The sequence below is a fragment of the Chelon labrosus genome, assembly GCF_963514085.1.
Source record: "Chelon labrosus genome assembly, chromosome: 16".
In the NCBI taxonomy this organism is placed as follows: Eukaryota; Metazoa; Chordata; class Actinopteri; order Mugiliformes; family Mugilidae; genus Chelon; species Chelon labrosus.
The window spans coordinates 2,792,671-3,081,028 of NC_140349.1; the positions used below are offsets into that span (position 1 = coordinate 2,792,671).

General features: G+C 43.5%; 1 protein-coding gene across 1 annotated transcript; it reads right to left on the reverse strand.

Annotated features, from left to right (window-relative positions):
- Positions 1-12,777: 12,777 nt before the first annotated feature.
- Positions 12,778-155,902, reverse strand: grin2da (glutamate receptor, ionotropic, N-methyl D-aspartate 2D, a; the record flags this gene model as incomplete). Its single annotated transcript, XM_084562579.1, has 19 exons — positions 155,744-155,902; positions 152,806-152,943; positions 146,792-147,058; positions 137,122-137,309; positions 130,355-130,495; positions 90,540-90,654; positions 78,581-78,786; positions 74,048-74,216; positions 67,750-67,903; positions 46,735-46,860; positions 44,871-44,983; positions 42,494-42,610; positions 41,930-42,090; positions 37,547-37,616; positions 36,777-36,894; positions 22,682-22,743; positions 21,811-21,981; positions 14,526-15,969; positions 12,778-14,207 (listed from the first exon to the last, which is right to left on the reverse strand). Exons 1-19 carry the CDS (start codon positions 155,849-155,851, stop codon positions 12,778-12,780), a joined length of 5,298 nt encoding a protein of 1,765 aa, XP_084418705.1. The 5' UTR covers positions 155,852-155,902.
- Positions 155,903-288,358: the final 132,456 nt, after the last annotated feature.

Here is a 288,358-nt window from a genome sequence, read left to right on the forward strand (position 1 = left end):
GCTGATGCAGAGCAACACTAGCTCAGATTTGAGTTTGTGACCACCGCGCAAACATAAATCTATAAATCAATTTGTTTTGGTCTCTATCAACTTGTGCAAATGATCCCCATGTTCTCTAGCTACGCTTTAGCACTAACTGCCTGCAGTTCGGTGCATACAGAGGACACATAAAACCAGCTATCTGCCGTGTTACGGAGTCTGAAACCTCACCCGGCTGGCCTCAAGCAGATGGGTGCCTCCATATGAGTTCGGTTCTATGAGTTTTTTTCTTGCCACTGTTGCTTTAGTGCCTGTTCTGGGGGTTTCAGGCTGGAGTCAGGCTATATAAATAAAACTGAATTGAATTGAAACCGCTAAACCACTAAAACAATCTGCGTGAATTTTTCTGTGATGTTTCCTGAACAAAGAAAATGCAGAGGTGCATTTACGTGCAGGAAGGTGTCTAGGTGTGTTTAGGTGCAAAGCATTGCCTATAGAGTATACAGTATCTGTATAGTAGTACTGACTACACACATACATTCATTTTTTAATCATTGATTGTGCGGATGTGCAAAGAAAAAATCTATATGATGAGTGCATTTGCAAATAATTAATGAGACGACAGCGTTTCCAAACAGCTCTGAGCGCAGCGGCAGCCTGATGTAACATGTGCTGCTTCCATCAAGCAGATGATGCGTGCCGTTACTGCGATTGCACCTATTAAGAGAATACTGCAGCTTATTGAGCCCTTTGGGGACATTAGAGGAGCCGCGGATGAAAGGGAGGAGTCCGAGCTTTAAAGATTCTTTATGTGGTGCTTTAATATCTATTAACATCACCACGGCGTGAGCAGGAGTCAAGAGAGAGGATCATCACAAACACGGCCGGCCTCCAGTGGGCTCTGTGGAGCAGTTTAAGGAAAAGAACGGAAAATCTTATCTTATCTTATGTGCAATGTGTTTTAGATGTTAAGGTCTTGAGCCATTACCTAATCGCTGCTCCTTGTAAATAATGAGACACACAAAACCAGCCAAGCGTTAGGATACTGCTTATTTTTGAAAGGTTTTTCTTTATTTTTCTACGTTGTAGATTCAAACTGAAGACGTCAAAACTTAGAAAGGACACGTATGTTATTATACAGTTAACAGAAACTGTCAGACAAACCAGACGATGTTTTATATTTTTAGATTCTTCCTCTTTTGCTTTTGATGACAGCTTTGCACACTCGTGGCTTTGCTGAAAAAGGAATTACATTTCTTTCTTCTCGCCTTCAATCTCTCCTCGTATAACTGAGTTCTGGTCAAGTTTCGTGCCCGCCAACCGCGTCGCCCCGCCAACCGCGTCGCCTCGCCACCGTGCAAACAATCGGTCATGCATCCTGCAACTTCAGAATAAGTTTTTGCAAAGAAGTTCCAGAGGAGAGCAGACGTCTCGTTACCTCAGCAGTCTGCCCTCCGTGCCGTCGGCACGCCTCTTATTTATTCTCATGTGCAGCCTGAATTCACACACACACGGTATTTTACCACCTTGGCGTGACACCAGAAGTTGGTTTCATCTCAGCGTTGCGTTGCCTGTAGCAACCAGCGCTGACAAAGATGCGTAGTAATTATACTTTATCCGACACGGCTACAGTGGTGGTTGTCAGATCTGCTTTAAAAGCTCTTGCAGGAGAATTATCTAGAGGTGCTGTTTTTAATTACTGTGCTGTGATTGCTCATTGTAATTTAAGTTTTTTTTTGTGAGATCAGTTCACTTCAAAGCAAACTACATATTATACTGGCTGTGTGATTTACCACTGAGGTAATTATTTACTTATGTTCTTTTCCTGCTAAGACACCAACGCTCCTCAACACTAGTCTGACTCTGACAGTCCTGTGAATCCATGTTTCTTGTTAATTAGTCATCATCAGACTAAAACTAAGCTTCCATAATTACATTTTCTTCATTCTCTCAACCGGACACTTTCTGTTTTTGACCTGGACAATTAGGTGATGCCTCCATCATTATCATTATCAGCAGAAATTGAACCTGAGGAAAAGGGTTGTAGGGGGCAGTTAACCCCAGCATGAGCATTATTGAAAAAAGGACTAGCAGCAAACCCGTGCAGCTCAGCTGGATCAATAACTGCAGGAACATATGAATATATGATAGTCAGATACTTATATATATATATATATATATATCCAGGTTCTTGAGAGACAAATGCATCTATTGCGATTCACTGAAGTGTGTGTATGCAATAGCCTATGCTCACACAGGTGGCCTGCACACCACAACCTTAATTGCAATGAAAAGCAAGAACATTATTTGTGCTTATTTTCCATGCAAAGCTGTCATGATATTGTGTTTTGTTACCTCTGTTGTTTCCCGTTTCTCTTCTGAAACTTTCTTCCTTCCTGTGTTTCCCCCTCCTTTGACTGGTTTCTCCTCAGCCCATGTCAGTGGAAATATAGTCCTGCCTTTCCCTTTTGGTCCTCGGTCAAGTCGTCTGTGCATAAACCCCCGTTGATGTTTCGTAGTGTTTCGGTTCGGCTCAGTTTTTGTTTGGCTGTTAACGTTCTGAGTCTTGAGGTATTGAGAGGTAGAACCCAAACGCAGGGCACACACAAGCAGGCCGAATAACAATATTGACTTTAATGTGATTTTACTTGGAATTCAAACATTGTTCAGCAAGAGGTAATCCAACATAAAGTAGTTCAACAAAGTGATCAAGAAACCCATAACCACAGACGACTGGACAAAGAACGAAGGGAAAGACGGAGCGAGGCAAGGCACAGGTGGAACTAACGAGGGCGGAGCACACACGGAGAAAGCAATCGACCAATCAAAGGAGGGGAAAACACAGGAAGTAGAACAAGGCAGGAAAGACCAAGAAAGACAGCCCTGTGTTGGGTCGCTGTTTATCTAGATTTATGGAGCCGTGTTCCTGAAGCGATGGGAATGTTGTGATCCGTTCAACCGAGAAGTGTGTGTGACAGAATTTGTGATCATTACGAAGCTCCATTTTTGCTCTTGTTCTAGCGAGGTAGCTATGCAGGAATATAATGTCCCAGTTCTTAATCCGGCCTATGAGCCGTGAGTAGTTCATCTTTCAGTTTTGTGTGTCAATGAGAGCAAAGCCAGTCGTATGTGGACGGCTGCACCTTCAGAAGGAGCCATGCTGCTCCGTTCCAGGTATCTTTGTAGATACAGAGTGTTATCGCCACTAGTTCCTTTACAACCATGACCTCAGACATCATGCATCTCAACGACACAACACTCTGGATTACAGGACGGCCTGGCGCTGCAGGGTCTCATGCAGCTAACACCACTGAACCTGAACTCATCCCACACAGCAGTAAATCAATGTGACCCAGAGCCTTCGCCCATAAATCAGACACATACACGCCTGCTATAGTAATATGACGAAGGTATTCCATACATCAGGGTAGCGGTGTCTGTGAAGCCATTTCTCCAAGTGCTCCTTCTGTAACGCCGCCTGTCCCATCATTCTTCACTTCGGCCGACTCTGTGACGGCTGATGGCTGATGGGTAAAACGCCCTCTTTACGGAGTGTGTACGGTGCAGCGCAGACGCAGAAATATCAAACGTGTGTCGTGGCATTTTACTGCGGTAAAGTAAAGCCTCATAACTCGTCAGACTTTCCATCAGGGGTGCCGGGGAGAGGATCTTTACAGTTACTCGCCCTCACTTTCACACTTAGAGGCAATTTAGAATCGCTAAAGACTAAATGCACAGCGCTGAACCGCCTGGTAGGTTTGTACTTTGGGAGGGAGCGCCCTGAGAGAAAGCAGCTGGAGGGAGAACATGCAATAACATGCAACATGCAACAATCAGAATAACAGTTGGTCACATCCACTACACCAGACAGAACAGATTGATCCAGCTACAGGACGTCATTCGTACCCTACTCTATCCAGCTGGATGACAACTTCTCATGTTAATGCACATTATTGCACCTTATTAATCCTTCCTGAGCTACTGTGACCAAGCAATTTCCCTTGTGGATGAATAAACTCTGTCTAAGTCTAATCAGACTAAAAATACATCAAAAGGAGTTGTCGATCAGATTGCCAAAGGGTCACAAAATCCTTCTCCGTCCGGTACGTAGAATAGATTAGCTCCTAATAATCATGTAAACCGGGCGTGTCTGAACTACTTTTTAACTTCATTTCATTGAGCTGCTGCTGTAAAAACTGCGGAAAACAACCGAAACACCTTGAGTACACTCAGGTGAGTTTAACCGACTGTCTGACCTATGCTTCAGGTTTGTTCAAGCTTAACACTCTGACCTTTCTCTGCACTTTTGGTAAAGTGTAAAAACAGCCATCTCACTCGCGTTCAAAAAGTAGTTATTTCTTAAAGGAACTGTACGAACAGTTCACTCCTGGTTTATCTGCTGACAGAAGGCTACTGTACGTCTTTGTTTAGCGTGCACCCATTAAGGTCAGCATTATCATGCGTTGGCATTTGCAGCCGTTTAAAACGGGCCGTCGTGCCGCTTCCACCCAAACAGCTTAGCGCTTTTCACGCCATCTCGTAAACGCGACACCGGAGGAAACGCTCCATCTTGATGAACTGTGACCCTGACATTTTACCGCCTTTCACAGGTTCATGTAGACCCGCGTGTACGCACAGCGGGAGAGGAGACACGTTAAGAGGAGGCATTAATCAAAAAGAGCCAACGTTTAGTCTTCTCTAGCGAGCGCTCAGCGGCGGCGGCGGCATCTCATTTACTGTCAACACATTTGAACTCGCGAACCTGCCGTCTAATTATAGGACTGCAGAACGACAGGCGGAGGGAGCATTAGATCGCTGTGCCTGCTGTTTGAGGACGACTGCAATGTGTTTCAGGGGAAAATAAAAAATAAATGCATGTGTATGCGTGTCAGGTTTACTCCCATTTCCTGTGCTGCACTCAGTGGTGGCGGACTGTTGGCAGAAATGACAACCGGCTCTATCTTGCCCTGCAGGCTGCATGAGAACTCTCTCTTCAGTCTTTCTTTCTTTCTTCCTCTCACTTTTTCCAGTCCTTATTCTATCAGCGCTGCACCCCCTCTCCCTCTCTCTGTAACTCAATCTTTCTCTTTTTTGTATTTTCTCCCACTTTGCTCCATTTATCCGTCTGCATTTAACCACCAGAACTTTATCATCCCCCGTTACTCTCAGACCCATTATCGTCGGTTTACCCACAGTAGCACCGTGTCATTCGGGGACAGGGCTAAATTTTGCCTCCTCGCTGCTACGCTTGTAATCTCTGATCTTGAAACGGAGCCAGAGTGTTGTTGGCTCCGTCGTAAAATAAACTCATCAGCCCCCGACACAGAATGGATCTCATTAACTCTGATGAAATAATCAATTAACTGCTTTGCCAGAGTAATTCTTGGCATTTGGTCAAAAAAAAAAAAAGTAGTTGGTGAATGACAGCATGTGTGGAAAGGATAAAAAAATAATAAAAAAAAGGTTGACATTTGTCTACTGGGGAACTTATTTTGGGTTGCCAGGTTCAGTCCATTGTCTCCGGTGGACAGCGCGTTAGAGTTGGAGCAGCATCTGTGTCTGAAAATAACTGATTCTTTGTCAAAGGGACACATCCTGTGTTCATGAAAACATTAATTTAACTCTGACTGCCACAACAACAACAAAAAAATCTAATTCTGCCGTTTGTGCTTCTAACAATTATAAATTGAGCAAGAATGGATGAATTTGCTTTTGGATTAAGGACCAGTTCAGGGTCAATTTTTGCAGCTATGGTGCCATATTTGGTTCACACGGTTCAGTCCGTCTCAAACTGCAGACATGTAGGTAACAAGCAAGGAGGCAAGAGCTGCAGGAGTCCACATCATTAGGGACAGCAGCACCTAGGGACAGAGAGTTGGTTTTACATACAGGCAGGTTAAATATAATATTCTAGCAGAAGATCAGGGATGAAGTCAATGTGCATTTTTTTCTGTTTTTGTGTTCTTGCAAAAACATCATCAGTCACTGTCCAAGAACTATTTCAATTCAGCCCCAAATACCAGGATTTGTTCCTTCCCCTCCCGATGACATCCTGCGTCCTTTCACCCTCCCAGGGTGCAGAGTGGGTATGTCAGAGTGGAACTTGTCAAGTCCAAATGACCAAGTAGTTACTGATAAACTGCCCTGGATTCCACAGCACTACATCTGCAGACATGTAGGTAACGAGCACGGAGGCAAGAACAGGAGTCCACATCGTTAGGGACAACAAGACCTGACAGGGAGTTGGTTTTACACACAGACAGGTTCAAAATAATTGTGAAAATGGGAAACAGGTGTGTGAGGGGGCGGGGACTATCAGAAGGTAAGGGGTAATTCATCAGTTCTTCTTTTCTGTTCTTGTGTCTGTGAAACATCATCAGTCACCATCTGAGTACTATTCCAGTTCAAATCACAGTCCAAAAACTACACTGTAAAAGAAGTCAGTAAAATTTAGAAACCAAATTTCCCCTACTGCCTTAAAAATGTGATAAAAATTCATATCAACTGCTATTGTAAGTTGAGAGCACTAATGTTTTTTGTTTCTCATCTCGATGACTAAGTTTATATAAACTTCAAACATACTCCACTCACATCTTCCCCGAAAATTAAACATTTATTTTATTTAGGCCGTTTAGAGAGGAGAACATTAAAATTTGATCTACCAAAAACAGCCACTGTGGAATTCATTCCTGGTAGAGAAACGGTTTCTAAAATCCAGCCATCCATTACACTCATGGTGCCAAGTAATAGGTCTACATTAAAACATGAGGAAATGGAGGCAGCCAAGTACAACACTTCGTAGTTCAGACTTGAAATATATTGGCTTCCAATGATGTACCAAGTCCACACAGGACAACAACGACACATCTGCGTATCTGAACCATTTGGATAGATGCGTACTTTGAACCGGGACAGTACTTGGACAGAACAGACAGATGCACATATTGATAAATTCCCTGTGACAACTGCGATAACAAGAGGATCTGCTTGGGCTCAGATTCACTGATGCCTGACATACAAACATAACTGGGGAAAAAATAATAGTTTATAGTAATTTTGAGAAAACCAGTAAAAGGAAAAATTGCACCCCCACGTGGAGGATACATTGGTGGGAGAAGAGGTGGATGGAGCCAAGGCAGTGGGTGTGGACGAGGAGGTCTTCACTGAGGAGCATGTGACCTTAAGGAGTACGACTATTCCTCCAAGGACTACAATGAGCCAATACCAGAGACTGGAGAGACTGATGCCAATATGGGCCCCGTCCTGTCCACTGTGACACACGAGGGAGGCGTAAGTTGCTTATAAATATATGTTTCAACCAACCCTGACTCTTAGTCTTTGTCAAAATGTATTCAGTGTCAGTTTGCCATCTGTCACAGGCTGTTACAGAAAGACATTTTGTTATTACAATTATTATTATTTGACCTGATGTGGATCATTTTAACATAGTAGAAATAGGACATACCCAGCACTTTAACATTCGACCGTTGATAGCCATAAAAATGTATAATCAGTAAGAAATCTTTACAGTTTACAGCAGGCAAACTCAAGTCACAGAGAAATATATATCTGAACGCATTTCAAGACTTAGTCCACGTATCTGTTGGTTTTATTTTATATAGTGCATAATGAGCAAAAGCTGTTCTTGCTGGTGAAAGCCGCTGGGGATCCTAATCTAACAGTAACATGAACACATCGTGTCACAAACGCTGGCATTTGGAAATCTGAGAGTAAGACACTGCTTCATTTTTTTTTTTTTAATTCAGAAAAGAGAGAGAAAAAAGCAGATTTTCCTGATTTGCAGCTCTTTAACTCTTCAAATTCACTGACACCTGTTACACGACTATGGAGAAACATGCAGATCACCATCAAATCTCTTAAATTGGAAAGAGATATGTTTAATTGGCTTCATATCATTTTCTTGTTATATTCTTGTTATTTATAACATTTGGTACGAAAAACTATTATCAAGAATAATAACATATATTATGTAGGGGGGCAGTGTCCCCATTAAATTAGTAAAATTTATTAAATATGAAGCAAAAAAAATAAATAGAAATATGATGTTAATCATATATTTAGGGACGTTAAACACTGAATGGGGTCAAATTGACCCCAAACATAATAGGAGGAGGGTTAAGGGACATGCAAACCAGTCAACTTTCTTAAAGTCGTGCCACGAATCAGATGCATTAAGAGTCGCTGTAGCGTGGATGTGTGGTCAAAATAAAAGTGATAATAATCTAGAATCTAGACCAGGGGTCTTCAATGTTTTCCAGGCCAAGGACCCCCAAAACTGATAGAGAGATGGAGCAGCGACCCCCTATTTATGTATATGTGTATTTAAAGACATTTCAGTTTGGGGGATATAAAAAAATATCTGATCAACCAAAACTTTCGCGTCCCCTCTGCAGTACCTCTGCAGACCCCCTACGGGTCCGGGACACCCTGTTGAAGACCTCTGATCTAGACTCATGCAATCTGCGAAAATAAATAAATAAATAATTAAACCTCAGACAACTGTTCTTTATTAAAATCATCTTTTTTTTTTATTTTTGTCTTGCTTGCAGTACAGCACAGTATTGTCATTGTCTCCACTCGTAGCAGATGTGGATGAAGCAGACTGGTGGCCGCATCTTACCACATCTGTGTGTGTGTGTGTGTGTGTGTGTGTCTATATGTGTGTGTGTGAATCTGAAGGTGTGTGTGTGTGTGTGTGTTTGAGTGAAGCAGTGACAATAAAGTGCAGCACAACCAGCCATCATCCCACACGGTCAGTCGATACAGCAGTATTAATACAAGGCCTTGAGACATTGTTCAGAGGCGTACAGGCAAAAAACTGTGGATACGCTTCCAGTGCAGGCTAAAACTGGGCTCTCCAGGGCTTGGACAAGGCAAATGCTTCAAATATTTTTATTCTTGAAAATGGTTTTATCTTTGAACCAGAGGTTGGCCCAGAGGAAAGACCTCAGGCAGTGGTGTCTCCATGTTCTAGCCAGGGGGTGGGGTCATAGTCGCCGGGGGAGAGAAATAAATAAGTAAATAAATAAAGAGGAAATACTCACTGTCGTTTGAAAGTGACCAAAAGAAAGCCCTGGATCAGCCACTTTTGGCCGTAGTGGAAACCACACTAGCGAGCAGATTTAGCTCCGCCCCCTGACATGTCTTGTATTAGCTTTACCAGTTTTGTAAAATCAAGAAAGAAAAAACGGTGTGTTTGTGGTTGTAGAATTCTCTTTTTTTTTTTGTCTTTTTACAGCACAGCAGCTTGGCAGATACAACACACTATGTACGTATATCAAAGTCCTTATATATACCATACAGGTTGGTTGGCAGGGGTAGCTGTGCATGTTCTGTGTAGTGATACAGCTACTAAGAGATGCAAAAAGGAAAGCCTGTGCTGCTCGCTACATCGTGTTTACCTCACTGTACAACTACGGTATAAACTCACGGGTCCCCCGACGGACCCGAGGCGGGGTCGGCGAACGCGACCCCTGCACGAGTGAACGTTGTGGTAAAAGCTGCTGTATCCATAAAAGGTTTAATTAGTCGTTAATCTGTAGCCCCAACCAAAAAGAAAGGCCCCTCTGGGTACACAAACACACGCCACCACTGCTACAGTGACACGGTCGTAAGACACTCGCGCACCCCTCCAGGTTGTCACTTTGTTGATTAGCGTTAGCTACAGTCGATAGCTAATGGAGGCGGATGGTTGGTCTTAAGTGAGCAAAAACACAGTTACATACTGGTCTCTGTTTTTGCTGGGGGGTGGGGTGGGGTGGGGGGGTAGGGAGCTGAGCAGGGGGTTCGAGACGAGGAGAGACAGACAAACAGACGAAAAAGACATATTCATTGAGATAATACTGTAAATTTAGTAGACAAACTTATATAACATAGATCTTAGAGTCTTGAAATATACTATCATATATATTAAGATATTTTTTTTCTTCTGATGAAATAAATATATCCACAGATACTCTTCTTTTTTTTAAAAGAAAACAGACCAGCTTTACAACTGCTGACACGCACCAACACGATGGAAGGACATGAGGAAAAGAAGCGAGGGGGAAAGAAGGAAATATCGGTGGCACATTATTTTTATTTTTTTCCGAGGAAACGTCCAGACGTTGTGTTCACACCGCTAACAGCCGCCGCCGCCACGCTGCTGGCTAACAGCTCTGATGAACGGTAGGCCAGACGAGCCCGAGGATGACAAACTAAAGCTGCTTTGCGATGCGAATGCACAGAAACACTTCCTGCTTTTCCTGGTTTCACTGGCTGATTGTAATGAGCAAAGCACTGAACTGTCTCCAGCTTGGTTTAATACAGTCGCACGTAAATCTGTCATTTGAAATTTATCGATTTCCCTGTCGTCAGTGAATACGATGGTGTAATATGTGTTTTTAACACATAACATTTATATTTTTATTATAATAGAGATGAAATGAGAAACAATATCCCCAAATATCAAGATGCTAAACAACAATTTTATCTAATGCTACCAACTGCCACAAATATATTTATATTTATATATATATATGATATATATATCTAGATTTTTTTCTTAAAGAAAGTCAGACAAACTCTTCACAACAAGTTCATGTTAAAAATGTAAAATCTCTTCTTGTTTTCTGAAGTAATTTATGGCTCAGATGCAGTTCTAGGCAAACAGCATGAGCTGACCAGACTTATGGGATAGATGGCTCAGGCGTTTTTGTCAAACTGAAAAGCAGTTTTTGTGTGAGCGGTTCTTTTCCTGCCCCCCATATCGCTAAAATCCACCGGTGCCTCGCGTCATCACCTAATGCTAACGGTTAGAAGTCCGTCACTTCAGCCAAGTGCTTGACATCGGAGTGTAACTGCTGGTGTCAGCTCGGTCACGGATTAAAAAGCTATAGCTCTTGGTTGCACATTTACAAGGTGAGATAAAAATAAATATCACGGGAGGCGTTACTGTGTCTTTCATACGCCATCGCTCTGATTCGCAGCGCCTTCCTTCATGCTAGCATCCAGCCCAGGCACGATCTCTTTGACATCAAAACGGCACTCGCACTAAGATCTGATTTTGCACCGGTCGGTTCCCTGTGCGACCACACTGTCCCGACATTAAAATACTTCATGTTCATGCTTTCATGGCGGGAGCAATTAGCATAAGGCTGTAAGTATTTATTTCCCTGCACCTTTGGCTAACAATCTACGTAGCCCACACAACCTGCTTTTTTTTTTTTTTTTTACAAACGTTTGGTGCCAATCGAACCTCTCGGAAAACTGAAAGCTAACCGAAAGATCTAATTGTTAAACAAACTAGAGTTTACCTGCAACCTCAGAACTCCTTTTTTCACATCAGGCTGTACCGACCTTTGCTAACGATGCACGCTAACCACTGGTAATGCTACAGTTCCCATCTTCAAGTGTCTTAGTTGTTGTTGCAGCTCACTCGTTTGGCGGCTGACTATACATTCATTCGAAATACAGGGAGGGAACAGACACTGTCATTGTCGTAGCTAGGTAGTTGAGATAATGTTTCGTGTGCGCCCAAGCTTCAGGGGTGTGGCACAGTGCTCACGTTGTATTAGATTTAATACATGTCTTAATATACAGAACACCATCAACGACAACAACGACAACAAGAAGTAAAGGTTCTTCAAAGTATAAAGCCGGGACATGAACACGGGGGTGAATTATGTATTGCTCAGGAAATAGAACAAATGAATTGACTTGTTAAGGTTTCGCGTGGCCCTGCATGTGTCTGTATGCGAGCGTTTGTGTGCACTTTGATATATCTGTGTGTGTTTGTGTTTGTATTAGCATGTGCACGCACTCCGTGAGATAAAAGGAAAACGCAGCAGCTAACTGTGTGCAGATTGATGTCGAGCTCTACTTAGGTTTGGCACTCAGCTTGTCATTAAGCCAGTAGAATTATCAGTCACAGCTGACTTACCCTGTTGTCAAGAATACAAACGCGTAAAAGCACGGACACACGACATACTCACGACGAGGAGAGGAGCCGAGAGGGGAGGACATGTGAACAAAGGTGGAAATAGAGTAGAAAAATAGAAAGTGAAACAAAGGAAGGAAGAAATGGGGGAAAGAGGAAGTGAAAAGGGGGGAAAGATTAAAAAAATTAAAAAGATGGATACCAGAGAGGACGAGGTGGCTATCACCCTCCTGTCCCTCTAAACAAGAAGTTATTGATCAAACACAACAAAGGTGCCTCGGGGTGGGCGTCACAGTCCTGCAGGGGGTGTAAACAGTTTGTTTTGGATAAAGGAAAAACGGGGGTAAGCGATTGTTTAAGGGAAAAGAATAAGAACACTGTTCTGTGTTAAAGGCTTCTGAGAGCAGCAGGCATACAGTACTACAAAGTTCCTGAGCCCTCAGTAAGCGTTAAGAATCCTCTGAATACAAACTACTGCTCTGCTGCAACATCCAAAGCCCTTTACTTTCCATAGCAAAGGAGTCTCCTTCATGTTGTACCACTTGTGATGTCTGATTTGCGTCGAGTGTATTGGTTAACTCAGTTCAGAATGCAAGTTGTTGCTGTGGTTGGTGTCTTTCACATACTGAGAGGAATCGAAAGGAAGCAACACGAGACGCGCTCCTGCTTTCCTTTCACCTACCCTCATGGTTTAGTTTGGCTTTCTGGTTTGTTTGTTTGTTTGTTTGTTGTGCAGAACATTAAGAAAAGGGCTCAGCGCGTGTACTGAACTGACTTGGCTGTGCAGCCATGTTTGCTGCCGGGCAGATTCAAATCCAGAATCCAGGGCTTCCTTATGACTTGTGATACCTTGTTGAAGTTCAGACCTCGCTCTCCACACTGGAGAAATGGGCTGAGCCCCTTCGCGAGCAAAGGCTCTTGGCTTTGAGGGGTAAATGAGGGGATTGAGGAAACCTCTGGGGTTGGGGTACAGAGCGCAATCTCTGGTACTGCAGTTTGGCACTTGCCGAAGCCATGGAGGACGACTGTGGTGCCCCCGGGGCGGACACTACGGAGGGAGACGATACAGAAGAGGAGGAAGTTGGGGGAGCATGGATTGAGTGAGACGATGACGGGGGAGCCGGAAGGGCAGGGAGTGGGGGCGGTAAGTTGGGTACAAAGGTTGGAGGTGGGGATGGCTGTCTTCCTCGATCTCGATCCCTGTCTGTCCTCTGTGTCCGCTGCTGTATACTGAGGTTTGACTGACTCCCAGACTTGGATGGATTCTGCGAGCGATCGGGTTTGGATGAGGATGAGGAGTCGTGTTTGGGCTTTGAGGGACCACCAAAACTCTGGCAGTGGTGATACAGCTCTTCCTGGCTCCGCGAAGTGATGCGGGCCCATTTGGAGGAACGGGAGTGCGGGTGGTGCCGGGGGGAGTGACAGGAGGAACATGCTGCGTTTGCTCTTCCTTTGTCCTTGGACTTGCGTTTGCTCTTTTTCTCTTCCTGTATGTGGAGCTTGTCCACGGACCAGTAACGTCGGGGAGGTGGAGGCGTGAGAGGCGGCTGGGGCCAATGTGATCCAGATCCCCACCCTCTCTCTCTTCCATCTCCACCTCCTCCTCCACCTGCACCGGACCCCCACCCGCTCTCTGCCGTTCCCCACCTCTCTCCTCGCTCCAGAAACAGGTCGTCTCTACTGTTGATGCTGCCCGCTTTATCCCTGGACGGATAGGTACTGAAAAACCAACCTCCCCCTCCAATCCCCCCCACTGCCCTTCCTTCGTGATCCTCCCAGTACCGCTCAAACTTGCCAAACTCTCCTGAAGAACCGTCATCATCAGAATATATCCCGACTACCTTATCACGTTCACGCTCCTCATCAGACATTGTCCTTCCTCCCCGCCTTTTCCCGTGCTCCGCTTTCCTCCTCTCCTGTTCCGATTCTTCTTCGTCGTCCTCTACCTCGGACTCCCACTCGTGGAAGGACAAACCCTCCTTGGAGTGCATCTCCCCTCTTTCGGTCTGTCCCAGCAATGGCCTCCTCTCTCCGTCCATTCCTACGGCTTCCCTGTCGGAGCTTTTACTCTTCCTCCTTTTAGAGGAGACAGGCAACAAGGGCAGGAAGGCAGATGGAATGGCATCAGAGGATGGGTTGCCCCCTCCCCAGAACTTAACAGATGTAGAAGGCTTAATGCCAGAGCTGTGATAGTGCTTGCTGTTCCTTCGTCTGTCGTGTCTCTCCTTTACTCTGCTGTCTTCTCCGTCATCCCTCTCTTTTTCTCCTCTTTCCTTCCTCTCTTCATCACCTGGGATGTTCCATCCATAGCTTCTGATTGAGCTCTCACTCTTTTTCCGATAGGACTCTCGTCTCAGGCGCGGGTATGATGGGTAATCAGGTGTCCCTGATTTGAGGGGCTCTCTTTTCTCAGGATCGCCTCCTTCCTGCTCTGACCTCTTCCGCTCCCTCTTCTTCACCTTATCGTCCTTCTTCCTCTTCTTCTTTGCCTTGCGCCGCTTTCGCTCTCTTTCTCTCTCCCTCTCCTCCCGCTTTTTCTTCTTCCGGCCCTTCTTCCTCCTCTTCCTCTCGCGCTCCCTCTCTTTGTTGTGTCTCTTCTCCTCCTTACCCACTCCTCCGTCTCCTCGGCTCGTTGTCCCTCCCCTGCCTCGCTCTCTGTCGCCCCACGATGCCCACCACTCCTGTAGCTGGGCCAGCTGGCTGCCTGTCCTCTCCCTGCCATAATCTCTCTGTGGACGCGGTTTGCGTGGCGGGATCGGCGGAGGCGGCGGGCTGCACGGCAGTGAGCGCGATGACATGCGTCGTGAGCGAATCTTCCTCCGTGATCCCAGGAGTAGGCTGGACTCCTCCGTTAGAAGATCTGAGTCATAGTCGTCATCCACCGTAAAATCCCGGTCACCCGCTCGATACCGGAAACTCAGTGAGGAGTTGTAGGAGCTGTCGCTGGAGCAAGAGGACTGGGAGTTTGACCGAGAGAGCGACACAGACGACGACGAGGAGGATGAGGAGGATGTGGAGGAAGAGGAAGAAGACGAGGCACTGGAGCAAGTAGAGTAGAAACGGCATGGGGAGGAGGGAGTGGTAGGGGTGTGCGTTGGAGAGGACAGGGGGACAGGAAGTGGAGGAGGTGGAGGGGGACGACGTCCTCTCCTTCCACCTCCTTCGCCTGCTCCATACCTCCCACCTCCTCGCCTGCCCAGAGGAAGTATATTCTCGTACAGGGGACCTCCTGAGCCCTTTCTCCTTGCCTGAGCTAGGCTTCCTCGTCGCCAGAACGGAGGCCTTCGTGGGGATGATGGGATAGGTGGAGGAGGCTTGGGGATTAAGTGCGCTGGGCCTTGCAGGGGGCCTTGCAGGGGGCCTTGCAGGGGGCCTTTCGGAGGCGGCCGTGGCATCCCTGAGGCTTTGGAGCCTCGAGGATTGGCTTTGGGAGTCTGTTGGGGGCCTCCAGGCTGTTGGTCCGAGTTAGCTCCTAGCCCCTCTGGATCTATTGGACCATAATAGCGCTTATATTCATCTAGCCCTGTGTCACCTCCTCCCCCTGCTCCGCCTGCAACTCCTCCTTGCAGGCTCCAATGCTGCCCAAAGTTCTGCTGGTACTGCTGCTGGGCCTGTAGTTCAGTAATCCCTCCAGCTATCCCCCCAACACCTACTCCTCCACTACTGCCTGCACTGATGACTTTCTCTGGCTTGGGCCTATTCCAGCGATCAACCACAGCCAGTCTGCGGTCGTGGCGAGGCAAGAAGGAGGAGCAAGGCATGGGGCCTTCCAGTAAGGGGCTGTTTGATGGACCCAAAGCCATCGCTGAATGTCCTGTAGTCGGCGGCGATCCCGGTAGCATGGTGGTATAGGTCGGCCCCGTTTGCTGTTGGTGGTGCTTCTGCTGCTGCTGCTGCTGCTGAACCATGGCGATGGCAGTCGTGTTGTTGACCGTGGCTGTGACGAGGTGCTGCTGGGCTGCGGTAGGCATGGTGGCCACGGTGTGGTACTGGGGCAAAGAGCTCCCTCCTGGCGCTGTCTCATCTTCAAACTGGCAGCAACTGTACATCCCCTAGGAGGAGAGATAACACAGAGTTTGTAATTAGACCAGCGGGCTCCAACTATGATAAGGAGGAACTGTTGCACTCGCATGTGTTAGGCACAGAAATACAGAAAAGGTTGACATCCCAGATTCTGAAAAGGAAATCAATACAGCAGCCTCGATCTGATTTCTACACCAACCATTTGAAACATATCTTTAGAAGACTGTGTACGATTATCAACAAAAACTCAGATGTTTTGAAAGTTTCAGATCTATTTTTGGTGTGTTCTAGTGCCTTTATTGGGTAGATCAGTAGAGAGAGACAGGAACTCATGGGTCATAGAGAGGAAAGGAAACGGCACAAGTGCAATGTAGCCTCCTCAGCTTGTGGAGCACCCCTTCAATCAGGCAAACGAAACAAGCACCCAAGCATCCAAAAGTTGTAATGATTCCAATGAAAAGCTGTACAAGGTGCAACACACAAATGAGGAAGTGATTTATTAGCACAACCAGGGAAAACAAAACAAACCTGTGGAGAAAGGCTTTACATTGCAAATCATTATTCAGTGCATTGCAGAAAAACAGACCGCATCACTCTGGTATCGGCGTGTCTGAAAAGAAAAGATTCCTTTCTGAAGAACAAATCGATATTCTCTCAAGACGCTGGGAAATCGCTGTAGGTGATTTACCTCAACTTGTGCCACAGCATCTCCCACAGAGGCAGACAGTCTGAGAGTACTGACCATTAAATATTAAGGATAGTTTTCGGGAAAAACCTTGGGCTGAGTTTACCGTGGCTCTTGGAGTGCCAATTTTCACACCATCAAACCAAACAAAGCAACTGCAAACAAAGTGTCAGAACAGGACTGCATCTTCACCGAAGGCGCTGTGAGAAACAATTGTACAGAGTGGTGTGTGCAAGGAGTTTACAGAGTCCGAACAAAGGGGGAGAGCAAAAGCAACAAAACCCTATCTTCTAATGGTGTAAACAGAACGAAGCGTGAGTGAGGCTGCGCTTTAAGGGAAAATGTACTCATATTGTGTCCTCGTTTTTTTAATTCCAGTGCATTTAATAAAGATTAAAAACTTTATTTTCTGAGCTAAAGTAGATTTCAGTGGCAGCAAAACAAGTTCCAGCTCCTAGAACTTAGATGTCTTGCATAACAATTCCCTGATCGCTTTAAGGTACACTCTAACCTAATTTTTTAAGGCAACTGAACACTTTAGAAATATGAACCTCACACTCAGCTGTTTGATTTTTACTTGTTTTTTTGTTTTAAATTAGTTATGATCTTAATGACAACAAATTTTTGCTCTAACATAAAAGGAGTTTGTATCGGTGTATTGTCCAATAAATACCAAGAAAGAGGAAACTATAAAATATAAAAAGCATATTCTAAAAGTCTGGTTTTAAATTGTGCATAGACAGACTTTCTCCTTCACATGGACGTACACAGTGCTGCTTCTTCCCCTCAAAATATTCAACATTTCTGCATAAAAATGACTGAAAACATCAGCAGATTTTCATGTAAACGAGAAACCAGTCAAACAAACTAAACCGAAAAGTTAAGCTAAATGTTGCAGAAGGACCTGAAGCAAGCAGTTCATGTGAGGAAACCAACATCTCAGAACTGAAGTGGTTCTGTTCTTGAGGAATGGGCTAAAATTCGTCCAAGCTGCTGTAGACCACTGATCAGCAGTTAACAGAAACATTTATTTGCGGGTAACTGCTGCACAAGGACGTCACAGCAGATACTGAGAACAAACAATGGTTCACTGACTTTAGCACCTCACAGATATGTACAAATTAAAGAGTTCCTTAAATAAATAAACACAAAAACAGAATATTTCTACCAGGAGAGCTGATGTTTTGAGTCATTTTTATGCAGAAACCTTAGAAAACTCTGAGGGGTGAAAATACTTTTTAAGTGGTACTGTATATTCTGTGGTAATTTCTTGTAAGTGGCTCTCACTAACATATATTAGGACAGAAATGTCTTGCTGGGTATAAATAAGTTTGACGTCTCTTGGTTTTAATGAACTGCTCCAGCCTGCGGATAAAACTTTAACTCACCAGCCCGGGCTTCTTTCCACCTCAGCAGCAACGCTCACACACACAAAGTTTGAAATGAATGAAACATGAAATGAAAGAATCAGAAATGTGCATGTCAATGACGAGTGCTTCATGACATCTTTTACTATCATTAATTATAAAACTGTGTCAGATGAGCAGCTCTGTCTCCACCGTGTCTGGCTGCTCCTCCTCCAGTAGCCTTTGTGTATTTACACCTCGCTGGGACTCAATTAACAGCGCTGAGGAGATGTAAATCACAAAAACTATTATTCCTCATATGTGAACATGATTTATATGATCCCACTGTATCTGTCACATCTTAATAATGAACCGTGTTGGGCTCTTGTAAATCTCTGCCCGCCCCCCACCAACCCACGGGACACCGTTTTGATGGAGAGACTGTAATAATGGCCCTTCCGGACGTATGAATCAGCAGCCCCAGCGGCAGAAGCGCTATCACAGTCCCAGGAGCACGGGATGCAGCGCACTGTGAAATTGAAACTCGGGTGAGTCACTGATTGGGTTAAAGCAAGTCACGCAGTTCCAGCTGCAGAGACTTTTAAAGCAAGCACAGCACAATGCTCGGGAGATAAGAAGCTAACCAGTCTTGTGGGGTGTCCTTTGCATGGAACTGATGTTTTTATTCTCAGAGTATTCTCTACGGATCAGAGTTCTGGCGAAATTGGAACAAAGAATATCTGCACGGAGATCAGAGACCGCAAAGGACAAAATGGATTTTGGCCCAGACGGTCAATATGAAGTCACACTTTGGACTGAGAAGGGTTCAAGATTTAATAAAACATTAATATCTTTTTTTCCATTCATTATTTTATCGAAGTTATTATTGTTAGACTTGTAAGAAGCTGTCATATTTTTCTTTTCCCTGAAGTACAGTAACACTTAGCAAAGAATCTGTGAACGATGTTCCAACAGGTGAGTCAGGAAGGACATTTTTCAACAACTGGACCTTGTTTCAGCTTGTTTTTTTTTTCTGGATGATGGGAGAGTCTGACCACTGCACAAAGCCTCTCTTCTTACCCTGATGCCCCCATCACTCTGGAACAGGGTAAATCTGGACTCATCAGACCACGTGACCTTCTTCCATTGCTCCAGAGTCCAATCTTTATGCTCCCGAGCAAATTGAAGCCTTTTATTCTGGTTAGCCTCACTGATTAGTGGTTTTTTTTTAAGGCTACTTAGCTGTTCAGTCCAGACATATGGATTTTCACATTACTACGTAAATGTATGCAATCATTCAGAATCTGAAATGTTGCTGTTAACAGTAAGACGTTGACAGACTGTGTAGTTTAAGCTTATTTTTTACAGATGAGCGTTCTTCATGATCTTAGAGTTCTAGTCTGACTTTCTAAGTGCAGAGGTAAGGATTTTGTTTTTCTGCAGGTTGAAAGTCTTGACTTTATTATTCCACTCATACACTGGAAGCATAATTTCAAAAGTAAGAACCGTAATGTTCTCTTCTTTTTTATAGTGCAATTACAGCGCTGCTCTGCTCTGCTCTGCATAAATTAACCATTTTCTCTGCACTGCATTGTCTTGCTGGATCTTCTGAGGCCGCTCCAACAAGGTGGTGTCACCCTTAGAGCCGGTAGTACCTTTCACACCAGCGCCTGACTAATAAGAATATCTCTGCAGTGCTCCGTGAAGCCTGTTTCCCACTTCAACAGTCTCTCCTCCCCTCCACCTCACGTCTGCCCTCCCTTGTTCTTTCAGTCTCTACGGTTTCTTTCCCTTCTTTACCTCCGTCTGGCCTCCTCCCCCTTCGCTTGCTCTCCTCCACTACCTCGGCCAGTTCTGCTCTCTTCTTATCTCAGCGTCCCCCTTATTACCTTGCTCCTTCTCCTCACTTTCTTTCTCCAGTAACACCCCCTCCTCCTCATGCCTCCTCTGCTCTTCCAGTCAGTTCACGTCCTTTTTCTTTCCTGCAATACTTTCATCCTCTTTCCTTTGTCTTCTCGTCTGCACTAAATATTTCCATGACCCCGAGCTGAACTTACAGGAACAGGATTGGCAATAAAAGAAAATAGCTGTGCAACAACTAAGTGATCGCTGTGCCCTGGACCCTTTGGCACGATGCCGCAGATGTATACCACCGCTGTTCCTCTTTCTGGCTCGAGCCTCCCTTTGTCCCTCCTGGAACAAGTCCCGATAGTGAGTGACACCTTCTTCTTCCGTGCAGCCCACATTTTGATTGTGTTTTCAGACACATTCTTGTGTGGCATAGTTTGACTGAAGTGAATATCACCCTCAAACGTCTCTACACCTTCTTCAGAACATCTGCACCTGCACACATCGGTTACCGGTTCCTCTCAAGAGCTGTTTTGTGAATCTGCAGCTTGTTTCACTGATTAGTTTTTCCTGCTCAGGTTGAGGCTGTTCAAATCAGCGAGAGCAGCTGCTTAAGTGTGTCTGAAATAAAAAATTTAAGCCTCTCATGAGTTTACTTTCTCTGGTTTTCTTAGTCAGTTCTGCTTTTACACCTCAGGGGGTGTAATATCACCTGTCTAAGGGATGACCCCGATGAAGGCCACTACACTGCCTGGCCAAAATAAAAGTCTCCATCTGGATTTAACTAAGCAAACAGGTAGGAGCCTCCTGTTGGATAATTACTGCATGGGTGATTATCTTTCAGCTGGAAACAAGTCATTTAACCCCAACTGATGCAATGAGTAGCTTCTCATTTCTTAAACAACCATGTCTAAAGACACATCCTGTGGTCGTGGAGAAGATGTTAGTCTGTTTGAGAAGGGTCAAATCATTGGCATGCATCAAGCAGAGAAAACATCTAAGGAGATTGTAGAAACTACTAAAACTGGGTTAAGAACTGTCCAACGCATTATTAAAAACTGGAAGGATAGTGGAGAACCATCAGGGTAAGAAGAGAGGCAGATGAAGTGATGCACCCATCATGCCTAGTGTCTACTGTACAAGCCTGTGGGGGCAGTGCTATGATCTGGGGTTGCTGCAGTTGCTCAGGTCTAGGTTCAGCAACATTATGTTGTCCAAAGAATGAGGTCAGCTGACGACCTGAATATACTGAATGACCAGGTTATTCCATCAATGGATCATATTCCAAGATGACAATGCCAGGATTCATGGGGCTCAGATTGTGAAAGAGTGGTTCAGGGAGCATGGGACATCATTGTCACACATGGATTGGCCACCACAGAGTCCAGACCTTAACCCCATTGAGAATCTTTGGGATGTGCTGGAGAAGGCTTTGTGCTGTGGTCAGACTCTCCCATCATCAATACAAGATCTTGGTGAAAAATGAATGCAACAAATGCTTATCCAAACAATCCAGGTCCAACAAAATATTTTTTTGGCCCGGCAGTGTAGAATGAGAAGAAATTCAGTTTTCTTTTTTTACTTTTTCCATTTGGGATTGTTGAGGAAAATCACTCCATTATTCCACTACTACAGAGTTTGCAGTAGTCTGTGTCTGGGGAGGTAAGCCAACCTAGAACATTGGCAATGCATTCATACAGATCGACTAAGGGAGGGGGTTATGGAGGTGGTGCTGTGAACAAAGGATGGGGTATGGATTTATATGTAAATGGAAAGGTCTTGCAGAGTCTCCACCAGAAAGTTACTACAGTTGAGCAAGTGAGAACGACCCTACCAAAATACTGTATACGCTGGTGCATCCTGAACTTCAATGTTTGGGTTTTTCTTGCACATCTACGAGGCTTAATGTGGTGAGTAGCATTTGTGAGTATGGCATCTAAAGTAAACTTAAGGAAACCTATTATTATCGGTGCTGGCTGGTTGTGTCTTACCCTGCTGAGAGCCAGGAGGAAGTCCATCCCACCAGATTTCTTAACGCAGTGCCGCAGCTTCCAGTACACCAGATGCTCCCAGGCAAAGACCAGGAGGCTGAGGCCCATGGCCACCAGCAGCATGTAGAAAACCCCCGCCATGTTGTCAATGTCCAGCTTACTGCTCATCACCTGGAAGAAAGGCAAAGTGAGGAAAGGTTATGGGAGGTTAAAAAACAAAAATTAAACAAAAACAAGGAAAAAGATGTAAAGGAAAACACGATTATAGGAACAGAAATGAGACAGGAAAGTGTATTTATTACTAACGAGGGGCAATTTGTCTCCCAGACAGCGGATAATAAAAAGCTAATTACAGCCAACAGTGCAGAGGAGAATCCTTTTCCTGTCATCAGATGTAAGGACACCCATCTGTGATATTTTAGAGCCAAAGCACTCACGACACTAACGATGCAAAGGCCAAAACATGTCAGTCAGAGCAAAGCATCTATTTGGCGTCGAACAAAGAGGTTTTTCAGGCCGTTTAATTTATTCATCGCTCTCATCTCCAGCCAGGCAGCATTCCACTCCGGATTCAGTTACCATTAATGCTTTATAGCAAAGGTTCCTGTGGGGGCAACATGTCTGTCGTTTGTTTTCCCTGGCTAAATCGTCTAACAGTGTCATATTTATTATTTAAGTGGAAGCTGGATAAAAGATTAGACTACCGAGATGAATGAGGGACGGAAAAAAGTTCTTCATGCACTCAGTTACGAAAGATAACGGGAGTATCAGCGGCAGCAGGATCAGCACAACGGCAACTTAACATCAGGTTGGGCTGAATGTAAAATCAGTCCAGAGGGAAATGTGTGCGTGAGGTGTAAATATGTCGTACCTCGATCTTATCATTGTGGCAGATACCTGACAACCAGAGGCGCTCCAACATGTCAATCTCATCTGGAAGAGAGAAGAAGAAGAAGGAGGTGGTTATAAAGAAGAGAAGCCAAGAGGCAGGAAGGTCGATCTCAGGTAGAGAGAAGGAAGAGGCAATGGAGTTAAAAGCAGTAAGGAAGAAAATAATAGAGGATTTACTGCGCCTTTGTTATGAGAGCGAGGTGTTTGATCCACGAGGGAGAAGAAAGAGGCAAGAGGAGGAAAAACTGGAGAGGGGAGATGACGAGGAGTGTTACAACAAAAAAGGAGACGAAGAGATGATGAAACACAAGCGTGGTGACGAGAAATGAGAAGAGAGACTGAAACCTTGTTGGTTATAGCGTTTAAAAAGGAAAGAAAACAACATTAATGCAAACCAAGAGGAAACGGAGTTAAAAGGAAATTTTAAACCTGTGGCACCATTGTAAAATGAAAGTGATATGCTACTGTTGATACTACAAGCATTTAATAAAGCCCACTCACTGGTCCACTGCACAGATATGCAAAGAGCAAATGTCATTTTGGAGCTTTAAAGGGGAACTACTGTTTTTTTTTTTTTTACAACCTGGACCTTATTTCTCACCCATATAACTTTGGTGTCATTTGGAGTCATTTGGACGATATGTAGTTTTGCATATATCCATATAGTGGGAGTGACTGGGGCACCGAAACACAGCCTCTAAATAACGCATTATCTGCCTCAAAACTCGTTCATTTCACCAATATTTTCTTATGAAACGCTAGTGCTATTACCCGTTGAGTCCGGAGTTACCTGTTATCATCATCCGGGGTCTGTAGATTGATCTACTAACCTCTGACCTGGATGATGTCATCTCTGAGTCCCGCACGCACCAGTTTTTTGCGGCATAGCTGAATATTTTTTTCCGATTCTGAGGTTGTGGACGACGATTTTGTTTATGATGGTCGTCCTTACCGTTTTGAGTCAAATGAGTACAAATATTGGTGAAATGAACAAGTTTTACGGCAGATACTGCGTTATTTAGTGGCTGCGTTTCGGTGCCCCATTCACTCCCACTATATGGATATACACAGATCTAAATATTATCCGAACGACTCCAAATGACACCAAAATTATATGGGTGAGTAAACGATCGTATTTTATGCCAGAAATAAGGTTCAGGTTGTAAAAAAACGGTAACTCCCCTTTAAGGAATCAAGAAATAGACGCAAATGTACCAAGAGAACGATTTTAAAACTATTCGCAGCTAAAGTTCATTAATTCATTCATTTTCTGTAACTGCTTGTCCTCTGGTGGAGGCAAAAGGCAGTAGGGTAAACCCTGGACAGATCATGCAACATGCAAACTCCACGCAGGAAGGCCCCAGTCGGCTGATGGATTCGAACCCAGAACCTTCTTGCCTGCTGTGAGGCATCAGAGGATTGGAAGAGAGAGAAGCCCTTTGAAGCAGGCCCAGAGTCTGAGGTGGGGACCCTGAGGGCAGAGTGATGAAACAAGGGCGGGGCTCAAACTGCCAGAAACATGCATGCACATGGGGTGAGACGCTCCGAGCCGCACCGTAACGGGACTCTCTCAGCGTTGGCCATTAATCAAACAGAATGAAGCAGCGGGGAAAGACATCACGCTTCCCCTTCTGCAGATGGATCCGGATGAGCGGCCTGCAGAGAACTTCTCAAACACCGTGGTGAAAACCCGCTCTCTCAGAGTCCGTCGCCGTGCACACTCTGAAGGAGTCAAAGGAGGCGCCAATCCTCAGCGCTCACAGTTACAATACTAATTGACCCCTGGGTTAATTAAGGCTGTCTGGAAGCCCCTCCATAAAGCCCCGCCGCGTGGATTAGACCACCACGACTCAGCCGTGTTGACTGAAACGTCAGATCTGCTCAGACAAAACATAAATCTCACTCCAACATGTATCGCTGTGTACCACATTTCACTTCCCCCGGTCGCCGTGCGGGAATCCAAACGTTCCTGACAGCTGAATTAAACCGGGCTCAACTCCATCGACCCTTTACTCATCTCACCAACCCCCCTTCTCCGAGCAGATCCTGACAATAGTCGCTAATGTGCATGTTCATTCTGTGTGCCGCCCGCTCCCATAATCTAATTCATCGAGTTTCAATGAGCGCTCGGCGGATTTCTCTCCCCCCTACCCTCCACCCGTCCGGCTCTCCGCCTCCCTCTCCCTTTATCTCCCCGCAAATACGTTAATCACGGCAGTCAGCGGCGCGCAAAGCTGCTCTTTGGGAGAAATCTTCCGCACAAAGAGCTGACAGACGAGGCTGGAGTTTCATCTGTATCCCCTCTCACCTGCTCTGAAGGGAGGAAATGCCACGGAGTGATGGAAGGGAACGGGCTGAACAAATGAAAGGAGCGGGCATGCAAACACAGAGGGGAGGAAAAGCCAATTCACGTCCCATTCTGCTGATATTTGACAATCTTGTTGTGATTAGGGAACGATTCCATTCAGTTAAATTCACTTCTATTCTGACCCAGTCAATGTGCCTGTACCCGTATGACGGCTTTACACTGGTCTGCAGCGAGGATTTAAGGCCCCTCAGTCTTTAATCCTCTCTGTGGCATTATAAATATATATATATATATAAAGAAAAAACGCCTTTATCCAATCTGTGCAGAAAAAAGCATTAAGGAAGGAGCATTATGACCTGGGGCAGGTTATATATCATTTCACCTGCATTACCCCCAAAAGCAGAAGACAAACTGCCAAGTGCCAGGACAGCTTCTGTTCTCCGTCTGAACTTCCTTTGCCTTTGTGCTCGGTGGCCGTAGTGCAAGAACTGTCCTGACGCGTCAATCCGAGCAGCAAATACATGATCGTTCTGAAGACAGGCCTTAGAACTGTGTGACAGTAAAAAGGGGGAATATCCTCATGTGTTGACAGGCTTCACCCAACGACGGCAGATTCTGAGACCTGACATGGTGTACGGACCAAAACGGGAACAATGGGCACGTGGGATTTTGACATGAGTCAGATTGTCCTCGCCTCGCTCTCACAGCGATGACTCAATCAGCAACGGTGTGAAAAAGAAAAGGGAAAAAAAAGCCTCTCAGGAGGAAGGTCGTGGTCAGTGGTTGGGCTTCAAACCGGTGACTCACATCCCAGACCTAAACTTTTAACAGCTTTTAACCACGGCTGAATTCCTTTCCTGTTAGGGAAGGGAAGGAAGCACTAATATACACTATATTACCAAAAGTATTCGCTCACCCATTCAAATGATCAGAATCAGGTGTTCTAATCACTTGGCCTGGCCCCAGGTGTATAAATTCAAGCACTCAGGCATGCAGACTGTGAAACAAGACATTTGTGAAAGAATGGGCCGCTCTCAGGAGCTCAGTGAATTCCAGCGTGGAACTGTCATAGGATGCCACTTGTGCAACAAATCCAGTCGTGAAATTTCCTCGCTCCTAAATATTCCACAGTCAACTGTCAGCTCTATTATAACAAAATGGAAGCGTTTGGGAAAAACAGCAACTCAGCCACGAAGTGGTAGGCCACGTAAAGTGACGGAGAGGGGTCAGCGGATGCTGAAGCGCATAGTGCAAAGAGGTCGCCGACTTTCTGCACAGTCAATTGCTACAGAGCTACAAACTTCATGTGACCTTCAGATTAGCCCAAGTACAGTACGCAGAGAGCTTCATGGAATGGGTTTCCATGGCCGAGCAGCTGCAGCCAAGCCACACATCACCAAGTGCAATGCAAGGCGTCGGATGCAATGGTGTAAAGCACGCCGCCACTGGCCTCTAGAGCAGTGGAGACGCGTTCTCTGGAGTGATGAATCACGCTTTTCCATCTGGCAATCTGATGGACGAGTCTGGGTTTGGAGGTTGCCAGGAGAACGGTACATTTCAGATTGCATTGTGCCAACTGTGAAATTTGGTGGAGGAGGAATTATGGTATGGGGTTGTTTTTCAGGAGCTGGGCTTGGCCCCTTAGTTCCAGTGAAAGGAACATTGAATGCTTCAGGATACCAAAACATTTTGGACAATTCCATGCTCCCAACCTTGTGGGAACAGTTTGGAGCGGGCCCCTTCCTCTTCCAACATGACTGTGCACCAGTGCACAAAGCAAGGTCCATAAAGACGTGGATGACAGAGTCTGGTGACGATGAACTTGACTGGCCTGCACAGAGTCCTGACCTGAACCCGATAGAACACCTTTGGGATGAATTAGAGCGGAGACTGAGAGCCAGGCCTTCTCGACCAACATCAGTGTGTGACCTCACCAATGCGCTTTTGGAAGAATGGTCAAAAATTCCTATAAACACTCTCCTCAACCTTGTGGACAGTCTTCCCAGAAGAGTTGAAGCTGTAATAGCTGCAAAAGGTGGACCGACATCATATTGAATTCTATGAGTTAGGAATGGGATGGCACTTCAGTTCATAGAATGAGTAAAGGCAGGTGAGCGAATACTTTTGGTAATATAGTGTACACTCACTTGACAAAACATTAGGTACAATAGTAAAAAAAAGAATGCATTTTATATAACAGCATTGCTCTAAATCCTCCTTCGTGACTGCTCCAAAGTTCAGTTGTTGATGTTGAAACAGCGTCAGAAAGGTGGTGATTCAACTGGTTGGTCATTTCGGACAAAGTAGTTTGTTAAACTGGATTGAATCAAAGTGTTTGTTGTGTGGCGAGGAGATAGGACCTAAATCCTTACTAAATCTGCCACCGCCACACCTCTAATTTCAAGGAACAACTTGTGCATCTCAGTTTGGACACGATCAGGATTCAGACTACTGCCACCTGCTGGTTTGGAGACTCGTTTCCTCTCATAGAGAACGTACATGAGTGTTAAAATGCAACTTTTTGACCGAGCCTTTTCGTTGCCATTTTAATCCGTGTCGCTGCTAATGCTGGCATCCGCTGTTTTCCCATATATAACAGTGCTGAGCCTCAGTCTGAACCCTTACTTGCCCTACTGCCTCACAGGCTCTACAGGCTCCCCCCCCCCCCCAAGGGTGTGTCCAGTCAACTTTTACTTTTTGTGCTGTACATGAACGACTGTCAGAGCACAGACGATTCAAGGTTCATCGTAAAGTTTGCAGATGATTCGCTTGTTGTCAGGACCAGGAAAAAGGGCACGGCCCTGTCATGGACAATGTCATTGAATGCTGCAATAATTCATGATTACAACTCAACGTCAGTAAAACTAAAGATCGATTTTTGAAAATAAATCCACCTGCCCCAAAACTCAATTCCATTAATGGTACAGCTATGGAGACTGTAAGCCTGTACAAGTATTTGGACGCCATCTTGGATGACAAACTGACTTTTAAGGCCAACATGGACTATACCTGCAAAAAAGCCAACCAGAGACTGTTATTTTTGAGGAATTTTAATGATGACAGATGACTTTTAGAAATGTTTTATTTAACCTTTACTGAGTCAATCCTAACTTTTGCAGTGATCTGCTGGTATGGGAACCTTTAGCCTGCAGCAGCTTGACAATGTCTATCAAGCAAGAGCCATTCAGAGGGCAAAGGTCATCGCAGCCGACCCACATCACCCTCTGTGTGCTGAGTTTGGACTTTTGCTGTCTGGAAAGAGCTATGTCTTCCCTAAGGGGGCCAAACCAAACAGATATCTCAGATCATTTGTTGTCTCAGCGGTAGGGTTTCTAAATAAGCTTTAGGCATGTCCTTGCACTGTAGGCTACATATATGGTCATGATAACTCACCTGATGACATTTATCATTTATATCTATGTTCCTGTGTATTGTACTGTATTGTTTTATGCTATGAATGTTGCTGTCGACTGCTGCTGCAAATCAAATTGCCCAAATCTAATCTACTCATAGGGGTGCATCGTCAGCATAGAGGCGAAACAAAAGATCCTGAAGTCTTCGAGTGACATCTCAATTTCAGTTACATAATACTCATTTAAAGTTTTCCGTTCTAAGCAAGATACACATCTCCAAATATCAGAAACCTTTTCTAACTATAATATTAACTGCTCCAGTCTGGTGTGTTCAATTTTATATTTGATTCAGTCGTATACCTTCTGTGTCACTTCAGACAACGGTAATATTCAGCACATAAATAAGTAAAAGTAAACTCCTCTTGGAGAAATGTTGGAGATGTCGGGGTCGGAAGACAAGCAAATCATTTAAAGTTACTGTAGCGGCTTTTTTTTATTTATTTGTGAGTGACAGAAGAACATTAAGTGAGCTACAGCCGCACGGTTCCTCTATCTCAGAAAGAAATTGCTTTGTGAAAACATCAACCTGTAAAGGTAATGATTGGAGGAAGCAGCCCCAGAGACGGAGGAGGTTTCTGAGGGTGAGAGAGGAGGAGACGTGAACTGGGAGGTGGAGGGGTGGGGGTGGGGGGTCTCTTAGGAGACGTGTTCCTAAAAATATATTAATCTTTTCCAGTCCAGGGTACTTGTTGCAAGACACTTGGAATTATGGCGGCGATCAAAACGTTCAACAAGCCAGCGCCGATTTTTAACTGCAGCCTTTATGACTCGCCGATCAGTCTTTATTCCTCCAGTGAAACCAGAGTGAGGGGACGGATGGAGGCTTCTGTTAAACAAACACATCAGACGAGTGAAGTGAACGAGTAAAAATATGTTGTTTTTTTTCATCCATTTTTAGATACTGTCCCCAAATAAGATGCATGAGATTTTGGTATCACTGCATCACTGTGTTATCGGATATTCATTCCTTCCTTCATTCATTCATTTATTTATCTTCTGTAACCGCTTGTCCTGTGAAGGGTCGCGGGGGGGGCTGGAGCTTATCCCAGCTGTCATTGCACAAATACACCAATAAATTATGTAAAATATGAATAAAATCGGGTAAAAATGTAGTAAGTAGTAAATTATTACATTAAGACTGCAGAGCAATAGGCAGTTTTAGGCTTCTGCGTCAATTTGACGCCGTAGCTATGGTGATAACCCAGATCCAGATGCCATAATCTGATGTGCACCTCCCCAGAAATGTAATTATGCAGACAACAAGAGCTGTGATTGGTCCGCGTAATAGTAGTGTGTTTCCTCTTTAGTATTTCCGGCTGCTTCTGCTTCTCTGCAATTTTCAAATTGATTGTTTTGGATCAATAAAGATGGAAGACATGGAGGAAAGGTGAACTGAGGAGGTTCAGAGATACAAACATTTGTACGACTCGTCTTTGGAGAAATTAGTTTGTGCCTTCAAGCTCCTGTATCTTCTGCAAGAGGGCAGGGGCTTTCTCTTAATCTACAGCTTTTGTTTCAATGTGGAAAAACAAACTAAATGTGAAAATGCAAACGCCGCTTAATCTGTTGGTGGCTTTATTCTCCATCTAAGAAATGAAAATCAACATCTGTGTCAAGACTTAAAGCAATTTACAAAAAAAAAGAAAGAACAAATCATTCCCCTGGTGTGCTGTGCTGCTATGTTTTGCTCCACCACCGGAGACAAAAGCCTTTAACATTACCGTTCTTTTGCGTGGGAGCTTTTCTTAACGGCTTCGCTCAGTCAGCATGAATCGGCGTGAGTGACGCGAAGGAGAGGAGCAGCGGAGGAGATGTTTGGATGCGCGCCGCCGTGGGATTACAGGTGCAACATCAGCAGTTACAAGAGTACACATCCCTGCATCTGGGTCCTTTTGAAGACAGTTTATTAGTGGGGACTCTACTGGAGCCGAGTGGGACTTGACACACCACTACCTCGGCTTCAAAAGGGTTTTATCATCAAAAGTATCTTTGTGACTTCTCGCTCTCTCTTTTTACAAATAAAGGGATTGAAAAAAATAAAAAACAGGATTCAACAGGTAACTGCTATGACAGATGATGGCTAAAGGAAGGTTTAATGAACAATGCGGCAAAACATTGAATTAAAAAAAGATGGATTTTAAATTATGCCTGTGCAAGTGGAGGAAAGACACAAATGAAATGAACATAAAAACCAAGTCTAGAGAATTATCTGTGTCATCTAATAAATTCTGCTCCTTCTCTGCAGCTGTTAACCAGACATCCCTGAACTTCAACACATCCTGCAACAATTTCACAGGAAAAAAAAAAAAGTGAAAAGGACACAAAGTGGAATGGAATTTAATTATCGTATCAGAAGCTACAGCCTCGGAAAGATGTTGCCGCGCTGATTTTGCTGATGCTGAAACAGGATCGCTTCACAGAGTAGTTGAAATCTTTTTCTATCAGCAGATTTGTTTGACTCTGGTTCTCATGCATCTGAGTTTGGACACGTTCAGGATCCGTGTGCCACCGGTTTCCAGAGTTCTTCCCTCCAGGGAGCCGCTGTCACTGCATGGGCACCGAGGCGTTTTCAAGCTTGGCTCAGGAGCTCACTAATTGCAAAAGAGGCTGAATGAGAAGCCAATTTGGTGAGCGACCAGTCGTGTGCTAAATAAAGGAAACAACAAGCTCCGACAAAGAGGTTCGTAACCAGGGGGCAATTATCGGACCCGCTGAGGGCCACGATGCGTGCGCGGAGCGTAATGAATTCATGGCATCTTTGGGGTTGGTTACCAGATTGCAGCGGCTCGGTGTTGAGATTCTACGTGGACGCTCAAGAGAGCACATTTAACAGTCATGGGATCATTACATGGACCATGGAGGATATTCACCTCGTATGAATCTGCACAGGTGTGGTGTTTACGTCTCTCTGGGATAAGCCGACCTTGCTTCCCAGGTTTATTGGCGTTCTACATGTATTCGCGTTAACATGTCACAGCTTTTCTGTGTTAATTCATGGGCTAAACTTGCCCCTCTGTTTTCTACCTTTCTTATGCATCTCCCTCTGGTGCAGTGGTTCCCAAAGTGGGCAGTTGAATGAGGCTTGCCTGAGCACTGCTAGCATACCGTGGAGAGGTTTGTGAGAGCTAAACGTGCAGCAAACACAACTTCCAAAGCAAAGACAAGAGAATATGATGAGGCAGACATCGGCCTCGGTTTCACCAGGACAACGGATGCTAGTGGGTCTAAAAATATTTACTTCTGACAGTTTGAAACCAAACAAGTTGGAGACAGTAGATCCAGAGCTTAAGGAAAAGCCAGTTGATTTCTTCAGGGGGAAAAAAATGGATAAACTTTCATGAATCTCTTTATAAGAGCTGCATCTGTGTCTTCAAATGCTCAACGTTGCCTCCGCAGTGTCACTACAGCAGAGTAATGAATGCTACCCTCTGCTGTCAATATAGTCTCAATAATGGTTAATGAAGCAACAGAAAACTAGAAGCAGTTTGTCTATCAAACAATGCAATCTATGATCTGTCAAAGGATCAGCTTAGCGACGAGGTACGAGAAAGACGCGTCTTTGCTCTGCAGATGGAGGAAGCGACTGACGGCGACAAACACTGATACAAGCTGGTACAAAAAGAGGGGCCTTGCAGAAAGACTTTGGGAACCGCTGCTCTAGCATATGCCGTCTTAACTGTGCATCCGCTCTGGCCAGTGATCTCAAAGAAGAGATTTAAATGGTGGCCGAGAGTAAGAGTAAGAGGGCGTCTTCATCGGTCTGACAACACATGTTCTGCAAGAAAAGCTCTGCGAATGAGAACGGAAAGGTTTCCAGGAGGTGAGGAACCTGCCTGGAACCTTTTTATTCTTTTTTTAACATCCCAATCGCATGATTCCTCGGGAGCTTTTTGCTTTTTCTTAACTTGTCCAATCCAAATAATCTGAAGATGTACTCCATTCATCTGCAGATGAATGGACGGCCTTGACGCTTGCAGCACATTTCTGCATTCGCTGCTGCTGTGAGCGCTTGCATCGGACTTCTTACAAGTCTTCTTACTTTGCTTGTGTTCTGTCTATTTGCATTGGTTTTCTTAAGCTGCAGTGCACTGAGCTCCGTCTTCCATCCCAGATTTAGATCTCAAGGGACAATCTAGTCATAAAATATATTTGTTTTCCCAGTAGAGATCAGAGCTGATCAGTTTTTAAAACTGGTATATATACCCATACCCACAGAAGCAGTCCTCTACAGTGTAGTGAACTCATTTTGCCTCTATTCATTCTCAGTTTATTAATATTGAAATACTTCTCATGTATTCAGGTTGGTGTTAATTCAGTCCTGGTTTTTCTTAACGGAGAATAAAAACTGTTTTCATGAGCCCTGACACCAGCAGAATCTTCCCTGTCATCATAAAGATATAAAAGGAGAGTTATTATTTTAATATTGAAGTCTGACTGCTGCAAACCGAATCACCGGAACCTGTCACCTGTTTAACGGTTAGTCACCGTCCCTCCCTGCTCCGTGTGCATCTCCATGCGTCATCTGAGGACCAGAGGTTTAAACGGAAGAGGGGAAATGTTTAAACGCATGCTTTAATGAAATGTTGCTGAGGAGAGAAAAAGCTTGTAATGTATTTTAGTCATTTACATTCATCTCCATCCATCCATCCATCCATCCATCCATCCATCCATCCATCCATCAGCTTCCACTTATCCGATGTCGGGTTGCGGTGGCAACGGGCTAAGTAAGGATATTCCATTTATCTATTTATCTATTTTGTCGTGTTTTGAAAGCTTAGACGTTCAAATCCATTCATTCTGTTGAACTGTGTCTGTGCTGTTATGATTGCAGCCGATTCCACCCGTCTGCAGGATTTAGATGCATGTATTCAATAGTGACGGCACAAAGGATTATTTTTTTTTCTCGACTGCTCCATCGTTCTCTTTTGAATCTCCTCTCCACCTCCTGAAATAAACATCGGGAGCCCGGGTGCGGAGCGCTAAGAGGGACCGCGGCTCAGACAAACAGGCAGGAACAGGCTGGTTAACAATGGTAGACGGTTAATTGTTCAATTAGGTCCAAGAAAGAGCTGAAAGAGCTGAGAGCGCCTCCGCTCCTCCGTCTTTTCTCACGGCCGTCTCTGTCGTAACTCCTGCACTTTACCGCTTCTCTCCTCCTACTTTCTCCGTCTGATCTGATCCACACTTCAACCTCTTTTCTACAGTTTCTTGTTTCCTGAGAAACACAAACTGTGAGCCCTTTAGCAGCCGGTATGATGGTCACACGAAGCGCAGAAAACCAGAGGGTGTTGGCTGCTCTGCCTTCACTCAGAAGTCATCTTAAACCATCTCAGTCAGGTTTAGTTTGGCTCATTGTGGAGGCCAGGTCATCTGACGCGGCACCGATCACTCCTTCTTGGTCAAATAGGCGTTGCATGTCCTGGAGGTGTTCTAGGGGTCGTTGTCCTGTTGAAGAACAAAGGACGGTCCCTCTAAGCTCAAATAAGATGTGGATGGCACGTCGCTGCAGAGTGCTGCAGGAGCAATTGTGGTTAAGTGTTCCTTGCATGTTCAATAAATCTCCAACAGTGTCCTCCTCCTCCTCTATGCTTCACAGGAGGAACGACACATGTGGGAACCATGAGCTCACCTCATCTGGGTCTCACACAGACCACGGTGGGTGGAAATGAAAATCTCATCAGAACTAAAGTCCTGGTTTCCGCTGCTCTGATGCATTCAGTCTGACTGACCTTCAGGTCTTACAGTAGTGATGCATCATAGTTCTCTCTTCACTTCGTTGAGTGGTTCTTGCCGTTATTTGGATTAGAAGAGCAGTCGAACAGAGAACTGTGTACCAACCTTACCTCTGCACAACACATCCGATGGAGCTAAATACATTAAGACGCTGATTGAGAGAAGGCCAGGAGTGTGAAAAGTTTTCATCAAAGCAAAATAAAACCTCTGATTGGTACATCACACAGACCAGGTCCGTGTCTACAAATGAATTTCACTCATCCCTGGCTGCATTTTACTTTCTGGTCAGAATTTCTACCACGATTCGGTCAAAATAATTAAAAATGAAAACTTCTCGTAACATTTGAGCAGATGATAAGAAACAAAACAGACAGAGGAACTGTTTAAGACATGTCACAACTAACATGGACGACAGAGCAGAGCAGAGCAGAGCCGGGGGAGAGGGGTCATGAGTTCAGAGCAATGAGGCCAGGCTGTGAGTGTTTAATCAGATGTTAGATGGAGAACCTGTGATCTGCTGTGAGTGTGTGAACAAAGAGAAAATGTGTCTGTGTTATCAGACGGCTTCATCTCAGATCACATCACCCTTCCTCTTCCTTCTTTTCACCTTCTCTATCGATCTCTCTCCCTCTCTCTCCCTACATCCGTCCTCCTTCGCTTGCTCTACTGACCTGCAAATAAAAACAATGCATCTCCTCAAAAGGCCACAGGATCGCAATGCTTTCCCAAAACTACGTAGCAGAACGCGATCAGTATTTTCAAATCTGTCCAGTTTCTCTCTTTTCATCTCTCTGTCTTCATTAAGGAGAGTCTTATAAAAATATATAACTTTACATCTATATGGAAAAAACACTACAAAGCATATAATTTATAGGGAACATGAATCAACATGAAACACAATGTACTCAAACCTGGAAGTCATTTTGTCATTACCTTACGACAACTCAATTCTTTTTAGAATATAAGTCTAGTAAAACTCCATTTGGATTTCATAATGGGACGTGTTTTCTCCATAGACTGTATATAAATATGGACAACACATCTCCACTTCCTGTCACTGGTCAAACTGACGCTATTTTCCCGGGGATACGGGCGGCGCCATCTTGTGACTTTGGTGTCTGATCAGTAGAGTCCGAGAGTGGAGCCAAGTGGAGCCGTGATATCAATGCCCCGCCCACACTTCCTCCAGACTCACTCACGTTTTAGTTTAATTAATCCTACGCTCTGCTCTACCTCCACCAGTTACAAGGAAACGTTGGATTATACACTGGACTTATTTTAAAAAAAATTCTACAACACTCACGGTCCCACGGGACCACTTTACAGAGCTGTTGGCATGGCAACTGGTGGTCGCCGTTATGTCACATCCTGCTTTTTTGGCGTCAAATAACTAACTAAAACAAAACTTTGACACTTGTTTTAGTTTGACCCAAGTCCCGCCCACTAACATGAAGGGGGTGTAGCTTATGACATATACTGCAGCCAGCCACCAGGGGGAGCTCTACTTACTTTGGCTTCACTTTTGAGGAGCTATCTATGGTTTGCTCACAGTTGAATAGTTCTTCAACCAATCAGAGCAACAAAGACATTAAGTGAGTAAGGCTTCATCTCTGTTAGATCAGACAGCACTCCTCTAAGGACAACCTCCTCTGAACCGGTGCCCACCAGGGCTGTGTCCTGGACCCCCTGCTCTACACCCTCTACACCAGGGTTGTCAAACTCATTTTAGTTCAGGGGGCCACATACAGTCCAGTTTGATCTCCTCTTTTTTTTTTCCATCTTCCCCCTCGTCTTCTCATCCTTTATCTACTCTTCCTCCTTTCCCATTTCCTCTTCCTCCTCATTCTTAATTTTCTCTTCCTTCTTCTTCTACACTTCCCTCTTCTTGTCCTGCTCCTCCTCATCTTCTCTTTTTCTTTGCAAATTCATCATCGCGGAATTCAGAGGACACAGTGGTAGTAGGGACTGATCTCTAACTGCAACGACTCAGCCTGCCTAGAGGAGGTGGAGGTGCTGTCTTGATCGTTTAGAGACGACAACTTGGACGTGGATGTCACCAAAACTAAAGAGGCTGTGGTTGACTTCAGGGAAGAGAAGCAGCGGCCCCAGCACTCACTGCTCCAGATGTATATGGGACTTTGTTCAAGAGAGTGCACAGTTATAAGAACCTTGGAGGACTGAACATGGACCAACCACAGATCCATAAAGGTAAAGAAGGCAAGGCGGCGACTATACGCCATCAGGCAGCTTTGAGGAAATTCAACATTTCCTCAAAGCTGAGCAAAGCCTACACCGTTACAATCCAGTCTGTACTCTCTGAGAACATTTCTGTCTGGTATAGAAACTGCAGCTGAGATTGCAGACTGTAAACTGTGGCCCGATACGCGGCCCATCCAACCATGTCATCCATATAACTTACACAACCTTATTCTACTTCCATCACAGCACAAAAAAAAGGGCTTTAATGAGCAGAGACATGCTTATTTAAATAGATTTATGACATGAAATAGGGTGAGAGTGCCAGAGGGAATGATCGGCTCTCCCATGAATCGGCTTTGAGGAAAATCCTTGAGACCTCCTCTCCCTCTTAAGCCTAAACCCTCGTCCCTTTTCGGTCTTACCGTCTCCGACCAGCTGCAGCAGAGCCAGGTCCAGCGGCCGTTTCCAGCGGGAGTTCTTGTGCAGGGCGATGCCGTAGCCCGTGGTGGCAAACACTTTACCGGAGCCGATGGTCATCACCTTTAGGAGTTAAACGCAAGCATGTAAACATCCATGAATCCATGCACACACACACTAATCCACCACAGACAAATACAGGAAGGCAACGAGCAAATAAAAATGTTTTATTTTGTCTTCTTTCTTTGCGTCTTCTGCCGCAGTCACAGCTCTGATATATATTAGTCCCCGAATGCCGCAGTGCCAGAGTGTGAGATATTGTTTCAGTGCAGGAATTAATATAGATCCACATCACTTGTAATAATTACTGCAGCAGAGGCTGTTGTGTGAGGCATCAGGGAGCTCAGGCCTCCCACAGACCTTATTAGAAATGATCACCGGGCAGGATTTTCATTCTCACTGTGGGAGCTGTATCGAATACAAACTTATAAATAAATCAACACCGGCGCTGTCCAAAGAATGACATTATTAACTAGCGACAGGCCGCGAGGGACGAATATAAACGCACAAGATGTGTTTTGATATATTTAATGCAGATGCTGCTCGCGTAGAAGGGCTCACTTAGCATGCTCCCCCTGCAAGAAGAGGTCGACATACTGAAGGGTTTGTGTGTTTTCCTGCAGACAGTAGCTGCAGGGCTAAAAGGGACCTCACCAGTGGCTGCCAGTGTGTATGAGAGCGTCAATGGAAACGACACAGATCTATTTCTACTCACCTTGCAGCCCTCGTCCTTCCTGGCCATGTAGTTCAGCACCGCAGCGTCGTAAATGAAGGCATCCAGTTTTCTGCAAGAAAATTACAACAAACGAATGTAAATGACGGACCTGGAGCTAAATGACAATGGAGAAGGTGCAGTTGATAAATGACAAGAGATGATGGACACGCCAGAACCGAGGCTCAGTGAAAAGACAGATGAAAAGAAAAGAGGGTCCTTTGCAACAATTTTCAACAATCACACGGGGAGGTATTCATCATAGAAGAACACAGAGATGTCGTTTCTCCTCCTACGAGAGCTTCCACAGAGCAGAACACAAAGCAGCAGCAGCAGCAGCAGCAGCAGCAGCAGCGGGGCGAGAGAGTTTCACTTTATCTCAGCTGGAAGTAAATGGTGATAATCTGCACCGGCGGCCGCTTACAAGAATAGAAAAAGGTCACGCACATGCATGTTAACGCGACGCTCTCGTGTTCGTCAGCGTTTCTAAAAAGACAGTGAGATCAGGAAGCATGTCTGCAAGACGTCTGAAATTCCACAATGATATGGAATCTCATGCGCAAAGGAAATAATATCAGTTTATTGAACCAAAGATCAGTCCATACAGTCAATAATGTCTTATAATAATATGGAATACTGTGATATTTATTCATAAGTGGCTCATTTAAGTCATTTTAAGCAATCTTTTTGAATGCATCTATTGTTCAGCCTTTTACTTTCCAGATTTGATGGAGGTGGCGCAGCATATCGACGGGCGTTGGGTTCCTGTTGGGTTTCTTGAAAACTTCTTCCGTTCTAAAAGGCTGGTGGGGAGTTGGGGTATAAATGGGAACATCAGTGGGTGTTTATGATGAAGTGTTGTCATTCATTTTTTAATGAACAGTGCATCCACCTTGCTGAAGCTGCTTTTCCTTCCTGCATCTACTCCAGTTTGCATGTCCTCCCTGTGTCTGCATGGGCTATATAAATATAAGTAAAAATCTAGTAAAAGAAAATAAAAAAGAAAATATGAGTAGAGATCTTTTAAAATTAAAATAAAATAAAATAAGTACAAATCCAGTAAAATAAAATATAAATAAAATATAAATAAAAATCGAGTAAAATTAAAATTAAAATAAATATAGGTACAAATCTAGTAAAATAAAATAAAATATAATTAAAACTTTAGTCAAATAAAATATAAATAAAATATAAATAAAAATCTAGTAAAATAAAAAAAAATATGAGTAAAAATCTAGTAAAATAAAACAATAAGATATGAGTAAAAACCTATTAAAATTAAAATTAAAATAAATATAGGTATAAATCTAGTAAAATAAAATAAAAAATAAAATATAAGTAAAACTTTAGTAAAATAAAATAACGTAAAGTAGAAGTACAGAAGTAAACATATATTATTATATATTATATACACAGGAACTGGTGGACAGGCTGCAGGCACTGACCCTAACTCTGACCCTTTACATTAAACAAAACAGAAATAAAAAGAATCAAATGAATTCTTCAAGTTTAAACATGTCATGTACTGGAGCAGAAGCAGGAACAGCAGGTTCTGTAAAATGATGGATCAGAGGGAAGAGCTCAGCTCAGACTGATGATTGACGTCAGGATCCGGTGACAGGTTTGTCACTACACCTGCTCTTCTGCTTCACCTTCATTTCTATTCACACTCAGGGAGCTGCACAGAGCAAGCAAAGAAAGGAGAGGGGGGCCGCGATGAAGGACGGAAGATTGAAATGAGGTGGAGGTGGAGACGTGCACGCAGAGCAGGAGGGGAGGAGGGTGAGGAGGAGGGCAACAGGAAATACAGAGAGAAAATGGGAGGTTAGAGACACTGATTGGAGGGATGGGAGGAAGAGCAACGCAGAAGGCAAGAGAGATGATAAGCTGGGAGCAAGGAGTTAATGAGGGAGGAGAAAGAAGGAGTTAGAAGAGGGAGAGAAAACATGAGCCAGAGACAGAGAGGTGATGCTCAGTGCTCAGACAGCCAAATCAAACAGGAGCTCTGCCTTGACGACGCAAACTAACGCTCCCTTCGTACACAAATGTCAGGATGAGAGAAGGATAAAGAAAGGGAGATAAACAGTGGATAACGAGAGAGAGACGGCGGAGAGGCTGGAGGACTGAGAGGAAGCAAACAGGAGGACGAGTGAGGAAGAAGAGAAGGAACGCCTGGTTTGAGTTTTAATAACACGCTACGTCAAACCTGCCGAGGACCGCGGCCGCCGCCTCTCGCCTCGCTAAAGAGTGTGTCTGTGTGTGTTCTCCTGTCCCATTAAACATTTGAATCCTCATCTGAATCAGCCAACATCGCTCCCCCCCCCCCCCCCCCCCCCCCCTTCTTTCAAACTCAATGAGCAAGTGTATATTTTACAGTAAGTGCTCTGTGTGTTTGTTTGGTCCCACAAGAGGTGCCTGAGCGTCAGCTGGTGCTGAGACGGCGTGATTTCCTCGACCGCACTGCGGCTGCTGCTAGTATGTATTATTTAAATGTGCTTTTTTTTTTTCACCGTCCACACTCATCACTTCTCCCGCTTCGTTTAGCAGCCACGATCCTGATTGGGCCGCGCAGGTTACAACGGTTGGCCGAGGCTCCTGAGGCGGAGCAGAGCAGTAGCATATAAAAAAAATAAAAATATTGAGAACCACAAGTAAATAAAATTTAAGTAAAGATTCAGTAAAATAAAATAAAAATTAATAAAAGTAAAAAACGTGGTAAAATAAAATAAACTTTAAGTAAAAATGTAGTAAAATAAAATACAAATAAAATATAGGTAGAAATCCAGTAAAATAAAATAAAAATAAGATTTAAGTTTAGATTTAGTAAAATAAAATAAAAATAAGTATAAGTAAATATGTGGTAAAATAAAATAAAAAATAAAATTTAAGTAAAAATGTAGTAAAATAAAATAAAAATAAAATCTAAGTAGAAATGTAGTAAAATAAAATAAAAATAAAATTTAAGTAAAAATGTAGTAAAATAAAACAAAAATAAAATATAAGTAGAAATCTAGTAAAATAAAATAAAAATTAATAAAAGTAAAAAACGTGGTAAAATAAAATAAACTTTAAGTAAAAATGTAGTAAAATAAAATACAAATAAAATATAGGTAGAAATCCAGTAAAATAAAATAAAAATAAAATTTAAGTTTAGATTTAGTAAAATAAAATAAAAATAAGTATAAGTAAATATGTGGTAAAATAAAATAAAAATAAAATTTAAGTAAAAATGTAGTAAAATAAAATAAAAATAAAATCTAAGTAGAAATGTAGTAAAATAAAATAAAAATAAAATTTAAGTAAAAATGTAGTAAAATAAAACAAAAATAAAATATAAGTAGAAATCTAGTAAAATAAAATAAAAATAAAATTTAAGTGAAAATGTATTAAAATAAAATAAAAATAAAATTTAAGTAAAAATGTAGTAAAATAAAATACAAATAAAATATAAGTAGAAATCCAGTAAAATAAAATAAAAATAAAATGTAAGTAAAGATTTAGAAAAATAAAATAAAAATAAAATATAAGTAGAAATGTAGTAAAATAAAACTAAAATAAAAGTTAAGCAAAAATCTGGTAAAATAAAATAAAATAGTGCATATGGACAAATGTACAAGAAACACCCTCATCACTTCTCCCACTTCGTTCAGCAGCCATGATCCTGATTGGGCCGTGCAGGTTACAGTGACTGGCCAAGGCTCCCGAGGTGGGACAGATTAATGTGCTAACAGGTGGGGTCAGGCAAGGGGGTCCCGTAAATGAAGCGAGTGGGGAAAGGGTGGTACCCGTTCAGAGTCAGAGCTCCCGTCAAAAACCTGCAGATTATGCAACGATCACATAAAAGGAGGCGGAGTAGATGAGGATAGAAGCAGCTTGCTGCGGTTTCATTCGGTCGTAAATTGTTCTACTTCATCTCTACTCTGCTGCTACTCTTCTACCCTGATTTTAAATGTAATGTATTTGACTCTGTTCTACTTCAGACTGATCGACCTGACTGAACTAGCCTGACCCAACTCTTATCAGAATATGAGTCTGGTAACAAGTCATTTGGATTTCATTACAGAACGAGTTTAATCTGAAACAAAGAAAAAAAGACCTCTGCACGAAACTGACTCTTAACAGATCCATTCAAGAAACATGGCCTCTGTCTGAAGACACCTGGACTTTTCCTTCCACCTCATTGAATTTCTGAGGTTCTGATTATGTCTGGAGTTGAAATATAATGGATGAGCGCTGCTGGCAACATGGACCATGGTAGAAGGTTACGGTAGCGCATTGTAATCAACGCTGGACCTCTGCAGCATAAAGCACCTGCATTTCTGTTATTTATCCAGATGAAGGTGAAGCTTCCCTGTTCCCACCTCAACTCTCTTCTCCTTTCCTTACCCAGTCTTGAGGTTGTCGATGGCCTCCTCCACGCCCTTCTGGTTGTTGCGGATCATGTACTGGTGCATGTTGGGATAGTTGGAGCGGATGTTCTCCTCAGTGCTGCCGTTGGGCACCGTGCCGAAGCGCAGCGGCGGGTATTGCTCGGTGGGCTGCTGGAACTGCAAGAAGAGAAGAAGAAGAAGGTGGGCAGAGATTAAAGCAACAGAAAGGAAAGAAGAGGGAGAGGAGCTCGTCCTCGTGCTGCAGGATGAACTGCTACGAAGATTCAAAGGCTTTCAAAGAGGTGTCTCTGCTTCAGGTTTCTGAAGAGCTGATGGGGAGGCTGATAAAACACACTAAGTTTGAAAGTGTCAGAGCAGCAGGATGCGGTTCTGCGGGTTCTACTGAAACGACACAGAAAAGCATAGATCGAGAGGAAAGTACAGCTCCCCGTTTCTTAACAATTCTGAAGTGTCAGAGAAACAAAACAGCCTCAGTAAGATGATCACTGTTTCTCTTATCTGTTCACTTTTAAACACAAAACCCTCGCACAGCCTGTCCGTCCGTCGTCCCAGATCGTACCTTCTTATCTGACAGCCCTGACACGGTGTCGATGTACTCCTCCTGGATCATGAAGGCAGCCAGGTTGGCAGTGTAGGAGGCCAGGAAGATGACAGCGAAGAAGGCCCACACCAACACCTGAAGGCAAGAAGCGAGATCAGTGAGGTTTGAGCCTGACAGCTGTGAAATCTTTTTAAGATTCCAGCCCCACCGTCTTTTTTTTATTTCCCCCTCTACTTTTCTGCATTTCGTTGCTAAACCCGGAGCCGAGGCGTCGTCTTTCCTGGAGGGTAGAGTCGTGTTTGTCAGCCACTGAGGACATCAGCAACCTCGTCCTCTCAGAACTTAAACTTTTAATAGACGGTAATGATAAAGTGGCGTGGGGGAGATTCCTCTGAGGAAATCCTCCTTCTCTGGCATTTAACTCCCGAGAGCATTGTTTGTCACGGTACGTAGAAATACTGTCAATTAGCATCTGAGCTTTATTTATTCATGCACAATGCTAAAGGCACTTTAATTGGTACTTTACTACTCTACTCCAATTAATTAACAGCTACTGTTACAAGATAGTTGGCAAATTGCAAAAGCATTGATCAAGGAGATCTTGATTTAGAATCGCACCTGCATGAATTGGAGGGTGAAATAGCTGATGTTTAGGGCCTTGTACAAGTTTCATTTCTATTTGTTTGGGTATAAATCAGAAAGAAAAGAAAAGAAAGAAAATTCTCTGTAAGGTCGGCGCCTGATTGACTGATTGTAAAACTGTTTGGCTGCAGTGTGTGGGAAAACAACGCTGAGATGAAACGAACGCGTGAAAGCAGGTGGCACAAATCTGACGCCAAGTGGGACTGATTGCCCCGTTGCCCCACTGCTCCGTGATTGGTTATTTGCCACATGCTCGTTGAAATTAATGGTTTTAATTAATATTTGCCTGCGACCGACCGGGCTCTCCGCAGATGAAGCTGATGGCTTTTGAAGAAAGAAAAATTAGAGGAGCAGCTGGACACTGCAGGGCGACGCTGCGACTCGCTGATTTCTTTCTTCCTCCAGAGGAACGGCGATACGAGCGTCCAAATCTAAAAACTAGACCTTCACATGCAACTTTGACGCTGCCCCTTGACTAGAAGAATCTCTACACATCTACCATCAGCCCGTTTAAAACCTTCAAAAGGTTGTTTAAGGACTTGGAGTGCAGACGTTTAGCGGCTCAGAAGTGCTGCACTGTTGACATTCAGCCAGGAAACAAGTGAAAGATTAGTCTTAGCGCTAAATTTGCACTCGCAGTCGGTGATGAACGGGGCTATTTGCTTCCACAGTACTCTGTGTTTATGCCAAAAGTTAATTTGCATAATTTTCTTAATGAATAAGATGAAAAATGTACACGCTTAGCTCTGGCAACTGAGGCATAATAAAGAATCCTCTTAACTGGAGGGCTGAAGGACGGACTCCTCTCTTACAAAAGCTCCCCCGGGGGATTTTTTTAATTTTTTTATGAACCTTGAACCAGCTACAAACGATTAAAACTTTAATACTTAATATCAATAATAAATGGCTGTCAATTATCCGTCCCGTGCTCGCTGCTGGGAGAGTGGCTGATAACCCTGAATAAGCTTAAATAGGTATGAAAAACGAGCAAATAAATGGAAGTCGTTTAGAGAATAAACCCCCATTGGAAATGAGATTTACATCGTGATTAGCTGCGGTCGTCTAATGCGTCGCTGGTAAGTGTTAAGAAAGTGGATCAGATTTGGATTGACGGCGCCGTGAAGGGGAAATCTCAAAGCCTCTTTATTTATTCCAGCTTCAAGTTGAGCGAAGGCCTCAAGTCTGATGAGCGCCGTTCAGCGTTCTCCGCCTCCCGGGCCGGCAGCGCACTCGGCAAACTTTCACTTCAGCTAAAATCTACAACATTTGCAGAGAACGAAGCTCAAAATAATTGCCTTTCCTTCTCCTCTCCTCTGACCCCCTTTTGTAAAGCCCATTGAGCAGCTAATGAGCCCTTGAGATGATTGGGTTTGCCACGGGAAGCACTTGGGCAGACAGTCAGAGAGGGAAAAACGACACCTTGAGTTTTCCACCTCCTGCAGCTTCGTGCTCTGCAGTAGAGGAGGGGGAGGGGGGGTTCAAGCCTTCCGCTGATTTTTCATCTCATGTTGCGAAGGGCTCCTAGTAACAGCAGGTATTAAAAAGACCGCCGCTGTGAAACAAGTGAAGGAGCATTGTTTTAGACTTCTAGAGTACTTTATGAGCTAACACTTTAATGGCTGTATTTTAAGGTGAAGAGGTCGTTTAAATCCCAGTGAAACAAAGGCTACAGACTTCCTTGGACCATTGAGTTGACGGGTGGCGTGCACCAATCGATCGAGTCAATCGGCTGAACGGTGGAGCCAGTGTTTACCATGATCTTGCTGGTGGTTCCTCTGGGATTCTCCACGGGCACCGAGTTGTTGAAGACCAGCGCCCACAGCAGCCACACAGACTTCCCTATGGTGAACTTAGATCCACCTGACTCTGAGAGAGAGAGAGAGAGAGACTGTGTTCACATATATGAAATGTAGAGATCCAGTAGGTGAACATGTTATTTCACAGCCACAGGCGTTCCAGCCTCCTCTCGTTTGGCTTTTAGACCCTTAAACCTGGTGTATGCACAGAGCTAGGTCTTCTTGCCATCACCGCTCTCCATTTTAAAAGAAAACACCTCCAGCGACGCCGCCTCTCCGTCCCGGTTCACCCAAGGTCCGCTATCAGCCTGGCGGATCCGGTTGGCGGGAACCAAAATCGCGTACGCCGTTTCCTGGAGCTAAACGCTTGGGAGGCTCTGTGTGTTTACGTCAGTCAAGTGTATCAGACGTTCTCATCGGCCGTCGCCTCCAAGTCGGGATTAGCTCAGCTTCGGGTCGGTGGAGGTTCATATCGCCTGCCATCTCCACAACTCGACAAATTTCATTAACATTCATGGTCTCTTGGGGCCACGTCTGTGCTCCTCTCTCCCTGTGACGACTCCCCGCTTTCTACTTTCCGCCTGGCTGCAGGGATTTTCTCCCAACTACACAGGAGCCTCAGTGAGGTCCAACATCAATATCTGCTGATAAGGTCCTGCTAGAAAGACGCGACATTATTAAAAAAACTTGTTTGGCGAGATAGATGCTCTATCTGAAACTGTATTCACAGGAGGAAAGACTAACTGGTTGGGTTTGGGTTTGCATATCACAAAATCTTCTCTAAGTATTTCCATTTGAACTTCTGGGACTACTTCCTGCAACAACAAGCTCTCTACCGCCTGAACCGTTGCCGTGCAGATTTCCATCAAATAGGAACACAGAGGCTCAGCACAGCAACATTAAAACCAAAGAGGAAAGCACAAAAAAAAGTGTGGTCACTCCTGACCGCATGCTTTCAGCCGCATGCTTTGGAGGAACAAAAGTGTCCGACAGTGAACTAAGAGCTGACTGATAGGGGATGTTCAAAGAGATGTGTCTGAGAAAAAGACTTATATGGAGTTATTAAAGCTGGCAGCGCACTTCAGTGTTTTGAGCCGAGATGCACTAAGATGCGAAGCCTCAGACGGAGTAGAAAGATGAGAGAGAAGGGAACAAACAGAGGAGATAGAAGAGGGCAGTTGGTGGTCATCATGTGCCAAATATATAGTGCAGATGTGACTAGTGAGGGTGCAGGATATAAAAGGATCGGGATGCGTCGCCAAAAGTTAGTAACTAGACTCATTCAGAAGCTGCAAAGAGGATGAGATTGAAAATGAAAGAGGACAAAAGTTGCAGTGCTTTAGCGCGGAGGAATCAACAGCAGTGACAGTCAGTGATGAAACAAACACCAACCTGTCACTCCAGTGCAGCTTAATTCCACTCGTGTCAGTTTATTAGAAAGTAATGAATAACACTTCCCTGCGATTATTTCAAATGATTGTGGCTGCACGGAGGAGCGGCCGGTAAATAACTGACAAGAGCTGTAAAAACGTCAGAGTCAACCACCTCTGTTTGTTCCATTAAAAAGAAATAAGCCGGATCGTGGGCGTGGGGTGATTGTTTTAACTCCTGAGCAGATAAAAAAAAAAAAAAAAGAAGAAGAAGAAAAAAAGAAAAGTGGGACGCTTTGCATAATTTGAGCAAACGCCTTCCTCCTCAAATCAGCCCCCCTCTCGCTTACATAACTGACGAAGTGACAAGTTGGTAATAACGCTGTGAAATGAGCAGTGGCGGCGGCGGGGCTGATTGGCGTGCCGGCGCCGGAGCGGCTCCGTCTCTTACTCTTGGCGCTCTGCAGGCTGCGGTTGTATCCCACGGGGCTGAAGAACTCAAAGATGAAGACGGTGACAGCCACCACCGACAGGCACATCACAAACATCATCACCCACACCGCTGGGCTGTAGGGCTCTGCAACGCACACAGACACACACACACACACACACATCAGATACAGTTTCTGAAGTTCGCCGTCTGTTGAGTATCACTTCATCGAAGGGAAAACCTGGACTGGACCGTGGACAAAGAACAAAGAGTAAAACAATAAATCTGTGTCATCCACTGCAGCCACTGCAACAGGTTGAGGATATCTGAATGTTGTGGATAAAGCAACCCACATATTGACTGCCTGTTACAGCCTTAACATGTGAATCGGTTCTGGATATGTTTAGTTTATAACATTTTAAACATTCCCGGCCACTTGGCTGAAACTAAAACTGTCTCGTAGGTGTGTTTCTGGCCATCTGCTGAGTGTAGGTTCAAATTTCTTTCTTATCCACCAGTTCCTGAGGGGCAATATCTGAGTGTTTAGCTGCCAAACTCTCCTCATTAGCTAGTCTGTAAGCGTCTACTGTCTACTGTCTACTGTCTACTGGTGTGCAGGTAGAGCTTCTTCCTCTGCCGGAGATGCCGGAGAAAAGTGCAGCAGTTGAAGAATGAGCTAAAACTTGCTTCAAAGTTTTGTAAAGTTGAAGGGGGTTGCAGGTGAAGAGTTACCACAAAACATACAGATCTCTGCTGTTCAACCCCAAGACCCAGCAAGGAAGAGAGCTGACCCATCAGTGGATGCCCCCCTCCCCCCAGACCCTGAGGAGGAGCCCGTTTGTTACTCATAGAGGGACCCCCAGAGTGACACAGATCATTGACATAGCAGTAATACTTGTTGCTTGTGCACACTGCCCCTATGTGTAAACCAAAAACACTTAATACATTTAAACATTTTTGCACGCTTCAGATTTTTCTACATTTTCGTATAAAAATGATTTTCACAGGTCCTGCAGGTAGACAAAGAGAACCCAATCAAACTAACTAACAGAAATATTATCAGTCTATTATACTTTCATTTGTGCAACAATAACAGCAGCTAAACATTTCCGGTAACTGCCGAACAGCCATTCCACTCCCCAGTGCAGAATCGCTTCTCGTTTGAGATGTTGGTGGGTTTCCTCACATGAAGTGCTTGCTTCAGGTCCTTCCACAACATTTCTATTGGATTAAGGTCAGGAATTTTATTTTATTTTATTCTTCTTTAGTAAAACCACTTGTGTTCTTGGGATTGTTCTCTGGATGCATTTATGCAGAAGTTTAGAAAACTCTGAAGGATGCTCTCAAGTGTATTCTGCATAACATGCCTCAAAACATCAGCTGATTTCAGAAATATTATACTTGTGCATTGAGTTGAAACCCTTGTTTTCTGCTGTGACCTTCTTGTGCAGCAATAACATCAACTAAATGTTTCTGGTAACTGCTGATCAGTGGTCTACAGCAGCCTGGAGGAATTTCAGCCCATTCCTCAGAACAGAACCACTTCAGTTCTGAGATGTTGGTGGGTTTCCTCAGAAGAACTGCTTGCTTTAGCAGTCATTATTATTAAAATAATAATACTTATGTGTGAGTTGCAACAGAATGTCTACCGGTGCTATCAGTATCTGCTGTTGTCTGCTTGTGCAACAACAGTAACTATATATTTCCAGTAACTGCTGAACAACTATTCCATTCCTATTCCATCCTACTTTACAAAGTATAATAGTTATTATTATTAAAATAATACCTGACATAACAACAAGACGGAAAACTAAATGTTTAAGCCTCTGAAAACGTGGTAATTGCTCTTTAAGAACTTAATCAGCTTCATTAGGACCACGCGGCAGCAGTTTGATCAGAAGTTGCTTGATTGACAGCCACCTAGCTGCAAAAGCCAACCCACAACTGTCGTCAAAATTAGACTCTAATTGAGTCCTTCCCACTTCAGATTGACAAATGCAACAGTGACAAAGCCTCTCATGTGAATATCTAAATCTGCTCTAATGTGGACAGAAGATCATGTTGATGTTAGACTGTGATTTAACCCATTTAACAGTTAAATCACTCGTTACAAACTATTAACTGCAGGGTTTCTGTAGCAACAAAACTTGCAGCAGCTGCCACTTGTTGACGACGCTGACTTTGATAAAACTCTTCTAATAAAGCTTCTCTTTGTGTCTGTAGAAACTGATCAAGGCATAAAATGCAAGCCTCATAGTCGAAGAAGAGTTGGCAGACAAAGTGCTTTTCTTCGATTTGTGTTTTAATGACCTCCACCTCTTTTATTTTCTCATCTTGCCACGTATCCTTGCTTACACTACGGGGAATCATTATTGATCGCAGTTGGCTGTCATGAAGTACGGCTCACTTCGCTGGCAAATTTCCCAGAAAATAGTTCAAGCAGATGGGAGGTTTAAAAAAATAAATTAAAAAATAAATCATGCATTCATATGAACAGCATTAAACAAAAATGAGCAAAAAGAGCAGGAGACGGGGAGGACTCCGAGTAACACCCTCCAGGGATAAAAATTAAGTAAAAGTGAAAGTGCCAAAAATTTCATTTTCTTGAATGGTCACTTAACGCCAGCTCCAAATGGGAGTAGGAGTCGTCATAAGGTATATTCACACGGGATTAGTTCTGCCTGGGGACGTCATGTGATTCAGAAATGACTAGAGCCCCCCCGCCCCCCATGTCTGAGTTTTGGCGCATTCACACGGGATAAATAAACTCTGTGTTTTACTCTAATTTACTGTCCATAGTTATGTCTCTGCTACTTTCCCCTTCACTCCACTGCATGTCAGAGGACGTTTTACACTTTCTGACAGCTTTAGTTGCTTTGCAAATTCTGAAATGATAAAAAAAAAAAAAAACATTTTAAAAAATAAACCATGACACAATGAGACTACTGAATGACCTGGCAGTATTTAAATCAGCCCCACTTTCTCAGATGGACACATTAATGCTTGATTTAATGATTTCATCCATCTAAATGGGTGAATGGGTCACAGACATCTCCACTTTGCACCCAAACATCTGTCCAGACATTGATTTACAGAACATCCTTCATGATTGTTAAAGGGGAACCACTGTTTTTTTTACAACCTGGACCTTACTTCTAGCATAAAATACGATCGTTTACTCACCCATATAACTTTGGCATTATTTGGAGTCGTTCTTCAGATATTTAGATCTGTGTATATCCATATAATGGGAGTGAATGGGGCACCGAAACGCAGCCTCTAAATAACGCATTATCTGCTGCAAAACTTGTTCATTTCACCAATATTTTGTTATGATACACTAGTGCTATTCCCTGTTGAGTCCAGAGTTACCTGTTATCATCATCTGGGATCTGTAGATTGACCTACTAACCTCTGACCTGGATGAGGTCATCTCTGAGTGCCTCGCGCACCATTTTTTTGCGACATGGCTGAATATTTTTTCCGATTCTGAGGTTGTGGATGACGACTTTGTTTATGATGGACGTCCCTACCGTTTTGAGCCAGAGTATACGGATGAGGAGCTTGTTTAAAGGAGGATGCAGAGGCAGAGAGAGGAACAGCTGGCCAAAGAACAACAAACAAATAGATAACAAGTAGCTCCAGACCCAGCAAGGAATAGCACTAGCATATCATAACAAAATATTGGTGAAATGAACAAGTTTCATGGCAGATAATGCGTTATTTAATATATATTTTTTTTGGGCTTTTGTTGCCTTTATTATAGATACAGCTGAAGGTAGACAGGAAAGGGGGGCAGAGAGATGGGGGATGACATGCAGTAAAGGGCCACAGGTCGGACTCGAACCTGGGCCGCTGCAGTAAGGACTCAGCCTCGGCACATGGGTCGCCAGCTCTACCCACTGAGCTATCCCGGCAACCCAGATAATGCGTTATTTAGAGGCTGCGTTTCGGTGCCCCATTCACTCCCACTATATGGATATACACTGATCCAAATATCTGATGAACGACTTCAAACATAGCCAAAATTATATAGGTGAGTAAACAATCGTATTTTATGCCAAAAATAAGGTCCAGGTTGTAAAAAATACAGTATTTTCCTTTAAAGCAACAAGAGGAAGAAAAAAAGCAGCGAATCAAATAAAAGTAAAAACATTCACCAACCCAAATCACAGAGATGATGATTCACACTGGATTAGTTTTAATCACAGAACCGCCGTGTTAGCAGAAATAGGGTAGGTCATTTGTGGTGCAATTTTTCCTTTACAGATTACCGACACGGTTATTTTGCACGGGATTAAGATCAGAGACGACCTCAGCAATAATTACAAATTACTGGAGGTCCCCAGGTAAAACTAGTCCCGTGCAAATAGGGCTTTAGTCTTAAATAAACATGCTTTTACCCGGGTATGGCTTATGGCTGCTTTGCGTGATCAACTGGTGTCCTAACAGCATTTTTACACAAAGTAGGTGGAGTCAGGCAGATGGAGACGGACAGAGACACCACACTGAGCTCCAAAACCACTCTCAGGAAACCTACGGGGGAAGATTGATGTACCTTTATGTACTCGCTGCTGGTTTCCTGCATCTATGTTCACTCTGTAATCACTGTCTTTTGTTCTCTGTTTTCAATTGAAAGCTCTTATAAGCACTTCAGTTAAAAAAAAAAAAAAGTTTCTTACTATTATTTCATATCATTTTATGACGAGGAGAATCATTTTTATTATGTTCTTGGGTACGTAAAGAGGGTTCATACACTGCAATTTATTTAGAAAGTAAATATCGTCAACATGACTTAAAATTGTTTGAATGAGTTTAATTTCTTCACTGCATGACAAAGCAAATGAGAAGCGTACTATTAAACAGTGGCAGCAACACACTGTCTCTCCTCATCTCCACAAATGGCTGCTAGCCTGATTATCGGCTGAGAAAACAAGCCAATACTTCCGAGACCTGCTAAATTAGTGACGGATTTACTGCGGAGACGCGACAGCATCGGCAGCCGTAATAAAACATCACCGACGAGGAGGGCTGAGCCGCCGGGTCGACTCATCAACGCCTTTCCTTTTACCGGCGTTACATCCAGGAAGAGACGCTAAATCAAGCTCGACCGTGTGCTGACATGCCAAGAGAGCAACAAGCAGTGTTTACATGTGAGGCTTTTAGCAGAGGCGTACAGTGAGGGAAGCAGGTGGAGAGGCTCGGGATTTATCCATTAAACTTACTGCCGGACGGGGATAATATGCTTTTAAGGCTGCATGAGCTGGCAAAATGTGCGCCACGAGGACTGAGACACTTTGATTTCCACCTAGGTTTTGGTCTGCAATAGCACAGGTGCTTATTGTAATGTTTAATTGTACTCTGAGTTTTTAATAATCCACAATAAAAGCTAAAATTAGCAAAGAGGTGAACATCATGTCACCAACTATAAGACTGAAATGAAAGGAAATAATTGATGATAAACATTAATCCATATTAATGATATAGAATGAAAATACATACTTTTACTAAATGTGAATTTAGTAGGTCTGACATGCAACATCATTCATGATTAATGCTGCAGTAACAACTATGTGACGCCAACAACAAAATAAGAAGCTGCGAGTGGGAGATGCTGGAATGTAACTGCTGCTTTCAAATGGAACTTGTTAGTCTGTATTGCTGCATACATACTGTGTAACGGGGGAATTCAAGAGCACAGCAAGCCAAGCAATGGTTCAATAACCGTCTACTTTTTGTGGCATGCTGCTGAAGAATAAAAGGCAATAACAGAATAATTGAAAGGTCACTTTGTTGCGCTCCAAACATCACAACTTGTGGACTTTCCCATAAAACAACGGCCTCAAAAATGACCCGAGTTCAATGAGCATCTGCCTCACTCAGCGTCAACAAAGTCAACTCCATGAATTTGTTGCACGGTTGTTGCACTAGACTGCAAATAATCTGGTGACAACATGTAAAGCTGCATGTGAGTGGTTCAGTGTGTAAAGAACTAAACCTTTTCACTAGAATTTTAATTTAAAATAAAATCTAGACTTCAGAAATTTGGTGTGAAGTCTTTTCAAACACAGCATTAGAGATTAGACAACATTAACCAAATAAGAAGAAGAAGAAGAACAGAAGAAGAAGAAGAATCTGCCACTGAAACAGGACATTTCTCCAGAGCAAAGAGCTTCTTTTGGCTCAATTATTTCAGCTTGAATGTGATGCATGACTAGCCTGGAATCCAGCCCGACTCCCCCGTCCACAAAACGTTTGCTGGAGAATAATGAGTTCCCAACGGAGCGAGTCCAGACCAACTCTCCACCTCAAAGATCTACCTGGGCCAATCAAAGCATTTGGGCGGGGCTTTATGTGACGATGGACAGATGGAGTAACAGCTACATAACAGAGAAGATGGAGATAGGTTACTGTCTTCCCATCACAGATGAAGAAAAACTGGTTACAGCTAGTCTGGAAAATTGACAGTATAAATATGGTCGTTGGAACAGCTCCTCAAAAGTGAAGCCAAAGCAAGTAGAGCTCCCCCTGGTGGCTCGCTGCAGTATAGATCATAAGCTCCACCCCCTCTATGTTAGTGGGCGGGACTTGGGCCGAACTAAAACACTAAAATACACTCAAATATTTATTTTTTTCAAGGATGGTTTCTGTTATTTTAGGTAGTTAATACATTGTTGAAGAATGTTCAAGTGTGGATAAGTTTCATTTTAGTTCATTATTTGACGCTATAGAAACAGGATGTGACATAATAGCGACCACCAGTTGCCATGCCAACTGCTCCATAAAGCGTGGGACCATGAGAGTTGTAAAAAATAAATAAATTAGTACATCGTATAATCCAACATTTCCTTGTAACTGGTGGAGGTAGAGCAGAGTGTAGTATTATTAAACAAAAAAGTGAGTGAGTCTGGAGGAAGTGTGGGCGGGGCATCAATATTGGGGCTCCGTGTTGCTGCACTCTTGGACCGTACTGTGCAGACCGCAGCTCCAAAGTCGCAAGATGGCGCCGCCCGTATCCCCGGGAAAATAGCGTCAGTTTGGCCAATGCAAGGAAGTGGAGACGTGTAGTCCATATTTATATACAGTCTATGTTCTGTATAGTCTGGAGTCTCTCCATTGGGAACTGATTCTGCTGCAGCAAAGATCTGCGGGGCCAATCACACTGGTTATGTGGTGTTGGACAGAAGAGTAACAGCGACGTAGTCATAGCTGTCGTCTGAGTTGAATTTGTTCACAACAAATTTGCTATTGTGGGAGAAGAGGGCAAATTATCCTCCATCCACTCGATTAATGACTTTGTTGCTCTGATTGGCAGGAGGACAGTTCGACTGCATGCATAATGAAATCCAGAAGACTACCAGTCACATTTCCTGATAAGATTCAAGTCGGGCTACATTTCATTTGCCGTCTTTTCATTTGAAGTTTGTTAACACTCAAACTCTACACCTGTACGTGTTCATGTCAACTTAATCTCAATTGTCTCGACGTGTCTGCGGTACACAGAGGAAGTGTGTAATTAATTACACGGTGCACAGCAAACACCGAAGCCTGCGTTTGATTTATTTCTCTTCACGCTGTCGGGTGAGGAGTGTAAAGCAGCTGTGAGTTGTTTTCATAGCGCTGTCAGGCCTGACTTAAGACGCGAGGAGCTTTATTGTTTTATTTCTCATTTACGCCCTCTCTGATGGAGTCCTCGGCTTTGGTTTCCAGCAGCTAGAACATCCATCGTGGGAGAGAGAGAGAGAGAGAGAGAGGAGCTATTTTTATACGCATATTTAAGCAGGCAAACTCGGGGGGGAAGAGATATGCTCTTTGTCAAAGACGCCCTCTTTAATATTCACACGTGGGAGCAGCCAGGTACGACCACAGCCGGCCAGCGGTGCCAGAGAGGAGCAGATGAGGTCGGGGTTAATGAGTTTCCGGTGTCCTTCCTCAAGGGCCTTTTAGCAGCAGCAGCTAAAGTGGGAGCTTTATGTATTCATTCGGCTCTCCAGCATGTTCCCAGCAGGTGCTGAGGGATTCAAACTGGTGACCTCCTGAGCACTGGGAGCAGGCGAGAACCCAGAGAAGTCCACTCATGTTCATAAGTCCTTTTTAAACAGAGACATAGCCACTTATTGAACCTGAGGGCGGATTCAATTGATCTCCGAGGTGGAGGCAGAGCGGCGCGGGACAAGGACACACTGTGTGTCTGACATGTCACCGGCTTCAGTCACATTAGTGTAATAAGGCCATGATAGCATGTAATCAGAGTGAGCTATTCTCCAATTAACATGTTTACATGGCTGCCACTTTCTATACATGACAACCTGCACACTTTCCCCACCCCGGCTCCTTCCTCTTCCTGTCACCATGCGACCGTCGTCTGCACTTAAATTGTTTATTATGCAGATATTATGTGCATACATTATGTAATCTAGTGCAAGCCTGGAATTTAATTGCATTAGGACACAGCTTCCAGTACTTCCACTTCCAGTAATTCTGAGGCACTTATAAAAAACACCAAAAGTTTATTTTCTTAAAGGATATATTTTTCTAAAAAAATATCTTTTTGATTCCCCAGTCAGTGTTTTCTTGTTCAGCTATAGTAGAATAACATTTCTTTAGAAAATATCTACGGGACGACTGGCGCCACGTATTAGCTACAGATAAACATTCAAACACAAAAGACTGTGCATTCTGTGTTTAATGGCCAATATGATTACTACTAATGTTTTTGTTTTTCCAGAACTGCAAGGAACATAACCCACTTTCATCCTACTAGTCCGGGAATAAAGCTAGACAAAGATGTGTAAAATACTTTTTGTAGATTTGTGCATTTAATTGAACAATGAGTACGATCACAGCTGCAGAGTGTGAAACATCTGAATCAGTTCAGTCGGCAAAGCAACATGACCTTGACTCAACTGAAGCATTCAGCGCCATCCAGCACCTTCTGCTGAGGACTGTCTCACTGGGAGACCTCGGTATGTCAGGTTGGGGAACGTTGCGTCCAGAACAGCAGCACTGAAGCACCACGGGGGACTGTGCTCTCCTTTGTCCTATTCACCCTGTACACCTCGGACCTTAACTACAACACAGTCATGCCATATGTAGAAGATCTCAGATGACACTGCAATGGTGGGGTGTATCAGGGATGGACAGGAGCAGGAGGACAAGAATCTGGTGAACAACTTCGTCTCATGGTGCAGAGAGAACCACTTCTGATCAATCCAGCTAAAACCAAGGAGATGGTAATGGATTTCTGGAGGTCCAGGCCTCACCTGCAGTCTGTAACCATCAACAGGGAGTGTGTAGAGGTGGTTCAGACCTATAAGTACCTGGGTCTACATCTGGATCACAAACTGGAATGGTGGGCTAACATAGACTCAGTATACAACAAAGGTCAGAGCAGTCTCTATTTCCTCAGGAGGCTAAGGTGGTTTAATATCTGCAGGAAGCTGCTGGACATGTTCTACCAGACTATCGTTGCCAGTGTCCTCTTCTACTCTGTGATGTCCTGGGGAGGCAGCATTAAGAAGAAGGACACCTCATGACTGGACAAGCTGATCCAGAAGGAGGACTCTGTGGTAGGGACAGAGCTGGAGTCCCTGACATCAGATGAAAGGACCTTGAACTAACTCTGGTCCATCATGAACAATGTCCACCACCCTCTACAGGACAACATAGTCAGACAGAGAAGCTGGTTCAGTGCCAGGCTGCTGTCTCTGTCCTGCTCTGTGGACAGGCTGAGGAGGTCATTTGTCCCTCAGGACATAAGACTCTACAACGCCTCCCTGTGAAGAACCAACTGGACACTGAATCTATCTACTTGATTTAAACCAGTTTGGGTCAGACATAAACATTCTCCATGGACACCCCTTTGTTGACCTGTTCAAATCCAACATGTGTTTTTTCTGCATCCTGACATCTGAACTGTGTGTCCACAGTGTTTCCAGCATGCACTGATAGATCAGAGTCAACTGAGTCTGCCTCCTTTACGGATCGGATTAGATTCACGGTGAATTCCATCAGTTCCTGTGAGATTAGGGCTCCTGCAGAACAGTCTCAGTTTTTTGTTTTATCATTATTTTAAAAGGTCCGAACTGCAGCAAGACTGGTTCCTATAATACCCTCAATGCAACAACAAGTCCGCTTTTGTAAGCATTCAACATTCAGAACAAGTCGACATCCTGACAAATAGTAGAGTAGCACAAATGGAAACAATGCCATGCTGGATTTACAACATTCCCCTATTACTCCCCGTTCCCTGGTGTCATCATCCAGATGGCTCTTGTCATCCTGCGACTGCAAAAAAACAAAACAAATTTGCCTTTCACAAGCTCACCTTGTAAAATAAGGATCACAAAGAAGAAATTGTATTTCTGGTGGGGCTTCACCTACTACCAGCAAGCTGTCCGGACGTGGAAGAGAAATAAAAAGGTCAAGACTCATCAGAAAAACACTGCATACCGAATTTTAAATAATGTATGAGGCAACACGAGCCCACTTTGCATGTGCCCCATTGTCTCATATGTATATGTGCATGTGTATGAATTGTTTTAAATAAAACATTATTTAAAATGTTGCTTGCAGTGTGTTTCTTGATGACACTGATAAACGTTATAAGACAAAACATGTCGGTCTTAAAAAGTTGCCGTATTTTCTGTGAGTGTTGCTGCAGTCTTGACCTTTATGTACTTGTTTTCCAGGTCCATGCATCTTGCCGGTAGTCGGTGAAGTCACGCCAGAAATACAAGTTCTACGTTTCAATCCTCATCTTACAGTTAGTGGGAAACTTGTTTTTACAGTGGCAACATGACAAGAGCCATGACGCCTCTGAATGATGACACCAGGGGAACGGGGGGAAATGGGAGAATGTTGTAAATCCAGCATGGCATTGTTTCCATTTGTGCTGCTCTGCTGTTGTCAGGAAGTCGACAATTGTCAGAAAGCAGAATTGTTGTTGGTCGCATTGCATTGTGGGTATTACATAGACAGTATAAAGATGGACGGCAGAACAGCTCCTCAAAAGTGATGCCAAAGCAAGTAGAGCTCCCCCTGGTGGCTGGCTGCAGCATAGGCCATAAGCTCCACCCCCTCCATGTTAGTGGGCGGGACTTAGGCCAAACTAAAACACTAAAATACACGACAAATAGTTTTTTTTTTCAAGGATGGTTTCAGTCATTTTAGGTAGTTGATATAATGTTCATGACTGTTAAAATGTCAATTTTTTCAATAAGTTTCGTTTAGTTATTTGATGCTATGGAAACAAGATGTGTCATAATATGTTGGGCGGGGCATTGATGTCGTGGCTCCGTATGGCTCCACTCTCAGATTGTACTGATCAGACTCTGGCTCCAAAGTTGTAAGATGGCGCCGCCCGTATCCCCGGGAAAATAGCGTCAGTTTGGTTAATGCAAGGAAGTGGAGACATGTAGTCCATATTTATATACAGTCTATGGAGTATTACAGCATTGGCACCAGTACCCATGTACTATAAGACATAGACAGAAAAATTACACTTGCTTCGACTTCAGCTGCAGCAAATGTTACCGTGGCAACACACAACTAAAACGTTTAGCCAGGTAAACATTACATCAGCATGTTAGCATCTTAGCATTTGTCTAAATGCACGGCTACAGACTCTTAATCTGGTTTTGCACATCTCTAGTCCAGCAGTGATTTGAGAGTCCAAACTGACTTGATGGTTGTAAAAGCACAAATATAGGTTTATAAATTGACCACAGCCGAGTTTATAAAAGCTCTTAAGAAGCTCTTGAAGAAGCGTGGGTTTTCAGTTTTGTTTCATTCTTACTGTGTAAAAGCTTCCACCTGTGAATTCCCACTATGAGCGGCAGAGCTGCTACTGCAGCCGACCAATCCTCCCAACTCATACACACTGCCCCTCGCTGCCTGTACTTCTCTTCACTTGTTCAATTTCCACCTCCCTCTTTGACCCGGTCCCTTGACAGTTTAAGTGTTTGTTATCATCCAGACTCAGAGTTTCGGTCTTGCCCCTGCTCGCCAGCTTTGCAGTCCGTCTGTGTCTGTGTGTCTGCAACGAGTCCGGCGGTTTGTTTGTGTGTCTCATTTTCTCAGCGTACCGAGGCGTTAGAGGATCCACTGAGCTGTAATTATTACGGCTAATTTATAAAATGGAGATTTCAATTGAACTACTCTGCCAAGGAAACAAACACCGCACACTTTCTGTCTCTTCACATTCAACACAACACACAGAATTAGTGCACGCTTTTCAACAATGCAGAAGACGCACAAAACACACTTAATGTCACGGCAGAGGACGTTCTGCCTGTAGCTTTGGGTAGTTATGATCCAAGGTTACAGCGGCTGAGAATGCTTCTGAAAGTAAAGAGAAGCTAAAGCATGCTGCAGCAAAGTACGCAGAGGACCGATAAAAAAACCTTTAGTGTCGGAGTCATTGTTCTTTTATTCTCTGTTCTAATTGGACTGTGGCTTGTAATGTGCACCAAGGTTATAAAAGTTGTCCATACAATTCTTCTGCCATTATTTCATATCTGTAAATTCTCCTGTTTTCTTTGACTTTGATGTGAATTTCTACTGAAAGTTAAATGAAGCTGGAGCAGCAGAGTAAAGGAAGGTGAAAGTGTGAACGTAAAGGTTTAGGAAGTTGTAGGATATCAGACAAGTCAAGCTGCAATGTGTTCTGTGATGTTTTTGATGCTGTAGAAAGGGAAAATATACTTTCTTGACTACAGACAATGTCGGCGTTAACGTCAGAATGTCAGGTCAGAATAAAAGGGTACCCAAAAAGACAGTGTTACACATTTAAAGAGTCACACAAAGTGTTTCCACGCTCCCAAAACTGACCAAGAGCCAAGAGCTTGACGGAAAAGTATCAGGCTGCAAAGGCAATGAAGGATCTTGCCATCAGAACCATCATTCAGAGGATTATTTAGGAAATCAAAGTGATGAATTTGCCCATTAATTTTCTTTCTCTGAGAGTTGTGGAACATTAGTTCGTCTCCTTATCTGAGAGCTATATTTTCTATGTCCCAACCTCTTAGACATTTCTTCTACTGAAAGTTGCATTTAGACAAATAAAAAAAGACATGTAGCACCCACCTAGACCAGACCAGACACCCCCACCCCATAGCAATAACACTCCTTGATGGCAGCAGCCATCCCCAGCAGGATGCAGCCTGACACAGACACACACACAAAAACACTTTAGGAACAACTAAAAAAAAAACAAAAAAACATGAAGAACAGCACAAGGTGTTGACCTGGCCTCCAAATTCACGAGATCCTAAACTGATCAAGTATCTGTGGGATGATCCACAGAGGCCCCTACCATCAAAGGCCCCCCCACCACTAACAACATTCTGTTGATCAGACACCACAGGACACCCTCAGAAGGCCCATGTCCATTCTCTGATGAGTCACTACAAGGGAGACCTACACGATATTAGGAACTGTTTGTGTTCTCCTGCAGCTTTTCCAACTGAACAGGGGTAAAACAGAAGTCGTCCTCGTCGGCTCTAAGTCCACTCTAGCCAAAGCTGACAGTTTCTCATTAAATATTAATAACTGTACACGCCTCCCGTCAGGCGAAGAGTCCGGGGTGTCATCCTTGACAGGACTTCATCTCTAGAAGCCCACATCACATCAGCAGCGTCACTCTGTCCTCTTACTTCCTCCTCCGCAACATCAATCCACCTCGTCCATCCCCTTGCACAGAGCACCGCCGCCGTTCTTGTCCCAGCCCTTGTCACATCACGCGTCACATCACGCATCAACTACTGTAACCCTGTCCCATTTGGTCTATACTCCAAAAAATCTTCATGAACTTTATCTGGTCCAAACTGTGCAGCTCGTATCATCCGAACTCCCTCCGTATAAAATTCCACATTAGGCTCAATGTCCCGTTACTTTCCTTTAAGACTAAACCGTCCTCCATCATGGCCATCCAACTTATTGCACCACCTTCCCGACCGTCGACGACGTGTTTCAGGGCATTCAGTCGCTCAGCTCGACGCCTCCGAAGACTCTCCCACCTGACATCCTAAACCCCCCACCTTCAATGACTATTTTGACCAAAACTCAAAGCAACAAGTGAGAGACAATGTGCATCAGTATGTGAATTTCTAAGAGGTGGTGCTGTCTGAACTCAGGCTCCTTCCATGCCTTGCAGAGAGCTTTTTTTTTTGCTCGCTCTTGGCTTCTTAACAAAAAAATCTGCTGCCTCTTCACTTGCAGCTCTTCTTTTTCGTCTCCTTCCTTCCTCTTGATTGTTTCTCTCACCCGCTGACCTTTCCCGATGCGTTTCTGCTTGCGCTTACATCTATTTGGCCTCGCTTGCCTTTTTCTCCTATTATTTGCCAACAACTCATCCACTCATCCACACGTACAGTCACAGATACACCCACGGACGCAGACGCAGCTACAGTACGGAGTCGCTGTCGGCCCCAGAGGCCCGGCAGACTTAAGATAAAATGGCCTTGGGAGCCGCACGCCTCCGTCCAACCATGACATGTTTCAGATTGTCTCCTAAATCTCCTCTGACAGATGGATAGATGCACTGCTGCAGCTGTGAGCGTATGAAATAGATCCCTTAAGGAGTAATGGGGAAAGATCAGGTCTACGACGGGAGAAAATAAGTCGACCTTTATAGCTGACTTGTCTCAAATCGAGGCACTTCCAGATAAAAGTGTAGAAAAATAATGCAAGCGCGTTTCCCAGATTAGAAGTTGATGTTCTGGTGCAACCAGCCGGTAAAATAACGACACAACAGTAACAGGAGGACAGCTCTACGGTTGTTTGCGTCGTAGCAAAGACGTAAAAGACGCTGCAGTGTGGTAACGTGACGGTAAAGTTATCCATCTTTGAACTACTTAGCGCTTAACAACGCAGATATTTGTCTTTGATTTACAAATTCAAAAGGCTGCAGCAAAATGTGTCACGCGAGCAGGTTTCGAGCGCAGATGGAGGGTTTAAAAGGTAGTCGCCTGAGACGGCGCTCTGTGTTAACAAGTCACTCCTGCTATGGGGTACAGTCTCATCTGATCTGCACAATAAACACATAAACACACATGCACACACACACACACACACACACATGCACACACACAGCAGCATGTCAAGCAGCCGCCACTCAGATTAAAACATCTGAGAACATCTGAAACGGCTCTATCACTCTTTCTATCAAAGCCACCCAACCCCTCACTCACTTTTAGTTTATATTGGTACATGATGCACTCCCTCTCTCCCTCTCTCTATGTAACCCCGTCTTTTTCTATCAAATGCATGCTTTATCCTTCTCTCTCTCTCTCTCTCTCTTTGTTTTTATTCCGCCCTGCCTCCAGCTCCCACATCTTTCCATCTCTGCCTGGAAACGCCTGGAATTAGTCTAAGCAGATTTGCGCATTAAGAGCTGTTATCGTCAGAGAGGCCAGCTCTGACTGAGACACAGGCTATACTTTAAGAATGCTTCAGCCGCGCGAGCTCGTTTGAACGCCGAGAATATCAAACCTGGAGTGCGCGTTGGCAGCTTTCAGACGAAAAAACCCAGGAGCTTTTCAAGAGGGAGACCAAAGCACGTCAGAACTGACGGGCTCTTATATGTAATTGGAGAACGTTTACAGCACAATGTACAGGCTTATGTAAGTTGTTGAATCTGCTGTAGTACAGTATGTACAGCCACCATAAAACATACAGTAAGTATGGGAAATGTTCTGGAGACAGATGAAACCAAAGTAGAGTTGATTAGTTCAGATCAGGGGTCACCAACCTTTTAGAAACCGAGAGCTACTGCAACGGTACAGAGTAACACGAGGGGCTACAAACTTCCTGAACAGTTAACCCTGTCGGTTGGTTGCTGTTATATCATATTGTTGTTAATGAATCCTCACAATAAATATTAACAATGATTTACATGGTAGAAACCTACGTATTTAAACGTGCAACATTTTTCATTATTTATTTTTGTTCATTTAATTCAGTTTCAACATTCTTACACTTTGAGAACAAATCATTTTTTCACATTTTTGTCTGTTTTGCTCTAAATTAAACTTCAGTCGCGTCTTTTGACTTCTTCGCCAGCTTCTTTTTAAAAAAAAGACTGCCGCCCAAATTTGCCTTTAAGTCACGAGCTTTTTCCATCTGGGTAGTTAGCATGGAAGCTAGCGTGACACGTACCGAAACTGAAGCGTCTCTCCACATTGTGCCGCGTTGCCGTTGCCACAGTAACCCCATAAATGAGCCGTAAACCATGTTTCTTTTACTGTGGTAAAAAAGAACGCTTCTTCTTACGCTTTTCTGTCATGTTTTTCTGTTGTTACGACCAACATCTAGCTCTTCAACGCAGTCGCTCAATTAAGCAGCACAATTAAATACAATTTTTAGAAGAGCTCTAAAAATGTGCTATGTTTAGAACATACCCTGCGGGCGACCAGGTGCCCACGGGAACCATGTCGCTTTAAATAGACCAATGAATTCTGAATTCTAAAAGAAAATGTCAGGACATCTGTCCATGAGCTGAATGTGAAGAGAAACTGGGTCATGCAGCAAGACAACGAGAACCAAGAACACAAGTGGTTCTACAAAAGAACGGTTAAAGAAGAACAAGATGAATGTTTAGGAACGGCCAAGTCAAAGTCCTGACCTTAATCCAATAGAAATGTTGTGGAAGGACCTGAAGCAAGCAGTTGATGTGAGGAAACCCACCAACATCTCAGAACTGAAGTGGTTCTGTTCTGAAGAATGGGCTAAAATTCCTCCAAGCTGCTGGAGACCACTGATCAGCAGTTACCAGAAACATTTAGTTACAAGAAGGTCACAGCAGATAACAAGGGCTTCAACTCTCAGATATGTACAAATGAGGAATTTTCTTGAATTAAAAAAATGCACAAGTTTAATATTTCTGAAATCTGCAGATGTTTAAAGGGAATTTTATGCAGAATAAAATACATAAGCCCGACACCTTAGACACTTAAAGGACTTTAAACCCTCTCAGGTACTAAGGACCATCTATTCTTGCACCACTGAGACCATCCTGACAGGAAGCATCACATCCTGGTTTGGGAACAGCAGCGAGCAGGACAGGCGGGCTCTCCAGAGGGAGGTGTGATCAGCTCTCCAGTTAATCTACAGCAAACAGCGCTGGACCGAGGCCAGGAAGATAAAGAAGGACCACAGCCGCCCAGACAATGGGCTCTACTCTCTGCTGTGATCAGGGAAACGTTTCCGCTCCTCGAAGGCAAACAAAGAGAGAATGAGCAGGAGCTTCTCCCTGCAAGCCACTGGGCCTAGTGCTTGCCAACATCTGTTATTACTATTCTATATTTTATCGTTTTTTTTGGTAAACTATTTTCTTATTGACTTATATTTGCTCACATTTCATTTTCTTTACTTTATCTTTAAACAAGGACAGCCTTAAAATGCACTCTCTGCATTTTTTACATCGTTCTGTGTGAGTGATGAATGAACTTTGAAATCTGAAATGCTCGATACATCTTTTCCACATCTAATCCATTTTAGAGTCAGAGAAGAGGCAAAAAAAAAACCTACAGAAAGAAACTTCAGATTCAGTTTTCTTAAAAGAAAGCTTTCACTCACCAGGAAAATGTTTCTGTCAGGGAGGCCCTGTTCACACCCGTCCACTTACACAACCCCAGACTGATGTGCTGACCCCTGAGCAGCAGAACTAGAGCTACTGTATCTGTAGCTACATGCTGTTCTCACACATGAATTCAGGTCTGGACCTCGCCCAGAGTTTCCTTTTCACACATGCAGTGGACAGCAGGAGAGTGCCCATCAGAGGCGTTCTCACCTACTGGAACTACTCGGTTTGGTTTAGAGGGTCAGAGGGTACACTGTGTGCATGAATCGGCAGTGAAAAGCTACATACAGGCAGGCAGAAAAGAGTACAAAGCCGCTACAGCATCGTTAACATGCCTCCTTGCTTGCTGTGAATTCTCCACACAGCTACCAGCTCTATTCACAGACTCTGCGGTACTGTGGAGCTGGAAAGGTAAAGTCTGTTTAACGTCCGGTCAAAGTGATTCAGACACCTTCGTTCACACGTACGGGCGCCGCCTGCAAAATGTCAAGCAAGTCTGCAGCGCATGTGTGAAAGAGGCTTCAGATAATGAGGAAGGAGCAGGCGCTTGCTATTTCACTTCCCCCCCATTCAGGTTCATCGTTTTGGTTCTGAGAAGCTCACTGTGGCACCGACTGATCAAAATAACAAGCTCACAGTGTATGACGGACCAGGGAGGGATTTATTTCATCTGTATTGGAGACATGCGCCGCTCTGGAAAAGGCTCGTGGTGGGAAACCTTTAGATTGGCTCACCTGCTGGGTGACAGTACTATAGCCTCAGGTTCAACAGACTCTGGCAATGATGCAAATTCACACAAACCCTGTGAAGTTCCTTTAGCGTGCCCCAACTTTTTATAAATGTTCTAAGAGCCCTTGCAGGTATTGACACACAGCATGTCAATGTCTCCTTTATGAGTGTTTTTTTTTGTGCCCTGAAACCTTTGCCTTTTGTAAACACTTGGCCTTTTAAAGTGGACTTTGAAAGATTTTCCGCTCTAGCTGTAAAATGATAGCAGGTCAGTACTTTCAAAGCTCCTCTCTTCTTCTTCTTCTTCTTCATTATCCGTCTCTAACAACTACATCGCTACATGGTTGTAGGCCGACTCGGGCCGTGGTGAATCTGTATCCAACTATGAATTAAAAAACCTGCGTGAGAAAACAAGATCACAACAAGGACGGAAATAAAACCGTGAAATTCCCCTTTGGTTTGATTCAAACAACAACAAACAGAGGAAGTAGGGCACCGTGGGTTTTTACATTTGAAATAAATATGACAATTATATGCACTTCATCTAAAAGGAGGTGTACATATTCTTTATATGCATTTTACTGGATCTACTACAAGTCTGACATCTTATTTTATACTGCATATACACTGATTTTCGATCAGTTTTCTATTCGTGTCCATCTACAGCTTAGCCTTGTGATGTAGTGTAGTTTTGGGGGTTTCACTTTCAGAGATGCTGAGCTGGTTCAGCAGCAGTTCATGCACATCTATAAATCCCATTTTAATGTGGTGAATAAGACCGGGGCATACAAACGCAACTTTTATTATTAAATCACGCGGGAAATCATGCAAATCCCCGCGTTTGAGTTTTACCCAGAGAATTTTTAACAGGTGTGATGAGTGTGTGAAAGTAATGTGAACTCCGTTCAGATGGAAATCTGTTCTTCTTTTTAGATTCAAGGAATTCATAAACTGCATATGTAATGAGAGTTATTGTCGCTGGCTTCAAGTTTCACAGCATTCAAGGATGAGGATGAGATGGGAGGGTGGCAAGAGAGAGACGAGGAAACATTTATGAATTGATAGAAAAATCAAAGGTAGAAGACCTCCAGAACCAGAGTGATCTTCACTGCTGAAGTATTCACTTAATAATACTTTACAGAGGCCAGTTTGCTTGAACATATCCAATAAGTCAGGGTTTAACTTTTTCTCTCAGAGACTTTTAGCTGGTTTGGGAGCAGTTCTTTAAATCCTATTTTAATGTAGTGAATAAGACCGGGGAATACAAATGCACCTTTTATTATTAAATCATGCAGCCTGTCGTTCCTGCTTTAGAGTTTTGCGTGAACTAATGTGAACTCCATTCACACGTAGAAATCTGGGTTTTCAGATCCAAAGAACTCACAAAGTGTCGGTCATTGTCGTTGGATTTTAGTTTAGCCTCTGCTGCTACACAAATACAGGGATGGAAGGGTTGCAGGAGGGGTGTGAAGAGAGAGACATGAAGTAAAGTCTGAGGCGAAAAGGACAGGTCCGTGCTACTGTTTTTAAATCGAACCAGACAAATCGGAACTCACAAATATCACAAGTGTGTTTTGGTAGACATAGTAGACTTATATATCTTACAAATATCAACATCTTCCTTTGCAATTAAATATCTATTAACAGATGGAAAATCATAGGAAAAGACCTCCAGGACTAGTTTCTTCAGTGACTTATCCTGGTGCCAGTTTGTCTAAACATATCCAAGTAGTCAGGTTTTCGGTTTCTCCTCTGAGAGACTTTGAGCTGGTTTGGGAGCAGTTCTTTAAATCCTATTTTAATGTAGTGAATAAGACCAGGGAATGCAAATGCACCTTTTATTATTAAATCATGCAGCCTATCGTTCCTGCTTTAGAGTTTTGCCTGGAGAATACTCAGCGTGTGAACTAATGTGAACTCCATTCAAACATAGAAATCTGGGTTTTCAGATCCAAAGAACTCATACAGTGCAGACGTGATGTCGGTTATTGACGTTGGATTTTATTTTAGCCTCTGCTCTTTGTTGGGATTCAAGCTGCAACACAAATACAGTGATGGTAGGGTTGCAGGCATAGACTGTATATAAATATGTACAATGCGTCCCCACTTCCTCTCATTGGCCAAACTGACACTATTTTCCCAGGCGGCGCCATCTTTCGACTTTGGAGCCAGAGTCTGATCAGTACGGTCCGAGGGTGGAGCCACGAGGGGCCGTGATATCGATGCCCTGCCCACACTTCCTCCAGACTCACTCATGTTTTTGTGTAATTAATACTATGCTCTGCTCTACCTCCACCATTTAAACATTCATAAACATTATATTAACTACCTAAAATGACAGAACGATCATTGAAAAAAATATATATTTGACGTGTATTTTAGTGTTTTAGTTTGGTCCAAGTCCCGCCCACTAACATGGAGGGGGTGGAGCTTATGACCTATACTGCAGCCAGACACCAGGGGGAGCTCTACTTGCTTTGGCTTCACTTTTGAGGAACAGTTCCATCTTTATACAGTCAAGAGAGACAAAAAGAAAAGGCCCAAAGGCCAGGCCCAAAACATACCTTTCTTTTGGTGAAAAACGCAAATTGGATGCATTCAACCGAGACCTTAACCTTGGATTTAGTTTTAAAACAATGCTTAAATAGATTTCATTTGTTATTTCATAGCATCTCATATCATTTCAGCATCACACGTGAACTAGACCCGAGACTTAATTGACTTACCGAGGAAAGCAGAAGGCGAGACGGTGCCGTTGCTGCGTGAAACCATGACGCTGATGCCCGTCTCCACGAACGGAACGGAAAACTCTACGACCTCTGACCTCTCCTCGTTGATGGTGAGAGAACCAATCGCCATGTCGGCCCTGTTAGACACCACCTGGGAACAGAACACCTGAGATTAGGTTTAAAGCACTCAAGTTAACAATTCACATATAAAGCAAACCATGCTATTAAGTTGACTGTATTTCCTCACAGTGAATGTGTTAGAAACAGGAGGAAGTAGAGTCCCGATCGATTGCAAAGGCCAAATCATTATGGAGAGGTAGCTGGGCTGAAGTTCACCTACAAAGCACTGCCTTAAGGTTGTGCAGCTCACAGGAGCTCAGTGTGGAGTCTTTGAAAAGAAAAATTCAAGGTACTGTTCCTCAGTGACGCTTCATAGTCTTGTGCCTTATTTCAAGGGCAGAATTCTTTTGCCATGCTTTGAAACATGAAACTGGACTCTGTTCCTCCTCTGAGCTCCTCTGGCTGCTGTAAATGAGGCTCAGGTGGCCAGAAGGTGAAGAGGAGAGAGGATTCACAGCTCTGTCATGTTTCACCTGGCAGGAAGCAGAGGTTAGTTGACTGCAGCCCAGGGACTGGGGAGGTTAGGGGAGGTTAGAGGAGCTGGCTGCTGACCAGAAGTTCATTAGTCTGCCCTGGCCTGGCCCCAACAGTCTGGGAGAGACAAAGGAGCTCTGCAGACGCCACTGAGCTGCTCTTCACTAGCGCTCTAAAAGACACACTCCTTGTTCGAGAATGTTCCTCTTCGTTCTCCGTTGACGTCTTAAGTGCTCATTTATACATTCTGCTGCATCAGTGCTACAGTTTGCAATAAACGCCTGTCAGTCATAGAAGAGCAGCAGAGGAATAATCAGTTTTGGATTTATCTGTGCTTTATTTTTCTGGTGTGTTTTTACAATAGCCAAAATGAAACCATGACTCCCATGTCCTATTCCAGAACAATGAAACTCCAGACCCAGTAACAGTATCATCTATTAATATTGGGTGATTTATCTTTTTGAAATGTAGCTTTAAAAAAATGGCTGCACACTGCTTCAACTATGCTCCCTGTGCAGATAAATGTATATATTGAAGGAGAAAGGTTAGTTATTATAGGTTAAACATACAATGAATGATATATTGTGTGTGAACATGCCTGCTCTCTATGTGGCTGGGTCACATTTTCCACCAGCTATAGTTGTATTTTAGGTTTTTATTTTTTTGACCTCATACCGTCTCATCCAGACCTATCATTAACTCTGGGTCCTGACTCTCACGTTACTGTACAGCTTATTAGTTGACCGGTACGGCGGTAGAGACCAGTGCAAGAGGGACGCTGAGTTTCAGACTGGAAGATGTCTTTTTTTGTTTGTTTTGTTGCAGCCAATTCTCTTCATCTCATCAAGATGTGAAAATTGAAGAGAGGTAGAAAATGACCGCCTGATTTGAAGGCATTTGTGGAATGAGGACTAGAGGAGAAGAAAGAAAAAGGGCAAGACTTCCCGTTCCCTAAAAGAGTCTATCTCTGAACATAGGAGAGGCATTAAGAGACGTCATGTATCCAGTCTAGTTGGAGGACATTTTAATGAAAAGAGGAACAGACAGTTCACAGTTCTTATCAGTATATGAATCTGGTAACACGTTTCATTACGGTATGTGTTATGCATGCAACTGAATAGTCCTCCAACCAATCAGAGTTATTTTCTTGTAAACTAATTCAACTCCATGACGCTCAGATGATGTACCGTTACTCTTCTGTCCATCACCGCATAAAGCCCCGCCCCAAACAATTTGATTGGCCCAGGTAGATATTTGCAGGAGCAGAACCAGTTCCCAACAGAGAGACCAACTGTCCACCAAAAACAATATGTGGGTGAGGGACTAGTGCTTGGGATTGGGAAGTTTTCTTATATTTTTATTATTTAGTTTAGATTTTTTACTTTGTCTTGTTTTTACAGTTTATTATGTACAGTAGGCTGGATATTACCCTTTTTGCTTTGTTAAACATTGTTAAACACCTTTCCAGCCTGGGACAATAATTGTCTTATAGCCATATGAAAATATGCCAAACCCACCGTAGCCCATTATTGGCTCATATGCAGTATATTTGGTTGTTTCTTAAACATCATAAACTTACTATTACCTTTTTTGCAAAATTCATATTGTTTGCAGTGTGTTTCCTAATGACCCTTAAAAGTTATACGACATATGTAGCATCAGCAATAATAGAAAGAACCCATCTTCTGCAAATATTTTAGACATCTCATCTGAACACATACCCCCAGAGGAGAACTATGATGGATGTTATAGAGAAGAAACCGACAATTACATCAATGAATTGAGCATTACTGTCGTCTTGTGTAACTTTCTTAAACTGAGCACATTAAGGGATGGTCATAAAGTTTTGACTCATCAAACATGAAAAAAATATATTTTATTCATCAAATTGCTGCAAGAATTTTCTCCCATCTTTTCTTTATGCATTCAGTACACTTTTTATTTGATGGGTGGGAATCATTTGTGGTCTCTACACCCTCTAACAAAAAATAAAAACTCAGAGTGGAGTCAAAAATTCATGTTTTTGCCTGAAAAGATTCTTAATGGAGACAATGCCGTAAAGTCTGCCTGGGAGAGTCTGTCTGGTGAAAGAAAGAGTTTTGTAGAAACAGCATGGGCTCAGTCAACCTTCTGCAGCAACCGGTGAACTTCACAAGTTTACTTTGACAAATCAGTGCTTTGTATTCGAAGCCTCTGGAAACACTTGCGGTTAACATTTCCACAAGGGTCTGATGACGTTCAGGTTTTACACTTTTCGTAGCGTGTCATTAGTTGCCACTCTGCCTGTCAAGCTCAATCAATCCATGGTAATTATTCCATTTAATTCAACTGGGTCATTTCAGATATCTGAATGCAGCTAGGTCTGAAAGCAACACCTGTCACACTTCTACTCAGGAAGTGCTTCATCGCTGCAGAGAATTCACACTGGGAACAAAAATGATTATACCAGGATGATTCACAGTGGAGGACGAGAAAATGTAAAAGATGTAGGAAATTACTGATTCAGATGCATTCATGGGAAAAGGACGAGAATGCAAGGCTGAAAGATATTATGAGAAAATGCAGAATTCACGCTGAGGCACAAGGACAGTGGTGTCCGTCGATGTCTGACGGATGCGGACGTATTATCCTTGCACACGAGGATAAAAAGGACAAATTTTAAACGTCCTAAACTAAAATGTTTGCGACAGGTAAGGTAACAGGAAACAGCCGAAGGTAGGACGTGGTGAGACTCAGCGGTCCCTGAGCACATGTGTTTTCCTGCTGCCGTAATTAAGCAACTTAATGAGTTACTGAGAGACGCTGGGAGGCAGCTGAGATGTGCAGAGAAATGGAGGAAGACAAGCCACCTGCATCTCCCAAGCCCATCTGAGACTGGAGCCTTGTAAAGAACGACATGAATACTGTGTTGACATGTCTGACACTAAAACGCTGTGTTCATTTTTCTCCTCCGACACAGGTCCCTGCAACTGTGCGAAATCATCATGGTGGCCGTGATTTTATTGTCCGTCACGTTCACCTCACAAGTAAAACCATAGAATTAGAGCTTTCAAATTGCAGAGGGATCTATCAGGAATGTGCCCTTGAAAAAACTGAAGCGCCTTCCCCAGATAACATTGTGTTCTCTTGCATGTTTTCATGCACAACTATGGTGAGTCCGACAGTCACTAGTCCTAATCCAAGCCCCTTCTGTTCACAGATAAGACGAAAGTTAACAGTCCCATCCTGTCAAACATTTCAAACGATCTGGTGATGTGTTGTGGATCCCGTCGCCATGTGCAGCTACGTGTCCGTGCATGTTAGAGAGTTAGGGTTAGGTTTGGGGACAAGGAAGTAACTTTACTCCTAAAGAGAAGGCTACTTTTGCGCAGGCACAGGTTGTATCTTCTATAAGTTGGACCCGGGTTAAGGTTAGGGGTAGGGATAGTGGTAGGGCTAGGGCCTTACCGACAGGTGCAGATGGAAGCTATTCTGCACACTGTCAGTCATTGTAAGGGTTTTTGCACACATATGTCACCTCGCAGAGAGACTCCGTGTTGAAATGGTAGACTCGATTCTCAGCAAATTGGACTAAAACACACTGTTGCGCCCCTATGCACCTCCACTGGCATTGGGCTGTGGTGAGGACACTTCAATGTGTTGGGATTACTTGTTGCTAACCTTTGTCCAAAGTAGTAACTTGGTGTACCAAGTAATTCTTTGGTTTGTTGTGTGGGTCATGCAACATGTTTTGTATCTGGTGTAATCATGTGTAAAGGCATCAATTTTTGCACATCTTGGAAGATTGGGCATGATTGCAGAGGGGCTTTGTTGATTGTCAGGGAGGATCCCTTTTGAGGGTGGAGGTGTTAGGCCCATTTGCACCTCCACTGGCTGTGCTGGTGTCTTTGGCTGGTGCTTAATCACCTTATCCAGCCACACCTGAGAAGACTGAATAAAAGGCCTTGCTTGAAGAGGCAGAGGAGGAACGCTTTTCATCTGCAGAAGCTCACTACGTCTGACCTGTCGCCTTTTATGTTTCCTTTTGAATGAAATAAACTCTTATTTTTGTAACTCACGTCATCGGTCTCCACTTTATGTTTGCGGGTCGTAACACACACACACACACACACAGTGATCATTTGCATCCTCTGTCTGACTCCATGTTAAACCAACTTCATTAATCCAGCCACCAGAGGGGGATTGGCATCATCAAAAAATAGCATCGTATCTGCCAACACACAGTCGCTTACCAGCCATCCCTCTCTCTCTCTCTCTCTCTCTCTCTCTCTCTCGCTCTGCTTCTCCAGCACTAATCCTTCTGACAGCTTCCCGCCGTATTTTCTCTCTTCTTCTTCGATTCGGGTCCAATCCTCTCTCACGGGGTCACGTTTTAAAGGATTTGAGGAAGGATAAGAAGAATTTCACAGGAGCCCCCGAATCGAGTGCAACCCCCCCCCCCCCCCCCCTCTTTTTTTTTTTGTGTAAACACAACAAAAGAAAAAATGAACAGAATAACAAAACTGAACTGAATGATTCTGATACTGTACAGGAAAAAAAAAATGGAGCATCCAAAGCGTTGCTGCAGTATCTCAAAGAAGGGGCACGGTGTGTTTGTGATCTGGCCCGCTAAGTTTTACAAAACACTCCCAGAGGACATGCAGACTGCAAGTTGTGTCTTCTTCAAAGTTCTGACCGAGCACACATATAAAGAGGTACTTTATCTCTCACCATGACCCCATTTACATTCTGTCAGAGATGACGTCTGTTGCAATTCTTTGGGGTGCACAAGTACTCTGGAGCAGGATGTCATTTGTCTTGCTTAAGTGGAGTACACACAGGAAGATGTGGCAACAAGAGACAATGAATGATGAAGAAACCTAAGGATTTGTTGATGAAAGGAGACAAAGATGAACTAATCTCAACTTTGAGGCCAATGGGGGCAACTTCTATTGGACTTCTGGAGGTCCAGGCCTCACCTGGAGGCCATCAGGGAGTGTAGAGGTGGTTTAGACCTATAAGTACCTGGGTCTACAGCTGGATCACAAACTGGACTGGTCAGCTAACATAAACTCAAAAATGGTCAGAGCTGTCTCTATTTCCTCAGGAGGCTAAGGTGTTTTAATATCTGCAGGAAGCTGCTGGACATCATTGCCAGTGTCTTCTTCTACACTGTGGTGTCCTGGGGAGGCAGCACTAAGAAGAAGGACACCTCAAGGCTGGACAAGCTGATCTAGAAGGAGGACTCTGTGGTAGGGACAGAGCTGGAGTCCCTGACATCAGTGGACCTTGAACAAACTCTGGTCCATCATGAACAATGTCCACCACCCTCTACAGGACACCATAGTCAAGTAGAGAAGCTTGTTCAGTGACAGGCCGCTGTTTCCGTCCTGCTCCATGGACAGGTTGAGGAGGTCGTTTGTCCCTCAGGCCATACCAACTGGACTGTGGTCACTACTGCTGCTACTATAGTATATTTTCTACACAGCATTTTATATATATATATATATACGTATATATATATCATTCTTACTGGACCCCAAATTTCCCCCCAATTTCTGACCAATCACAGAATAGTAACCGGAGACCACACGAGAAAAAAGTTCTGTCCGGTTGATGCGTCGAGAACAAGCTGTGAGAACTCCCAAACGAGAGCTGCTAGAGTAAAGTATCCCTACCCCCATCATCATTTCCTCTTTTGTTATATAAAGCAGAGCCTCACCTCTCCGACCATGCCGTTCCACTCCCCGTCGATGTTCTTCCCATGCCTGCCGTTGGTCACCAGGTAAAGGTCGTAGGTGAAGCCCACGATCTTGGCCAGGCGCTTCAGGACATCGATGCAGAACCCTTTGCAGCAGTGCTTCATGGGCGCCACGCCTTCCACCACCAAACTGAGGAGATGATGCGAGAGACAACAGAAAGGTGAGATAGTGAAAATGATTTTTCTTTTTAAATAGTTTCTATCAGGGACGCTTTGACCTGGATGAGGTGCTCGACTATTGAAGAAATTGAAAAAGAAGGAGAGCGAGTTTCTTCAGAAGTGCGAATAGATGAGCACCTCGGGAGGAGAACATAACACAGAAAGAACAGGAGGCTGAGGAAGGGAAGGAAGGTATGAATTATTGTGGAGGGACTGTGAGCAGATCAATACTGACAGTTTGGGCCGATGTTTGGGAAGGCAATGCTCAGAAAGGGTCAAACAGCTCAGGAAATAAGTGGAATTAAACTCAGTTTTATGCACTTAGATGCTGCCCAAAAGAGACTCTGCAAACACATTTGAATGCCTCTTCCCTCCGAGGCTTTGTCTGGCAAACACTTCCCCCAGAGAACGTCATGAGCTGGTAACACATACGGGAATCCATGTACATTCAGATTACCATCAGTGAAGTGGCTGTAGTGGCCTCCATCAACTCTCCATAAGCACAAGTGCGCATTCGACGGCGCCTCAGACACTAAGCTATGGCAACCTCTTGGCTCAGTTACCTAGCAACACAGCTTATGCATTTGGGTGAATAGTGTTTTACTACAAGCTATATCGAGGTCAAAGTTGTAAAGGTGGATCACTGCTCACTTCGTGTTGTTCTAAATATCTTCTGAACAAGTCTCAGAAGAAATGAGAGTTATTTTATCATACCATGTGCTGCACTAAAATTTACTGGCCACTTTATTAGGTACACCGGTGAAAAACGAATGCATTCTAATATAATAATACTCTTCTAATGGTGGTAACTTAACTGGATGATCATTTTGGAGGATGGAGTTTGTGGTGCTGTTAAACTGGATTTAATTAAACACAACAAGCGTTTCTGTTATTTCGCCTAGTCCACTAATTAAAATCGGGCTTGCCAAAATAATAGGAACACGTGTCGGTAAAGTATAGCACAATACAGTCCAATAGTACTATAGTCTCCAAAATGAAAAGTTGAATAACGGGCTCTCTCAGTTATTTGAAACTAAAGATGAATACCAGAACCTTCATGAAGAAAAGATTTAGTATTTAATAACTGATATCTTCACTACTTAATGAACATGTGCTTCACTAGCATAGCTTGCTATTTAGCAAACAGATAGATGCTGTCACACAAGCAACTTTCCCAAAAACAGATAATGATCCGAACGGAAAATTTCCTGAATAAATTAATTTTAGAATTGTTTTTAACTGATAGACGCTGAAGAAGCAACGTTTCAAGGTTTTGATTGGTGCAGCTTTAAAACTTTGCACACTGGAGTATTTAATAAAACTAGAATCAGAAACATGTTGTCCTTACTAGTAATCGTATGAGTCAGAGAACTAAACACAGATGAGTTAGTCAGTTGAAACCCCACAACTCACTTCTAAGCTTCTATTATGTGACATTTAACATGTGTGACGTGGTCCTCATAAAAGCCAAGAGATGTTGAGAGTAAGACGCAGTAAAGTTTCAGAGCCTGCTTATGCCTCAGTAATTTATATGCACTGTACAAACAAATCGTGACCTTCTCAGTGACGACGGGTGAAAAATAAAAGCGAAAAAAAATCTGAGCCGACGCACTGCAGCGAGATCAGAGGAGCAGGTGAAAAAAAAGAAAGAAAAAAGCAAATCAATTAAACTGTCAGCACGTTAAATATATAATAAATAAGAAGGGAAAACAAGCGAGTAGGGAAAAATCCTTTATGAGGGAAAAAAACTAAAGTCAAAGTAGTTTGATTAACAAGAAAGCAAACTCTCTCTCGGCCAATAACATTGATGGAGTTTGAACTCGTTATCTTCCCGTTGGCCAGGTCATGTGCAAGCGGGAAGAAAGCTTATCTGGGATAGTCCAGGAGCCCAGAAAACACACACACACACACACACACACACACACATTTGTATAGTCATCTTAGTGAGGACAATCATTGACATAATGCATGCCCTAACCCTAACCATTAACCATATAACCTTTACCCTAAAACCAAGTCTTAAACCTCAAATAGCCTTGAAAAGAAGTGGGGACCGAACAAAATGTCCTCACTCCAATGGTGTAAAACTCAAATTGGTCCTCAGAAAGATAGCTGTACAAGTGCACACACACACATTTACTTTCTGTCTGTATTAAGCTGAGCTTCTGTCTCTGCAGGAGGTAGACGCCGTAACCTACGTACATAGCCTACGCCGGTCCGAGTCATTTATACTTGTGCACTCGTCAGTCTGGCTCACTCTGTAACAACTCCACCCAAACACTAGTCAGCGCTGTGTCTTTTTTGCCACTCGGGTTAATTTTTGTTTCTACTTCCTGCTTCACTTTCCACAATGGCGACTGAAACTTTCACCGAAATTTTGCCGAACACAAATCATACAGATGTTTGTATCTCTGAACCTCCTCAGTTAACCTTTCCTCAATGTGTTTCATCTTTATTGATCCAAAATAAGCAGCAGCTTTGGCCTAAACTTTATCAGAATCTCTGACTTATATTTAAATTTTTTTTTCATTAATCTTATTAAATCATTCCCAATAGCGTATTCTTTTCATTTGATCTCTTGTCTGTCTCTCAGCTGTGGTGATACCTGCAGTATAACTTAGCTTCAGAGCTTTTATCCAATCATATTTCAGCCGTCATGTGTTGCTGGAGTCAAAGAAATCTGCCTGGGCCTTCACAATTAAAACTGCAGGAGGCCGAAGCTTGAAACACATTGTAATGATGCTGTTCCTTTAACCAATCACATTTCAAGTTGGTATTCTTAAGCCTTCTCTGTGGCCTACGGTAACGTCAGCGTTTTTGTGTCCTTTGATTGGAGGATCAGAGAGCCGCTCCATTTAAGCCAAGCTAGTGTTCGTGAGCTACGATAGCAAATCGTCCCCGTTAACATTTTGATAACTATTTTTTGAACCCACGATGGCGGAAGGAGGAGAGGCCGTCGATTTAGTTGCAGATCTTCTCAGAAAGACATTTTCACGGCAGACTTTGAAGGAAAAGCTGGACATTGTGAGGAAAGGGCACCCAATCCCGGAGCTAGCTAGCCTGAACCCAGCCTGGGAAACTTTCAGGTCAGTAACTATGAGCGCTACCTTTGTCTGACAGGCTACGGGGAGTGAAATGAGTGAGAGGATACTTTCTGAATTGTTCTAAGTGAGTTTCTTGTTTTAGTAATGGCTTTCATCTTGCTATATGAGATACGATGCAACGTCCTGTTTTATTGCGTATCTGTATGATGTTGATTGTTTCTGTAGCAGTGGTGTCATAACGATCGTATAAAGAGGTGTTTTGAATAAGGTTGGAAGTCACTGAAGGCATAGGTGGAAGATGCACGGTCTGCCACTGGTATCCATAGATGCTGGGATCTCTTTTTCTGGGATAATTGGGATGTTCTGTTTTAATCTATTAATCCCAGACAGAAAGCGTGTCTTTAAAACCTTTCCTTCACTGTATACAGCACCTAGAGATGGTTAAGATACTGTCTTGTTCATGGAAGTGTGTCCAGACATTTCAATTTCACAAGGGATCAGAGCATTGGAGCTTCTGGTTCCAGGATGGTCGCTGCCTAACCACTTTTTAAAACTTCTTTTCTACTTTCAGGTTTATTGGCTGATAAGGAGTTGGAGGGAGAAGGAGAAAAAAAAAACACTTTGAGACGTCAAGGTTAGACATTACTTGTTATAACCGACTCCTGCTGTAAACAGTTTTCTCCTTATGGTCACGGCAAACTGCAGGTCATCCCATCTTGCCATTTTCTTCGAAATGTTTTTCATTTTCTTTTTCAAATCCATCTACAGTTTTCTTTCACGGCCGCTCGTTGTTTTTCCTCATACTTTTCTTGATGCCGAATAATTTTAAACTCCTCATTATAGTCTCTCAGCGAGTCAAATTGAATGAGCAGAGAATTGACTTTTCACCACCGCTGTGATGAAGAAAGTGTGCGAGTGGCATTTTGCTTTAATAGCCATAATGGGCAGTTTGGCTGTCGTTAAAATCCCAAAAAGGTTGAAAACGATTGTTGTGAAACCGCTGACTGACTGAGCTATGCTAATGGGACGCCTCAACAAATGTGATGCTTCTATATGAGAAAATCAAAACTGCAATAAGGTCTAAACACTTCATTATTTGACTATTCAGAATATTCAGAATATTAGCAGCTATAACACATACAGTTACTTGATAATATACAAATTTGTCAGTATTTGAGTGCACTGAATAAATATAAATGAACTGAACCTCACATAGTTTGGATACAAAAAATCGTCGTCAAAGGTTTAGGACAGTTTTCACTGTTTGCCGTGCAGCGGTGGTGGCTATTACCTGGAGTTGATGGGCATGCGGCAGGGCACGGAGTCCCGGATGCAGGAGCTGGTGCCGGGGTCAGCGGGCTCCACGATGACAAAGGGCCTCTCCTCCAGGGTGACCACTCGGAGGTGTTGGGAGTCGTCCAGGGGCTTCAGGAAGGAGCCATAGCGAGACCAGGGATGGTAACGTAGACGCAGGTGTCCGTTCTCCCACCAGCCAACCTGAAATACACAAAAGGTTCTCAGGTCTTAAGCGAATAGGTCTTCAAATTTAACAGTTTTAATGCAAATAGCTTCTGGACATTTGCTAAACTTCTGTATTTGCTAAATGTTTTAGAGGCATGCTACAAATAACGTCTGCTTCAGTACTATTTTCATTTTAATATTTAGTTACATCCTGCAATAAACTGAAATACCGCAGTTAAATGATCATATTAGATACCAAAAAATCTTAATCCCACGGTTATTGTAAAGCTGAAATCCTAGCCTTCAGTCAAAGTCTTTCATCTGTACCCAGAATACTACTTCAGAATTCAAACGCTGTGCTGTCGATTGATGCAAAAAAAAGCCAGAAGAGATGCTAAAGCATATCTCTGGTGCACTATCAAGCCTTCCAGCCTCACAAACACCAAGCAGTGGCTATTCATTGTGCTTTTTTGACATTGTATGTGTCAGCTGTGCAGCCACGATGGTATCAGTACAACAGCACTACGAAGGGACGTCAATGGCATTCTGGTCCTGGTGTCTCTGTATACTAAACACTGTATAGAAAGCCTCAAGGGACAACATAACAAATCACGGAAAAACGGGGACCTGACAGCTCGGTAAAACATGTTGGAACTGCAAGAACCTCAGTGCATCTGTCTACCGAGACAAAAAAGCAACAGTAAAGAGTGTCGTTGCATTGTCTGTGCTATACAACATTAACGCAGGTGGTATTTTGGAGCAGAGACTAACGACTAGGCAGTTTACAGTGCAGCAGTGACCCACATGTGTTAACAAATCTGTTTACTACATGGGCTGAGGATGTAGCGGGATGGATGTGTAACCACAACACAGCAAACGTGTCAGATATTCTGTCAGTTTCTAGCCGGGGTGTCATATTTTTAGATGTTATTTGCATTCATCCAATTCTCCTGTGGGTTTCCCTGATGGTGGTAGACGTGGATTCAGGGTTTAGTGGAAAAAACACTTGCAACAAAAACACACAGATATGTTTTGGATGCGTGGATATGGATATGTTTTGGATGCCTTCAATAAAATAAAACAAATGATTAACCTTGTGAGGTTGTTTGATGAGAACTCAGCACAAGCAGAATGTGACTGCATGTCGGTGGGTTTCTCAATGAGATAATGCATTTACTAGAACAGCCAATTTAGAATCACCAATGAACCTGATGACAATGTCAGCCGACAGATTCGTACCTACATTAATTTATCCAGTCATTAACTTGCTAATTGTTAGCCTCGTGGCTTCTAGTTATCAAAAATTGCCTACTAGTGGTGTTGGCACAACTTATGGTTGATGTCACCACTTGAACACAAAGCATTTTGTGTACAAGATTCATTTAAACATAAGTAATGTCTTCTTCGCCTATCAAAAAACAATCAAATAAACAGCCGGCAAAAGTACTCATGTTAATAAGTAATAAGAGAATTCACATTTTAGGTTGATCTACTGTGAGATCAGATATATTTGGTCGTGCATTGTCTATATTTCCCCTTTATTTCTAGCAGGAATATATATTTGACGTATATTAGCAGTATTTTGTCAGTTGTCCAGCTAATGGTTGTAAATATTTAGCAACTGATCTCTTATTATGAACTCACTCTCTTCACTCTAGTGGTGCGTGAATCTCTACTTATAATATAGCCAGGTCAGACATGCACATCCAAACAGCTGGTGCAGCTGGATGCAGCTTTGTGTCCCCAGCTGGGTTGTCAGTCCTCATAATGCAGCGTGGACACAGATGTCCCCGTAATGTGATGAAAACAAGAACTCTCACATGTAAAATAACAGGTACAATAATACACGGCACTCTGTCAGGGGAGATTAATACACACGGGAACACATGCATGCATAAACACATGCAGCAAATTACTAATAGGTGCACTGACACACATCCACATTGTTATTCATAATTATTCATTTTGGGCCACATATTAAGACGAGGACCTCAGACACAAACAAAGAGACCTGCATTTTTAATGCGCTGGCAGTCTTTATGTTTTCATTGTGTTTTTGTGTCTCTCTCCTTCTGCTGTATAAATAATAATGGCAAGAGCCAATGGTTTATTATGGAGCAACATCATAATTTAATCACACCGACGCACACACACTGCCCAGAGAGGGGCTGAATTTGTAAACTGCCAGCCCAGAAAAAGCTTGTCATGGCAAATGATCTGGTGTTTTGTGAGTTTCTGTTTCCATGGATTCTTATAAACACAGAGATGTAGTTCTGATATTTATTACAATCTGAAATGAATAATTTTTAGTCTCTACATGTCTATCTTCCATTTCAATTACAATCAATACTTTAAGGTACATTGCTCAGAGGATTCCCCAGTTCTGGATCAATTTGGACGGATCCATAACGTAATGTGCATTACAAAATCAACACTTGCATTGTCTTGAAGAATCAATGCTTTTACAGTCCTCGCTCCGAAAACACTCTTTAGGATCGATAAACTGATCTTCCACCCGTCTGGTGACGAAACTTTGAAATTAATTATCCGAAACCAACCAATAAATAACTGTTGCAAGGACTCAATAACTCATAGAAGAGCAGTTTATATGTCCTTTATATTTGTCTTTGTTCAGCCACAAACACGTCTCACGCAAGACAATAGCAATGCTAAAAATCAATCAGAATCACCGTAACAGCAGGCTGCTTCTACAACACGTATTCATTCATCAACGAGTAAACACTGATAGTGATTATTCTTAAAATAAGAGCTATGAGGTTTTTTTTCTTTTTCTTGTGTGGTTGATAGAACATATTAATATAAATATAGTTAAAAAACATGCATAAATATTGTACATGAATGCTATTTTAGAGAGCTATTAATGCTACTCAGCCTGTCAACAGGGTTATATAAGCACAAGCTCAAATATGATTCAATATATGTCAGTCAAAGTTGCAAAATAAAGATCTGCCCTTTTGAAACTCAAGTTTGATGGTTTTTCAAGGTATATACTTAAGTATAAGCCTTGTCCAGTCTATGGTCTATGGCCTGGACCAGAAGTGCTGCACTTGAACACACCGCAAGGACAACAGCCAAGAGCAAGCTGGCAGGAAATTACTCTTCCTACCAGCAGGTGGCAGTAGTTTGCATAACTCATTCCAAAGGGGAAACTGGAAGAGCGAGGATGAGCCTGGAAGCTTCCTCTTTACTAAGACGAACAGCTTAGAGTAATCCACCACGAATTAAACACACTGAATCATCTGAAAAGTGGCTGCAAGGAGTCCAAGTAGAAGCAAGGGTTCAGTTCAGGGAACAATCTTTCATGGGGCTATCTACACACAAGTTCATTGGAAGTGCTCAACTACTAAAAACCTTATCCATCTGAATCACTGTAATTAAAGAGCAACTCAATGCATAGTACCTTGCAGATGGATTGAGAGGCTCTGAAACGCTTATATTGCCTTTAAACTCAACTGAAAGGGGAATTAATGTCAGTGTGGTTTAGGATTCCAGCTCTCCTGTCACGCTGATTAAAAAGGTAGTCGAGCTTTCTTGTCTTATACGCCCATTGATCCACTGAACACTCCCCTGTTCACGCTTCGGCTCCAAGAACAAACAAATGTAATATGGCTTGCTGTGTTGCTGCATCACGCAACGCTTCACAGAATTCATAGAAGGAGCAGTTCAAAACAATATCAAACAACCAAAAAGTACTTTCATTTCCAAAGTCATCTGCACCAGAACACACACATAAATACAACTTTAAAACATAATGCATCGCAAAAATATTACAGAAAATAGTGTAAAGAGTGCTCTATAGTGCCTAATAGGTTACTTATGCAAAGGTAACTGTTTAATTAAGTGAGATTCAGCTCTAGTTCTTGAGTTCCCCAGTAAGATTAAAGTGCTCACCTGTGGCTGTGATTGAATCAATTCTCAGCAATGGTGCTGCTGCCCTGCTGTTATTAGCTGAAATGATATGATAAGATATATGCCTCAAAGCATCAATCAGAGTAGAACTTTTTTGACGTGTGCAAAGTGGTTCTGCCTGCTGTGTTCTTTTCAAACATTTGTTTCAACAACTGGTTGTTTTTCTACCTCCATGTTTCTGTCCCTCCTGGAAACTCCTCAAGCTGATGTTTACCTCACGTGGAGCTGATATGCTCAGAGAGAATGGATTTATTCCAACAGCCAGAGGGAAACCAACATATCAAGTGTTTACATGGTTATCAGGAGATCAGATTATCAAAGGTTTTCACCACCACCTCTACATCTGATTGAAAATTCCTTCTGATCAGGCCAGTGTGTCAAAAACTGGCCCAACACACACAAAACCACTCAAAATATTAGACTGATATTTTGTTTAACGCTTACACCGATCAGGCATAACATTATGACCACCTTCCCAATATTGTGTAGGTTTCCCTTGTGGTGACTCATCAGAGAATGGACATGGGCCTTCTGAGGGTGTTAGTGGGGGGGGGGGGGGGATCATCCCACAAATACTTGATCAGTTTGGGATCTAGTGAATTTGGAGGCCAGGTCAACACCTTGTGCTGTTCTTCATGTTTTTTTTTTTAGTTGTTCCTAAAGTGTTTTTGTGTGTGTGTCTGTGTCAGGCTGCATCCTGCTGAGGACGGCTGCTGCCATCAAGGAGTGTCATTGCTATGGGGTGGGGGTGCCTGGTGTGGTCTAGGTGGGTGCTACATGTCTAAGTAACATCCACACCAATGAATGCCAGGTCCAAAAGTTTCCCAGCAGAACATTGAACTGTCACAAGACGGTCAGTGTTATTTACTTCTCCAGGTCATAATGTTGTGGCTGATTGGTGTAAACCACCCATATTGGTTATTCTAGTGTAACTTCACAACGTATAAATCCTCCAGTAAGAGGAGCCTTAGGAAGAGTAAATGCTCTTTGCTTTTGTTTCAAACCAGACTTAAAAAGAGATTAGAAAAACTGATCCAGCCCAACTCTATGTTTACCAGCGAAATAAAATTCAATCTGGCAACACTGCAGCCTGTTCTGACTGAGGTGGTCACATGAGGTATTTTTATTCTGATTAATAATCGCACACAAGTGTCCATGCAAATGTAGCCACATTTTTTTGTACCCAAATTCCTCCACTCATGATTATTTTCATCACATTTAGGTAAATTATATGGTTTGTGTCCTTCGTGAATGAGGAGCAGCATCACCGTGAAGAATGGAAATAATCACTGACATTTAAGTCTGTGATGGAAGCATTTTTGACAGCACGCCCGTGAAATCTATAATCTATCAAATGGATCAGCGTTCATTTCCTCGGGTGCTCAGTGAACCACAAACAGATGCTTAAATCACACTGATCTCTGACTGTTTACATGCGGTGAATATGTATGTGAAACGATTAATCAAGCTCCTGGAGTCCCTATGAGCTCTGCATCTCTGAAAGAGTTCAGGGAAATCAGTAAAAATCAATGAATACATGCATAAAATAATTTCACCTTTCACTTCCACTAGCTGCTGACAGACAGCAGGTTCTAGGGACACCCAGAGTTAGTGTGGAGGGAACGGCTCAAACACAGGTCAAGTTATTCTACACTGGCTGGATCACAAACTTCATTGGACCGCCTTTAGCTTTGATTACAGCACTCATTCTCTGTGGCATTGTTTCAATAATCTTCTCCAATGTCACCAGATTTATTTCCATCCAGTGTTGCATTCAGTTTTCACCAAGATCTTGTATTGATGATGGGAGAGTCTGACCACTGCACAAAGTCTTCTCCAGCACATCCCAAAGATTCTCAATGGGGTTAAGGTCTGGACTCTGTGGTGGCCAATCCATGTGTGAACATGATGTCTCATGCTCCCTGAACCACTCTTTCACAATCTGGGCCCCATGAATCCTGGCATTGTCATCTTGGAATATGCCCGTGAACATCAGGGAAGAAAAAAATCCATTGATGGAATAACCTGGTCATTCAGTCAGCTGACCTCATTCTTTGGACACATAATGTTGCTGAACCTAGACCTGAGCAACTGCAGCAACCCCAGATCATAGCACTGCCCCCACAGGCTTGTACAGTAGACACTAGGCATGATGGGTGCATCACTTCATCTGCCTCTCTTCTTACCCTGATGGTTCTCCACTGTCCTTCCAGTTTTTAATAATGCGTTGGACAGTTCTTAACCCAGTTTTAGTAGTTTCTTCAATCTCCTTAGATGTTTTCTCTGCTTGGTGCATGACAATGATTTGACCCTTCTTAAACAGACTGACATCTTTTCCGCGACCACAGGATGTGTCTTTAGACATGGTTGTTTAAGAAATGAGAAGCTACTCATTGCATCAGTTGGGGTTAAATAGCTTGTTTCCAGCTGAAAAATAATCACCCATGCAGTCATTATCCAATAGGAGGCTCCTACCCATTTGCTGAGTTAAATCCAGGCAGTGTGTATATGGTTTGAACTAATGGAGCTGTTCTGTCTCTACATTCCTCTAAGGTGAATTTGCGCCATTGCTGCTGATCCATTCTCTTGGTGTCACTCCTGCTTTCGACGCTCAAATCACTTCATGTCAAAATCGCTTCATCTTCAATTTGAACGTCACTCTCCGCTCTTGTTCAGGGATCCTCATTCCTGTTATCCAAGACGTCTCAGCTGAAGACTCCATCAGTGTAACTGCTCCACCCCCGCCGACATCCAGACTGTCTCTATCTACCACCATCATCTGGGTCTAACAAAATAAAACCCTCTCATATCACATTCCCTTTTTACTTCAACACATTTTGCTCTTAACTTCCACATGAGCTCCTTATTGAACTGAATTTCTGTTTGTAACCACCTCCTGGCTACTCAGCAGGTTAGGACAGCTGGAGCTCTCACAGGTCCTGGAGGAGATAGGTAGACCTTACAAAAATCATAAAATGCCTTGAAGCCAAAACCAAATATTCATCTTTAAGAGTCAGTTTTCTGACACCAAGACAAATATAGTCCCAGATCTATCTATGATCCATACAGCCAGGGCTCGTCCAGCGGCCTTACTGCTGCACTCTGCAAATATACTTCATAATTCAGTTCAGGAAAGGTTAATTCAGCAAATATAAACCCAGAAAATGGCTTTATGTGTTCAGACAGTTGAGGTTTGAGTGAACGACACTCAACTACTGGTCCCTGAGGGAGCTGCCTGCCCCCCGTTTGGCCATTATCCCCCAGGTCAAAGCTTTCACACAACATTTACTAGAAGGGACCTTGGATTAAGGCCTGTGCTCATTAAAATGTTTCCCTGCAAATGGCAGACTAAAAATAGACTAAAGTTTAGCCCACGTTATTAAAACTGTAGTCGTCGTAATTTGCATATCCACAGAAAAGATTCATTCTGTCTTTATGGAGGGACTTTAATGTTTGTCACGCCAAACACGGTCAGCTGCAGCCACTGTTTCTTTACAGTTTTTGTTTATTTCCTTTAAAATTTGCTACAAGACGTTACTTTTTCAAACTAAGGCACTTATAATTTGTGACGGCTTAGTTGCCCTGGACCTTTGGTCATGTCATCAGGTTGTTTTGAAACTAAAATCCCCCAAATATTGATTGGAAAACTGCTGATATCTATGATGCTGATATGATAATCTTGTTAGAATTCACCCTAACACACAGACCAGTGTTAGCCACCATCTTGAATTGTGTTTGTGTCCATCTGTCACTAGATTTGTCCATCTGGTATTTGATGTGGGTGTTCTTTTAAGGGCTTCTTTACTGAATATCGTGATCTAATACATTTAAAAACAATAATATTAAGAGCATTTGTGAGAACAAACAAATATTGTCAAGTTTCAGTCCCAGGAAACAAAAAGAATGATGAAGAATGAGGAGAGGCCTCTGAAGTTGACTGTATTCTACCAGAACAAGTCTGCAACCAAGATACAAATATACATCATGCAACATGTAGCATGTTCAGGGAGTTGGACAGTCCTGCAGCTGATTTAACGAGACACAAATATACAAAAGTGCTAGCATATTACTACAACCTTCACTACTGTAGATGTGTGGAGTATCCATCTTGGATTTTGAGGTCAGGGTTGGTGGGCAACTTTCTGAGTTGGGATATCTGACTAGAGGTGTACTAGCTTAAAGCCAGAGTCTGATCAGTACTGTCCGAGAGTGGAGCCGCAATATCAATGCCCCGCCCACACTTCTTCCAGACTCACTCACATTTTCATTTAAATAATCCTACGCTCTGCTCTACCTCCACCAGTTACAAGAAAATGTTGGATTATACATACATTTACAACTCTCACGGTCCTACGGGATGGCTTTACGGACTGGTATGCAGGGGAACTGGTAGTCGCCATTATGTCACATCCTGTTTCTATAGCATCAAATAAATAACTAAAACAATTTTTTTTCCCAAGAAAATTGACACTTGAACATTCATCAACATTATATTAACTACCTAAAATGACAGAAACCATCCTTCAAAAAAATTTATATGACACATTTTAGTGTTTTAGTTCGGCCCAAGTCCCATCCGCTAACATGGAGGGGGCGGAGCTTATGACCTATACTGCAGCCAGCTGTACTTGATTTGTCTATGATCTTCATTTGGATTTCATTTTGACTACAGTCCTTGCTGGAGCATAATCAGTTCCCAATGGAGTGACTCCAGACCAACTATCCGCCACGATTATTTGTTCTTATTTATTCTTATTAGTCTGTTATTTTATGTAGTTCATCTTGTCTGTGTCTTTTTGTTGGAGCAGCCAAACACAATTCGTTCATTCAAGTTGGTTTAGCTTCCCGACTAGAGGTTTACAGGCGCTTGGGCATTTGTCTGTCTTCTATTAACTGTCTATTATTTATGGACACATCAGTACTGCCCCTTTGCGTTGCAAAACATTATCAAACCCCGCTAGCCCAAGACAAAGACTTCTTTGGACCCACAGGAACATTTTCAGATCAGGGGAAGTCGAGCGGACTTCCAGGCCTGTACCTCTCCGTGGGTTTGTCACTATAACTAACCAACTTTAACGTTAGGCATTAACATTTCGCCCACTCTTCATTTGTAATATTGCAATTTGCAGTTTAAGTTGCACCGTAGTGTCTACGAGTCGGATCACGTGCATAGTTTGACTCCAGCAGCTTCCAGAGAGGGATCGTTAACACTGGGTTTAATATTATAAAATCTGGTATATGGTGGTGTTCAGTTTCACATCTCCATGATTCAATCCTCCAGATATATGAGATCAGCAGTACAATGGAAACTCTTATTTCCCTGCTGTCACCAGTTTTTTTTATTTTCATCTGTGATTAGAAGACAGTAACCTATCTCCATCTCCTCCATCACTATCTCATCCTTCATTTAGCTCTAATCAAGTACAAGGCAGAACACGGTGCTATGATTCCCACAGATGGAGCAGTACTTCAGGTAGCTGCCTCGTGCACCACACAGCTGTAAGTCTTTACTCTCCTGTACGGGGAAGAAATACAGCCTGGATGCACTGAACTCATAAACCAACGGAGGGCAGAGTGAAATACAGAAGACTTTAAAGCAGGAATTAAATAGCTGACACCCTCCAAAAATAAATGCCCCTTGTTCAGAAATCATTACAAGAAGCTTTTGTGTTTTTGTTTTTTCCCCCCCGTGCAGCTTATTTGTCAGGTTTCGTACAAAGCCTCGTCAGTGACTTTAATACTTCCTCTGATCTGAATCTCGCACTGAGCCTCGTTATCTTCTGCAAAACAAGACCGGGGTCAATTTCAGATGATGTATGATTTATAACAGTCTGCAGACCCCTCCCTTTTAAACAACAGCGCTCGGTCTAAGCTCTGTCGGCACGCAAGATTTAGTAGAAAGTCCAGAGGGAGAGATATTATGCAGCGCTGTCAGAATAATTTGTCTTAACATGAATGTAGACAACTGGGGGAAAAAAAAACACAAAGAGAGAGGGGGGTGGGTATTTGGAAGCTGGTCCAGATGAAAGATTCACCAGAGAGTGGTGGCAAAAAGATTTTATGACAGATTCTTCAACCTCTTGGATGCTTTCTTCATCATCATTAGGTCTCTGTCTTTGTTAATTTATGCAGATTTACTGATGGACAACAAATAAAAACCAACTACTTGTGGCCACTAATTGACCAAAAAAACGTCACATCAGCTGAACTCAAACTGGCGCCTCAGCAGATGGGACTCCTGAGACGACGTCTGGATCAATGAGGCTTGGAGCACACGTATACAGTAAGAGGAGGGTTTATTAGAGTTAGAGCATTTTCTCTGGTTCAGTTTTTTTTAACATTTACACCGTCTCCTCCAGTGTCACAAAAGCAAACAATAATAAGTTATTACATTATGCAGACGTAAAAGTCACTTGTGCATTTTATTATCAAAAGCATGAGGGGATCTGTGCATCACATTCCAGCCAAGGCTCAGGGGAGTTTATGAAACAGTCCCTAAACTGAAGTGATGTTCCTTTTATTCTAAGACTGTATTTTAATTGGCTGTATTTTTTATTGTCCGTGCTCACTCCGTGAATTTCCTTACCCCATAAAGCAGTGAGCTTTATGCTTAATTAATACTTTGAATGCATCTGTCACGTACCATACATCAGTAATATCCTGCTCAGATGCTCCTATAAGGTTTATTCTTATGTATGCATGACGGATGAGTGCATCATACTGTTCCTGCTGCTGTTCTCATCGCCTCCTCTCTTCTGTTTCCATCTCTACTCAGTCGGCCTCTTGCAGAAGGGTTCTGCTCAAAGTTCCGGGGGAAGTTGATATTGACACTACATAAATAAAAACTGATTTGAATTAATCTGAATAAAGCCCAAACAAATGATTGATTGGGCCGGGAGATCTTTGCCGTAGCATAATCAGTTCCCAAGGCAGAGACACCAGACCAGCCTAGAGTCATCACTTCATTATTGTTGAGGATGGAGAACATTGGTGTTAGATGGAGTTGGGATCAGGCCTCTCACTAGTTAGTCAACTGCCTTCATGCCAAACAGCTTCTCTTGTGACATTGAAATGGGAAAAACCCAAACTCTGTCACAAACGTAAAGAGCATTACGTTTGACAAAACTGTGTTAAACTGAGTTTATTCTTTAAATCCTCCTTAAATCCCTTTAAACTGAATCCTTCATCATAATTCTCTTATAGAACCAAGATGAATTGCTGCACCTTTGGGAGGAAGTTCAGCTCTGACGGGAAGATGAAGTACCACCACAGTGTTTCCCATATAATGTCAATAATACGGTGGCCCGCCAGGGTCTTATCCGCCATGGTCTCATAACAAAATATTATTTTGCACATTTCAAACATGTTTTTCCTCAAACCGAGGAAGGCCTTGGGTCTGCACTTGCAGGTAAACACATTGAGACCTAAAAAGGTCAAGAGCAAATGGAACACAGCGGGATAGAGCAAAAAGGTTTGGTTGTTATCTCAGGTCGAACGGAGTCGGGAGGAATTGAAAGTGGCCGCGGAGGGCAGACCTTGGATTTGGTGCTATTACTGTACAACTGCTGCACATGGCCCCTGACGGAGAGGATATTGGACTGTGCGTTAGCGCTGGCTAACAAGGCAGACAAACTCGGACAAGAGTAGAAGGGGAGAGAGAGTGGGGAGGAGGAGGAGGAGGAGGAGGAGGAGGAGGAGATCTAATGAGATCTCTGGGTGAGTCGGAGGCACTGAGACAGCAAAAAGGTGAAACTGAGCAGTGATGAGTTAGCATGTGTGATGGGGTGTGAAATTGTGGTTAGCCCGTCTAGATGCTGCGTTGGGATAATTAGTGCCAATTTGCTCGGCTGTGTACTGACCTCCTCCCAGCCTCTCCCGTTGGTGTAGGAGATGACATCCAGCAGCGGCTTGGACAGGTAGCCGTCGCTGTTGAAGGAATAGTCCCGGCCGCCAATGGATATGTTGGTGAAGTACCTGCACAGAGATCAGAGAGTAGAGAGGAGAAATAAAAGCTTGGTTTGTACAGTCCAACAAGATGGAGCTCAAGCGGGAAAGAAAGATTTTACTTCCAAACACGTTCATTTTTTTTTTCAATGCACATCTGTTCAGGCATAACATTATGACCACCTTCCTAATATTGTGCAGGTCTCCCTTGTGGTGACTCATCAGAGAATGGACATGGTCCTTCTGAGGGTGTCCTGTGGTGTCTGGTAACACAATGTTGCTGTTCTTCATGTTTTTTTTTTAGTTGTTCCTAAAGTGTTTTTGTGGCTGCATCCTGCTGGGGATGGCTGCTGCCATCAAGGAGTGTCATTGCTATGGGGTGGGGGTGCCTGGTCTGGTCTAGGTGGGGTGGGGGTGCCTGGTCTGGTCTAGGTGGGTGCTACATGTCTAAGTAACATCCACACCAATGAATGCCAGGTCCAGAAGTTTCCCAGCAGAACACTGAACTGTCACAAGATGGTCGATGTTATTTACTTCTCCTGTCAGTGGTCATAATGTTGTGGCTGATCGGGGTGCAGTGGTATTCAAAACTGACACCATACAGCTCAGGCTTACAGAGTACAGCTGAATCTCTGGAGCATTTGTAAAGACAGTGGATTCCAAATGAATGTCCTACAATAACCTGCGTACCCCAGAGGACTGACCCTGCATGGTTTGTCACTTCTTGATAATTCCCTCAAAATCTGATCAACTTTGTCACATCAGCTCCATTAACAGCTTTATACTATATTTGATCCATGTACTTAGACAAACTGAAGCTGCAGGTAAAGTCCACTTTTAATGAACGGCATCAGAAACACGATCGTGCTTCAACAGATTAAGAGTGCACCCTAACCTTAACGCACGACCGTAATACTTTTAATATACACGAAGCATGCGACACCATTCTTAAAAAGTACAAGACGCAAAGCTAAGTTCTACCCTCGTAGCAAGAAAATCTGTGAAAGAGAAAGGTTCAGTGAAGTAAAGGAGGTAGAGTGGAGACCTTCACTGCAGGCCACAAACAGAAGGCTAAACACATTTCTGTTGATATGAGATGAAATCACATCATCGAGGTGCAGAGACCATGAGGTGGGAGAAACAAAGACGAGGTGAGGCGAGGCGCGGGAGGAGGGGGGAGATGAGATAAAGCTCAGGATTCACTAAAATCTTTCCCCGTCTTCACCACTCTTCACTCTTGGAGCAAGCACCAGCGAGAGGCTTGCAGAGAAGAAAAATAAAAGGTGAAAAATAAAGCTGAAAAGAAAGTAAACACTGGAGGACAAATACTTGAGCGCACTTTTAATACCGGGAGAGACAAAGGCGAGGAGCGTCGGTGCGAATCAGAGATAGCGCGGGGGAGAATGGGAGAAGGAGAGAGCTGCACCTTTGATGTTTTTTAATGAAACATCTACCTTAAAAGCACTCAGAAAAAAAGCACATCAAAGACGTCTAATGAAACCACCCTGCATGCTCACAAACACACAGGCAGCCGAGAACACCTCGACAATCAGCCGCTATCGGACCTGGAGATAGAAGAGAACAACGCACTGCAGAAAGCAGTTCAAGCAGGGGGCACGCTGAGGAAAGACAAGAGCACAACTCATACTGTACACTCATCAGGTGGAGAACATGTAATCGTTGATGTTCTGTAAGTCGTTCACAGTCAACACGTTTAAACTACATCAGAGTTAAATGGATTTCAGAGGAAGAACTGGACAGAGAGGGCTGACTCTAGAGCTAAACAGAACCTTTCAGTTCATATTAGCCAGAGAAGACAAATGATTTGAAAGTGGAGTAAAGGAAGACGTCCACGTCCAACTGGAATTTGTAAGTCATGGCAAATGTAAAAGTTTAATGATGGACTATACAACAGTGGGCGCCTATATGTCCTCCCCGGTCTTCTATAATCAGTGTTGGATAACATTTTGAAGGTGCTTGTATAAAATTTAAAAGAAATAACCTTAAATCCATGATTTAAAAAAAGTACAGGGATAGTTTTCGATCATATCCGACCAAGCTCTCCTCTTTTTAGATCATTCGTCAGCAATGTAAAGATTAAAACTAGTTCACTGGCCCACCAGAGTCTCTTCTTCTTGAGGAGACTCTTTGTCCTGAGATTCTCAGACTCTGGGACACAGTCACTCAAAATGCATAGACTGTATAAAAAGTGGACGCCATGACGGCTCCTCAAAAGAAATGCCAAAGCATGTAGAGCTCCCCCTGGTGTCTGGCTGCAGTATAGGTCATAAGCACCTCCCCCTCCATGTTAGTTAATGGGACAAACTAAAACACTAAAATACACGTCTATAGAAACAGGATGTGACATCATGATGATTGACAGTTGCCACTGACAACCGCTCTGTAAGAGCAGGAAAAAACGTCCACATACAGTATTAGCCAGGGAAGACAGACGGTTTGAAAGTGGAGTAAAGGAAGACGTCCTCGTCCAACTGGAATTTGATGACAGATTCTATCTCAGTCCACGTCCTCTGTTCAGTCTCAACATCTGTCTCCAAGAGGTTTCAGACCTTGAGACTGGACTCTCTTGACGGGAGAAACCATTCACTGGAAATGGGATCAAAACAGTTTGGACCAACTACAGGTGAGTATCTGAAGAACTCCGATGCTCCTATTTAAACTCCTCACCAGTGTTTTAGAAGTTAAGACATGGACGTAACGTCTTCAAGAAACTCTACAAGTCTACTTGCCCTTGTTCCACCTTGTTCTTTGCATAAACCCAATGAATAATTTAAAAGTGAATTATGCTGAATAGCGTCTCCTTAAAGACATTCATAGAGTTGAAATTGGCTCTTTGCAAACATTCATTCATTCATTCATTTTCTGTAACCGCTGGTCCTCTGGAGGGTCTTCGGGGGGGGGGGGGGGGGGGGGGGGGGGCTGGAGCCTATCTCAGCTGTCATTGGGGTGAGAGCAGGGATCCACCCTGGACAGGTCTCCAGTCTATCACAGGGCTAACTCAGAGAGACAGACAACCATTCACACTCACACCTACGGCCAATTTAGAATCACCAATGAACGTTGGACGGTGGGAGGAAGCCGGAACCAGAACCTTCTTGCTTTGAGGCGTCAGTGCTTCTTTGCAAACACTAAAACGAAATATTCCATTTAGCATCACAAGCGGGGCTCATTTATAAGCACACAACGCTCACACTCTTCCTCTAGTCACTAGTGACTTTAAGTCATATATCAAATGCAGCGAGGAGTAGACGGAATGAGAAATGCACCTCCCAGTTCCTATAGGTGGAACTTGGAGTCTCCGTCGACCACTTTAAACGTAAAGGAATCTGTCAGCTCACATATTTGTTAGCGAGGAAGTGATTTGTTTCCTCTCACAGTATGCTAATATGGTCCTGCAGTGGCGTATGTGAGGCTTCACCGCTGATGATTCGCGATAGGGAAACAGAGGAAACAACGCACAGACTCGTCGTCACAAACAAACAATGTGATCCGGCTGAACGTCAGAGGTGGAACAGACGGTGAAATTGGAGCTTGCGTTCCAGAGAAAAACAACATACAAACAGATCACTAAAAGGAGAGCTGAGAGGATGTGAGGCCGCTACCTGAATCGCTTTCAGGTCGTGTTAATATACATTCCTACGCCGGCGTGTAATCAGAACATCCACAGAGCGTTTGGTGGCAAAGCAGCGCGCCGATATAAACACCGCGGCGGCTTTAATATCACAGCAGCATCACCGCGTAATCACGACGGCTCGCGGCTGGAATAAAACTCCAGCACGCCGGCTGCAGATGTATCATCAAACACCCTGCAATCTCTGAGGGCACTCTGACAAAAAGCCACTCACGTACGTATGTGCTGCAGGACTGGAGGGAGTGTGTGTTCTGCGTTCTGGCGGGATGTTTTGTGAGAGGAGGCCTCTAACGTGCTGCAGATGTAGCCTGACATCTCTGGAGGAACCTGAGGACTTCAGCATTCCTGTTTCACCTGGTCTTACCCCAAAGAAAGAGTCTCCCTCCAGACCCAGAGTCTCCACTGCCAGTCTACAGCCTGTGGGGCGCTGCCAGTGTGGGCTACACCCACCTCTTCTATCCGTCATTATTTACTCTCATTCCATGCATTTTACTTTCCTCACCATCTTAAATTCTCTTGCAGGACGTACAGTTGCAGCGCAGAGAACCAGAGGTGACAGTGACAAGAGAGGTAGAGAAAATCCCCCCAAAACCGAGAAAGAATAAGAGAAAGTGACAGCGAGAGAGACGGAGGGGGAAATAAAAAAGAATGCAACAGAGGAGGTCCAAAGATGTGGACAGGGAGCGAGAAAGGCTGCTACGCTGCAGACACAGTCAAACAGCTGCTGTGTGCACATAAAAAGAAATCCCACAGACACATGTGCATGATAAAGAGGGTTTACCCTCATATGTAAATCAAATTAAATCCGTGCTACAGTTATTATCAACAGCCCAGACACATAACACCTCTCTACATGGTGCATAACAAACCCAGCTGCTTCGCTAAAGTCACAGACGCCCGTCCATAAACGCAGAGTTTCTGCTCCCTGCTAGATTTTCTTGTCACATGAATGCATCAGAGATTGAAGTCGCCGCGTCTCAGACAAAAGCAATAACACTGGCTTTGCAGCGGGAAGCAGCGGGCTTTAAACGGAATGAGGTTTATTTCAGGGAAGCCTCAAAAGTTCAGAAACTCAAAGTTGTTGATTAAAAGTTGTTTTGTTCTCTGTTGCATCCGTCCGTCAGTCGGTCGGTCAGTCCAGCAGCTTCTACGGGTCCCTAGAACGTTGTTCTTACATTTCTTTCAGAGTCTTTAAATAGGCTACCACGTCTCAGGCTAACCACCCAGCTCTTTCTCTGCACGTACTGAACGAACCGTTCAGCTACAAGAACCGCAGTCATTTTTCCAAAGAACTTTCCTGGAAGAGTTGGAATTAAAAAACACCCTCACCCAACTTTATCTGGGTAAGTCATGGTAAAAGTTTAATGATGGACTATACAACAGTGGGCGCCTATATGTCCTCCCCGGTCTTCTATAATCAGTGTTGGATAACATTTTGAAGCTGCTTGTATAAAATTTAAAAGAAATAACCTTAAATCCATGATTAAAAAAAAGTACTGGGATAGTTTTCGATCATATCAGACCAAGCTCTCCTCTTTTTAGATCATTCGTCAGTAATAATAATAATAATAATAATAATACATTTTATTTAAAGAAGCGCCTTTCAAGGTACCCAAGGACACTGTACAAAGTAGGTATAGGCAAGGAACACAAAACACAAAACACCCCCAGACACAAAAACACCCCCAGACACACACAACAGTACACTGAGCACAAAGCGAGGACAGATAAAAACAGGGAAAATAAAATAAAATAAAAGAGGCGGTGTAAGTAGAGATCAGGGGGCTGACGGGTAAGCTAAGCTAAAAAGATATGTTTTTAATTGAGTTTTAAAAGTGGACATACATGTATTTTGGCGCATCACGAGTGGCAGGTCATTCCACAGTTTAGGACCTGCCACACTGAAGGCCCTGTCACCCATGGAGCGAAGACGCGTTGTGGGGACTGTTAAAAGACATGCGTCTGTAGAGCGGAGGGTGCGGGATTGCAAGTATGGGGTAAGGAGATCTGATAGGTAAAATGGGGCCAGATTGTGTAGGGATTTGTAGACTAAGAGAAGGATTTTGTATTGAATGCGGTAGTGGACAGGAAGCCAATGCAGGTGCTGGAGGATGGGAGTAATGTGATCCCAGGACCTGGTGCGGGTGAGTAGCCTTGCAGCGGAGTTTTGGACATACTGCAGCCTGTTTAGGGTTTTAGCCGGGATGTCGCAAAGTAGAGCATTGCAGTAGTCGAGCCTAGATGTGATGAAGGCATGTATGAGGGTTTCTGCTGTAGATGCGTTAAGGGAGGGTCGGAGTTTGGAGATGCTTTTGAGGTGGAAGAAAGACACCCTGGTGATGCTTTTGATATGTGACTCAAATGAGAGAGTAGGATCAAGGATTACGCCCAGATTCCTAACTTCAGCAGAGGTTGTAGTGAAATAGCCGGGGATAGATAGCTGCAGATGTTCAAGTTTTTTTAGAATGTTAGGGGTGAAAATGAGAATAGCTTCAGTCTTATCTTGGTTGAGTTTGAGGAAATTTTGAGTCATCCAGTTGTTAATGGTAATGCAACGATTAACTGTGAGGCTTCATCTAACAGAACACAGTATGAAATATATCTAAATGCTGCTTCATAAACTAGTTCACTGGCCCACCAGAGTCTCTTCTTCTTGAGGAGACTAAAGAAAAAACATCTTTGTCCTGAGATTCTCAGACTCTGGGACACATTCACTCAAAATGCATAGACTGTATAAATAGTGGATGCCATGACAGCTCCTCAAAAGAAATGCCAAAGCATGTAGCTCCCCTTGGTGTCTGGCTGCAGTATAGGTCATAAGCTCCGCCCCCTCCATGTTAGTTAATGGGACACACTAAAATACACGTCTTTAGAAACAGGATGTGACATCATGATGATTGACAGTTGCCACTGACAACCGCTCTGTAAGAGTAGGAAAAACATGTATAACTGCAGTGTAACTGGCTGAGATAGAACAGAGCATACTATCTACACCGATCTGCCACAACATTATGACCACTGACAGGAGAAGTGAATAACATTTAAACCATCTTGTGACAGTTCAATGTTCTGCTGGGAAACTTCTGGACCTGGCATTCATTGGTGTGGATGTTACTTAGACATGTAGCACCCACCTAGACCAGACCAGGCACCCCCACCCCAAAGCAATGACACTCCTTGATGGCAGCAGCCATCCCCAGCAGGATGCAGCCTGACACAGGCACACACATGCCCATGTCCATTCGCTGATGAGTCACCACAAGGGAGACCTAGACAATAGTAGGAAGGTGGTCATAATGTTATGCCTGATCGGTGTATATGTCTGTCTGTATATAATACTATAAAAATCATACTCATTTAACTATATATATTCCTAAAGCCCAATGTCTGCCCTTGATGTTCTACCTACTACATCCTCATTGTAATATATCTTGTCTACAAATGTCCCTGTCTATATATTATTATTACACTATTATATTCCACCACTGTAAAATGCTTATAAAATAACCATAGCCAGTAGAATAGTCATAACTTGAAGCCTGTTTATTTTGCACTCACTGCTATTTGCATTTCTGGTTGAATGCCAAACTGCATTTGGTTGTGTATGCACCTGTACTCTGTGCAATGACAATACATTTAAATCTAATCTAATCTTATTGCCACTTATTGCAAAACGCTGCGGTGTGAAAAAATGCATTTCCCACCCACAACTTTTGAGACAGTCACTGCTTCCAGTACCGCACGAAGGGCAAATAACTATTTTCACTACTGCATCAATAAAGCACAGCCATACCATTGGCATTCATTCCAGAGAAAATGCCACAAGTTACAACGTTAAATCTAACTCGTAACCAGAGGAGGTGGAGTCGTGTGAAGGCGGAGGGGGCAGAGGAGGAATGATTGAGAGCTCAAAGCAGGAGGCTGAGAGTGCCTCAGTGGGAGATGCAGAGAGCTCTCCGTCTGTATTATACCTTCACAAGAGCCCGAGCCGAGATGGGGCCTGATTTAATCAATGAATCTATTACTGAGACACGTGACAACTGTGCATCAAACAGCAGGGGGAGAAAAGTTCCCCGTGGAATTAGGACTAGTGTTTTATTACTTTACAGACTGGGAGAGCAAGGGAGAAGAAAAAAAAGGTATCTAGGGAGCTATAAGGGAAGAAGGAATAAAGAGACATAAAGAATGAGGTGAAGAAAAAATATAGATTGATCAGGTTTGATAAATTAATGTTTCAGGGTAAAACTCAGGCTAATCCACCTTTTCATTTGCAGGAATTAAGTTCACCCAGACCTCCTTCTATTCCAGATCACAGAGCTGTAGAGATAATCTAGTCTCAAATATATGGAAATCCTGAGGTGGTCGGACATGTGGTGATTCAATCTGGTGAAGTCACAGACAGGATAAAGCAAGCCAAAGCAAGTAGAGCTCCCCCTGGTGGCTGGCTGCAGTATATGTCATAAGCTCCACCCCCTCCATGTTAGTGGGCGGGGTTTGGGCCAAACTAAAACACTAAAATACACGTCAACCAAGTATAGCTTCTGTCATTTTAGGTAGTTAATATAATGCTGATGAATGTTCAAGTGTCAGTTTCTGATAAGTTTCGTTTTAGTTAGTTATTTGACGCTATAGAAACAGGATGTGACATCATGAATACAAGTTGCCATGCCAACTGTTCTGTCAAGCCATCCGGTGGAATCGTGAGAGTTGGGAAAAATATAATTAAATAAATAAGTACAGTGTATAATCCGACATTTCCTTGTTACTGGTGGAGGTAGAGCAGAGCGTAGTATTAATTAAATGAAAATGCGAGAGACCTTGGAGGTAGTGTGGGCGGGGCACAGATATCGTGGTGATCAGACGCAAGATGGCACCGCCCATATTCCCGGGAAAATAGTACTAGTTTGGCCAATGACAGGAAGTGGAGACGTATTGTCCAGATTTATAAACAGTCTATGTGTGAGGCACATCTTGTTGAGGTTTTTACATTTAAAGTGTAATGGTCTCATTGTGTCTCCATCAACTTTTAAACTTCAAAACTTCCAGATTAACGTGAGCTTTTAAAAATTTACTTAAACTTGAAGCTGCAGGAAATATATTCATTTTCCAAACATTTTCCTAGAAGAGGCTGAATGACAAAGTCTTCCTAAAGTCTTCCAAAAACTATGTAGTATCTGTATATATGTGAGTAATTTACAACTCTTTTTATTTTATAATAGAATATATAAGAGTCTGTGCATGAAGCCGGTGATACTATAAGAATTTATTTATCATAAATCAAATACTAGGATACTTTTCTCTCCCGTCAATCCGATCACATTCAGCTGGAAGCATCGCGTGGCTAGAGAATCTCTTCTTCATGTCGATTATTTTAATTTAATCTTCCAGATTTCCTTGATCTTATTCAGTATGATCACATTCACTTTGGAAGATTGCACCCTAACTATCTGCATCTACAACATTACATCCATTACCTAAAACAGCTTATCCTGTAGAGCAGGGGTGTCAAAGCCATTTTAGTTCAGGTGCTCACTTAAAGCCCAATTTGATCTTAAGGGGGCCGGACCAGGAGCATAATAACATAATAACTCATAAATTCCCCTTTGTTTTAGTGCAAAGAAGAACAAGTTCATCATGAAAATGGCTGCATTTAATTCTCTACCCTTTTACAAAAGATTTTATGAACAACCAGAAACGTATTAAGAATAATAAGTGTTATTTCTGCACATTGGTTTGGTTCTGGGTCTTATGCTGCGGTCTAGAAAGCTGGGATGTCAGATTTATCCTGCCTGCAGTGAACTAGACGTGACCTCAAAGTGTTCCAGGAGAACGAAGTTGAACATAAACAACAAACATGGCCGACCGCGATAAGATAATATTTGTTTTTGTTTCTGAAGTTACTTACAATGATCGAAATCGAGGTTTATCCACCAACAACAGGTGATATACTTCTCTCTGTGCTGAAAGCTGGCGGTAGACGCTCAACAAACCTCCTCTCTATTTGTCAGACTCATTCTTTGTTTTGTTTTTTTCAGGCTACACTTCATCTAATAACTTTATACAGAGAGATTACAGCGACATATCCTCACGCAAAAGCCATGTTGTGTAATATGATGATATCTAGTATGACCAAAAAAAAACAGATAAATGCAATTTATAGTCTCGTAAATTATGTTGTGAAGTCGAGGTAGATCGATTTGCCCCGACTACGCCAGTAGGACTTCCGGCTTCCAGAGCACTTTTCCTAGTGGGAGGTCTGAAATTTCTGAAATTAACTGAGCTTATATTATTAATTTTCCCATTAGTGTTGGTTTATGTCGGCAACTCTGACTAAAACAGCCCGACCGCAGAGGACAAATTAGGAATAGATGCCAATTTCAAAAGTTACAGTTAATGTCAAATCCATGCCAGAACAAACCCTCTGTTGGTCTGGTTTTTAGATCCCAGCTTGCACTGAGCGAGAGGTGGGGGAGGGTTCACCCTGGACAGGTCGCCACAGTCACAATCAACCGTTCACACTCACATATACACCCACTGCATGTCCAGTCTAGAATCACCAGTCAACTCAACATGTCTGCGAACTGTGGCAGGAACCTGGAGACAACCCACAAAGAAAGGCCTTTCTCGCTTCGAGCTGTTTCAGCCACGACATTTTCTCTGACCAGTTTCCAGACTCTTACCACGCATTAACTAAAATGTCAAAAAACAATATTTTTACCTGATCTTAGTCATTTCATAGCTGCAGTGCTACCACAGCCCTTCTATCTGACAGCGTGATTGAGAAAAGCCACGTTGTGATAATTGCACACTTTATTTTGAGCGTGCATGAATCCACAGGCTCATTTTAAAGTTTAGATTTCCGGAGACCACTCTGCAGCAGCCCGACATAGAAGTATGTGTTCATATATTACAGATCATATACTCTCGTTTAAGAGAATCTGGACAGTCACCGAACATTTGAGTTTTTGTTTTTCTGTCTTCTGTCTGCTTCAATGGAAGACACAGACTGAAAATTCTTTTGGTTCTTTTGACTTAAATATAATAATAAAATAATTAATGCCGAGTTAGCGAGCTTCAGGCGATCTCCTGATGATCTGACATTGAACAGCTCTGTGTTTCACGTCTGCTGATTGGTCAGTCGCTCTCTGGCCTCAGCGCGGTGCATGATTCCTCACTTGGTGATAAGCCTGTTACCTTTAGCTCAAAGCTCAGCCATTGGCCTGCTCTCCTCTCTGTTGTGTTTTTCTCCTGACCAATCACACCGAACACCACCTCAGCCTGGCAACCGGGAGCGAGTGGAGCCGTCATGACTGCAGATACTTCAAATTTCACCACCGAAACGAGAAAAGCAGATTCCGCCGCCGGCATGAGGTGAAAGCGACGAATCGACCCTGGATCGTTCGCTCAGTTTATCTTTGGTTTCAAAATGAAACTAACTGAGCTTATATTATTAATTTCTACACTGAGCTGATAAAACTTGCAGAATAAATAGAAGCAGAGAAACGTATCTAAACAAATACAGCCATGATGCAACAATGCAAGCACCACTGAAATAATCATGTTCATGCATTTGCTGGACTTTATGTGTCTATGAATTTTAAATTTAAATCCATCAAACAAGTGTTAGATGTTCTGGCTACAAACTGCATCCACAAAGTAAAATGTTCCACAAAAAGCCGCCGTAATCAACAAAAATTATTAAATGCGTGAATTATTTTTCACAAAAAATGACAGAATGTAAGAAAGAAACATGGTCTTTAGACTTTGGATAAAAAAGAAACTGGAAAAGCCGTGTGTCAGTGTGTGATCTGTAGTGAGAACTAATGGTTTACAGTCCAGCCCTAATAAGCACCACAGCTTCCTGGTGTGTGTGTGTGTGAATCAGTGGAAACATTCAGCCTCTTTCCCAGCTGTTGCGGGGAAGCTTTCTTTGTAACCATGGCAACCTCTTCAAGAGTAAAAAAAAAAAAAAAGAGAGCAAGAGAACGAGTGTGTGAGATGCATAAAGATTGCGAGAGATGGGGGTGATGGAGGGGGTGGGGGGATTTGTCATCTCGCTTCATCTTTCCATCCTCTTATCTGCAGCTCTCTGATTTATCTGGACCGTTGATGTTACATGTTACTGAATATACTTTCATGAAGAAAGAAAAAAAAAAGAACTTGGATAAATAAAGGACTGGGAGAAGACAGCTCTGTAAAGAGATCACAGACGTTCTACCCGAGCAAAGAGAACCCCTCATGTTACCATCATAAGCATAGACTGTATATAAACATGGACAATGCGTCTCCACTTCCTTTCATAGGCCAAACTGACGCTTTTTTCACAGTGATACAGGTAGAGCCATCTTGCGACTTTGGAGCCAGAATCTGATCAATATGGTCCAAGAGTGGAGCCACTTAAGCTATCAATATAGATGCCCCGCCCACACTTCCTCCAGACTCACTCATGTTTTCATTTTATTAGTACTACGCTCTGTTCTACCTCCACCAGTTACAAGGAAATGTTGGATTATACACTGTAATTATTTAAGAAATTTTCTGTACAACCCTCACGGTCGGACCACTTTACGGAGCAGTTGGCATGGCAACTGGTGGTCGCCATTATGTCACATCCTGTAGCGTCAAATAAGTAACTAAAACTAACCCAAAAAGAAATGACACTTGAACATTAACATAAACCCACCTAAAATGACAGAAACCATCCTTGAAAGAAAAATAAATAAAAATTGACGTATATTTTAGTGTTTTAGTTTGGCCCAAGTCCCACCCACTACCACGAAAGGGGCGGAGCCTATGGCCTACTCTGCAGCCAGCCACCAGGGGGAGCTCTACTATTCTAATCCTTATACCGTCTTATGGTATATACTGTAAAGAACAACCTGCTGCTAAGGAAAAAAATTAGAAAGAAAGGACAATTCGAATTGATCTGAATAGTAATATTTGACCGTGAATATAACATAGCAAACAGAGAAAGAGCTTGACTGTGTCTAAAAGCCAGAACAGATGTAAATGACTGCAGCATGTAAACAGTATAACCAAAAAGAGTTTGGGCACGTCTCCAAAAGTTAGTTTTCAGGTTTAGGAAAATGTTATATTAAGTTGTTAACGCAAATTAATTAATTTAATGCAATTTCTTCTTGGCACATGATTAATTCATGCACATTCAGTTATTGTGGCTGTAGTTTAAAACAGGAAATGATTCAAGCAGAAGAGATGCTGTTTAAAGCAGTCATCATACTAAATCATTTTACAGTGATACGGCCTGTATCACCAAAACTGGTAAAAATCCCAAAGGAAGCAACAGAAGAAAAGAACCAGGAACAAACGAAGCAGAAATGGGGTCTTTTGGGGTCTTTTGAACAGCAGGTCCAGCTTCAAAGTCTGAAATGAATCATGAACTGAGCAGGGAGCTTTCTGAGCAGCAGACATATCGATAGGAGTGATACAAACTTGAAAAATATCAACATTTCAAGGTACATTTAGAGCAGATCTAAGCATGTTAACTATGGAAATCATACGATTAATCGCGATTAAACAATTTAATCTACTGACAGACCTAATTCTAATTCTGACTGCAGTGTGGTGAGGATGTTCATGTGTTTTTGTTTTGAATTTCATGCAAACAGGTTTGAAATTTGAGAAAGACAAACATTGCCAACCAATTGCCAACGTGAGTCAGAAATAAAGGCAAACTCCTGCTTCTGTTGTGTATATATGGAGTCATTTAGAAGGAGCTATTTACAACAAATGGGTTTAGGCGGCCGAGATGTCTCCACGTTGCTGTCCACATGGATTCAGGCTCTGTTCAAAGATGAGAACGAAGGACAACCAAGATGTCTCCACATCTCCAACGTCTCCATCATCTCTGTCCACACAGATTCCATCTTGGTTCATCTTGTTTTTCTACCTCCATGTTTATGTCTCTCCTGGAAACTCCTCAACCTGATGTTTACCCCACGTGGAGCAGACATGCTCAGAGAGGATTGATTTATTCCAACAACCAGAGAGAAACCAGCAACATCAAGATTATCAAAGGTTTACAGCACCACCTCTGCACCTGAGGGTGAGGTCTACTAGGTGATGCAACACTTGTTTTCAGTTTCTAAAATTGAATAAACTGCATCTTTAAGGTGTCTTGTTTTGTTTGTGGGGAGTTTTTATGGCTATATCTCTGTACCATAGGTCAGGTCTTTGCTTTCCGGGCCGTGTGTAATTTGATTAAGTTGAATATTTTAGTTGACCAGTTATTGCGCTGATGCTCCATGGCATTTTGTAATACTAGTAGCTGTAATGAATGTTAAATTAATGCACAACACACCGTCTTACTCTGTGTGTGTGTGTGTGTGTGTGTTTTCATGATGCAGCAGATTAAGCTTCCATTTTTTTTTTTTTTAATTTTCCCCAATTCCATTTCTACTCCATCATTTACAAGAACGCCGCCCTGTTGGGGAGTTAAACAAATAGACGGATGGATGAATAAATAAATGAATCCCAGCTCTCTGCGGCAAATCCTCAATGGGGTTTTCGCATCGGCATCGTTCCCTCTTCCCCCTCCCCTCCTTCCTCCGGCTCTCTCTCTCTCTCTCTCTCTCTCTCTCTCTCTCTCTCGACCCCTCTCACTCTTCTCGTATCGACTGAGATGATTCATAGTTCATCACTTTCCAGAGCCGCTGTGGGCCCCCGAGTCCCGTCCTCTGGAACCGAGCGCACCGCCAGAGCTGTCTCTGCTCCCGCGCTGTGGAGAGTAATGTTTGTATTCCACGCCATTGTGCACACACACACACACACACACGCACTCTGTAGTGGTGGTAGCGCACGGGAGAAAGAGAAAAAGGCCTCGGGCTGAATCACACGCCACAAATGAAAGGCTTGTGACCATGAACACCAGAGGGAGGGGGGCGGCCTGACGGAGAGGTAAAGGCTATCATGACTCCTCTGTGACTCATAGATTCTGCGGTGAAGCAGACGAAGAAGAGAATCTGTGATGTGTGATTCCACCGGCCTGTATGTGGCTTTTTAGTATTCATAAATCATTAGAGAGGATTCACAGCGAGACGTCAGGAAGACTGTCAGCCTGTAGTAGCGCGGATCGCTGCATCTTAAAAAGGCCGCCAACGAACGATTTGTGCGCCCCTCAGCTTCGCTTGAGGCAAAACCTAGAAGCCTATAGAAATAAATCCATGTGATGTAGTCTTTACTTGGATCAGCTAGTGAGTGGCCTGATGCACATCTCTGAGACGTCACTCGATCCAGCGGCCTAAGTGTGGTTATACAGATGGACTTGGAAGACTTTGATTGGAGGACATCATGAAGTTTTTACTTAATCAATTCATTACAAACGTGACTTTTGACATAATTATCATAAAACCTGAGTGGTGTTTGAATGCAGCCTCATGCACAACCTGACTACTGCACATCATAGTGTAAAGGAAATGTTACGTGTCAGGCAGACCCAACGTGTTTAGAGTTGATTGCCCAATTGATTTCCATCTGTGACTTCTGGTAGAGCCTGCTAATTGGCTGATTCGACCCCAGGCTGACCAATCATTGCCCGGGGCCCTCATGCAAAGGGCCCCAGCTGGGAGGATTCACTCTCTGCTGCTTCCTTGCTGTTATCCTGCCTGAGGGTCACATGTGGCCCCTCAGGATGAGTTTGCAAAGTGCAAAAACTAATAAAACTAATTAACTGCTATTGATAATTTGTCCACTAGGGGGTTGCACTGGTTTAGTTAGACTAATAGGCAGTTTATGCTTCTGTGTCAATTTAACACTGCAGCAGTGCATACGCAGAACTTACGTAGATCCTAACACCGTAGCCTGATGTGCACCTCCCTAGAAATGTAACTACACATCACGGCAACGCAGACAACAAGAGCTGTGATTGGTCCGCTTGGTAGTAGCGTGTTTCCTCTTTAGTATTTCTAGCTGCTTTTCCATCTCCGTTGATTGTTTTGGATCAATAAAGATGGAACACACGGAGGAAAGGTTAACTGAGGAGGTTCAGAGATGCAAACATTTGTACGACTCGAAAGTTTCAGTCACCATTGTTGAAAGTGAAGCAGGAAGTAGAAACAAAAATTAATCCGACTGGCTAAAAAGACACAGCGCCGACTAGTGTTTGGGTGGAGTTGTTACAGAGCGAGACCATCTGACGAGCACACAAGTATAAATGGCTCACACCAGTGTAGGCTACGTACGTAGGTTACAGCGTCTAAATGAGCCTTTAGTAACACAGTGAGACCCAGAATTAAGCAGAAATTAAATCAGATGGCAGCAATGAGCTGAAATTGCACTTTATTTCTTAAAAAACTAATTCAGGGTGTTGGAAATCTGGAAAAAAAAAAGGAACACTTTATAATAACTGCACGCTATGAAGCATTAGTAAACACTTAGTTACCTTAGGTTTTTAATTTATTCATTCACTTATAAACCATTTATTAAGGCACTTCGTCACTATTAGTTCTATAAATACTTCAACATTGAATTTATAAATGATGAACTAATCATTATTAAACCACAGAAACACCACTATTAAACACGTTATGGAGATACTTATAAATGAAAGACTTTATAGCTCCATTTATAAACTGCTTATCAACGTCTATTAATGAAGGAGTGACGCTTTATAAATGCTTCATAGTGTTCCGTTATGATAAAGTGTTACCCTTTCATTTATTTGGCACAACCGCATAGTTCCATCCCTCGCCACAGTATACGTATAAAGATTTTTTCAGTTAATTTATTGTAAGATAAATCTATTTCAGTTTTCCTTCTACCCTGTCTTTTTTATTTATTTATTTTTTAATTTGTTGGTTGTTGGTCCCTTGTGCCACCACGGGATGTAACGGAAGAACAAACACATTCTAAAATCAGGTCTTAACGGGTTAATTAAAGGACCTGAGATAAGTCAGAATGTTGGATGTGGGGAAAACAGACCTGTGACAGTTAATCTGACGCCACGCTGATGTGACCAGTGTGTGACAACAGCACAGACGAGCGAGCGCTGATTAAAACAAGGGTGCGGTGGCGGGAGTAAGAGCAGTATGTGGTCAGCGCTGATTAATTAAAAGGTCGGTGAGCTTCGACCTTTACTCGGCCGTCGTTCTGAGTCACGGCAGACCAAAATAACAGCCGTGATTAATAATAATAATAAAAAAAAAAGGAAATTCTTTTAGGTTAGACCGTTATGAATGACACTGGGGACTGGGGCAGATCTAAGCATTTTTAAAAGCATCAGCTGAAGCCAAGCCTGATCTTTGTAGATATTTATTTTAGGTCTGCAATAAAACAAAACCACGTCCGTGAGAAAATGTCTTCTTAGGCTTTTGTTTGCTAGTGTCAAAGCTGCCCAAAAACCAAAGAAGATGAAGAAGCAAAACCACGTGATTAAACTGTGTGGAAGTAGTTTACGTCGGTCAGAGAGAAATTGTCCAATGTAGATGTTTGGTGAGATGGTGGTAGTTGATAGTCATTCAATAAAATCAGTCCACTCAGGATAAAAGGCTGCACCCAAACAACAACAACAAACACTGAACGCTGCGTTGAAAGGACAAGTTTCCCTGTAGACAGCGTCCAGAGAGGGTTAGGGAGTTTATGGCAGCGTTGGATGACCAGAACATTTGTGGAGTAGAGAACACAAGGTACCAGCTACCCTCTCCACACTACATTAACTTTGACTGAAAGATTTATTGGACTGAATCCAGTCGACTCTAGGAGAAGACAAGGAAGACAAGGAAAGACTTTAGGAAGCTACAGGAGACCAACTCCAGGAGAAGGCAAGGAGGACGAGATCGGCCAAAACTTGATCGGGACATCCCTGGTGGCTAACGTTGCTCTGCATGATTTTGGTGTAAAGTCTGTTTTATATTGCTGATCTCGTCAGTTGAGCATATCGAGCACTGATCGCTGGACAAAGAGCAGATTGCCACAGGCATGTCTCATGGAAAGTAAGACAAACATACGCCCATCAGCCACAACATTATGACCACTGACAGGTAAATAACATTTAAACCATCTTGTGACAGTTCAATGTTGTGCTGGGAAACTTCTGGACCTGGCATTCATTGGTGTGGATGTTACTTAGACATGTAGCACCCACCTAGACCAGACCAGGCACCCCCACCCCATAGCAATGACACTCCTTGATGGCAGCAGCCATCCCCAGCAGGATGCAGCCTGACACAGACACACACACAAAAACACTTTAGGAACAACTAAAAAAAAACATGAAGAACAGCACAAGGTGTTGACCTGGCCTCCAAATTCACTAGATCCCAAACTGATCAAGTATCTGTGGGATGATCCACAGACGCCCCTCCCCTCAAAGCCCCCCCACTAACAACATTCTGTTACCAGACACCACAGGACACCCTCAGAAGGCCCATGTCCATTCTCTGATGAGTCCTACACAATATTAGAAAGGTGGTCATAATGTTATGCCTTACTGGTGCACATATAGGACACATGTTTGACAATGAATACACAATCTTGCAGCAATATCTGGAGTGTTGCCCGTACTTTGTCTTGAGTCATTGCAAACTTTCTAAACCCTGACCTTAAACAACAGTTACCTAAGTAAGAGTGTGTCCATTTACCGGTAACAAAAACCCTGATCCACCCTGGTCTATAGGGTGAGTCGCTCTGTTCAATTCAGTGAAAAAGTCTGTTGCTTTCAAGGCTGTCTAGTTCAGTGCAGAGAGGAGGCTGCGCGCTCGTTAAAAGAAGAAAGTATAAGAGAAGAGAATAGAATAGAAATAATAAAAAATAACAGCAGAGATATCGTCTGAGAGGAATATGCCCTCGGCCTGTGATCTGTAGCAGAATAATTATTTCATGCTTAGAGGAGATGGGGTTAAAATAAATAAATAAATAAAAAATACTGCTGACAAATAAGAAATTATTCATGCGGCCGGGGCTTTGATTCCTCTGTAGCAAAAAGCAAAAAGTGTTTGGCTTTTTTCCGAACAGGATGAAAATAGGCAACGTATCAATGGAAACACTCGCGTTCTTTGATACTCTCCATCTCAAATTATTTTTGTCTATTTCTTCCTCCTTCCTCTCCTCTCTGTTTCTGTACTCATTATTTCCCCGTCTCCTTTCTCCTCTTCCTTCTTTTCATTCTCTTCCCTCCTCTTTGAATCATCAACTCTCTACTGCCTCGCCATCTCAAATCCAAGTCCATCAATCTCAATCGTCTTTCTGCCCATCTTTCCCTCCATCTTTCCCTCCATCTCTGTCTTGTCCCAGCGGGGTTGTCATGGCGATGTGTGCAGCTTGGCATTACATGTGTTTGTTTTTTTTTCCTTTTTGTTGAAGCCTTACATGGCTGTGGCTGGACTCGATCCAAGCAGCGGCGGGCGGACGCAGTATTTTCTGAATACACCACCGTCCATTCCCGTTCATCCGTCCACGGGGACAAATGTAGGGATGGAGAAACACGGAGATGGAAGGAAATCATGTCAAAATAGAAAAGGGCGATGAAAACCCTGTCATTGCTACAGTAGTGATGTATCCAGGCAATCCAGTCACAACATTGTGGAATCTCATGCTCGCAATCCTATCAGACATTCAGCTTTGTTTTTACCACCTGTGACAGCCAATAAAGTTCTTCTACTTCATCTGGAAAACCTCCATGATGCAAAAACTTGCAACCATAGACTGTAGTAAACATGGACGACACATCTTTACAAACGTCTCAGAAAAATGGACACTTGAGCATACATCAGCATCAACTACCTAAAATTAAAGAAACCATCTTTAAAAATATTTTACGGGTACTATTGGTGGTTTTGTAGCTACGGCGACAGTCCAAATCCTACGCAGACCATAACACTGTAGCCTGACGCGCACCTTCCCAGAAATGCAACAACACAATGTGGCGTGGTGATGCAGACCTCAAGAGCTGTGATTGGTCCGCTTGGTAGTAGCGTGTTTCCACTTTAGTATTATCTCTGCAGTTTTTGAATGGATTGTTGGATGGAATGGATGGAATGTCTTGGATCAATAAAGATGGAACATGAGGGTTACCTTAGGATGTTCGGAGATACATCTGTACGACTCGTCTTCGGTGAAATTTCGGCTAAAGTTTCAGTCGCCATTGTTGAAAGTGAAGCAGGAGGTGGAAACAAAAATGAACCCGAATGGCAAAAAAGACACAGCGCCGACTAGTGTTACAGAGCGAGCCAGACTGACGAGCGCACAAGTAGAAATGGCTCACACCAGCATAGGCTACGTAAGTAGGGCGGGACTTATATAACATTCCCACAGCCAGCCACCAGGAGGAGCTCCTCATGCTTTGGCTTCACTTTTGTCATGGCGTCCACTTTTTATACAGTTGTTGAACCCCCTCACTCCTAGAGAAAACTCAGCAGCTTAGAAATATATGATGTCATGATACATGACAAGTGTGACAAAGCATATGAACAATTCCAGATGTATTTCTTGGACACTCATGTAAGTCATGAAACAGCTGCACTAATATTACCAGTGTTGCCAGATCAGATGGTTTAAAATATTATTTTGCTTTAAAGCAGAGTTGGCTAGGTGAACAAGATCTTGACTGGTTTGGAATCATTTAGGAGTTGTTTTTTTTCCCTAATTACTTTTTAATGCTGATTTGAAACAAAACCAGTTGTTAGTGCATTTGTATGTGTGAACACACTGAACGGGCACGGCTCTAAAGAGCAGAGAATCAGCGGACTACATAATGTCATCAAATAGCATAGCAGACAAATGTGAGAGTAGTATTTTTTGTTTTGCTGTTGGAAATGCATCAAGCAACACTGAATACTACCCTCTTGTTAGCTACACAGGTATGTGGCAGCAGCAGGTGGCAATCATGCACCTCCAACTGCCAATAAAAACAAAAAAGAAAAAATGCGAAGGTAAGCCGAACGTTAACAAGGGTCTTTTGACTCAGAAGGATTGGAGGTGACAGAAAATAGTTGACAACACTTTCTTCCTCAGGGATAAAAGACATCCAGCTCAACCAGCCTATAAAAAGACAACCTGCTGGAACAGCAAATGACAACGGCCAGCAGCATGTAGCATGAGATTAAAGTACGTTATCCAGCACAAGCGGAGATGTGGGTCTGAATATGAGCTCCTCAAAGAAACACATGATGTACAAGCAACCTGAGGAAACATGTCTGTGAAGGTTCATCCAGATCATGGCACGTTCAAAATAACAAGCTGAAAAATAAGACAGAACAGGATACGTTTTGTTTCTTACAGACGTTTCACCGCTCATCCAAGTAGCTTCTTCACTTTTAAAAGGATAGTGTTGAGAGAAATCAGAAGTCAAAGTATTGACTGGTGAAAGTTTTTGACTACATTAGTAAGGTTTGAGCAGTTATTCATATAATTGGGAAATGAACACAGTTGCCTGAGAACTAATTAGACAGCTAATTGATATTTAACTGACATCTGGAATGTCTAATTGACATCCTATATATATAGGAGCAACATGCAGAACCAACCAGACCATAAATGGAGTAGGAATCATTTTTTAACAATGTACATGAGATTGGGAGTGGTTATAATTGTGATGGATGAAAATGTAGTCCCCTGATGGGATTATGGTCTGTGGTTGGACACAGTTATTGTCAGTAGGGAGAGCAAACAAGAAGGCACGGTTATTTCCAGAGCAAAAGTACCGGACTTCTGATAAAACGGCTGTGTCCAGCTCCATGCACGACACCAAGAAATCAGTCTGAACTCGCATGGCACCCAGAATCAGACTTGAGGTCGTGTCTTTTTAAGAATAAACTTGACTTTGAAGATATTGCAGATACCAGAAGACTCCAAGAACCAGATGTAGATGTTGAAGCAGAGAGGTACAGGCTACAACTGGCCCTGCTCGGTACCTCACCTTTTTCTTTGACAATAGCAGAACCTTAGGAATTCTTTGCTGTCATTGACATTCTACTGCACCATATACACTCTATCCAAAGTGTCTCCTTGATAATAATAAAATGTTATACAGATATATGTAGTGCATTAAGCTCACTGCAAGGGCAGGTAAGGATAGACATTATATGAATGTTTGCAAAGCCTGAATGTGCTGCATGTTTAGCAATTGTGCTCAAAACGTAAAGCACAAAACATATTCTGCTGCTTTCAAAGAAAAGGTCAGAAGATTTCCACATTTTATTTTCCAGAATACCAGAAACTTTGAATATCCGGCAGTTATTTCCATTTTACTACATTAGGAGAGTGTAATACCGTTTTGGGAGAGACGCAAGTGAAATTATTGTAATGAAAACATATTGGCTGCAAAGTTCAGGAATTGTTGGAATTTTTCCGGTAATGCAACACATTAGGTTTTAAAGGGATACATTATAACAGAATATCAATACTCAATAAGCAGAAAAGACTGTTTATGTTGAGGCAGACGGATGTTTAAGCAGAAATTTTTATTGATCCGTTAAACCATTACGAGGCTTTGTAATTTTTACGTGCCACACGTTTTACTGCCGGACATGTTACAAACATAAATAACCTGCAATCAAATTCATGGTAGGGGTCAAAATATCTAATTTAAAAATCTACAAAGCAAAACAAAAGCTGCATTAAATGACAGGTTGTAAAAGTGTAATAAAATGAGGTTTAATTTGCATCATCATGTAATAAGCGATTACTTTATGACATAATTCTGAGAGGAAAAAAAGAGAGATGGGGCAAGGAAAGGAAGGAGAGGGCAGGGAGGGAGGGAGGACGCTGAGGGGAGGAGGGCAGACAAGGAGGAAGGGGAAGGGCAGAAGAAGCTGAGGGCAAAAAGAAAGGAGGCAGACAGCCGATGAAAAGAGAGAAAGAGGAAATGAGAAGTGATGGAGAAGCAGCCAGACCAGATAGACGACTAAAGAGGGAGATGGTGGGGGAGGAGGAGGGGGAGGGGAAGGGGTGGGGGAGGGGCAGGGGCAATGGGTGAAGAAGAGTCGCTATTTCAACATCAAACAACATGGGGAGGAATCTAATGTTCCTTTTACAGCTCCATTTGCATGTTTATAAGCAGGAGTGGCAGCTCTTGTGTCGGAGCCACGTGCACACGCGCAAACAGACGTGCACGCGTTCATATTAGCGCTTCACCGCCGTCGCCACACCGATGTGACTGCCTTCATTAGCGCTGATAGGACAGGTCGCTGCAAGGATAACGGGCCGGGCATGCGTTCACGAGTGTGAGTGTTTGACAGAGTTGACGGTTGTCACAGTGACGGCCGCGGAAGTCACAGAGCCGGAGGAGATCCACCCCCGCCGCCACCAACGACGACAACGACTGTCAATTTGGCGCGCAGCAAAAGCGTCCAGTCGACTGCACATCAGGAGCACCTGCCCCGCGCTCTTCAGCTGCAGGTGAGCACGGGCGAGCTCCGCGACCCCTCGCTGATTAAATAACGGCTCAGGTAATGCGATTGTTTCCTCCACAGGTGGGTCGGAGTCAGCTGCACGCGGCGTGGGGGTCGTGGCATCGTCGTGACGTTGCGCAAAGGCAAACTGTGTTTCCATGCCATGATGGTGACAGCATGTAGGAGACATATGCAGTCCTCACATCATGGAAGGAGTTTAAAGCTGTAAGGAGTCAAATAGCAAAGAGGAGGTTGTAAAGAAATGTCCTAGAGTTAGACCAGCCTGCAAGAGGAACATCTAGTCTAGTCTGTTTAAGTCTACGTAGAAACAAAAGCTGAGCTGATACTGATACTTTAGCTTGTTTAGTCCGTTATGTCTCCACCCAGACATCCAGTTTGATGAGTAGCTGCATCACCTCTGAGGTATTTAATTTCCTTTCTCTTGCAGCTTTTGGTTTCCATCAAACGTTCCTCCTGTCTGGGGCTCCTGGACATCAGCTTAAAACCGCCTGAGTCACGCCGGGTATTTACTGAACTCATTAAACTCCGTACGCTGCAAGCATTTAGAAAAAAAAATAAAATAAAAAAATAAAGTATATATATATCAGTGAAGTCCTAAAACACCCACACACTCCTCTGAGGTCACCAGAACTAGCAAACAAGCACCTTTAATGATGAGTAATCTGCAACTTTGACCGACGCTGCTTTACCCAGACAGCAAATGATGGTATCGACATCAAAAACGCTGCACTTTACTTTCTGTAATATCGTGGCAATCTATCATTGCAACAGCCATTTTATCTCCCGGTAATCACCATCACAAAGTCGTTTACCTGGAGTCTGAGTCTTCACACACAGATTTGTGTCGACACATCCTAGTCGACTTTACTGCAGCGCCGCGACGCTTTGATCAGGAAGTCGACTAGTCACCGATCACATGGCAATAACAACACGGACGCCTCTGAGAAGACAGGTGGGGAGCCCAGTGGGTCGTTGCAGCAAACTAGCAGCAGTTCATCAAGATTGTGGAAATATTTCATGCAGAATATGTAATAAGCAGTGCACACTCATCTGAAAAGACGTCAGCCAATGCTAGCAGAGGAACGGTCTTAAACCCTCTGGTGCTGAGGTGCTGCCTGTTTTTATACAGACTATACATATCTGCAGCACGCAGTATGTAGCACATGAGTTGTCAGTTGTTCTCAGCATATGTATTCAGGTCAAGAATATAGATTTCGTTGAAAGTATTACTTTCTACTCTGTCTTTATTAGACTCTGCTTTAAAATATCTGAATTCGTGCAACCCCTAGTAGACACACACTTTCTTTTAAATTGCTGCTTATGCAGTAGTAGGTGTTTGGTATGCCCTGCAGGCTGCATGCTGATGCGATCACTGTCACCTTAAAAATAAACCTGCAGTTAAATTTGTGCGACCATGCATTTTCGACTTTTCCCCTCCTTTGCTTCCATTCCTTTCTCCCCGCCGCCTGCGACCGTGCACTGCGCCTCCAAATCCAATTAATCCAATTTACATGCAAAACGACACATCAGATGCCTTTGTGACCGCGACTCCCGGAGGAGCTGAGATGGGAGACAAAGACGGGCGGGAGAGCAGAGCAGATAGGTAGATGGATGCCAGGATCGCTGGATAGAGTGGAGGGAGGGTGGGAGGGGATGGATGGGGGGGGTTAATAAGTGAGAGGGGAGAAATTGAAAACGAGAGAGAAGGAGGAGTGGAAGAAAGAAGAGCAGGAAGGAGAAGAAACATGATTTGTCTATGAATGGAAGAGATGGAGAGAGGGAGCAGGAAAAAAAGACATTAATGGAGAATGACTGATTAAATAACAAACTGAAATGCAAATAAGCAGTTAATTAACTAAGCTAATAAACTGAATTGATTGACTGATTGAATGAATTAATCAATTATTCAAGTCATCAAGTGAAATTTTGGCTCCAGAACGTTGGTCTTATTTTACCACCAGTCACTTGTAACATTTTAGTAAAAAACTGCAGAGATCTGTGAGTTTAGTGGGAAAAAAAACTACAAAACCCACGATCAAACGGGTTTATGTGATCCCTCAGGTTAGCCAAATGAAGGTAAAGAGTAAATGCATCACGCCGAGGGTCTGCTCAGTAATCACAGCTTACAGGCGTTGACTTTGATCTACCTAGGTGCAGCTGCACCACACAAGTAATTACTGACACTTTTGGGTGCTCTCACTTTCTCTTTACCTTCAAATAGATCTTTTTCGTTTAACCCTTTCCCAGACCTGTTGTTCCAGCAGCTACTATAGAGAATAAACAAATGAATCCTATAGCCTTTACTCCTGGGTATTAAACATGCAACCTGTGTCTGATTGACTTATCTGGATACAGACACGTCAGCTCAACATGTGAGCAGAGAGTATTGAAACTGGAATGCTTTCAGATCAGCCAGATCTAATTCGGAGGAGGTCAGGCGTGTTGATGATCAATTATCATGCAGGTGTACATGCAGTCCATACGTGACCACATTCTGAGGAGAAAAAAAAAAAAAACAGGAAGGCAGCTGAATGAGGTTTGCTTGAGCACTGCTAGCTACCATGGAGAGGTACGTGAGAGGGTTCCCAGCTAAACGTACAGCAGAGGATGAATCTTCACCAACTCAGGACAAGACGTCATGACCATAGACAGTGTAAAGATGGACGGTGGAACTGCTCCTCAAAAGTGCAGCCAAAGCAGGTAGAGCTCCCCCTGGTGGCTGGCTGCAGTATATGTCATAAGCTCCACCCCCTCCATGTTAGTGGGCGGGGCTTATTTTATCAAACTAAAACACTAAAATACACGTCAAATAATTTTTTTCAAGGATGTTTTTTGTCATTTTAGGTAGTTCATATAATGATGAATGTTCAAGTGTCATTGCTTTGGATAAGTTTCGTTTTAGTTAGTTATTTGACGCTATAGAAACAGGATGTGACCACCAGTTGCCATGCCAACTGCTCCGTAAAGCGGTCCCATGGGACCATGAGAGTTGTAAAAAAATAAATAAAAAAAATTAAATCAATACGCGCAGTGATAATCCAACATTTCCTTGTAACTGGTGGAGGTAGAGCAGAGCGTAATATTAATTAAACAAAAACGCGAGTGAGTCTGGAGGAAGTGTGGGCGGGGCATCAATATCACGGCTCCACGTGGCTCCACCCTTCAGACCGTACTGATCAGACTCTGGCTCCAAACTCAAAAGATGGCGCCGCCCGTATCCCTGGGAAAATAGTTTCAGTTTGGCCAATGAAAGGAAGTGGAGACGTGTAGTCCATATTTATATATAGTCTATGTTTGTAGGACTGTCTAATTGCATGCAGAAGTATTTTATTTCTCTGTATCAGTTAAAATACTAAATTCTGATTGAGTGTGGCTACTCCAGGCTCAAGCCACCACTCTGAGCTCTCATATGTCTCATGTCACATTGATGTGTTGCTTCTCCACGATTGTGCAACCTTCTCCACCGTTGACCTTTGATAGATGTCTCACTTGAACAGTAACACGTTAAAGCTGGAAGCAGATCTCTGTCAGAGACATGAAGGAACTCAGATGAACACGAATTGAAGTTTTGCCCAGACTGGAAGCAAAGTGAGAGTTCATTCTTTCATGTTGTAGATGTGTAACTAGAAGGCATTTGTGCTCATTCGAGAGTAATTCTGGGAATCCGAGCCATAAATTAAAAACTCACTCAAAGCAAATACACCCTTGAAAGTTCATAAAAAGGCCTTAAAACTAAAGGAATGGCAATGAGGCACTTTTAAAAGAGAGAGAGAGAGAGAGAGAGAGAGAGAGAGGTAACTTCTACGTTTTCTAAGAACTTGGAGCATTTGTGGTGAGTTTCGCCGTATTTAAGAGCGATGCTGGGTAAAGGACGAATGAACGCCTCAGGAAGACTCGGCAGCATGTACTCTGGAAGCCCGACGCATAATTGGACAGAGCGAATGAGAGGAAGAAAGAGCGGCTACTACCCCGAGCAGAATCATTAACAAAGCCTTGGTATAATTACGCAGCAAAGCTGACCCAGTCCTCCTTAAAAAAAAACAAAAAAAAAGCCTCAGCACACTTTACCAAACTCATTCTCAGCACGGCCTGCCATTGGTTCTTACTGCTAAACTATTCTGATTGTTAAAGGACACGAGTCATGCAACTTTAACTCGCCCCCGGGTAAACGCTTCATGTAGTGGGTTTAAGAAGACATTGACATGTCAGTGCTGATAGCCGGGGGGAGATGGGAAGGAGGAGGACAGCGTGAACCAAACGCTCAACAATCCTGCAGGTAACGAAGCAAAGACGGCAACGAGGGGAGGACGGAGGAAAGCAGCAGCAGCAGCAGCCTCTGGAGGACACAAAGCTGTGCAGGGGGAGGACATGTTGAAGTGAGTCCAGGGTCCCGTTACTCTCCTCTAGCGCCGTCACAACAGTTCTGCTACACTCTCAGACTCACCTAGCTCCAGTATGTCCTGTCACGAGGACGCGTAGGAAACAAAGTCGAGAAGAAACGGTAGAATGGAAAAAAAACACTGAAACAAAATGACTGAACATTATGTGTTTAAAGACACTGTCAGAACTGCTTTGGTAAAAGTAGCTTGTGACGACTTTAAAACCACACAAGAAAAATTAAATACACTAAACCTGGTGGTAGTAGAGAGAGAGAGAGAGATATTTCATGTGACCAGAAAAGAACAAAAGATGAAAAGGAAGAACGAAAGAAAGACTGGAATGGATGACAGAATAACAAGAAAAACAGAGGGAGAAAGGTAAAGTCAAAGAAAGAAAAAAGAAATGTAGGAAGAAAGAAAGAAATAATAGACACAAGAATAAAATAAAGAACGAAAGAAAGACAGGAAGAAAGAAAGATGAAATGAATGACACAAGATGACAGAAAGAAAGAATTAAATAGATAAAAGAATGGAAGACGGAATGACAAGAAAGAGAGGTGAAACGATAAAGTCAGAGAAAGAGAGAAAGAAAGAAAGAAAGAAAGAAATATGAAGGGAAAAGGGTAAAGTCAAAGAAAGAAAAAAGAAAGGAAGGACAGACAGAAGAATAAAAGAGAGAAAGAAAGAAATGAATGAGACAAGATGACAGAAAGAAAGAAACGAGAAGGGAGTAAAAAAGAAAGAAACAGGCGCAAAAATGGAACGAGACGAGAAGGCAGAACGAAATAAATGAAAAAAAGAATAAATACAACAGGAAAGGAAGAGGGGGGTTGTCTCACCCAATTCTGGAAACTACGAAAGTGGACGTATGTGTGAGCCAGAGGAGGAGAGGAAGAGAGGAGGAGAGGGAAGCCAGAACCAGAACCAGGAAACTCGACAGATGGGAAGGTGACAAGTAGACATGATGATGAGCAACAAGAGGGAAGGCGTGAGAGAGAGAGAGAGGGGGGGGGGGGGGAGCCACCATCATATCTCCTGTCTGTCGTTGTGATCGTCCATCAGCTGATATCACAGTTTAAGAAGCTCTACATGAACGTTTGACTGAGACCTAGTTTACAGTTTAACAGAAAATGAAACCAACAACATTAAGTTCTATAAATCTCACATAATTATTAATTCATTTCCACCTAATTCCATTCTCCCTGTATATCTTTATTTATTTCTACAGTTTACACCGCGGCCACTGTGTGGGTTGAAGTGTGACATGAATATTTAATTTAGCTCTCATGAAACGACACGTATAAAGAAGCTGTGATGGCATCGTAAAAAAAAATAAAATAAATAAGGAACGTGAACGGAGGACGTGGTGGATGAATATCTCAATAAAAAGAAGAGAAGGACACGGGTTGTGAAGTTTTAGATAACGCAGAGGGAGAGGAGGTGTGAAGGATTTTATGTCGTCTGGTCGTCATGAATGAATCTGGTCGTTGAAGATCTGAAGATGGTGTGGTTATTAAAAAGAGAGAGAGAGGGAGAGAGGGGGAGGTAGGTGTGACACTCCTCCGCTCCAGACGAGCAGCCAAACCCCCCCCCCTGAGGGTTTGAGGTGACTGGCTGGGCTTCGGTCTGACTCTCCTCCTCCTCCTTCTCCCTTTTTGTCTCCCACTGCTTTCTGTATTATCTTCCTCCACTACTTCTTCTACTTCACCTTTTCCTCACCTCTGCTCTCATTTTTCCTCCTCATCTGTTTTTTTCCAGTGTCTCATCCTGACATTTTTATCTTTCACAGTTTTACTACTAAAACTAGACAATATGTTACATAACATTATGACCACCTTCCTAATATTGTGTAGGTCTCCCTTGTGGTGACTCATCAGAGAATGGACATGGGCCTTCTGAGGGTGTCCTGTTGTGTCTGGCAGCATAATGTTGTTAGTGGGGGGGCCTTTGAGGGGAGGGGCCTCTGTGGATCATCCCACAGATACTTGATCAGTTTGGGATCTAGTGAATTTGGAGGCCAGGTCAACACCTTGTGCTGTTCTTCATGTTTTTTTTTTTTAGTTGTTCCTAAAGTGTTTTTGTGTGTGTGTCTGTGTCAGGCTGCATCCTGCTGGGGATGGCTGCTGCCATCAAGGAGTGTCATTACTATGGGGTGGGGGTGCCTGGTCTGGTCTAGGTGGGTGCTACATGTCTAAGTAACATCCACACCAATGAATGCCAGGTCTAGAAGTTTCCCAGCAGAACACTGAACTGTCACAAGATGGTTTAAATGTTATTCACTTCTCCTGTCGGCGGTCATAATGTTGTGGCTGATCGGAGCATGTCGTCTTTAAATCAAATAGTAATCAGAACTGTTCTCACTTTCAGACTAGTTTAATTATGTACATATGTAGCAGAAGGCCGCATAAATATCAAAGTGATGCTCCTTGAAAAGCCGTAATCCATAGATGTAATCTGTGTGCTCCTAAGATAACTTTACAGAAAATATGAGGTGATGCATGAAGTAAAATTCAAGTATTTAAGTTGATTGCCGCTGCAGGAATATGTTTAGCTCACTAGTTCAGATAGACTATGTCGTCTACGACCCTTAACCAATCACATGACTGGGATGAAAGAGAGTCAGCCTGTACGAATGTTCAATATTATAACATCTCATCACATCAAATAACATTCTAGTCCAGTTAACATTTCTTCATAGCTCTCAATGTCTCATCTTAAGACTCTTTTAAGGCACTGTAGGACGAGACACCATAACTTACGTACGTAGCCTCTGCCGGTGTGAGGCATTTATACTTGTCCCTCGTTAGTCTGGCACTCTCTGTAACAACTCCACCCAAACACTAGTGGGCGCTGTGTCTTTTTTGCAACTTGGGTTAATTTTTGTTTCCACTTCCTGCTTCACTTTCAACAATGGAGACTGACACTTTAGCAGAAATTTCACAAAGACGAGTCGTACCAATGTTTTATCTCTGAACCTCCTCAGTTAACCTTTCCTCCATGTGTTCCATCTTTATTGATCCAAAACCGATTTGTTGGGGTCTGCGTAGGGTCTGCACCGTTGCTGTAGCTACAGGATCAAATTAACACACAAGCCTAAACGGTCTGGAGTCTCTCCGTTGAGAACTGATCATGCTCCTGCAACGATCTGCCGGGCAAATCAAATCATGTTAGCGGGCTGATTGTTTGGAGGACTATCCATTTGCTTGCAGACATATTTACATATTATTTTCCTCTACATCTACATCAGTAATGTAGCCCCGTAATGAAATCCAAATGGCTACACTCATTCTCAATATATGAGTCTGCCTACATCAGGTTAGTTATGTCCCACACTCTCCACGTTTCTATATTTGAATCAGTGCTCCCATCGGCAGGAAATTACAATATGCAATTTAAAAATACAAATAGAGCAGTTACACGGAAACCATTTGCTCCTTCATTGCAGTTCCTGTTAATAGACAGAGCACATCCTGCCTGTCCTGTTCTCGTCCTCCAGTCTCCTTCCTGTCTGATCCTCCTCCGTCAGACTTTTTACTTATTCAGTTACAATGCACCCCGTGTCTCGGTTGTCTGAAGGCATTAAATCCTCTTTAAACCCATCTCCTCTGCTTCTCCTGCATGTCTGATGAATGGGGTGACGCTAATCGTCCGATCGGTCAAATCGGAGGGACCGTGGCGGTTACCTGGATTCACCTGACGGGAGCGTTTAAAAGAAAGTGTTCTCCACTAGCCTGGTTAAAGGATTTTTTTTATGTGAGGTTTAGGTTTAGCCTAAAGCAGACAGGTGGCATTCAGACGTTATTTGACAAAAACAACTCCTAGGGGCTGAGCTGTCGACTGTGTGCTGCTTCAGGTGCCGGCGAGACGTGAAATACAATCTATCAGCTCCAATTTGAGGAACAAATCCCTGAATTTCAAGGCTTGTCAGATGCCTAAACGCTGTGGTTTACAATAAACAGCACACAGCCAGCGACTGTACACACGGCGGATGAACCCTCCGCACACGTTTCCACAGGTTTGTCGCTTCCTGACTCCATCTGAATCCTGGCTGTTTTCAAAAACGGACAAAGATTTGAGAGCGTGGGTGGAGCTGACAGCCAGAGACATGAGAAGGCACCCACATGTCAGTGTTTTGACTCATTGATTGCACGACCAGAAACCTGCCAGAGACGGTCACTGCTGCACATCATTACAGGTCCATGCTGCTGTTTGAACACAGACAGGTGCTGAAGCTGTTTTTTGAGCCTCTTTTACCTCATTGTTTTGGCTTCGTTAGCGCGTTAGCTACAGCAATAACATCTGTCGAAACGTTTTTGTTGAGGTCAAAAATGTAAAGCCTTTATATTCTTCCGTCGCCCACAAAGCTCTGGCTGAATTTGTCTGAGAATCAAAAGACGTTTGAGGATTTTTTATCTTAAAAAATTCAACCTGGATACGAACACTTCTGGGGCAGGTTGCAGCAACTAGTACACCTGCTCTGAAAAGAAGCCTGGGCCCATGCAGAATGAATGATTTAACACCTGACCGAGGTGTTAACTTTAGTCAGAGGGAAGCATGAAGGGAAAATACTTCACAAGTTTTATAATAATAATAATTTATGCTATATTAATTCCACATGGGGAAATTATTTTGGAGTAGATGGATGGATGGATGGATGGATGGATGGATGGATTGACAGATGAAAGACGGACGATAGACAGATGGACAAAAGACGGACGATAGATAGACAGACAGAAGATAGATAAATAGATGAAAGACGGATGATAGATGGATGGACGATAGACGGATAGACAGACCTAAAGCCCAATTCACATGGGACTAGTTTTTAAAACTGTGAATCCGAAAAATGAAATGTCTGTAATTTGTAAAGTAAAAATGACTCCACCTGTGATCAAACTAATCCAGTATGAATCAGCTTCTCTGAGTGTTTTTACTTTTGTTTGATTCTCTGCTTTTTTTCCGCCTCTCGTCACTTTAAGAATCCTGAAGGACAAAGTCTGGACAGATGTTGGGGTGCAAAGAGGAGATGACCCATTCACCCGTTTAGATGGATGAAATCATTAAATCAAGCATTAATGTGTTCATCTGAGAAGGTGGGGCTGATATAAATACTGACAGGTTGATCAATAGTCTCATCACATCATGCTTTATTTTTAAAAGTATAGTTTTTATTATCCATTAGAATTTAAAAAGTAACTAAAGCTGTCAAAAAGTATTTTGTCGTCGGACATGTAGTGGAGTGAAGAGGAAAGTAGCAGAGACATGACTATGAACAGTAAATGTGAGTAAGACAGAGTTTGTTTGTCCTGTATGAATGACGTCCTCACGTGAAACTAATCCTGTGTGAACAGGGCTTGTATATAGCTGTGTATATGAGGGGGATGTGAACCTGTGACCCCCCTGCTTCAAGCTGCTCCTCTAACCACTACACCACAACACCACCTCCCTCATGGCGCAAATAAAAACACTGATACAGCGGTGTGTCTAATAAACCTCTGGATGTATAAGGAGACAGGATTCATTTTGTCTCAGCAGGTTCAGTTCAGGTTGTGTTTTATGAAGACATTAACATGAACTGATGTGATGGCGCTGTGGTATAGGCCTGCCCATGATGCATGTGTCTCAAAGGAGGCTGTGCATGGAGGGATGAACCCCAGGGCACCGGATTTAGTACGTATGAGTAGTTTAATTTACATTTTGCTTTGCGATACTTTTTTATTCCAGTGTAATCTCAGTTAAGATCTAGACGTATTTACAACACGGCTGGACGTAGCTTAGCTCGACCTTTACACCCGACTTAGTAGCGTCCAGATGGTGCAGCTGGCCCCAGGTGATCTTTTGACTCTGTTGACAGCCATAAAAGAAAAACATGCACAATTCTCCCTGAGTTAAAGCGGAAGTCTCACCTGTCACCATTACCCTCGTGTGTGTTCTGATTCGGCGTTGTGTGTCGCTCCCCGGCCAGCTGCTCCTTGTTCTAGATCTGATTTTAATGTTGGGACGCCGTGTGTGTGTGTGTGTTGCTCTATTTCATCACACCGGCTCTGCTCTGCTGTTGCCGTTGTTTGCAATCTGATGGTCGGAAACTGCAGAATGATTTCCAAGCGGACGGCCAAATCACCGTCATCATTATCTGCGCCTCTGTCTCCTGTCATCTCCGTCTTCCATTTACTCCCTCTCTCTCCTTCCTCGTCCATCCGTCCTCTCAACACTCCTCCAGCTCTGCTTGCCAAACTTCCATCTCACACATTTCCTGCCTTTTTGCAGTCCTCACACACGTTCCCTCCTTCCCCTCTTGTCTGCACATCCTGACATTTGTGTTTTGCCAGAGTCTGTGTACACTTGCAGCTGGCTGTTCAGAGGATCTCTGGCTTTTTGGTGAAGGAAAGGCAGTGGCGCAGCTCTGCCGGCGTTTCATCTCTTTCCCTTTTTTTGTTAAATACACATCTGTCTAAGCTGTCAGAACACACAAAGAGCACAGAGACAGACTAATGGATTGGATTGTTAGGAGGAAAAACAACTCAAATGTTTATTGTCTCTTCTGACTCTCCCTCTGTGTGGATGCTGTCTCTCATTCTATGAAAAAACGGAAGTCTGTGAGGGGGTTCCTCCATCCTCCCCCACCCTCCTGTACATGATTCATGCGCCACACTGAGCAACTATGTGGAGAGGAGCGTCATGTCAAACTCTAATCTCATTATTTCAGAAAGATAAAATCCAGAAATGCAAAAGATAATTAATAACATGTTCCTTTAATTGTCTTTTAATGCCTCGGCTCTGCTTCCCAGAAGTGTTCATGCAAACAGAGGAGCTGGCAAAGATCCGTCAAAGGTGCCGCTGCGTTAATCGAGACCGATTTGAGGCTTCCTCCGGGTGTAAAAGAGGATGTCACGGCTCTAACGGGTAGAACCGCAACCTTGAATTCAAACCTCGGGTTTTTCTAAAACAAAACAAAAAAAAGAGAGAGAGCTGCATGGGAGGCATTTACCAGAACAACAGGTAATAACATCAATCCTGGGGACGCTTTATTTCCATCCTGACAAGCTTTCTGCGAGCTCAGAATAAAAAATACCAAGCCGGAGCCCGAGTCTGAGGCAAAACTCTGTAGAAGCACAGCGCTCACCGGCTGTCAGATGAGTTTGTGCCGGAGTTGTGAACTTAAAAGACGGCTGCATCGTTCTCTTTCCTGGAAGACGGCAAGTCAAGTCATGGTACAAAACGAGTCAAAGCATCGGTCCTCAAAGCACCTCTGCAGCATATCCTGTTTATTTAACGTTGCTCCTCTGCAGTATCTCCCTGAATTAAGCTGATGTTACTTTCATGTGTGTCAGACATTCAAGAAGAAAACTGAAACTTGCAGCTATACCTCACCCTTTAATCCGTCCATCCATGATCTATTACATCTCATCCTGGTGAGGTACCCTGGTGATACACCCTGGACAGGTCAATCACAGGAACACACAATGAAGGCCAGTTTAGCATCAACGGTTCATCTAACATGCATGTCTTTGGGATGACAGCAGAAGCTGGAGAAGCTAAGAAGAAACCTTGGAGGGAGGTTGGGATGCAGAACGACCAGAATTGTGCCTCCGCGGCAGAAAGATAGATAGATGGATAGATATTTATCCCGAGGGAAATTCGGTGTAATGACCACAGTCCAGAAGGTTGTAGAGTCATATGGGGACTCTAAACGACCTCCTCAACCTGCCCCGTCACTGAACGAGCTTCTCTGAGGGTGGTGGACATTGTTCATGATGGACCAGAGTTTGTTCTTGCATCTGCCACTGATGTCAGGGACTCCAGCTCTGCTTCCAGCAGATGTTAAACGACTCTAAGGCTAGTCTATGTTAGCAGACCAGTCCAGTTTGTGATCCGGCTGTAGAACCAGGTACTTATAGGTCTGAACCACCTCTACACACTCCGCGTTGATGGTTACAGGCTGTATTCATTCATTTTCTGCATCAACTTGTCCTCTGGAGGGTCGCAGGGGGGCAGGATGGGGCCTATCCCAGCTGTCACTGGGGTGAGAAGCGGGGTCCACCCTGGACAGGTCTCCAGTCTATCACAGGGCTAACACAGAGAGACACTCACACCTACAGCCAATTTAGAACCAATGAACCTAACCAGCATGTCTTTGGACGGTGGGAGGAAGCTGGAGAACCTGGAGAGAACCAGGAACCCAAACTCCACACAGAAAGGAACCAGTCGGCCCATGATGGAATAGAACCCAGAACCTTCTTGCTGTGATCTGTGAAGGTTCTCAGTCATCCAGGTCATGGTATATCCAACAAAGGTTCAAAAAAGGGACAACTGGACTTGTAGAGTTTTTTGAGAAGACGTTTCACCACTCATCCGAGTAGCTTCTTCAGTTCTAGGGGACTGGTGGGAAGTCTGAGGTTTAAATAGGAACTCCTCCTCCTCCTGAAAAAACTTGCTTATTATGCTAATAACCAGAAACTGGCGCAGCTAATTTCCATTAACGTCTTGGTGAAACGTCTTCTCAAAAAACTCTACAAGTCCAGTTGCCGTTTTTGAACCTTCGTTGCATATTCTTGCTGTGATGCTGCAGTGCCAACTACCTCACCACTGTGCCGCCGCGATAGAGAGTCATTCTGCATCTGAATACAACAAAACTTTGGCAGCAATCCACGCGGCAGCATAAATATATAAAAATGATGGAGGACTCCACACCTGCCACACAGAAGGAACAGGAATAAAGCAGCTCTGGTGATGTCTGACAGAAGGTGTTTATCTGATCCATCACCATATGAGTGTTCATAAAGCAGCTCCCAGTGTTCCCAAAATAACCTTGTTTACATGTGAATAAAGCTGAGCTATTGTTAAAAACAGGCTCAGCTTTAGATCTCATACATTTCTTTGGAAAAAGTCTAGATCTCCCTCGAGAGTAAAAACCTCCATGTATTACAGGTGTCTCTCTCTCTCTTTCCCTCTCTCTCTCGCCGCTGTAGCGAGGACTATCACCACGACTCCATGAGGCTCCCAGGAGCCCCGGGCGCCTGTCAGCGTGACAGACAGCCCTGCCCGCTGACTGAGAGCGTACAGAAAGGCAGACTCTGAAGGGCATGAAATGTTTTTTAGCCCCAGTTTAAAACGACGCTCACTTCATTAGAAGAGCGCGGGCGTGAAACCTGCGGTAAAGCATCCATCTGCAGTCGGACCTGTCGTTTCTCCGACGCGGTCATCACTCAGTCATATCTGCACCAATCTGCTAGAAGTTAGCGTTATCTCATCCTGCTTCATCTCCATATACCCCAACACTCAACACCTAGACTTCTGGTGTTGCTCAGACAAACCACCGCCCTTCTTTGAATGACCAGTCTGCACGGCCACCTGATCCACAGCCACAAACACGCGCAGCGAGTCGCATCTCATGCACACGTTATACATCTCTGGATTCATTTGTGAGGAGCGTGATACAGTAAAACGGCGTCGGTTAAATTTGAGCTGGAGTCTCCAGAGCCGGTACTGGCAGCAGCAGCAGCAGCAGCAGCAGCAGGTTACCAGACAGCTCCTGTAACCCTGACAGCTGAAAAGAGAGCAAAACCTGACTTCTCCAAACAGCTCCCACTGGGGATTGTGCCAAAGAGCAGCAGCAGTCAATCAAGCATGCAGTTAAAACTTGGACTTCTGCTATTCTGCTCCTCTGCTCATTTTCCCTTTGCATATTTAAAAGTCCCTCCGGACATGAAAGGGCACAGTGTATAAAATGTAAATGTTAAGCTCCAGTGTTTTTTTGGAGATACTAGACGTGGTCCTCCCTGGTCTGCAACGGTGACGAGGAAAATGTCTGGAGGTAAACTGCAATACGCTCAGCAGCTAGTCTATGGAAGTTTGCATTGAGACACATTTAAAATGAGCCATAATGCATGAAAAAGGAATTATAACAGTAGTTTTGATGATAGTTTCAACAACGAGCATCAACCTTTCTGGCCGTCAGTACTCACAACACAATGCACACACGTTTGAGGGAGTTTTCACACAAAGATCGTTGTTATGAAACCAAGAGTGTTTCCTCGCCAGGTTGATTCGTTTGGGCTGGTCCGTCCTGCAATAATCTCTGATCCTGTCCTATTTCTTTAATGAATGTTGCTGTAACGGCCCATTATCAGTCAGAGGCCCTGTCCACACGTAAACGCAAATACGCCAAAACGGAGGTTTTTTTAATCGTTTTGGCCGAGCGTCCAGACGTATCCTGTAAACGCATAGCCCTAAAACGCACTTTTCTGAAAACGGGTCCCAGGGTGGATACATTTGAAAACGCAGCTCTAGCGTTTCCTTGTGGACACAGGAAAACGAAAACGATGACGTCATCGTATGCGTCCCCCCCCCCCCCCGAGCAGCCTTACACCTCCCGTGAGCGAGACGTCTCATAACAACATCAACAACAATGGCGGACTACATGCTAGTTTTCCTGCTGGAGAAGATATTGAGCCTATTAGGGTTACCAGGGCAAAATATCATGCTCCTGTGCCACCACGCTGAGCAAAAAAGGCGATTTGTAAACAGCGCTCAAGCTTTGTGCGCATGCTCCGCCTCTTCCTCTCCATTTTTGGTGAATTTCTGAAACCGAAACAGCGCCACTTATAGGCCTGGAATATGAAGTAGCGTTTTCGGTCGAGCAGAAACGGACCCGTGTAGACGCGGATATTTCTTGAAACGATGACGTCGAAAACGGAGAGAAAAAAGATCGTTTTCGTACGTGTGGACAGGGCCAGAGACTCTGGTCTGAAGGTGTGGACGGGGTGAAACTTCTTGGGGACGTCTGATTGTCCTCGTTTCAGCTTTTCTGAATAGACCTGGACGACTGAGAACCTTCACAGACTCCCAGTTGAGAGAGTGAACACACGGACCAATCCAGCATCCTTAATAATTATATTTCAAGCACTTTATAGACATGGCAGAGGTGTCTGTCAGCAGCATGGAAATGCAACCTAAATTTGAACTATTCTGCAGGTTTAAACCAAAGAAAACTGGTTCTGAAGCTGCACAGTTGGCACTGATGGCAAAAAAAAAGGAATTGTGAATCTTGTCACCGGTGCATCTTATTCAAAAATGGGAAAAAAAAACATCTTACATATGTCTGTGCATAGGTAAATAATACAGTCTTACTTGCTTTTTCTTGACCTATATTTGCTGTCAGTGGTGACACTAAAGCTGTCCCATCAGTTACATAGTTTTCTCCACGTGGCCTAGACGCTTAAATATGTGTTGCTTATATACAGAACACTGGGACATGAATCAAAGAAGAGCAAAACATGCCAAACACGAATACTGGCCGCACTTTTATGACCAACAACAAAACAATTTGCAAGAACCTAGTATTGAAGACATGATTTGGCTTCGCTTTACAGGAGCTGTCATGGCGTCCACTTTTACTACAGTCTATGGTTCTGCACCTGCATGAGAAGAAACAGCTCTTCTTACCACCAGGTGGCAGTAGTCTGCATTTGTCATTCAAAAGGGGAAACAGGAAAAGCTACTGTCAGTTGGGAGTTTAACGGAGCAACAAGCGAAAAACGTGCCGAGTGGGGACGGACAAGTGGCGACGGCGTGGGACACAACGCCAAACCAGTGAAAACAGACGTTCACCAACATCTGCAAATGGCCGACGGTCACTGCCTTTAATCTGGTGCACTGTTGTCACACACTGTCAACTCTAATGATACGAGATTCACAGGATGAGGACGACCTCAACATTAGCCTTCGACGCGCCATCGGAGGAAAAACAACACATCCGTGTCAAAACAACCAGCCACACACACGTCACTTTCACTGTGGGACCACACGGACGTTAATTCACTCATACAGCAGCCATCAGCACTAATGCTTCTCCACGGAGTCGGTCCAGTTTGGCCGTGCTGGGTCCGGTCCAGCGGCGTTGCTGAGTTGCAGATCAATAAGCTCTCCGTGTCAAAGTCTTTCATTGCAACGTAGGTAAAAGTTAATGCATACTGTAGTGCAAGAAAAATATTACTCTGACCTCATGGCCTTGATATATAGTATAAAGGGAGTCCTCTGAATGTGTAGCACTATCATATACAGGCCCTGCAACAGTAAATACCAGATTTCCATCATCGCCATGCAGAGCTTCACCTGTAAAATGTCACCACAGGGAAAAAAAGAAGAGGCTGTTTTCTGGGAGAATGACTCAGCTCTGTGAGTTTACTCTGAAAGTGGAGGTTGGACTAAAGCTGTTGGCCACTATTTACTTCCCCGTGCGCCTGCACTGTTTGCACGTTCGCTCTGATGTGTACGCCGGGCTAGCGTGACCGGCATCAAAAAAAGGCTCAAAGTCACCCTCTGTCCCCTCTCACCTGATTCTGTCTGGCACCCGGTTGGTCTGGTTGCCGTCGCTCTGGCAGTTGCCGGCGTACTGCGCCCTGCTGGTGGGCCCCTGGTCCCTCCGCAGAGCCATGGCCCCGTGGGTGAGCACCGACACACCCTTGGCAATACGCCTGCAGGATTAGCAAGAGAACAATGTGAGACAGAGAGACAGAGGATTTTTAAAGGTCTTTTCTGACGCTGCTGAGATTCAGGGACATGCAGGGCTAGGGGAGAAGACACATCTCTCCACTGGACACGTGCATTTGCTTGTTGCCTTGCAGGACGATAGAGGAAAACAGCAGCTGGATGTTGTTGTTGTTGTTATTAGCTACAAAGCTCACCAATGATTGAGGAGTTCTCCTCTTTCAGTCACTTTCTAAACTCACTGGTTTGTATGAGATTCATGCTTTGTTGGCATTTCAGTGCTGCAAACAGAGCTGTGTACACACTCTCTTTAAAGGGCATTGAACCAGTCCGTAAAAGTCAATTAAGCAAAGAGGCATCCCCATGCACCACGACCTAGATTTGATCCATTCAGGATGTTTCCACTAAAGAAAAATGGTTCTGAACACAGGTACAGGTAACTAATACAGTCTTACTTGTTTTTTCTTGACCTACATTTGCTGTCAGTGGTGACGCTAACGTTCCACTGCAAACTGCTATAAATGGGCTTCATAAGGAGGCATCCTGATTCCACAAAACAATATGAAGTATCAGAGTCAAGACGTTCACCAATTAAATTCACACTGGGAACAAAACACCAAGAGGAAATGCTTTCTTTATTGTGCATTTTATGTCAGATTAAAAAGAATATATACAGCAATATATAAGGTTACACAGCTTTTATTTTTGGCTTATTTCAAGCATAGACTGTATATAAATATGGACAAAGCGTCTCCACTTCCTTGCATTGGCTGCTCGTGCTTTTTTCCCGGGGGTACGGTACCGTCACCAGTTGTGCTTATTTATTTATTTACAACTCTCACGGATACACTTCACGGAGCGGTTGGCATGGCAACTGGTAGTCGCCATTATGTCACATCCTGTTTCTATAGCGTCAAATAACTAACTAACTAAAACAAAACGTATCCAGAACATTGACACGTGAACATTCATCAACATTATATTAACTACCTAAAATGACTGAAACCATGCTTGAAACAAAAAATATATATATTTGACCTGTATTTTAGAGTTTTAGTTTGGCACAAGTCACGCCCACTAACATCGAGGGGGTGGAGCTTATGACCTATACTGCAGCCAGTCGCCAGGGGGAGCTCTACTTGCTTAGGCTTCACTTTTGAGGAGCAGTTCCACCGTCCATCTTTATACAGTCTATGGTTGACATATGTTTGAGCTGCTGTGGTGGCATTTTTGGTATCTACTGAAGGTTGTGTGCACAAGGTTTGTACATGAACAACAGAATAGGTTGACTGCTATTGACTCTCTAGCATATATTGTATGATAGCTGCAGAATTTTGGCTTATCAAAACCTAACCCTAACCCTAACTTGCGTCTTCTTCCCCAACCTAACCCTAGGGTTAGGTTAGGGTTAGTGTTAGGGTTAAAATAGACCTTCTACATCGGTAAAAGTTCATCTGCAACAAGCCTCTGCTCCATTTTCTTGTTTTTTTTAATCTACTTCTTCATATGGCAGCATAATCTTGTCCATGTAGACATAATCGACCACTGCGGCCGTTTTTCTGTGGAGGTCGGTCTGACATGGGCTGGCACACAATCTGTGAGAAGAACTAATCACAATCCCCTCCTGAGAAAAATAAAGACATGTGAATATCAGATTTTATGAGCGAAGCAATCCGAAAAGCTTCCTAACGACGTGAGGAGGTTGGGGTATGAGCCTTCGGTGGAAGGTGTCAGGTCATAAAGTCGACCTTGTAAACCTGCATGAAGACGTTACGAGTCATCCGGTGAGTGGCCCGGCGATGATGAGCCGCGAATAAAGCAGCTGATTCAAGCACGGCTTCATTACAACACCGAACATGCAGTTTCTAAATGTATTTATGCGTCAAGTGTCCTCAGCTCCGGTAAATAAATATTAGCCGACTCTCTCGCCGTCTGTCTGAGGACAATTTAATAATGGATCAGGCTTTGATCTGCAGGAAGCTTCACGCACTATTTAAAAAGGTTCGGCTTTTTATTCCAGCTGCAAAAAAACAACTCTGATTCGTATCACTTCACCACGCTGTGATTTATTATGAAAAATGACGCGTTTAAGACCGACGGGAGAGCTCTGCGTCGTCCTGGTGATGAGGCGCTCAAGCAGCCAGGTAGGAAATGTGAATTCTCCCAAAGTTACAAAGCATTTCCACAGACTTTTTTTTTTTCCTTCTTTTGCAGTGAATTACCACTTCAAACAGGCTGCCGGGGCAGGACATGAAGGGAGCACGGGCTGCTGCAGAGAGTTCAAGAGTTCAGAAATTGGAATTGACACAAATTCTGTCCTTTTCACGGGTCACGGCGTGTTCGGGCGAGGAAGCAGGCGGTCCTCGTGTACACCTTTGAAAGCTGCCGGCTGTATGTTTAGCTCTAATGGTCAGTAACATGCGGCCTTTACAGAAATCGATTTAGATTTAAAAGAAACTCATACGTTAAATCAGATTTCAAGTTACATGTGACTTCAAAGAGCTGCTAGCTGTGCGTTGGACTAAACTCACATCACAATGAGCAGGGCACAGATGATATTTTTTGAAAGCTACTGGTCCAAATCACAGGCAGTTTTATTTTTTGGGTGAATCAATGAGCAGCAGCAGGAACCATGAAGAGCTGCAGCAGAGAACAGGCTGCAGGTACACGCCACACGAGGGGAGGCCCAGGTTATTGTGTCAGGTCCATTCAGAATGTTCAGCATTTAGAGGACACATCTGGTGCATCCTTTGCACCCCTCTGTATCTAACAGACGATTGTGCACTGGTCAATTGTTTAATGGTGCATTCATGCATCCCTCATCATCTCATTAATCTGGGAAATATCAAGGTTTTTGTTTTTGTTTGTCCACATGTTTGCCTTCAGTGACGTCAGCGGTGGAAAAGGTTGCACAAACGTGGAAAAGCAACACATCTATGTGACATAAGCCATAGGTTTCTAAAGAGCTCAGAGTGGAGTAGCCACACTCAGATCTTATCAGAATTTAGTTTTTTTAACTGATACAGAGAAATAAAATACTTCTGCACACAGCTGAATAGTCCTACAAGCACTGTGTATAAATATGGACTACATGTCTCCACTTCCTCTCTTTGGCTGACTGACGCTATTTTCCCGGGGATAAGGGTGACGCCGTCTTGCAACTTTGGAGCCAGAGTCTGATCAGTACGGTCCGAGGGGTGGAGCCACGTGGAGCCGTGATATTGATGCCCCGCCCACATTTCCTCCAGAGTCACTCGCATTCTCATTTAATTAATCCTACGCTCTGCTCTACCTCCACCAGTTACAAGGAAATACTTTATTATTTACTTTATTTTTTTAACAACTCTCACGGTTTACAGAGTGGTTGGCATGGCAACTGGTAGTCGCCATTATGTCACATCCTGTTTCTATAGCGTCAAATAACTAAAACGAAACTTATCCAAAGAATTGACACTTGAACATTCATCAACATTATATTAAACCATCCTTGAAAAATAATTTTTTCGTGTGTTTTAGTGTTTAAGTTTGGCCCAAGTCCCGCCCACTAACATGGAGGAGGTGGAGCTTATGACCTATACTGCAGCCAGCCACCAGGGGAGCTCTACTTGCTTTGGCTTCACTTTTGAGGAGCTGTTCCACCGTCCATCTTTATACAGTCTATGCCTACAACCAATCAGAGTCAGACATTTGTCATTAAGCGATTAATGCATTTTCCACAAATGCCTTAATCGCTGTTGACTCTTCATCCATTAAAGTTATTTCCTGTTGATATCTTTTACACCCATGAGCTAGATGTGTAGCTCATGGGTGTCAGTCTCATTTCAGCTCAGGGGCCACATACGGCCAAGTTTGATCTCAAGGGGCCCGGACCAGTAACAAAAAGCGTATTAACCTATAAAGAGCGGCAACTCCAAATGTTTCCCTTTGTTTTAGTGCCAAGAAGAACAAGTATGTTACGAAAATGTTCACTTGTAATGAGCAAACGGACATTTCTTGAGAATAAAAAGTACAATTTTTATATAGTTCTAGGTCTCAGTGTTAAGTTATGTCCACAACTTCTACTAAAACTGTGTGAACTTTTGGAATAGCAGCTACTTCTATTGGAAAAATTGTGGTGAATGTCTTCATTTTTGCACTGCGGCCCAGATTAGACCCTCTAATTTTGGCCCACGGGCCGCAAGTTTGGCACCTGCAATCTAGCTTCTCCATGTATGACTGCATTGCTGTTACTCTTCTGTCCATCATTGCATGAAGATGATTTGATTGGCCTGGCATTCCTGCAGCAGAGAATACATCAAGGACGGAGCAGGTTCTCATACAGTGAGTAGTGTGATCCCCTGTGTGACGCTGCAGGAAGAAATTAACTCAAAGTGTGTTTAAAGTGGATAAAAATAAAAAAGAGAAACTGTTTATTTTTCTCACGGATCACGGTGTACTTTTAAAATAATCAGGTCGAGGTTTCAGCAGCTTCAGGGCTCTGCAATTTAGAACTCAACACGTGTAAATCCTCAGCTCAGCCAGAGAAAAGAGAAAATCTGAAAGGCCTTCACTTTACTGAGCGTGAATGACGAAATAATAACACAACACAGTGTGTTCTTTATGTAGAGGAGCGAAGTGATGTAAAGTCGTAGGCGCCGTAAAGGACCACTTAAGTAAAGGCACATTTTTATGAGCGGCGTTAAACATTTTAAAGCACCATTCTGCACTTTGAGTTATATTTTGACATTTTATTTGACGCCTAATGTTCAGCGGCCCACTGTTCACAGGGTCTCAGCAGAGAAACACCGCGGCTCCCGAATGCATCTGATAATAGAAGTAAAGATTACGGACGGAGCATTAGCCTGAACGCTTTGAGACATTCATGTCATAAGGAACTGAAAAACGCATTAACATTTAGAGCCAGTAGATGCATCTTCTTTCAAGAATAAATACAAAAAAAGACAAGAAGCTTAATATCAGTAAATGAAACAATACTCCTTGATCTAAGACCCCCTCCCCTCGCTGCAAGCCTCTGAGAAGAGATTTCACAGCATCCAGAGCAGAACATCCAGGTTCTGTAACAAGCCCTCAGACTCCTGAACTCTAAATAACCCTCCCCCCAAAAATAAATCCACCTACATACACATTCACCTCCACCTGGGACTGTCCCGTGGATTGTGGTGTGTGTGCTTGTAGACAAAAGATACAAAGCGAAATACGGCGTACAGAATATTTATTCTGTGCACACGTCTTTTCTTTTGCATCTGTGTATAGTTGCTGATTTGCTGAAGACATTCACATTTTCAGTGTGAAAATGATGTCTCATGCTCCCTGAACCACTCTTTCACAATCTGAGCCCCATGAATCCTGGCATTGTCATCTTGGAATATGATCCATTGACGGAATAACCTGGTCATTCAGTATATTCAGGTAGTCAGCTGACCTCATTCTTTGGACACATAATGTTGCTGAACCTAGACCTGAGCAACTGCAGCAACCCCAGATCATAGCACTGCCCCCACAGGCTTGTACAGTAGACACTAGGCATGATGGGTGCATCACTTCATCTGCCTCTCTTCTTACCCTGATGGTTCTCCACTGTCCTTCCAGTTTTTAATAATGCCTTGGACAGTTCTTAACCCAGTTTTAGTAGTTTCTACAATCTCCTTAGATGTTTTCTCTGCTTGATGCATGCCAATGATTTGACCCTTCTCAAACAGACTAACATCTTTTCCACGACCACAGGATGTGTCTTTAGACGTGGTTGTTTAAGAAACGAGAAGCTACTCATTACATCAGTTGGGGTTAAATAACTTGTTGTCAGCTGAAAGATAATCACCCATGCAGTAATTATCCAATAGGAGGCTCCTACCTGTTTGCTTAGTTAAATCCAGGCGGTGACTCTTATTTTGGGGGCAGACAGTGTATATTGTCGTGTAGCTGGCACCACTGACCTCATTGCATGTAATCAGGGCATGAACCTTTGTATTTCTAAGAGGCAGCACCCTACAGAGAACACTTAGATGGAAATTCAGATCAAATCTCAGTATGAAGATGAGTTTGTGTCGTTTATACGCCATTATCTACAATAATATTTCTATTTTTCTTTTTTTAAATGAGCAGAATGATCTGCCAGTAGAAGACTTTTTAACACAGGTAAATAAATCTAGCCTCAAAGAACCCACAAATGTCTCCAAACTAGTGTTTTAAGGCTCATTAAGATCATTCAGGAACAATGTTTTGCCTTGATTTCAGATATTTCATCTTGTTTTTTGCAGCGTAGCTCTGTGACAGGTGCTGCACTGCGTAAACTTTACTAGGTGGGCGTAGCACAAACGTCCACCCTGCACATCCTCTAAGGAAAATGATGCCACTGCACAGAACCTAATTATACTTCTATTGGAAGAAGGGAAAGTATTACCTGCAGACTTTTTAATCAGGCTTAGCAGTTAGCCGAATTTCCATCTTATTAGATATATTTGTAACCTGCTCCCACTGCTGAGCTTGTCCACTTTTGGAAATTACTTCCCCCTAAAAATAAATCGTCCTTGCAAGGTTAAAAAAAAAAAAAAAAACACATCTCAGCCGGTAAACCTTCATATCTGAAAAGCCAGGCCTCTTTGCCTCCTCGTACCTGCGCGGCTCGTCCCTCCAGCCTTGAGGCCGGATGGCGAACAGGGCCTTGGGCAGCCCCTCCAGGCCCAGCCCGGACAGGGCCGGCCCCACGGCAAACCACATGTGACTGGGCCCCGCCTGACCCGCCGCCCAGGCCGCCCGGAAAACCAGCTCGGCCTCTTCCAGGGAGCAGTACAGGAGGCGGACCTGGAGGGAGAGGACGAGAGGGAGGAAGGGGATTAGTGCGAGGTAAAGGTGAATGGAGACACGAATGGAAAGGAAGCACGAGAAGAAGAAGAGGGAGAGACGAGGAGAAGACACAGCTGAGCAAGGATGAAAGATGAAGCGACTACAAAAACATACATTTCCTTCCCATTTATCACCCTCTTGGTTTCATGCTGCTTGGGCCCATAATGGCCGTTCATGTTCCTTTTAAAAATTATAGATTGCATTCATTTATACGTCAATATACTTGGTGCTCTTACACATTAATGCCTCTCTGTCTCTTTTTTTTTTATTTCCTGAACACACTGAGCTGCACTTGAAAAATGACGCCTCTTGGTCTGCTTGCATTTCCCCTTCATACATTATTAAAGAGAGGGAATTAGATGGTGGGGGCAAGATTAAAAAGACAAAGCGAGGGAGGAAAAAAAACAACATGAAACTGAAGGAGGAACGAGGCTCTGGTGGTTGATACCGAGGATGCACCAGATGATTACTCAGAGGAAGCACTTGAGGAAAATGCGTGGCACAGTTTTGCAAGACGATTGAAAAACTAAATGGTCAAAACTGAATAGTAAAACGTTTTCCCGTCGCGCGGTGATGGCAGCAGGCGTGTGGAACCTGTCACATGCTGCACATTCACCGCCGTTACTGGCGTCAGAGAGGATGGCGAGATGACGCCGATGCCTCCTACGTCGGCTGAAAGCGGATGGAACGGAGGTCGGCATGATGTCCACGAGAAAAAAAAAAAAAACACCCGACCCCCCTCCGTCACTCCCGTCCTCTCAGCAGCCTGCGTTTACACTCAGACCTCCTTACATCCTGATCTTCCTGAGTCTCGTCACTCTCTAAAACGTTTCCTCGTCGTTTGAGACCATTTCCTCCGCTTTCCCCTCAGAAACGGTTGTAATTTGTTATAATTTGGCGCCATCAATCACTTCCACCCGGCGCAGGTGTCTCGTTTTTCAAAAGCGTTGGACATCTCATTTGGGAAGAAAACATTTCATTTGGATCCCAGTGGGTCGTCAGATTTTATCGTTTCGGAGCTTAACCGCATCCAGTCAGGGATGAAAGAAGTCCCTCTTTACAAAACACTGCATATCCAGGCCTGTTCCCAGTGACGGGTCTTTTAGTTTGTATTTTAACAAGTGAAAAAGTTTTATTTTTATTAATTGTTTTTGCAGATACGAGCAGAAGTCGAGCGTAATACCTGAATAACTCACCTGGTAACTAATAAATTCAACATTCAATAAATTATCCAGAATGAAAACAACCGTCATATAATTTATCTAATAAATTTGTAAATGATTTATAATATTGAACATACGCAACAGATCACATAGCTGGTGTTGGTGTGATCGAAGAAGGGTCAAAAGAGGCAAGTTTGGTTCATAAAACTTAATGTTTTGGTGCTAAACCCAAGATGCTCAATAGATGACACGTTACAAAGAGCAATAAAGGTATGAAATGGTCGACACTTCCTGTTTCTAATTGGGGGAATCTGTTAGAAAAGGAAAAAGAACAACAAAAAAAAAAAAATAAACGACCCACCAGAAGGTCTGATCTGTCCCACGGGACGAATTTGCAAAGTGGGAGAATTACATAGAAGATATTAACTGCAATTTTTCAGTAAAATTGGCACCTATTTCTAACTGGGCCTCTAAGAGTCGGGCTCTTTTAGTAAGAAATGTGAACATAACACAACACCAAGACCCAGAAGTTATTTTTCTTAAGATTTTCTAGGTTGTTCCTAAAATGTTCTGTAAAAGGACAGCTCATTAAATGTTGACATTGCCAATGGACTTGTTCTTCTTCACATGTGGCCCCCAAACTAAGATGAGTTTGAACCCCCTGGACCAGAGCCTCACTGTTGTTTTATGTCTGCAACTCTGACTAAAACAATGCAACCCCTAGTGGACAAATAAGGAATAGGTTCCATTTTTTTTGGGGGGGGGGGGGCGTAAACTAGCCGAGCAGCGGTGGTTAGATGCATCTTTGCTAGCTCTGGTTACTTTCAAACGCCGCCTGAAATGTGTTTATACTCCGGAGCGTTCACATATCGATCATCTGGTCAGACTGAAAATCTCGTTCACTTATTGTTGGATTGTTTCTGATTTAAATCACATTTAAATGTCCGGACCGGATTGATTTCAGAGCAGCTGAGGGCGGCAAACGCAAACACACGGGACGCTTGGCTGGATCTTAATCACTGCAACGACCTGGGAAGATGATGCAGTCGCTTCCCGAGGAGGAGTCTCTGCTGCCGCGCTGCTCTGCTTGTCGTGCATCTGCTCTTCTCTAATGATAAACTTAAGTGAAGCGGGCATGTAGAGGGAAACAACATCACACCTGCAGCCTCACCGGTCGTAACACAGAGACACAAATCATCAGCTGATGACTGCGCTGGGCTAATTGGTGAGGGCAGGCTTTGAAGTGAAATAAATGGCCCGTGCAGAACTGCAGCCTCCCCAGTGCTTCAGAGATCACGCATTAAAGTCACAGAAGATTAGTAATTTTGCATTAGCTGCAATACAGGGTTGGAGGTTGGTGAGGCATAAAGGGGACGAAGGATTCTTTGGGGGTGGGGCACTGGAGGCCAATTCTAAATTTCAGGTGTAAATTAGATGCAGATTGTTCACATCCAGATACGGTCCGCTTATGAGGCATGCTGATGTAGGATGAAGGAGGTAGAGAGGGAAAAGAAGAAGAAGAAGAGATGAATCAAATCTAATCACTGATTCCAGCGTGGAGTGGGACTGTGCGTCTCTTCTTGTCCGAGTCACCAGTACCAGTCAGAACTAAACCCGCGCCCTCGATGCATCAGAGCCCTCTTTGGTTTTCTATCAAAAGGAAGACGTGTCAGGAGAGGTTTATGCAAAAGTTCATCTGCAGCTCCACTGGCTGCATCTGAAAAGAGCGACGGCGCACGGCGATAAAAAGCAGCGTCATTGTACAGTGGAGGATGAATTACTGTAGAGTCTGCAAAGATTCCTGGCTGAGGATGAAACACGGCTCCAGGGTTTGTGTACCCAGAAATAGAATGTAGGTTAGAGTTATTCATAGCGAATGCCTAAAAAGACATTAACATGCATTTATGCAGTTTCAGATTCATGATTTTAAATCTTGAGATATAAATGTGAAAGCACCCGGTTAGATTTCGTTCTTTTTATTTATAGATTTTTAGGTAAACTCGGAAAGAAGGAATTTCCTTGTACGGTTAAAAGTGCAGGTTTTTTTATTTTTTTTACTTTGCATAGGACAATAAACGTCTTTGACGCCTATATTTTGTTCTGATTCAGGGAGTAATTGATGCAATACAGTGTTGCATTTAACCTTGGTTTGGGTCGTGTTCACAGGGAAATCCAGACCAACTTCTGACACAGCTTCAAGACTAAAGGCTCATTTAAGGTTCTGCAGGACATAGACACCGTAACCTACGTACGTAGCCTACGCCGGCATGAGCCATTTATACTCGTCAGACTGGCTCGCTATGTAAAAACGCCACCCAAATGTTGGTGCTGTGTCTTTTTTTGAGGGTTTTGTCGGGTTCATTTTTGTTTCTACTTCCTGCTTCACTTTCAACAATGACGACTGAAACTTTTGCCGAAATTTTGCAGAAGACGACTCGTACAAATGTTTGTATCTCTGAACCTCCTCAGTTAACCTTTCCTCCATGTGTTCCATCTTTATTGATCCAAAACAAATTAATTCAAAACATGCAGAGATGGAGAAGCAGCTGGAAATACTAAAGCGGAAACACGGTACTACCAAGCGGACCAATCACAGCTCTTGCGGTCTGCGTTGTCGTGATGCGTAGTTACATTTCTGGGGAGGTGCACGTCAGGTTAGAGCACTAGGGTCAAATTGATGCAGAAGCCTAAACCGCCTAGAAGTTATTGCAAATAGTTTCGTGACTGGTCCTTATTTTGCAGGAAATCAAGAAATAATCAGATTGAAACGAGAGCACAGGCAGCAAGTGTGGGTAGTTGGTAGTTTTATCGGTCCCACTACAAACGGACCGCTCAAGCAAGTGCAGTCAGGTTGAGACCACCCTCTCTAACCTGACTTAGCTCGGTTCACTTGTTCTGAGTGTGATTTACTTTGTGTTCACACCTGAAACGAATCAACCTGAGGGATAAACACTCTCATTTGAGGAGCAACAACCTAAGTGTGAAAGCAGACTTGGCTCCAACTTGAACGATTCACACTTTTTTAAGAGTTCGTCCAGTACATCAGTAAACCATGCTGGGTTTGTTGGGTCTTTAGCTTCTTTAAACTCTTAACTTTTCTCTGACACCATGCTCTTGTTCTCTGGTCATTTGTTTCACCACGATTTCAAACACAGACCGGTCATGATGCAACCCTCCCTGCAGGTTTTGCTTGTACAGAATAGTCACGCCAGCACCTTGCTTCCCCTGCACTGACTGCATCCATCACAGCTGTCTTCAATGTTTTTATTCACAGACCAGCTCCTGCAAACACAAGATTCTGATGAATATCGACATGAAGTATAACCTGAGGTCCTACTGCACATGTAATCAGACCTGTATATGAGTGGTCCTAATTAAAATAAAAAAGTACAGCACAGAACAGATCTGAGCCGTACATGAAGAGGAAAAAGCTGATTTGGGACGCTTTGCCTGCAGTCTGATCGTAGCCTAAGGCTGCTTCTAGAGCATGCTGGCCCTTAAGGAAGGGAGCTAAATGCAGAAGCAATAAAGTACTTTTTGTGAAGGACACGTACTCGTATATTACTGTTGAATATATCAGATGTAGATGGATGACACCGACCCTGGGAAGCAGATCTTTGGCGACGATCCAGAAACCTACCCCATGCATCACGGTCCACTTCATGTTTGGTATTGTTACCGAAGAGGTGCATTTAATAATAGTTCAGCAGCCGCAGCAGTTGTTGTTGTTTTTGTGCTCAGCTGACAAATGGGTTTTAGTGTCAGCGTGTTTAAGGGTAGTTTACAGGACCACCTGACATCCCACCACATGTCGTAACCTTTGAAGTTTACGAAATGATTCCGACACCTCTCGATGGTTAAAGCTTAAAAAAATACAAATACTTTAAATCAACAAATCTCCCTTGTGCCTCCAAAAGTAGACAAAGAGAACCCAATCTAAATGTTCTCGACTGAGGAACGGACTAAAATTCCTCCAAGCCGCTGTAGACGACAGATCAGCAGTTGCCGTTTAATGATGTTTAGTTGCTGCACAAGAAGGTCACACCTGATACTGAAGACAAGGATGCACATACCTTTGCAACTCACAGATACACCGATCAGGCATAACATTATGACCACCTTCCTAATATTGTGTAGGTCTCCCTTGTGGTGACTCATCAGAGAATGGACATGGGCCTTCTGAGGGTGTCCTGTGGTGTTAGTGGGGGGTCTTTGAGGGGAGGGGCCTCTGTGGATCATCCCGCAGATACTTGATCAGTTTGGGATCTAGTGGATTTGGAGGCCAGGTCAACACCTTGTGCTGTTCTTCATGTTGTTTTTTTTTAGTTGTTCCTAAAGTGTTTTTGTGTGTCTGTCTGTGTCAGGCTGCATCCTGCTGGGGATGGCTGCTGCCATCAAGGAGTGTCATTGCTATGGGGTGGGGGTGCCTGGTCTGGTCTAGGTGGGTGCTACATGTCTAAGTAACATCCACACCAATGAATGCCAGGTCCAGAAGTTTCCCAGCAGAACATTGAACTGTCACAAGATGCTTTAAATGTTATTCACTTCTGCCCTGCGATGGACTGGCGACCTGTCCAGGGTGTACCCCTGCCTCTCGCCCGATGACAGCTGGGATAGGCTCCAGCAGACCCCCGTGACCCTTAACAGGACTAAACGGGTATAGAAAATGAATGAATGAATGCTATTCACTTCTCCTGTCAGTGGTCATAATGTTGTGGCTGATTGGTGTAAGATCCACCAACCTGCAGATTGTACAGTCTCATCTTTCAAATCTCTAACTGTGTGTCTAAATGTGTACATGCGGTCATTCACTTCCTCACATCTCTTGCGTTACGTTACATCATGATCACTCTGACCCTTTCCCTTTTGGTCCACTCTGTATTTCTTTCTTTCTCCCTTTCACTGGGTTCATTTTGACAAAAGTCATTTAAGCTGACAAGGGTAAAAAAAAAAATAAAAAGAGAGAGCAAAGAGAGCATTTGAATAAAATGGGTTTGGCATGAAAGAGATTTTGCTCGTGTACAAAGATGAAGGCTGAGAAGCAGAAAGAAAAAAGATCCTTCAGCACAGAGAGACTCTGTCCTTACAACCAGACGTGTCAGACCACAGCTAAGCTCGTCCCAGATGACGTCCGTTCTGCCTCCATCGTCCTTTTTCTTCTGGGTTTTTGTTAATTCTGTCCCCCCCCCCCCCTCCCCCGTTAAGCAGCGGTCTCTCTTCATTCATAACCTTCCATGTTGTTAAAGGTCAGGAAACGATTCTTGGCAGAGGATGACTAGAATTTCTGAAAATCTTTATTTCAAGCTGTGCTCAACAAGACCCCAGAGCTTTCTAATATTTAGCTTAAAATAAGTTGGTGGGGATGGAAGCTTCTCCAGCTGAAGGCTGCAGTGAGGTATTGGCATGATGGGTCTCTAAGATTTAAGTCTTGAGAGCAACCTAACTTTGCTCCTGAAACGTAGTCCTCAAATGTCTTGGTATTTTCTGACCTGCCACAAAAACCACTATAAATGACAACATCAATAACCTCAGTATTTTTTTTATCAGTCAGCAGTTTTCAGAGTAGCAAAGAGGATTTTATATCTGGAAGCTCAGATGTGCCACAAAGGGAAAGTCTGGAGCTCTGTAAAAGATCAGTGACACCAAAACTGATCGATGTACGTGGACAGTAAGGAGGTCTGAGTGAGATTTAGGTGGATTAACTTTTGATTCCTGCAAAGCCCACCTCTTGTTCTCCCTCTTTTACCTCAGAAATTGCTTCAATGTAAAACAAATCCAACATGGAAAGCTGGTCTGGAGTCGCTCCATTAGGAACTGATTCTGCTCGGGCAAAGATCTGCCACGCCAATCAAATTGTTTGGGAGGACTTTATGTGCAATGGAGTTGCTTAAATCGTTTTTAATTGGCTGCAGGACTGTCCAGTTGCATGCAGAGATATTTTTTTTGTGTCCGTTTCGGTTGAAAGATTCCTCATCCTCATAATGAAATCTAAAAAGTTCAGTTTTGTAAGCACACAGCCGCGTGCATTGATTTTATGTCATGCGATTCTTGTAAATAATATAAATACCTGCAACAAAAAGCCCCTCAGTCAAAGCTACAAGCAAACACGGAGCAGAACGAGAATATCGAGCTGCAGCAGTAAAATGATGCGGTTCCACCACAAACTTCCCGAGTCTGCGTGATGGTGTGTGAGCACAGCCTGGCCCCGGGGACGTCGGTGTAATAAATAAATAGCGTGTCTTCAGTCAACCTTTAATACTTTGACTGCGAGCGGCGGGTCAGTTTAAAAACAAAGGGATGCAGCGGCTCTCTTTAAAAGCCTTCCCTCTGGTTAAAACACAAGAAGAAGAAACTTCTATTGTAATGTCGTCACTGAAGGTGTAAAGCCAGGAACATTCCTGCAAATATATTGATCTGACAAAAGCTGATCAACTAGACATCGAGGTCTTAAGAGACAGAGTGAAAATGAACTGACACAGTAAAAAGGAGAAAAGAAATGTATCGTTAACTACATTTAACTGTCTCTGTGTCAGAATAACACACGTTTGGATTGAACATAACTACTTGTTGTTAAACTGTATTAGCATAAAGCATTAACTGTCACTCTTCTTTCATTGGCTAAGGGCCACAACAAAACAAGAGCTTCAAACACCAAACCATACAAGGTTTCCTTTGTCTTGAGTTGCACCTTGGCTTGTTGAACAAACTAATGATCTTATAGGTGGTTTAGGTTTCTGCGTCAATTTGACGTCGTAGCTCCAGCGACAGCCCAGACCCTACGTAGACTCTAACGCCGTAGCCTGACGTGCACCTCCCCAGAAATGTAACTACGCATCACGGCGATGCAGACTGCAAAAGGTGTGATTGGTCCGCTTGGTAGCAGCGTGTTTCTGCTTTACTATTTTCCACCTGCTTGTCCAAATTTGCAATTTTAGAATTGACTGTCTTGGATCTATAAAGATGGAACACATGGAGGAAAGGTTAACTGAGGAGGTTCGGAGATACAAACATCTGTATGACTCGTCTTTGGTGAAAGTTTCAGTCGTCATTGTTGAAAGTGAAGCAGGAAGTAGAAACAAAAATTAATCCGACTGGCAAAAAAGACACAGCGCCCACTAGTGTTTGGGTGGCGTTTTTACAGAGCAGCCAGACTGACGAGTGCACAAGTATAAAAGGTTTGCACCGGCGTAGGCTACGTACGTAAGTTACAGCGTCTATGTCCCGCAGTACCTTAAATGAGCCTTTAAGTACTAACTTGGGTTAAGTTCAGTGTCAATACTGGCCTATTGACTGAAGACCAGCAGAGGAAGGGGTGAAATAGCGCCCTCCTCAGACAGAACCAAGCGGCAACAAGTGACAGTGGACAGTCAGACCAAGGATTCAACTGCAACCGGATGAGTGTTGACTGAATCTGACTTATCAGCTGAAGTATTGATGCATGAGGAGACAATGTTTCTTACTCTAAGCAGAGAAAATGCACACCGACACACGTGAAGACTTTTTGCAAACCCATGTGTGGATTTAACCATGAATTTTAAGATCTATAACATTTCTATTTGCTTTTTGTGTTGACTTTCAAGAATTCATGATTTTAGCTTTTACTAGTTATCCCTTCACTTATTTTTGATTTGCATTTGCAAAGGCTACACAAAACTGCACACCACAGTAAGTGCTATCTTTTAAGTATTATGCATATACTGCTGTTTTGTTGATTCTAAATCCTGGAAGGAATGTTGATGGAGAAGGAAGGGTACGTCAAAAGGGCTATAAATATTCTGTGAATGAAACCGTCTTGGGTTCTGTTTCAATAAGCATCATTTTATCCGACAAGTTAAGAGTGTGACACTATTTCACTACCACAACAGGCCAGACACATTTTTATTTTATTTCTCCATTATCAAAAGTTACCAGAGTATATTTTCCCTTCCTGACCACAGACTTAGAAAGTTGTGACTTTCAAGGTGACGCTCCCAGGTGCAAGCAGCAGGTCATGGTAACAATGGAGGAAAGGATCGTTTTTTAAACTTGTGATTCATGCTTCACCATCTGTTTCCTTCAAGCCTCGTGGAGGCTTTACAGATGTCTGCTACCTGAGCCTCGGGCTACAGAAGAAGTCATTTCAAGGTAGACAGCTTATCAAGATGAGTGGCAGGTTTTGCAAACACGCCGATGTCTTCAGGCAGAAGCTGAATATTGTAGCTCAACTTCACATGAGGGGAATTATATTTACCCTTATGTGCACTTTAGAAAATAGCAAAGAAATAAACACCTCCTCACCTGGGCTTCGTTGTCTTTGAGCAGCCGCTTGGCTCTGGCCCCGCCGGGGTCGTCCGTCACGTTGAGAATCACCACACTCTTCTTTTCCCAGCCGATGAAAGAACCGTCCGTCATGCCCTCCACCATGGCCAGGAAGTCCTCGTAGCCGTGGTAACGGGTGGTGACAACGGAGAAGGAGGTCCAGTCGTACTCTTCGAGCACCTCGAAGATGACCTCGAGCTGGAGCGAGGTGGAGCAGGTGAACTGGAGGTAGATCGAGCCGCTCTCCTGAAGGTGAGTAGAGATACTCCATGAGGCACAGGGGTTCACTTAGTACGAAGAACACTTATGTTTGACAAGACAGGGTGGTAACACGTTGCTGTTAGGGTAAAAAACCAACATAGACCTGGAGACAGAGAGTTAAAACACAATGTTAAAACAATGATGTAGGAAGATTTTGGCCTCTACTTGGTCCTGAAGTCTTTACACAGCAGGCTTTAAAGCTTTCTCCAGGAAAGAACCAAAAGTATAAATTTATGGAGAGATATTTGGGATGAACAACAGGCCCACAACCCATCAACAAACATACATACATGTAGTCATCATCAGCACAATAACAGGAAACATGTTTTAGTAGGTCTCCCTTGTGCCTCCAAAACAGTTGTGACTCATCAGAGAATGGACATGGGCCTTCTGAGGGTGTCCTGTGGTGTCTTTGAGGGGAGGGGCCTCTGTGGATCATCCCACAGATACTTGATCAGTTTGGGATCTAGTGAATTTGGAGGCCAGGTCAACACCTTGTGCTGTTCTTCATGTTTTTTTTGAGTTGTTCCTAAACCCTTTTCGCTGCTGCCATCAAGGAGTGTCATTGCTATGGGGTGGGGGTGTCTGGTCTGGTCTAGGTGGGTGCTACATGTCTAAGGAACATCCACACCAATGAATGCCAATGAAGGTCCAGAAGTTTCCCAGCAGAACATTGAACTGTCACAAGATGGTCAATGTTCTTCACGTCTCCCTTCATAATCTTATGGCTGATGGGTGTATGTCTCCAACTTTGGTTCCTCATACTAGATTCAGCATGCTGATAACAGGCTTTCAGTGTTGTGTGGAATCTGGATGATATTTTCTTTACAAGTTGAAGAAGAGCTAGCTCCGTTCATACACTTAGAATATTTTCTAAATGGTTGTTCCACTTGGAAACTTTTGACGTGGGAAATATACAAGGACGTTACCTCGGCAACCAGAGACTGGAATGTCCACTACAGAAAAAACCAACGGCTGATGAGAAAATGACTGACGTCCACTGTAACCTGCTTAACGGTCTTCACTGTAGTCCAGGGACACTTGGACTTGTGAGTGCACACTGTATACAGCAGCCGTCTAAGCTAGTTCCTACTGTTTTAATCTGGTTCAGCTCCTTTCTTTGCCTTGTGACTGACTGGGAAGGAAATACAGTATGTCTGTCACAAAACGTCCCTCACTTCTGAATAAGAAGACAACGATGGCCTCTCTCTCTGCTGCTCCAGTCACATTTAATCTGGATGTTTGAGCCACTGACTGAAGGGGAATTGACTTTTCCCACAGTTGGAAGTAGAGCAACGTATCAGGATGGGAACATCTCAGATTCAGACTCAGATGTGTTTAAATGAGTCGTCAAGGCGCTGCGTCTCTGAGCGCGTGTGGATGATCAAAGAGGAAACTTCTGGGAGCGCCGTTCCACCCTCCCGCGCCGACAGGGCTCACCCCGGGCGACGCTGCACCGAACTGGGTCAAATATCAAACCAGCAGCGGGATCATACGCCAGCTCGTCCTCAACCCAGCTGAGCGGGGGGGGGGGGGGGGGGGGGGGGCGGGCGAGCTCTGGCTGAGCGGTGCTGCTGTGGCATGAAACATAAATCAAAATCCCGCGTCCCCCTCGGAAGCCGGAGCTAAAATAATACACTCCACTAGCGCTCTTGTCATGTGAGCACTCACCAGGAACACTGAATGACTGACGCCGTGTCCCAAGTCACAGTTTTAGGAGCACTATTGACGCAAGCTTGATTTATTCTTGACGTGTTATCAGGAAACACGCATGACACAGCATCCCAGAGGCAATTAGGAACTGATTAGAGTTTAATATGAGACACAAGTTATTTTTCTTAAACACCATCTCCAACCCTGAATGTCCAGAGTAGAAGACGACAACCAAGATGTCTCCACATCTCCAATGTTGCTGGAAAGGATTCTGGCTCCTTTCAAAGAAGAGAAGGAAGGAGGAGGAGGAAGAAGACAAGAAAAGAAAGATTTTTCCCTCCGTCTATGAAGATGAACAAGATGTTTTCTTTTTTTAGCCATGCTGTCCTCCTGGATTCAGGTCTTGTTCATCTTTAATATATTGAGAAGATGTTTTCCCTTCATGTTTGTCCTGAATGTCTAGAATAGAAGATGAACCAAGATGTCTGCACATCTCCACGTCTCTGTCCACATTGATTCCATCTTGGTTCATCTTTTTTTTCTACCTCCATGTTTCTGTCCCTCCTGGAAACTCCTCAACCTGATGTTTACCCCACGTGGAGCAGACATGCTCAGAGAGGATGGATTTATTCCAATAACCAGAGAGAAACAAGCACATCAAGAGTCTACATGGTTATCAGGGGATCAGGTATTCCTATTGAACCGAGACTTAATGATCCCCAAGGAGAAGTTTAGGTGATAAATGTAAGCTTGGTGTACCAAGTGGGGGCGGCACAGTGGCGTGGTGGTTAGCACTGAAGCCTCACAGCAAGAAGGTTCTGGGTTCTAATCCATCATGGGCCGACTGGTTCCTTTCTGTGTAAAGTCTGCATGTTCTCCCTGTGTCTGCGTAGGTTCTCTCCAGGTTCTCCAGCTTCCTCCCACCGTCCAAAGACATGCTGGTTAGGTTCATTGGTGATTCTAAATTTGGTTGGCCGTCTCTTTGTGTTAGCCCTGTGATAGACTGGAGACCTGTCCAGGGTGGACCCCACCTCTCGCCCCAATGACAGCTGGGATAGGCTTCAGACCCCCTGCCACCCTTCACAGGACAAGCGGTTACAGAAGATGAATGAATGTACCAAGATTGAAAAACCAGCGAAAGTTAAATAAGTGGAGTTAAGTGAAAAACCAATGTTTATGTGGGGGAGGTTGAAGATACACTATGGACATCATGAATATCAACAGGATTATAGCTCTTAAAAAAACACATTTTGCACAGAAATGACATTATGAGTAAGAAAAACACCTGAGATATAGTGTACGTGTATTGAATATGAGAAAAAACCCAGATTATCAAAGGTTTTCAGCAGCTCTCTCAATCTTATTAATAATTCCTTCTGATGGGGCCGGTCTGCTGTGATTGAGGCCGTTTTATTCTGTACTCACATGAACGTAGAGAGTCTATAGATAAGATTATTAGCTTGTAAAGACACAAATTAAGCTTTGCACACATCCATCATCTCATATTTAATCACGTGGGGTTCTAGAAATGTACTTAAAGAGGCTTCGCTGAGTCTAACAAGTGTAAAAGTAGTTCAGTACCCGGCGCTGGTTCAAAGAGAGCTCACCTCCGACGATAAACAAAAGCTGCTTTTGATGGAGAATACTTTCAGACGCTGACAGTTCAGCACCGAGCCGAGTGCGTCGCATCAATCCAAGCTGAAGTTGGATCCGTGTAAAAAGATCCCAATAACCACATCACTCTGTCAACGTGAGCCACTAAAAAACAAACTGGCCCACTTACTCAATATCACACCTGTCATGTTGAGCCGCTCCGTTAGCGTGATCTGGTTACCAGTCACGGCCGGCGGGAAAAATCATCTTGCCACATGCACGGATGAGTCGTTGGAGAGCTGACATCCGTTAATTAGTCTGTGGCCAGAGTCTGAAGAGACTTTACTGCCAAGAACATGACAAGGAATTAATCTGGGTGTTTTTTGTTTTTTTTTCCATATTTGTGCAGATTTATTTAAAAGACATGAAGACATATGGAAAATGTACAAATAACGGGCATCGTTTTAAACGAACTGTCACAGATGAACAGATTCACAAATATAACTCTGATTCTAATCGATGGACCTCACTTCTAATGCACCTCTCCTCAGCTGAAATTCTGAGCGGCGTGTTTTTTCTGTTTTTGTTTCGTCTCCTGAAACATTTAGCGTTTAGAAAATAGCTGCATCTTCTGGAGACTCCAGGCTGATGGAGATCACAGATTTTTTTTCCCCCCGGCACAAATCTCTGCTCTTGGGACTACGACTGTCATTCAGAATCTTGCTCTTATGCAAAGAAGTTACACTTTGTACACGTGGTGTAAAGAGATTTCTACCACTGGCACATACATCAATCTGCCACAACTTTAAAACCACTGACAGTAGAAGTGAATGACATCGACCATCTTGTGACAGTTCAATGTTGTGCTGGGAAACTTCTGGACCTGGCATTCATTGGTGTGGATGTTACTTAGACATGTAGCACCCACCTAGACCAGACCAGGCACCCCCACCCCATAGCAATGACACTCCTTGATGGCAGCAGCCATCCCCAGCAGGATGCAGCCTGACACAGACACACACACAAAAACACTTTAGGAACAACTAAAAAAAACATGAAGAACAGCACAAGGTGTTGACCTGGCCTCCAAATTCACTAGATCCCAAACTGATCAAGTATCTGTGGGATGATCCACAGAGGCCCCTCCCCTCAAAGCCCCCCCCCCACTAACACCACAGGACACCCTCAGAAGGCCCATGTCCATTCTCTGATGAGTCAACACAAGGGAGACCTGCACGATATTAGGAAGGTGGTCATAATGTTACGCCTGATTGGTGTATCTTTGAGTTGCAAAGGTATGTGGCCCACCTTGTGCAGCAATAACAGCAACTAAACATCATTAAACGGTAACTGCTGATCTGTCGTCTACAGCGGCTTGCAGGAATAGGAATTTTTAGTCCATTCTTCAGTCCAGAACATTTTGACTTGGTTCTCTTTGTCTACTTTTGGAGGCACAAAGGAGACCTACACGATATTACAACAATCATAATGGTCATAATGTTATGGCTGATTGGTGTAAACATAAAGGTATCCTGCTAGTCTTAAAGCTCTCATTGATGTATTTATATTAGCAACGGATCAAACGACACAGTCTGCAAAGACGTATCTGAAAGTTAAACTCTTACTTTGTTTTAACTTGTTTGTTTTCTGCGTCAGTCTCACTTTTCTCTGATTAAACTCGTCTCCGGCCGCAACAGGCAGCCAGCAGATAGCTTCATTAAACCAAATTAAACACTACCTGCCCAGAGTTGAAGGCTGGCTGTGCAAACTTAGAGCAGCACGTAGCGGCTACACAGCCAGATGTTTCCCTGCTGCTCCAGACAAAGCCAGAGCGACAACTAGAGCGTGACCACTGGATCTATACTCAGAAAATGACGCTTTAAATTTGAAAGCAATGCCTTACTATATATAAGCTGTATTAAATTATTAATTACACATTAAAAACCAGCTTGCTCAGTCAATAATAACTTTCCCACAAGTGAAGCAGCTGAATTCTACTGACAGTTTGACAATGTAAAGTCAATACTGGACAGATCTGACAGAAGTTTAGTAAACCTTCAGCTAATGGATGGCGTCAGAAGAGTGCCTTGAAGCAGCTGGCATCTGCCAATAATACCCTGTTTGAGTTCCTCTGGACAAGTGGTGGAAAGTTTGGAACAAAAAGACTTTGGAGGAAAACCATCTGGTCAATGTCAGACCTTCTGATGAACGTAGGAATATATTTCTACACAGAAATGACATGGAAGCAAAAATTACACCAAGTAAAAGTGCATGTGAAGAATGCATTGTATTCTCTAACTCTTGCAAAACATTTCTAATCTGAATTTAAAAGGAGGAAATCCCAGCTCTCCCTCCACCGAACACAAACTCTTCCTCCACTCATTATTTCTTACAGTCTGCGTTTCATCTTCTGAGCCGCGGCCCTCGGTTCGGTTCAGACGAAATTAACCGGGGCCGGTGACGCAACGCCGAGTAAGCATCCTTACCTGTGGCTCCCGTCCCAGGCTGGCCCCTCCCCCGACGGCGACCACCGGGACCCCCGTCTGGGCGGAGACGAACTCCAGCATCGGGGCCAGGGGGGCGCGGTTCGGCGGCGGCGGCCTCTCCTCCTCAAACACCAGACCCTGTGAGAGCACGGCACAGGTCGCTCAGTGATCAAACCCGAGGAGTTACATCACCCTCAACATGCTCAGCGTCTCAGACTCTTATTTCACCGGCTGCTGCTGCTGTAATCTGCAAATCGTGAGAATAAATTAACGGCTGAACAAGTGAGCAAAACATAGCAGGACAAAGGAGACGTTCACATTCACAGTATTAGAGATAACGGCTCCTACTCCTTTAAAGACCTGCTAACAGAAATCTGGAGAACTGGAGAAAATGAATCTGATTGAATGAAGTTATGAGACAAGGTTTTTTAATTATTACAATTATTATTATTATTTTTTTGAATGGGTCCGCTTTGGTGAAATCAATGAGAGATACGATCGGAGTTAAGTCTCTGCAGAGGACTGGCAGCCTGTCAGGAGAACAGTGCATGATGTACCCGGGCAGCTTAAGCTGTGCAACAGATATATAGAGCTTACTAACAGGTGTGGCTGATGCATATATACACTGATCAGGCATATCATTATGACCACCTTCCTAATATTGTGCAGGTCTCCCTTGTGGTGACTCATCAGAGAATGGACATGGGCCTTCTGAGGGTGTCCTGTGGTGTCTGGCAAAAGAATGTTGTTAGCTGGGGATGGCTGCTGCCATCAAGGAGTGTCATTGCTATGGGGTGGGGGTGCCTGGTCTGGTCTAGGTGGGTGCTACATAGTTAAGTAACATCCACACCAATGAATGCCAGGTCCAGAAGTTTCCCAGCAGAACAGTGAATTATCACAAGATGGTTATTTACTTCTCCTGTCAGTGGTCATAATGTTGTGGCTGATGGGTGTATATCTTATGGCTGATCAGTGTTCATGCTGAACTACTGCTGCAAAGTAGCACGGTTTTTGAGTTGAGTTCTTAGCCTGGAAGCCAGACAAACGTCCCCACCTATAATTTTTCTGTGGCGGAAAGTTGCAACTGATTGAGCTCCGGTAAAGATCCGCTGGGCTGATCAAATCGTTCGTGACGTCTTAGTGCAAAAGAGTAACAGTACATTTAGTTTATATTAATGTGGAGAAGTGACCTGTTTCTAGAGTCTGCTATCAAATGTGTTGTAAAAGTGAAATAACGCGTCTCAATCACTGTTAACTGTAGAGCAATCAAGGCTATTTGTCAAGAATACTTTAGGATTATAACCAAAGCAGAGGATGTATTTATTTATTTTTTTCCTCTGTTTCTGTTTAAACGTGGCCCCTATTGAGTCTTTCTTCACCAGGCCACAAAGTCGTGCCCTGTAATAATAATAATCTGAAACACGAGCTGCAGCCGGAGTGCCTTGATGGCTTAACGTCTGTTTTCTCGTAGAGGTACATCGGAGCAAATTGAAGTTAAGTGAAGCCGACAGCTCAGTTTTTTTAAAGGGAAGCATTTGATATACAAATGGGCTACTGTCAGGACCCGGGAATGAGATGACGAGTGTGACATAAAAGAGTTAATATCATGTTTGATCAAAGATGAGGCGACTCTTCTGTTCTGACGTGGAAATAGAAAAACGGAGCGGAGGAACGGATGCATGAGTGATGGATGAGAGGGTGCATTACCTCACAGGCAGCTCTCAGGTTGCAGATCTGCTCCCATCCACAACAGTCAGACACTATGAATGAATGAATGAGTGAGTGAGTGAGTGAAGAGACGAACAAACGGCACAATGACTAAACAAACAAACCAAACCGTGGCACGACCTCAATGACGAACGTACTATTCATCCAGAAAACTTTCCTGTGATAGAGTAGTTAGAGGACTCGTCTCTTTTTGCCGCTGTGCACCAGAATGAACACCTCTGATGAAAGACTGTCCAAAAAGGAGCCTGTTTCATTAGTTTAATTGGTTATTTCACTGTAATGAATCCTCATTAAATCCATTTAATCAAGAAAAAATCTTCCGTGATACGGAATCTTTGATAGAGAATAATAGAAATGATTAGCTGAATCATCCTATACGACACCCTGGGCATTTTCTTAACATCTTCAAGTTAATCTGACTTCTTAAACCTAGCAGGAACACGGTTTATTAGCGCTAGCACTGCTCTCTTCTTTGCATAAGTCATGCATGATGTCTGTGAAGGTTCTCAGTCATGAAGGTCATGGAACATCCAAAAAGTGTTTAAGAAAGGCAACTGGACTTGGAGAGTCCACCTACACCTGAAGGACAATGGACATGGAATCTTAGCCAGAGAAGACAGATGGTTTGAAAGAGGAGTAAAGCAAGACATCTATGTTGGACTGGAAAATTCTTCTCTGAACAGAATACAGTCCTAACTTCTGTCCCCATGAAGTTTCAACCCTGTTCACACCTTGAGACTGGAGCCTCTGACTGATAATGGTTCATTAGAGGAGCACCATTTGTAGGGAAAGAGGACGACAGGTAACTATCTAGCCGTTAACGGACACTAGTTGTACCAGTTTTTGTTCAGGAACAAGTCAAGCATGTTTCTGATGGTCTTCACCCACAGATGTTCCTATTTAAACCTCAACTTCCCACCAGTCCTTTAGAACTGAAGACAGATGAAGCGTCTTCTCAAGGAGAAGTCCAGTTGTCTTTCTTAAATGCTTTTTGGATAGGTTGTGCATGAGTTAAACAAAATGGCCCAAACATGTGCTCCATGTGGAGAGGTCAAAAAGTCCTCACTGCAGCAAGATGTTCTTCTAACAGAACAGGACGTACTCCGAGTTAGACGGGATAGTTTCTACTGTGTTTTGAATATTTTGAGGATGTTAAACTGATATTTACTCTATTCTATCGTGCCCTGGTGGGTTGTGTGTATGTGTCTACCTGCAGTGGTGTGGTGGCCAGCAGCTCACACAGCTGCAGCAGCAGAGTTCCCGGGCTGCTCTCGTTCACGGCCAGGTAGATGACGTTGGCCTGACCCGACGGCGTCATCACCGTCTCCCCCACCAGCGCCGCCAGCGACAGGTACGAGGAGGAGGAGAAAGAGGCCATCGCAGCCACTCCTGCTAATGAAGCTGTGTCCGTTACTCCCCTTCCTCCTCCTCCTCCTCCTCCTCCTCCTCCTCCACCTCCCGGGCCGTTTCCCAGACCGGGCCCCGGCTCGCTGACCCCCGCGCCTCCCACCACCGCCGTCTCCGGGAGCAGGGAGGAGCCCGAGTGGACCACGGCGATGTTGACGCCACCCGAGTCCCTCTCTCTCTCCCGAGGCCGGAGCAGCAGGGGGGGCGAGGGGCGCGCGGGCCCCGTGCAGGCCAGGACAGCCAATAGCAGTGAGAGGGCGGGCCTTGGGGCCACCATGGGGTAAAGGGAGGGCCAGTGGCAGCTGTCGGATGGGGTTTGTCAGGTGAGGCCGGGTGGGGTTTTGGGGGAATTTGGGGGCAGTGGGTGACGTCTCTTGGGGGGGAAGGAAGGAGGTGAGGCGGTGGGGAGGGGGGGTCGGCGGCTCAGAGTGCTTCACCTGATGAGAAGAGGAGACCCTGGAAAGGAGAGGAAGCAGAGAGGAGAGGATGATTTAAAAATCCGTCGTACATCTTCTTCAACAATAAGATGAATTTCAAACCGTCTCTTATTTTTCTCTGTTATATGTACACTCCTCTCAAGCGGGACGGTTGATTTATGGGGGCGAAATGAGGCGCTTATTCTCCGGTAAACAATGTAAATAAACGACGCGTTACGACACCTACTCATCCTCGTATTTACTGCCTCGGCTCAGACGCGCTGCAAGTCTGTAAACAGGGGGAAGGATTTCATCCAGGAGGAAGCTGCACATTCACCAAATACTGTTTACATCCCCCAGCAGCAAAGCCCCGCTGACGTTCAGCATCAAACGGGACAACAACAAGGATTTGTCAGGGTGCAACGCAGAAACCGTACAAGGATTACGAGGATCCAGTGGGTTGGTAGTTTAAATACACTGATGATATTCTAAATGCACGATTGGTAGAAAGGCTTTTTAGTTTTGCAATCACATCTAAATAACTGAGAAGAATCTCATTAAATAAAAAACTGTGGTATAAAAATCATCTGTGTGTGGGGCAGCGGGGCATAAAAGTGAGGTGCATTCATTTCTTTTAAAATCAAGAAGTGATTAAATGTTTGTCAGATGAGAAAAACATGCAAATCTAGCTTTTTATTGTGTGTTTGGTGTGTCAGAAATGCTGAATTATTCAAATAAATTATGGGATGCACCGAAAATTTCCGGCCGAAAATTGCTGCGGTTGTTGCTTGCACGTGTTGTTTCGATGATAAAAGTCCGGAAATTTTCGTCCAAAAACCGAAAATGCAATTTTGGGGTGTTTTTCGGCTGGAAATTTATCGCCGAAACAACATGGCCGAAACAACGCGGCCGAAAAAAACATGGCCGAAACAGGATGTAGTGATGATGCAAGCAACAACCACAGCGATTTTGAGAAAAATCTCATTAAACAAAAAAACTGGTATAAAAATCATACACCCAAAAGCGCATTTTCGGTTTTTCGACCGAAATTTTTTGTCCGAAAAACCGAAAATGCACTTTCAGGCCGTTTTTCGGCAGAGAATTGCTTTGGTTGTTGCTTGCATGTGTTGTTTCGGCCATTAAAGTCCAAAAATTTTCGGCCGAAAACCGAAAATGCACATTTGGGCCGTTTTTTGGGAGAAAATTTATCGCCGAAACAACACAGCCGAAACAACACGGCCGAAACAGGATGTTGTGATCTTCGGCCGCAAATAGCCCAAAAGCGCATTTTTTCGGCCGAAAATTGTCGTCCGAAAAAACGAAAATGCGCTTTGAGGCCGTTTTTCGGCCGAAAATTGCTTTGGTTGTTGCTTGCATGTGTTGTTTCGGCCATTAAAGTCCGGAAATTTATCACCAAAACGACACAGCCAAAACAGGATGTTGTGATGATGCAAGCAACAACCGCAGTGAAAATTTTCAGTGCATCCTTAAGATAAATGCAATAGGATTAAAGTGCACGTGACGCTGGCCTGTTGCGTATTTCCTCTGGAGTGAAACTGATAACATCAACCTGGAATTCAGACACAGTGAAGCTCTCACAAAAGAAAATAAGCAGAAGGAATAAAAAGCGCAGCACGCAGGTCGGGTCACTTCCTCCGAGACGGACGCTTCAAAAGACTGGTTCTCATCTCTAACAAATTCAGTTTTCTTCTCCGCAATCCTGCACAGACGGCGTCTGAGTCGAAGCGCGAGGATGGCCCCGGAGGAGCAGGCGAGAGCACGGCCGCAGAGAATTAACTGTGAATACCGAGACGGAGGAAGTTAGTCCTGCAGGTGACAGACGTATAGAGGATGAGCTGAGGGTGGAGGGGAGGAAGAGATTATTAGATAGAGGAGTGTGGATTCAGCTGCAGCGAGGAGACAGATGCAGTCTGAGGGAGAGCAAAGGGCTACAAGATGAAACCTGCACGCGTGTGAGAGTGAAAGGGGAGAGGCCGGAGAGGATATTGGTTTCCAGAGCTTGTATTCGTACGTGCAGCAGTCACCAGGAGAGGATAAGCAGAATCGGAAACAATGCGACTGTGACGAGCCGCATTCTGCCGGATGTAATGATTCCTGGCCGGGGAAAGCAATTTGACGTAATGGCCGGCGTCCAAATGTTCCCAGCGAGCCGAAATGCTCAAAAAATAAAGACATTACAGAAAACAGTTCCCCTCGGCTCTGTATTCAACACAACGTCCTGCTGGGAAGTTATGATTCCTATCTTCACATTTTCCACTTGTTGCTTATAATGTTGATTATGCGGTGACTCACTTTGGAGTCCCTTTACACGGTAGCCTGTGGTAAGCTTTCACTGTCAGCCAGTGGGATTAACTCCTTTGGATATTTGCAATAACACTCTTTTCCAATAAATACTTGGCTAATTTGTCACTACAGCGCCATTAGATGCGAAATCTGCTCAAACACACATGATCATTCAGTCGGCTTTTTAATTTTTGGAAGAAATCGTAACATTTCTGCCGATACTGTTTGGCTGGGGTGTGATCTCTTAGGTAAATGTCACTGCAGACGTGTGAAAGTCAACATATTTACACTAAGCGAAGTGTTATTAAGCGGTGAGTTTGTTTTTTTCAGGCACCCTTTAAAGCGTACATGTTCTGCAAATGATTGAATATTATCACGGATCCTGCACGACGCTTGGCCTCTGCAGTACGGTGTGAAACGCAACAAAAGCAAGATCTTCTGCAAGTGTTTAGTTAATCCTCCCGACCGGAAACATGAACCCACATTCCCACATCTGAGAAATGCCCCGCACTTACACTAACGCTTGTTGTTACGATGTGTTACGATGGTCTGAGAACACTGTGCTCGCTTTGTTCAGCTGCACCCGAACATTACTGTGAACACGCAAGAGCTGAAGGCCTCGAGCAAGGCGCCAACAGCCTACTCCCTCCTCAGTGCAGGAAGACGGGTAACAGGCCGAGCTACACACCTGTTGATGCTCGGCCATGTGACTGAACATTGCTAGCCAAGGCGAGCAGCTACTAAATGAGCCGGTGCATGAATGAAAATGGTTGATGCGTTTTGTTTAGTGCTCCGTTCGAACCACTGATTCTTTCATACCTGAACGATGTAGCTGCCTCCAGCGCAGGCGCTCAAACCACCATCTAAATACAATATATACATGCACATGAAAGGTTAATGTATTGTCCCTGAATCTCTTATTGTGTAATTCAGAAGCTACTCAACAGAAACCGCTCAATGTACCAAGAAGAAAGAAGAAAGAGCGACAGAAATAGAATAACAGGACACAAAGGAGAAACGTAATCAAACGTTAATGCATCAGCATCAGTGTTTAATGGAAATGCCGCCTTCTTTGAGCGGACTGAGGACTGTGCAGTGTACGGTGAGCCTATCTGTCAGGGATGCACTCTATCAGAGCGTTAATAGATCGCTAAAAGTGTCCATGAGACCAGATCAGTCCCAGATCTATCCAGAACAAGATCCTCTTAAACGGAAGAGTTTCAGCCTCAAACATGCACACACTACAAGATTTTAAACGAACAGCTAGAAGCCTTCAGGCTACAGGATATTATTTGTATTTCCATGCCACACAAGAGGGAACTGAATCCACCACACCACCTGATCTCCATGCGAAGTGGATGCAACAACTTTCTATTACCATGCAGTGTCTCTCATACGATGTTAACATTACGTTCGGCCATGGTCTCATAACGAATCGGAAATATTTTTGCATGTTTCAAACAGCGTTGTGCATCCGTTGTTTTAGCTATTGCTCCTGAAAGCATCTCTCCCTCCCTCTCCTCCCCAAAGGCGCCTCCCCCCAGACCTTCCACACAAACCGGCCACCCGATGTTTGTGCTCTTGATTTTTTAGACCATGGAGATTTACAATTATTTAAAGAGAGGAGGTCAAAACCCAAAGGATACGACTCCAGACGTAACATGAACTTGCTTAAACCTGTAAGAGCTAGCTTGCAAAATTAGAAATCGGGCTAAATCCTCCCAAGATCCCCGCAATCTGCAATCTGAGCCCAGCTTTACACTGTCAACTAGCATGGGTTGGACAGGTCGAGTGGATGCCAGAAGCTGATCTGTGTTTCCTTTGTGGTCGGTGCCTCAGACAACTTGATCTCATGTGATTGTTTCCCTGGAACAGTTTTCAGCTTTAGGTCAAAGTCTGTGTAGAAACGATGTGATTAGTGATGGTAAGAGCAATGTGAACTCTGCCTGGCATCCAGTAAACGAGACGAAACAAGGGCAACTGGACTTGTAGGGTTACGTGAAGATGTTTCATCCAGGTCTTCAGTTCCAGAAGACTGGTTTAGACCTCAACCCTCCACCAGTCTTCAGTCCTAAAAGACCTGTGGAGAGTTGGGGTCTAAATAGGAACATCTGTGGTTGTTGACAACCTGAATATCACACGACTAGAGTCTGTTAACAACCAGCTACCTGCGTATAATTGGAGGAATCTGTTTGCAATGAATGGTTCTCTGATAACCGTTACCATTGGTAGTTGCCCTTGGTTCAGCTTCATTTTGTTTTGGGACATACCATAACCTTGAAGAACCTTCCACAGACATCTCTGGCAGATTCTTCTGCAGTACTGTCAGCGACTGAAAAAAGCGTAAGCGCAAGGTATCATTGGAATAAATGACAGCTATGAGTCATATGTCGTTCTCAGGTGGCTCAAGCAATAGAAGCTGGAGTCAATGTACAATATCTGAAATCTAATCCTCTGAACAGAGAGCGGCTCCACTTAGGGTCCACGGTATACACTCTTCTTTTACCACAATCTTGTCTGTGAAGGTTTCATCATTTATTGATGGAGCTGCAGTGATTAGGAGCTCAAAATCAATGCTACGTATATAAAAGGGTCTCTCAGCATCCTGCCAGTGTTTTTCCAGCTATTCAGGGTCGGCTGCTGAATGAGGCGAACGCTGCAAAACAAGAAGCTACCACAGACGTCACATTCCTTTGTCAAAGCTCTGAATAGGTGCGCGGAAAAAAGAGACAACAGATTTTTCCATCTGGCCCTTTTGGCCTATTTAAAGAATGATAAAGCTCAGCTACGTGGGATTTCTTTTCCATGTTCATCTGAAACGGTCATGTCTTCAGAAGAAATAACATTAAAGCCAAGCAACAAACTAAAAACAACGTCTGAATAAGAACTGTATGAAGGTTTTCCCTCGGTGGTTATTTTCAAACACTTCATTCCAGCATAGAAGAGGCTAATTGTTCAATAATCTCAAAGGACACATGCTTGCTATGTAAATCGAGATCTGGCCTGTCTCAATAACATGTCCTTCATACTCTATGTAATATTATGCAAATACATAATCACTGAAAATTGTTCCAGGAATTCCAAACCCTGAAGAGGAGGATTTAAGCGAGAAACGATCTGCAGGTGTTCTGCAGCTATATGTGAGTAAAGTGCAGTGGTGCAGTGATATTTAAGTCCAGTTAAGGCTCAGAGTTGAGCAGGCGGATGGCATGTGGGTAGAAACTCTTCTTCAGCCTCTCAGTCTTTGTCCTCAGGCATCGGAAACGCCGACCTGATGGCAGTAGAGAGAAGAGAGAGTGTCCGGGGTGACTGGGCTGTTTCAGGATCTTCTTGGCCCTTAACCTGCAACGTTTGGTGTAAATGTCCTGCAGGTTGGTAAGGGGGGTTCTGATGGTCCGCTCCGCTGAACGGACCACCCTTTTGCGGGCCAGGAAGTCCTGCCTGGTACAGTTTCCCATCCAGGTGGCGATGCTCCCACACAAGATGCTCTCGATGGTGCAAAAGTTCCTGAGCACCTTGAAAGGGAGTTTAAAGTCTCTGAGGCATCTGAGGAGGTAGAGACGTTGTCTGGCCTTCTTCACCATGGTGTTCAGGTGATGAGTCCATGACAGGTCCTGTGAGGTGGTCACTCCCAGGTATCTGAAGCTGTCCACTCGTTCCACCTCAGAGCCACAGATAATGAGTGAAGTGGTTCTTATAGGTCGGCCTGAACGTCTAGGTTCCTAAGAAAGGAAATTATCATAGCACAAGCAGAAGATCTCCAATAAAGAAATGTTTTTTCCCAGTTTGGTGCAGAAGAACGCATTTGGTCTTTGCAGAGACCTGAACTTAAGACCTTCCAAAATCTCTGGGGCAGTAGTCCTCCATTAATAACCAGAATGATAAACCAAAGTAGAATAAAAACCATCTCAATCAGAACACACTGGCCTAATCTCATTTGCTAATAATCATGTAAAGCCTTGATCTTCTGGTTTCTCTTTGGTTTGAATAAATCCATTCTCTCTCAGAAACTTGATGGGTCACGAACCAGGGAAGGAAAAGATCAACGAAGCAAGAATCCATGCTGACAGCAAGGTTGGAAGTGTGGAAACATTTTCTTTTACTGAATAAAATTAAATTGGAAGAAAAGAAAGCTCTCAAAAATACAGGTCTAGTCTGATGAATGTTTTGGGTCATGTAAACATGCATTTCTTACGAGATCCTTGTGTTCAGTGTTCATGTAAACAAGCAGGAAAATGCGATGACAATTATTTTAATTGGGTTTAAGAAACCCACTCAATCCTGATCCTCACTAACGGGCATGTGGCTGCAGCTCAAGAAGTGGAGACTGTTCAGGTGAGTCATGCATATTGTTTTATAACGAGACAGTCAAACGTGGTTATGCAGGAATAAAAATGAGGAGGAATCTTTTGAGATTTTGTAAAAATGAATTCTAATCCATTGTTACTTTAATAGAAAAAAGAAAAGAGGGATGGATTTGGGGAATAGGAAAAGCCTCAAACACTTTCTAAAAGTTTTCCCGTGCAGCATCAGAGTGACTCTAAATGAAAACATAATGTTTGAAAGCGCCTGAAAGCCTGTCTGTGAATCATACCTGTTATGCTACATAGCCTTAATACCAGCCATTAGTCATGTCGTTGGCCTCGGCTGCACCGTGTGTGCACGCTCAAGCTGTTGACGCTCATCAGCCTCGGATACATGGGGAATGTGAAGCGGTCTGAGCGCTGCAGGCTGCCAAACAGCAGAGCCAGACAGCCGGCGAGGTACTGGCATGATCGCAGCCGTCACTGGTTGGACGTTCATTTAGAAGGAAACGGAAAACTCTGCAGCCAGGACTGTCCAGATATGATTTAGATGTTGGTTTGGTTGCTTTGCAAAACACATATTGGGGACGTACTGTAAGTGAAAACACAATCATGGATGCTGGCTCACCTGTGCTGACTTCAATTACAGTTTAAAGGCTTTTAAAATAATGTAAAGTCATCTTGCACATTAAGGAAACTCATATTTTCTGTAAATGTAAAATCTGCCAAAGGAAACACGTCGATAAAGAGATTTCTTGTCTGATCTTGTCACTTTGATTAATGCCGTCAAAGGTTGCGTCTAATCTTTTCCTCTAATCTTCACAATGTTATCGTAGTTATATTTTCTGCCACATCTCTCTCTTCGCTGCTGCAGTGACCCACTTTCCAGTCGGCGGCGTTGAAATCTCATCTTGTTTTATGTTGTCTTATCTTTTTGGGGGGACATGATTATCTTCTGCGTATTGATTAAAGTTAACGCCGCTTGCTCTGGGGGTTTCAGGCCGGGCTTTGTAAATCGTCTCCAGACAATTTGTATTGTTATTGACGCTATATGAATAAAACTGAATTGAGCTGAACATGTGTGCTGCAGAGTGAGTTTGCAGTGAGAGGAGCAGAACTTGTCCCTCTTTGCAGCCTGTTCCTGCAGCAGAGATGCCATTAAAAGCCATAAACTTGTGAGTGAAGGCATGTAGTTGATGGTGGGTGTGAGTGGTGAAAATAAAGGTAATTTAACAGAGGACCCACTGTGTACCTCTACCGCGCTAATGTACCGCCATCTAAAAATCACTCTGAAGAGACGAGCTGCACAGAAATGTGAACGTTTGAATGAAGTGGTGCACTGAGCATCACGACTACTGAATGAAGTACAACAAAAAGGAAAGTTTGTCCAAAAACCCCTGAAAAGTTTCTAAAACTAAATGACCTGCCACACCAGTGGCTGCTTATGGCGACGGTAAGTTTTAATAACACACTAGGGACTGGAGACAGTACACAACCCTGAGAAATGTAACTGAGTAAAAGAAAATGTCCAGATCATTTTTGGATTGGGGGCTTCTTAGCTCCTAAAGAAGGAAATTCCACAATAGCACCTTGATTCCATCAACGTGGAGAGTTCCGGTTTCAACATGATACCTCCGATAAAGAACCCAACTGACCTCTAGAATTATCATCCTGTTATCTGAACAAATCCCTGCAACTACTTGCAAATCTGATCAAAACCTTGATGCTCTTCTGATTACAGAGAGTAATGGATGCATTCACATACCAGTGGAGAGTTCAGGTGTCAATAGACATCGTTTGCAAAGAAGTTCAAGAAGAATAAGGAGAGGGTCAACAATGACAGACGTTCTCTTTCCAGTGCTCACCACAAAGATGCATCATTTCCTTGTGAAGCAATTTTATTCTATTCATGACTACTGATATAGTTACAGGAGCCTGAAAGCAAGCCCAAAAGTTTGTCTAGAGTGGCTCCATCTGGAACTAATTCCAGATCTGCAGGGCCAATCAAACTGCTTGTGTGGGACTCATGCATCGATGAACAGCAACGTAGTTATAAACATCCTCTGAACATCGTTGAGTTGGATCTGATTGGTTGTAGGGCTATCCGATGGCGTGCAAAGGCATATTTGTTTTCTGTATCGGTGGAAACAGGCTACATATTAAAATCCAAATGGCGTGTTAATTGAGTGGCTACACCCGGCTATGGTTATACAGTAACTGGCAAAGTTCGTCCTTGTGACAGGGTTTGAGCTACCAGCTTAGAGTGTTCTATTTCATCAAATAAGTTAAGTGAGTCAAGCATGTGGTTTACTAAAAGGTCTCCCAGCACATACAGTACCAGCATATGACTATCTACCAGAGCTAGTACTGACCACCGCTTGCACTTCTGGTGAACCAGACAGGAACATGCTTAAGTCAGTCATGAGGTGACAGAAGCTAGCTGGGTGAAAGCTTGGTCCTTCTCTGCCTTTTATTCAGCTCAGAAGACGAAGCCTGGAACAGCTTCACACCCTTGATGACCACTTTACAACACGAGTTGGAAAACCAAGATATCGCACAACGGGGTTTGCTCATTATCAAGTTCAACAACGGCTCGCAATGCCAGCCGATAACACGCTACACAAACTGTGGCAGATAGAAGTTGGACAGGATCAAATTAGAAATGTGCTGGCGAGAGACAGAGCAGCCGTCTTGGATTTTGAGGTTCCAGCTTTCCAAGTTGGAAACTTGACAGAAATGTAACACACCATTAACCCAAACAGAAAGTTAACATCCCTTTTTAAAGATATGCATTTCAAGCATTGACTCCTTTCTTCTAACTACGTCATGTCTCTTTTGTGCAGCAGTTTATCTGATTGTCGAGTAGTTCTACATCTTGATCTACCAGAAGCAGATGGTGCATGTAGTCGTTTTAGTATCCATGCACTACCAAGACATTTTTAAACGTTCTAATTTGAACCTAATGTGCAGATTTTCTTGGTACCTATGAGTACATTTACTGATTGCTGCAGTAAAAGGTGTTCCACTGTGATTTTTTGCTGTTGATGGCAGTCACGGGTCATAATTATAAACTGCAGCCACTTTAAAGGTGAGGTACGATTCATGCTCAGTATTCATGCTGTTGGACCGGCCCCTTAATTGGCCTTAATAAAAACCAGCATGGAGAATCTGAAATGAACAGCTGTGAATGAGTCAAAAACTGCAACGCGAATTAAGCTGTTGTCGGAAAAACAAACTGCATCCTACACAAACAGCCTCCAGAGGCGCGGGAACAAGGAACGCTGTCAAAGCGGCTGCTTGTGAGGTAAGATGCTGGAGCATACTGTGAGTTTAGCACATTGCAGAGCTGCAGAGATGGATTTTTTATTTTTTTTTGCGCTTGTGTGAAGGCTGCTAATGCATGATTGATCATCAATCAGTATTCTGCTGCCTGAGACACAGTGGGATGCACCAGGACCTGGAGCATTGGAAACATCTGCAACTGTGAGCAAATAACAGACAGATCCTTTGGAAACTGTCAGAGCACCTGTATATATATATATGTAAATAAATGCTGCTGTATGAACAACCCGACAGCTGCGTTCAGACGAAGCTTTCCTTACGTGTGCAGATGTGCGTAGCGTGATCTGTGAAAAGTCAAACAACGTACACCGTCGACATGTTTAATAAATGAAAAACAATGAAGAGGAACTGTGCAAGGAAAGCAAAATAAAAGGAGCGCAGATAGAGGCGACCATGTGGGGTGAGGATACGCAGAGAAAGATTTCTCTGTAGCAGGGGGCGTAGCGGGGAAGTGGTCGGCAGTCGACGCTACGATCAATCCACATCAATTTAGGTCGGCGTAGCCACAAAGCAGCGTGCAGCACACATCCTCAGGAGCTTCCAACCTCCTGCACCGAGGGCAGAGCGAGCGCGGCCGCTCCCCTGCGTATCAATTACATCTACTTATTATGGCGCCCAGGAGTTTCATGTTCCCGCACATTACTTTTTTATTTATTTATTAATTTATTTCCTCCCTCAGCTCATTTCTTGTGGAATTTGATGCTCTCGTGCTGCCTCTCCAGCCCGTCCTCGTCCTCCTCCCGCCGAGTGCTGCGACAACGTGAAACGGCTTCAACAGTGCTCTGCACCCATTTCTGGGCCGTTCTAGTCATAACGGCTTTTAAAAGAACGACTCATGTTGTAGAGAAAGAGGAGTTCTCTCTCTCTCTGCAGCTTTGCATTTTGTTTGGATTTATTGGTTGATCTGCAGACACTTGTAGCCACTAGAGAGTGATTTCAAACATGTTTTGCATGGTATATTTATTTAGATTATAGCATCTATGTCTCCTAGAAATTCCCTGATACACATTTGTCCACAATAGAGACAATGTTTTAATTATTTACAATAAGTTACTCTGGAAACTACTGGACGTCCCAAGTGTCGTTAGCCCTAGTAAGAGATGTACTTTTAGGAAGAAAGATTGTGGTTTTATCACAACGTAATAAAGTAAATCTGACTTTTTCCAGAACGTGTCACAGATCAGTCCTTCTCTAACCCTTCCCAACGTGCCGCAGTGCCTGCAGATGTCGGATCAATCTTTTTATTTCTAATCTGCAGAGCTGCAAGTTTCTCCTCATCCTGCTCAGTATTCCTTCTTAGTGCTATCCATTCCTACCCAACTGTTTTACTCATGATGCCTCACGTATGCACGGAGAACATTACGCCAGCTTGCTCGCTTGTAACGCTGCAAGTTTTCTGCCTCTGTTCTAGCGGTATCTTTACGAGCACACGGTACACCCACTGAGCTGCTCTATAATTAATACGCTGCCTCTGTCCAGCTGTTCTTTTCATCCATTATCAGTCTATGTATCACATCGTCGTGTGTCCGGTACATATGCTTTATTGAGATTGAGAAATCCAGATAAATGTACGAGTTTATCTTCCTTCTTCCTGTTCCTGGACATTTAATTACCACTGTCACCTCAGCGCTCGCTCTGGGAGTTCTGTGAAGTGTCCTGAGACAATCTGGACCGGTCGTGACGTTTAATAATACGCCGCCGCTTAAAAGTACTTGAAACCTTAAAAATTTTCTACATTTCTGGAGAAAAATGACTCAAAACTTGAGCAGATTTAAGCCCTGGAAGACAAAGAGAACCCAATCAAACAGAAATATTATTCTTTTATTCAATAAAATAAAACGTCCTGGTGCAAAAGTAAGTGAGCCCTTGTTTTCAGTATCTGCTGTGACCTCCTTCTGCAGCAATAACGGCAACTGAACATTTTCGGTAACTGCTGAACAGTCGTCTACAGTGACTCGGAGGAAACACTTCTGAACAGGTGGACTCTAATTTGATATTGAAATTAAGATTAAAACAAGCTTTATTTGTCCCACAGTGGGGGAACTGCAATTTACAACAGCATAGAAAAGAGCAGCAAATATGTCAGGAGTAAAAAAAGATAAGTAATAAAATAAAATAGAATACAAAAATACAAGTACTGGAATAAAAGTACAGTGGACTACACAGGGTTTTGAACTGCACAGATGATTGTCAGATATGGGACAGATGGACCAGCTGTAACCAGGTTATTAAACTGTACACAGTACACAGTACATAGTAAGTAGTAAAAGCGTTAAACCTTGAGGTGTAATATTACACATATTAGGACCTTCTGAATCTGAATCTTTCCTTCACCCAGCAAGGGTGAAGCTCTCCTAGAGGTCCACTTACTTTTGCACCTCACAGATATGTAATATTGGCTCATTTTGCCAAATAATCAAATACCAAACAATAATACATCTGCTTCATTTGTTTGAGTGCGTTCTCTTTGTCTACTTTCAGGACAGTCTGTTGTTTTGAGTCATTTTTTTTTATGTGAAATGCAGAAAATTCTGAGGGTTGCAAATATTTTTAAGCGGCAGCGCAAACTAAATTGAATTATTGAACCATTTGTGACTTGACCGATTTATTAAACCTCCATTTCCTTACGTTAACATAATAAACATCTATTTTGCTATTGCAAATAAGTAGTCTTTCCTTGCACTGCATGTCAACACACGGAACAACGGCGTATTCATGATACTGGACGTTTGATGTGAGATTAAGCGTTTTGTAGCCTGGGGTATTTGCCGTCTCTGGTTTTCATGTCCAGACACGATCCTGTATCAGACTTCGGATCAACACGATGGAGCGTGTGCTTAGATCAATACATGATGATACAGGACAGGAGTGGCTGATTAACAGCGATTCAATAATCCCTTGTTTGTACTCCTGATGCAGTGGGTTCTGTAGCGTATCATCACAGATTCATTCAAGCAAAGGAAACCAGAGGAAAATTAGCGATTCAGGAAATAGAGCTTTAGTCAGATAAAATATCTCAGTCGGGTTTTCCAGTCGTTTATTACGCCAAGCATAAAATGCAGATGGTGTTTCCCTTTAAGAGAACCCTGAGTGTGAGGACTAAATTGTGTTTTTCGCAATCAATCAATGGAGCCATGCAGCTCTGCCGCGTTCTTCCTCCCTCCTCTAATGTCGCTCCTATTCTTTTTCCTTTTCATCCGTTTCCCAACCATCCCTGATCCCCTTCCTCTCCTCCGATTCTGGCCTCTCCTCTTCACCACTCCTCCCTTCCTCCTCATCTTCCTCCCCTCGCCCTCCTCTTCCTCTCCTGTGGGCCATCAGAATTCATTACAGGCCGAGCTGATTCATGGCTCAGTCCCACATCACTGGAGAGCATGGAGGCATGCCCATAAATCTGCGGTTACACATTAACACACACACACACACACACACACACGCACCACAGTATATACCCTGCATGCATTCTTATCAGCATATCAAAGAAAAATGAACACGGTGCACGAAAGAGAGCATGACACGTGGACAGACACTATTACACACACACACTGTCATACACGCAACATGCAATTACAGCCCTACGTCATGCAGACACATGTAGAAGGCCGTCGGCAGCGTGTGCAGCCTTCACCCTGCAGACCATCATTACAGGCGGTGACCTGCTGCGTGTAGGTCTGCAGCAAACAACTCCTGGCTTCATAACAAGCAGGGGGCTTAAGGTCCCTTTACTGTACAGACACTCTGCAAATAATGATTTTCTTTCTGTGTGTGTGTGTGTGTGTGTGTGTGTGTGTGTGTGTGTGTGTGTGTGTGTACATTTGTGTGTTTGAGAGCGAGAGGGAGAGAGATCAAGGTTAATACAGTGCTGCATGGAGCAACTCTGCAGTGGTAGAAGCTGTAGCTAGTGGTTACGTTCTCAACGTACTTAACATTCAAAGAATAAAGACCCACGTCCACATTGGTCTGCTCCTGGCTTCATTTTCCAGGCGACAGAATTAAAAGGAAGTGTAGATTTAATTCAAAGTGAGCACTGAGCGCGTGCAAGCGTCAGTAAATCGCCACTTCGTTCATGCGTCTCCATCAGGGTCTCGTTTAGCAGGCGCTCGTAACATCATGTCACACATGAGAACGTCTCGGAGACACTTTGCTGCATCAGCTCTCATGACTTCAGACGACTACTGCTGGTACAGCTACGTACAGCAGGGATTTCAACATATCAGAAAAAAAATAAACATAAGACGTGGAGGATCCCTTTAGTGTTTATGTTGGCTTGGTACGTAACACCAAGCACAATCCCCGTGCTTTATCGTGTTAAAATGCTCGCTGTGACACCGACATGCGTTGACTTCATCTAGAAATCTAAAAGAAAAGATAGATTTTGATGTATTTCTGCATGATCTTTTTAGTGGAATAGAAGTTGTTCCAGTTAAACAAAGCTAGCATCAGGAAAATACTGCTGATGCAGGACGAGGCTCCCGATCATCTCCACACTCTTTTCTACTCACTGCCTATTAAAATCCAAACTATGGGTGCTAAAAACAACATTTTCTCACATTAAATGCACTCTACAAAGATAACGCACAAAAATTGAGATTTAAGGGTCAGCAAAGCACCAGTGAACTGAAATTCATAATTAAATCCAATGCTGTTTTTTTTTTTCTTACTTTGTTGTCCCTGTAGTGAAACACACTGATCTGTCCTTGTTCTAAGATAGACTATTATCATTTTAATCCATGGTCCATGCATAGAATGAAAGCTCGATACTCTCCTTTTCTTTTCAAGGCTGCTTTCCACTCAGATGTTTCCGCTTGGATCACTTTATTTTGTCCATTATTCTCGGTCTGTCATTACGACCTGAAACTCATAAACTGAACCATCGTTCCTGTTATTAGTTCCACGTGTGCTTTTTCTGGTTGTGACAAATCAAAGTGTCCACCACAGGGTCTTCTGCTGTGAAGTTGGACATTTTAACACGGAGGTCTATGGGGATTGACTCACTTTTGGAGACAGCCTCAAGTGGATATTAAAGAAACAGTTGTTTTTGGCACTTCTAGGTCGGTTTGGGCCAGAATCTGTTTGGATTGCTTTGCTAAAGAAAAACATTTAGTTCCTGGGTCATTTTATGTTGGTTATTTGCCAAAAGGTGATGGGAGAGTGAAGAACACTGAAATGCGGCTTATACCTCTGTGGGGTGTAGACGTCATAACCTACGTATGTAGCCTACGCTGGTGCGAGCCATTTATACTCGTGTCTCGTCACTTCATCAGTCTATCTCGCTCTGTAACAACTCTACCCAAACACTAGTCAGTCTTGCCTTTTTTTCCCCACTCGGGTTAATTTTTGTCTCTACTTCCTGCTTCACTTCCAACAATGGTGACTGAAACGGAAATTTCACCGAAGACGAGTCATACAAATGTTTGTACCTCAGAACCTCCTGAGTTAACCTTTCCTCCATGTGTTCCATCTCTTTTTTGATCCAAAACAATCAATTTGAAAATTGCAGAGATGGAGAAGCAGCCAGAAATCTAAAGCAGAAACACGTACATAAAGTAAACCCACGTATTGTTTCAGAGACATCTCCATGCAGCCATCAATTCAAGTTTAGAAGGTCTGAGTGATTTGATGATTTATTTTCTGCCCTAAAATTACCTATGTTTCAAAATGTTGTGCCTGCAAGAAAAAGCTCATGATGGAACTAGTGGCTGTATGATAACAAGGGCCAAAAAACATTTACCACTTACTTGCCAGTCATTCATCCATTCATCATGGGACAATGTGATCAGCAGTACGACTAAAAATCTTGTATAAAACTGTTGGATGTGAACAAATCCACCACCAGGGACTCCAGGAGGATTTCAGTGTGTGTTCGTGCAACTTAACAGGTACTTCACAAGAATGCCGGTGGGCGAGTGTGTGCATGAAATATGGGCCAAGAAAGGAGCCAACTGAGGCCTCGACTGGGTGTTGTAGAACTTAAGGAGATGCAAACAGTGCAAGCCAATGTATCATCCTTAAGCCACTGAGCCCGCCAAATGTCTCTCACACACACAAACACACACACAGTTCTTAAACACTACCTCCACACATCCTCCATCTTTCCTACACTCCCTCATTCTATTCACTTTCTTTAATTAACCCCCACTTCTCCCCTCGGGCTTGCACAAATGCATGCCAAGATGCTGAAACACTCACATTTTCCTTCCTAAACAGCTCTTATACACACCGAGAGAAAGACCCACACACAAAGTACACACTCGCATATATACGCACTACACAGCGTCGCGTAGCAAAAAAGGGCGATGCCAAAAAAAACAAGATTTAGATGTTCACACGTATGGATGCTGTTAGCCCCCGCCCCACTGAGCAGCCACTCAATGCCACTACAGCTAAATTACACAAACCTGTGTCAGGTCCATGTATGTTGGGACGGTTACTACAGTATGCATAATTATTCTTTGAAGATTCAAGCTTTAAGTTGGAAAAAAAAAAAGCAGCCAAGCAACATTTTTACAATGAAATGGTTAATTTGGTTCAGAATCTGTTTGGATTGTGTTGCCAAGAAGGTATTAATGATGTCTGTCACATGGCAACACCCATGGTTTTCATTCTAAAGAAAAATATTTAGTCCACATTGCTGTTTATGTGCCAAAAGATGACGAGAAAGTGAAGAACACTTAACCCTTGTGTACCTTTCAAAAACACTACCCTTTCATACCGTTTGTGGCTGAAAATAGCCACTAACCCCATTGCATTGTAATTTAGTGTCGTGTCTGTGGCTGTTTTTGCCCCATTGACTCCCATTATAACCACATTATTTTGAATGCACAAAGAGCATGCGAGGGAGTTTTAATGAAAATCTGATGCTGCACAAAAACTAAATATGTATAGAAGTCAATGAGGTCACTAATCTTTGACTTATCCAAGACTGTGACAACAGGTCTCTTTTCTCTGATCATTGTATTATTATGTTGAATACAGGTCATTTCGTGTGTATTTTCCCCATATCAGTGACTTTATTTTTTAAATTGGCATTTAAAGGGTTAAAATGTTGAATTTATTATTTTTTTTTTATTTAGTAGTTTTGATCAAGATTGAGGTTGATTAACAGATTTATGCAAAAAAAAGTTGAAAAATATTTATCTGATATATTTTTACGGCAGTAAAGTTAGAGGCTGTTTTCAGCCATGAACGGTATGAAAGAGTAGTAAATTACCCACAGTAATTGACCTATTGAAAATGTTGAGATCATATTTTCAGAATTTATGTAAAATTAAGGTTCCTCACCAAAAATCATTCCATTTGCTGCAATACAGTGAAAGTTACGGTCAAATTAAGAGGAAAAAGTGACTCAAAGGGGCTGTTTTCATCCCCAGTGGGACACAAGGGTGAAGCGTGGTTTATATTTCTGCGAGAGGTAGACGCCTTAACCTACGTACGTAGCCTAGTCAGTCTGGCTCGCTCTGGGCCCAGAATGGGTGGGAAATTATTTTTCCACCCATTCTGGGAATTAGAACAAATATTCATTTGAATAACTTGAGTATCAAACATTTTTGGGATTCGTTAGCCATACTACTAGTTGTTGTGGTCCCCTCTCAGATCATTGCTGGTTGATGTAGAATGCATTGGTTACCGGTGTGGCAGAGCAACATCGCCACAGACACCAGATTTAAAAACTCTTTTAGCAGCATGGACGCACCACACTGAAGGAACACCTACACAACTGCTGTCCTCTGCGTGAGCGCAGTTTCGCCTCATTCAGTTTGCTCAACAATTTCACATCTACGAACGGATTAAAATGTCCATTAAAAACATAAAAAAAATACAACTCGTCTGTGATGAAGAGTCTGTAACAGATCAGAGAATCACAGCTAAAGAAAGGAATCTGACAAAATGTTAACAAGAGCTGAAGTTTGTGGGAGTTTATTACATAACTGCAGCATCATGCAGCAGCAGGATCCATATGAGCGTCTCCAAAGGGAACCAATGTGTGACTGGCTCAGCAGCAGAGGCCTCATTAATTAGCCTGGTTATAATTAAAACTCAACACCAGCGTGGAGACGAGATCGATCAGGATCCATGGAGTGTTCTTTTCCTGTTGGGACATCTTCAATTTATGCTTCTGTCAGGGAAAATTAAATCTATTTATTTTTTACATGCAGCAGTAACGTTATTATGTGTGCTTCTCAAATGATGCAAGTTTATTAGCATACAGAGCGTGGAACCGAGATCAGATCACAAGTGGCCACTAAGGACGTGTGTGGGGGCGCATTTTAAACGCCAGGTGAGAATGAACACACACTTAGGGTTGTCCTACTGGGAGCTTCAAGAAACACGTTAATGCTCAGCATGAACAGACAAGGAGAAGAAACTGCTGGTAGGTGAAGTGGTTGAAGGTCTTCACACCATATTCATTGGCATGGATGTTACTTAGACATGTAGCACCCACCTAGACCAGACCAGGCACCCCCACCCCATAGCAATGACACTCCTTGATGGCAGCATGTCCAAAAAAACATGAAGAACAGCACAAGGTGTTGACCTGGCCTCCAAATTCACTAGATCCCAAACTGATCAAGTATCTGTGGGATGATCCACAGAAGCCCCTCCCCTCAAAGGCCCACAGGACACCCTGTGGGCCTTTGGGGGCGGCTGTGGCTCAGTAGGTAGAGCGGGTTGTCCACGAACCAGAGGGTTAGCGGTTCGATCCCTGGAATGTGCCACATGCCGAAGTGTCCTTGAGCAAGACACTGAACCCCCAGTTGCTCCCAGTGCGTGGCACTGGTGTGTGAATGTGTGTGTGTGTGCTTGTGTGAGCGAATGGGTAGATGTGTCTATGACTGTAAAGCGCTTTGAGTACCAATAGGTAGAAAAGCGCTATATAAAAGCAAGGCCATTACCCTCAGAAGGCCCATGTCCATTCTCTGATGAGCCACAACTGTTTTGGAGGCACAAAGGTGGTCATAATGTTATGCCCCCATTATTAAGTCCTGAATTAAACCTGTTGACTCGTATGTGAGAGATGAAGATACAGATTTGATGCAGATCTTTATGTTACAGCCCCATCACTGAAAGCAATCAGCTGTGAAAAACAGAATAAAAGACTGGGGGTTCTTTTTGATATGGCTGATCAGATCTGAGCTAAGGTTTTAATCAGACACGGCTTTGGTTGAATTAACCTAAATACGACACGTTCGCCTCACCGCTGCAAAGACGGCAAGATGCAACAGGAAGTCTGTGAACACCGACTGCAGCCAAACGCTGGGAGCAATTTTATTCTCCTCCAGAAAATCCACATTTCCATCGAGCACATTCAGATAAACAGTTGGCAAACGGGCTAATTACTGTTCTCATTATTATGACTGGCCTCCATTTAACCAGTGAAGAAGAAGAAGAAGAAAGCACAACAAGACAACATGTTTACAAGGCACCAACAAAACAAAGCAATGTGGAAAATTGGATGGGTAATAAGGAGTTTTAAGGATTCCTTTTCAAAAGCATTGCATCTCATTGTTTGAGTTTTTTTTTTATATTAGTGTTTTTTATTGATGCGCTAAGGTTTGCCTTTTTAATTTAATCGAGACATTTGAATAAAAACCTCATCTGACACACTGCGTTACCGAAGAGAAAACAGTTGAGCTTCTGCAGTTTCTGCAATCCAAACTACACTGGATGAAAACACACAAGACTGGAGGGTATGTACACACACACACACACACACAAATCTCTACAAACTCACAGTCACACACACAATCCATAACTATCGGCCTCTCCCCAGATTGGCTTTTCTCCCCCCCAACATCACTTACTTATGTCTCTGCTTTGAACCAGAAGGCCTTCTGATGTACTGTTTGCTCTGCCTCACTCTCTTTCTTTCTCGTCTTTCTGTTTTCCATCTCTCCCAGCCCACTTTCTTTTCTCGTTTTCTCCCTCTAACTCGTTCAGTCTGCGAGAAGCCTTGAGAGCGAGGAGACAGACGGGACGGGCGGATTAAGATGATGAAAACTTCTCGTTTTGGAAATGAAGAGAGCCAATCTCAACAGATGAAGAAACGTGTACTGTAGCTTTGCTGAAAATACAATAAAGAGCCGCTAATATATGCCAAGCCAGAGAGAAAGAGGAGGAGGAGGAGGGGAGTGATTGAGAGAAGAGATCAGAGCGCTGGGGAACACATGACCACATTTTCATTCAGTCGTTTTTTTATTTTTTTATTTTGTGGAGAAGAGGAGTGAGCTCAGCTAGACAGAAAGCCATTGGCGCAATAAACTACGGTAAGTGTGGCGTATAATGAGCAGAGCAGCAGGGCCAGAAAAGTGAGATACAGGAAATGGAGGGCAGGGAGGGAAAAAAAGAGGGAGAGAAAGGAGATATTAAGGCGACGGGAGTCAAAGAAATATTCTTGATATCTCTTGCCGAGGCTGCGGCAGGCGGCGGCGGCGTCAGGAATGAGGCGAGGAACGACTCCTGGTTTGTGAAAAAGCCTTTGCATTATTCAGCCAGATATTAAAGGGCTCACACAGCCGTCGGCCATGATGGGAGGAGAGGTGTGTGTGGAGGGGAGGGGAGGTATGTGTGGAAAAAAGGTTGAGCCTCGCGTGGCAAAAATCCTGTCGTCTAAAAGCTGCACGATTTCCACCGTTTTCAGAGCTTTTCATCCCGCGGCGTGGAAGTATCTCTTACTGCGAGAGTGCTGCTTTGTGATTACGTTGCAGAAATGTTGCAGCTCTTTGTTCATTAGACAGCAAATAAGTATGAAAAAGAGCTCATAGAATAAAGCACATGCTGCATTTTCAAGCAGCTGCTTCTTCTCAGGTCATTACACCGGTTTATCACCACTACTTTAAAGTCTGAACACTTAAACCACAGAATGGATGATCCCTATATATTTATACAGGACCAGTCAAAGGTTTGGACATTTATTTATTTTTCTTATTTTCTACAATGGCAAAAAAGTTTTCAATGAACAGCAGCGGATTTGTGAAATTCCTTCTTAATGTGTCTGACACCATCGGTTGTGCAGACGTTGGGTTTGTACAGTGAATAGTCTTATTCTACTGCTGTTCTAATCCATATTACAGCAAGAGTTCATCGTTACTTTGAGACATGAAGGCCAGTCAATCCTGAAAATGTCAAGAACCTTGAATGCATCTTCTGGTGGAGTCGCCAGAACTGTCAAACGCGGCAATGAAGCTGGTTCTCATGAGGAATGAAAGACCAAGAGTTACCTCTGCTGCAGAGGATAGAGAGACGAGTTCATTAAACTCAGAATTTCTACCACAGCGTTCTGCAGCAACCTGCTACCCAATGCATTCTTTTTAGTTTAGTGGGACCATCGTTAGTCCTTAAACAGGACAGTGGCTCCAAACAAACCTCCAGGACATGTAAGAAGCCGGGAAGGACTCAGGACTTGTCTTCAAGAACCAACCGACCTAAACCCAACGGAGATGGTGTGGGATGATTGAAGAGTGAAGAAGGCAAAGAAGCAAACGAGGGCAAATCAGCAAATCTGGGAGCTCCTTTAAGATGCTGCTTTAGTTTTCATCAAAGCTAAAGGTGGCTACTCTCAAGATACTCTGAAGCCGATCAGCCACAACATTAAAACCGCTGACAGGAGAAGTGAATAACACTGACCATCTTGTGACAATTCAATGTTCTGCTGGGAAACGTTTGGACCTGGCATTCATTGGTTACTTAGACATGTAGCACCCACCTAGACCAGACCAGACACCCCCTACTCCATAGCAATGGACTTTGGATGTTCTCCTTCTGAGTTCCTATTGATGCTCAGGCTCCCTCTCCCACAGTCCAAGGACACACCTGTTGGTTGGTGCTTCAAAACTGGCAGTGAATATGCACATGATCTACACCCAGGGTGGAGCCTGCCTCTCACTCAGTGCCAGCTGGGATAGGGTCCAACAACCTCTACGGGATAGGTGGTTATAGACGAAGGATGGATTTTCAAAACTATTTGGTTTGGTTTACAAAAAGGTCATGGCTTGAAAACTTTTGGACCTGGCATTCATTGGTGTGGATGTTACTTAGACATGTAGCACCCACCTAGACCAGACCAGGCACCCCCACCCCATAGCAATGATGCTCCTTGATGGGGAAGGTGGTCATAATGTTATGCCTAATCGGTGTGTATTGTAATGGACAATGCTTTAACACAGACTTGCCGCCAAAATGAGTTACCACCATTACTCCCACTGGTTTCAACCATTGTTAATGACTGATGGATTCCTAACACAGGCCTCTCTGACTCCTCAGCTGCTTTCATTTCCGACTAAAAGCTCCATCCATCCATGACTTTCACCACAGGCAGCATACATCCCTGCAGTAGTGTACATATTTCACTCTGTGACTATTTTTACTGCTCAGTGAATCAGCTGACCCCACTCATTGGAGAGACCGCCGTAAACAACAAACAAGCAGGAGGACAACGAGGTGTAATTCTTGTTTACGCCACAGTCAGAGAGAGTTCCTTTTCCGTGTTAAGCTGTCAGGTATCAGGGCGCCACAATCCACTTAGAAAACCCTCTGCATCATTAAACTCCGGCTACCATAGTAACAATGCTGATGTTTGACAGTAAAGTGCGGCTGGGTTTAACCACCAAGGTTGGCTTCTCTAATTACTTTGTCAAACACATCTGCAGTAAATGTTAGCCAATCAATTGAATGCTTCCCTCAGCTTAAACTGAATCCTTTCACATGAACAGTTCTGCTCATATTTCCGTCAGCTTTTTTTTCTTCACATTTTGATTAGATAATTATTGTAGAAGTTGCACAGGCCGGTCAGAACTGCCCTCCGGATGCAACTAATAAAATAAAGATCTAAGAGCGGCCGTGGCGAGAGACGGCAGCTGGGATGTGCCAAAACTGTAGAGGAAAATTGATCAAACCGCTGACCTGAAAGTGACCTGGATTGTAGCTGACAAATTACGAAGCGGATGCATTTCATTGATATCGGCAGTCGTGGAGGTTTTGCGGCTGCGGCAGAATTCTCATTCAGCTCTCGTCCAACGCCCAGGCTCTGGCCCACTGATACCAAGACTGAATTATTTTTAAGAAAACAGTTAAGAGGAAGAGCTCTAAGTATTTTAAGTGGCTTCTAATGTTAATCCACATTAAACACTGGAGATACTTGACCTATGTATCTGTAAAGATTAAGCCACCGATTCCAGGAGTGTACTCAGTGTTTGTTGTACCTTACCTTGGCTTCACTACTTCTAGATGATTGACCTGACGTCTTCTAATGGCACATGAGAGTATGTGTTGGCCAGAAGCAGAAGAGGACAGGAAATAATGTGGGTAGGGTTGTGAACATAGCTAGAACAGGGGTGTCAAACTCATTTTAGTTGGGGGGCCACATACAGCCCAATTTGATCTCAAGCGGGCCGGATCAGTAACATAGTAGCCTATAAATAATGACAATTTCAGATGTTTTTCCATAGAAGTATAAGTAAATTAGGAGAATGTTAACATTTAATAAACTTTCCTTTAAAGAAAAATTTAATTTCTAAAGAAACACAAGTGCAATTTGGAGAAAATTGCTGTCTGCTGTTAAGTCCTAGGTCTCAGTGTTGTGTTCTGTCCACGTCTCTCACTAAAACAGTGGACAAATTAGCGATAGCAGTTATTTTCATTGAAAAATTGCTCTTTGCGGGCCAGATTATACCCTCTGGAGGGCCGGTTTTGGCCCCTGGGCCGCGTGTTTGACACCCATCACCTGTGAGCTAGAATAACAGGTAGCGGGTTGACAACAGCACCGCACAAAATGAGATTTGGATCTCGTCCAGACCTCGCATTAAGATCCGTCCTGGGAAATCTGATCGTAAGTGACAAGGTTAAAGTACAGAGTATAACTCAACACAGCCACTATTAGAAATGATCACCTGAAGGGGAACAGCAGCGTTAAGTGATGTCTGTTCTTTAGGAATATGAGCCTTTTCAAATATTCTGTCCTTGTAGCTAACAAGGACTACAGCTAACTACAAATATAAATAAATCTAAGTGAGAATTAACAAATGAAATGACTGAACATGAGGACGCTGTGTGTGATTCTGTCATTAAACAACTCGTCGGCATGTGGATAATTATTGATGAGCTCATGTTGACGTATAAGGAGCTATGCGTGTCTTTATTTACCTTTATTACCAAAGATTACAATGACTATGGAAGCTTCTAGGGTTCGAGTTGTAATTGGAGTTTTGTGCAGGTCTAGAAAACAACTAAGGTCAGGGTGGAGATCAGTTAATAATAAGCCAACGCCAGAGTCATGATGCAGACGCAAAGATTCACTGGCCACTGGATTTCATGGGTCAACGGTAAATTTGACTCAAATAGATATAAGGGGAGTCTAAATCCCATCTAACTGCACCAATATATTGATATTCAAAGGTATTTGTAAAGAGTTATAAGTCTGTAGACATAAATACTTCCAACCTATCAGAAGAGTGGATATCGAATGATGAACACGTTTACATGGACAACATTTCTTCAACCTGGTCAATCATTCTGATTATGTCTTATATCTGTTCAGACATATGCGTTTACATGCCGCAAAACTGCAGCTGTGGAGCATCAAATCTGACGGAAATAGAACAGAAGAAGTTTTCTCCATCTTACTTTCTCTCCAAACCTGAATGTCTATAGTAGAAGAAGACAACCGAGATGTCTTCATGTCTCCACCGTCGCTGTCCACATGGATTCCAGCTTCTTTTCAAATACTCTTGTTTCAATAACTGTGCTTGTTTTCAGGAAACACGCACAAGACACAGCATCCCCGGAGGCAATTAAGATCTGATTAGAGTTTAATATGAGACATTCCTCAAATGAAAACATACCCTGGAGGCCAAATGCCCATTTGTTGTGTTAAGCCCCAATTGACAGGGTCAAAGAGCCGTAGCTTTTCTAGCTGAGGAAAGGGCCAGACGGGACCTTGTATTCTGTTGTAACGTCCAATATATTCATGTAAGATCAAAAAACATCTGATCTCCTGCCCTTAAAGCAGTTCCTCCTGTTTGACTGTGCAAACAGGAGTGAAAACTCTCAAAGATCAGTGGCTACATTTACATGGACAGTGTTTCTTCAACGCAACAGGAATCGATCTGATACAGTAGGCGCTAAATACAATGATCTAATAAGATATATGGCCCCAAAACATGAACCACGATATGACAAAGTGATTCTACGTGCATCAAATTTGCACAAAATATGACAGAAAAAGTTATTTTTCCTCAAATGAAAGACGACCCAGATGTCTCCACATCTCCAACGTCTCTGTCCACATGGATTCCATCTTGGTTCATCTAGTTTTTCTACCTCCATGTTTCTGTCCCTCCTGGAAACTCCTCAACCCCACATGGAGCAGATATGCTCAGAGAGAATGGATTTATTCCAATAACCAGAGAGAAACCAGCAACATCAAGATTATCAAAGGTTTATACCACCACATCTACGTCCGTCTCTGATCTGAACCATCTGTCATAGAAACAGAAAACCACTGCAGCTGTGGTTTAGTCACCGTCCTACCATCACCCATCATAAATCTCGCTCGTGCTCTCGGCTCACGTCCGTCTCCAGCACACCAGCGGCTGCTTGGATGTTTTCTGGTTTATCCTGTTGGCTCAAAAACAGGGAAGTGGGTCACCTAATCAATACAGCAGGCTCCCTTAGGCCGATGAAGGAATGACAGATGTACCTGCCAGAACGCTGAAAATCCCAACACAGAGGCTCTTTAATAGGCTAACACAAACCACCCAGATGGCCTCACCGAGTCCTGACAGATGACACCAAAGTTGCTCTTTGGTGATCGCCTTCAAAGCGGCGAGGGGCGGTTTGACTTCCCAGCGGAGAGCTTGAGATATCACACACAGAACGTTGAATTAAACATGACGCCGGCTCCATTTCCATATAAAGACAGCCTTCACAGATTGTTACAAGATAAAAACTGTCTGGTTGACACGTTTTATGTTAATGAATTTCTTTTGACATGATAATGATCAGGGGTTTTTTCCACTCTGGTGAAGGATCTTCAGACACTTCAGTGAGATAATAAAGTTTGGTTATTTTGCGTTTTTCTTTTGCGATCATCAGAATCCCACAGGGATGTTTGTGTCAGATTATGCCTGAAATTCTGCCTCGAGAATCAACATGTCAGAGCTCACTTTGGATTCTGCTTTATCATTTTATTTTTTAAAATTTTCTGCAGAATAGGAGTTTTCCTTTAACATTTTCTTTGATACGACTGTTCTCACAGCTCGTTAATGCAAACTCAAGCCTTTATCCACATGATTGTAATGCAATAAATTATAAAGGAGCATATATTCGCCTTCAAACTACAACATTAAGGGAATCATTGCCTTTGAGAAGTGTTCAAAGCAGGATCAAGCTCATTTTTAACACAAAGTCCTGAACGTGTAGAGTTATCAAAGAAACTGACCTACGGTTTATGAGAAAGCCCAACACACTGCAGCTTAAGAAAATACATGCAAAAAGACAAAAAGGAAATATTATGTGCATTGCAAATATCGGCAATACCCACAAATACAAAAATGCACTGCGAGCAGTGCAAATGACAACTGAAACATTTGCAGACGAGGCCAAAAAATAGTGGAGAAAACCCTTGGGATCAGAGTTCAAACATTATTAAATAAGGAATCATGTGATCAGGATGTTAAACCAAACCCTAACCCTGCACCGCTAATGAGTAGAAAACATGAACAACTCTAAACGTCATGAAACGTTCTGGGCTCCTCTAGAAACATTTCTCCAGTGGTTTGCTCTTCTTCTTTTTGCTGTTGTTGTGAGCATTTGCATTGCAGCTGCTGTTTTCTTAATTTGCATGTGATTCGAGCTCTCTCTGCTAACCAGAGGAGCAGTTGCTGGATTTTTCCTCCTGCTCTCTGGTGACTGAAAGTGCTGTCGTCAGCTCAGCAGTGATATACAGCACAGGGTGTCACCTACGCCCTGAAAGCTACAGCCTGCAAAAGCCAAGACACAATCACAATGTGATAGCCTCCCGGTGAGGAACCAACTGGACTTCTAGTTCAAAAAACAAAAGAATAAACTGAATATTCTAATCTTGTGAAGGGTCGCCTTCCTAACCAGCATGTCTTTGGACGGTGGGAGGAAGTTGGAGTACCTGGAGAGAACCCACACAGACACAGGGAGAACATGCAAACTCCACACAGAAAGGAACCAGTCGGCCATGATGGATTAGAACCCAGAACCTTCTGGCTGTGATGCTTCAGCGTCCACTTCCAAAAAACTGCTATAAAAACTTAACTGATTAATATTTTTATCTGCTTTTTGCTGCATTAATCTCTTAAACCACTTCAGCACTTTACAAAACTACTAAAAATTCAATCATTTAGGGGATTTTAAATGCCAGTTTGATTACTTAAAGTCACTGTGGTCTTTTATCACGGAAAAAAAAACAACAGAAAATTACTTTCCATAAAACTAATGTTGGGGCATTTTATTTTTTTTTTATATTACCTAAAATACTGACTTGATTGCATTATTAGTTTTTGTGTAGCATCAGATTTAAAATGTACCAGCCTCTTGAGTAATTAAGGACAAAACACTGCTGTAAAACTTAACTGATTATTTTTATTTCTACTTTTTTTCTGCATAAATCTCTTAAACCACTTCAGCACTTATGCAGAAAAAAAAGCCAAAAAAAACATATTAATCAGTTAAGTTTTTAAAGCAGTTATTTGGAAATGGGCATTTTTGTCCTTAATGACTCCAGAGGGCAGTGAATTAAACTGATGCCTGAGGGTTTAGAGATATGAAATCAGAAAATCACTGATTTGAGCTGCAGGAAGTTCTAGTTTATTGATCCAGACCGTAGATACACAAGTTATAAGCAGTTTAGTCTTCTGCAGTAAGTTGATGTAGAAGCTAGTGCCGTAACTGACGTGCACCTCCCACAATTTTCGAATCTATTGTTTTGGATCAATAAAGATGGAACACATGGAGGAAAGGTTAACTGAGGAGGTTCAGAGACACAAACATTACGACTCGTCTTCGGCGAAATTTCGGCGAAAGTTTCAGTCGACGTTGTTGAAAGTGAAGCAGGAAGTAGAGACAACAATTAACCTGACTGGCAAAAAAAAGAGACAGCGCCGACTAGTGTTTGGGTGGAGTTACAGAGCGAGTCAGACTGATGAGTGCACAAGTCTAAATGGCTCGTACCAGCGTAGGCTACGTACGTAGGTTACAGCGTCTAAGTCCTGCAGTGCCCTACAAAAGCCTTTAATCTCATTTATAATCATTGTGTTTTTGAAAATGCGTCACGCTCCAGATAAAACCTTGCATTCAACCATAGAAACAGTGCTTATAGTTGTTTTTCCTAAATGCAGTGAAGACGACAGCAGCTACAGACTGAACTTCCCAAGGAGCCCAGACTGAAGTGAAGACAGACGGGAGCAGAGATGCATCATCACGAACGCTGACGGGACTCGCTTTCTAATGTTCAGACGGCCGTGTACACCAACGCCTGCGCAACAGCTTGTCTTTAAAAAAAAATAATCTATTTAGTCAATAACTGCAAATCATTTGAGCTGAAAATAAAACTGAGGGTTCCAGACATTTAGAGGGAGGCTGATCATTTTAACGTCTGATAGAAACTCAAACAGGTTGCTCACATCGTGCAAGAAACAGAAAGAAAGAAAGACTAATGGAAACCGACAACACGGATTCACTCTCCTTAAAGACTGGTAAAAAATATTTTTGTTTTACTTGGAAATAAACACGAGCTGAGCGAGACTGAGGTTGAGAGGAAAAGAAAAACAAACCTAGAAGGAATGACTTCATGGCTCCTGGCCTGCGTTTAATGCGTCCTTTAAAGCGCCATCGCTGGTGGAAATCAACTGTGAATCTATGACCTTTCTTTCCAATTTGCCAAGCTACCACACACGCTGATTTACTCTGCCATTCTACCTTCCCCGCTGCTCGACAGCGCGCCATAAACCCCCCTCCACCCCGACGTCCCAAACACAAACAGCCACCAGTTACTCGTCTCCTGCTGGCTGTCAACTGCCATCCGTCGTGTTTTTACTGCGAGGTTTCCCCCCCTGACGTTTGCCAGCGTGATGAGACACTGTACAGCGTGAGTTTGCACGCTCTCGCTCCCAGGCTGGTGTTTGTGAAGTTTCAGGGCTCTGGGTTGTGTATCTCTTTGCGCCCTGCAGTGTGCGTGACGAGCGCTCATGACTTTAACGCCCGTGTTTTGGCTGAAGCTGCAGCGATCAGACGAGCGACCGCCGGCCTCGCGGGGTCAGGAGCTGTTACAGCACATTCACACAAAGACACACACACATATTTGTATTATCATACTTGTTGAGAACGCAATTAACTGCACTCACTGACCTGCCACGGCATACAAAGACACGAGACCCACTGTATTTACCGCTCAGTCCACCGTCATAATATTTGAATAGACTTAAATACTCATTGAATTAGAGGAGCTTGTAATTTGCTCGACAACAAGCAAGCAGGACATTTAAACAAGCATGAACTCGTCCTCTTTAGGTTCTTTGTGTCTATAAATATCACACACACTTCACTCCACGGTCAGCAGTGAATGGACACTTGAGTATTGGACATGTCGTTCCAAAGGCGCGTAATAATCCACTGCTCCTCTGGGAATATTTCCTTCTAGCTGCAGGGATTTATTTCTTCTGCAGAGTGGATCTCACCCTCTTTGTTGGAGCCGCTCCATCAATTAATCTGGTTTATTTGCATATATGTTCACATGAGGCATTTGTTCACTGCATTTAATCCTTCCGAGTGAGCACGCTTAAGAGCTCCTGCTCAGACCTCAGCCAAGGACGTAGAGGGGACTGAACCCGAAGCTGCCTCTCCAGCCGCTGGACCACAGCTTCTCTATTAAATAAACCACAGAGCGACTGGAGGTGAAATATAATCCAGAATAAAAACCTGCATCCTTTAGAGTCTGATCAGATCAGCTATTATCAACTTTGACATCTAATTAGACTGACTTTATTTTTGTATTTTTATTTTACTGGAACCATTCCATCCATGTCAAAGCAAATCAGGTTTATTTGTATATATATACACACCGATCAGCCACAAGATTATGACCGGAGAAGTAAATAACATCTTGTGACAGTTCAATGTTCTGCTGGGAAACTTCTGGACCTGGCATTCATTGGTGTGGATGTTACTTAGACATGTAGCACCCACCTAGACCAGACCAGACACCCCCACCCCATAGCAATGACACTCCTTGATGGCAGCAGCCATCCCCAGCAGGATGCAGCCTGACACAGACACACACACAAAAACACTTTAGGAACAACTAAAAAAAAAAACATGAAGAACAGCACAAGGTGTTGACCTGGCCTCCAAATTCACTAGATCCCAAACTGATCAAGTATCTGTGGGATGATCCACACAGGCCCCTCCCCTCAAAGGCCCCACCACTACCAACATCGACACCCTCAGAAGGGCCATGTCTATTCTCTGATGAGTCACCACAAGGGAGACCTGCACAATATTAGGAAGGTGGTCATAATGTTATGCCTGATTGGTGTATAAGGAGTTTACTCTCTACATTTAACCCATCCAGGTGAGCAGAAGTGAGAGGCTTAAACCAGAGCTGCCTCTCTAACCTCATCCCACATCTCCACCAACGTAGTTTGAGCTATTTGCTCATTATGTCCACATTTGTAAATTTATGTTAAATACATCGTACCACTGTGCAGATCACTTCCACTTTACAACCTCAAAGACGCTGAAGACACAACCAGGGGGAAGTTGTATAAATATACACAATTACTGAGGAATTCTCTGTCTCCCTCGCCCACTTTGCATCAGAGGTTTGGATTAAGAAGCGTCACCTCAGGACAAATCAATTCAGTGATGTCAAAGCACAGGGCGCCGTAAAAAAACAAATGATCATTGACAAGAATAGCTCCAGGTCAAGCTATTGTGAAAGCCACTGGAGGCTTTGCCCCCTTTAAAAGTTTAAAAGTAAAGGACCCTCCCCAATCTGCTGCCATAAAGTGGCACCATGCACTTAGAAAGCACACAAAAACTGTGACGTGCAACAATGTGTGTGCGCATTTCTCTGATTCAAACTTAAATCAGCGGTGACTGTCCGTCCTTGAACAACGGGGCTGCACTTTAAATTTAAAAGACGTCAAAGCTCTGCCAACGCTCAAAACCCCGGCGTCCATCTTCCATTCACAAACACGCCCGCTCCATGAATCACTGCCTTTCTCCGAGGAACACTTTGTCCTGAGAGGTTCTATAAGTAGCTAAAGCTTCGTGACACACAGCTCACAGGGTCACGGAGTCTTAGTGAACCCTTTCACAGTGATAAGGTGACAACTTGCTTGTTGAGAAAAAGCTCACAGCGTGCGTTCAAAGGAGCCGGTGGAGGTAGTTCAGGATGCTTCCCATGCGCCTCCCTTTCTGGGTTTGTTCAAAGAAGAGACACCAGGTCATACCCCGACCATGATGCAGACTACGCTGTATCTCCATGCCAGCCCTGAAGTACTGCAAGTGATCTGCAGGCGAGGGGAGCATGCACAGCTCCGTGCGTCATGCAGAGTTTGAGATTTTCACTTTCACATCACGGCTTGACGCGTGACCATGGAAACCGTAGCGAAAGCAGAGAACACATGAGCTGATTTTCTTTTTTTATATATATATATATATATATATATGTGCAGCAGCCTATGGTGTACAGGCTGGTAGCAACAAAAGGTAGCCAGAGGCAGAGCTGTGCTCCAGGTGCTTTCACAGAACAGAACAGGATTGTTGCAGGGCAGCTGCTGTGGAAACTCCTGAACATCTTGAACAAGCATGGAAAGTACCTGGAAACTCTATTTACGAGTCACACACAGTAAAATAAACATTAGCAGAGAGTAGCCACTGACAAAATCTAATGCTATTAATTAGGGGTGTAACAAATAACTTGATTTAAAGGGGAATTACCTTTTTTTTTTTTTTTTTTTAACAACTTGGACCTTATTTCTGGCATCAAATACGATCGTTTACTCACCCATAATATAATTTTTGCTCATTCGGACGATATTTAACTCCAGTGGAGCGCTGCGTATATCCATATAGTGGGAGTAACGCTTTATCGCTTTAACTGCCGCGATACTCGTTCATTTCACCAATATTTTGTTATGATACACTAGTGCTATTCCCTGTTGAGTCCGGACATTATTTAGAGGCTGCGTTGCGGTGCCCCAGTCACTCCCATTATATGGATATATGCGGATCTAAATATCGTCCGAAAAAGACTCCAATTGACACCAAAATTATTGAGGTTGTAAAAAAATCGGTACAGACTCCTGAATCAGTCTCAGTGTAGCTTGAACTGGCCAATGGCCAGATTACAAAAGTATAAATCGATTTAGTGTTGCTGATCTCCCTCTATGACTCCCATAGAACACTCACGAGACTTGCCACAGTCACGTCAAGTCGTACCGTGAGTTTGTGGCTCTGAGACCGACATGTTTAAAGCGCGGAAGAAATTCGGATTTTACTTGAAGAATGGAGCACTGCGTTGTCATATGCAAAGAGTGTAAAACTTTGCTAAAGTGCACCGACAGTAGGGCGACAAATCTCCACACCCACTTGGAAAGAGGACGTGGGGAAACAGCTGATGAGGAGGCACAGCTGGCACAAAGACATGGGAAGACAAAGACAGATGTCCACAGATCTCTCTCCTGATTGTTTCTTTGACTTTACTCATTTGTGCCAACAAAACTTGAACATCGTTTGTTTTTTCAGCCAGAAGGCCTTTGTAGAGTTCTTACAGTTACACGTTACACTAATAAACATGACAAAAAGCACAATTCAATAAATCTTTCTGAAGGAAATGCCACATTTGTAGTACTGACATGTTAATTCATACTGTAAAATGATTGCTTTGAACAAGGCATCAAATTGCATCGTACCCCATCTAATTGAACTGTGCCTTATCAAATCGTATCAAATTTTTACCAAATCAAACCGAATCAAATCGTTCCATTTTATAATGCGTTATTCCTAATCGTATCTTACTCCCTGTATTGAGCTATGTATCAGATCGTCCTGTACTGGAGAGATGCACATCCATACTGTTAATGCTTCAAATATGACACTGTAGACATGATGGACTGTTGTGTATTTAACCCTTGATTGCTCTCATCTAAGCACACATGGTGTTTCATGCACTATTATACCAGTAGCATCCATATGCTAGCTCAATAGCTATAAGAAAGTTCCTAAACTTGCAGCTGAGGACGTCATGACCGACCAAACTGGCTCAACATTCTCATCATACCCTGACACAATTGTCTCCCAAGCCTATTCTTCATTAGGATATAAATACTCACGCCCCAACACCCACCGTTTCAGATATTCTAATTACCCTGTTGGTTATGACACTCGGCGTCTCCTCGGCTCTGCCAGGCTGCCAATGACAGCTGAGATATCTTGCCAATATCTTGCCAGCTGTCTGGCTCCCGGCTGTGGCAGCCTGCGGACTAAGATTATGAATACATTCTGTGCTGATGAATACCAACATTATACGTTCCGTTTGTCACAGAGCTGCACAGTCGACCCGCGAAAAAAAGAACAGCGCGCGTTTCGTAGGGTTTAATTGGTAATTGCAGAATTCTGCGTCGACGAAACATTAAAATGTCTTTTCGCTTTGACTCGCAGCTGCTGTGGTTGAAAACAGTCAAGATGTTATTATCAATATAATGCTCTCGTCGCTGGCTAATTCTCCAAGATGAATAATAACGGTTACATACTGATGATCGCGGTTTAGCAAATTCCCTCCGGAGCTGATCGGTGTGAAAACCAGCTGGTGATCTGACAGTTTGTCAAGAAAAGACTTTAATTATATTCCAAGCTACGGCAGCTTTTGGTGATTGCCATCGAGTCTGATTTAATAGTGGCAGGCTCTAATCCCAGACCAGGACTGGAAATCCTTTTGTTCTTACAGAAATATCAGGCAGCAGATTAGCAAAGCAGTTAATTTATTTGATTTACTTTCCAACTCAAAATGTTAAAGGAGAACTACTGTTTTTTACAACCTGGACCTTATTTCCTGCATAAAATACGATGGTTTAATCACTCATATAACTTTGGTGTCATTTGGAGTCGTTCGGACAATATTTAGATCCAGTGGAGCGGAGTGTATATCCATATAGTGGGAGTGAATGGGGCACCGAAACGCAGCCTCTAAATAACACATTATCTGCCGCGAAACTCGTTCATTTCACCAATATTTTGTTATGATACTAGTGCTATTCCCTGTTGAATCCGGAGTTACCTGTTGTCTATTCGTGGACGTGCAGCGGTTTGTTGTCCTTTGGCCAGCTGTTCCTCTCTCTGCCTCCGCATCCTCCTTTCAAGGAGCTCCTCATCCGTATACTCTGGCTCAAAACGGTAAGGATGTCCGTCATAAACAGAGTCGTCGTCCACAACCTCAGAATCGGAAAAATATTCAGCCATGTTGCAAAAAACTAGCAGTAGCAAATTACAGGTAAACAAGCCGACCGTCGCGGGTGCGCGAGACACTCAGAGATGACATCATCCAGGTCAGAGGTTAGTAGGTCAATCTACAGACACCGGATGATGATAACAGGTAACTCCAGACTCAACAGGGAATAGCACTAGCGTATCATAACAAAATATTGGTGAAATGAACGAGTTTCGCGGCAGATAATTCGTTATTTAGAGGCTGCCTTTCGGTGCCCCATTCACTCCCACTATATGGATATACACTCCACTCCACTGGATCTAAATATTGTCTGAACGATTCCAAATGACACCAAAGTTATATGGGTAAGTAAACAATCATATTTTATCCCAGAAATAAGGTTCAGGTTGTAAAAAATGGTAATTCCCCTTTAAAAGCAACCTGCTAACAACTCATCTACTTACTGCTTTTCTTTGACCAATCATAGTCCACGGAGGGCTGTTGCTACCCATCACCATTCCTCTGGCTCTGCCTCTACTGACCTTAAATTTCTGCTGCGCATTATAAGAACAGCCACTTCCTTTTACCTTGGAAAGGAACTCATTCAGAAAGCTGCTGAGAGTTTCATGAGGTTCAGGGTAAATCCTCTCAAGGAATTATGTGGAAGCAGAAACAAGATAAACACCCTTGTGCCGATACACCTACTTCTATTCGTTATCAGCGATAAGAAAGAAAAACACACTGGTGTGACAAATCACACCTCTGTAGAAATGTTCCGATCTTCGTCTGTTTGCCTTTTTAAAACTTTTAAATGTCATCGCAAACCGAGAGTTTGCCGTCTCTACTCTGCCTCCCCGTTTGCATTTTCCATTACGCTCCATTTCCCGGAACAAATTCGAATCTCCAAAACAGACTGCTAACCCAATTCCCCAAATTCAAGTTTATTTCCTGCTGCAAACTACTAAAACAGAAAACAGCCGGCTGAGAATATTACATTACAGTATGTGTGTGTGTGTGTTTCTTCTTCTTGTGGTATTTATTTCAGTCAGCTGTTTCCTGCAGGATAAGCTGCCGCCTAAAATGTGCGGTTTATTCATGCTCAGGTCACAGTAATGCCCCTTTCACTTAATCAGACAATCTCCGCGCTGCAGAGATGAAATGTTTGGAGGGGGTTTTCTTATTTTCCTCTACCCTGTGAACTCTGAGCGGATTTGTTTTTTTACTCATTTGCACCTACTCAAGCGTTTTGTAGTCGCTTCATGTTTTCCAACCGCTAAGCGTGTGCCTTCAGGTACATTACCTGCATGTGAATGGATAAAGAACAAAGCCAGCGCTGCAAGGATAGAGGACAACATTAAAAATGTACTTAGCTTTGATAAAATCCATACATAATGTTTTTTTTCTTATAAGAATAAAAGGGTTCCATTAATGTTTCGGTTGGTATAAATAGGAAGTATCGTGGTGTTATAGAAATGGTGTTTCCCATGGCTGGAGACCTTTTTTTTTTGGCAGAGCTACACCATGAATAGTCATGCTGCTTTAGCTAATGCTAGTTCTGGTTGATGGGAGGTCATAAGAGTAAATGGAGCCTCATTTAGTTGTATTTCAAGGCAGGTTTAAAAGGGATTTCACCGGTTTATACTGATTACATGCAAAAATGGATTCAAAAGGCAGAAACATTTAAGGGGCATGCACACTAGCAAAGCGCTGAAGCAATGACAAAGGGTTGCAACTGATACCGTTTGGCTGATGTTTGAGTTGCCTCGGTTTTATATTTGGTTTCAGTGGGAGTGACTGATACGGTTGTTTGGCGTATGACACAAACACAGATTCCCTCAAACGTTTGCCTGATGGAAACACCGTCTACCGCCAAATTCACCACGATGATGAGCGGGCCTGGAGCGTCAGGTGATCCTAAATGGAGCGATGGTGTTGTCGACCATTTTCTTGACTAAAAAAAAAAACACTTTGACGGCAAAAGGAGCTGGATCTTGGTGATCTAAAAACGAAAAACTGTAGTGAAATGAAACTAAGAGAGAAGTAAAGCGTCACTTGGGGATAAAAAAAAAAGGTTACCAAGGCAACTAGGGACTAGAACAGCCATTTGAGGCCAAGTGTCGACTCCAAAAGAGACGGACGACAAAGCGAGTTTCTTATGTCTGGATGAGGCGCAAGTTAAATAAGGATTATTAGTTTCATCCTCTATTTCTTTCAGCTCGTATTTCAAAATCACAACATGTGTCCAATGATCTCTTTGCCCGTGTCTGAGCATGCCCTCTGTTCTCTACATATCATTGTAATCTTTCTACTTTGCAATCAACCTCCTCCTCCTCATCATAACCGTCCTCCTGCAAGTCCAGGGAGCCTCAGCAGAGTCTCCATTAACCATCTGTTGACTCTATTTCACCAACACCAGCGTTTAGACTAAAGACACATCCCGTGGTCGGGGTCCACTCATCAAAACTTCTCTCATGTTGCTTCAGTAAGCACCTCCATGTGCAGAGCATGCTCTTAGGCTTTGTGAAAATAGCTCCCTGCAGGTCCCGCTGGCTGCTGTAGGGGTTCAAACCCACACTGTTGTGCTTACAGGACCATCTCTGTGACCAGCAGGTCACGCTGCCACCGCTGCCCAAATATTGAGGGCACCTGGGATTTGCTCTCGGGTATCTTCCATGGCCCGAGTTAATCTGCTCAGCACCCGGCCTGCTGTTTGCATTTGAGCTTCGACGACAACCGAGTTAACAAAAACGCCCCGTGTGGGGTTATGCAGCATCCCACGCGCAAAGAGCAGCGAGGTGCCCCCCGAAAGAAAGCTCAAATGACTCGACTCAACACCACAAACAGCAGACACACAGCGTTCGTGGCTGCATTTCACTTTAACAACGCGGCACGCAGGTTCACACCTCCGACAGTTACTCGGGCGCTTAAACACAGACGCACAACTAAACTGACAAATGTGACTCCCTGACTCCCTGAAGGACCACTCCCCAGCTGCGAGCTGAACACGCACCGCGGCAGAATGGATTACAGCTTAGCAAGCAAGCTTCTGAAGGCATATGCTGAGGCAGCCGTTTCAAGATCTGTATGAATGTGTGTGTGTGGATTTATATGACAGTGAAATAGATATAAGCGAGGCTTTAGGCTATTGACAAAACAATAAAGAGAGAGAGAGGGAGTGTGTGAGTGTGTGTGTGTCGGGATGTTAAAGGCCAGCTGAAGGAAGGGGCTCCTGTTTGCAGTCATCCAACATAAATCAATACCTCCCTGCACCTTTAACCCCTATTACCCATCAACTGCTGGTTCAAAGAAATGTGGACACCTTGGAAGACATGTGTGGGAGTCGATGTCCAGTCCACGAATTGATTCATATTGACAGTTTGATAAAGTGATCTGCTAAGAAGAAAAAACAAAACATGCACGAGTGAAACAGCAGCTGCTGATACTTGGCTACAGAAACAACTCCATTGTCTCACTGAGTCTTGGTATCTTAAATAATTTCCCCTGATTTTCATTCGCGTCACTTCCATGCTACGTCTGAATTGCGGCCAAAAATCCTGGAAACCAGCCTCCGGGCCACAACAGATTTATCATTTTCCGCGTTTTGTTTATTGGCAGGGGAAGACGAAATCCGCTGTTGTTTGGGGAGTTGATCTTGCGTGACAGTTCGATATTAAAATCCTCTGAGGGACACATTATTTTTACGGCTGGACTGATTCTTTGGGAGCAAAGTTGCTTTCAAAAAAACGATACTGTGAGTTTCCTGCAGAGCTAAAAGGGATCTCGAAACCTTTGTGATGGCAGTTAACTGAAACGGCAGGTAGATAAGTGGCCCAGAAATCCCCTCACTCTGAGCCTGGAGCCTCCACAGAGCTGATTGGTGGGTTTTCACGTCTTAAGTGATCCTGTTGGTCTGTTTCTTTTATCTGTAGCTTTCCACTTGAGATTTACAATCGCGGCCTTAAGCCGAGAAGATTGGCTGCACATTTGGAACAATCCAGATTGATTTCAAAAGCTCCTAAAGTTTTTATTTAAAGGCAGCTGCAGGTTTTTGACACAATATTTGGACTGAAATCCTTCTTTCCTGCTACTCTGTAACTATCAGGGGTGCTTCTTTCAGATGTTGGTGCTTTCTGTTGTGTAGGGGAACCAGTCGTCCTCTCAATTATCCCCTCTCTGGAATTTAAATTTACGAAGTTGTTTTGCAGAAGAACTCTTCTAACAGATCAACCTTTTACACCTTAGCCGTAAATGTGCCATGTCCGAACGTGGTACAGGCCCGCGCTATCGGACCTCCCTGATGCTCTGGACGTCATCTGAGCCACAAGAGGACAGATTTACCGTTCTCTGGAATTTCACACCCTCTTTCTTCTTCTAATCTTCCTCTTTCCACTTGAGGAGACATCAATACGATCCCAGGAATTAAAGGGGGATCTTAATGAAAGACTCACCTTTTTGGATTCGAATGAACAAAATCAAGAGGCCTTAATGTGATACTAATCATGTTTAAATCTCTATTCATTAATTTTCCTTTCAGAGACACCTACATATGTAAGCATACCACTAAACAGGTTTTGCTTTCCCCTCTCCAAGAGTGGAACGAACACAGATAAGAAGGTCGTAAATAACTTTCTTTCCCCAGGACCAGACTCTGATCTGCATTTTCCTCTGAAAAGTACCTAAGTTTTATAATATGACTGTCGAAATTGTAATAACCTGGTAAGTTATATATTTTTGTTCACGAAGTGCTTACGATCACAATGAGACGATTTTGATCATTGTACGATTAAGCTAGCCCAAATTCACATAATTGGTCACGGTAAGGATGGATCAACATTGCCATCAAGTGGCTATCTTTAAAAGTATTTTCTCTCTTTTAATCATTGAAGTTAAAGAATGTTGAAACTTAGGTATGTTCTTATACTAATAGTAGCTATTAGTTGAAATCATAACTGTTGAAGTTGTTATTTTAGAAACCCCGACCTTTTATTATTAGCAAAATGTCAATGTAAAGAGAACTTGAGTTTATTAATTTATTGATGCTTTTGAGTTACTTTGATGTGGTCATTCTGATACGTCATCTTGTCATGTTGTAATGTTGAGTGTTGTCGCATACGGAAAACATTGCTAACGAGTCATGATGAGTGATGGAATGATTAAATTTAGTAATATAAAATAGGTTAAGAAGATCAGGCAATAAGACACCTCGAAACAAAGGAGAAGGCGTTCTCTTCTCTTTCCGCGCGAAGATTCTGGAAACCCGATCCAAAACACGCCCTGAATAATTAACTCATAAAACCAGAGAGACGCACCCATTTCTCCGCACTTTAGGACTTTTATACTTTCGCTCTTTCCGCCGCTCTTTCTCCGGACTTTTGCACTTTCCACTTTCCGTTCACGTTTTACTTTTATTTTAGTTTTCTTCTTTACGTACTTAGTCACGTTTGTACTTAGTAACTTTAAGAACAACTTGAATATTGACAATACGGTCCTTTTCAAGCTCTGTTTCTCGTCGGATGTTTTTCCCGACGTACGATTTTTATAGTGACTTAAATATTTTTCTAGCTTTATTCATTTTTATACTCTACGAACCGAAACTAACCAACATCGTTTATAAATTAGCCAGCGTAGTCAGCTGGGATATCAGAGAAAGACCCAATCTCTTCGACGGATCAAGAAATCAAGAAGCTGTTGCCATAGCAACGACATCAACAAGACGTGACGATCCGACTTCTTTCTTCAAACACAAAGACATTGCCAAGTGTCATCTGCCTTTGACTGAACACCTACAACGCTCTCAAGCAAAGCTGGGTGTTGGAGTTGCAGACCAAGCAACGAGTCCTATCTACCGGTCCCAGAGAGACCTGCATCAGCTGTGCCGCTTCGTCACCACCTCGTCACACCGACGCTCCGCCATCACCGACGCCGAGAAGACTCTACAAAAGTAGGCTTAATCGTTCCTACCGCTTAAGACAAAGAGTTGGTGTCACTACTTTGAAACTCCCTACTAACATCTTTTAGAGAAGATTGATTAGAGTAGATATCAAATCTATTCCCTTTAGTTTAGGACTTAAACATCTCCATCTCTCACCATCGCTCCAGAAATTAACTATTTCATACCTTATTATATTCGTTCATTTGATTACACTCCTATATTCTATTAGTCCCTCATTTATTCATAGTTGTCACTTTATTAAATAAATATTTGTTCACACTTAAGAAGTTGTTTGTGATGTTATTTTACGGCAGAGAATGACTGGTACAAATTGTAGTAAAGGATTCACTCCTTCAGATATGCAAATTATTGAACTGAGACTGATAAATTGATTTAAACCGTGTTCTTCCTACGATAACAGGAGGTGGTGCCCTAACGAGACATTTAAAAGGTGTAGACTACCCTACATATTAATGGTGCCCCGTGTGAGGCTACGTATACCTGATTTCTCTGCAGTAATTTCATATTACAGACAAAACTCAACTGTGATAATTAATTAAGAGTTAATGCCGTTCTTGGGTCCGCTGAGCGATCCGACATCGCTGCTTGTTCGCTGTGCTTCGGTTGTGTATGAGCTTTCTTAATTGAGTCACTACCTTACTTTAAACGTGTAAAAGAAACCGTGCAAGGATAAAATTGAGCAATATTTAATGAAACAACGTCGCCGTACGTTATGTCTGAGTCGAGTCGCTGCTAGTTTCCAGGACTCTGAACTGTTTGCATGCTAGAGTGTTGTAAGCACGCTCTCTTTAAAAGGCCTGTTGGTGGGTTATCAGTTGTTGCGAAGTTCCAAAACTGATTAACGTCGCCCTGAATATTAGTCCACTTTGCTGCGAGGTTCCAGAAAGTTTGACATATTCAGACCCTCTTGTGTTTTCTGGTTAGATTAGCTACCTAACCCAAAACAGCTGTTTTAAAGACAGTGAAAGAGGCTGTATTTTCCCCTCTTAAGTGATGAGACGGGTTGTTGCTGTGGTAACCAAATTTGTACCACACGCGTATTTGTGAAAATAGGAGTAAACGCCTTAAGTTGTGCTCGTAAACGAGCTGAATTAACCCTGTGCTTGTTGTCTGTCCAGGTGAGCTGAAAAAACTTTTTTTGTGTTGAAACTTTAAAGGAGGCCGCCGTGCCCTAGAGTTTCTCTTGTGTGAAAAGTGAACTTCTCGCTGCTGAGAAATTAACCCTGTCGTGCCCAAACTGACACTGAATCAGATTCTGTTTGAACAGGGCGGTCTTTCAGTGGGCGGAGCTAGAAACGCCCCCTCGTGACGCCTAAGACGCAACTTCCCTACATTTGTACGTAACTTCCCTACATCTGTAGAGTAAAATAAACGACACCGCCTCTGGTGGTTGATTTGACTAATTGCATTTGACTTGCAAACATGGAAGGTCTGAGCTTGTATAGACAGAGCCTAAAGTAACTTACTCCATCACTAAAAACTAGTGGTTTTGTTAAAAAAAACTAAAACTTATACCTAAACTTCCTTGAGATATACTATTAATCCAATTTACTAAACTGAGTTTCATCATCAGAAATTTTATTTAATAGGATAAACCCCTTGAGAGGAATCCTCTCGTTTTCGAGGGGGTTTGATTACATGTTTGAAGATATATAAATTATCAATGTTATTTGGAAATTTCTAACTCCTAAACACATTATATGTTCCTGTGTTTACAGATTCTCATTTAAGCTAAAGCCACTGTGTGCTAACACACTTACAGGCTATTGAAATTTAATTTGAAATTAAATCCAGATTTAATTACTTAATCTATCATAAAAAAAAAATTATTAATCAAAAAAGTAAACTTTTCTAATTTTCTTCAAATTACTCATTCGAGTTCTTTTTAATTTTCCATGTTCCTCAACCTAGTACCACATTAGGTTAGCATAGCATAATCAAAATTACCACAACTAATAATGGAGGACCCAAACGGATCCTTTCCCTCCAGTTTAGGAAATCCTTCCGAGAGCCTAGATTCAGCATTGATCGATCTGACTAGCAAATTGATGCCTGGATATGTAAATCAGATCCAAGAAACAAATCCCTCTGATCTAGAAGAAATAATGTCTGTGCTCGTGTGCCAAGCTTTAACTGAAAAACTTAAAGATAAAGATCTAACTAAGATGTTAGGAAGCATGGCTATTGTCATGGCAGCGCAACTCAAACAGTCAGCAAAATTGTTGGAGCAAAGCCAAACTAAAATAAGGGCCCAGCAACAAGATAATAAAGCCCTCAAAAGACAACTTGATGAGACTAAACAGTCTTTAACTGCGGCAAAGGTACGCAACGACGACTTAGAGTCTCAATGTAACACCAAAAGGGGGGTAGATAATAAATCGTCGGACGACGAAGGCACAGAGTTTGAAAGTAGGAATACTAGACTCAAACAAATCCTCCAATACCGCGAGCAGGAGCTAGCGGAAACAAAAGATCAGCTTCAAGAGTTGAGCAAACTTCTCATCCATTCTGACAATTGTCTTAAAGACGCACTAAATGAAATAAAAGACCTAAAGCTTAAGATTAAAGTCCACGACCGAGCTAGAGAATTTGAGAAAAATCGACACTTCCATTTACAACAGGAACTAGAAGAAGTCCGGGATCATGCTAGAGAATCCCAACAACAACAAGCAAGGACAGAGACAGAGCTGGAAGAGGTTAAAAGAGAGTTAGAATACTCTTTTGAGTTAGGCCTACACCAAGGAGAAGCTTTGGGTGCAACGTCCCATGAAAAAAGAAGAGGAGCAACACAACACAGGAACACTCAGGCAGACCGTCCCCCTCCTCATCCTCCGCCGCCCCCAGCTCTCAACCTTCACACTCGGGTTGGCGCAGCTATACCTGACCGGTTTAGGGAGACCTTGTCCCCTAAACCTCACTCATCTTTGGACACTTATCATTCACAAGGTCCTTCTGACAGAGACCTAGATAAGATCGCCCGCAACATAACTCACTTTGAGCCCAAAGCCGGTGGAACTCATGACACTGACGCTTACCTAAAGGACATAGAGTTCTACTTGAGGAAATTCCCAAATGCTACAACTGATGACAGGATCTACCTAATCAAGGTAACCTCAAATCATCGAGTTAGCAGATTCATCGAGCGACAACCTCACCATATCAAGGAAAGATATGGAAGCCTCTGCGAGGTACTAAAAGAGGAATTCTCTGGCTACACGCCACACACAGGTCTCGCAGCTGCTCTAGCTGTCAAACAAGGAAGACAAGAATCTCCCCACGAATACTATCAGCGGCTCCACGAAGCCTATTTCGGGTCCAGAAACGACATACAGATGGAAGAAGAAATGCACTTCAAATCTCTGTTCGTGCAAAACCTCCATCCCTCAACTAGCCATCACCTCGGAGTCATGGCATGTCCAAAAACCCTCACTAGTCGCCAACTGCGCGAACTAGCCATGAAAGGGTTCGCAAAACAAAAGGAAAACATGGGCAAACCATCAGAACCCCACATCCTGAATATCAACACCAGGTCAATTCCCTTGGAGTTAGAAGGAGCTCCGAGGAGAGCACCTTCGCAGCCCACCACGAATCCTGCTGAGCCACATCAACCTGTCACCAGGCCATATCCTTCCTTTCAACAAAAGAAGCAAGGCCGCTGGCATTCACAGTCATCCTGGTCTGACAGAGGCCAGAACCAACCACGCTTTGAGAGAAATCGGAAGCCTCCTGATTTCCGCCGAGACAAGCCGCCACCTAACCAGTGGAAGGACCGCCAACCTCGTGCTAATAGAGGACATGATCCACGTGACTTTCGAAACACTCCCTTTAGGGACCAGCAACATCATGATCAGAGCTCCTCTGATGAGGAAGCAACAGACCAGAACAGGCGAACTAGCCAACAAAAGAGAAACAGCACTGACGGTAAGTATAATCAATCAGGTCTGACCGAGAAAGATCTTGAAGCCATCAGGCAAATGATTGAAAATATATTCAAGAAAGAAAAGAAAGTCGACGTCTTTTCTGTAGCTTCAGCAAATCCAAAACCTTCTCCTCAGAAGAATCCAGACGACCAACCAAACGTCGTTGTGGAAGAAGTCTACTTGGGCCCCGAAGAAACTGAGCATGTGCTGCCTCAGACTCAGGCCCCAACACCCTCAACCACTGCGCTTGAACAATCAGACGCAGGGAGAAAGAAAACAATCCCTCCTAGTGCAGTTCTGGTAGTCCAGTCGGACTCAAAAGAAGAAACATTCAAGGAGGACTCTTTGATCACTCAAGGTGAGCCACCTTTCCAACAGTTCTTGTGCCACCTCACAGAAAAAGGAATCGCTCGAAAATTCTACTTGCCTACTACACTTGAAAACGAGCTTGAACATGAAGCACTCCTTGACACTGGTGCAGATATCACTTTGATGTCATCAACACTTTTCGACAAGTTGCAAATGGTAACACATCAATCCAAAAAGAACTTGAAATTGCAGAGCTGCTTTCTTGACACTCAACCATATTCTTCCACAAGCACCGTCTTGAAGGCCATGGCAGTGATTCGCTTCACTATAGGACCAATGAGCCTTATCCACCCTGTGTATGTGTCTCCCCTTGACACCATTCCTCTTCTAATCGGTAAAGACCTCCTTAACCGATTTGAGCCATTGATTGACTTCAAGCGTTTGAAGATCTGGGCACAGGTCCGTCGACCTCTGCCTATTTCTCTTTCCCATGCCACTGCAGCTCAGTGCTACACCCTTGAGACAAGGACCTTGACAAGTGACAACCGACCTGACAAAAGACAACCAACCAAGGTTGATGAAGTGTCAGAAGAAACGAACAACATCCAGCCACCACCCTTGTGGCCCAAAGAAGAACTTCTGTCTCAGAGAGACACTTTCTTGTGCACGTTAACCAGTTCTCCTGAGGCACACAACTACTGCCCTCAGGTAGTAAAAGGCATCAAACTTGAAGATGCTGATGTCAACGATGTGATCTTGACCCTCTGGACTGATAAATCAGCCATCAGCCGAGAGCTGTATAAGTCCTTGTCACGGACAAATCCAAATCTTCCATTTGTGAAGAAATCTTTCCGCTTCCCTTTAGATCCCACACCTCAGGCGATAGCGACCGCCAACAGGATCTGCACCTTAAAGGTGATATGGAACCACAGGGAGCTGAATCATCTTTTTCTGGTCGTTCCCGACCTACCACACTCTGTCCACATTGGCAGTGATGTACTTGTCAGACTTACTGCTCAAGTGGACACGATCAAAAACATTCCATGGTCTCAGACAGGAGTACGAGGTGAAACCACCCTTCCTGACCATGATGGCATGAAATCAGGAAAAACAATTCCTGAAGCGAGCCAGGTGGCCAACGAACGCCACCCGCACATACCTGCTAAAACAAAGGACGTATCTATACGCTTCAACAGAAGACCGTTCAAAAACAAAGAGCTCAATGACTTGCCAGATACTTTGGCCAAAACAGGTGCCCCTGACGGGTATCCCTGGATACTTGACACTGGATGTTTTCCCCACCCTCCCACCCCAGTTGTCTTTGCTCCTCGAATCGCCAAGGGCCTTCTTGTCCATGTCTCCGACGCACTCACTTCTCCTGAGTTCGTGGTGCCTCAGAGCCACAGGGGGGTAACGCCAATGCATGCCCTTGACTCTCCATGCGCAGGCCACAAAAGAATCAGAGCAACCCCACACAGAGTGACAGGGTTCTCACCTTTTGAAATGACAACTGATAGACAGATGATGCTTCCACGGCACCTGCTCTACCAGCCAGAAGAGACCAACATTGCGACGGCATATACAACCCACCAGTATATGACCGACCTAAATGCTCACCTCAAAGCCACCTTCGCCTTTGCCCAGAAAAAAACTTGGACAAGAGCGCAGAAGGACACAAGGCCTATTACGACCAAAAAGCGTTCCATAACGAATTACAAGTGGGGGACCAAGTCTCTTCCGCCGTGTACCAAAACAAGGTTAGCAAAGGTCAAAAAGAGCCAATCTTCAAATGGGTTAATCGCAACCAAATTAAACCACACAAAAACCCCATGGGACTTGTCGGGGACTCCAAAGTCCTAATTAGGTCATAAACGATAAGAAACGTTTAAACACCTAAAGGTGCCAATCGATAGTGGAAAAACAAATAAGATTGCTGTTAACGTAAACTACTAAAATTAATTGTAAGATAGGTGTCCTATCCTAATCCACCAAACTCGATTTACTTTCCAAGTTCAAATCGACATAATCAATTAGCTACAAGTGGGGGTCAAACACCTCCCACAACATAATTACCTTTAGGGCTCAACTCTATACATTTAACAGAACCCGAACCATGCGCGTTCTTTTCATAAAGATGATTTGGCTGATCACCAATTATCGACTGCACACCCAAAAATTTATTTGAAAGTTGAATCCTAGCGAGTTATGTCGGAAAAACTTTCCTACAACCACTGATCTGACCAGCTGGGCTGGTAAGAAATGGAACAAGTAAGTTATAGAACATGCTAAAGCAGACACACTCTCATGTCGCTGCGGTTGCAGAAGTTCACTGTCACACAATCAAAACTGAATGGGTATGTTCATAGACCTAAACAGTTCATTGGAATTATGTCCGATTGCAGACATAAGAGCACAAATGTACAGACAACGAAACGAGTTGCAAACTGTAATACAATCATTGAAGAGCACCATTCTGGTGGTTAATGCTCATAGTGAAGCCTTGAGCAAGACTATCCGTGCGATAGTCTCTATTTTCTCAATAGTGTCTGTTGACTATGCTCATACACAACTGGTTAGCATGCTAATGACAGATATGTTGCGAGAGATCCTCAATGGACAGCCTAGCCATTAGTAAGATTTCCCCATATCTTATTCCTCTATCCCTAGTGCCAAACATATTATTCCCTGCCATCCTAGATAACCAAGTGATTCAGAAATTCAGTTAGGACTAGATAGTAACCCTGTACTAGATCCCTTTCCACTGATATTTTCCAAAAAAAATAAAAAATAAAAACACCAACTCTGGTCTTAAAGGCGGTTACCAGGTCAACATCCCTTCGATGACAACAGGTCCCATCTTGTCGATCCGAAAGATCCCTGGACAGCGATCATTCGAATCGAGTGGGGGATATGTAGGGGAACCAGTCGTCCTCTCAATTATCCCCTCTCTGGAATTTAAATTTACGAAGTTGTTTTGCAGAAGAACTCTTCTAACAGATCAACCTTTTACACCTTAGCCGTAAATGTGCCATGTCCGAACGTGGTACAGGCCCGCGCTATCGGACCTCCCTGATGCTCTGGACGTCATCTGAGCCACAAGAGGACAGATTTACCGTTCTCTGGAATTTCACACCCTCTTTCTTCTTCTAATCTTCCTCTTTCCACTTGAGGAGACATCAATACGATCCCAGGAATTAAAGGGGGATCTTAATGAAAGACTCACCTTTTTGGATTCGAATGAACAAAATCAAGAGGCCTTAATGTGATACTAATCATGTTTAAATCTGTATTCATTAATTTTCCTTTCAGAGACACCTACATATGTAAGCATACCACTAAACAGGTTTTGCTTTCCCCTCTCCAAGAGTGGAACGAACACAGATAAGAAGGTCGTAAATAACTTTCTTTCCCCAGGACCAGACTCTGATCTGCATTTTCCTCTGAAAAGTACCTAAGTTTTATAATATGACTGTCGAAATTGTAATAACCTGGTAAGTTATATATTTTTGTTCACGAAGTGCTTACGATCACAATGAGACGATTTTGATCATTGTACGATTAAGCTAGCCCAAATTCACATAATTGGTCACGGTAAGGATGGATCAACATTGCCATCAAGTGGCTATCTTTAAAAGTATTTTCTCTCTTTTAATCATTGAAGTTAAAGAATGTTGAAACTTAGGTATGTTCTTATACTAATAGTAGCTATTAGTTGAAATCATAACTGTTGAAGTTGTTATTTTAGAAACCCCGACCTTTTATTATTAGCAAAATGTCAATGTAAAGAGAACTTGAGTTTATTAATTTATTGATGCTTTTGAGTTACTTTGATGTGGTCATTCTGATACGTCATCTTGTCATGTTGTAATGTTGAGTGTTGTCGCATACGGAAAACATTGCTAACGAGTCATGATGAGTGATGGAATGATTAAATTTAGTAATATAAAATAGGTTAAGAAGATCAGGCAATAAGACACCTCGAAACAAAGGAGAAGGCGTTCTCTTCTCTTTCCGCGCGAAGATTCTGGAAACCCGATCCAAAACACGCCCTGAATAATTAACTCATAAAACCAGAGAGACGCACCCATTTCTCCGCACTTTAGGACTTTTATACTTTCGCTCTTTCCGCCGCTCTTTCTCCGGACTTTTGCACTTTCCACTTTCCGTTCACGTTTTACTTTTATTTTAGTTTTCTTCTTTACGTACTTAGTCACGTTTGTACTTAGTAACTTTAAGAACAACTTGAATATTGACAATACGGTCCTTTTCAAGCTCTGTTTCTCGTCGGATGTTTTTCCCGACGTACGATTTTTATAGTGACTTAAATATTTTTCTAGCTTTATTCATTTTTATACTCTACGAACCGAAACTAACCAACATCGTTTATAAATTAGCCAGCGTAGTCAGCTGGGATATCAGAGAAAGACCCAATCTCTTCGACGGATCAAGAAATCAAGAAGCTGTTGCCATAGCAACGACATCAACAAGACGTGACGATCCGACTTCTTTCTTCAAACACAAAGACATTGCCAAGTGTCATCTGCCTTTGACTGAACACCTACAACGCTCTCAAGCAAAGCTGGGTGTTGGAGTTGCAGACCAAGCAACGAGTCCTATCTACCGGTCCCAGAGAGACCTGCATCAGCTGTGCCGCTTCGTCACCACCTCGTCACACCGACGCTCCGCCATCACCGACGCCGAGAAGACTCTACAAAAGTAGGCTTAATCGTTCCTACCGCTTAAGACAAAGAGTTGGTGTCACTACTTTGAAACTCCCTACTAACATCTTTTAGAGAAGATTGATTAGAGTAGATATCAAATCTATTCCCTTTAGTTTAGGACTTAAACATCTCCATCTCTCACCATCGCTCCAGAAATTAACTATTTCATACCTTATTATATTCGTTCATTTGATTACACTCCTATATTCTATTAGTCCCTCATTTATTCATAGTTGTCACTTTATTAAATAAATATTTGTTCACACTTAAGAAGTTGTTTGTGATGTTATTTTACGGCAGAGAATGACTGGTACAAATTGTAGTAAAGGATTCACTCCTTCAGATATGCAAATTATTGAACTGAGACTGATAAATTGATTTAAACCGTGTTCTTCCTACGATAACAGGAGGTGGTGCCCTAACGAGACATTTAAAAGGTGTAGACTACCCTACAGTTGCGTTGTGGGAAAACTCCTTGAGAAAATAAAGTCACAAAGACAAAGAAAACTTTTCTCATGGACCTTTTAGTTCGGATTGATAATCTACATATGTTTGCTATAGACTATATACAATATACAGAGTGAGTTAGAATCTGCAATATGTGACCTAATGTCCATACTTAAGCTGCATGGGTTTTTGAATTATCCCATTCTTGGGTTTGCCCTCAGATATGCCATACCACAACTACACAAACTGATGCTAGCTGAATACTGCCTCATGCATATATCTTATCCTCGATTCTAACAACTTCCACCTTCAGCCAAGTGACATTAACACAGGGACACAGCTTGCCAACAGGCAATGCGGACAACTGCTTGCTGCCCAAGGCCGGTAGAGGCCCCTCCCCCACCAAAGGCCGACAACTTTAAACTTCAGCAGTGGCAAAGTTTTTTAAAACAGTAGGACACAGTTTGTGCTGCTGCGCCAGTCTGACGTTGTTACTACAGTGTCAGCCCAGACTCCAACGCCGTAGGATGATGTGCACCTCCCCAGAAAGCAGAGCGCAAGAGCTGTGATTGGTCCGCTTGGTAGGAACAGTATTTCCGCTTTAGTACTTCCGGCTTTTTGGATCAATAAAGATGGAACACATGGAGGAAAGGTTGACTGAGGAGGTTCAGAGATATAAACATTTGTACGACTCGTCTTCAGTGAAAGTTTCAGGCGCCACTGTTGAAAGTGAAGCAGGAAGTAGAAACAAAAATGAACCCGACTGGCAAAAAAGCCACCATGCCAACTAGAGTTTTTACAGAGCAAGCGCATAAATGACTCACACCAGCATAGGCTACGTACGTAGGTTACAGGCTTTAGATCCTGCAGTACTCTACAAGAGTCTTTACTCTCATTTGTAATCATCTTCATTGCATGTTTGAAAATGTGTCATGCTCAAGCTAAAAACATTCAACCCTAGAAACGGGGCTTATAATCGTTTTTCTAAAATGCAGTGAAGACAACAGTAGCTCCAGACTGAACTACAGAAAGTAACGAAGTATAAACAACTTGCACCGGCTACATGTGCAGGTTACGCCGTCTTGTCCTGCAGAATTATAAACCGCATTTAAGGGGCTCCCACCTGAGACATCTCTACACTAATGTGCAACTAATGCATAACTCTTATGAGTTGCGTGCATGACTTTTTAAAGTGGTCAACCATGACAACGGCACCAAATTCAACATGAGGAGAAGCGACAGAAGAAAGAGGATGAGGAGAAAGGAGAGCAAGACAGTGATAAGTGAAGCAGATAACTATCGAGGACAGACATTTTAATAAAACTTCTACTTCTACTAGGATCACATTATTACGTACGCTCTCTCTGACATTTAACATTAGTTTCCTCAGCTAGCAGAGCAGCGCGTCCATCTCTGTTGTCCACGGCCAAGTCTAGTGTGGACATTTTTTTTGCCTAGGGCCCCAAGAAGACGCTTCTCTTTGAACAAAAACATCAGCAGCAATGAAAGCATCTCACTTCTTGAGCGATACGGAAAGAGACTTTAATTCTTTAAAGAAAGAATTAAATATACTTGGCAGTTTAGATGGGAAAAATAAACATGAAAAGGCTATTCAAGCAGTGGACACAGTCTGGTCTAATCCCCGAGCCAGTACAAGCAACAGATGCTAAGCCTCTACAGGGGGATTTTAGCATGTATATATCACTAGTCCTTTTCATTTATCCATTGCTGGTTTGTGCCTGAAGCATAGCAATCCTTTGCACAACAGACCACAGTAGTGTACAACTGAGATTTATCATGTTTACATGCCTAGGGAAATAAAAAAGGATGGATTTTATTCAATGTAAACCCCACATCTGCATGTGACAGGTAATTAAAAAAACAAAAAGCCAGTGTTTTAATATTCTAGAGGCAAATTCAAGACGTAACTCATCTGTGTTACCTTTTTAAGATGCTTTCTATAAAAGGACCTTTGTGTCTCTTCAAGTTAAATAAGAAAATATACAAGACCTCTTTAAGATGAATGAAAAGCATCAGTTGAACCTTTCATGTGCTCCTACAAACAGAATTAATTTCCTCATCACGTCAGAGTGACTTGATCAAAAAAAAAGAAAAAACATATTCGGCGAAAAGTCAAGTGTAAACTTAATGACTCCGCTCCCGTCCTTTCAGTTCTTTTGTTTCTAGGAACAAAGTAATTAGCCGTGGCCGCCACCGCGCCCGTGCTCCCGTTATCTCTGAGATAATGAAGGGCTTGCAGGTGAGGTAATAACGTGCGCGTTGGGAGGCCCTCAGCTTTAGGCCGTTAAATGAAAGATAAGCGAAGGCCTGGGCTGCTTTTCTGAACGTACGACTCGGCCGTCTTCACAGAAATCGATGAACACGGAGAAGTGGAACTGAGCATTTCAACGCTGATAAGTCTGATCGGCAGCCGACGTCAGATATCCCCAACTGCCCCGATGTAAACACACAACAAGCTTATCTGTCCGGCCGAAGCTGTTTTAGGAGACATGTTGGCGCAGCTATATTCTATTGGGAGCTTTCGTTTGTGCAGATTTTATTAAGAAATTTAAAAGAAGAGAAGGAGCGACGTCAATACACGAGCAGCTTCTATCTGTAACCTACATGAATGTTGATTTAGTCTTTTCACTCTGGCTCAGGACGGTATTGATTCTGCAGATCTTTTCCAGATCTTTTGTTTTTAGGACAGGTCTTAAAATAGACTCAATAGACACACAGCAACAGGTGTAGATAAGGGCTGCTGGTCTTGCATGGCGACCACATGCAACGAGATTAGCCCACGTGTGAAGGAGATCCAAATCATGATAGAAGCTTCGACCCTGAGAGCACCGTCAGACCAGAAAGCTGATTGGATTTAAAGAGTATGACGACAAAAAAGAGCTGCAGGACGTCCCAACTAGAGGTCAAACATTGCAGACACACATTAGTTTCTTTCATTACTAAGTAAAACTGTAAATCTCTCAATGAATTCAATCGAATCAAAACCTTGTAGAGCAGTAGAAATACCCAGCCCCTAATTTAGATCACAAGTGCCCTCCAAAATTAGTACTTTCTAATCTCTACATTTTCAGGGAACTACCTGGTGAAGAAAACATGATCTTCACGGTCTAAAGAAAGTAAAAAAAGGAGATTAAATATGAACCAATTCCTCCAGAGTCAAATCACATGCTTTGTACACCCAATCATAACCTCTTAACCTCGTCTCTAAGAGCTTGCACCGGTGTAACCTCCTCACCTCACTCCTGTCAAATCCTGCTTCTGAAATGAACCCTTAAACTCTCTGCTCTTGTTAAGCTTGGTGAGAAATTTGTTCTTGCTCCTAGGGCTGAGAGAACAAGAAAAAACTTCAAGAGAGACCCAAGTGCCGAACTCCCGGGAAGTTCTCATATAGGCCCCTCCCACTGCAGCATACATCACGAGCACTAAGAGATTAGCACTCACACTGCAAATATTAGCATCTAGGAGCTAACAGAGTGGCCGCTAGCCTTTCCGCTTTTCGGCATTAACCACGCCCAATTTCAATTCCACAAAGTTGTCAAGCTTGATGTCATTTTGTTCCTGCAGCTGTTTTTGAAGCCCTCGGTGCAAGAACAAATTTTATCGCTTCTCGCAGAGCATGTAACAGCCTTTACAGCATACGTGTCAAACATAAGGCCCGGGGGCCAAAACCGGCCCGCCAGAGGGTCTAATCTGGCCCTCGGGATGAATTTGCGAAATGCAAAAATTACACTGAAGACATTAACTGCAATTTTTCCAATAAAGGTAATTGCTATTCCAAGGGAAACATTTGGTGTTGTCGTTATTCATTGGTAAACACGCTATCGTGTCGTTGGTCCGGCCCCCTTGACATTAAACTGGGTTGTATGTGGCCCCTGGACTAAGATGAGTTTGACACCCCTGCTTTAGAACGTAATCTTTTCCATCTGAATTTTAGCTGACGTTTTTTTTTTTTGTTGTTGCAAGTCTTGTCCTTCAGTGTCGGTGCGTCTCTGTGTTGCTGTATCCTTGACCCTCCACCGCTGCTGCACGGCTATCCATCTCTGTCTCTGCTAGCAGCAGCGTCACTGCCGGCCTCAGACAGGCACCAGTCAGGACGGCTGCACTGTACAAACACACACACACACTCTTAATATGCCAACACACACACTGGCATCCTGAGTGTTTCAGTTCTCCATGAGACCTTGTCAAACGCTTTAATAATATATGCGACAAATGGTGTCAACCTAGCGCGGCTCCCAGACAGAGAACCCAGATGCCACATTTCACTCTGGGATAGATCTCCTCCCTGAGGCCGTGCAATAAAGACAGCTGAGGGATGGGAGAAAAGAGGCTGAGATGGTCATCCTGAAATCTGCCGCCAGTCCACACTGTTAGACAGACGGAGGGACGAACGGACGGGCAGACCGGGAGACATGACGCCGAGGCCTGAACGCACACAGACTCTGATTCTACCCGGTATTTCTCCCAGCGAGCCTGTCGACACATTGGCAGACGCTCTGCTCTCGTCCAAAAGAGCAATAGGAGATGTCAGTCGCTGCCTGTCTGCCTGCTAACACACACACACACCCACACACACACACACACACAGATCCATGGCGTATAGATTTATGAATACGTGTCCACAGCTTCACGTTAACATGTACGCACAAAGACCCGCTCAGGTTCCATTTACCGCCATGTTTACGGTCAATTCTCACCTGTGATTGGCTATAGGGAAGCTAATATCTTTTTTAAATAATACTCAATAACACATGCAAGGCTTCTTTTATCAGCTGGGGTATTGACTCTACTGATTGTTACAGTCGAAATTTCCATTTAAAGACCGTCATCCCCCCAAAATAAATCAACACTGGGAACTCAAACATCAAACCAAACCAAAAATCAAACGACTTTATATAAATCCTTTAAGTCCTTTAATGTCTGGAGACCATTTCCAGAAGTTGTGGAAGAAATTAAGGGTGCATTTTTCCTTTTTTCCACATCATTAATGTTTAATATTTTTACTAATGTTAAATTAATACGTTTGTGTACTTTACAATAGCGCTACATTTAACTTTTTTGACCCTTTTTGCTGACTATATTTCTTCCTGTCTCTGTGTAATGATGCTACAGGAAACCAAATTTCCCACGGGATAAAGAAAGCATCTATCTATCCATCTTTCTACCTCAGTATCTTGTCAAACAACTGCTGCAAAAAAAGGAGACTGTATAGTTCAGAATAATTAGACGACGGTGGGAAGAGTCCTCAACACACGATCAAATCCTTTGCACCAAAGCTCCTCAGGAGAATCCTCAGCACCTTCTGGCCATGGAGCGTCTCTTAATGAGAACCTTTAATCTGATGCGTACATGAGAACATGGATACTGGATTATCAGATAGCTCCATCGTAAAGACACCTTCACGTTGGGGAAGCTGCTGGAGAGGCACAGCTGAAGACCCTGAACCACAGCTGGAACGCCGCTGAGAATAGTAGCCCCAGACGCAGCAGCTGGCGAGCACTAACCAGCAGTGAGTGCTCCCTTCTAATTAATTGCCTCGGCTCCAGACTGGAACGGTCCGCAGACGGTGGGCTACTTAAAGAACTGTAGATGTGAGAGGCGTCTCGGTGTTAACGCTGATCTAAAATTGCATCTCTGCAGATCCACTTATATTCCATTACTGGTGCTGACCCGGTGCCAGAAGGAAAGCCTCTGAGGCCACTTTGTTTTCTTGTCTAAGTGAGCGTGTGCACCGTACAGAGGAGATGTCTGAGTTCTGAGGCTCTGCAGCGAGTTTTAAACCTGAGTGTGCTCAGTACTGTCCGAGAGCCGAGAGTGGAGCCTCGTTATCGATGACCCGTCCACGTGTCCTCCCTGGAAGATTTACTCTTGAAAATACATCAGTACTATATTAACTACCTAAAATGACAGAAACCATCTTGTGTTTTACGTGTACTTACTGTATGGAGGGGGCGGGGCTTATATTATCTACACTGCAGCCTCCAGCCACCAAGGGGAGCTCCACATGCTCTGGCTTCCTTTTTAAGGAGCCGTCATGGCATCCACCATTTCTACAGTATATGGTTGGAATCATAATAGACTGTAAAAAGAGACTGAAGTACACAGCAAACTTTTTTTTTTTTCAAGGATGGTTTTGGTCATTTTAGGTAGTTAATATAAAACTGGTGCATATTCAAGTATCCACATTCAAGTGTTCAAGTTTGTTTGACGCTATAGAAACAGGATGCGACATTGCAAAGACTACAAGTTGCCATGCCAACCGCTCTGTGAAGCAGTCCTGCAAGAGTTTGAAAAAACAATTAATAATGGAATAAATAAGTCCAGTGTATAATCCAACATCTCCTTGTAACTGGTGGAGGTAGAGCAGAGGGCAGATTTAAGTAAAAGAAAACGCGAGCGAGTCTGGAGGAAGTGTGGGCGGAGCATCGATAACACGGCTCCATGTGGCTCCACCCCCAGACCGTACTGATCAGACTCTGGCTCCAAACTCGCAACATGGCCCCGCCCATATCCCCGGGAAAATAGCCCCAGTTTGGCCAATGCCAGGAGGCACATTGTCCATAGTTATACAAAGTCTATGGTTATCAGATTCAGTCGTTCAGAAACAAATAAACTGAACTGAGCACCGGTTAGAGAAGGAGGTCTCACACGTCCACACTCACTGCCTTTGCTTCACTTTGGATTTGATTATGTCTTGATTTATTTTGTTTTTATTTTCAAAATCATCAGCAATCCCTCAACTGTTTGCAGGAACACAGTGCTGAGCTGATGAATCGACTGCTGTGTAAACACAAGGTTGAATACACCACTGTAACAACACTGCATCAACTACATCCTGGAAGAGGAATGAAAAATAGGTGTGAAAGCACCTTAAGGTAGTTCTGACTAGATTTTTTAAAACAGCTCCAACCACAGAACCATTCATCAGCACCGAGACCAAACACCTCCAGAAACCCTTACATGTTCGGTCCCCATAATGACTCACAACCAGAGCTCACCACAACGCACAGAAACACACAATCCATCACCCCCGTTCCTTGATCCTCTAAAACCAACTGCAGCCTCCGACCTCTCCTCCTTAATAACGTACCGAGGCAATACCGAACGTGGCCCACGACCATGAACGCACCGTATCACATACAGCCCACATATCATCACATGTGGAAGGTCACGCCATGATTTAAACATCCAGCAGCAGCAGCAGCAGCCTCTCACCGTTTCTAACCCACTCTCTCTCCCACACACACACGCAATAAGAGATGGAATTGAATTTGGTCGCAGCAAACTGCTTTTCACGGACACTCACGAGTCTGCGTCTCTGCCGTAAATGGAAATTTCACGCGGTTAAAGAGAAATCTTCCCCTGGTTTCAATAAGACACTAATAAGGACGCTGCTGACCTACCGCAGGCGCGTTTAAACTTATCCATGAAGAACAGATATGCCTCTTCAGCAACAGGCAGACACCAGGAGTTTAATGCCTTGCTAAAGGGCACACACATCAGCAGCTTTTAGGAGAAGGGAAAGGGGAAGTCCCTGACCAAAAAGTTTCAGTTTCATCAGGATGTATGGATGAGGCCACCACTGGCTGTTCACCAATAGATGCATCTGTAATTAGAACCTAGTTAGATGCATGCTCTCAATCTAAAGTGTATTAGCTTAAAACAAACAGGTGCAAACTTTAGGCCAGGGGTGTCAAACTCATTTTAGTTCAGGGGCCACATATAGCCCAGTTTGATGTCAAGGGGGGCAGACCAATAACATGATAGCACATTTACCTATAAATAACGACAACTCTGAAAGTTTCCCTTCGTTTTAGTGCAAAGAAGAACATTATGAAAATGTTTACATTTAATGACTGGACATTTCTTAAGAAAAACAAATGCAATTTCTGTTTAGTTCAAGGTCTCAGTGTTGTGTTATGTCCACAACTCTTACTAAATCTGTGTGAACCCAAGGAATAGCATTTACTTTAATTGGAATAATTGCAGTTAATGTCTTCAATGTAATCTTTGCAATTCGCAAATTCATCCCGTGGGCCAGATTAGACCCTCTGGGGGGCCAGTTTTGGCCCCCGGGCCTTATGTTTGACACGTATGCTTTAGGCGATACGTTGCACTAATATCTAATGCATTTTGCAAAATACTCACAAGCTAATGAAGATTTTGAGATAAAATAATAAGAATTTACCCAAATATTTGTTTCCCATTAGAGGGCGACAATTTTTTGGGACTCCCGTGGGTCACGGTATTCGCGGTACGGGAGTCAGTTTCACTGTTGGTAACATGATAGGGACGGGATAGAGCAAATAATCAACTAGAATGGGCGGGAGCGGGACGGAGCCGGAGATTAAATTAAAAAAATTACGCATGTATAGCCTAAGTGTAGCCTAAATTTCCCAGGCAACCTCAGTGACTTGACCGCGATTAACCAAACATGCTACGGGGGGCAAGTTGGGCTACAGGGGGGCAAGTTTCGCAACAAAGTCTGATAACTTTGGACAACAACATAGGGAGTGGGACGGGATTTGGGAGTCTTTCTCTCGGGATTTTGCGGGACAGGATTTTTCTGGGGGGGGGGGGCAGTCACGTGATCGGGATATGACGGGAGTATTTTTGTGGGCTCGGGATGGGATGGGAGCGACAACTGACTCCTGTGTCACCCTCTATTTCCCATATAATTATCTTAATGACACTGCTCAGATTTCCTTTCCGTGTTTATGTCTGTGAAGGTTCTCATTCATCCGGGTCACGGTAGAGCCACAAAGCGTTTAAGAAAGGCAACTGGACTTGTAGAATTTTTTGAGAAGACGTTCCATCCGTAGTTTCTTCAGTTCTAAGGGACCGGTGGGAAGTTTGAGGTTTAAATAGGAACATCTGTGAGTGTAGCCCGTCAGAAAACTTGTTTCTGTTAACGACTAGAAACTAGCACCAGGAAAAAACTCTGCAAGTCCAGTTGCCTTTCTTAAACACTTCTTTGGGGGGGATTTACTGTTTACTTTACCCAGAAACTGACATTGGTTTAGGATATTGTCTCCAGTAATGTTGGCGACAGCTGTTTCCTGAGGTGCTACCATGAACGCTTATGAATCTGTAACAAAAATAAACCTTTATTCTTCTAATTTGCACGGCCACTGCGAGGCCAATGAGGGGGTGCACAGGGACGTCACATATCAAATTAGCCCAAAACAGCCTCCTCTATTCATAATGAGTGCTGTTGACATGTGAACCTGCAGCTCTATAAACTAGCTGCCTGCAGAACAAATCTCATTCAGCTACTAATAAACTGAATATCATTTTATAATGTTGAACAGAAGCTAAATTCATCCCCTGCAACTTGTATGTAGGCATAAAAAGTGATGTTTCCTACGTTATATCACAAGTAGGAAGCCACGGTGCCTTGGCACCATAGAGGAGCTTACAGTGGGCTGCAGAGCTTTTTCTTAGCCTGTGATAATTAACACACCGGTTCTGTCACTCAATGCATCCTGTGTTTGATTGCTTCCTATGTCGAAGTCGCCTAAAGAAACGGATAATGAGTCTGTCAGAGCCGCTGCGTATCCTGCTGATCTGCGACTATAGGCTAATTACGACGTACAGACGGAGAGCTGCAAAGGAAATCCATCCTGAAGCTGAACTTTCATGTTCATGCATTAGTTCAGTCAGTGGGTGGACGAAGAACCACGGTTCTTTTCCTATTCATGCAAAGCTTCCTGAAACGGTCTGAGAGGCCTCTACTGACCTCATCCACGTCAATAACGGCCGCGTTCAGCTTCCAATCATCTGATCTCTGTACGTCTCTGCACATGAAAGCTCATTTCACATTCATCTGCTGCTCCTTCCTTCAAAAAGGAAAAACTGGCACCGTCTTCTCAAGCTGAAGTTACATCATTATCACCTCATTATCTGCTTCCAGTTCAGTTTTCTATAAGTGAACATGAAGGAGCTTCCACATTGTGTTTGTTTTCATTTGGTTTAATTTCCACCTGGTTAGTAGCAGTTAGGGAAGAGAGGAGGCTGAAGAAGCAGCAGCTCCAAACAAAACGTGCAAAAGCTACAACTCAATAATCATCGATGGAGAGGGTTGGAACAGGCTCCAAGTGAAAACACAACAGTTACGGGTGAAGCCATTTGATTGGTTGGCACCAATCACAGCATCAGTGGAGCAACAACATTAAAAGCCTGCACAGCTTTCATGCCGTGCATCTCATCAGCTTGGCGCTTCGTATCTCTGGCTTCCATTGAAAATAGTTTTGTAGATGATCACTCTTTGTCTGCTGGCGTGAACGCACCATCATGTTCCGTTATTCCAAATGCAACAGATTTGATATGGATCGTGCAAAAAGTGGGACTTATTCCTAATTAGACATTTCCCAATTAAGACATGTGAGATCGGGTAATATTCAGATTTCGTCTCCACTTCCTCTCCTTGGCCAAACTGACACTATTTTCTCAGGGATACAGGCGGCGCCATATTGCGAGTTTGGAGTCAGAGTCTGATCAGTACGGTCCGAGGGTGAAACCACGTGGAGCCGCGATATTGATGCCTCGCCCACACTTCCTCTAGACTCACTCACGTTTTAGTTTAATTAATCCTACGCTCTGCTCTACCTCCACCAGTTACAAGGAAAAGCTGGATTATACACTGGATTTATCTTTTAATTTTTAACAACTCTCACAGTCCTACAGGGCCACTTGGCATGGCAACTGGTAGTCACATCCTGTTTCTACAGCGTCAAATAGCTAACTGAAAAGAAACTTATTCTGTTCAATTGACAATTGAACATGCATCAACATTATAATAACTACCTAAAATTACAGAAACCGTACTGGAAATAATAAATATTTGTCGTGTATTTTAGTGTTTTAGTTTGCCCCAAGTCCCACCCACTAACACAGAGGGGTGGAGCTTATGACCTATGCTGCAGCCAACCACCAGCGGGAGCTCTACTTGCTTTGGCTTCACTTTAGAGGAGCAGTTCTACCGTCCATATTTATGCAGTCTATTGGACATGCATACAGTTCTATCGGAGCATGTGTCTTTTGTTGTTTCCCACATTTCCCAGCTGTCTTCACTGCACAAAACCCAACTAGTCAACAGTTTGCCAAGCCGGAGTAGATTTACATGCACAAAGAAAAGCCCACATTTGTGGTCAGAAGGAGAAACATCATTACCGTTAAACATTATCAAAGACTAGAAATCAACAGGTGTTTGGATATGTGCAAATATCTCAATGCCAACCTTTTCTAAAAGGTGAAGGAACAAGAGTGTGAGTTTTAGATGTGGTAACTGGTGCAGGCATGGTTGCATGTGAACAGGGGGAAAAATGAAATATTAATTATTGTTAGTAAGTTTATTGGTGTGCAAAAAAAAAAATCAACCTCAATATTTTATGCATGCAAACACAGACAGGGTAGTGATGGGATAAGGACTAATATCTCAGCCATGACCTGCTCATATCATGCAACAGTTATGAAACAGATTGTCCTCCAGGTGCTGAAAACGAACCAGTGGCTACACGTAAACCCATGACAGTCAGTGATCTCTGGAAACTCTGCTTCACTTATCACTGGAGATTATCACCTGGAGGCTGTAAACACTCATTATCTGAGTCATAAACAGGAGATGAGGTTAAATTAGAAGTGTAATTTCAAATGTTCATTAAATAATCTGACTGAATCTGTTTTCGTGATGCTATGTATGCAGGTTCATATTAATGTGGAGACTTGTGAACGTGTGAGGTTTTCCTGTCGGGTCCCGTGATACTGTACGCGGTGGGAAAATCTCCTGAAACCTGTTAAATCCATTTTATTCTCTGCATAATTTTTATTTTTTTCTTTGGTTTTCAGCCGACAGCGCAGGCATCAACATGCAGCTCGGTCTCCAGCGCATTTCTCTTCCATCGCTACAAAACGATGCAGGCGCCGCTTGGAAACGGTCTCTTGAAATGCAGCTATAGCTCACAAGCTACTGAAATGAACAGATCTGCCAGCAATTATGACAAACAGGGCTTGTGATACATTCGTCCCTTGAGTCATTATGCAAACCAAACTGATTTAGTTCCACTTGTCATCTCATGTGTTCGCGCTGTTACTCAAAAGGTCGAGCATGGCATAAAATTAAGAGTTCTCCTCACGCTGTCTGACACTCTAAACATGTTTTTTTTATGACACTTCCATTTATTTCTACCCTATTTAGGACGCCCAATTACAAGTGCACTTCAGAACCTGTCGTCGTTAATTGTGCCGTCGTCCTGTGGCGGCTGCACGCAGACATCCTCTACTGCTGAGATATCCGTCACCTCTGTTCACCTGCAACAGCTTTACCAGCGGGGCGCCGTGCACCGGGGTTACAGCCCTCACTGTGCAGGAAGACGTGAGCGATCGAAAACAAGAGCTGCTAGTGCAGGGACGAGGCGGATTCCCACCGGTCAACAAACTTTGAAGCCTGGGTCTTTGCTGTAGCAGATGGGAACTTGAGTACATCCAAAAGAAAAAAGAAGAAAAGAAGGGCAACTGGACTGGTGGGATTTCTTGAAGATGTTTGTTTCAGCACTAATAGTCATGCAAGTGTCATTCATTCATCTTCTGTAACTGGGGGCTGGAGCCTATCCCAGCTGTCACTGGGCCAGAGGTGGGGTCCACCCTGGTAACAGGTCTCCAGTCTATCACAGGGCTAACTCAGAGAGACCCTCGCACCTACGGCCAATTTAGAATCACCAATGAACCTAACCAGCATGTCTTTGGACGGTGGGAGGAAGCTGGAGAACCTGGAGAGAACCCACGCAGACACGTAAGAGGTGCATGAAAACGCTAAATGTGGCAGCAAGGATGGCAGTTATTTTACACAAAACCTACAGACATTAAACCTTCCTTTCTTTACGCCCCTTACATTCATACTCCTCACTCAGTGTAACAGCTTTACGTCCACCAGGCTCTTAGCGGCGCAGATTCACATCACCTCCTCATTAATGTCCACTCTGAGGCCTCGTTGCTAGGTGGATTTATTCAGCCTTCCTTTACAGCAGTCGACACAAAGTGCTTTTGGCCGTTTCGGTCGCTCCTAAATCTTTCCTTATCTTCATCCAAATGAAAACATCACGAGCCTTCAGTTCCTCTGCTCTGCAGCTCTGTCTCAGACCGAGACCTTTCTCAGTGACAGCAGATTCAACTACAACTCTTTATGTTTTTTTCTCCACAGTGGGGAACCCTTTTAGCCACTCAACCACGGGGCAGTTAAACATCCAGCAGGTAATTTAGTCACTTCGTCTTCTTCTTCTCTCTCATTTTAATCATCCAGCTTATTCGACGTTTCAGAATCTGCAGGACGCAGGACTGAACTTCTGCTCAGCTGCTCAAAGGCTCGGATTCAAACGAAAATCAGAAAGCTATGGCAACCAGCAATTTGAGACGCAATTTCTTTGACGGAACACGACTTTCCTGACCCAGGCGAAGACGAAATACGCTGCAGTGGTCAAGAGACGGAAAGGACGTGAAGAACAGAGATGGCTGCTGTAAATCAAATGCAATTAACAAACCTCTGCCACATGGAGGTCTGTTGAAACTGTAAAAATAGTAAATGTGCATGCAAGTTTCTTATAAATATATCACAGGAAATTCAACGACCAAAGAAAAGAACGAGGTTTCTGCTTGGAAACTGAAGTTCTCATTTTCCCTACAAAACCCTGCGCCAGTGAACGCAGCAAACGCGGTCCAGAGGGGAAACATGAAAACATGAAGACGGAGACGTTTGACAGCTACACGGGAAAACAACCCTGCAACATCTTCAATTACTCCAGCCGACGGTGAATCTGTTTTAAATCGTCACATGGAACAAAGCCGACGGTTGTTAATGAGACGTTCAGCGACGGGGGGAAAATGTCGTTCAGTAATGCATTCCAATGCGATCTGGGGGTTTGGTTTCAAGCGGTCAACTTAAAAATAAATTAATTTTCCTTCATCGTTTGCGTTCTCGCTCGCATCCACATCCGTGTTATCAGAGACTGCATGAATAATGTTCAGTTCATTACGGTAGAGGAGCTAAAAACGGACCAATTAAAGTGCTGCTAAACCTTCCAATTCAATTTCAAAAAGCAGCGACAAACACACAGAAAACGCTTGCGTTCAATTTCAAATGATTAAATCCCAGCCAGACTTGTGTGCAGCAAGCATTTTGTGCCAAACCAATTATGTTTAAGTCTCCTACAGCTCTCTTCTAAGTTAAGCTAAATCAGTTTTGACAACATGCAACTCGTGTCATAACACTGAACAAATCAGAAAGCTGTGCAGTAATGTTATCATTCACATTAGCTGGTAGATCATTAGCCAGCAGAGCTAACACAGTGGAGCCGTGACGCTGTTGCATATTGCAGCACTGATTGTTTTCCCCTGCAGTGGGAAAACTTTTCCAAGCACACTCTGTCTCCACGGAAAATTAGAGAAAAAAGTGAACACATACCAGTTTTGACATCAGCCTCCATCTAAGAACACAGCTGTCCTACTCTGCCTCTCCTGCTTCGGTTAATCACCTGAGCTGCTTCACCTGCCTGCACAGCTGCATGGAGTCAGTCATTAGTCCTCCCAGAAATACAGTTCAGGAGGAATGAAGGATACAAATGTAGTGTCTGCTCCTGGCAGCTGCAGCAGCAGCAGCAGCAGCGTAGAGTTAGAGGGGATGTTTGGAAAAGATCATTTTATACTGAAAAATCCACAGTGATGTACACCGATCAGCCACAACATTATGACCACTGACAGGAGACTATCTTGTGACAATGTTCTGCTGGGAAACTTCTGGACCTGGCATTCATTGGTGTGGATGTTACTTAGACATGTAGCACCCACCTAGACCAGACCAGGCACCCCCACCCCATAGCAATGACACTCCTTGATGGCAGCAGCCATCCCCGGCAGGATGCAGCCTGACACAGACACACACACAAAAACACTTTAGGAACAACTAAAAAAAAACATGAAGAACAGCACAAGGTGTTGACCTGGCCTCCAAATTCACTAGATCCCAAACTGATCAAGTATCTGTGGGATGATCCACAGAGGACCCTCCCCTCAAAGCCCCCTCACTAGCAACATTATGCCGCCAAACATCACAGGACACCCTCAGAAGGCCCATGTCCATTCTCTGATGAGTCACCACAAGGGAGACCTGCACAATATTAGGAAGGTGGTCATAATGTTATGCCTGATCTAACATTTAATCAGATGCATGATCCACATGCAGGATACAGGATGCAAAACAAATAGTTGACCATATAAATGCAAATTCTTCAGGCCAAAGTTGTCCAACCTGCATGTCTTCTTACCTTGGCGGCATCACAGCTACAGATTTAGATTAGTTTTGTCCTCACTATATTTTTTTTGAAGTGAACATATTCCTTGGCTTGGCAGCAGAATAAATACTCAGGAAAAACCCGAGGAGTTAATTGCCAAGACAGGTGGCACATTAGGAAGTGTGCACCTTAGAAACAGAACGGGATCGACAATAAAGTCTACACGTGTGTGAGCTGAGAGCACTCACGGTAACAGCTCTGGCTTTACCTCCAGTGATAATTAAATTAAACAATTTAAGGAAATAATAAAATAAAAAAATAATGTTGTCAAAAACCACAATTAGCACAATCTCCAGTTTGTTTTCTTAGGTAATTATTATTACGAGTTTGTGTTTTATGCCGTGAGCAGCTGCAGGTTTTTGGACAACAACCCATTTTCCAATAAACAGATAGAGCCTGAGGACAACATGTTGCAGCAAATAAAACAGATTATAAAACAGGGCTTCCTTCTTCGCCGCTGCAGATACTAATCTACATTATTAAATATCTGGTGAATATTTAACAGTGGGGTCTCGGGGCTTCTGCAACAGCTGCAGCATCTGCATTCCTGAACAAACTGAAACGCATTCTGCAAAAGGTCCAGTGTTCACTTTACGCTAATTATAAGGACGGGTTTCACGCTGAAGTTTAGATTCAGTTCATTTTACCGTTTAGATGTCAAACTGTGTAGGCAGGGCCACCTGGAGAGAAGACACTGTATGAAATCTGGTAAAATTGCAGAGACGAAACGAACCGGCAATCTTTAATTCATCCATAAGCAAGAATGATTTTTAATCCGCTCGCTCTACGACGGCTGCGATACAGAGGACAATTTAAGCCATTTAAACGTAAATGCCACCCAAATTCATCTTGATGACAGACAATCATTAGTTTATAGGAGGAAAAATCCCCCACAGGCATGTTTCACCCGGCGACTTAAACGCTTCTGCTTCCTCCACATCCTGCTTTCATTTCACCCCGACACACACGTAGCTTTTACAGTTGCTGTTTTTTCTTGAATAGATGCATCCACATCCACATTTTTGTGTTTTTACCATCTTTGCATGAAAGAAATTCTGGTGCGGGGGGGGGGGGGGGGGCAGCCACTGCCACGTGTTCGTATCCGTCGAGATCAGTAATTGGCCGGCTCTAAATCGATGCATGACAGCGAAGGTCAGCGGTGAAATACTTTTATTTTTGTAGCGTTGCACCCAACAAGGCTCCATTCCTTTTAGCCTGGCTAAAAGGAACTGAAAGGGACGCACACTCACACATGCATGCATACAAATCTCAGAATAGTGGAATCAATGGAACGGAGCTCTCAAAACCAGGACCACCAGATGTGCATGCATATACGAATACAGAGCAAAGTAATGTCGACACCTTTGTAAAGTGCTACAGGCCTGCAGAGAGGAAAAGAAATATTCCCTTGGTGAAAGACTGAACACCTTTTTCTCTTATTTTCTAACAGCTGGTGGTGCAAATAAAATGAGAACAAATACCTGTGAATGCAACTACATCCTACAACCAACCAGAGCAATGTACGATGTCACAATGACTGATTAAAGCATTCTGGACAAATGCCTCAATCACTGTTAATTGTTCATCCTTTAAAGATGTTTCACGGTCAATATCTCAGATGACGTGTACGACTACGTGGCTGTTACTCTTCTGCCCATCTCTGCATAAATCTCATCCAAAGTGTTTGATATCCCTGAGAGAGCATCAGTTCCCGGCAGAGACGCCAACTTTTTGCCACAACTCACATGGACGCTAGGGGTTGTACCGACTAGTCGACTTCACTGCTGTGTCGTGACGCTTTAAGCAGGAAGTCAACTCGCACGTGACAATAACAACATGGACGCCACCTAGAAGACAGAACGTGTTTTTTGTCCTTGATGTCAGTGAATGCACCATGCGAGAGACAGAAGTTACGGTAGAGCTGAGAGTTTATGCCGTTGGCGTGTTCAAGCTTCAGTAAACTTGCAGAAAAGCCTCCGTAGCTTCTTTTGTGTGAGACGATACAATATGTTTTCAGGTCAAGAACATATATTTCATTGTTGTAAACCATTACTCTACTCTACCAGCAGACGTCTACTCGACTTTCACCACATAATAGTCGACTTTGAAGAAGCAGAAGTCGTTCAGCCCCCAATGGAGGCTAAATAAAATGATCCAAGAAGATACAAAATATCAGTGACTATAGAACTTTATCGACAAAGTGAACAGTAGAACAGAAGAAGAATCCAAAAAGAAACAATATTTCTTTTAACGATATGTCATCCAAGTAGCTTCTTCAGACTGGTGGGATATGAGGGTTTCACATGACTACGGTCTGTAACGACCAGATACCTGTAATACTGTGATGGTAGGGATCTGTTTTGATCCTGTTTCCTTCACAAACAACAGAAGAAAGTTTTTTTTCCCCCCAACTTAATTAACAATAGTGAATTAGAAGTAGAAGATGTCTCCACGTCTCCAACGTTGCTGTCCATGTAAATGGTAAATGGTAAATGGCCTTGCTTTTATATAGCGCTTTTCTACCTATTGGCACTCAAAGCGCTTTACAGTCTCAGACACATCTACCCATTCGTTCACACAAGCATACACACATTCACACACCAGTGCCACGCACTGGGAGCAACTGGGGGTTCAGTGTCTTGCTCAAGGACACTTCGGCATGTGGCACGTTCCGGGGATCGAACCGCTAACCCTCTGGTTCGTGGACAACCCGCTCTACCTACTGAGCCACAGCCGTAGATTCCAGCTTGTTTCAACAACTGGTTGTTTTTCTCCATGTTTCTGTCCCAAGAATGGATTTATTCCAACAACCAGAGAGAAACCAGCACATCAAGAGTTTACATGGTTATTAAAGGTTTACACCACCACCTCTACATCTGATTAAACTCCTTCTGATCGGGTCAGCCTGTTCTGACTGAGGTAATCAAAGCGTCCATGTAAATAAGAATGGATTTGTTTGTTTTTTAACTTTCATTTGAACTATTCTCCCTTTAAAGACATTCTATTCTATTATTTTTATTGCCGGTCATGTCTGTGTTGTTTAGAAGTAAGTAAGAAAAATGTTGTGACCTTTTTCTGCCTCTTAGTATCTCTATATAGTAAAGTTATGTTTTCATGAGTCTGGTGGAAACCCATACATTATAGTAGACAGATGGTGACTGTCTGACCTTCTGCTGAGGGCGACGCATGTGGCTATTAACCTCCTGAACACATCCACACCAGCGCTTACACTTAGTCTGGCTCGGCGGACCTTTGCTCAGAACTCCACAGATGAGACGGCAACAACAAAAATAAAAAAATAAAAAAATAGTGGGATCAAGTTTTTGAAAAGTTGTTAGAAGTCGGAGGCGCGCAGTCAAATCCAGCAGCGTGTAAAAACGTGACCGACATTCATGCTCGCAGCCCTCCTGTCCCCTGAAGCGCCTTCAAAGTAATTAACGGAGGCTCGTCAGCGCCCTTACAGGTGCCATTTTTAACGGCCATTACCTTGATTGTAATTTCAGGCATGGCGCCGAGGACGGGCGGCGCGGGGGAGGGAGTCGAGGTGAGCGAAGGCAGCATCGCTTCATATCAAGAGACGCATCTTTTGGTCTCCCTCTACCGCCGTCTGTGTTTCTCTTAATGACTTGGTGTTTATGCGGCTCAGGATGCTAAACTTTAACCTCGGGGGAGCTGAGATTACAGGTCTCAGAGAGCGCCCGCCGGTGTGTGCGTACACCGTGTGTGTGTGTTTGCTTGTGGTCGGGATTTAAATTGCTTTGACGGTCCACTTTCTCCAGAGGGCAGAGTGTTAATGAACTCCACTGGAGTTGTTATACAGTAACTACAGTTATCACACCTAATTATTTCACAATTAAAGGCTTTTATGAGCGGAGCCTCGCTGCAGTCCTGCTGATTTATTTTTTTTTTTATTTTCTTTTTAAATTAGATAAAAAAGAAATTAATGGGATTCATCAGTGTGCATTCACAGAGATCACCAGGCATCCACTAAATCTGCTTCATTTCTTTTTTTTTTTTTATTCAGTCCAAATTAGCCTCGGCTGTTCAGTGTTTCCAGGCTTACAGACACGCTTTAATAGTTCATTAGTAAATCTGACTGTTTCCATATGTGTTTGGACAATTAGCTGGGGGGAGCATCGTATGGTAAATTTACATTAAGAGTGTTTTTCTACCTATTGGTACTTAAAGCATTTTACAGCGACCATGTGTTCACACAAGAGCACAAGCATTAACACAACTGCCAACCCTCTGGTTCGTGGACGATCTGCCACATCCGCCTCACATGGGCGGAGCCATAACACTGACTGTACATAAAGATAGACGCTCTATGGCGGCAAAAAAAGGGTTTTGAAGCTCAGTGCGGTCTCTCTGGCCGCCGCCATCTTGGCTGAGCCTGACTCCACCAAACTCCCAGCTAATTAAACAAACGGACAAAGAGGTGGAGCCTTAGTGGAACTGAGGGGTGCGGGCGATGCAGAAAGCTAGCAGTTTACAAGCATCACTTTAACTCATTCATTCTTTTCCAGGAACCGCTTGTCCTCTGGAGGGTCGTAGAGGGCCTGGAGCCTATCCCAACTAATCCCACCCTGGACAGGTCTCCACACAATGTCTATCACAGGGCTAACACAGAGAGACACTCTCACCTACGGCCAATTTAGAATCACCAATCAACCTAACCAGCATGTCTTTGGACGGTGGGAGGAAGCTGGAGAACCTGGAGAGAACCCACGCAGACACAGGGAGAACATGCAAACTACACACAGAAAGGAACCAGTCGGCCATGATGGATTAGAACCCAGAACCTTCTTGCTGCAAGGCGTCAGTGCTAACCACAGTGTACTTAAATCTTTGATATAATTTATAACCTTATATAGTCGTATTAATGAATGGAGAATCTATATAGACCAGATTAACCTGTTTGTGTCTGTTAAAGCACTCTACAGGTAGCAATGTTAGCATTATACCTAAGGTGGGTTGTATGGTTGGACATTTTAAGATGGAGGTCAATGGGGACTGACTCACTTTTGGAACAAGCCTCTAGTGGACACTTGATGAACTGCAGATTTGCACTTGGTTTATTTTCTCAGGCCTGTCGGTTTCCACTTGGTCCAGAATTTACACTGGTTGTACTGTCGAGAAGAGGCTAATGGACACTAGCTACCCTAAAGGAAAAATCTTTAAAGTTATAGAGCACACATGTGCCAGAGGAAGGAAGCTGAGACGATGAGTTTGTTCTATACAGGAACGATTCCTGGGACATTAAAATAAACCCGTAAAATGTTCAAATAAATGTTTGCCTAAAGATAATCTGTATTCGTGTCTCAGCGCCTCATCCATACAGCTCCTCATTAATTCAGCAGAGAAGGTCATTCTCATCCAGGTTTAAAAAAATATATATTGTAGCTGCAAAACGCGAGGACCCCCACGTGCACATGTCAACTCTGCACCTGCTTAAAATCCACAACAAAAGAAATGAAATAAATAAATGAAATGAGAACATGACCCGTGGTGCAGGAATATTTACAGCCAGAACTCCTCTCTGCCATCGCGCCACATTACTGCAGCACGGCAGATCAAGCACCTGTTGAATCACAATCAGAACATCCCTGTGTGTGGTGAAAACGGAGGCACGCCGTGACCCCCACCACCCGCCCGCCCGCCCGCCCGCCCCATCAACATCACCTCAGCCTCAGCCTCAGCCGCTCTTATCTGCTGCTGTTTGATTTTAAAATAGCACCGTTTGTGTGTTTATTTGTTTTTTTTTTGGCAGCAAACAAAAATGAAAAAGAAGAAAAAAATAAAAATTGCAAATAGCTGCTGAGGTGGAATTAAAGACGGTGAAGTGAGGCGACGCGTGCACGGCCCGGCCGGGTTTGTGCTGCAGAGAGAACGGCTGAGTGGACGAGGCAGGTCAATACAGACCGGGCTGTAAACACACAATTTGTAGATTTCTGTCATCCACTGCAGAGCAAGAGGGAGGGAGGGAGGGAGGAAGGGAGGAGAAACAAGGAGGGAAGGAGTGACAGCAAGGAGGAGGAAAGATGTGAAATATGTCTGAAATGAGAGGGCAGATGATGAAAAGGGGGGAATGGGAACAAAGTTAGGAAAGAAAGAATGAAGTGGCACATAGAAGAAAGAAAAGGGTGAAGGAATACGGTTTTGAGAAACAGTGGAAAGTTAGAAAAGGTGAACGAATGAGAAAGGAAAGGAAGGAATAACGAGAAAAAAATTAAGCGATGGCAGAAAGGAGTGCAAAAAGTGCAAGAGTAGAGAGGGGTAAAGGTCAGAAGAAAGTGTGGCTTGAAGGAAACACAGAAGCGAAAGGAAAGAGTGAAGGTATAAAGTAAGAAATGGAAAAAGAGAAGAAAGAAAAGAGGATTGACGAGAGGGAAGAGTGAGGAAAGGGGAGAGGAGTTACTGCAGAATAAAAAGAAAGGAGTAGGAGCAGAGAAATGTAAAGGCCAGAAGAAAGCAAAGGCTTGAAGGAAAGAGAATGAATGAAAGAAAAGGAAGACACAGTGGATGAGATGTTAGGAAAAGGAAATGAAGCACGAGCAAACGGGAGAAAGAAAAGGGGGATTGACGAGAGGGAAGAGCAATAAATATAACAAATGGTGGGAGAAAGGGAGGGAGGGAGGTGGGAAAAGAGTGAAATATGGAAGAAGGTAGACCAGAAGGAATGAAGAATGAGGAAAGGGAAAAATGAATAAGTTGGAAGAGGAGTTACTGTAGAAAAGGAATAAATTGAAGCATGAAAGAGAAGTGTAGAGGACAGAAGGAAGTAAGGCTTGAATGGTTGAAGGTAAAGCATAAAGAAAGAGTAGATGGGAAGTCAGGAAAGGGTGAGGAAACATGAAGAAAGAAACTGGGAACGGAAGGAGAAAGAGGAGAGAGGAAAGGAAGAAGGAATTAAAATAGATTGAAGCAGGAAAGGAGTGAAAGAGAGAAGGGAAGCGTGAAGGAAGAGAAGGAAATGAGGCTGGAAGGAAAGGTGGAAGTAAAGAGATGGAAGAGATGAGGATAGAAAAGCAAGAAGGTGAAGGGAAGAGTAATCAAAGAGGTGTTTGGAGGGGAAAGGAAGGAGGAAAGGAACGAGTAGGAAGCACTAATAGAGGAGATGAAGTAAGAAGACATTAAGGATAGAAGTGAGGGCAGGAGGAGTAAGGATGAAAGGATGAAGGAGGGAGGTGAGCAGAGAGTGACGGGGAGGACGAATGAAGAGGAAAAACAAAAATAATCCTGAGGGGGGAAACAAGAGCTTTGCTATTTCGGCTTCTCTAATACAGTCGCTGCCTCTCTCCTCTATAACTCCTCTCTCTCTCTCTCTCTCTCTCGTCCTCTGTGCTGAGGTTTTTCTTTCCGCCAGCTCGTCCGTCTTTCAGGTTGAGGTGGGATGAAAAAAAAAGAAAGCCTTTTGGAAACAGACTGATTCATCATTCAACACTATTCATCGTCCGGCTGTCAGATTTGCCCGCGAGGCTGCCAGTCAAAAAACACGGGCAGCCAATAAACCACCTGGCACTCGGTAGAGAGGGAGAGAAAAAGAGGGAGAGAGAGGAAAAGACGACCCCCCCTCCGCCACCCAACCAACTCTCCTTCATGTCTGAGGAAACAGGCAGTTGATCCGGGAAGCGGCGGGAGGAAGAGTGATGAGGCGGCTGCAGGTACCGCTTTGCAGAAGGCCGAGTCAAACGAAAGGATCTGCCAGCAGAAAGTGACGGGTTCCTCCACCATCCGTTTCCACCGTTAAATGCAAAGTGTGCCAAAGACAAGGTTGTATGCATCTGGTAAGAGAAGAGCTGCGTGTTTCTTTTTTAACGATCTGCCCCTTTAGCCAAACGGCCGGCCCGCTCTGATAACGGCCCTCGATTAAAAGGCAGCGTTCAGACTGAGGAGGGGAGCCATCTGGTCGCCGCTCTCCAGCCCTCTTATGTTCACATGTGTCAGAGAACAAGCCCATTAGAGGCCATACGCTGCCAATCTCTGGCGCAGATCGACGACTCCTGGCCGACCCCCCCGGATGGATCTGGGCGTAGACGCGGCGCAGTCCGTTCATGCTTCAAAGATTAGGAACGTAAGAACAATGGACTGAGAGGAGAGCAGGGAATGAGCCTCTTCCTCTGGCCAACACCGATAAAGCGCCGTTAAGCAAGGCATTAAACCACCAAACCCCACAGTTGTCCCATCGTATTAATCGTATCATTAGCCTGAGGCAAAATACTTCATCCTAGAAAGACTGACAACACTGCAGTTCTTCCTCTGGTCCAGTGTTTGTAGCGTACTGACCATAAATTATAAATAAAGACTGTAAATAAACCCTCCATGACACCACCCAGAGGATTCATGAAGAGCTCTTTTGAAGCTCAGTGTGGAGTCTCCGGACGCCGCCATCTTGGCAGAGCCTGACTCTACATAACTCCCTGCTAAGTCAAAAATGGCCAAAGAGGTGAAGCGTGAGTGGAGGTAGACACTGGACTCAAAGCACCCACCCCCTTAATTCTTCATAACTTTAAGCCTGGATATGATTTAAACGAGTGAGTTACATGAAAATATATAATTAGCTAGAAAACTGCACGATGATAAAATAACAGTACAAAAGTCTGGGAAAGCACTCTATTGTTAGCAACGTTAGCATTAGAGCTAAAAAGAGGGGTTGTTTGATCTCAAAAGAGACAAAAACTGTGAACATGATTATCACTGCTGTCAAGTTTTAACATGGAGGTCAGTGGGGATCGACTCACTTTTTGAGCTACCTTGGTGAAATTCTTAGTTATCGTTTCTAAATAAAGTGAAAACAAATTAAAGTTAATACTGAGGCCGTGAGTCAGCTGTAACCTTACATGGGATGTTAAAATAAACCTGTAAATTGTTACAACTAAAAGTATTTATAGTTATATTTCCTTGAATGGGGGTCTGTGTTAAAATGTCAAGTTGGACGTTTTAACATGGAAGTCAATGGGGATCGACTCAATTATTTGAGCCAGCCTCTAGTGGACATTAGAGGAACTGCAGTTTTTGACACTTCTGCTACCTTGGCAGCTACCATGCTAATGGTTATTGTTTCCAGATAAAGTGAAAAATAAAGTTAATACTAAGTTTATTAGTTTATTTCAAAGGACATTCAAGTGAACCTGTAACACATTAATATAATTTGTCGTTATATTTCCTTGAATGGGGGTCTGTGTATGCGTTTAAGATGAAAACAGTTTTTTGTACCAGGATGTAAACATCTGCTGTCTAGTTGGACATTTTAACATGGAAGTCAATGGGGATCGACTCAAATAAAGTTAATTCTGAGTTTATTAGTTTCTTTCAAAGGGCATTAAAGTGAAACTGTAACACAATAAAATATGTAGGTGTTACATTTTCTTGAATGGGGGTCTGTGTATGTGTTTAAAATGAAAACAGTTTTTTGTACCAAGCTGTAAACATGATTATTCCTGCTGTCAAGTTGGACATGTTAACATGGGAGTCAATGGGGATCGACTCAATTTTTGGAGACGGCCTCTAGTGGACATTGGGGGAACTGCAGATTGTGACACTTCTGCTACCTGGGTGGGCTACCGTGCTAATAATTCTGACTCTCAAAGGAAAATTCTTAGTTATTGGGGGGAAACAGTTTTTGTACCAGGCTGCAAACATGTTTATTTCTGCTGTCAAGTTGAATATTTTAACATTGAGGTCTTTGGGGACTATCTTGCTACAGAAGCCAGCCTCAAGTGGCCACAATAAGACGGGCATTTCAACGTCGGCTTCTTTTGTTTTGCTTTTTTTTCAGGCCCGAGGGGTTGAGACTGAAGAAAGAGTCGCGGAAAAAGAGAAGCAGGTTTATAGAAAATGTGAATCTGGTTACTGCACGAAAACCTCCTTTGGATAAATATGAGTTTCTGCAGAAAAATGTCATATCATAGATATCCTGGGGGGTTCTGGGTACTGAAGTTGTCACCTCAGAGGAGCCACCAATGTGCAAAGAAAGAGACTTTTATAGTGTGATAAAGGGGGGGAAAATGCAGACTTGTATTCTTTCCACAAAATCTTCAGTCCAAGCAGTAAACACCGTACTGATGTCAAGAGAGCAGGAAGGGAACGTCAACCGAATCAGGGGGCTTTAAACCTTTTGCGTCCCTGACGGCTGCAGCAGCAGAACCGCCAACCACATCCTTGGAAGATCGTCCAGCCGCCGCGCTGGCAGACGTCTGGCTCGCCATCACAGCTCAACCAGATGGTAAAGGTGACAAAGGGTGCCAAAGGGGATTATGCCGTGTGTGTGGGTGTCTGATTGTGAGGGGATGAGAATCAAGGCGTATTCTCACAATGTGTTTTTTGTTTGCTTCCATATAAGACACCGGCTTTGCGCATAATAAAATATTCATGCTCTGTGTAACCCATCTGTCCGCCTACCTGTGGCGAGGGGGGGGGGATTTAATTTGGTCACACATATTCTAAGAAACACCTACATGAGCGCAGTAATTTGGAGGACGTCGGATTTGCACACAAACAAGCTCAAACCTCAAAGCTCCTCGGTGGGCCGGCTGGAAAATTAACAGGAGACGGGAACCAAATATTCTGCAGCTGTGCTCTGCTGTAAATACGACTAATCTAGCAGCCAGTTGGACACGTCACTATTTATCATCTGCTCATTCTGTTCAAATAATTGAGTCAACGAGGTAAAGGATAAAGAAGATACTGAAAAAATCTCTACATGACCAACTTCATTTTGTCTCTAATTTGGTCCCAAACGACTTCTTTTCATAAAATAGTGTAAGAAGTTCCATGCAACATTAACAATCCCTCCTCTGGTCTCGGTTCATAAAGAGGCCTCCAAGCAAGCAGCCTTGCTTTTCCCAACCGGATCAGGTCGTCCCTACCTCTGCAGACTCAGAAGATGTCACGCATGCTTTTATCTCTTCCAGACCGGTCTGTTACAACGGACTTTATTCTGATATCTGCAGGCGAAACGTCTGCAGACTGAAGCAAATACAATACGCTGCTGCTGATAAGCTATCAACACGTACTCTCATTAAGCCAGTCCTTCATTCCTGCATTTGAAGACTGGACTGGTGGGCAGAGACTGTGTCGAATGGTCACGCTTCTGCCTACGTCTGCGATTTACTAAATTCCTATGAATCTAAGTATTAAACTAGAGATCAGCCTTATATATCCAGCTGTACAACAACTCACCTTTCTGTAACAGATGCACAAATGCACATTATTGCACCTTTTTAATCCTTCCTGTGTATATAATATATATTTACTTCTGTCTCCATTTCTTGTTCATTTGTTCATGCATGTTTTGCTTATACTATTTTTCTTTTTGCTTGTGGTTCTCAGGAGTGTTTTTTTTTTTTTTCTGATGTGCAACTGAGCTGCTGTGACCAAGCAATTTCCCTTGTGGATCAATAGAGTCCAAGTCTATTTTTGGGTGTGTTCTGTTGGTTTCTGAACCGCTTTTAGGCCGGGAAACCATCAGCTGCATCTGGCAACGCTGTCTTAAGTCTTTGCTGGCAGTTAAATACGGTGCAACATTTGCTTAGCCGGCGCATATGGCGTCACCATAACCTGATGGAGACATGCCATGTCCACGCAGAATCCCCGCTAAAGAGCGCGTGACTTGTCAACCTTCCAACAAATCGTCTGCCGCTGCATATTTACCTAGCTGTAAGGTATATGATCCTTTCTGACCGCCATATGTTAAAGTAATCCGTGCAAGTTGGTGGAAACCAGTTAGCATGTGGTCTTCACTCAGCCAATCAGAGAAGATCAAGGCGACATTCTCAGGTCAAATCAGGGTCTAATGTGGTCTGCAAGCTCCACCTCTGCATGAACGCCAACTGCTTTATGAGGTACCAAGAAGAAGAAGTGTCCTAATGTTGCCTAATGTGATAAAGAGTCTGAATCAGCACTTCTGTTCTAAAGCTCTAAATACATGTTGACATTTGTTTACCAAAAGTAAAATAGTCTTCTTATGTTGTACAATAACACTCTGGGGTTGAAATTAAGAATTTCCAAGTGTGTATTTCTATATATATGTATATATTATATGAAGGGTTAAGAGGATCTCAGTTCTTCTAATGAGTTAACAGGTTGACTGGAAATAAATAAATAAATAAATGAAAGTTGTGGATGAGGTCAGGTTCTTATTACCAATAACGTTCTCCAAGCATCAGAACCCTGTAGCTGTTCTCCTTCCTTCCCGTTTCATCAACCCTATTCAAAGCAGATGTCACCACCACCTTCCCTCTGCTTTCACTCTATTACAGCTGCAACATTTCAAGTTCCTTTTTATGTAAATTGTCCCATTTTTGTCTATTTTTATGTCTTTTTTTACAAAGAAGTGTTTTAGCAAAAGCAGATCGAGGCTTTGTGAAGAAAATGAAGCAGTTTACCTGTTTTGTAATGAGTTTTTTTTTTAGATTTTCATTCAAGAACTACTAGATTCAGTCAGACTGGAGTCGTTTATAACTCGAGCCTTTTTTACAACACATAGACACCGCTGCTATTTTCAAACTTTCCCTGCTGAGCATCCCTCCGAGGGGATGGAATATCTCTCTCGGCTCACTACAAAGTGCTCCTGTTCAGGTGTTTGCACAGGACTTTAAAAAAATAAAAAGGGGGTGGGGGAGCAAAAATCAATAACCTGCAAGGTTATTGGCTGTGGATGAGGACAGAGGTCTGTGTGCCCTGTCAGACAGCCACATCAACTCCACTACAAAGTTTGAATAAAAAAAAAAAAAAAAGCAATTATTCATTCACGGGACATGGAGTCCTGCTGCAGAGCTGCTCCACAGCATCATTACATCTGTGTGTGTGTGTGTGTGTGTGTGTGTGTGTGTGCAAGTAACAGCTGACCGTGACGTGACAGACACTCGTCTATCTGTGACCACGGCGGTGAGGAAGTTCATATCAGGGAGGTGAGACAGAACAACGCCACGTAGAGAATTTAAAACACAACTGAAAAAAAGCCAAACTCCCGGAGCAAGAGGCGGCGATATCAGGGGAGATACTGTATATAGAATAAAAAAATAAAAAAATAAAAAGCTGAAAGATTGTGTGAGCATGTCGCTGGGTGTGTGTGGGTGTGTGTGTGTGTGTGTGTGTGTGTGTGTGTGTGTGTCTGTGTGTGTGTCTGTGTTTGTGTGTGCGCTTGTGCGTGCTTTGCCTCCGAGCCGGTTATCATCGTGAAGTCCTCCTGCATTATTTACGAGGCTGTCAAAGGACACGGAGAGAGGATACGACAACGCAGAAAAAAAATAAAGAAATAAAAAATAACCAGCTCGGGGTACTGGCAATGCATTTTGCGGAGTTAATCTGAGCCTGGGACACGTCCCGGGCTGGCTCCCTACTGGGACGGGCCCCGGCGGCTCAGCTGATTGCACCGATGCTGAAAACGATAGGCGGCCGTACGTACGAGCGCGGGGGTGATGATACTGTGGAGATCTGAGCCGTTCTCTGTTCTCTGGACGGTTACTGGGCAGAGATCTACAGCAGCATTAAGAGCATCGTCATACAGTGGTCCTGTTCCTATTACTATTATATTAAGGATAGCAGCAGTAGAGGCACACAGCAGGCTCTTCCTGGTGGCACCTTCCTCTTCAAACTCAACACCGAGTCACAATCCAGACAGAATGTGACTCTCACTAAGAGAATGTGCAACTCTCAGGTGTAGCAGCACATCCAATAAACCCTCTGCAACAGGGCAGCGTATTTTGCTGCTGTACTACTCATGCTACTGTAAACCTTGGTGTATAGTCGTGCATCGCTTCTATGCCGTGCGTACAGCGTAGATCTGGACCCGAAGCTGTAGTCTTTGGTGTGACCTGACCTGCACGTCCCTAGAAATGGAACGACATGTCTCAGCAACGCAGACTGCAACGATTGTAAACGGTCCAAACTGCATTTCCTTGTTCACGTGTCCCAGAATTCGGACAAACACAGAACATTCTTCCTCCTTCAGCCATTAACTCAACCACAAACTGAAATGTCTTCCTTTTTTTTTCCCGTGCTGCGGTGATTTCAATAAAAGTAACCGTTTAGTGATTTAGTGGTTAGAGAAGCAGCTCTGGGACTGAAAGGGTCACAGGTTCACCATGGCTGAAGAGACTTGAGAAAGCACCTAAGCCCCAAACTGCTCCCCGGGCGCTGGCCAGGTGGCGGCACCGCTGCTCTGAGTGTACACACTGCTGTGTGGATGAATAGATGGGTCAAATGCTACTGTCCTCATCCTTACAATATATAGTGCCTGGCCAAAAAAAAGGGTAATCAAATAGGTAGGAGCCTCCTGTTGGATAATTACTGCATGGGTGATTATCTTTCAGCTGGAAACAAGTTATTTAACCCCAACTGATGCAATGAGTAGCTTCTCATTTCTTCAACAACCATGTCTAAAGACACATCCTGTGTGATGATTTATGTTTATAACAGCATCTTGAAATCAAAAAACAACAGGTTCTATTTCCATTTTAGCATTTTATGACCACCAGAGTCCAGCTGTAGCAGAGAGAACAGAAAACTTCTCCTTTTTCACTCCCACTCTGCGACTAAAGCTGGCAGAACGACAGGCCACCGGACTGTGTCCAGAGTTAATGTGACTTCTGTTTACTGGCTCTGGATGGTCTGTAACCAGCCAGTATGAAACTTAACAAACTAAACACGGAGATTAAAAGTCAACTCCACTAACGGTGCGTTCATGCGTGGCGTCGTTTTACCCCCCTGAGCTGTTAAAAGCTTGGACAAACACATCTGTCACTTATTTAACCCAGGTCCTGGTTTGGCTTTATGTTTCCAAAGTAAAGTAATATAAATAAAGTGATGCTAAACGTTGACGGGACACTGTCGCTGTCTGACATGCTGGCCCTGTTTGTCCGGCATGGAGAGAGGCGTTCAGGGGCTGCCCTCCAGACAGGAAAGTTGCACAGCCGGTAAAAACAACAGCTCAGAAACAGAGAAGGCAACACGTGGCATTAAAGTTTAAAGGTTCTGTCTGAGCGAGAGCCGGAGCTGTCGAGAGCTTTGAGAGAACAGAGGAGACACTTCTAACTAACACAAGCACATATTCATGTATAATTTACTCCATCTACTGTCAAAGCTAAAACCTCTGGACACGCAATCCACATTTAATGTCCAAACACTCGTCTGACCATGATACGACTCCACGAATGTAACCCACTGGTCAACAAGTTCAATCCCGTGGGATTAATTTGGAGGGTCTGGTAGCATCATTACACAACAGAGAGTCAGCAGAAAGGGTCAAAAACAAAAGAATAGGCAAATAGAATGTATAAGGTATACACGAACAATAGGGGCGCTGCAGAAACAACAGAAGAAATGGAAACATGCAAACAGGGCTGCAAGTGTTGGAATAAGAACGTGGGAAAGGAAAACAATTTACCACAAAATAACACTGATGATGAATAATACAGAAGTTGTATGCAAATGCATGGTCAGAAAGTAAATATATATATACAGTATAGACACTGATCAGCCAGAACATTAAAACCACTGACAGGGGAAGTGAATAACATTTAAACCATCTTGTGACAGTTCCATGTTCTGCTGGGAATCTTCTGGACCTGGCATTCATTGGTGTGGATGTTACTTAGACATGTAGCACCCACCTAGACCAGACCAGGCACCCCCACCCCACCTAGACCAGACCAGGCTCTGGGGATGATCCACAGAGGCCCCCCCCCACTAACAACACTGTGTTGCCAGACACCACAGGACACCCTCAGAAGGCCCATGTCCATTCTCTGATGAGTCACCACAAGGGAGACCTACACAATATTAGGAAGGTGGTCATAATGTTATGCCTGATCGATGTATGTGATAATATAAAATGTACAATATTGTGTACAATAAATGAGTATATGTGTGTGAAACTGTACAATATTATATAAATACTCTATAAGACACTTATTTAATAATTTATTAAATATATTAAAATAATATATGTATAGCAGTTGTATTTTATTTATTTAATTTTTTTTACAGGGAAATTAGGTAAAATAAAGAAAGACAATCAAACCTGATTTATTTTAAATTATTTGACTGTCTCATAATAAATATCAGAGAAGCCGTGTTGGCCATTAATTAGCTGATGGTGGTTCTGAGCAAGTTCAGGAGGAACAAAGGCCTGAAGCTTCATCAACAGCAACAAAGAGACGAGAAAACAGACCCCAAACAATTACCAATTTGTTACTGGTCTTTTTTTTTTTTTTTTTTACCTTGCAGCACATTGAACAGCGCCGAGCAACAACGGGGTCAGTCGTTTTCGGTCGTTTAATTCCCTCCCTGTCTCCCCTGGAGGACGGAGCGCTTTGCTTTCATTGATTCGCGGCACCTTTCTGCTAATTAGAGAACCACGCTGAATTTCGGGTGATCTTTGCTCGACGTACACAAAGAGACACCTCAGACGCTGGTGGGGACTCGTGCAGGAGCCGAGGCAATTAAGTAAATAACAAAACAAAACGAAAAAAATAAAAGGGGGGTTGGGGAGTTGTGCATAGTTTGTTAGAGCTAATGGTAACAAAACGGCAGCTGCGTTCAGGATAATTCGTTCCCCGCTCCCAAAGTTTTCTGGTCCTCCTGGGCCTGCAGTTTAACTTTTGTGCTCGGAGTGTTGCAGCGGAAGCTCCAGGTCTTACATCAGCAGCAATGCAGGCGCTCAGGACGGAGAAGGTAAAGGTCAGAGCTGCAGGAACGTAATAATATTACTGTGGCCCTAAAGGTGAAAATGGTCCCGGAACAGATTTATAGAGAGGAGAGAGCTCACAGAGAAAGAGGAGATAAGAGAGGGGACAGTTCAGGTTCATTCTAACTGGTTTTTGTTGTGCCCATTGAGAAAAAAATAAATGCAACGGAAACCCATAGTAAGCTTTTAGTAATCCATGAAAATATGTGCTCAGTTTGCAGCAGGAAGGAGGATTGATGATCGCTATGCTGCTTTCTGTGCATTAATGAATGTATCTTTAACCTTGTTGTCTTTGGTTTTGCAAAGTGAAATGTTAAACTTCAGATCCACCTCATTCCCTGCAACAGTAAAATCTGTGCGTGCAGCCACACAGCACACTAAAAATCCCAGAGATGAGCGGCACTTGCTTTTAACATTCGGTTTTGCGTGCACATGAGGGCTGCTTTGCATATTGTGCGTTTGTTTTGGAGCGTCGTCTTAAGAAATTACAGCACATGAACAATAGGGGCGCTGCAGAAACGACAGAAGAAGTGGAAACATGCAAACAGGGCTGCAAGTGTTGGGATAAGAACGTGGGAAAGGAAAACAATTTACCACAAAATAACACTGATGATGAATAATACGGAAGTTGTATGCAAATGCATGGTCAGAAAGTAAATATATATATATATACAGTATATACACCGATCAGCCACAACATTATGACCACTGACAGGTGAAGTAAATAACATCGACCATCTTGTGACAGTTCAGTGTTCTGCTGGGAAACTTTTGGACCTGGCATTCATTGGTGTGGATGTTACTTAGACATGTAGCACCCACCTAGACCAGACCAGGCACCCCCACCCCACCTAGACCAGACCAGGCACCCCCACCCCATAGCAATGACACTCCTTGATGGCAGCAGCCATCCCCAGCAGGATGCAGCCTGACACAGACACACACACAAAAACACTTTAGGAACAACTAAAAAAAAACATGAAGAACAGCACAAGGTGTTGACTTGGCCTCCAAATTCACTAGATCCCAAACTGATCAAGTATCTGTGGGATGATCCACAGAGGCCCCTCCCCTCAAAGACCCCCCCACTAACAACAGGACACCCTCAGAAGGCCCATGTCCATTCTCTGATGAGTCACCACAAGGTAAACCTACACAATATTAGAAAGGTCTTTGTATTTACATCAGTCATGTACAGTAGGGCTCCAGACAGACAAACTGCATGTGTAGCAGCCTCGTCAGTCTCGTACTGCACTGATGTACCCTTGAGCAATGCGGTGCACCCTCAGCTGTGGAGCAACAGAAGATGACCGTGCAGATGTGAAGGTGGTAAAACAGCCTCCCCCCGGATGAATTAGTCTGTAACACCTGAACATCACCGTTCCGCTGTAATTGTGGTCAAACATATTTTAACAGCTTCCCGCTTGGCCCCACGGCAGCACGACTAACGCCGCCGATAAAAACATCTGGCTTTCCAGACAATGGACTGAACCTGCACGCGTGTTGCCGTGGTTATAAACCCACGGGACTCTTTTAAATATGAGTCTCTCCTCCTTGAGTCAAGCATGAGTCAGCAAACTTATCATTAGCTGAATAATCGCTTGACCACTTCCAAACTGAAATCTGTTAATGAATAAAATGTTTCCTGAAAAGCCACAGTCCAATAAAACAAGCGCCCCCACTGTGCGTGTTAACTCAACTCTCTAACTGAATCATTTCCCCCTAAAGCAAAAGTAGGTTAAATCCTAATGTTTTAAATGAATGTTTTCATTGTGGCGGAAATTATTTTAGTGCCGCAGCCTCCACTAGGAGCACGACGGGGACAAAACGGGGACAGGAAGTGGGAAAACCCGCTAGCAGCGCTGCAGAATAAAATTACACGGCGAACCCTAATGACTTTTCTGGGGCTGCACGGCGACATACATCAACTGGTCTGGAGAAGTCATTTTTCACTTCACTTGGGGGGATGTTGAAGCAGAAGTCTGTGCACGCCGCAAGGACGAGAGCCAGGCAAATGACTCTGTCTCCGGCAATCAAGTAACGGCGTCTTTTCCGCGGTGACCTTGAGGCTGAACGTCTCCGGCCGACGTTTGGAAGTGACCGGGATGAGAAACTCATTGTCTCCTGTTTTATGGGAGGATGAACGTCCTTCCTGGCAGCTGCTTCTACGCTTTTTATTTATCCTTCATTGAATGTGGAAATAAGGTTTAACAAGGAGCCAAGGTTTCCAGAAAATTCAAGAGAACAATCCCGATTCTAGCCCAGCTTAACTATGTCCCCCGACCACATGACATTTCCAGATATTTTCCACGTTTAAAGGTAAGGGATGCTCAACTTGATCATTTATTTACTTACAGATCCCTATGTGTATGAAAAAAGTCTGGTTGAGTGGGCACCCCACAGGCTTAGGATCCTCACTGCAGTGGCTCAGGTTCAATTCCAGCCTCCACAGGAAACATTTAGGTTACCTGTGTGATGAAGCTGGCCTACTACAAGAGCAGCAGTCCTGAAGACTCTCTCTCTCTCTCTCTCTGAGGACCTTTAGACTGGTCATATACTTTGGGTCTGGGTCTTATTTTTGGTTACAAACATGTGGTGGGGCGTTTGTGAACTTGGGTAAGTCTGGGATACACTTCCCTACATAGACTGTATATAAATATGGACTATACGTCTCCACTTCCTCTCATTGGCCAAACAGATGCTATTTTCCCAAGGATACGGGCGGTGCCATCTTGCGATTTTGGAGCCAGAGTCTGATCAGTACGGTCCGAGAGTGGATCCACGTGGAGCTGCGATTTTGATGCCCCGCCCACACTTCCTCCAGACTCACTCTAGTTTTCGTTTAATTAATACTACGCTCTGCTCTACCTCCAACAGTTACAAGGAAATGTTGGATTATACACTGGACTTGTTTTAAAAAAATTTTTTTTTTATAGCTCTCACGGTTTGTAGAGCGGTTGGCATGGCAACTGGTAGTCACCATTATGTTACATCCTGTTCCTATAGCGTCAAATAAATAACTAACACAAAACTTATCCAAAAAAATAACACTTCATCAACATTATATTAACTACCTAAAATTACAGAAACCACCCTTAAAAAAAAATTATTTGACGTGTATTTTAGTGTTTTAGTTTGGCCCAAGTCCCGCCCACTAACATGGAGGGGGTGGAGCTTATGAGCTATACTGCAGCCAGCCACCAGGGGGAGCTCTACTTGCTTTGGCTTCACTTTTGAGGAGCTGTTCCATCTTCATACAGTCTGTGTTCCCTACACATCGTTAATTATTTAAGCCGTTTAATTAGAGAAGTGAGTCAGGCTTTTCTTTGGTTGATTTTATTTTATTTTTTTATAGTAGGTAGCCGACACTTGGGTATATTTCTGTTTTATTTATGTTGGCATGACTGCTTGCCCCCTCCTCTCCCCACAGCTTCTGCAAAACTGATAACATTCTGACTCTAATGTGGGAAACCTAGACGTCCCATCAACTCACGGACGCAACAAAAGTCAAAGACGTCCCCAAACTTGCTTAGAATTCTCCTGAAGGTCAACGCATGGAGCAGACTTTGCTCTTCTCATTATAGATCGTGTGCTCTTGTCATTTTAAATTGCACAAAAAAACCTGACGTCAGGGTCACACATCATGTCCCCTAGATCTTGATGAAGACTGCATCCACAAAAATGAAACGAGAACCTGGATTTCTTTGGGGAAATAGTTCTGGGCTGCGTGCAGGATGCATACCACCTCATGAGTCCCAGCAATGTTCATGTCCTTCATGTGACATTCAGCACTTTTGCTGTTTCCCACTTTGTGTGGGTCAAATTGTTGTTTGTGTATGTATATGTATATATAGTGAGTCTCTAGACACTGAAGTTTGCATCCTGTTTCATTTGTGTGCAAATTTATAAGATTAGCTCCGGCGTCCACAGGGAGCCTCATCCTCCAGTACTCTCCGTGAGGCTTCTGGTGAATGATTTCATCTTGGAAAATTGGTTTTGGAAGTATTGATGATCTGAAAAGTAATGGTTTTATTTACGGTGGAGCTCAAAGTTTGATGAAAGTCAAGAAGTTCTGGAGTCGTTTGGATACCATGAACGTTATTTAGCAGCTCAAACGAGGGAAGGAGCTGAGGTAGAGAGTTTAAAGCATTACAGACGGTCTGGTGTGAACTGTACAGACACAGGGCTGGAGTTTGGAGGAGAGACAAAGGTAATGAAGACTTCTCACTGCAGAACTGTAGAGGAGAGGAGATAAACACAGAAGTGAGGAGGGGAAGTGAGATACGGAGGGATGACATTTTGAGTTATGGCGGGTTATTTTTCTGCACATGACAGTTCGGAAACAGCATCCTTCATCATTTCTCTGGTAAAACAGTGATATTTTAGCTGTGTTGGTTTTAAACCAAGGGGCACGGGTGGCCGAAACTCGCCGGGCTTTTTATAACGAGTCAATAAACAGCGGATGTTTGGAGTAAGCAGGAAATGAGGCGTAGGCTTTGTCAGAGTTTATATTAGGTTTATATTAGGCTGTCGGCAGACTGGGTAATGAGCCTGGAGGAGGTTGGATTTTTAAGTAGATAGGAACCAATGGCCTTTGAGTTTAGTGTCACAGATGTTTCACCTCAACTCATAAATCCTCAAAAATGGATCACAAATATTAAAAAGTGACATCCTAAAACAGATGCTAGTGAATTTTCTGCCACACAGAAACATTTGGAGCTTTAGTGAGACTCAGTTTTTATCAGAAGATGAGTCTGTCGCTTAGAAGGAGCTGCATAATGAAATGTCAGAGGAAGAAAATACCTGCACGCAACTGGATAGTCCTACAACCAATCACAGCAACAAAATATGTGACGGTAAAGGTTGTTCGTGTTTTAAAGTTATTTCATTGTCAGTATCTTTTACAATAGACCTGACAGAGGACTCAAAAAAGCTTGCTTTTCCAACAGCAATCATTTAAATGGAAATAAATTCAACTCCGCGGTGCTCAGATGACGTGTATGCCTGCGTCCCTGTTACTCTTCTGTCCATCCAGCGCATAAAACCAGACCAGAAGCAAGAAGTTGGTTGCGTCTTCCAGGCTACTGCGACAGAGCTCCACGGCCGCGAGGAATAAAAAAAGATCAATCAGACTGTGGCTTCACCGGCAATAACTGTTAGTGAGATCAATTCATTGACAATGACAGGGAGAGAGAGAGCGCATCACCAGCCACATCCTACAAGGTTATATTAAGCCGAGACAAGGACAGATGCATTAAATGTTCCCTTGTCCTTTTTATATCACGACGTTTTACCAGACTGGGACTTGGTTGTCGGGGAGACACGGGTTTAAAAGAGAGAAGACGTACAGGAATAAAAGTTATAATAAACTCATGGCAGAAAATGGATAATGAGAACATTCTCCAAAGACGTCCGTAGCTCATTACAGTAGTCCACACCACCTTAGTGTTAATGAAAGTCACAGGCAGAGGCATAGACTGTATATAAATATGGACAATGCAGTCCCGCTTCCTTTCATTGCTCAAACTGACTCTATTTTCCCAGGGATGCGGGCGGGGCCATAATGGAGCCAGAGTCTGATCAGTAGAGTGCGAAGGTGGAGCCTCGTGGAGTCGTTATATTGATGCCCCGCCCACACTTCCTCCAGACTCACTCGCGTTTTCATTTAATTAATACTACGCTCTGCTCTACCTCCACCAGTTACAAGGAAATGTTGGATTATATACTTATTTTTACAGCTCTCACGGTCCTACGGGGCCGGTTGGCATGGCAACTGGTAGTCGCCATTATGTCACATCCTGTTTCTATAAACGAAACGCACTTGAGCATGCGTCAATATTATATTAACTACCTAAAATGACAGAAACCATCCTTGAATACATTTATTTGATGTATATTCTATTGTTTAAGTTTGGACCAAGTCCCGCCCACTAACATGGAGGGGGTGGAGCTATGAGCTATACTGCAGCCAGCCACCAGGGGGAGCTCTACTTGCTTTGGCTTCACTTTTGAGGAGCTGTTCCGCCGTCCATTTTTACACAGTCTATGGTCAGAGAGCAAGTCAGACCTCTATCCCGTCCAACCTGAGCAGCCCAAGAAAGTTAAAAAACGAAAATAAACAAAAGACAGCAGAGACGTTACCATAAAACCAACTAAATATAAGATGAGCAGCAGCAGCAGATGTAGGAGGGGGAAAGTTATGCAAAGAGAGAACGCAACTCTACAGCATGAGGATGGTATGTGCGTGAGTGTGTGTGTGGGGCGGGCGGGGGCTGGGGGATATTAAGCAGCTCCGTGCTGAGGCGTGCAAAAGAGATCATACAAATTTCATACGTGCATTTCTTCCACCTCCTTAAAATTCAAAACTCATCTCATTCCTGTTTCGCTCTGTGCAATCAGTAAACCCTCAAAGTACTATTCCCCCCGTGGAACTCTGTGCTGGAGCCAAGAAGCTGCAGCTGTGGCATGCATGAAGCTGACCACCACGCAGATTAACACTAATGATGACCAGGCTGGTAGAGGGGGTTACTGCCCTACTTCAACCAGAAAAACTTCTTCTAAATTAGTTTTCAGCAGTAACCCTTAAAAGAAAGGAGTGTTTTTGAATCTATCTACATTTCCATGAGTAAAAAGGAGCGACCTAAAATCCAGACTTGTCTCTAAATTAGGTTACCGTAGCACACTTAAATAAAAGCAGGAATATACCAACAAAAAGAACTGTAACCCAGTTGAGCAACACAGTAAAGGTAAAGCTCGTAGAGAAGAATATTAAGCAGCGTTACATTATTGATGCGTTCTCCAGCGTTTTACTGTTGTAGCCGGTCCAGGAGGAGCATCTGCCTTCCAGTGATTTAACGGGCTGAGATACAGCAGTGCATGATGTTTTATGAAGATGTGATGTACATAAGATAAAATGTACCAGAAATAAAAACCTGGAAAATCTGCACATGAGCCGAGACGTCCAGCTTTCACATGAATGCAGAGGAATGAGAAGTGGAACAGTTGTCTCTAAAATGCACAGGAGGGAAAACAGACAGTGCCAAAAACTGATTCCTCATTCATTCAGACTTGATTCTGAAGTACGGACTCTGGAGGACGCGAGGATGCAGGACGGTCATTCTGAATGGGAACAGGTTGGGATATCAGGCTGTTCCAAGTCCACACAAGTTACCTCCACCTCCTCCATAAAACCGGCGGTGCAAAAACACATCCGGGTATTTGAACCGTACAAGATCAGATAAATACTTTGAATTGGAGCAGAACATCAGCAGCGAGAAAACACAAGAAAAGACAAGAACTCACACTGATTAATCAGTCTCCATAGACCTCCATGTCAAAATGTCAGTAGAAATAAACATGTCTACGTCCAGTTCTGGTCTCTGAGTAGCTATAAAGCTAGTATTTATAATATCAACTTTGGAGAATATTATAGCTCTACTACAGATAAAACGGGACTGAAAGACGGGACTGAGAGAAAAAAGCCCAAATACCAATGTGTCTGCTACTTCAGCACCACGGACAGCTCCATAGTTCACCAGCATCACTGTCAGGCCACAGATACACTATATTGCCAAAAGTATTCACTCACCATCCAAATAATTGAATTCAGGTGTTCCAATCACTTCCACGTCCACAGGCGTATAAAATCAAGCACCTAGTCATTCAGACTGCATCTACAAACATTTGTGAAAGAATGGGTCGCTCCCAGGAGCTCAGGTAATTCCAGCGTGGTACTGTGATAGGATGCCACCTGTGAAACAAATCCAGTCCTGAAATTTGCTGAGTGTGGGTGTTCTTTAAGAGCTGGGCTTGGTCCCTTAGTTCCAGTGAGAGGAACTCTGAATGATTCAGCAGACCAAGAGATTTTGGACAATTCCATGCTCCCAGCTTTGTGGGAACAGTTTGAGGATTGACCCTTCCTGTTCCAACATGACTGAGCACCAGTGCAAAAAGCAAGGTCCATAAAGACATGGATGAGAGAGTTTGGTGTGGAAGAACTTGACTGGCCTGCACAGAGTCCTGACCTCAACCTGACAGAACACCTTTGGGATGAATTAGAGTGAAGACTGAGAGCCAGGCCTTCTAGTCCAACATCAGTGTCTGACCTCATAACGGTCAAAACTTCCCATAAACACACTCCTAAACCTTGTGGAAAGCCTTCCCAGAAGAGTTGAAGGGTGGGCCTGATCAATTTTTTGGGGGGTTACTTTTAATTACTACCAACTTCCTATGACTAAATACCTGATTTAATCAATGTAACCTCTTTAATACCATAAAAGCTGAAAGTGGGGACACGGAAGAAGTTGTTTTCCTAATCCAGCGTCTGTGCTGACATAATGCAACGTAACAATTTTACTTAAGTCAATGAGCTGAACACAAAAATAACTATTTATTCATGCATACTGGCGCTGACCATTTAACTTTCTGTTTAGTCCTAGTTAGCCGTAGTTAAAAATGATGCATCCAGTGTCAGCATTTGTACCCATGTTAGTTTAACATAATATCTACAGCAGTCAAACCATTATTAATGCATTATATAGAAGCACTACCTCCCTCCACATTTATAAATTCCCATACACGGTGCGCTTCGTGACCGACCGCCACCGCGCTCCTCTGGACGGAGAACGCGTGAATTATTTACCTCACACCCCCTCTGATAATCACGGCGGATTCTCTTTCTGATCAGGACACTGGACACGTCGCACAGGCACGCAAGGTCATTTTTATCGGAGGCTAGAGAATAGGAGCTGTCGGCTCGGGAGCCTTGAAAACAAAACACTAAAGAGGGAGACTCGTGAGAAGATGGAAGGTGAGGGAACAGTAGCTTTGATTTACATTTAGTTTTGTTTTTATGCGGGGGTGGTTCTCGGCAGGTTTTGTGGAAATGTTTGGAGCCCGTTCTACTTTTACTTATTACAGTTAACAGTCCTCTAGTAGAGCGTCTCAGTTTCAAGGTCAGACGAGGATTTAATAAATCACGACTCGTGTCTGTGTGGAAAAAGTCCAGCGTCACGCAGCAGCTAAGCCGAGGCCGTTGCAGTCACACCTTCTCACTTCTCGCCCTTCACCTTATTTAATCACCTGCCCACTGGGCTTCTTCTTAATCCCCGATCGGCTCTAGTGGAACAAATGTGGCCCCTGAGAGCCAACAATCTGCAGATTTGTATTACAGGTTGCTCTTCAGTCGAGGCGCTGATCATTAAAGGCATTACAACTTAAAACCTTTGGTCAAGGCACGTGGTTTGTTAGAGGATCACGGTGCATTAAAGTCCTATAACTATACATAGAACCCCCTAAAACCATGGCTCTTCTAGGTGATGAGGTGATGAGGAATCCAAACATCAGCGCAGTCCTAAATGTCACAGAACATTTCTTATATTTTGTCAAACAGGGCAAAAAGAAGAAATACTGACATGAAAACTGAGCTATTGTCACGTGTCCTCAATGCAGAATCTTCCTCAGGAACTTTAAGAGCGGGGAACTTTTTCATAATTCCTGTTACTGTCTGCACTGACGGGACTGAGAACATTTGTAGTTTGGGTTTTGGTAATTTTACCAGTGAATGATGTAGGTGAACAGTCCAGACATACATACGCAGCACCAGCAACCGTCATTTTAAAAAACTGCTCTTAATGTTCAGCCTTAAACAAACAGAAGAAAACAATCAGTTTCCTACACTATGCCTTGTCAACAACAGATGTTGTCATTTTTCATACGGTTCTGTTAAATGAGGCATCTCTTGGTGGTTCCACGGCAGTAAACGCTTCATGTTCTTCTGTAGCTCATTCACTGCACCTCCCCGTGGGTAAGTCAAGCTGAGACAGGGACAACTGGACCTGCAGAGTTGCTTTTTTTTCTGGATATACTATTAGAACCTTCATAGTTGCACGGTCGATGATTGCAACACAGGAGGCGTTGGCAGTTGCGCGTGTATTCACAACGTCTGGTGCAGGATATCGTTACGGGAAAGGGCCGGAAGAGGAGGAGGATCTGTTACGGATCTATGGCGGGAAGTTCATAGATCAGTCGGGTGTTCTAGACTACTTGTACTGTAAAAATGGACACCGGCTTTATTGCATCTACACTATGTACAATGTTGCTGTATATCAAGCAGAAGAAAGTTGCTACACCAACCGTCACTCGACTATAATGTCAATCAATTAACTTCTTTTAGTAAAATAGTTCTCAAGGGAGATGGACGTTGGAGCAGCTCCTCTAAAGTGAAGCCAAAGCAAGTAGAGCTCCCCCGGAGACTGGCTGCAGTATAGGTCATAAGGTCCACCTCCTCCATGTTAGTGGGCGGGACTTGGGCCCAAAATACAAGTCAGCGTCAGTTTGGCCAATGCAAGGAAGTAGAGACGTCCATATTGTCCATATTTCTTGAATTTCCCTCGGGATTAATAAAGTATCTATCTATCTATCTATCTTTATATACAGTCTATGCTATTTATCCTCAGAGAGTCCGCCCCGAAGATTTGGTCCAAAAGAACCTCAAAACCAGGAATGTTCCTCGCTATTGTTTCTATTTCCATTGCCCCACATCCTATCGGCCACTTCTGTCTTCACACTGATCATGTCTGCACTCACTCTGACCCGTCTACTCTCGACCTGCCTGTCTACCAGCCTGTCAGACCAAGTTAACACGCTGCTACCTGCTGTGTCTCAGTGACCAGTTCACCCAAACTCTCAAGACATCATTCCACCACTGGGTCAACTAATGGGCACAGAGCTGAATTAGCTGGGAGTTTGGTATGAGTGGGGTCAGTGAAGATGGTGAGATGCCACACTGAGCTTCACAGAAACCTAGATACAGTGATAAATTGAGTTTCACATTTAGGACCTTATGTATCCAGAGGATCCTCCAAACCTTTGACTCACACCTGTGAACAACGTCGTTCTCTCCACCTTCCTGAGCAACTACTGAGAAAAAACAAAGCTTTAGATCTTTGTTGGCACAACACTAGACACCCCGAACTGTCTTTGATTCAAGGAAACTAAATGTAAAAAGGGATTTAGAGGAAACAGTCGACTTAAATACCCGGTGTGTAGTCAAAAAACACCTGGCAGCAAGAATAATAAGCTCATAATGCGTTAATATTACAAAGAGGCAGTGTTAGACAAGAAGGTATGGGTCACATCAGCTTCAGGGAATGAAAAGAATAAAAAAAAACACCTTGGATATTTATTTTCAGTGCAGGGAAGTACAGAGAATCAGAGGCTGAGAGGTTTCTGCCTGAATGTAATCATCAGCAGTACACAGCTTGATTACGCAATACCATTTTCATCTCTGCCTCGACGTGAACAAAGGGTCTGACTGAAGTGAGCAAATTAGAAGGGATTTAGGTAAAACTGTGGAGATCTTCTCGGGCAAATGGCGCTTATCATCCTATTAGCCTGCAGGAGTGTGGGGCAGATAGGACGGGGGAGGGGGGGCATCTGCAGAATCGACTTCAGGCACAAGACAAGAGGTCGGGAGAAATTAAATTACAGATACAGCCGGCGACGTCTGCAGGAAGTCGTTTGTCCTAAAAGACCCTAACGAGAGCCGCGTGGACCGTCGTTCCTCCAGCGGCTCTGGTGATCCACTTACATGTGAACGTGAACACGTGTGACGCTTGAAGTTGTTCCTGTTGGCCTGCATCTGCATTCACCGTCGCACCGGAGCTATTTACAGTACGTGTCGTAAATGTCACGGTAATTTTTCACTTCTGCCGACACAAATGCCACAAGCCGGCGGCGTGGCGGTGAACGGAAGTTTTTATTCTAATGTGAGTTATTATTATTCGCGTGTCGGCAACGTGACATGATTATCTATCAGTCTGCTGAGCTGTTTACTCAGCCCATCACCGTGTAGATTATGAAGAAGCTAATGCAGGACGCCCTCTATAAAATAATCTGTCACTTCGTTTGACGGTTTCCAGTCATTTTTGGCATTATGACACTTTTGCAAGTAAAATAGCTGCGTGACAGTGATCCAGCATCCCAGTTTAGATGGACTAAAATAATAGAATCTACCCATCAACTGTGACTACAACTATAGAACACAGATATTATCTACACCAAGGTTTATACAAAAATCAGCTTGTTTTATTGCTCTAATATGGTGGCTCGTTGGGTCCACAGATGTACCACAAGTACGTAGACATTCCCAGAAAATGCTCCCAACATACTGAGCGTAAACCCTTGTTATACTAAAATGTAGATTAAAGTTTCTGCAGCTGGAAAGACACATCACCACCTGGATTTAACTAAGCAAATAGGCAGGAGCCTCCTATTGGATAATTACTGCATGGGTGATTATCTTTCAGCTGGAAACAAGTTATTTAACCCCAACTGATGCAATGAGTAGCTTCTCATTTCTTCAACAACCATGTCTAAAGACACATCCTGTGGTCGTGGAGAAGATGTTAGTCTGTTTGAGAAGGGTCAAATCATTGGCATGCATCAAGCAGAGAAAACATCGAAGGAGATTGTAGAAACTACTAAAACTGGGTTAAGAACTGTCCAACACATTATTAAAAACTGGAAGGATAGTGGAGAACCATCGTCTTCCAGGAAGAAAATCCTGACTGATGGTGATCAGTGATCACTTAAATGTTTGGTGAAATCAAATGGAAGAAAAACAACAGTAGAACTCAGGGCTATGTTTAATAGTGAAAGTAAGAACATTTCCACACTTACAATGTGAAGGGAACTCAAGGGACTGAACAGCTGTGTAGCCTTAAGAAAACCACTAATCAGTGAGGCTAACTGGAAAAAAAGGCTTCAGTTTGCTAGAGCAGTGGTTCTCAAACTTTTTTCAGTGATGTACCCCCTGTGAAATATTTTTTCAGCCAAGTACCCCCTAACCAGCACAAAGCATTTTTAGTGTCAAAAAGTCAGGTGGCTTACCGACGTGACATCCATGTTTTGTATTAAGATGACGCTGCAGATGTGCTGGCTTCATGCAACTGTTAGCTAATTTCTCCCCACAGAAAAAACACAGTGCACTGGGTGGGTTGCAACTTGTGGATGTAAATCCAAATAAAACATACTCTTCAAGATACAGCCGGAATTTTGCCGGCTGTGGTTTGGCCTTCTTTGCCACTTGTCCCTCCGTGTTTTCAAAAGAATTGCCGCTACGCTTCAACCACGACTCCATCGTTTGAGTTTTAACAGTGATTGACAGGTGATGGCAGGTACGTGACAGGTTGGGTCGAACCATCCTGGTATGGGGGGGACTCTGGGTTTTTAGGATAATGAAATTGAATAGCCTACTGAAATATAAAATTCATTTTATGAACTTATATTTTCCTGAAATATTTATTAAATAATTATTTTTAAAGGATTTTTGCATGGATGCTACTTTTTAAATATATGTATATTTTAAAATCTCAAGTACCCCCTGGAGTGCCTTCACGTACCCCCAGGGGTACGCGTACCCCCATTTGAGAACCACTGTGCTAGAGAGTATAAAGATTGGACTCTGGAGCAATGGAAGAAGGTCATGTGGTCTGATGAGTCCAGATTTACCCTGTTCCAGAGTGATGGGGGCATCAGGGTAAGAAGAGAGGCAGATGAAGTGATGCACCCATCATGCCTAGTGTCTACTGTACAAGCCTGTGGGGGCAGTGCTATGATCTGGGGTTGCTGCAGTTGCTCAGGTCTAGGTTCAGCAACATTATGTGAACCAAAAAAGTCTGGGCACTCCTGCTCCAGACCGACTTTCCTCCACAAAACATTTATAGGCAGAGGAAGGTGGTCTAGCTTCCAGGCTAACGGTTTGCAGCTCTTCCTTTTCATCTGATCTTGATTCCAGATAAACACAGAGGCTCATAGCTTTCGATCTGATCGAAGAAAAACCATGACTCTAAATCCTTCAACAGTGTCTCTGTTTCGTCTTTGCTGAGCTTAAAAAAGCTACTTCTCCCTTTCCTCACACAACAAATACTGATCTGACCCAAACCCAATCTCAACTGTAGAGATCTCATCAGATTATAAACAAACCATTTTTAACAAATCCAATGCATTTTATCAAATCGGACATAAATATGGAGTTATGGCTACGAAACGATCTCCGGTTGGAATTAATGGAATTTGTTTCTGTCACCATCTAAACTCTGCACAGATGGGACATTTTAATATCTGCATGATTTGTCTCTGTAATGGCTCAGGATCCTTTCAAGTTTTATTCAAATCAGTCGTTTTACCAACAGAAGGCTAAACAATTAGACGTGTAATTTGCCGTCGCAGTGGGCGTCGCCGTGGCGGTATCGTCTGCAGAGTTCATCACATGACTATCAGCTCATCGATCAAGCTGTTAAAACCAGAGCCTGTCCTCTTGTTTTACTTCGTCTGCGTTCTTAGAGAAAGAAATTACTTTTGTCTGGCAAAGTGTCGGGGTTAGTTTTGACAAAAATCATCGCTTTGATGTGAAAATGGATGCGGCACGTGTCAGGTTTTAAGTCTCTCAGCGAAGAAGTGGGACTCAACAGCCGGGTTCACACAAGAAGGCAGGAAATCTGATCAAACAAATAAAACAGTCGTCTTAAATCTCCTCCATGTGTTCTCAATCTGTCTGACTGTGGATTATTCGTGGGTTCCAAACAACAACTCGTTCTCTGAGCTCCTCATGAAGCTCCTTCGTCCGTGGCGTCGCACACTTCCACAAACGCATTGTGAAGATCACATTTCTGAACCTATGGACTCTAATTTGACTTTAAAATGAACCTAGAATCCTAGAGGTGCCCTCACTTTCACGACACACATATACACCAATCAGCCACAACATTATGACCACTGACGGGAGAAGTAAATAACATTTAAACCATCTTGTGACAGTTCAATGTTCTGCTGGGAAACTTCTGGACCTGGCATTCATTGGTGTGGATGTTACTTAGACATGTAGCACCCACCTAGACCAGACCAGGCACCCCCACCCCATAGCAATGACACTCCTTGATGGCAGCAGCCATCCACAGCAGGATGCAGCCTGACACAGACACACACACAAAAACACTTTAGGAACAACTAAAAAAAAACATGAAGAACAGCACAAGGTGTTGACCTGGCCTCCAAATTCACTAGATCCCAAACTGATCAAGTATCTGTGGGATGATCCACAGAGGTCCCTCCCCTCAAAGACACCACAGGACACCCTCAGAAGGACCATGTCCATTCTCTGATGAGTCACCACAAGGGAGACCTGCACAATATTAAGAATAAGCAAATACACAAGTGTAATATTTCATTTTTATTTCTTGGATTGGTTTCTCTTTGTCTAATTTCAGGACAGGTAGTTTGGACTTGAGTTTGTCCTCCAGAGTCTGTCCTTCAGAATCAGAGTGGAATTCGAAATGTCAGCAAAATGCATTGTGGGAAACCTGGCTGTAGACTCAAGTTACGTCCCAATGCATCCTTGATCAAACGGGCAGACTGTGGAAGTCTAATTAAAATGTTAAATCCGAATAAAGTTGATTTAAAGACAAGAACACGTCAGACGTGCATTTGATTTGGAAAGGAACTTGTAGCAGAGACGGAGGACGTTTCACACAGAACAGACCAGAACACACGCTGATAAAGGAATCAAAGATAACAAAACAGGAAATAAAGAAACCACGTAATACGAATAAATCAAACCCGGGAACCCTCCATCCTCATACAGGGAGCCATTACAGGGACATAAACCACTTGTCCACCCAGAAGACATTATTTATGTAGATCTGATTTAAACGTGGTCCTGTGCTGCGTCAGAGATCGTTTCTCATTTCCACCTCCGCCCCCGTCCCACTTCCATTTAAGTGCTCTCCTCGCCGCCCGGTGGAACCACGGTTCCTCAGTTAGCCAAAGAGCAGCTGGGGGTTAAGAGCCTTGCGTGCCTGCATCTCGGCAGTAGTCCTTAACCGAGGGGAAAGTGTTACTCACTCGGCTTCCCTGCCCGGGGGGGCCGTGCCGGGATTCGAACCCCGCCTAATTGGCTCGATTGCATTCACTCCGCCGTAGTCACTGCCACCTTGAGAGGAGGCGCGAGGGCGAGGGTGTCGTCTAAACCCTGAGCCTCTGACAGGGGGAAGAGGCACGCAGGCATTTCTCTCAAAAAAAAAAAAAAAAAAAACAGAAATTGCCTCCCTCTCTAAAGCTCCTCTAACAACATTCAGCTCCGAATTGGATTTATTTATTTATTTATTTTTATTTCAGAGGAGGCTAATAGCCCACAAAGTCAAAAACGCACAGTGGCTGCAGGGTAATAGGCGGCCGAGGCTGAGCTGAGTTGAGCTGACTGGATGGCTGAAAAGGAAATGAGGAGGAGACGGGATGAAAAGGGAGAGGAGAGGAGAGGGTAAACAAAGGGCAGGGAAATAAAGGAAGACGAGAAATGAGGTGAACGGGGAGAGCTGAATAAAATCCTCCTCAGGTGAAGCAACGCTACAGGTACAGCTCGACCCTCCACCTCCTCCTCCACATCTCTTTTTTTTCCCTTCATTCCTTCTCTCACCACTCGGCCTCTCTTGCTCTCGGGTGCCGTTGTCTCCGAGCGCTACATCAGGTGGGGTTACAGGTGCACCAAACAAAACCTTAACCCCTCCTCCTCCTCCCTTCTTGCCTCCTTCATCGGCTCGAGCCACATTAATCCACTGATGTAGATTTGCAGCGACGGGCCGGCCCGGTGAGCCTCTGGTTTGTTCACTGCAGCTCCTGAGTGTTCTGATCAACCTCCTCCTCCTCCTCCTCCTCCTCAAGCTGTTGCACCTTTCCCAACTGGTGCTTTTCTTACACGATCCCCGACGAGTTCCCCTGATGTAGCTTGGATAATCCCGAGCGAGGGATTAGCGACACCTGACCCCTTTACGGGTAAGAAAAACCAAAGATGAAGAGCAGCTCCGCCCCGGCGACGAGAACATATTTTCGTCTCGTGCTGAAAAAGAGGCGACAACCTTTAACGGCTTTTAACGTCATGCAGAGAAGTAATAAAACACTGTTCGCGTGTGTGCACATGATTTGATGTCCTGGTTTTAAAGTCGTCCCAGAAACTTTTTTTTTTTTTGTCCTAATCCCCCACTCTCTCTTAAAATGTTTCACAAAGGAGGAAGGAGAAAATTAGTTTGGGAGCGTCCTCAGAGGAGCCCCATGAAACCATCCATCGGTCTGCTGCACTAATCACAATGGAAGAAAAAACCTCCCATCAGTGTCAGTGTGCCGGGCTAATGGCTGGAATAACGGCCAGCTGGAACAATGTCAATGATTCATTTATCTGCAGGTTAGACATGGCCGTTCTCATCAAGAGCTACGTCAGCAGCTGCTGCCATGGGAAACTGTTCAGTCCACAGATATTCTGACTGGAGGAGGAGGAGGAGGATTAAGATGAAGGTCAGATTACGGACAAACATTTAATAAACGAACTGTACCGGTACATCTAACATCTGGACTACTTCCTGGTTGGAAGTCTCTCCATTGGGAACTGATTCTGACTCCGATAAGAACCGAGTCCGGCTACACAAATCTAGATCACTGATATAAACCGATCAGCCACAACATTATGACCCCTGACAGTGGAAGTGAATAACATTTAAACCATCTTCTGACAGTTCAATGTTCTGCTGAGAAACTTCTGGACCTGGCATTCATTGGTGTGGATGTTACTTAGACATGTAGCACCCACCTAGACCAGACCAGGCACCCCCACCCCATAGCAATGACACTCCTTGATGCCAGCAGCCATCCCCAGCAGGATGCAGCCTGACACAGACACACACACAAAAACACTTTAGGAACAACTAAAAAAAAACATGAAGAACAGCACAAGGTGTTGACCTGGCCTCCAAATTCACTAGATCCCAAACTGATCAAGTATCTGTGGGATGATCCACAGAGGCCCCTCCCCTCAAAGGCCCCCCACTAACAACATCCTGTTGCCAGACACCACAGGACACCCTCAGAAGGCCCATGTCCATTCTCTGATGAGTCACAGCTGTTTTTGAGGCTCAATATTAAACCAGTTTGTCTGGTTTCCAGGCTAAGAGCTCGTCAACCTCCGGTCCCAACCTTGGTTGCAGCTGCCAAAATTATTTGTCCCCAACTGAAAATGATTTGGAAACCCAGCCCGAGCTGAAAGCAGGGTGAAAACCGGTCTTAAATTCATCAGGTGAACCACCTCAGATCAGATATGCAACAGGTTTCCCGTACAAATTTAATAAAGTGATAGCACTTTCCAGAGCATTGTGTTTTCCGCTCGTCTCTGCAACGTGCCGTTAAGTGAAATTGACTTTGCTTCAGAACTTATTAGCAGGGGAGCAGAAAAGTGAGCGTACAGCCGAGTGGAACGGACAAACGGCCGAAACGTCCACTCCAGTGCCAGAGTTTGCAGAAACGTAAACAAAAACAGATCAAACCACAAAACTGACCGTTCCACTCATTAAGGATACTGTGTCTATTGATTCTCATGTGCAGCCATGGATTCACCAAAGCAACAGAGGCAGACTGCAGAATACAGTGAAGGCCATCTATGAAAGACAGGATGACGTAGTTAGTTTCTGTAAATCTGTTCATGCATCCTAACTATTTTAGACGTTTTGAACTTTTGCTTTTCTTTGTCGAAACAAGATTAAATTGCTGCACAAATTTAATGCGACAGATTTAACCCAATACACGTTGAGATGCCCAATCGGTGTCAGGGCCGATCCAGGCATTTCTAAAGGCCTGCCATAAACCAAAACCACGTCCCTGCAGCGTCAAAACTTAGTCTACCTCTGGCTAGCATCAAAGGTGAAGAAGTAGTACCAAGATCACGAGACTAAACATGTTTAAAAGAAGAGAAAAGTTTCCTGGAGACAGCGTCAAGGAGAAAGATCTTCCAGAGAGGGTTAAGGAGTTTATGACCAGAACGTTTCTGGAGTAGAGAACACAAGGAACCAGCTACCCTCTCCACACAACATTAACTTTGACAGGAATATTTATTGGACTCTAGGAGAAGACAAGGGGGATGAGGGAGATTTAAGATCGGATCGGGACTCAGATCGGACGATACTGAATATTAACAGATGATTAACTGAACGCAGGGTGTTTTTCTTCTTGTATTTTCCGTCCTGATTTCCACCTGCTGCTCCCACTAAGCCCACTCCCGCTGGATTCACACACACTGACACTGTAATGCGTCCACCGCGTGGCATATGTTAACTCACCAGGCCTCCATTAACTCTGACTCTGCAGCATCTCGTCTCACACGGTTCCCGGGCCACTGGCTCCTTTCCACCTCCGTCTCCTCTACCGGTCCTCTACCATCTTATCGTCTAGCTTTCCCTCTTATTATCTTCTTTCCTTCACATTTTCTTCCCTTCTTGGTCTCTCCTCCGCGTTCTGACACTTTAATTTCCTCCCTTCCTACAGTTTTTAATCCATCCTTTCGCCTCTTGGTCATTTCCTTCGTTCCATCTTCGTGGACCATCCATCTCCCCTCTATACTTCCTTCTCGTCTTGCTTTTTTTTCCCCCACTTTTCCTTCATTTGCTTTTCTGGCTCATCTATTTTCCATCTTTACTTCCCTCCCCATCTTTCTTTCTGTTGTTCCCGTTAGCCATGATTCATCCCTTCCTCTTCTTTCCTGAACCATCCATCTCTCATCTTTACTCCATTTCATTTTCATCTTCTCTCACTTTTGCAACTCCTTTCCAACCCAATTCTTATTTTTCCACTCACATTTTCATTTTGTCCTGTTTTCCTTTGCTGCTTTTCTTTTTCCTGGTTCCCTATCGTCATCCCCTCTTCCCTCCCCCTCTCCCTCCCTCCCAACGCCAATCTCTCTTTCTCTCTTGACCTGACACTGCAGGCTACTCCTCCACTTAGTGTCCTCTCCACAGCGCTTACACTGGCACGAGTCCTGAATCAGACAAGCTGAAGGTGTGTTTGTGTGTGTGTGTGTGTGTGTGTGTGCGTGTGCGAGGGAAAGAGGGAGTGGGGGTGGGACACAGGGGTGAGGAAAGGGAGATATGTCTGAGCATGATGAAACACAACACAGGGATGAAAGCGGGGTCCATTCATCTCCTTGTTCTCAGGCATCCATTCACAGAAGCTGATGCAGCGCGCCGATAAAGAAGAAGAAAAAAAGAAAATAAATCAGCAGATATGAAGAGTCGGTGAGGAGCAGGAGGGAACGGGACGAGTGAGGAAGGAATTAAAAGAAAAAGGGCGGGCATGAGAGAGAGAGAGAGGGAGGTATGGAGGAAGAAATGAAGTGAGCAGCAGAAAAGATGAAAAGATTAAAGGAAAGAAAAGTCCTGAATAGAGAGATGTGGCGGGAAATGATGCAAGAACAGAAAGAAAGAAAGAAGAAGCTAAAGGTCGGCACAAATAGAAACAAATTGAAAATAAACACAGGAAAGGAGAGGGAGACCGAATTAAACGAAGCAATGACGAACAGAGAGGAGGGGAAAGGGCAAAGACGGAAAAGAATGAAAGTGAAGGGAGCAAACGGGAGGAAGGGAGTAGGAAAGAAAAGGAGAAAGAACAGAAAATAGAATAGAAAGAAAAGAGGGGAAGATGGGGAAATAGTAAAGACCAAAAGGGACAAGACGTTAGAAGAGAGAGAGTAAATGAGGAAAAGGGAAGAAGACGGAAGGAAGGAAGGAGGGAAAGGGTAGCAAGAACAAATTGCAATCGAAGTAATTCAGTGAAGAAGAGAGAGGAAAAAGAAACAAGAACAGAATCAAGCAACAAAGACAGGAAAAGGAACAGGAAAGAAAAAGCACCGAAAGGAGAATTAAAGTAAAGAAGTAAAAAAGGAATAGCACATGAAATCAAGTGGAAACAACAAATAAAGGGATCAGAGAAACGATATGTGGAGGAAAAAGATGGAAGTAAAGAGACAAGTGAAGGAAGGAAAGAAGAAGGAATAGAGGACAGCAGAAAAGGAAAAGACGGTGGGAAGAGAAGTTAAAGAAAGGATGGAAAGGAAAAAGAAATAAAAGAATGGACGGAGTTCAAAAGGAAAGGAAGAACACACGGAGCTAATGAAGAGAAAAAGAGAAAGGGAAAAGTCCAGCCGAGATCCAAAATGGCTGAACACATTCGGCTCGCCTCAGCCGTTCAATGGATATCATGCCACACTCCCACACACACACACACGAAGGAGAGAGTGTGTTTCAACAACACTCGGGGATTATGTGAATGAAACGAAGTATTCAAACGGCTTAGCGTCACAATTAAATGCCATCGCGCCGAAGAGACGGCGACAAAGACACCAGAGAGAGGACGGTTGGCGACGGCAGGACGACGGCAGGACGACGGCAGTCGCCGCATCTGGCTTCCCCTTCGCTCCGCTTCGCCGCCGCTGCCGCTACGCTGTGATGGATTGTGGGAAGTGATGGCACATGACAACTTCTACCGGTGTATTCAAACTGAGGGAGACGCGGCGGACCAGGTGGCAGTCTGAACACAGCCACCCCTGCACACTAAGTGGAGGCTTTTACTTTCACTTCCCTCGTCACTTTTCCTTCTTCTTTTTTATTATTTTTTTTGTTCCCCTCACAGGTGGGTGACAGCCGCCGCGCAGCTAAGCCTTTCCAACGTCCCGACAGCTGCAGCTAACAAGCTACCAGATGCTGTTAAACCCTGGTGGCTTTACGGTTTCCTAAACTCATTTAACAATCTGTTAAACCCCAGAAGGTTGAGCGGTTTCAGGGAGGGTTAAAGGATGATTACTTCCTTGAAACACAGTAACTCTGCATCTCAGGGCACACAGTTTGACTTATCACGGGGAAAGCGAAGGTGTATTAACGACGACTGCGGTCCTGCTCTGTGGGGGTCGTGCCCTTGCTCGTGCTGGTTTTACGGTGAAAATCCATGTGAATGGTGCCTTCCACTTGTGTTTACTGCTGCCTTTAAATGTCAGCTCGCGGTTACGATGTTGGAAATCGCACCCACAACTCTGACCTTGTCAAAGACGTCCACTCACGAGGTCGTGAATGTTGACTTTTCTTGTGGACGCAAGGTATGTCCGAGAAACAAGGTCAGCTAATTTACTCCGCCATGGTCTCCCAACGGATTGGAAATATTTTTGCACGTTTCATACAACATTTAAATGTGCGTTGTTTTAACTGTTGCTCCAGAAAGCATCTCTCCCTCCCTCCCCCTCCTCATAGCCACCTCCCAACAGAATCCCCTCCCCCGCCCACCTGCTCTCTAACGGAGAAAACGTACGAGACTCATGTAGCATTGACGGTACTGCCATTTTTTAAAACCCGATGTTTGTGCTCTTGACTTTTTTAGACCATGGAGATTATTATTTATTATTATTATTATTATTATTAAAAGAGAGTTGATCAAACTCAGAGGAAACGAGTCCAGACGTAACTACGTGAACTAGCTTAAACTAGCTTAAATTTGCTAGCTAGCAAAGTTAGATTGAAAGTCAACCGTTTACTAAAAACTTGATTTATTCACTGATACCTTATTTAATCTTACATACATTTGTCCATAGTATGCCACGACTCAACAGCTTGTGTTTAGTTTTCATGTAGATGATCTGCTGCTAATCGGCTGCAGCTATTTGTCGCTATATCCAATATCCGCGTTATTATGCTAATTACATATGCTCTTATTTTACGTGCCATATACTGTAAAAAATAGTTTTGGGATAGCATCATAATTAGGGGGTTTTATTAAGGCGGTAAACCCTTCCCCCCTGCCCCAGAACACAACACCCCACAAAACAAAAAATAAAAATGCCAGGGTCTTTTGTGGGAAACACTGAAGCTGAAATAAAGACAAGTGGACTTGACCCAACTACAGGTGACTATCTGGTCATTAACAGACGCTAGTTATTTGAGTTTTTGATGTTCAACACCCACAGATGTCCCCAACAGTCTTTAAGATCTGAAGATTTGGATGAAACGTCCTCAAGACGCTCTACAAGTCCAGTCGTCCTTGATTTTGATTTCAGGGTTCCGGAAATGTTGGAAGCAACTGGTACGTGGATATGCTGTCATAATGAGGACGGCGTCAAACAGTCATGGTGACAGTGACAGCGTGTCATTATCTTGTCGTTAACAGACACTAGTCAAGAAAGTTTCTGACGGGTAACACCCACAGATTTATTTATTTAAATATTTAAACTCCTCCAGGCCAAGCTCGGATGAAACGTCTTCAAGTCCATCTGCCCCTCTTTAAAGTTTTTGGACATTAAAGTACTGTATTACGCCTTTGCATTTCCTTTGTTGCGTTACCCGGCCGTTAGCTTGAGAGATGGAGCAACAAGCTACGATGCGTTTTCAATTGAAACCAGCGATACGTAGCTAAAAGCTGATGTTCCGACACTTGCCGTTAAGTAATGGCCGAGAAACGAGACATATGAAAGTTGAGCTGGCTTCAGCTGCTTTACCCATTCTCCTGTTATATATTCAGTCAATGCCTGATGCAAACCAACCCCATCGATGACGCCAACTCCAAAGGCGCCATTAGCCTTGGCGGCTTCTAGACGCCAACAGTTTTGGTTTGTTTTACACACGTACAAGACATTTTATTCAGTTCCGTGCCCTTCATCATTTTCCTTCGAGCTTTTCAACAGATGGATTTTCCACAAAGATATGCAGTGTATTTCAAGTGTCAGCATTTGCGGCTACATTTGTTCTTTACATTTCAGCATCATCTCTTGTCACCACTTGGAACGCCAAGCATTTTCTGTCCTCGCCACACAAGCTCACGAGTTCCACGCAAAGACAGGAACTGTCACGGCGTACACAGAGCCATCATTAATTCCACTTTTTCTACTGTCAAAATGTCTGTCGTGGAAAAAACCAAAAAAAAAAAAAAAAGGCTGACATCTGGGAAACCATCAGTTAAAAACAAAAAAGAGCCAGAAGCGACAGATCAGACACATTATCTTCCCCAACTGAGGTAGATTGGAGGTGAATTTTAAAGCACCTGAAGAAGTTCATGTCGTAAACCCTCATCGTACTCCAGGAGTAGTGGAAAGCTGAACGAGGAGTCGAGTCCACAGACTGTGAACCTTGAACATTTCAAGTTCAAATAAATCCGGTTTGTTTACAGCCTGTCTGATCGTCTCACTGCTTTGCCATCTCTGTTCTTTTCTCGTTTTATTTTTAGATCTCAGTTACAGTTAACACAGTGAGAATAATGTGCCGGGGCCTCTGTAAACATGCACAGGAGGTGTTATATGTTTGCATGGATGTCTGCTGTTATATTTCTATTATTTCTATAGTATTGTTAACCCTAATTAAAAACCTCTGTCCTCTTTAACAGTCTTTGCTTCATGCACGGCAGCTCCATCTTTGCAGCTACCCCGAGGACTCTCAGAAAAGGTATTTATGTTCCCCCCAAATCACACTGACAACCATCCTCCTCACAAGCACAGCACAGTCCGTAGTGCACCATCACTGAGCTTAGATATTCCTCTGCCTGTGGACACCTGCTGGAAATTTCACACTGTGGTGCAGCAACGTTGCGAAAAGCATGAACATCGCAAGGACTGAGTGATTGTGCTAATTTGCTCCTGCCGGACATTATGACTCTGCAGTGGTGGAGCGGTTACAGTCATCTCGCCGCTCTCGACACCACTGAGCTGTCAGTTTCAGTTTCAGGCTGGATTTGTCTCCGTCTCGTTTCTGGCAAAGAATCCCTTTCTTCTGTTGGTTTTTCCTGCAGTCGCTCTGCAGCCACCGACTGCTGGCATCTTGGAATCTGTTTAAAAAGCTGAATGAGTTGGAGCTGCTGAATGGTTTCCCGTCACACTTTGGGGAGCGGTTGAAGTTTAACACCGCGGCTACACTCGCTTTCCCTTCCATTAGGTACACGAGGGAAAACCAATTAAAATTTAACAGTCTTGGTATTGAACATAAGTTTAAGAATAACTAAGAGCTGTTGACTCGAGTTGATTTGTAAGACTGACTTGTATTGTCTTGTGCTGACAAATGTTCCTATTATTTTGCCAGTGCAGTCAGCAGGCTAGACAAAATAACAGAAACACTTAAGCACCACAAACTCCATCCTCCAAAATGATCATTCACTTGAATCCACTGAACATTAGAACAGTCACGTAGGAGGATTTAGAGCAGGACTGTTTTATTTTAATAGAACGCATTTGTTTTCACTAGTGTACCTAATGAACCGGCCACTAAGTGTGTGTTTATATATATAAAAACCGTAAGCATCTTGAACCATTTCTGTGCTCCACTGTACGACAGATTCTACAACCTGGAGAAATTCTTGACTCTTTTCTGCTCCAACTCAATCATGTGACGCAACTCCTGTCAGTCAACTACCTTCCTCATTCAGTGTCACATCACTCTGACAAGCTAATGAGTGCGTTTGTACTGTACCACCAGACAAGAACGTCAATATCGGATGGTTGCAAAATAAGGCTAAAACTAACTAATCTAAAACTCCTACAATCCATCGTATAAGATAGAAATAAAAAGAGGCACAGAATCGCCTGGAGGTCTGGCCCAATTCTGCACCAACAAAACCTTTTATGTGATGGGGAATTGTTCTGGAGTCTCTCCGTTGGGAACTGATTCAAAGGCTTTATGTATGTGGTGATGGACAGGACAACAAAACGGCTCTAACCGGTTGGAGGACTATTCATTTATTCATTTTTTGTAACCGCTTGTCCCCTGGAGAGTCGCAGGGGAGCCTATTTCAGCTGTCAGAGCTTATTCCAGAGACCCTGGACAGGTCTCCAGTCTATCTCAGGGCTACACACACATACACCTACGGCCAATTTAGCATCACCAATGAACCTAACCAGCGTGTCTTTGGACGGAGAACCCACGCAGACTGCAAACCCCAGTCAGCCGATGGATTAGAATCCAGAACCTTCTTGCTGTGAGGCATCAGGGGGACTATCCAGTTGAAATTAAACTGCCAGGCTAGGATCCTCCATCATGGATGTAGTTCGTAGGGATACTTGTCTGAATCTTTTGTTTCTCTATACATGCTTAGTCAGAAATATCTTAACTTATCTTTTTTCTTTGCACATTTCATCAAGGTTTTGCTCCTCACTCTTTAACAGTGGCCAGCTGTTGCATCTTTCTGCCACAGCAGGTCAAACACGTGTGTAGCCCATGTAATAAACCCCATGTTCTCTACTGTTACTGTTACTGTTCTAGCCCGCAGTCTGACATCAACTCTCATTGCTGTCTCGCTCAGTTCAAGATCCCTGACATGACAAAAGGCAAACTGATCCACATCCCCCTTTGAAGCAGATGCTGTGTGGATGACCTGAGGCTCCTCACATGACGCCCTGGCTATAGATGGCTTTGAAAAAACAGAGAAAAATAAATAAATAAAAGAAAGTGGAGGAGGGGGGAGTGAATATGGAATAAGCCTCGCAGCCTTTGACAGTCTCAGCCAGAAAGCCACCATCTTCATCCATCACACCTTGTCCGGCTTAAGTACCTTACAAGAGATAAAGTGCCTGGATCGAGTCCGCTGGCCTCAGAAACGGCACCGCGGAAACTCTGCTGCCTCAGCAGTCGACGGCCTCAAGATGGTGGAGGCAGGAGCAGCAGCACGAGCAAGAGCAGGAGCAGCGAAGATGTTTATTTTCTCTCTGCCTCTGCTCCTCAGGGCACAAGGTCACGCAAACATGTCCAAAATGTCAATCTCAGATATGGATTGTTGACATGGTTACAGTCCACACGGGTAGAGCCCTTATAGAGCCCTAGAAAAGCTACTGTTTCTGCAGCCACTGGAAAAAAACGTCGGCTCAAGTTTATTTATCTCGGTTTGACGGAACCTGGGAGGAAAACCATCTCCTCACGCTGAAGTGGTGGTGGTCCGTTTTTACCCAGAGAAAATAGCCCCGATCATCAGCCCTCACCCCGCCGAGTGAGTCCATTACAGCCCCGGCTCACACTCACACAGGCTGCCGTACGGACGGACGGAGATGGAGGAATGGATTGTGTGTTTACACTACATGACTGGAAATTCAATTCACACTGGGCTGAAGCGAAGCGTGCAGAGGCAAACTGTTGAATCAGCCGCACAACTGGAAGTACATCATCAGCAGCAGCATCATCATCATCAGCGGCGGCAGCAGCATCGATGGAACCGTGCTCGTGTGTGTTTGAGGTGGTGGTTGGGGAGTAGAGGAGGAGGACGGAGGGGGAGAAAGGGGGCAGGGAGGGGTGCATTCTCCTAGCTCTGAATCCCAATTTCCCCTGTCTGTCCTGGGGAGTGATCTTCACGCACACAGCCGGCTGCTTGCTGGTGCACCAGCTGCTGATGCACACACACACACACAGATCCACAGATCTGATAGCTGCCCTACAGCTAATAACACTGAAGGGGTGGGGGTTGGGGGGTGAGAGGGGTGAGGAAGAGGGAGGTTTTGGGGGAAAAGAAATGTAGGAGATATGTGAGCCTGGTCAGGAAAGCCGCTGGAGTGGGCATAACGCACATATGCGCAACAACCGGTTGGGGAAATTGCAAAATGCCTGTACGGGGAGACGGCAGGCGCGCGGGGAGGCAAGTCTGCGGCTTTTCTCTGAAATGTCACATCTGAATCACAGCCGCCTGCGTCTGTCCGTCACTGACCGCAACTTATGCTCCGACTTCACGCGTGAGAGGAAGCGGGGCAACGCAGCGGAGGGACGGAGGGACGGAGGGACGGATTGCGCACCGGTGCGTACGAGTGTGTGCGCGTCTGGGTGAAAGACAGCCACGCACGGGCATGTCTGCGTGAACGCGCATCAATGACAGAGGGGTCAAAGCCTCGCGCACCGGCCGGCCGCGTCCTCCCCGAGCCGGAAGAGGAGCAGAGTGGCCCCGCTCGCACATACATGCACAACACGAGCCCCGGCGTAATGCAGCAGCCTCCCCCTGGCATCCAGCGGCCGGGAGGTGAAGGGCAAAGCCGGAGACAGCTGTCTGAGACACGGCGCAACATTTTCACCTTCAGCTCAGAAGACAGGGAGGGAGGGGGAGACAGGGGGGGACGCACAACAGAGTCCAGAAATAAGAATGTTACTCACTGTTCTCAGGAGCCCCGCACTCTTCTTCCTCTTCTTCTTCTCTTTTTGCTCTCCGCGTCTTCTCTCCGTGCACCACAATCCATCCGTCCATCCCTCCACTGGACATTTCCTGCGGCATAGAGCCTGATCGATTCTAATGTTGCGGGGTAACGTCCCCGGGATGAAACGCAAACATCACTCCACTCCACTCCACCCTCCTCCTCCTCCCCCCGTGTCCGAAGATATTTAAAATTAAAAAAAGAAAAGAAAAAAAGGGCAGAGGATCGCGCACACACGCACAGTTTCGACCTTTCCTCCACTCGGCGAGGCTACATGTTGCTGACTGCTACCTCTGTGTCCCTCTCACTCACTCTCTGCTCTCCCGTTATTTTGTTAAAATTCAGTATGTACGCTCCGTCACCTAGCAACGTCTCTCCACCTCCCTCTCTCTCCCTCTCTCTCTCCCTCCCTCACTCACTCCATCTCTCTCTCTCTCTCTCTCATCACTTCCTCACGACACGTGTTGAATGCTAAACTAAGTTTCCAGATGTGGGATGATTTTCCTCCATCTTTACCTTAATATTTCTTTCCTCCTCCCCTCCATCTATCCCCAATCTGTTAATCTAATAATGAATGAGAGGTTTGCAGCATTTGCAATTTATGGTTTAAAGTATTTTTATAGAAAAGTGGCAGCTAGGGTAATAAGCACTAGAAAACAGGAGCAAGGAACAAACCACATTCACTCAAGAACAAGTTTTAAGCGTCCTTTATCTACTTTACTTCTATTAAGTTTTACATTTACTCTGAAAATCTTTATGCAAAAGCCTCGTCCGTATAGATTATAGCTTAGCTGTATGTAAAAACTGTTCAACTCTTCCCTGACGTATGACAAATAAAGGATTATCTCATCTTAAATACATTTAAAATACCGTCATGATCCAATAATATCGTAAAGGGGTCATTTTGCATAATCGGTACTTATGCTTTGAATATATTTTGATGCCGATCCTGCACAGATGAAAGACATTTTTTTTTTTTTTAAAAAGAAAGGCATTTACTTTTACTGAAAGGATGATAATGTAAAATCTACACATACAAGGAATTTGTTCCCTGCATTTAATCCATCCACTGTGAGAAATGGGCAGCCGTAATAGGAGCTCAGTTATTTGCCTTGCCTTGTTCAAGGGCATCGCCATGAAAGTAGAAGGATTTTAGACCTACAAGCGTAATCACTAGTCAACAACTCTCCTACATATAGTGCTGACTTTTACAAAAGTACTTGTTTCCAGTATCTGCTGTGACCTCCTTGTAACTAAATGTTTCTGGTAACTGCTGATCAGTGGTCTACAGCAGCTTGGAGGAATTTTAGCCCATTCCTCAGAACAGAACCACTTCAGTTCTGAGATGTTGGTGGGTTTCCTCACATCAACTGCTTGCTTCAGGTCCTTCCACAACATTTCTATTGGATTAAGGTCAGGACTTTGACTTGGCCGTTCCTAAACATTCATCTTGTTCTTCTTTAACCATTCTTTTGTAGAACCACTTGTGTTCTTGGTTCTCGTTGTCTTGACCCAGTTCCTCTTCACATTCAGCTCATGGACAGATGTCCTGACATTTTCTTTTAGAGTTCACTGGTAGAATTCAGAATTCATTGGTCCATCAATGATGTCCAAGACGTCGTGGTTCAGATGCAGCAGAACAGGCCCAAACCAGGACATTAGCACCCCCATGTTTGATGGAGGGATGAGGTTCTGATGCTGGGATGCAAACTATTCTACTTTGGTGTCATCTGTCCACTAAACATTGTCCCAATAGTCTTCTGTCTTGTCCACATGATGTTTAGAAATGTTCTTCTTGGAGAGCAGTGTCTTTGTCCATCACACCATGATTGTTCAGTGGATTCATCAACATTAACATCAGCCAATGAGAGAGAGGCCTTTAGCGGCTTAGAAGTTCCCCTGGGTTCCTTTGGTTCCTCTCAGACTATTATGGAGTGATCTTTGTTGGTGGACCACTCCTGTGGAGGGGAACAGTCGTCTTCAATCTGTCTGACTGTGGATTTGTTTATTCCAGACTCTACTCTAGAAATGGTTTAATTTAAACTTAATCAATCACAGCAAGCTTTTATGTCTAAAATGCTTAAATCTGAACGTCATGATGTAGACTTCTAGTTAGACATTATCTTTTTCTTTTTGAAACTATTTAGAGTATAATTGTCAAAGATGAGGAATAAGAACTGCAGTCCTCCTCACCGTTTCGTCCTCTTTGCCTTCTCCTCACATCACATTTCTTCATTTTCTGCTCAACTTGTTAGCGCCGTCCTGAATGTGAAACAATCCATTCCCCATTCTGATTTTAAATCAACATTCAGCGCCCGTAAAGATGATTAATGAACTGCCACGGAAAAAAGAAAACATATACACTTCACATTTTGCAATTTCTTCTCCTAATTGTGGCAACAGACGAATCTGCTCGTTCCTGCCGCCGCTCTCCCTCCTGCCCAGAGGGGAATGGATGATAATTACTCCTGGGGTTTGTTCTTTACAACTTCTTCCTCCCTTCCTCTTCCCCCTTATAACATATTCCCTTCACATCCTCCCACTGAAGATAATGACAGTTTCCGACCAGGCCCTCAAAAAGAGACGAATCTTAGGCCAATTAGTGTAATCTAAAATCATATGTATCTCCACAAAGTATTGCCCTCCTCCGTTGTCAAAATCCGTCCCTAATTACGACAAAACGTTCTCACCAGAACATAGCGTCACACAAAAGCCATTACTTTTTAAAGATCCTAGTAGTTGTCAGAGTTTATTTGTCGTGATTGCGCGCTAGAAGGTGAAAAATCTTAGAATGATCTCTGAGACTTGTTTTTACCCATCACTGTTAATGGGCATGTGTACGTGAGACGGAGATGGTGCCGGCGTTCGCATTCTTTCTTTTTCCTCTCGACACTTGTTAGTTTCCCGGGCGCCACCGCACATGTTGTCCTCTCGGCGTAAATATAGAAAAGACGAGCGAGCAGCCGGCCCGCTCGGCCAGTCAGCCGGCTCGGAGACATTTAAAAATAGGTCCTAATTATCGGAGCAGGGCTCAGATGGACAGACAGGCGGCCATCTTGGATCTTGTTTACGCTGCAGCGGCGTAACTGCTGGAAATTGGACGCTGGGAATCGGCTTCTGGGCTCGAAAAAAAGCCTTCCTGCATGCTAGAGTACAAATAAAGTGGAGGGAGACCGGAAAATGCAAAGAGGCGAATGCACAGTGCAGAGTAACACACACAGCACATGATTGAACTCCATCAAACACAACGTCACGTGCAGGTGCATGCTTTTAGAATCAAATCATCAATCATACTTTTAGAGTCAAGTGCACATGCAAACATTCTTGGTTATCTTCCACCACTGCCTCTCCATGCAGCCTTACACTATTCATGGTGAGTGTCGGTGACATGCGTTGAGGTTCATGGCTGGTGAGGCACACACAGATTTACAATTATAAACCCAGTGGAGTAGCTTAAATATCACCATTCACTTGGCCGCTTAAACACTAATTGGTTAAGTTTCATATCTCAAATGAGCATTCTTTATACACATATAGGTATAAGGTACATATCTGGCCAAAGGAAAGATGAGTCGTACAAACGTTTGTATCTCTGAACCTCCTCAGGTAACCTTTTTCCTTGATGTGAAAAATTGAGGAAATGGAGAAGCAGCCGGAAATACTAAAGCAGAAACACGCTTCACGGGAGCGTGCATGTCAGTGTTGTTGGCGTAGCCTCTGCATCAACTTAGCGCAGCCTATTAGCCACGAGCACGCGCCAAAGACACGAGCCTCACCCAGTTTGTGAATGATTGTGCGATTCGCTGCTGCCTCACCTCGCGTCCTATCCCTGTATTTAAACAGGAAATACGTAAATTCAGCGACTTTGAAAATGATCGAAATGACTGGAATCATACTGAAATTACATTCATATCACAGACCATTGGACAAACAGTGATGACAAGTGAGGCACTTCCCCTGATCGCATGTCCCTGGTGAGTGTAGGACCGACTGTGCAGCAACAGGATGGGGACGTGGTGAGCCGTCCCGTCCCCATCAAGCATCTGAAGGTCGCTGCACGTCTAGACGTCGCAGTTAAAACTGGGCCAACTCCGGCTGAGAAGTTTCTGTTACATATCAAGTCTGCTGTTAAAACAATGTGACCCAGATGTGCAGGAAACTATCAGAGGGTGAGGCATCCATGGTTATATTCTGTAAATTTACAGGATTAAACAGTTTGTTTTTCAGCAGCATTTCAGCATGTCCAACCTGCTCTCTCCAGTACGGTCATTTAAACTGGTTGGTAGGCTTTTCCCTGTGTCGACTTCACGAAGCATCTTTAAAACGAAGACGTCAAGGCATCTTGTCACACTTTCAGGCAGCCCCTTTTATCAAAAGGCAAGGCTAAATTTTTGACAAGGCAGCGGAAGAAGAGATTACTTTCATTATCAGCTGTCCTACAGTTTTAACAACGCCAAACAAGCCAAGGCTTTTTAAACTCTGGCTCTCGTCTGTGGCATGCAGAGTGAGTCGGCGTGCTCTCGTCTCCTTGAGGTTTATGACTCTGAGAAAATTAAGGGAATTGATGGAAGAGAAGAGGCTGGAGTCTGGGCAGGCTGATTAAAGACTTGAAACAGAAGTGTCTTGGTAAAATGTGAGCACAAGGAGAAACACTGGTGAATCTGTCTGGAGGATCATGACTGTTATACATGCATCCATGCTCCCTCCTTTTACTCCTGCGCTGCTGCAGTGCATGCTGATGAGCGAGCGCCTCGGCCTGAAAATAGCCTCTCCCTTTAACCTGCAGAATGCTTTTGTGATAATGCCCTTTCTAATGTGCGCCGTAATGCTTCCACAGGTGATGATGTATCTGCGGCGGTTGGCCGAGGAAAAAGGGAAAATAGCTGCTGCTGTGACCCGCACAGAGATCAAAACCCTGTTTTGATGAACGGCCGAAGCTGATGCCATTAGGAAGACGTATTTCAGAGGGCTGCTTCCTCACCGTGGGCCTGATGATTTCCTTGAAATACTTAGATGTGTGACGTTGCTGCTGAAATAAAAAGGGGTGATGCTGATCTGATATTTCCAGCAGCTTCTGAGGAAAGCTGTTCAGCAGATATACAAAGCAGTGGAATGTGTATGATTTGCAAAAGATGTCTAGACACTGAGGGTAAAAGTGGCCTACATTTGGCTGAGAAAAGAAAGTTGTTCATCTATCTAACAGGTCAGCATTAGCCTAGGAGCTAGAACAAACTTTACAAGCCTACAGGTCAATGAAGTTGTTAGTCAGTGAGCCTGTACCAAACATAGACTGTATATAAATATGGACTACACGTCTCCACCTCCTTGCATTGACCAAACTGATGCTATTTTCCAGGGGATACGGGCGCCGCCATCTTGCGACTTTGGAGCCAGAGTCTGATCAGTACGGTCTGAGGGTGGAGCCACGTGGAGCCGTGATATCGATGCCCCACCCACACTTCCTCACTCGCGTTTTAGTTTAATTAATACTACGCTCTGCTCTACCTCCACCAGTTACAAAGAAATGTTGGATTTATACACTGTACTTATTTATTTTTTTCACAACTCTCTTTACGGAGCGGTTGCCGTGACAACTGGTGGGCTCCATTATGTCACGTCCTGTTTCTATAGCGTCAAATAACTAACTAAAACAAAACATATCCAAAGAACATGCATCAACATTATGTTAACTACCTAAAATGACAGAAACCATCACTGAAAAAAATTTATGTGATGTGTATTTTAGTGTTTTAGTTTGGCCTAAGTCCCGCCCACTAACATGGAGGGGGTGGGGCTTATGACCTGCAGCCAGCCACCAGGGGGAGCTCTACTTGCTTTGGCTTCCCTTTTGAGGAGCATTTCCGCTGCCAATCTTTATACTGTGGTATGAAGATGGTTTATATTGTGTATACTTTGTATTTAAATGAGTTTTGCCATATTCAATAATTGCAGTATTTGAGCAGATGATCTACAAAGCTACCACTCTGACTGCTAAACAGGTCTGTGATGATTCAGTATAGCCGATAAACAAAGACTACCATTTGAAGGCAGCAATATGGGCTTACGTAGCTGGGTGCTAGATTGCCTAGAGTTGGCCTAAGATAACCTGCTTCACAGTCCAGTCAACACAAACACAAAGATGAAGTAAAAACAGCTTTTAAACCAAGTTAAACACCAGAGAATAAAAATGAGTTTCAAGAAGGGATTTAAAATAAACAAGCAGTGTCTGAGCCTGCCTTATTTGCAGACTCAAACTGTTCCTGGCATTAAAACTGTGGAGTTTTGCACTTTGTAGGCAAATAAACACAGACATTATTTGAGTTCGCAGTAGAGTATCGTAACAGCTGCTGTCTCTAATGGACCTCTACCTACTGCTGGATCAGAACCATCAACAGCTGGTTGTTGTGTGTGCATCATGACTTGGGGAGATGACTCAATAACTGCAGCACTTTGAGCAGATGATCTACAAAGCTAACAGACAGCTGCAGTGTTTTCCGTACAATGTTAACACTATGGCAGCCCGCCAGGGTCTAATTTACGGCGCTGTGGTCTCATAACCAACCGAAAATATTTTTACCCGCCTCAAACAACGTTGTGCTTGCATTGTGTTCTTCCTATTGCTCCCTCCCTCCCAGACCGTGGAGATTTAAAATTATTTAAAGAGAGTAGGTCAAAACCCGAAAGGAAACGATTCCAGACGTAACGTGGACTAGTTTAACTTTATAAGAGCTAGCAAAGACAGATTGAAAGTCAAGTGTTTACTATAAATTAGTTTCATTTGCTGATACTTTATTTAATCTTACATATATTTGTTCATAGTATACGACGTCTCAACAGTTTATGTTTAATATTCCTGTTGATGATCTGCACAGGCTGCTGCTATTTGTCGCTAAATCCAATATCCGCGTTATTACTCTAATTTAAGAGGGACTGATAGAAAACGCATTATTTTCGCTTATTTTATGTGCAGACATTTCATATATGGCATAAATTGTTTTTAGTAGGCGGGATAGCATCAAAATTAAGGTCTACCAGAACACAGAATGAGTCCCGGGTCACATTAAAGACCACCAGGTCTACTGAACAGAGGTGATCTGCGGAAGAGAAGCTTAAGTCGTTCATTCTGACAGGAGAAGTAATGCTGCATTACAGAAAGCTGGGATGTCAGATTTATCCCACTTGGAGTGAACTAGATGTGACCTCAAAGTGTTCCAGGAGAACGAAGCTGAACATAAACAACAAACATGGCTGACTATGATAAGATATTTGTTTTGTTTCCGAAGTTACTGACAATGATCGAAATCAAGGTCTCCCAAAGTTTTTCCACCAACAATAGGTGATATACTTCTCTCTGTGCTGATATCAACGGTAGTCGCTCAACAAACCTCCTCTGTTTTTGTCATACTCGAGATTATAGCGACATATCCTCATGTAAAAGTCATGTTGTGTAATATGATGACATTTAGTATGACCAAAAAAAATAAAAAAAAAACATAAATACATTTTAAGTCTAGTAAATTATGTTTTAACATTCATCTCCATGGACACCGCCATTGTTCTCTGCTCCCAGTTTTCTGCAACGCATCACAAATACATAGATGTCTATAACGTCCTTGTGTCCTGTTCTTAAAGGCTTCAAATAGCAGTGAAAAAAAGTGGTAATTAAAAAGGAACATGTGACATTTGAGACACTACACAAGCACAGGTGTCAAACATGTGGCCCGTGGGCCAAAAGCGGCCACCCAGAGGGTCTAATCTGGCCCGCAGCATGAATTTGCAAAGTGCCAACAAGACTGCAATTTTTCAATGAAAGTAACTGCCATCCGTAAGTTATCCATTGTTTTAGAAAGAGACGTAGACGGCAATGTGCCCAAACTGCACTTATTTATCTTAAGAAACTTCATTAGTTTATTAAATGTAAACATTCTCCTAATTTACTTGTTCTTCTTTGCACTAAAACAAATGGAAAAAATCTTGGAGTTGTCGTTATTTATAGGTTATTATGCTGTTGTGTTAATGGTCTGGCCAGTTTTAGATCAAACTGGGCTGTACGTGGCCCCCCCGAACTAAAATGAGTGTGACACCCCTGCTGTAAAGACCGTCACTGAGTCAGGCTGAAATAGTGGTGGTCATTTTATGACCATAACTGGGTCAACTTTGAGTAAACCTTAAAGATAGCAATGCAAGACTAAACTGGATGATAATTAACACGTTAGGTTGTCCAATCTGGACGACTTGATCTTTTATTCCTCTGTTCTACAGAAATGCTGCAAAAACAACTTAAGGGGAAGTGCAGAAGTTTTGAAAAAAGGGAAAAGTAGATTCAGTAGCATGGCAGAGTCTAACATTTCATCAACACCGCAAGAATTCATTGAACCTTAAAGACTTGATGACATAACGGTGTTAAGAGGATTTAAGGATATGTATTTAAATTCAGATTCTTAGCCTGAAACCATCAGGTCGGGGATTCCTCTCGTTCCCCGAGCCACGATCGGGTCAAGTCACATTTAATTCATCTTATATTTATTTAATTCCTTACTTTACCGTCCTGCCAGCACCTCCTGTGACATTTAGGAGCTTGTCAGTTTGCCCTGCAGTGGGCTTAAGGTAGGAATTAGCATCATGAGAGTGACTTACAGCACACAGAAGTCAGAGATACATGTCTGAGGTAAAACTCTGACTGCACTGCTGCCGGCAGTGAACAGATGTCTGTGGGTTTTGTTAAATGTCAACACGGCGAAAATCTGCTGTGGTGTAAAAAGAAAAATGGAGAAAAAAAATGACTGTGGAATTGGGTTTTAATCCGGATCAGGCTCACTGAATGCTGCTCAAGTCTGGTGTGATTAACAAAGCATTATGATGGAAGGTGGTATATAAATAACAGATAATCAATGAAAGGTATGAACATATTAATGTCTGAGCAGTGACTGTGTGGGGAGTTATTGTGATGCTCTGAGCTCGGCTGCTGAGCCGTCAACAAATATAAGAAAGAAAATGTTATAAAACGTGGAGCATTAAAGGTCACGTCTCATGACTTATACTGATGATACCACTACCCATGTTGCAACCACAAGCTTGCAAGTTCCATTTAAAGGCAGACGTAAACCGATCAGGCATAACATTACGACCACCTTCCTAATATTGTGCAGGTCTCCCTTGTGGTGACTCATCAGAGAATGGACATGGGCCTTCTGAGGGTGTCCTGTGGTGTCTGGCAACAGAATGTCGTTAGTGTGGGGGCCTTTGAGGGGAGGGGCCTCAGTGGATCATCCCACAGATACTTGATCAGTTTGGGATCTAGTGGATTTGGAGGCCAGGTCTCAGGACCCAGGACTCATTGTGTGTTCACACAACCAAAGACCAGCCCCACATGTGTTCAGAGATCAGATCTTTCAAATGCGATCTCTTAAACTTCACCCTGGGTGTCTTCACACCTGTACTTGAAGCTGGTTACTTGCCCAGGATGGATGTTTATGCGAGGTCTGAATAGGGATCGAGGGCTGGAGCAATCTGAGGTCGAACTCTTGACTCAACAGCCAACTCTGATTAGCGGAGGTCCCACTCTACCTCCTGAGCCTCACTTCCATCCCAGCATCCACCTGGCTCAGCTCTCAGATGAACAAGGAAACAATCTCCTAAGAAGGCACCGATAATCATTTCTATCTTGTATGAGAAAAAGAAAAAAAAAGGATTCAGCAATAATTGGTCGCATGTTTGACAGATAACTGGCATGAACTGACCAAAACAACTCAGCTGTTATTGGCCACGGGGTGAGGGAGGAGAGGGAGGAGAGGGAGGCTTTCTGGAAGTTTAATTCACTGAAAACCCTCGTAGGAGGAAGTACTCCATACGAGTCCTGCGTCACACAATAGACACAGGAGTCTAATGAATACAGAGGGAATAGATGTGCGTGAGTTGTCTGTGTTTAATAAATGAAAGCAGCACATTACCATAAACTAATCCTAAAGCTGCACATTTATCATCTTCAAAAAATGTAGACAGTGAAGTGAAAGTTAAAAAAAAAAAAAAAAGGAATCTATTCAACTAAAAGGAAAATGAATTACCTTGGAACTGTGCCACCGAAAACCTGAATGCCGTCTTGGCCTATTTTAAAGGATTTCCAATCTATAGGGAGGATTAGAGGGTACAAATAAATTAAAACTGAATTCGCATCTTCCATGTTAAAAAAAAAAAAGACTCCATGTGAAATTGATGCATGTGGTTCTGCACAACGCTGCTATGGTATCGTCCCACATCATCAACAATAACCAGTATACCTGAAGTAGACTGAGGAAAAGTTAAAGTCAACTGCTGTTGGAAAAACAGTTCTGTTTTCAAGTTTTTGAGTTTTTTGAGATGTGCTTGGACAAAAAAAGAATGAATGAAGAATGAAGCACATTTAGTTTGAATCGGAAACCAGGCATTTTTAAAATGATTAACACTGGCATTAGGCTTCACAAAAGCGTGATCTTTGTAGTCATTTATTTTAGGTCTGCTATAAACCAAAACCATACCCCTGCAGTGTGACCTAAAAGTACAAGTAAGATGAGAAAAGCCTTTATGAATCTCCAGTGAATCTCCAAAATAAAGAAATCAAAGAAAGCTGTATTTGATCTGTTGTCTGTGAAGGTTCTCAGTCATCCAGGTCATGGAGTTTCTTGAAAAGACGTTTCATCCGAGTAGCTTCTTCAGTTCTAATGGACTGGTGAGAAGCTGAGGTTTAAATAGGTCTGTGAAGGTTCTCAGTCATCCAGGTCATGGTATATCCAAAAAAGTTTCAAAAGAGCAACTGGACTTGTGGAGTTTTTTCGAGAAGACGTTTCACCACTCATCCTGAAGAAGCTACTCGGATGAGTGGTGAAACGGCTTCTCAAAAAAAACTCTACAAGTCCAGTTGCCCTTTTGAAACCTTTTGAGATTTAAATGGGTTTAAATGGGTATACCCGACCAGGAACTTGCTTGACTTGTGTCCATTAACAGCTAGATACTTACCCATCGTCCTCTTCACCAATGAATGATGCTCCTCTAATGACTCATTATCAGTCAGAAGCTCCAGTCTCAAGGTGTGAATGGGGTTGAAACTTCTCGGGGACAGAAGTTAGGACTCTATTGTAAATTGATGGCAGATTATGTACGACCAGTGTCCATTAACGGCTAGATACCTACCTGTAGTTGGGGGTGGGGGCTCTCAAGGTGTGAATGGGGTTGAAACTTCAGAGGTTAGAACTGCATTTTGCTGGGACATGCGTTCGAGCCAGCTCATCAGGAAACAATCCAGCGGTCCACCTACCTAACCCTAACCCTAACCTGAAGGACAAAGGACAGTCCTTTGAAGATAATAAAATCCATAGACCCTAACCCACAGCCACAGAAAGAGGAGTAAAGGAAGCCATCTACAGTATGTCAGATCAGAAAAAGCTTCTCTGAACAGAGGAGGTGGACTGAGATTTAATCTGCCATCGATTAACAATAGAGTCCTAACTTCTGTTCCCAAGAAGTTTCAACCCCATTCACACCTTGAGACTGGAGCCTCTGACTGATAATGAGACGTTAGAGGAGCATCATTCACAGGGAAAGAGGACCATGGGTAACTAGCTAGCCGTTAATGGACACTAGTCGTGTCAGTCAAGCCAGTTCCTGATGGGCTACACCCACAGATGTTCCTATTTAAACCTCAACTTCCCGCCTGTCCCTTAGAACTGAAGACAGATGAAACATCGTCTCAAGAACTCTCCAAGTCCAGTTGCATTTAACGCTTTTTGGATGTTTGATCCGTTGTCAAAGAATAAAGATTCTGTAAGCTTTTCCTAATTCCTTGAAAAACAGGGGGCCCGCAGGAGGTTAATATACTGCCCATATGATTTTACCTCAGTACAAGTCTTGATAAAAACCAAAATGGCACGTAAATATTAAAACATCTGTAAAACTTTTAAATGATTAACAGTAGATGTCAACTGAGTAAAGACTGATGTTGTTAGGGAGTCTGCAGACACATTTACAGATGCACAAACTTACAAATTGTTCAAATATGCACGAGAGCGGGACGGTCCATGTGAGATCAGGCCAAAATAAACTACAGCGCCTGCACGTAGAACAGGATCAACTCAGGCTTTGGATGCACAGACGACACTTAATTCATTATTGGTTCTAGTCTTTCCCTGGAATCTACGGACGGTGCCATGAATAGATTATCTTTCCTGCCTCATCCTTTGAGCTGGAGTCATGTTTACATTCACCGTTCGTCAAATGTATTCCTGAAGGCTAAAAGGCACAGTGAATGGCAATGCTGTTGTCGCATGTTTGCAAAGCTGCTTTTCTTAATATTTAAACCCTCTTTGCTTCAGCTAAAAAAAAACTTTTCTCTCTCTCTCTCTCTTTCTTCTTTCCTGGCCACGTTCCTTCACTTGTTAGAACACATTTTGGAGTCGACCAGTTTATTTCACAGTGCCTCAGCTGCAAGAGCCTTATACGCAGACGAGAAAGGTGTCACTGAACTCATTTTATGGCGTTATTATTGTAAGGCAGCTGGATTTTTATAAAGTCTAACAGCCGTTTTGTGAATGGTTTGCAGCGTTTCCACAACTTCCGTCTTGGATAGTTTTGGAGCTGGAGTCTACACCCGCCGAGGCTCTCCAGGTTCTATTACCAAGATTAAAACTCTGGGTCTGCTGAGAGGGCAGAGCCATAAATAAGACTGACGATTCATTTTACATCCGAAGCATGGACGGTTGCACTTTTGGAATTTTTATTTCATCTTATCAATCTTCCGACGCTCAAACTTTAAAACTGCTTAGTGGCCCTCTCTAGTGGTCAGTCATTTCTCAGGACACCTTTAATTTTTCCTGACAGTCCTACGGCCCTACAATAAATAACGCACACAAAAGCTTTGGCTTCCATTTACATATTGTGATTTTTGTTCCGTCTTTCCAGTTTAGGAGGATTGTCTTTTAAGCGACTGTTAGAGCGATCAATATGGGTTGTTCATACTTCAGTGGAAGTTCAACTACAGAAATGTCTCCTAGCAGACGTATAGATGGGGCGGCTGGAGTACTGTGACCTGTAGCTAGTGATAGTGTGTTGATAAAATTTGTCCAAAGTTTCTGAGTCAGTGGGCAGAGCCAGATGTGTTGGGTAAAGTGTACTCTGTGCAAAATGTTGTATTGAATGAGTTGTAATTTGGAGTTTTGTGACTTTGCGAAGGTGTTATTGTAGATGCGTATCCAGGTTGTGATATCGTTGGTGGCTTTGAGGTCTTTTTTGGTTGGCGGGAGGCCATTTTCTCTTTTTATTAGGTGTTTGCATATATTTGAAAATGTTTTTTTTTCTGAGTGGATAAAAGTTTTATTTGATTAAACGATGGGGCATTATTTATTATATAAATTTTCTCTTTTAGACAGCGCTTTAATTGTGAATACTGTAAAAAAAAACTGTTACTGCCAATGTTATAATGTTGTTTATGAGTAAGTTGTGATCAAATACATGTTCCAAATGTGTTATTCCTGCTTTTCTCCATGACTGAAAAGATAAGGACTTGTTTGCGATTTGGAAATACGGATTGTACCACAGTGGAGTAAGTTTAATGGGGGATATGGGACGTCCTGTGACTTGGTTGGATTTCCACCAGTCTGTCAGAGTCACTGCTATATATGGTGGGGTTTTGAAACAGCTGTGTTTTTTGACTGGCTGTGTAAGAAAGGGGAGGTCTGATGGTGATATTTCTTGACAGTCGTATTGTTCTACGTCCAGCCAGGGTTGCTGGATATATGTTGTAGGTGATTTAACGGTGGTATAGTCTAAAGCTTGGGGCAGCCAGTCCTCCATGGTCTCTTGGTTTCTGCAGGGTGCAGAATTTTTTTGTGTGTGTGTTTTACAGTTGAAACTATGTGTTAGTAATTTTTGTCTGTGCATTAGAAACACGTTTCAGGTTGAGGTTGCACAAAATGCGAATGAAGACCTAGTTGCACTGCATTGCATCACAACTGTTTGTATTTTTCTGATTCATTTGCCTCCAGAGTAATGTTGTATTTGGTGCTTCACGTGCTTGAGCTGCTTATAAACCTTCTCCACACACTCTAATGCTTTTTATTTTAGTCTAAATTATTTAGAATACAGCAGGGAAACCCTTTTTGTCAGTTGAGGAATATCATTTTAGATCAAATCTCAACTTGAGAGAACTCAATTATTAAGAGGTAACAAATGATTTGAATAAGAATGATAAAGATTTTAATTTTCCCTTCTGAGTGCGAATTAATGTATTTGTCGGGACAGGCCTGACTGGAAAATGACTGACAAAAAGCCATTTTGTGAAAGCAGCATGTCAACGTTCAGAGAAGCAGCAGCAGTAGAAAAAAAATTTAAAAAGAAGAGGCCAAAGCAAACAGGGACAGGATCTCGTCAAGTCTGCCTCAAGAATCCTCCGTAATCACTTTAAACTCACCACAGAGGCAACTCTGAGAATCCCACCGTCACTAACGCGCTTATTCACCACGTCCAATCCCACACAGCTCTGATCTAGACAAATATCACCACAATGACAACGGTGACAGACTGGCTGGTTTTACTCCTGCTCCTCAGGCACTTACCAATGGTGCAGTGGTTGTAGAGTTCAAATAAACAAGACGCCATTAAAGAGGTTTGCAAGATATTAAACAGTAAGAAAACGTCATCAGTTTGACACTGCAAATACAGAAACACGCTGCAGGTAGCAGAAAAAGCTCGGCGTGTGAAGTCAGGTGTACATCGACGAATTCTGTGTCATGTCAAAGTGAGACTGAAGATAACGTGAGGGCATATCTTTGAGGCTAAACCAGCTTTAAACCAGAGTAAAGATCCAAAACACGCAAAGAAATCCACCAAGGAACGACTCAAAGAGAAGAAAACTCGGCTCACAGAGACAAAACAAACAAGGTGCATTGACGAAGTGGCTGTAAACCTTCTGCAGTTCCACAAAGACGGTGCTGCAGTCCAATAAAAGCGCAATCCAGCACATGAATCAAGCCCTCTAGACAAAAACTCATCATTATAACATTATAGGAATGGAGAGAGGTTTAAACTCGAAACCAAAAACCTGACGCAACCTCTCAATAAAAACTGGAACCGCGCTTATCTCCAAACTTCCTTTAATGAGCTTTATCTCGACAAGTTGACAAGAGCCACTCTGGTCCTTAATTCAACTGAAGGACACGGGACGCAGTCTGGGATTTTTATTTGGAGGATCCAGCCTCCTGTTCGCCAGATGTCTTCAGCAGGAGTTGATTATCAGCAGCACAGGTGTGACCTTTGACACCGAATCAAGGTGGAGACCAAGCAAAAGGAGACATAACATCAGCTGTTATTGATTACATTTATAATTTCTCCCAAGTCACACGGAGCAGAAGCCTTTCTCGGAGTGAATAAATCATTTAATTCTCAAGTTCACGTGTTGCCGTGCAGACTGCGAAGAGGCCTGCATCTCATGAGCGACTCATCGCTGGATTGAAGGTCATCAGGAAGAGGGAGGACGCATCACAGATGGCTCCAAGTACACACTTTACAGAACGGAGTTTAGAGCCATTAATGTTTAATTTGACAAGTATAATAAAAGCGCACAAATCTGTTCGGGTGGTACTGGCATACTTTACGTCATACATGCTGTCACGGCTCGCTATAAGAATAACTGAACAGACGTACGGCAGCTCTCCATGCTGAAATGTGACTGATGCAGCTACAGGAAAAAAATAAGTTGTCAAACGAGAGTTTTCACAGCTAAGTCATCAGCTTTTGTCCAAATGTCCTTGATTGAAAGCGGAGGACTTTGGTGCACCTGAAATCATGTCATCAGTTTAATCTGCGACTGACGTAAAACAGGATAAAGGTTTGTAAAGCAGAGGACGACAACAAGCCAAGGCTGATATCAGCTAAACTTAAAAATAAAAATCAACTCAGACTTCTGATGGTTTTAACCAAAGAAAACGCTGCAGCCAAATCCATAAATGAAACTCTAATGTCTCTAACTCCAATGCTCTGCTTTCGATGTGATTATTTCTCGACTTCCTGAAATGCAATTTTTTTTACCCTGAAAAATCAGGACCAATCACGAAACTGTTTGCAGGTTGAGGCGTGTCAGAACTTTGCCACCACTGCTCTGACGAACGAAACCGCCGTTAAATAAAACACTGCAACAATTGGAACAAACTCTAGGTGTGAAAGCAGCATAATATCACTTAGTAGATCATTATGACATCATATGAAGATAATAAACAACAAACATGAGTTTCCTTTGTGTAAAACTAAGAGTAGCACCGACCACGGCCATAGAAGAACAATGTCCATCAATTAATCCTTAGCTCAGCAGAGGATGAATAATAGGCGACATGATGTTTCAGTCACAAAAACAAAATATGATGAAGCAGGAAGTAAAGAAGCCACTTCTAGGTGTTACAATATATGAAAACATCATCTGTTTTTGTTTAACTTTCCATTCTGCTCAAAGCTCAGAGATTCAAGACCAGGACTGTCTTCCAAACGTAATCCTGGACCCATGAGAAACTTAAATTAGACTCAAATTATTCTTCACATTCACACATTCTTCGCATATTCATACATTTTACAACCACAGTTTCTGAGGGGATCCTTAAAGTCACCAATGAAGTGACATTTATCTTCACATATTTACGTGGTTCCGGGCCTGGGTCTGCTCAGATGGCCTGTGCAGGCTCCGCCCACAGACGTTAGAACACGCCCCCGAGTGCAGGATGACACGTCAACATCTTACAATCTTATTTTTTTTTTTCCCCAGGAGATGACCAACTCTGAAACATAATCTAACACAAATCCATAAAAACTTGTTTTTTGGTCAAAGTACTGGCGTATAGGTGACATTTAGCCGAAGACGTACCAAATCAAAATGATTCTAAATGTGATTTCATTATGGACTTTAAGCTATTTGGGATAATGAGCTAAGTGACAAATCTAATCTATTTGAAAGGTTTCTTTGCAGCCGATAATGATGAGGTTGAGTGATCGTCCGTGGCTGTAAAACGAGAGAACGAGCATTGTCCGTGTTTGAATGTCAGGCTGCTTCCGTTTCTAGTCACATCTCTTTATCTGTTAGCTAACGCTTACTTTTCACACGGCGTGCAGATTATTTGCCATTTCCACTCATCGTGGTCGTTTAATACGGCTTTATCAGACCGGGCCACTCCCAGGTGAGAACGCATGTTAACTGCATTGGAGTGAAGCTGTGCTGCACAAGTAAATATGTGCTCAGTCAATCCTCCTCAGATAAAAAACATACAGTGGCTGTGTACAATCGGCGTTATTCAATAGCAGCCAGACCCAGGAGGAATCCCGTAATTCAACCAACTTTGATTTGGGCCCGTGACCAGAGCTCAGAATGAGATCCCCGCGCCTCCCCCCGCTACGCTCATTCTCCTCGGATCAATCCACTTCACCGTTGGCAAATTTCAAGAATCTGACGATTTGAAGAGTTATTGGTTCTTTGACGCTACAGGTACTGCAGGAAGTCGCCTGAATCCCGGGTCTCGGAGGACGTGGTGCGCGTATGCTCGCATGCCAAGGCGTTTCTAATGAGGCAGATGGCGTCAACAACTCTATGATTACACCGTGTGCAGAGGGTGGAGGTGGGGGTGGGGGTGTAGAAGAGAGGGGGGCTCAAAGCTACTTTAATCACAGAACATGACAAGGTCCTGGAGCAGGAATGCTGTTGTGTTAGCAGACTGACGGATTTGTACATCTCGGCATGAATGCCAGTCGTCACCTTGTTTACTGTATCTTCCACCCGTTCTTAATAAGTCAGTATTTCTCCTTCCTTCCTGCTTTCATTAGACTTTCTTTTATTAATTCCACTTTTCCGTGTTATTTATTCCTCCTCTCCGTCTTTTATTTATTTTTTTTCCCCCCAGTTAAGAAATTTACACCAGCTCAGTGTTTTTAATTTATTCATGTCTCTTCGGTCCGTGTGCAAAGAAATGATATGCAAATTACTTTAAGAGTAGGAGAATGTGTGTGTGTGTGTTTTTTTTATTATTTTTTTTTATTAACGGCCTTGAATGCATTTGCACATGCACTTATTAAAAGTGGAATTCAGGCAATTAGGGATGCAGCTTGCTCATATGAAAATCTAATCCATTGCCTTTGATTTTAAGGTTCAGAAGTTGTGTGTGTTCGTGTGTGTGTGTGTGTGTATTTATGTGTGTGTGTGTGTGCATGAACCTTCTGCTGCTGTCTATGTGAGAACAAGTTTTCGTTGTTATTTCAGAGTGAGGGCTGTCAAATTAGGCGAGCGCCCCAGAGTGTTGGCAATGCACTGCAGGGCCTTCATAGGTTTAAGGGGGTTTATGGAGGTCACTGCAAAATATGTCAAAAGGCAGTAATCTGGAGACTTTTTAGTCATGGGACCCCAAACCCAGTTGCTATAGGTTTGCCTGTCCTGTGCATAGACTGTAGAAAAAAATACACGAAGCATCTCCACTTCCTCCCATTGGTCAAACCAACGCTAGCATCCCGGCGCAATCTTGCAAGAGTCTGAGCATTACTGTCCAGGAGTGGAGCCATGTTATCTGTGATACTTTCTCGAGAGCAGTTTTAGTTCAGGGGGCCACATAGAGCCCAATTTGATCTTCAGCGGGACGGGCCAGTTACGTAACAGCATAGAAACCTATGAACAACTCAAAAGTTTTACCCTTGTTTCAGTGTGTGCAAAAGAGCAAGTGTCACAATTAAAACTATTATACAGATTGACGGTTTGGAGGAGGTTGGGGTGGATGGAGGTCTCAGTAAAACATCTGACTTTAACATGGGGCATTTCCTGTTTCTAATTAAAGGTCAGGGTTTTGTGCTTTATAAGAGAAACATGACTATTTCCCAAGCGATTAAAAAAGTACAAATACATGATGAAAATGTTTACATTTATAAACTATCCTTTCACAAAACATTTTCTTATGAACAACCGGAACATTTTTTTTTTTGAGAAAAATATGTGCAATTTTGACAAATTGCATCTGCTGTTTAGTTTTGGGTCTCAGTGTTGCCCAACTCTTAGTGGACAATTTAAGAATATGTGCCTATTATACTTGAAAAGTGTTAGTTAATATCTTCTATGTAATCTTTGCAGACTGGAACCTCTGGCGGCCCAGTTTTGGCCCACGGGCCGTATGTTTGACACACCTGCCGATTCATTAATACTGTCACAAAGCAATGTTGGATTATACCCTGTACTTGTTTATTATTACTTGTTGTCCTACTCCCATGCTCCTATAGGGCCACAACACGCAGCAGTTGTCAATGGGAACTGTCAATCATCATGACGTCACATCCTGTTTTTATAGCGTCAAAGACGGACACTTGAACGTGCATCAGCATTATATTAACTAGCTAAAATGACAGAAACCATCCTTGAAAACAAATTATTTGACATGTACTTTAATGTTTTAGTTTGGCACAAGTCCCGCCCACTAACATGGAAGGGGTGGAGCTTATGACATATACTGCAGCCAGACACCAGGGGGAGCTCTACTTGCTTTGGCTCCATGTATGGTCCTGACTGTTTGTCCCTGCATAAATCTATGAGGTGCATTACATTGTTAAGTAGTTGGAGTTTGTTTGGGTCTAATGGGGTTAGACACGTCTTTATAATGGAGATGAATAACTTTAGTAGAACAATTACATAAATGTCCCCATTAGTGTGTAAGAACGAGTGTTTGTAATTAAGATGTAAAACTGGGCAAAAATGGGGGAAAAAAAACTGTTTTGAGAATTTTGCTGCGAGCAAACTCCGTCAATGTCTGTCAATTAACCGATAGCGCTGGCTCTCCCCTAATGAAACCCTCTCCATTTCCCCTCCAGCCAACGTCAGCGATGATGGATTTGATTTCCAATGAAGTGGGCGCGTCCCCTGACGGATTGGCTCCGACGCCTCTTTGTGCCGCCCTGGCCCAAAGATGTGGTCGCAGATGTGGATCTAGTTCAGACTGGGGCCAAAGAGGGAATAAAAAAATAAATAAATAAAAAACACACACCGGCACACGTTTTGAATAAAACATGAGGCGCGCTTGATTTGCCTTATCTTGTAAGAGGACACATGCAGGTTTTTTTTAAAAGCCGTTTCAGCGTTGGCCAAAGTGGATAAAACATATTAGTGATGCTTTCCTTGTATTGACTCCCGCTGCCTTTGCATAATTAAAGTCTCACCTTTTTTTTTTTTCTTTTCAAGGCTTAATATGACTGATTTTCTCTGCTTTTTCCGTATCGGTTAGAATCACAGCTTTAACCTGCACACTCTGGTCAGGCAAACACAGCAATTGTTTGGGGCCCGTGACAAAATGACAACCATGATTTAACTCCTCTGTATTCCTCTGCAGAGCCACTTTACTTTATTAGATGTACGATGCATGCATTTAAAGGTGAACTACTGTTTTTTACGACCTTATTTCTTTCATAAAATAAGATTGTTTACTCTCATTTGGTGTCGTTTGTCAGATATTTAGATCCGCGTATATCCATATAGTGGGAGTGAATGGGGCACCGAAACGCAGCCTCTAAATAACGCATTATCTGCCGCGAAATTTGGTCATTTCACCAATATTTTGTTATTGTACGCTAGTGCTATTCCCCTTGGGTCCAGAGTTACCTGTTGTCTATTTGCGGACGTGCAGCAGTTTGTTGTTCTTTGGCCAGCTGTTCCTCTCTCTGCCTCCGCATCCTCCTTTCAACGAGCTCCTCATCCGTATACTCTGGCTCTAAGCGGTAAGGACGTCCATCATAAACAAAGTCGTCGTCCGCAACCTCAGAATCGGAAAATTTTCAGCCATGTTGCAAAAAACTAGCAGTAGCAAATTACAGGCGCTCAGAGATGACATCATCCAGGTCAGAGGACATCATCCGGGGTCTGCAGGTCAATCTACAGACCCCAGATGATGATAACAGGTAACTCCGGACTCAACGGGGAATAGCACTAGTGTATCATAACAAAATATTGATGAAATGAACGAGTTTCGCGGCTAAATGCGTTATTTAGAGGCTGTGTTTCGGTGCCCCAGTCACTCCCACTATATGGATATATGCAGTGCTCCACTGGATCTAAATATCGTCTGAACGACTCCAAATGACACCAAAGTTACATGGGTGAGTAAACGATCGTATTTTATGCCAGAAATAAGGTCCAGTGCCATTGGTTGATTAGAATCATTTTATCAACTTTCCTTAAGCTCAAACTTTCATTTCTATCAACCGTGATCACGCTGTCCTCAGCTAACTTGCAGGCAAAATTGTGAACAAGGGATGGTAGAAAATAAGCCCTCCGGTTGCCGAAACATGTATGGAAAGCGGAGCAGAAGTTTTCAAGCTCATGTTTCATTTATTTATGGCCTGTTGGAAAGTTTAAATCTGTATGCAGGGGTATGTCTGAGGAGAACGTGGTCAATAAAAGGTCAACGTAGCCGATGACAATAAAAAACTACACTTTACAAACTCACAGGTTCGCTCAGGTCACAGAAGAATTTGTTCTTTTCGAAGTATTTATCAAACAGAGTAATCAGGAATTTGTTTGCACAAAGTTGCCATAAAAATAGAAATATACACCAGTCCGCCACAACATTATGACCACTGACAGGAGAAGTGAATAACATTTAAACCATCTTGTGACAGTTCAATGTTGTCTGCTAGGAAACTTCTGGACCTGGCATTCATTGGTGTGGATGTTACTTAGACATGTAGCACCCACCTAGACCAGACCAGGCCCCCCCACCCCATAGCAATGACACTCCTTGATGGCAGCAGCCTGACACAACTCATGAAGAACAGCACAAGGTGTTGATCTGGCCTCCAAATTCACTAGATCCTAAACTGATCAAGTATCTGTGGGATGATCCACAGAGGCCCCTCCCCTCAAGGCCCAAAAATGGTTGAACAAGGTGCCCTCATGAGGATCTGAGCAATCTCCACAAACTGAGGCTACCATTCTCATTGTAGTAGCTCTGGTTCAGATCCAGCCTGTTCCATATCTTGTAGGGAGCGCACAAATACTACTTATTTTCAGTACAAGTACTTACATTTGAGTACTTGCTGATACCGAGTACTGATATGAGCACCAGACCTGCTCAGTAGAACCTGGTGTTCAGAGCACGACGGGTTTATTTCTCTGCTCTGTGGCACCGGAGCAGCAGCAGCTCCTTTTTATTTTTTTGGGAATAACCCAC